Consider the following 212,618-nt stretch of genomic DNA (forward strand, 5'->3'; position numbering starts at 1 on the left):
GACGGGCAGGGGTGGAAGAAAGGCTTGCTTTACAGTCCCGGGTGGTAAACGAGACGCAGCAAACTCCACGGCTGTAGCGGGAACCACGGGACGGCTGGGCAGGCGGGGAACGAAGAGCTACAGTGCAGGGAATGCTCGGAGCAGGGCCGAAGAAGCGGCGTGTGCAGGCTGTGCAGGACCGGGAGAGTCTGGGCTGAGGAAAGCTGCCTGTGGCCTCCTGCCAGGGGGGAATCCCATGGGCTTGGATGAAACTGTGCCTCTGCACGGCCGGGCTTGTGGAGCTCCGTACCGGCTGCTCCAGCTGAGCCCGGGGAGCTCAGGCCGGGAGCCCCGGCTGCTGCCAGCGCGCCCCAAGGGCAGGACTCGCGGGTGACTTTTAACCCCGATTGTCGCTGGCTGCTGCCAGAAGAGTCGCGGGTGGGAGGAACAGAGGCACCGACTCTGCCCAGCTCTCGTGGTGGCCGCTCTCCCACCTCCTGCCCGAGGCAGCTGCGCTGTCCGGCAGGGGCTGCGCTCCGCTGCTGCCGGGCAGGAGCCGCGGGCGGTGCCGAGAGCGGCGGCTCCGGGGGTGCGCGGCAGGGAGGTGATGATTCACAGAGATCCCCGCTTGGCTGGAATCTCCTTGTGCACGGCAGATGAACTGTGGGGCCCAGTAAAGAGAAGGGAAAGAGCTGATCGGGATCCCGCATGTGCTGGCCCAAAGGGCCCGCGGTGCCTCTGCCGGCCAAAGGTACAGGGAAAGCTGTGGGGGCTTTGTTTGAGAGCCAGCGACGGCCAGGGACAGCCGGAGCTAAAGCCTTTTGAGCTGCCTTTCCCCTGCTGGGCTGCACCAGGCTCCAGTCCCCTTCCTGCCCTGGGATTGGGACCAGTAAATTCATTTTGGGTTCCCTGAGTGCTCCCACTGGCTCTGCTCCCAGCACTAAGGGGTGATGTCTCCAAACCCACCAGGGATGGGGAACTCCTGCAAGCAAGTTCCTCTTCCTGAGACCCCACTCGTGACTGGCTCTGTCCTCCTGTGCTGAGCCAGGGCAGCAGAGACCTGCTGGGAGCCAGGACGGATGGTGGACGGAATGTGGCCATGCCCTGCTGCCAGGGCGGCCCCCAGTGTCCCTGGACAGAGGCACTGTGTCCTCTGCTCTCATCCTGAGCTCGTCCTGAACTCCAGCATCCTCATCCTAAGGGCTGCCTCCCACAGCCCGGGATGGAGCTGCTCCTGCTGTTTCTAATTCCTCCCGGGAAGGTTGCTTTGTGCAGGGATCATGCGGCTGGTGCACGGAAAAGCTGGTGAACCCTTTGGCTGGGCTGGGCCGTGGTGGGGAGGTGAAGCTGTGTCCTTAGGTGGCCAAGGTGCCTTCTCAGGTCTGGGAAGAAGCATCTGCAGTGTAACTGAGAGCGGAGCCTGGCAGCTAAAAAGACATTTTGCGAGGATTGACTGGTCTTTTGCAGGGCTGCCACGATGGAAAGCTGTCCTGACTGGGATGGGGAAGCAGACAGTGATGGGGACATCACACCTGAGGAGTGGGACAATGCCCCACCACCTGCCGTGGGTACTAGGAGGATGCACAAGGGAACTTGGAAAGAAGGGGTTAATGAGGTGTAAGAGGGAGCTTGGCTTTGAGGCAAAGGAGAGTTCTGCAGCCCTGCACATAAAGGCCACCAAAAGCTGGCACTAGGCCAATTCCAACCATGTGGCAGGAAAGGTGGGACAAACAGCCAACGCTCTGAGAGGTGCAATCCCAGGGCCAGACTGAGCTGTGACCACAGGCTGCCCAGCTGCAGGTGCACACCTGTGCTGGGGTGGCCTGCTGCCATCACAGCCTCTTCCATTCCATTCACAGCAGGGCTGTGGTGGCAGCAGCAGCAGGGCCCTGGAGGTGCCTGGTGCTGCAGAGTCTCTGCCCATCAACCTCAGTCTCTTTGCAAAGGACACAAAATTATTCCAAGAGGTGGTGTCAGCGTGTAGTGCTGCAATGGTGTTTTCAGCAGGAAAATACCAGGTATGTTTCAGGAAAAATGGTGGAAGAGGCAAAAGATTCAACAGATCCGATGCTGTATTCCAGAGCTGCTGTATTTGAAGGGGAAAATGCTCACTGGGGCTGATAAATGATCACCCAGACATTTCTCATGAGTTTGGAGAAAGCGGGAGGCTTGGGGGAAGCAGAATGTTGCAAATAAGCTCTGCCCTGTGAGGAAGGGATTTTAACTGTTGATACTGGTTTTTAGGGAGAGGATGATGATCAGCAGCCTGAAGCTGAGACGGAGGCCGATTATCAGCAGTGTAGCCCAGGCCTCAGTACTGGCACTGGTCCTCTTCCTTCTTGATAGTGGCCTGATTAATGGGGCCCAGGGCACCCTCTGCAAGGGTGCTGAATTTCCTACAGTGGGAGGTGCTGCTGAGACACCAGAGGACCCAAAAGGACCTCCACAAGCTGGAGAAACGGGCTGATGGAACCTCCTGAAGTTCAACCAAGGGCCGAGCAGTCCTCCCCCTGGGGAGGCGCAGCCCCAGGACACGCCATGGAAAGCAGCAGCCCTGCAGAGCAGCTCCTCTGCAGGTCCTGGTGGGTGTGACTGGCACAGCCCCACCCCAGCAGGGACCACCTGGAAGGGAGCTGGGCAAACACGGAGGTGTGCAGGCCTCTGCCAGGTGGGCTTTGTGCCACAGGACCTGTGTCCATGGATGGGGGAGCTCCTGGGTGTGTCCCTCCGAGCCCTGTGATGTCACCACTCATGATCACTATGACACCACAACTATAACCACCAGCGCTGGGCAGAGGCAGAGCACTCAGGCTGTGACCCACGAGCAGCCGAGGAGCTTCCGAGTGCTGCCAGTGTCTGAGGAGCCTCTGTGCTGCCAGTGCCTGAGGATCTTCTGCGTGCTGTCAGCGACCGAGGAGCCTCACAGTGCTGCCAGCGACCGAGGAGCCTCACAGTGCTGCCAGTGACCGAGAGGCCTCTGAGTCCCACCGGACGTTGAGGAGCCTCTGAGTGCCACAAGTGGCAGCCAAGGCTCCCAGTCCTGCCAGCAGCTGAGAGGAGCCAAGCCCGGGAGCACCAATGGCGGAGGTCAGGCAAGAGCCATCAGCGCCACGAGCCGTCAGGGTGTGCCACATCTGCGTGGATTTCCTGCGGAGCCCCGCTGCTGCCGTGGAGCCCTGCGGACACGTGTTCTGCCACGCCTGCATCCAGCCCCAGGCCGCCCCCGACGCCGCTGCCACCTGCCCCATCTGCCAAGGGCCCATTGGGTCCATCCGCCTGCTGCAGGGGCTGGACGTCCGTGCCAGGATGGCCTCGCGTCGCCCCCGCCGCCTCCATCCCTTCGTGGTGCGGTGGCGGCAGCGGCGGCAGCAGGAGGAGCAGGAGGATGCGGCTCCTGGAGGTGGCCGGCGCCGAAGACTCGCCGATGGGGACAGGGCACCGAGCCCTGTGCCCCGCCAGCGTCCCCGGAGAGAAGTGGAGGATTTGCAGAGGAACGGGCTGGGACAGCGGCCGCCGAGGGGAGATGAAGCAATGGCCGCAGGGGACAACCAGCACCGCCCCCCCGTGATCTGATGTGATGTGGATCCTCCATGGCCCCTCTGAACTGAAATCCGGGATGCTGAGAAGGGCCTCGCCTGGTCTCTTCTGGCCGTCTCCTCGTTACATCAAGACTGGCAGAGTGGGAGCTGTGGGAGGGAAAGCATGTAGTTGTAGAGACTTGGGGAGGGGGTAGGATATTGATCTTAGGATATTAGGACATTAGGTCTATAATAAACTTTTTCATTTGAAGCATTAGAAAGCAGACATTCTTTATCAGCGTCGGACACACAGAAGAGTGTCTCCTTTAGTCTGATGTGCGTGGTGAAAGTTCACAACAGGGTATTTATTCCATCCTGAACATACACATTCATTACAATGTGCTAACTATTACACAAACGGCACTTTCCTAGAACCAATTGGCACGCATTCGCCTTCTATTGGATGTTCTTTTTTGGTCCTGTAGGTCATCTAAAGGGGTGTCTGGTGGTCATATTCACTGCATGCTTCAATATTACAGGTGATCTTTCTTTGAACTTTTTCTTTGGGCGTGTACTCTTGTTTTTTGTTACGTAACTTGCAAAAAACCCCTCGCAACGTCAGGGGAACTGAAAATTTCTAGTCCCTCTGTTATTTATCAACAATAATTTTTTCTTGAGACTGCCTCTTTTAGTTAATACAAGTTCATACAAGCAAGCACCCACAATGATTACGGTGACTGCCACGGACGCATAACGAGGCCAACAAACAGCAATAGCTACGGCAGCAGCAACAAACAGAAGCAGAAAACCAAACCAGCCTCTGTCGGCTGCAGGCGCTTTCCCCTGTGCTGCAGCTCCGGGCACAGCCGGCAGGGGCGCTGCTGGCTCCCGGCGGGCAGGGCAGGTGCGGGGATTCCCCGCGGCCGCAGGGGGCGCTCCGGTGCGAGCTCGGCGCCCACGCGGTAACGGCGGCTGGACCGAGACGGGCAGGGGTGGAAGAAAGGCTTGCTTTACAGTCCCGGGTGGTAAACGAGACGCAGCAAACTCCACGGCTGTAGCGGGAACCACGGGACGGCTGGGCAGGCGGGGAACGAAGAGCTACAGTGCAGGGAATGCTCGGAGCAGGGCCGAAGAAGCGGCGTGTGCAGGCTGTGCAGGACCGGGAGAGTCTGGGCTGAGGAAAGCTGCCTGTGGCCTCCTGCCGGGGGGGAATCCCATGGGCTTGGATGAAACTGTGCCTCTGCACGGCCGGGCTTGTGGAGCTCCGTACCGGCTGCTCCAGCTGAGCCCGGGGAGCTCAGGCCGGGAGCCCCGGCTGCTGCCAGCGCGCCCCAAGGGCAGGACTCGCGGGTGACTTTTAACCCCGATTGTCGCTGGCTGCTGCCAGAAGAGTCGCGGGTGGGAGGAACAGAGGCACCGACTCTGCCCAGCTCTCGTGGTGGCCGCTCTCCCACCTCCTGCCCGAGGCAGCTGCGCTGTCCGGCAGGGGCTGCGCTCCGCTGCTGCCGGGCAGGAGCCGCGGGCGGTGCCGAGAGCGGCGGCTCCGGGGGTGCGCGGCAGGGAGGTGATGATTCACAGAGATCCCCGCTTGGCTGGAATCTCCTTGTGCACGGCAGATGAACTGTGGGGCCCAGTAAAGAGAAGGGAAAGAGCTGATCGGGATCCTGCATGTGCTGGCCCAAAGGGCCCGCGGTGCCTCTGCCAGCCAAAGGTACAGGGAAAGCTGTGGGGGCTTTGTTTGAGAGCCAGCGACGGCCAGGGACAGCCGGAGCTAAAGCCTTTTGAGCTGCCTTTCCCCTGCTGGGCTGCACCAGGCTCCAGTCCCCTTCCTGCCCTGGGATTGGGACCAGTAAATTCATTTTGGGTTCCCTGAGTGCTCCCACTGGCTCTGCTCCCAGCACTAAGGGGTGATGTCTCCAAACCCACCAGGGATGGGGAACTCCTGCAAGCAAGTTCCTCTTCCTGAGACCCCACTCGTGACTGGCTCTGTCCTCCTGTGCTGAGCCAGGGCAGCAGAGACCTGCTGGGAGCCAGGACGGATGGTGGACGGAATGTGGCCATGCCCTGCTGCCAGGGCGGCCCCCAGTGTCCCTGGACAGAGGCACTGTGTCCTCTGCTCTCATCCTGAGCTCGTCCTGAACTCCAGCATCCTCATCCTAAGGGCTGCCTCCCACAGCCTGGGATGGAGCTGCTCCTGCTGTTTCTAATTCCTCCCGGGAAGGTTGCTTTGTGCAGGGATCATGCGGCTGGTGCACGGAAAAGCTGGTGAACCCTTTGGCTGGGCTGGGCCGTGGTGGGGAGGTGAAGCTGTGTCCTTAGGTGGCCAAGGTGCCTTCTCAGGTCTGGGAAGAAGCATCTGCAGTGTAACTGAGAGCGGAGCCTGGCAGCTAAAAAGACATTTTGCGAGGATTGACTGGTCTTTTGCAGGGCTGCCACGATGGAAAGCTGTCCTGACTGGGATGGGGAAGCAGACAGTGATGGGGACATCACACCTGAGGAGTGGGACAATGCCCCACCACCTGCCGTGGGTACTAGGAGGATGCACAAGGGAACTTGGAAAGAAGGGGTTAATGAGGTGTAAGAGGGAGCTTGGCTTTGAGGCAAAGGAGAGTTCTGCAGCCCTGCACATAAAGGCCACCAAAAGCTGGCACTAGGCCAATTCCAACCATGTGGCAGGAAAGGTGGGACAAACAGCCAACGCTCTGAGAGGTGCAATCCCAGGGCCAGACTGAGCTGTGACCACAGGCTGCCCAGCTGCAGGTGCACACCTGTGCTGGGGTGGCCTGCTGCCATCACAGCCTCTTCCATTCCATTCACAGCAGGGCTGTGGTGGCAGCAGCAGCAGGGCCCTGGAGGTGCCTGGTGCTGCAGAGTCTCTGCCCATCAACCTCAGTCTCTTTGCAAAGGACACAAAATTATTCCAAGAGGTGGTGTCAGCGTGTAGTGCTGCAATGGTGTTTTCAGCAGGAAAATACCAGGTATGTTTCAGGAAAAATGGTGGAAGAGGCAAAAGATTCAACAGATCCGATGCTGTATTCCAGAGCTGCTGTATTTGAAGGGGAAAATGCTCACTGGGGCTGATAAATGATCACCCAGACATTTCTCATGAGTTTGGAGAAAGCGGGAGGCTTGGGGGAAGCAGAATGTTGCAAATAAGCTCTGCCCTGTGAGGAAGGGATTTTAACTGTTGATACTGGTTTTTAGGGAGAGGATGATGATCAGCAGCCTGAAGCTGAGACGGAGGCCGATTATCAGCAGTGTAGCCCAGGCCTCAGTACTGGCACTGGTCCTCTTCCTTCTTGATAGTGGCCTGATTAATGGGGCCCAGGGCACCCTCTGCAAGGGTGCTGAATTTCCTACAGTGGGAGGTGCTGCTGAGACACCAGAGGACCCAAAAGGACCTCCACAAGCTGGAGAAACGGGCTGATGGAACCTCCTGAAGTTCAACCAAGGGCCGAGCAGTCCTCCCCCTGGGGAGGCGCAGCCCCAGGACACGCCATGGAAAGCAGCAGCCCTGCAGAGCAGCTCCTCTGCAGGTCCTGGTGGGTGTGACTGGCACAGCCCCACCCCAGCAGGGACCACCTGGAAGGGAGCTGGGCAAACACGGAGGTGTGCAGGCCTCTGCCAGGTGGGCTTTGTGCCACAGGACCTGTGTCCATGGATGGGGGAGCTCCTGGGTGTGTCCCTCCGAGCCCTGTGATGTCACCACTCATGATCACTATGACACCACAACTATAACCACCAGCGCTGGGCAGAGGCAGAGCACTCAGGCTGTGACCCACGAGCAGCCGAGGAGCTTCCGAGTGCTGCCAGTGTCTGAGGAGCCTCTGTGCTGCCAGTGCCTGAGGATCTTCTGCGTGCTGTCAGCGACCGAGGAGCCTCACAGTGCTGCCAGCGACCGAGGAGCCTCACAGTGCTGCCAGTGACCGAGAGGCCTCTGAGTCCCACCGGACGTTGAGGAGCCTCTGAGTGCCACAAGTGGCAGCCAAGGCTCCCAGTCCTGCCAGCAGCTGAGAGGAGCCAAGCCCGGGAGCACCAATGGCGGAGGTCAGGCAAGAGCCATCAGCGCCACGAGCCGTCAGGGTGTGCCACATCTGCGTGGATTTCCTGCGGAGCCCCGCTGCTGCCGTGGAGCCCTGCGGACACGTGTTCTGCCACGCCTGCATCCAGCCCCAGGCCGCCCCCGACGCCGCTGCCACCTGCCCCATCTGCCAAGGGCCCATTGGGTCCATCCGCCTGCTGCAGGGGCTGGACGTCCGTGCCAGGATGGCCTCGCGTCGCCCCCGCCGCCTCCATCCCTTCGTGGTGCGGTGGCGGCAGCGGCGGCAGCAGGAGGAGCAGGAGGATGCGGCTCCTGGAGGTGGCCGGCGCCGAAGACTCGCCGATGGGGACAGGGCACCGAGCCCTGTGCCCCGCCAGCGTCCCCGGAGAGAAGTGGAGGATTTGCAGAGGAACGGGCTGGGACAGCGGCCGCCGAGGGGAGATGAAGCAATGGCCGCAGGGGACAACCAGCACCGCCCCCCCGTGATCTGATGTGATGTGGATCCTCCATGGCCCCTCTGAACTGAAATCCGGGATGCTGAGAAGGGCCTCGCCTGGTCTCTTCTGGCCGTCTCCTCGTTACATCAAGACTGGCAGAGTGGGAGCTGTGGGAGGGAAAGCATGTAGTTGTAGAGACTTGGGGAGGGGGTAGGATATTGATCTTAGGATATTAGGACATTAGGTCTATAATAAACTTTTTCATTTGAAGCATTAGAAAGCAGACATTCTTTATCAGCGTCGGACACACAGAAGAGTGTCTCCTTTAGTCTGATGTGCGTGGTGAAAGTTCACAACAGGGTATTTATTCCATCCTGAACATACACATTCATTACAATGTGCTAACTATTACACAAACGGCACTTTCCTAGAACCAATTGGCACGCATTCGCCTTCTATTGGAAGTTCTTTTTTGGTCCTGTAGGTCATCTAAAGGGGTGTCTGGTGGTCATATTCACTGCATGCTTCAATATTACAGGTGATCTTTCTTTGAACTTTTTCTTTGGGCGTGTACTCTTGTTTTTTGTTACGTAACTTGCAAAAAACCCCTCGCAACGTCAGGGGAACTGAAAATTTCTAGTCCCTCTGTTATTTATCAACAATAATTTTTTCTTGAGACTGCCTCTTTTAGTTAATACAAGTTCATACAAGCAAGCACCCACAATGATTACGGTGACTGCCACGGATGCATAACGAGGCCAACAAACAGCAATAGCTACGGCAGCAGCAACAAACAGAAGCAGAAAACCAAACCAGCCTCTGTCGGCTGCAGGCGCTTTCCCCTGTGCTGCAGCTCCGGGCACAGCCGGCAGGGGCGCTGCTGGCTCCCGGCGGGCAGGGCAGGTGCGGGGATTCCCCGCGGCCGCAGGGGGCGCTCCGGTGCGAGCTCGGCGCCCACGCGGTAACGGCGGCTGGACCGAGACGGGCAGGGGTGGAAGAAAGGCTTGCTTTACAGTCCCGGGTGGTAAACGAGACGCAGCAAACTCCACGGCTGTAGCGGGAACCACGGGACGGCTGGGCAGGCGGGGAACGAAGAGCTACAGTGCAGGGAATGCTCGGAGCAGGGCCGAAGAAGCGGCGTGTGCAGGCTGTGCAGGACCGGGAGAGTCTGGGCTGAGGAAAGCTGCCTGTGGCCTCCTGCCGGGGGGGAATCCCATGGGCTTGGATGAAACTGTGCCTCTGCACGGCCGGGCTTGTGGAGCTCCGTACCGGCTGCTCCAGCTGAGCCCGGGGAGCTCAGGCCGGGAGCCCCGGCTGCTGCCAGCGCGCCCCAAGGGCAGGACTCGCGGGTGACTTTTAACCCCGATTGTCGCTGGCTGCTGCCAGAAGAGTCGCGGGTGGGAGGAACAGAGGCACCGACTCTGCCCAGCTCTCGTGGTGGCCGCTCTCCCACCTCCTGCCCGAGGCAGCTGCGCTGTCCGGCAGGGGCTGCGCTCCGCTGCTGCCGGGCAGGAGCCGCGGGCGGTGCCGAGAGCGGCGGCTCCGGGGGTGTGCGGCAGGGAGGTGATGATTCACAGAGATCCCCGCTTGGCTGGAATCTCCTTGTGCACGGCAGATGAACTGTGGGGCCCAGTAAAGAGAAGGGAAAGAGCTGATCGGGATCCTGCATGTGCTGGCCCAAAGGGCCCGCGGTGCCTCTGCCAGCCAAAGGTACAGGGAAAGCTGTGGGGGCTTTGTTTGAGAGCCAGCGACGGCCAGGGACAGCCGGAGCTAAAGCCTTTTGAGCTGCCTTTCCCCTGCTGGGCTGCACCAGGCTCCAGTCCCCTTCCTGCCCTGGGATTGGGACCAGTAAATTCATTTTGGGTTCCCTGAGTGCTCCCACTGGCTCTGCTCCCAGCACTAAGGGGTGATGTCTCCAAACCCACCAGGGATGGGGAACTCCTGCAAGCAAGTTCCTCTTCCTGAGACCCCACTCGTGACTGGCTCTGTCCTCCTGTGCTGAGCCAGGGCAGCAGAGACCTGCTGGGAGCCAGGACGGATGGTGGACGGAATGTGGCCATGCCCTGCTGCCAGGGCGGCCCCCAGTGTCCCTGGACAGAGGCACTGTGTCCTCTGCTCTCATCCTGAGCTCGTCCTGAACTCCAGCATCCTCATCCTAAGGGCTGCCTCCCACAGCCTGGGATGGAGCTGCTCCTGCTGTTTCTAATTCCTCCCGGGAAGGTTGCTTTGTGCAGGGATCATGCGGCTGGTGCACGGAAAAGCTGGTGAACCCTTTGGCTGGGCTGGGCCGTGGTGGGGAGGTGAAGCTGTGTCCTTAGGTGGCCAAGGTGCCTTCTCAGGTCTGGGAAGAAGCATCTGCAGTGTAACTGAGAGCGGAGCCTGGCAGCTAAAAAGACATTTTGCGAGGATTGACTGGTCTTTTGCAGGGCTGCCACGATGGAAAGCTGTCCTGACTGGGATGGGGAAGCAGACAGTGATGGGGACATCACACCTGAGGAGTGGGACAATGCCCCACCACCTGCCGTGGGTACTAGGAGGATGCACAAGGGAACTTGGAAAGAAGGGGTTAATGAGGTGTAAGAGGGAGCTTGGCTTTGAGGCAAAGGAGAGTTCTGCAGCCCTGCACATAAAGGCCACCAAAAGCTGGCACTAGGCCAATTCCAACCATGTGGCAGGAAAGGTGGGACAAACAGCCAACGCTCTGAGAGGTGCAATCCCAGGGCCAGACTGAGCTGTGACCACAGGCTGCCCAGCTGCAGGTGCACACCTGTGCTGGGGTGGCCTGCTGCCATCACAGCCTCTTCCATTCCATTCACAGCAGGGCTGTGGTGGCAGCAGCAGCAGGGCCCTGGAGGTGCCTGGTGCTGCAGAGTCTCTGCCCATCAACCTCAGTCTCTTTGCAAAGGACACAAAATTATTCCAAGAGGTGGTGTCAGCGTGTAGTGCTGCAATGGTGTTTTCAGCAGGAAAATACCAGGTATGTTTCAGGAAAAATGGTGGAAGAGGCAAAAGATTCAACAGATCCGATGCTGTATTCCAGAGCTGCTGTATTTGAAGGGGAAAATGCTCACTGGGGCTGATAAATGATCACCCAGACATTTCTCATGAGTTTGGAGAAAGCGGGAGGCTTGGGGGAAGCAGAATGTTGCAAATAAGCTCTGCCCTGTGAGGAAGGGATTTTAACTGTTGATACTGGTTTTTAGGGAGAGGATGATGATCAGCAGCCTGAAGCTGAGACGGAGGCCGATTATCAGCAGTGTAGCCCAGGCCTCAGTACTGGCACTGGTCCTCTTCCTTCTTGATAGTGGCCTGATTAATGGGGCCCAGGGCACCCTCTGCAAGGGTGCTGAATTTCCTACAGTGGGAGGTGCTGCTGAGACACCAGAGGACCCAAAAGGACCTCCACAAGCTGGAGAAACGGGCTGATGGAACCTCCTGAAGTTCAACCAAGGGCCGAGCAGTCCTCCCCCTGGGGAGGCGCAGCCCCAGGACACGCCATGGAAAGCAGCAGCCCTGCAGAGCAGCTCCTCTGCAGGTCCTGGTGGGTGTGACTGGCACAGCCCCACCCCAGCAGGGACCACCTGGAAGGGAGCTGGGCAAACACGGAGGTGTGCAGGCCTCTGCCAGGTGGGCTTTGTGCCACAGGACCTGTGTCCATGGATGGGGGAGCTCCTGGGTGTGTCCCTCCGAGCCCTGTGATGTCACCACTCATGATCACTATGACACCACAACTATAACCACCAGCGCTGGGCAGAGGCAGAGCACTCCGGCTGTGACCCACGAGCAGCCGAGGAGCTTCCGAGTGCTGCCAGTGTCTGAGGAGCCTCTGTGCTGCCAGTGCCTGAGGATCTTCTGCGTGCTGTCAGCGACCGAGGAGCCTCACAGTGCTGCCAGCGACCGAGGAGCCTCACAGTGCTGCCAGTGACCGAGAGGCCTCTGAGTCCCACCGGACGTTGAGGAGCCTCTGAGTGCCACAAGTGGCAGCCAAGGCTCCCAGTCCTGCCAGCAGCTGAGAGGAGCCAAGCCCGGGAGCACCAATGGCGGAGGTCAGGCAAGAGCCATCAGCGCCACGAGCCGTCAGGGTGTGCCACATCTGCGTGGATTTCCTGCGGAGCCCCGCTGCTGCCGTGGAGCCCTGCGGACACGTGTTCTGCCACGCCTGCATCCAGCCCCAGGCCGCCCCCGACGCCGCTGCCACCTGCCCCATCTGCCAAGGGCCCATTGGGTCCATCCGCCTGCTGCAGGGGCTGGACGTCCGTGCCAGGATGGCCTCGCGTCGCCCCCGCCGCCTCCATCCCTTCGTGGTGCGGTGGCGGCAGCGGCGGCAGCAGGAGGAGCAGGAGGATGCGGCTCCTGGAGGTGGCCGGCGCCGAAGACTCGCCGATGGGGACAGGGCACCGAGCCCTGTGCCCCGCCAGCGTCCCCGGAGAGAGGTGGAGGACTTGCAGAGGAACGGGCTGGGACAGCGGCCACCGAGGGGAGATGAAGCCATGGCCGCAGGGGACAACCAGCACCGCCCCCCCGTGATCTGATGTGATGTGGATCCTCCATGGCCCCTCTGAACTGAAATCCGGGATGCTGAGAAGGGCCTCGCCTGGTCTCTTCTGGCCGTCTCCTCGTTACATCAAGACTGGCAGAGTGGGAGCTGTGGGAGGGAAAGCATGTAGTTGTAGAGACTTGGGGAGGGGGTAGGATATTGATCTTAGGATATTAGGACATTAGGTCTATAATAAACTTTTTCATTTGAAGCATTAGAAAGCAGACATTCTTTATCAGCGTCGGACACACAGAAGAGTGTCTCCTTTAGTCTGATGTGCGTGGTGAAAGTTCACAACAGGGTATTTATTCCATCCTGAACATACACATTCATTACAATGTGCTAACTATTACACAAACGGCACTTTCCTAGAACCAATTGGCACGCATTCGCCTTCTATTGGAAGTTCTTTTTTGGTCCTGTAGGTCATCTAAAGGGGTGTCTGGTGGTCATATTCACTGCATGCTTCAATATTACAGGTGATCTTTCTTTGAACTTTTTCTTTGGGCGTGTACTCTTGTTTTTTGTTACGTAACTTGCAAAAAACCCCTCGCAACGTCAGGGGAACTGAAAATTTCTAGTCCCTCTGTTATTTATCAACAATAATTTTTTCTTGAGACTGCCTCTTTTAGTTAATACAAGTTCATACAAGCAAGCACCCACAATGATTACGGTGACTGCCACGGACGCATAACGAGGCCAACAAACAGCAATAGCTACGGCAGCAGCAACAAACAGAAGCAGAAAACCAAACCAGCCTCTGTCGGCTGCAGGCGCTTTCCCCTGTGCTGCAGCTCCGGGCACAGCCGGCAGGGGCGCTGCTGGCTCCCGGCGGGCAGGGCAGGTGCGGGGATTCCCCGCGGCCGCAGGGGGCGCTCCGGTGCGAGCTCGGCGCCCACGCGGTAACGGCGGCTGGACCGAGACGGGCAGGGGTGGAAGAAAGGCTTGCTTTACAGTCCCGGGTGGTAAACGAGACGCAGCAAACTCCACGGCTGTAGCGGGAACCACGGGACGGCTGGGCAGGCGGGGAACGAAGAGCTATAGTGCAGGGAATGCTCGGAGCAGGGCCGAAGAAGCGGCGTGTGCAGGCTGTGCAGGACCGGGAGAGTCTGGGCTGAGGAAAGCTGCCTGTGGCCTCCTGCCGGGGGGGAATCCCATGGGCTTGGATGAAACTGTGCCTCTGCACGGCCGGGCTTGTGGAGCTCAGCACCGGCTGCTCCAGCTGAGCCCGGGGAGCTCAGGCCGGGAGCCCCGGCTGCTGCCAGCGCGCCCCAAGGGCAGGACTCGCGGGTGACTTTTAACCCCGATTGTCGCTGGCTGCTGCCAGAAGAGTCGCGGGTGGGAGGAACAGAGGCACCGACTCTGCCCAGCTCTCGTGGTGGCCGCTCTCCCACCTCCTGCCCGAGGCAGCTGCGCTGTCCGGCAGGGGCTGCGCTCCGCTGCTGCCGGGCAGGAGCCGCGGGCGGTGCCGAGAGCGGCGGCTCCGGGGGTGCGCGGCAGGGAGGTGATGATTCACAGAGATCCCCGCTTGGCTGGAATCTCCTTGTGCACGGCAGATGAACTGTGGGGCCCAGTAAAGAGAAGGGAAAGAGCTGATCGGGATCCTGCATGTGCTGGCCCAAAGGGCCCGCGGTGCCTCTGCCAGCCAAAGGTACAGGGAAAGCTGTGGGGGCTTTGTTTGAGAGCCAGCGACGGCCAGGGACAGCCGGAGCTAAAGCCTTTTGAGCTGCCTTTCCCCTGCTGGGCTGCAGCAGGCTCCAGTCCCCTTCCTGCCCTGGGATTGGGACCAGTAAATTCATTTTGGGTTCCCTGAGTGCTCCCACTGGCTCTGCTCCCAGCACTAAGGGGTGATGTCTCCAAACCCACCAGGGATGGGGAACTCCTGCAAGCAAGTTCCTCTTCCTGAGACCCCACTCGTGACTGGCTCTGTCCTCCTGTGCTGAGCCAGGGCAGCAGAGACCTGCTGGGAGCCAGGACGGATGGTGGACGGAATGTGGCCATGCCCTGCTGCCAGGGCGGCCCCCAGTGTCCCTGGACAGAGGCACTGTGTCCTCTGCTCTCATCCTGAGCTCGTCCTGAACTCCAGCATCCTCATCCTAAGGGCTGCCTCCCACAGCCCGGGATGGAGCTGCTCCTGCTGTTTCTAATTCCTCCCGGGAAGGTTGCTTTGTGCAGGGATCATGCGGCTGGTGCACGGAAAAGCTGGTGAACCCTTTGGCTGGGCTGGGCCGTGGTGGGGAGGTGAAGCTGTGTCCTTAGGTGGCCAAGGTGCCTTCTCAGGTCTGGGAAGAAGCATCTGCAGTGTAACTGAGAGCGGAGCCTGGCAGCTAAAAAGACATTTTGCGAGGATTGACTGGTCTTTTGCAGGGCTGCCACGATGGAAAGCTGTCCTGACTGGGATGGGGAAGCAGACAGTGATGGGGACATCACACCTGAGGAGTGGGACAATGCCCCACCACCTGCCGTGGGTACTAGGAGGATGCACAAAGGAACTTGGAAAGAAGGGGTTAATGAGGTGTAAGAGGGAGCTTGGCTTTGAGGCAAAGGAGAGTTCTGCAGCCCTGCACATAAAGGCCACCAAAAGCTGGCACTAGGCCAATTCCAACCATGTGGCAGGAAAGGTGGGACAAACAGCCAACGCTCTGAGAGGTGCAATCCCAGGGCCAGACTGAGCTGTGACCACAGGCTGCCCAGCTGCAGGTGCACACCTGTGCTGGGGTGGCCTGCTGCCATCACAGCCTCTTCCATTCCATTCACAGCAGGGCTGTGGTGGCAGCAGCAGCAGGGCCCTGGAGGTGCCTGGTGCTGCAGAGTCTCTGCCCATCAACCTCAGTCTCTTTGCAAAGGACACAAAATTATTCCAAGAGGTGGTGTCAGCGTGTAGTGCTGCAATGGTGTTTTCAGCAGGAAAATACCAGGTATGTTTCAGGAAAAATGGTGGAAGAGGCAAAAGATTCAACAGATCCGATGCTGTATTCCAGAGCTGCTGTATTTGAAGGGGAAAATGCTCACTGGGGCTGATAAATGATCACCCAGACATTTCTCATGAGTTTGGAGAAAGCGGGAGGCTTGGGGGAAGCAGAATGTTGCAAATAAGCTCTGCCCTGTGAGGAAGGGATTTTAACTGTTGATACTGGTTTTTAGGGAGAGGATGATGATCAGCAGCCTGAAGCTGAGACGGAGGCCGATTATCAGCAGTGTAGCCCAGGCCTCAGTACTGGCACTGGTCCTCTTCCTTCTTGATAGTGGCCTGATTAATGGGGCCCAGGGCACCCTCTGCAAGGGTGCTGAATTTCCTACAGTGGGAGGTGCTGCTGAGACACCAGAGGACCCAAAAGGACCTCCACAAGCTGGAGAAACGGGCTGATGGAACCTCCTGAAGTTCAACCAAGGGCCGAGCAGTCCTCCCCCTGGGGAGGCGCAGCCCCAGGACACGCCATGGAAAGCAGCAGCCCTGCAGAGCAGCTCCTCTGCAGGTCCTGGTGGGTGTGACTGGCACAGCCCCACCCCAGCAGGGACCACCTGGAAGGGAGCTGGGCAAACACGGAGGTGTGCAGGCCTCTGCCAGGTGGGCTTTGTGCCACAGGACCTGTGTCCATGGATGGGGGAGCTCCTGGGTGTGTCCCTCCGAGCCCTGTGATGTCACCACTCATGATCACTATGACACCACAACTATAACCACCAGCGCTGGGCAGAGGCAGAGCACTCAGGCTGTGACCCACGAGCAGCCGAGGAGCTTCCGAGTGCTGCCAGGGTCTGAGGAGCCTCTGTGCTGCCAGTGCCTGAGGATCTTCTGCGTGCTGTCAGCGACCGAGGAGCCTCACAGTGCTGCCAGCGACCGAGGAGCCTCACAGTGCTGCCAGTGACCGAGAGGCCTCTGAGTCCCACCGGACGTTGAGGAGCCTCTGAGTGCCACAAGTGGCAGCCAAGGCTCCCAGTCCTGCCAGCAGCTGAGAGGAGCCAAGCCCGGGAGCACCAATGGCGGAGGTCAGGCAAGAGCCATCAGCGCCACGAGCCGTCAGGGTGTGCCACATCTGCGTGGATTTCCTGCGGAGCCCCGCTGCTGCCGTGGAGCCCTGCGGACACGTGTTCTGCCACGCCTGCATCCAGCCCCAGGCCGCCCCCGACGCCGCTGCCACCTGCCCCATCTGCCAAGGGCCCATTGGGTCCATCCGCCTGCTGCAGGGGCTGGACGTCCGTGCCAGGATGGCCTCGCGTCGCCCCCGCCGCCTCCATCCCTTCGTGGTGCGGTGGCGGCAGCGGCGGCAGCAGGAGGAGCAGGAGGATGCGGCTCCTGGAGGTGGCCGGCGCCGAAGACTCGCCGATGGGGACAGGGCACCGAGCCCTGTGCCCCGCCAGCGTCCCCGGAGAGAGGTGGAGGACTTACAGAGGAACGGGCTGGGACAGCGGCCACCGAGGGGAGATGAAGCCATGGCCGCAGGGGACAACCAGCACCGCCCCCCCGTGATCTGATGTGATGTGGATCCTCCATGGCCCCTCTGAACTGAAATCCGGGATGCTGAGAAGGGCCTCGCCTGGTCTCTTCTGGCCGTCTCCTCGTTACATCAAGACTGGCAGAGTGGGAGCTGTGGGAGGGAAAGCATGTAGTCGTAGAGACTTGGGGAGGGGGTAGGATATTGATCTTAGGATATTAGGACATTAGGTCTATAATAAACTTTTTCATTTGAAGCATTAGAAAGCAGCCATTCTTTATCAGCGTCGGACACACAGAAGAGTGTCTCCTTTAGTCTGATGTGCGTGGTGAAAGTTCACAACAGGGTATTTATTCCATCCTGAACATACACATTCATTACAATGTGCTAACTATTACACAAACGGCACTTTCCTAGAACCAATTGGCACGCATTCGCCTTCTATTGGAAGTTCTTTTTTGGTCCTGTAGGTCATCTAAAGGGGTGTCTGGTGGTCATATTCACTGCATGCTTCAATATTACAGGTGATCTTTCTTTGAACTTTTTCTTTGGGCGTGTACTCTTGTTTTTTGTTACGTAACTTGCAAAAAACCCCTCGCAACGTCAGGGGAACTGAAAATTTCTAGTCCCTCTGTTATTTATCAACAATAATTTTTTCTTGAGACTGCCTCTTTTAGTTAATACAAGTTCATACAAGCAAGCACCCACAATGATTACGGTGACTGCCACGGACGCATAACGAGGCCAACAAACAGCAATAGCTACGGCAGCAGCAACAAACAGAAGCAGAAAACCAAACCAGCCTCTGTCGGCTGCAGGCGCTTTCCCCTGTGCTGCAGCTCCGGGCACAGCCGGCAGGGGCGCTGCTGGCTCCCGGCGGGCAGGGCAGGTGCGGGGATTCCCCGCGGCCGCAGGGGGCGCTCCGGTGCGAGCTCGGCGCCCACGCGGTAACGGCGGCTGGACCGAGACGGGCAGGGGTGGAAGAAAGGCTTGCTTTACAGTCCCGGGTGGTAAACGAGACGCAGCAAACTCCACGGCTGTAGCGGGAACCACGGGACGGCTGGGCAGGCGGGGAACGAAGAGCTATAGTGCAGGGAATGCTCGGAGCAGGGCCGAAGAAGCGGCGTGTGCAGGCTGTGCAGGACCGGGAGAGTCTGGGCTGAGGAAAGCTGCCTGTGGCCTCCTGCCAGGGGGGAATCCCATGGGCTTGGATGAAACTGTGCCTCTGCACGGCCGGGCTTGTGGAGCTCCGTACCGGCTGCTCCAGCTGAGCCCGGGGAGCTCAGGCCGGGAGCCCCGGCTGCTGCCAGCGCGCCCCAAGGGCAGGACTCGCGGGTGACTTTTAACCCCGATTGTCGCTGGCTGCTGCCAGAAGAGTCGCGGGTGGGAGGAACAGAGGCACCGACTCTGCCCAGCTCTCGTGGTGGCCGCTCTCCCACCTCCTGCCCGAGGCAGCTGCGCTGTCCGGCAGGCGCTGCGCTCCGCTGCTGCCGGGCAGGAGCCGCGGGCGGTGCCGAGAGCGGCGGCTCCGGGGGTGCGCGGCAGGGAGGTGATGATTCACAGAGATCCCCGCTTGGCTGGAATCTCCTTGTGCACGGCAGATGAACTGTGGGGCCCAGTAAAGAGAAGGGAAAGAGCTGATCGGGATCCTGCATGTGCTGGCCCAAAGGGCCCGCGGTGCCTCTGCCAGCCAAAGGTACAGGGAAAGCTGTGGGGGCTTTGTTTGAGAGCCAGCGACGGCCAGGGACAGCCGGAGCTAAAGCCTTTTGAGCTGCCTTTCCCCTGCTGGGCTGCAGCAGGCTCCAGTCCCCTTCCTGCCCTGGGATTGGGACCAGTAAATTCATTTTGGGTTCCCTGAGTGCTCCCACTGGCTCTGCTCCCAGCACTAAGGGGTGATGTCTCCAAACCCACCAGGGATGGGGAACTCCTGCAAGCAAGTTCCTCTTCCTGAGACCCCACTCGTGACTGGCTCTGTCCTCCTGTGCTGAGCCAGGGCAGCAGAGACCTGCTGGGAGCCAGGACGGATGGTGGACGGAATGTGGCCATGCCCTGCTGCCAGGGCGGCCCCCAGTGTCCCTGGACAGAGGCACTGTGTCCTCTGCTCTCATCCTGAGCTCGTCCTGAACTCCAGCATCCTCATCCTAAGGGCTGCCTCCCACAGCCTGGGATGGAGCTGCTCCTGCTGTTTCTAATTCCTCCCGGGAAGGTTGCTTTGTGCAGGGATCATGCGGCTGGTGCACGGAAAAGCTGGTGAACCCTTTGGCTGGGCTGGGCCGTGGTGGGGAGGTGAAGCTGTGTCCTTAGGTGGCCAAGGTGCCTTCTCAGGTCTGGGAAGAAGCATCTGCAGTGTAACTGAGAGCGGAGCCTGGCAGCTAAAAAGACATTTTGCGAGGATTGACTGGTCTTTTGCAGGGCTGCCACGATGGAAAGCTGTCCTGACTGGGATGGGGAAGCAGACAGTGATGGGGACATCACACCTGAGGAGTGGGACAATGCCCCACCACCTGCCGTGGGTACTAGGAGGATGCACAAGGGAACTTGGAAAGAAGGGGTTAATGAGGTGTAAGAGGGAGCTTGGCTTTGAGGCAAAGGAGAGTTCTGCAGCCCTGCACATAAAGGCCACCAAAAGCTGGCACTAGGCCAATTCCAACCATGTGGCAGGAAAGGTGGGACAAACAGCCAACGCTCTGAGAGGTGCAATCCCAGGGCCAGACTGAGCTGTGACCACAGGCTGCCCAGCTGCAGGTGCACACCTGTGCTGGGGTGGCCTGCTGCCATCACAGCCTCTTCCATTCCATTCACAGCAGGGCTGTGGTGGCAGCAGCAGCAGGGCCCTGGAGGTGCCTGGTGCTGCAGAGTCTCTGCCCATCAACCTCAGTCTCTTTGCAAAGGACACAAAATTATTCCAAGAGGTGGTGTCAGCGTGTAGTGCTGCAATGGTGTTTTCAGCAGGAAAATACCAGGTATGTTTCAGGAAAAATGGTGGAAGAGGCAAAAGATTCAACAGATCCGATGCTGTATTCCAGAGCTGCTGTATTTGAAGGGGAAAATGCTCACTGGGGCTGATAAATGATCACCCAGACATTTCTCATGAGTTTGGAGAAAGCGGGAGGCTTGGGGGAAGCAGAATGTTGCAAATAAGCTCTGCCCTGTGAGGAAGGGATTTTAACTGTTGATACTGGTTTTTAGGGAGAGGATGATGATCAGCAGCCTGAAGCTGAGACGGAGGCCGATTATCAGCAGTGTAGCCCAGGCCTCAGTACTGGCACTGGTCCTCTTCCTTCTTGATAGTGGCCTGATTAATGGGGCCCAGGGCACCCTCTGCAAGGGTGCTGAATTTCCTACAGTGGGAGGTGCTGCTGAGACACCAGAGGACCCAAAAGGACCTCCACAAGCTGGAGAAACGGGCTGATGGAACCTCCTGAAGTTCAACCAAGGGCCGAGCAGTCCTCCCCCTGGGGAGGCGCAGCCCCAGGACACGCCATGGAAAGCAGCAGCCCTGCAGAGCAGCTCCTCTGCAGGTCCTGGTGGGTGTGACTGGCACAGCCCCACCCCAGCAGGGACCACCTGGAAGGGAGCTGGGCAAACACGGAGGTGTGCAGGCCTCTGCCAGGTGGGCTTTGTGCCACAGGACCTGTGTCCATGGATGGGGGAGCTCCTGGGTGTGTCCCTCCGAGCCCTGTGATGTCACCACTCATGATCACTATGACACCACAACTATAACCACCAGCGCTGGGCAGAGGCAGAGCACTCAGGCTGTGACCCACGAGCAGCCGAGGAGCTTCCGAGTGCTGCCAGTGTCTGAGGAGCCTCTGTGCTGCCAGTGCCTGAGGATCTTCTGCGTGCTGTCAGCGACCGAGGAGCCTCACAGTGCTGCCAGCGACCGAGGAGCCTCACAGTGCTGCCAGTGACCGAGAGGCCTCTGAGTCCCACCGGACGTTGAGGAGCCTCTGAGTGCCACAAGTGGCAGCCAAGCCTCCCAGTCCTGCCAGCAGCTGAGAGGAGCCAAGCCCGGGAGCACCAATGGCGGAGGTCAGGCAAGAGCCATCAGTGCCACGAGCCGTCAGGGTGTGCCACATCTGCGTGGATTTCCTGCGGAGCCCCGCTGCTGCCGTGGAGCCCTGCGGACACGTGTTCTGCCACGCCTGCATCCAGCCCCAGGCCGCCCCCGACGCCGCTGCCACCTGCCCCATCTGCCAAGGGCCCATTGGGTCCATCCGCCTGCTGCAGGGGCTGGACGTCCGTGCCAGGATGGCCTCGCGTCGCCCCCGCCGCCTCCATCCCTTCGTGGTGCGGTGGCGGCAGCGGCGGCAGCAGGAGGAGCAGGAGGATGCGGCTCCTGGAGGTGGCCGGCGCCGAAGACTCGCCGATGGGGACAGGGCACCGAGCCCTGTGCCCCGCCAGCGTCCCCGGAGAGAAGTGGAGGATTTGCAGAGGAACGGGCTGGGACAGCGGCCACCGAGGGGAGATGAAGCAATGGCCGCAGGGGACAACCAGCACCGCCCCCCCGTGATCTGATGTGATGTGGATCCTCCATGGCCCCTCTGAACTGAAATCCGGGATGCTGAGAAGGGCCTCGCCTGGTCTCTTCTGGCCGTCTCCTCGTTACATCAAGACTGGCAGAGTGGGAGCTGTGGGAGGGAAAGCATGTAGTTGTAGAGACTTGGGGAGGGGGTAGGATATTGATCTTAGGATATTAGGACATTAGGTCTATAATAAACTTTTTCATTTGAAGCATTAGAAAGCAGACATTCTTTATCAGCGTCGGACACACAGAAGAGTGTCTCCTTTAGTCTGATGTGCGTGGTGAAAGTTCACAACAGGGTATTTATTCCATCCTGAACATACACATTCATTACAATGTGCTAACTATTACACAAACGGCACTTTCCTAGAACCAATTGGCACGCATTCGCCTTCTATTGGAAGTTCTTTTTTGGTCCTGTAGGTCATCTAAAGGGGTGTCTGGTGGTCATATTCACTGCATGCTTCAATATTACAGGTGATCTTTCTTTGAACTTTTTCTTTGGGCGTGTACTCTTGTTTTTTGTTACGTAACTTGCAAAAAACCCCTCGCAACGTCAGGGGAACTGAAAATTTCTAGTCCCTCTGTTATTTATCAACAATAATTTTTTCTTGAGACTGCCTCTTTTAGTTAATACAAGTTCATACAAGCAAGCACCCACAATGATTACGGTGACTGCCACGGACGCATAACGAGGCCAACAAACAGCAATAGCTACGGCAGCAGCAACAAACAGAAGCAGAAAACCAAACCAGCCTCTGTCGGCTGCAGGCGCTTTCCCCTGTGCTGCAGCTCCGGGCACAGCCGGCAGGGGCGCTGCTGGCTCCCGGCGGGCAGGGCAGGTGCGGGGATTCCCCGCGGCCGCAGGGGGCGCTCCGGTGCGAGCTCGGCGCCCACGCGGTAACGGCGGCTGGACCGAGACGGGCAGGGGTGGAAGAAAGGCTTGCTTTACAGTCCCGGGTGGTAAACGAGACGCAGCAAACTCCACGGCTGTAGCGGGAACCACGGGACGGCTGGGCAGGCGGGGAACGAAGAGCTATAGTGCAGGGAATGCTCGGAGCAGGGCCGAAGAAGCGGCGTGTGCAGGCTGTGCAGGACCGGGAGAGTCTGGGCTGAGGAAAGCTGCCTGTGGCCTCCTGCCGTGGGGGAATCCCATGGGCTTGGATGAAACTGTGCCTCTGCACGGCCGGGCTTGTGGAGCTCCGTACCGGCTGCTCCAGCTGAGCCCGGGGAGCTCAGGCCGGGAGCCCCGGCTGCTGCCAGCGCGCCCCAAGGGCAGGACTCGCGGGTGACTTTTAACCCCGATTGTCGCTGGCTGCTGCCAGAAGAGTCGCGGGTGGGAGGAACAGAGGCACCGACTCTGCCCAGCTCTCGTGGTGGCCGCTCTCCCACCTCCTGCCCGAGGCAGCTGCGCTGTCCGGCAGGGGCTGCGCTCCGCTGCTGCCGGGCAGGAGCCGCGGGCGGTGCCGAGAGCGGCGGCTCCGGGGGTGCGCGGCAGGGAGGTGATGATTCACAGAGATCCCCGCTTGGCTGGAATCTCCTTGTGCACGGCAGATGAACTGTGGGGCCCAGTAAAGAGAAGGGAAAGAGCTGATCGGGATCCCGCATGTGCTGGCCCAAAGGGCCCGCGGTGCCTCTGCCGGCCAAAGGTACAGGGAAAGCTGTGGGGGCTTTGTTTGAGAGCCAGCGACGGCCAGGGACAGCCGGAGCTAAAGCCTTTTGAGCTGCCTTTCCCCTGCTGGGCTGCAGCAGGCTCCAGTCCCCTTCCTGCCCTGGGATTGGGACCAGTAAATTCATTTTGGGTTCCCTGAGTGCTCCCACTGGCTCTGCTCCCAGCACTAAGGGGTGATGTCTCCAAACCCACCAGGGATGGGGAACTCCTGCAAGCAAGTTCCTCTTCCTGAGACCCCACTCGTGACTGGCTCTGTCCTTCTATGCTGAGCCAGGGCAGCAGAGACCTGCTGGGAGCCAGGACGGATGGTGGACGGAATGTGGCCATGCCCTGCTGCCAGGGCGGCCCCCAGTGTCCCTGGACAGAGGCACTGTGTCCTCTGCTCTCATCCTGAGCTCGTCCTGAACTCCAGCATCCTCATCCTAAGGGCTGCCTCCCACAGCCTGGGATGGAGCTGCTCCTGCTGTTTCTAATTCCTCCCAGGAAGGTTGCTTTGTGCAGGGATCATGCGGCTGGTGCACGGAAAAGCTGGTGAACCCTTTGGCTGGGCTGGGCCGTGGTGGGGAGGTGAAGCTGTGTCCTTAGGTGGCCAAGGTGCCTTCTCAGGTCTGGGAAGAAGCATCTGCAGTGTAACTGAGAGCGGAGCCTGGCAGCTAAAAAGACATTTTGCGAGGATTGACTGGTCTTTTGCAGGGCTGCCACGATGGAAAGCTGTCCTGACTGGGATGGGGAAGCAGACAGTGATGGGGACATCACACCTGAGGAGTGGGACAATGCCCCACCACCTGCCGTGGGTACTAGGAGGATGCACAAGGGAACTTGGAAAGAAGGGGTTAATGAGGTGTAAGAGGGAGCTTGGCTTTGAGGCAAAGGAGAGTTCTGCAGCCCTGCACATAAAGGCCACCAAAAGCTGGCACTAGGCCAATTCCAACCATGTGGCAGGAAAGGTGGGACAAACAGCCAACGCTCTGAGAGGTGCAATCCCAGGGCCAGACTGAGCTGTGACCACAGGCTGCCCAGCTGCAGGTGCACACCTGTGCTGGGGTGGCCTGCTGCCATCACAGCCTCTTCCATTCCATTCACAGCAGGGCTGTGGTGGCAGCAGCAGCAGGGCCCTGGAGGTGCCTGGTGCTGCAGAGTCTCTGCCCATCAACCTCAGTCTCTTTGCAAAGGACACAAAATTATTCCAAGAGGTGGTGTCAGCGTGTAGTGCTGCAATGGTGTTTTCAGCAGGAAAATACCAGGTATGTTTCAGGAAAAATGGTGGAAGAGGCAAAAGATTCAACAGATCCGATGCTGTATTCCAGAGCTGCTGTATTTGAAGGGGAAAATGCTCACTGGGGCTGATAAATGATCACCCAGACATTTCTCATGAGTTTGGAGAAAGCGGGAGGCTTGGGGGAAGCAGAATGTTGCAAATAAGCTCTGCCCTGTGAGGAAGGGATTTTAACTGTTGATACTGGTTTTTAGGGAGAGGATGATGATCAGCAGCCTGAAGCTGAGACGGAGGCCGATTATCAGCAGTGTAGCCCAGGCCTCAGTACTGGCACTGGTCCTCTTCCTTCTTGATAGTGGCCTGATTAATGGGGCCCAGGGCACCCTCTGCAAGGGTGCTGAATTTCCTACAGTGGGAGGTGCTGCTGAGACACCAGAGGACCCAAAAGGACCTCCACAAGCTGGAGAAACGGGCTGATGGAACCTCCTGAAGTTCAACCAAGGGCCGAGCAGTCCTCCCCCTGGGGAGGCGCAGCCCCAGGACACGCCATGGAAAGCAGCAGCCCTGCAGAGCAGCTCCTCTGCAGGTCCTGGTGGGTGTGACTGGCACAGCCCCACCCCAGCAGGGACCACCTGGAAGGGAGCTGGGCAAACACGGAGGTGTGCAGGCCTCTGCCAGGTGGGCTTTGTGCCACAGGACCTGTGTCCATGGATGGGGGAGCTCCTGGGTGTGTCCCTCCGAGCCCTGTGATGTCACCACTCATGATCACTATGACACCACAACTATAACCACCAGCGCTGGGCAGAGGCAGAGCACTCAGGCTGTGACCCACGAGCAGCCGAGGAGCTTCCGAGTGCTGCCAGTGTCTGAGGAGCCTCTGTGCTGCCAGTGCCTGAGGATCTTCTGCGTGCTGTCAGCGACCGAGGAGCCTCACAGTGCTGCCAGCGACCGAGGAGCCTCACAGTGCTGCCAGTGACCGAGAGGCCTCTGAGTCCCACCGGACGTTGAGGAGCCTCTGAGTGCCACAAGTGGCAGCCAAGCCTCCCAGTCCTGCCAGCAGCTGAGAGGAGCCAAGCCCGGGAGCACCAATGGCGGAGGTCAGGCAAGAGCCATCAGTGCCACGAGCCGTCAGGGTGTGCCACATCTGCGTGGATTTCCTGCGGAGCCCCGCTGCTGCCGTGGAGCCCTGCGGACACGTGTTCTGCCACGCCTGCATCCAGCCCCAGGCCGCCCCCGACGCCGCTGCCACCTGCCCCATCTGCCAAGGGCCCATTGGGTCCATCCGCCTGCTGCAGGGGCTGGACGTCCGTGCCAGGATGGCCTCGCGTCGCCCCCGCCGCCTCCATCCCTTCGTGGTGCGGTGGCGGCAGCGGCGGCAGCAGGAGGAGCAGGAGGATGCGGCTCCTGGAGGTGGCCGGCGCCGAAGACTCGCCGATGGGGACAGGGCACCGAGCCCTGTGCCCCGCCAGCGTCCCCGGAGAGAAGTGGAGGATTTGCAGAGGAACGGGCTGGGACAGCGGCCACCGAGGGGAGATGAAGCAATGGCCGCAGGGGACAACCAGCACCGCCCCCCCGTGATCTGATGTGATGTGGATCCTCCATGGCCCCTCTGAACTGAAATCCGGGATGCTGAGAAGGGCCTCGCCTGGTCTCTTCTGGCCGTCTCCTCGTTACATCAAGACTGGCAGAGTGGGAGCTGTGGGAGGGAAAGCATGTAGTTGTAGAGACTTGGGGAGGGGGTAGGATATTGATCTTAGGATATTAGGACATTAGGTCTATAATAAACTTTTTCATTTGAAGCATTAGAAAGCAGACATTCTTTATCAGCGTCGGACACACAGAAGAGTGTCTCCTTTAGTCTGATGTGCGTGGTGAAAGTTCACAACAGGGTATTTATTCCATCCTGAACATACACATTCATTACAATGTGCTAACTATTACACAAACGGCACTTTCCTAGAACCAATTGGCACGCATTCGCCTTCTATTGGAAGTTCTTTTTTGGTCCTGTAGGTCATCTAAAGGGGTGTCTGGTGGTCATATTCACTGCATGCTTCAATATTACAGGTGATCTTTCTTTGAACTTTTTCTTTGGGCGTGTACTCTTGTTTTTTGTTACGTAACTTGCAAAAAACCCCTCGCAACGTCAGGGGAACTGAAAATTTCTAGTCCCTCTGTTATTTATCAACAATAATTTTTTCTTGAGACTGCCTCTTTTAGTTAATACAAGTTCATACAAGCAAGCACCCACAATGATTACGGTGACTGCCACGGACGCATAACGAGGCCAACAAACAGCAATAGCTACGGCAGCAGCAACAAACAGAAGCAGAAAACCAAACCAGCCTCTGTCGGCTGCAGGCGCTTTCCCCTGTGCTGCAGCTCCGGGCACAGCCGGCAGGGGCGCTGCTGGCTCCCGGCGGGCAGGGCAGGTGCGGGGATTCCCCGCGGCCGCAGGGGGCGCTCCGGTGCGAGCTCGGCGCCCACGCGGTAACGGCGGCTGGACCGAGACGGGCAGGGGTGGAAGAAAGGCTTGCTTTACAGTCCCGGGTGGTAAACGAGACGCAGCAAACTCCACGGCTGTAGCGGGAACCACGGGACGGCTGGGCAGGCGGGGAACGAAGAGCTATAGTGCAGGGAATGCTCGGAGCAGGGCCGAAGAAGCGGCGTGTGCAGGCTGTGCAGGACCGGGAGAGTCTGGGCTGAGGAAAGCTGCCTGTGGCCTCCTGCCGTGGGGGAATCCCATGGGCTTGGATGAAACTGTGCCTCTGCACGGCCGGGCTTGTGGAGCTCCGTACCGGCTGCTCCAGCTGAGCCCGGGGAGCTCAGGCCGGGAGCCCCGGCTGCTGCCAGCGCGCCCCAAGGGCAGGACTCGCGGGTGACTTTTAACCCCGATTGTCGCTGGCTGCTGCCAGAAGAGTCGCGGGTGGGAGGAACAGAGGCACCGACTCTGCCCAGCTCTCGTGGTGGCCGCTCTCCCACCTCCTGCCCGAGGCAGCTGCGCTGTCCGGCAGGGGCTGCGCTCCGCTGCTGCCGGGCAGGAGCCGCGGGCGGTGCCGAGAGCGGCGGCTCCGGGGGTGCGCGGCAGGGAGGTGATGATTCACAGAGATCCCCGCTTGGCTGGAATCTCCTTGTGCACGGCAGATGAACTGTGGGGCCCAGTAAAGAGAAGGGAAAGAGCTGATCGGGATCCCGCATGTGCTGGCCCAAAGGGCCCGCGGTGCCTCTGCCGGCCAAAGGTACAGGGAAAGCTGTGGGGGCTTTGTTTGAGAGCCAGCGACGGCCAGGGACAGCCGGAGCTAAAGCCTTTTGAGCTGCCTTTCCCCTGCTGGGCTGCACCAGGCTCCAGTCCCCTTCCTGCCCTGGGATTGGGACCAGTAAATTCATTTTGGGTTCCCTGAGTGCTCCCACTGGCTCTGCTCCCAGCACTAAGGGGTGATGTCTCCAAACCCACCAGGGATGGGGAACTCCTGCAAGCAAGTTCCTCTTCCTGAGACCCCACTCGTGACTGGCTCTGTCCTTCTATGCTGAGCCAGGGCAGCAGAGACCTGCTGGGAGCCAGGACGGATGGTGGACGGAATGTGGCCATGCCCTGCTGCCAGGGCGGCCCCCAGTGTCCCTGGACAGAGGCACTGTGTCCTCTGCTCTCATCCTGAGCTCGTCCTGAACTCCAGCATCCTCATCCTAAGGGCTGCCTCCCACAGCCTGGGATGGAGCTGCTCCTGCTGTTTCTAATTCCTCCCAGGAAGGTTGCTTTGTGCAGGGATCATGCGGCTGGTGCACGGAAAAGCTGGTGAACCCTTTGGCTGGGCTGGGCCGTGGTGGGGAGGTGAAGCTGTGTCCTTAGGTGGCCAAGGTGCCTTCTCAGGTCTGGGAAGAAGCATCTGCAGTGTAACTGAGAGCGGAGCCTGGCAGCTAAAAAGACATTTTGCGAGGATTGACTGGTCTTTTGCAGGGCTGCCACGATGGAAAGCTGTCCTGACTGGGATGGGGAAGCAGACAGTGATGGGGACATCACACCTGAGGAGTGGGACAATGCCCCACCACCTGCCGTGGGTACTAGGAGGATGCACAAGGGAACTTGGAAAGAAGGGGTTAATGAGGTGTAAGAGGGAGCTTGGCTTTGAGGCAAAGGAGAGTTCTGCAGCCCTGCACATAAAGGCCACCAAAAGCTGGCACTAGGCCAATTCCAACCATGTGGCAGGAAAGGTGGGACAAACAGCCAACGCTCTGAGAGGTGCAATCCCAGGGCCAGACTGAGCTGTGACCACAGGCTGCCCAGCTGCAGGTGCACACCTGTGCTGGGGTGGCCTGCTGCCATCACAGCCTCTTCCATTCCATTCACAGCAGGGCTGTGGTGGCAGCAGCAGCAGGGCCCTGGAGGTGCCTGGTGCTGCAGAGTCTCTGCCCATCAACCTCAGTCTCTTTGCAAAGGACACAAAATTATTCCAAGAGGTGGTGTCAGCGTGTAGTGCTGCAATGGTGTTTTCAGCAGGAAAATACCAGGTATGTTTCAGGAAAAATGGTGGAAGAGGCAAAAGATTCAACAGATCCGATGCTGTATTCCAGAGCTGCTGTATTTGAAGGGGAAAATGCTCACTGGGGCTGATAAATGATCACCCAGACATTTCTCATGAGTTTGGAGAAAGCGGGAGGCTTGGGGGAAGCAGAATGTTGCAAATAAGCTCTGCCCTGTGAGGAAGGGATTTTAACTGTTGATACTGGTTTTTAGGGAGAGGATGATGATCAGCAGCCTGAAGCTGAGACGGAGGCCGATTATCAGCAGTGTAGCCCAGGCCTCAGTACTGGCACTGGTCCTCTTCCTTCTTGATAGTGGCCTGATTAATGGGGCCCAGGGCACCCTCTGCAAGGGTGCTGAATTTCCTACAGTGGGAGGTGCTGCTGAGACACCAGAGGACCCAAAAGGACCTCCACAAGCTGGAGAAACGGGCTGATGGAACCTCCTGAAGTTCAACCAAGGGCCGAGCAGTCCTCCCCCTGGGGAGGCGCAGCCCCAGGACACCCCATGGAAAGCAGCAGCCCTGCAGAGCAGCTCCTCTGCAGGTCCTGGTGGGTGTGACTGGCACAGCCCCACCCCAGCAGGGACCACCTGGAAGGGAGCTGGGCAAACACGGAGGTGTGCAGGCCTCTGCCAGGTGGGCTTTGTGCCACAGGACCTGTGTCCATGGATGGGGGAGCTCCTGGGTGTGTCCCTGCGAGCCCTGTGATGTCACCACTCATGATCACTATGACACCACAACTATAACCACCAGCGCTGGGCAGAGGCAGAGCACTCCGGCTGTGACCCACGAGCAGCCGAGGAGCTTCCGAGTGCTGCCAGTGTCTGAGGAGCCTCTGTGCTGCCAGTGCCTGAGGATCTTCTGCGTGCTGTCAGCGACCGAGGAGCCTCACAGTGCTGCCAGCGACCGAGGAGCCTCACAGTGCTGCCAGTGACCGAGAGGCCTCTGAGTCCCACCGGACGTTGAGGAGCCTCTGAGTGCCACAAGTGGCAGCCAAGCCTCCCAGTCCTGCCAGCAGCTGAGAGGAGCCAAGCCCGGGAGCACCAATGGCGGAGGTCAGGCAAGAGCCATCAGCGCCACGAGCCGTCAGGGTGTGCCACATCTGCGTGGATTTCCTGCGGAGCCCCGCTGCTGCCGTGGAGCCATGCGGACACGTGTTCTGCCACGCCTGCATCCAGCCCCAGGCCGCCCCCGACGCCGCTGCCACCTGCCCCATCTGCCAAGGGCCCATTGGGTCCATCCGCCTGCTGCAGGGGCTGGACGTCCGTGCCAGGATGGCCTCGCGTCGCCCCCGCCGCCTCCATCCCTTCGTGGTGCGGTGGCGGCAGCGGCGGCAGCAGGAGGAGCAGGAGGATGCGGCTCCTGGAGGTGGCCGGCGCCGAAGACTCGCCGATGGGGACAGGGCACCGAGCCCTGTGCCCCGCCAGCGTCCCCGGAGAGAAGTGGAGGATTTGCAGAGGAACGGGCTGGGACGGCGGCCACCGAGGGGAGATGAAGCCATGGCCGCAGGGGACAACCAGCACCGCCCCCCCGTGATCTGATGTGATGTGGATCCTCCATGGCCCCTCTGAACTGAAATCCGGGATGCTGAGAAGGGCCTCGCCTGGTCTCTTCTGGCCGTCTCCTCGTTACATCAAGACTGGCAGAGTGGGAGCTGTGGGAGGGAAAGCATGTAGTTGTAGAGACTTGGGGAGAGGGTAGGATATTGATCTTAGGATATTAGGACATTAGGTCTATAATAAACTTTTTCATTTGAAGCATTAGAAAGCAGACATTCTTTATCAGCGTCGGACACACAGAAGAGTGTCTCCTTTAGTCTGATGTGCGTGGTGAAAGTTCACAACAGGGTATTTATTCCATCCTGAACATACACATTCATTACAATGTGCTAACTATTACACAAACGGCACTTTCCTAGAACCAATTGGCACGCATTCGCCTTCTATTGGAAGTTCTTTTTTGGTCCTGTAGGTCATCTAAAGGGGTGTCTGGTGGTCATATTCACTGCATGCTTCAATATTACAGGTGATCTTTCTTTGAACTTTTTCTTTGGGCGTGTACTCTTGTTTTTTGTTACGTAACTTGCAAAAAACCCCTCGCAACGTCAGGGGAACTGAAAATTTCTAGTCCCTCTGTTATTTATCAACAATAATTTTTTCTTGAGACTGCCTCTTTTAGTTAATACAAGTTCATACAAGCAAGCACCCACAATGATTACGGTGACTGCCACGGACGCATAACGAGGCCAACAAACAGCAATAGCTAGGGCAGCAGCAACAAACAGAAGCAGAAAACCAAACCAGCCTCTGTCGGCTGCAGGCGCTTTCCCCTGTGCTGCAGCTCCGGGCACAGCCGGCAGGGGCGCTGCTGGCTCCCGGCGGGCAGGGCAGGTGCGGGGATTCCCCGCGGCCGCAGGGGGCGCTCCGGTGCGAGCTCGGCGCCCACGCGGTAACGGCGGCTGGACCGAGACGGGCAGGGGTGGAAGAAAGGCTTGCTTTACAGTCCCGGGTGGTAAACGAGACGCAGCAAACTCCACGGCTGTAGCGGGAACCACGGGACGGCTGGGCAGGTGGGGAACGAAGAGCTATAGTGCAGGGAATGCTCAGAGCAGGGCCGAAGAAGCGGCGTGTGCAGGCTGTGCAGGACCAGGAGAGTCTGGGCTGAGGAAAGCTGCCTGTGGCCTCCTGTCGGGGGGGAATCCCATGGGCTTGGATGAAACTGTGCCTCTGCACGGCCGGGCTTGTGGAGCTCAGCACCGGCTGCTCCAGCTGAGCCCGGGGAGCTCAGGCTGGGAGCCCCGGCTGCTGCCAGCGCGCCCCAAGGGCAGGACTCGCGGGTGACTTTTAACCCCGATTGTCGCTGGCTGCTGCCAGAAGAGTCGCGGGTGGGAGGAACAGAGGCACCGACTCTGCCCAGCTCTCGTGGTGGCCGCTCTCCCACCTCCTGCCCGAGGCAGCTGCGCTGTCCGGCAGGCGCTGCGCTCCGCTGCTGCCGGGCAGGAGCCGCGGGCGGTGCCGAGAGCGGCGGCTCCGGGGGTGCGCGGCAGGGAGGTGATGATTCACAGAGATCCCCGCTTGGCTGGAATCTCCTTGTGCACGGCAGATGAACTGTGGGGCCCAGTAAAGAGAAGGGAAAGAGCTGATCGGGATCCTGCATGTGCTGGCCCAAAGGGCCCGCGGTGCCTCTGCCAGCCAAAGGTACAGGGAAAGCTGTGGGGGCTTTGTTTGAGAGCCAGCGACGGCCAGGGACAGCCGGAGCTAAAGCCTTTTGAGCTGCCTTTCCCCTGCTGGGCTGCACCAGGCTCCAGTCCCCTTCCTGCCCTGGGATTGGGACCAGTAAATTCATTTTGGGTTCCCTGAGTGCTCCCACTGGCTCTGCTCCCAGCACTAAGGGGTGATGTCTCCAAACCCACCAGGGATGGGGAACTCCTGCAAGCAAGTTCCTCTTCCTGAGACCCCACTCGTGACTGGCTCTGTCCTTCTATGCTGAGCCAGGGCAGCAGAGACCTGCTGGGAGCCAGGACGGATGGTGGACGGAATGTGGCCATGCCCTGCTGCCAGGGCGGCCCCCAGTGTCCCTGGACAGAGGCACTGTGTCCTCTGCTCTCATCCTGAGCTCGTCCTGAACTCCAGCATCCTCATCCTAAGGGCTGCCTCCCACAGCCTGGGATGGAGCTGCTCCTGCTGTTTCTAATTCCTCCCGGGAAGGTTGCTTTGTGCAGGGATCATGCGGCTGGTGCACGGAAAAGCTGGTGAACCCTTTGGCTGGGCTGGGCCGTGGTGGGGAGGTGAAGCTGTGTCCTTAGGTGGCCAAGGTGCCTTCTCAGGTCTGGGAAGAAGCATCTGCAGTGTAACTGAGAGCGGAGCCTGGCAGCTAAAAAGACATTTTGTGAGGATTGACTGGTCTTTTGCAGGGCTGCCACGATGGAAAGCTGTCCTGACTGGGATGGGGAAGCAGACAGTGATGGGGACATCACCCCTGAGGAGTGGGACAATGCCCCACCACCTGCCGTGGGTACTAGGAGGATGCACAAGGGAACTTGGAAAGAAGGGGTTAATGAGGTGTAAGAGGGAGCTTGGCTTTGAGGCAAAGGAGAGTTCTGCAGCCCTGCACATAAAGGCCACCAAAAGCTGGCACTAGGCCAATTCCAACCATGTGGCAGGAAAGGTGGGACAAACAGCCAACGCTCTGAGAGGTGCAATCCCAGGGCCAGACTGAGCTGTGACCACAGGCTGCCCAGCTGCAGGTGCACACCTGTGCTGGGGTGGCCTGCTGCCATCACAGCCTCTTCCATTCCATTCACAGCAGGGCTGTGGTGGCAGCAGCAGCAGGGCCCTGGAGGTGCCTGGTGCTGCAGAGTCTCTGCCCATCAACCTCAGTCTCTTTGCAAAGGACACAAAATTATTCCAAGAGGTGGTGTCAGCGTGTAGTGCTGCAATGGTGTTTTCAGCAGGAAAATACCAGGTATGTTTCAGGAAAAATGGTGGAAGAGGCAAAAGATTCAACAGATCCGATGCTGTATTCCAGAGCTGCTGTATTTGAAGGGGAAAATGCTCACTGGGGCTGATAAATGATCACCCAGACATTTCTCATGAGTTTGGAGAAAGCGGGAGGCTTGGGGGAAGCAGAATGTTGCAAATAAGCTCTGCCCTGTGAGGAAGGGATTTTAACTGTTGATACTGGTTTTTAGGGAGAGGATGATGATCAGCAGCCTGAAGCTGAGACGGAGGCCGATTATCAGCAGTGTAGCCCAGGCCTCAGTACTGGCACTGGTCCTCTTCCTTCTTGATAGTGGCCTGATTAATGGGGCCCAGGGCACCCTCTGCAAGGGTGCTGAATTTCCTACAGTGGGAGGTGCTGCTGAGACACCAGAGGACCCAAAAGGACCTCCACAAGCTGGAGAAACGGGCTGATGGAACCTCCTGAAGTTCAACCAAGGGCCGAGCAGTCCTCCCCCTGGGGAGGCGCAGCCCCAGGACACGCCATGGAAAGCAGCAGCCCTGCAGAGCAGCTCCTCTGCAGGTCCTGGTGGGTGTGACTGGCACAGCCCCACCCCAGCAGGGACCACCTGGAAGGGAGCTGGGCAAACACGGAGGTGTGCAGGCCTCTGCCAGGTGGGCTTTGTGCCACAGGACCTGTGTCCATGGATGGGGGAGCTCCTGGGTGTGTCCCTCCGAGCCCTGTGATGTCACCACTCATGATCACTATGACACCACAACTATAACCACCAGCGCTGGGCAGAGGCAGAGCACTCCGGCTGTGACCCACGAGCAGCCGAGGAGCTTCCGAGTGCTGCCAGTGTCTGAGGAGCCTCTGTGCTGCCAGTGCCTGAGGATCTTCTGCGTGCTGTCAGCGACCGAGGAGCCTCCAAGTGCTGCCAGCGACCGAGGAGCCTCACAGTGCTGCCAGTGACCGAGAGGCCTCTGAGTCCCACCGGACGTTGAGGAGCCTCTGAGTGCCACAAGTGGCAGCCAAGCCTCCCAGTCCTGCCAGCAGCTGAGAGGAGCCAAGCCCGGGAGCACCAATGGCGGAGGTCAGGCAAGAGCCATCAGCGCCACGAGCCGTCAGGGTGTGCCACATCTGCGTGGATTTCATGCGGAGCCCCGCTGCTGCCGTGGAGCCCTGCGGACACGTGTTCTGCCACGCCTGCATCCAGCCCCAGGCCGCCCCCGACGCCGCTGCCACCTGCCCCATCTGCCAAGGGCCCATTGGGTCCATCCGCCTGCTGCAGGGGCTGGACGTCCGTGCCAGGATGGCCTCGCGTCGCCCCCGCCGCCTCCATCCCTTCGTGGTGCGGTGGCGGCAGCGGCGGCAGCAGGAGGAGCAGGAGGATGCGGCTCCTGGAGGTGGCCGGCGCCGAAGACTCGCCGATGGGGACAGGGCACCGAGCCCTGTGCCCCGCCAGCGTCCCCGGAGAGAAGTGGAGGATTTGCAGAGGAACGGGCTGGGACAGCGGCCACCGAGGGGAGATGAAGCCATGGCCGCAGGGGACAACCAGCACCGCCCCCCCGTGATCTGATGTGATGTGGATCCTCCATGGCCCCTCTGAACTGAAATCCGGGATGCTGAGAAGGGCCTCGCCTGGTCTCTTCTGGCCGTCTCCTCGTTACATCAAGACTGGCAGAGTGGGAGCTGTGGGAGGGAAAGCATGTAGTTGTAGAGACTTGGGGAGGGGGTAGGATATTGATCTTAGGATATTAGGACATTAGGTCTATAATAAACTTTTTCATTTGAAGCATTAGAAAGCAGACATTCTTTATCAGCGTCGGACACACAGAAGAGTGTCTCCTTTAGTCTGATGTGCGTGGTGAAAGTTCACAACAGGGTATTTATTCCATCCTGAACATACACATTCATTACAATGTGCTAACTATTACACAAACGGCACTTTCCTAGAACCAATTGGCACGCATTCGCCTTCTATTGGAAGTTCTTTTTTGGTCCTGTAGGTCATCTAAAGGGGTGTCTGGTGGTCATATTCACTGCATGCTTCAATATTACAGGTGATCTTTCTTTGAACTTTTTCTTTGGGCGTGTACTCTTGTTTTTTGTTACGTAACTTGCAAAAAACCCCTCGCAACGTCAGGGGAACTGAAAATTTCTAGTCCCTCTGTTATTTATCAACAATAATTTTTTCTTGAGACTGCCTCTTTTAGTTAATACAAGTTCATACAAGCAAGCACCCACAATGATTACGGTGACTGCCACGGACGCATAACGAGGCCAACAAACAGCAATAGCTACGGCAGCAGCAACAAACAGAAGCAGAAAACCAAACCAGCCTCTGTCGGCTGCAGGCGCTTTCCCCTGTGCTGCAGCTCCGGGCACAGCCGGCAGGGGCGCTGCTGGCTCCCGGCGGGCAGGGCAGGTGCGGGGATTCCCCGCGGCCGCAGGGGGCGCTCCGGTGCGAGCTCGGCGCCCACGCGGTAACGGCGGCTGGACCGAGACGGGCAGGGGTGGAAGAAAGGCTTGCTTTACAGTCCCGGGTGGTAAACGAGACGCAGCAAACTCCACGGCTGTAGCGGGAACCACGGGACGGCTGGGCAGGCGGGGAACGAAGAGCTATAGTGCAGGGAATGCTCAGAGCAGGGCCGAAGAAGCGGCGTGTGCAGGCTGTGCAGGACCAGGAGAGTCTGGGCTGAGGAAAGCTGCCTGTGGCCTCCTGCCAGGGGGGAATCCCATGGGCTTGGATGAAACTGTGCCTCTGCACGGCCGGGCTTGTGGAGCTCAGCACCGGCTGCTCCAGCTGAGCCCGGGGAGCTCAGGCTGGGAGCCCCGGCTGCTGCCAGCGCGCCCCAAGGGCAGGACTCGCGGGTGACTTTTAACCCCGATTGTCGCTGGCTGCTGCCAGAAGAGTCGCGGGTGGGAGGAACAGAGGCACCGACTCTGCCCAGCTCTCGTGGTGGCCGCTCTCCCACCTCCTGCCCGAGGCAGCTGCGCTGTCCGGCAGGGGCTGCGCTCCGCTGCTGCCGGGCAGGAGCCGCGGGCGGTGCCGAGAGCGGCGGCTCCGGGGGTGCGCGGCAGGGAGGTGATGATTCACAGAGATCCCCGCTTGGCTGGAATCTCCTTGTGCACGGCAGATGAACTGTGGGGCCCAGTAAAGAGAAGGGAAAGAGCTGATCGGGATCCTGCATGTGCTGGCCCAAAGGGCCCGCGGTGCCTCTGCCAGCCAAAGGTACAGGGAAAGCTGTGGGGGCTTTGTTTGAGAGCCAGCGACGGCCAGGGACAGCCGGAGCTAAAGCCTTTTGAGCTGCCTTTCCCCTGCTGGGCTGCACCAGGCTCCAGTCCCCTTCCTGCCCTGGGATTGGGACCAGTAAATTCATTTTGGGTTCCCTGAGTGCTCCCACTGGCTCTGCTCCCAGCACTAAGGGGTGATGTCTCCAAACCCACCAGGGATGGGGAACTCCTGCAAGCAAGTTCCTCTTCCTGAGACCCCACTCGTGACTGGCTCTGTCCTCCTATGCTGAGCCAGGGCAGCAGAGACCTGCTGGGAGCCAGGACGGATGGTGGACGGAATGTGGCCATGCCCTGCTGCCAGGGCGGCCCCCAGTGTCCCTGGACAGAGGCACTGTGTCCTCTGCTCTCATCCTGAGCTCGTCCTGAACTCCAGCATCCTCATCCTAAGGGCTGCCTCCCACAGCCTGGGATGGAGCTGCTCCTGCTGTTTCTAATTCCTCCCGGGAAGGTTGCTTTGTGCAGGGATCATGCGGCTGGTGCACGGAAAAGCTGGTGAACCCTTTGGCTGGGCTGGGCCGTGGTGGGGAGGTGAAGCTGTGTCCTTAGGTGGCCAAGGTGCCTTCTCAGGTCTGGGAAGAAGCATCTGCAGTGTAACTGAGAGCGGAGCCTGGCAGCTAAAAAGACATTTTGTGAGGATTGACTGGTCTTTTGCAGGGCTGCCACGATGGAAAGCTGTCCTGACTGGGATGGGGAAGCAGACAGTGATGGGGACATCACCCCTGAGGAGTGGGACAATGCCCCACCACCTGCCGTGGGTACTAGGAGGATGCACAAGGGAACTTGGAAAGAAGGGGTTAATGAGGTGTAAGAGGGAGCTTGGCTTTGAGGCAAAGGAGAGTTCTGCAGCCCTGCACATAAAGGCCACCAAAAGCTGGCACTAGGCCAATTCCAACCATGTGGCAGGAAAGGTGGCACAAACAGCCAACGCTCTGAGAGGTGCAATCCCAGGGCCAGACTGAGCTGTGACCACAGGCTGCCCAGCTGCAGGTGCACACCTGTGCTGGGGTGGCCTGCTGCCATCACAGCCTCTTCCATTCCATTCACAGCAGGGCTGTGGTGGCAGCAGCAGCAGGGCCCTGGAGGTGCCTGGTGCTGCAGAGTCTCTGCCCATCAACCTCAGTCTCTTTGCAAAGGACACAAAATTATTCCAAGAGGTGGTGTCAGCGTGTAGTGCTGCAATGGTGTTTTCAGCAGGAAAATACCAGGTATGTTTCAGGAAAAATGGTGGAAGAGGCAAAAGATTCAACAGATCCGATGCTGTATTCCAGAGCTGCTGTATTTGAAGGGGAAAATGCTCACTGGGGCTGATAAATGATCACCCAGACATTTCTCATGAGTTTGGAGAAAGCGGGAGGCTTGGGGGAAGCAGAATGTTGCAAATAAGCTCTGCCCTGTGAGGAAGGGATTTTAACTGTTGATACTGGTTTTTAGGGAAAGGATGATGATCAGCAGCCTGAAGCTGAGACGGAGGCCGATTATCAGCAGTGTAGCCCAGGCCTCAGTACTGGCACTGGTCCTCTTCCTTCTTGATAGTGGCCTGATTAATGGGGCCCAGGGCACCCTCTGCAAGGGTGCTGAAATTCCTACAGTGGGAGGTGCTGCTGAGACACCAGAGGACCCAAAAGGACCTCCACAAGCTGGAGAAACGGGCTGATGGAACCTCCTGAAGTTCAACCAAGGGCCGAGCAGTCCTCCCCCTGGGGAGGCGCAGCCCCAGGACACGCCATGGAAAGCAGCAGCCCTGCAGAGCAGCTCCTCTGCAGGTCCTGGTGGGTGTGACTGGCACAGCCCCACCCCAGCAGGGACCACCTGGAAGGGAGCTGGGCAAACACGGAGGTGTGCAGGCCTCTGCCAGGTGGGCTTTGTGCCACAGGACCTGTGTCCATGGATGGGGGAGCTCCTGGGTGTGTCCCTCCGAGCCCTGTGATGTCACCACTCATGATCACTATGACACCACAACTATAACCACCAGCGCTGGGCAGAGGCAGAGCACTCCGGCTGTGACCCACGAGCAGCCGAGGAGCTTCCGAGTGCTGCCAGGGTCTGAGGAGCCTCTGTGCTGCCAGTGCCTGAGGATCTTCTGCGTGCTGTCAGCGACCGAGGAGCCTCACAGTGCTGCCAGCGACCGAGGAGCCTCACAGTGCTGCCAGTGACCGAGAGGCCTCTGAGTCCCACCGGACGTTGAGGAGCCTCTGAGTGCCACAAGTGGCAGCCAAGCCTCCCAGTCCTGCCAGCAGCTGAGAGGAGCCAAGCCCGGGAGCACCAATGGCGGAGGTCAGGCAAGAGCCATCAGCGCCACGAGCCGTCAGGGTGTGCCACATCTGCGTGGATTTCCTGCGGAGCCCCGCTGCTGCCGTGGAGCCCTGCGGACACGTGTTCTGCCACGCCTGCATCCAGCCCCAGGCCGCCCCCGACGCCGCTGCCACCTGCCCCATCTGCCAAGGGCCCATTGGGTCCATCCGCCTGCTGCAGGGGCTGGACGTCCGTGCCAGGATGGCCTCGCGTCGCCCCCGCCGCCTCCATCCCTTCGTGGTGCGGTGGCGGCAGCGGCGGCAGCAGGAGGAGCAGGAGGATGCGGCTCCTGGAGGTGGCCGGCGCCGAAGACTCGCCGATGGGGACAGGGCACCGAGCCCTGTGCCCCGCCAGCGTCCCCGGAGAGAAGTGGAGGACTTGCAGAGGAACGGGCTGGGACAGCGGCCGCCGAGGGGCGATGAAGCCATGGCCGCAGGGGACAACCAGCACCGCCCCCCCGTGATCTGATGTGATGTGGATCCTCCATGGCCCCTCTGAACTGAAATCCGGGATGCTGAGAAGGGCCTCGCCTGGTCTCTTCTGGCCGTCTCCTCGTTACATCAAGACTGGCAGAGTGGGAGCTGTGGGAGGGAAAGCATGTAGTTGTAGAGACTTGGGGAGGGGGTAGGATATTGATCTTAGGATATTAGGACATTAGGTCTATAATAAACTTTTTCATTTGAAGCATTAGAAAGCAGACATTCTTTATCAGCGTCGGACACACAGAAGAGTGTCTCCTTTAGTCTGATGTGCGTGGTGAAAGTTCACAACAGGGTATTTATTCCATCCTGAACATACACATTCATTACAATGTGCTAACTAATACACAGACGGCACTTTCCTAGAATCAATTGGCACGCATTCGCCTTCTATTGGAAGTCTTTTTTGGTCCTGTAGGTCATCTAAAGGGGTGTCTGGTGGTCATATTCACTGCATGCTTCAATATTACAGGTGATCTTTCTTTGAACTTTTTCTTTGGGCGTGTACTCTTGTTTTTTGTTACGTAACTTGCAAAAAACCCCTCGCAACGTCAGGGGAACTGAAAATTTCTAGTCCCTCTGTTATTTATCAACAATAATTTTTTCTTGAGACTGCCTCTTTTAGTTAATACAAGTTCATACAAGCAAGCACCCACAATGATTACGGTGACTGCCACGGACGCATAACGAGGCCAACAAACAGCAATAGCTAGGGCAGCAGCAACAAACAGAAGCAGAAAACCAAACCAGCCTCTGTCGGCTGCAGGCGCTTTCCCCTGTGCTGCAGCTCCGGGCACAGCCGGCAGGGGCGCTGCTGGCTCCCGGCGGGCAGGGCAGGTGCGGGGATTCCCCGCGGCCGCAGGGGGCGCTCCGGTGCGAGCTCGGCGCCCACGCGGTAACGGCGGCTGGACCGAGACGGGCAGGGGTGGAAGAAAGGCTTGCTTTACAGTCCTGGGTGGTAAACGAGACGCAGCAAACTCCACGGCTGTAGCGGGAACCACGGGACGGCTGGGCAGGCGGGGAACGAAGAGCTACAGTGCAGGGAATGCTCGGAGCAGGGCCGAAGAAGCGGCGTGTGCAGGCTGTGCAGGACCGGGAGAGTCTGGGCTGAGGAAAGCTGCCTGTGGCCTCCTGCCGGGGGGGAATCCCATGGGCTTGGATGAAACTGTGCCTCTGCACGGCCGGGCTTGTGGAGCTCAGCACCGGCTGCTCCAGCTGAGCCCGGGGAGCTCAGGCCGGGAGCCCCGGCTGCTGCCAGCGCGCCCCAAGGGCAGGACTCGCGGGTGACTTTTAACCCCGATTGTCGCTGGCTGCTGCCAGAAGAGTCGCGGGTGGGAGGAACAGAGGCACCAACTCTGCCCAGCTCTCGTGGTGGCCGCTCTCCCACCTCCTGCCCGAGGCAGCTGCGCTGTCCGGCAGGGGCTGCGCTCCGCTGCTGCCGGGCAGGAGCCGCGGGCGGTGCCGAGAGCGGCGGCTCCGGGGGTGCGCGGCAGGGAGGTGATGATTCACAGAGATCCCCGCTTGGCTGGAATCTCCTTGTGCACGGCAGATGAACTGTGGGGCCCAGTAAAGAGAAGGGAAAGAGCTGATCGGGATCCTGTTTGTGCCCTGCACTCCAGACACTTCTGCAGCTGCCTTCCCTTCCCCAGACCCACTCCAGCCCCTCATTGTCTCTTTTGTGGTGACGGGAGCAACTGATATGTACAGACATGGAGATGCTGAACTTTCCTAGAAGCCATAAAATCTCTCCTAGATTTCACTGTTTTGTTTTTTTTTTTTCCGCCAGGTGAGACATCACATTTATCTGTACATCCTGTCACACTTTCCATAAATAGGAGGTGGCATCAGCCTGTGAGGTCCCCACCCTGTTTTTCTACTGATGTGTTTCAAAAGGCATTTGCTCTGTAAACACGTGCTCCACCCAGTTTCCCTCGATCAATACAGCTTTTCTCTCCATGCTTCCTCTGAAAACCATTTCCACTATTTTCCTGTGAGCACCAAGCTCTGGCTGAGGTAAAGCTGTGGCTGGACCCAGCCCTTACCACTTCCCAATCCTTGGGGCCAGACGCAGCACATGGCTCCCGCTGGCCATGGAGAGTCCTAAAGACATTCTTGGCCATCCCTAGGTCAAACACAGCTTCCCTGGCCCCAGCAGCCTCCTTTCCCCCTCTGTTCAGTACTTGTGAGGCCACACCTGCACCGCTGGGGCCAGCTCTGGGCTCCCCGGTACAAGGGAGATGCAGTGACTGGAGCCAGTGCAAGGCCATGAAGGTGGTGGGGGTCTGAAGCATCCTTCTTGTGAGGAGCAGCTGAGAGAGCTGGAGCTGCTCATCCCAGAGCAGAGTAGTCTTGGAGGGACTTTGTGGATGTGTATAAACATCTGATGGGAAGGAAGGAAGGGAAGGGAAGGAAGGAAAGGAAGGGAAAGGAAGGAGAGGAAGGAAGGAAAGAAACCAGGCTGTTCTCAACAGTGTCCTGTGACAGGACAGGAGGCAATGGGATCAAATTAACTGCATGAAATTCACCATGGGAGCTGCCCCACAGAATCCCAGGATGGGCCAGGCTGGGAGGAACCACAGTGGTCACCTGGTACCACCTCCCTGCTCCAGCAGGGCCATCCCAGAGCCCATGGCACACACTGTGCCCAGACAGCTCTGGGATATCTCCAGTGAGGGAGACTACACACGCTCTCTGCGGTCTGTGCAGGGCTCCGTCACTGCCCAGGAAAGTTCTTCCTCATGTCCAGGTGGAACTTCCTGGGCTCAGTCCCTGCCCGTGGCTCTGGTGCCATTGCTGGGCCCCTGGAGCAGAGCCCGGGCCCTGCTCTGCCCCTCCCTGCACCCAGGGCCAGCCAGGGCTGAGGCTCCTCTCAGCTGGGGCTCCTCTCCAGGCTGAGCAGCCCCAGCTCCCTCAGCCTTTCCTGGGCACGGAGATGCTCCAGGCCCTTCAGCATTTTTCTCATCCTCCACTGGACCCATTTGAGGTCTCTCTTGTTTTGAACAGCCCAAAACTGGACAAAATACAATGACAAGGGGAGGCTCATCTCACCTCTGCTGAGGAGAGACCATGGCACCCCGTGATTGGGATGCCCACTTTCATTTCTTCTTCTGCAGACACACCAGCAAGTCCTCCCAGTAACATGTAACCTGATGTCTTTGGTGAAGCCAACATGGATAGTCTCAGGAATGGTTCAGATCCTGGATCCTACAAGGCCCTGAGGGATCTGGTCCAATGTCAGTCACCCTAAAATACAGATGTCTTTCAGCACCCAAGTGCTGCAGCCTCCAGAGGCTTCAAGGCAAAGCCCAGGTTTGTGAGGGATCACTTAATCTCCTGGAAGTCTCTGGCAAGCAAACAAAACCAACCAAAAAGACACAGCAAAGCCCATTCTCTAGCTGAGCAGAGATGTGTTTGGTTGTTCAAAGGCTTCTGATAAGGTGACTGAGATTAAAGAACAAATAAAGTACGATTAGGCCAAAGTCCCAACTCCAGCCAAAACCATACAGCCAGAGCAACAGCGCACTCCTTGCCTAAAGCCATGCTTATCCAGCTGCTCCCCAGCCTTCCCAGCCAAGAGGAGCTCTGCCCAGTGCTGGCACGGGTTCTGCCTTGTCTCTGGGACAAGGTCCCCAGGACAGTGAGGTCCCACCCAGCCCAGCAGCCACAGCACTGGTCCTGCACTCATCTCCCACCACACTTTGCTCCCAAATTCCCAGCTGGATGCATTTTCTCCCCGAGCATCCTTTCAGAGAGCTGGTATCAATGGGCACAGCCACTGCAGGTCAGGCTCACTTCAGTGTCCAGGAGAGCTGCTGGAGTTAATGGGAAATGGGCATGCCTTGCTGTCTGCTGAGTGTGAAATTAACTAAAGATCAATTTAGGTGGGTGCTGCTGGAGTGCGGTGCCCAGCGGCGGAAAGGGAGGCCCAGGGGCTGATAGATTGGAGAATGACTCGGAGAGCAAACTTGCACCTTGCTGATAAAGCAGAGTGCTGGATACCCCAGAGTCATCCAGAAATTATCATGGGGCAGTCCAGGAACAGGTCTGTCTGGAAACTGGTCTGAAAAGCAAACAGAAAAGCTGCACAAATGGTTTACTGGCAGCGAGGGGACCTTTCTCAAGTTTCTCTCCATTGGGAGTTTTGTGGGAATAACTGCAGACCCAGGAAACTGAAGTATCCCAGAACTCTGCTTCCCCAGTCTCTCCCTGCATCTGGCACTGCCAGCTGACTCCTGCTGGGACAGCACACATGGTCCTCATGTCTTTTCATCCCCCTTTAAGATCCAGCAAGCTCCAGGCTGCCAGAGTACAAATGACAAAGTGACCCCAAGTTGGCAGAAAATTATGGAGATAAATCCTTGTTTAAGCAAAATGCATGTGCAAACAAACAAACACAATGTAAATATAAAAAGAAAAATTAAATAATTAAGTAGGGGGAAAAACATAAGCAATGTGAGCAGGTTCCTTGTGGCCATCTGCAGGGAGGAATAGAACCCAGTCCCACATCAGGCATTAATTCCCTGTCTTATCTCAGTGGCAACAACCTCCTTCCTGGTCCTCAGACTCTGGCTACCTGCAGGAGGCAAAGGCACAAGTGTGGAGCCAGGAGACTCTGGGCTCAGGCACCTGGGCTGGCACTGTGGATGCAGCCAGTGCCACCCTGACTGCCCTGTGGGATGGCTCCTCGTCCCCTTGTACCAGCCAGGCTTCTTTGGAGTCTGTCCCACCATCACGGCATTGACAAGAGATCTTGGCCCCTCTAACATGAGCTCATGAGTAGCACTTTGACTCCTAGACCTTCCCAGGATAATCTTAACCCTGGATATCACTTTTCTGTATCATTCCAATGTACCTGCTCCAGCTAATGAGTTCACTTAAGCAGCATGGACTCCTTCTTTCTGAGGTTTTTGTTTAGTTTGCAGATGTTCAAAGCAAGGAGCCATTTCCAGCAGGAGCTCCATCACTCTCCCCTGCTAAGGAAACCTCTGCAGACCATTCCAGACCCAGGAAATTCTCAAGTATTGCCCCATTTGGCAAAGCCCTGCAGCAGTTTCCTCTTCCCCAGGATCCCAGACTCTGCTCTTGACAAAGACACCTCCCTGGCTGCCTGCACCCTCCAGGCTGCAGCTGCCTCCCTTCGCCAACACACACAAGGATGTCGGACTCCTCCTCAGCTGAGGAATTGTCCCAGGGAGCAACAGTGGCTTTTCTCCTGCTCCTCACTTCTGCAGCACTTTCCTGCCACCCAAGCTCTCTCAGGATAACAAAGGAGCTCTCTCAGGAGAACAAAGTTCCCCTGCTCCTGCCTGGAAGGTCCTTGCTGGCTGTCACCTTGCCAACCTTACCAGGCTGTCACCTGCTGTGCCACCCACCTGCAGGCGGCTGTTCACACCTTGGGGCTCAGCAGGGAGTGTTGTTGATGGCAAACAGAATCTGCCCTCTGCAAGCCCAAGCAAAAACCCCCACACAGCTCTCTGCTGGGTCGTTCTCATGCTGGAGTGCTCCACATCCAGCAGAAAAAGGAATAATGTGAGGAGGATGAAGGGAGGCAGATGGCTGGCTGAGGTTACAGCGAGGCTGAAGCCCAGGCCTCTCCCTTGCACCACCCACTGCTCTGGCAATTGGTCCAGCCCAGGGTTGGAAATCCAGGTCACAGGTCTGCTCTCCTGCTCACTGGAGGGGCAATCACATTCCCAGGTTTCCTTTCCTCTTCACCAGAGAGACACTTTCCCAAGTGCTTCTCTTCACCTCCACACCAGGTACAAATGCACCAGGGATGGCTGCTCTCCAGGTGCAGCCTGTCCAGCAACCCCGGGAAAAACCCACCAGCAGCTCCTCTGGGCCATGGGCAGGCCAAGCAGAAAAGACATTGCCTGAGAATGGCAAGGTCCTGAGGGTCTTGAGGCCATGTCTTTGTTCATTGTCTTGCACAGGGACAGGGGACAGGAAGGGACTGGAGCCTTGGGGCCCCTCAACTGCCTTTTGCTGAGGTCAGCAGTGAACGAGCTCACCTCCACCTGAGGAGGTGCCCAAGGCCTCCCACAAGGGCACCTTTGCTTCTCAAGAGACACAACTGCAGAAGGATCCCAAGAGAGCTGCAGAGGTGCCTCGGATGCAGCCTCTGGCACATGAAGCACACAGGCAGCGGAGAGCACGCGCCATGCTCCCCATCACCCCATTCCTGCAGGAAAAGACAACTTTGCCTTTTGAGTTTTTCCTCCACAGGTGCCCAAGAAGAGGCTGGAGACAGGAATAGAGGATAGCTTGAGCAGGATTACATGTGGAAACTAGACCTCCATGAGGTCACCATGGACTAATAGGTTTGTCCTTAAGGAAACAAGTGAGCTGAGCAGTGGCAAATCCCACCAGTGACCATCAAGCAAGAGAAAATAACCAAAAAGGAGCAAGACCAAGCCTGTCTGGACACCCTCATGTTGATGAGCTTCCCAAGCAAAGGTGCCCCCTGCCCTGCAGCAATAGGATGTTCCCTGGAGATGCTGCATGGGGGATGCTCACAGACCCCTCAGCCATCCACCCCAAGCAGGCTTATCCAGCTTGGAGTGCACGGAGCAAGTCTGTGCAGAGGGAAGCAGAGGGGAGAAGCCCTGACCCTCAGTCCCTGCACCAGAGAGGATTTTATCCTTGCAAGCTCTTGCATGGCTCTCAGGCAGCCCCAGACTCCCAGGGAAGCTGGCAGCCCAGGCAGAGAGCTAGAGCCCAGGATGGGTGGAGAACATGAGAGCCCCACAGCAAACTTGTGGTTTTGATGAGGTGGACAGGGAGAGGCACACCTGCCTGTGCCAGGGTGAGTGAGGGGAACAACTGCCTCCCTGCTGCCAACAGGGAAGGAGGGAGCTGGGCACTTCTGTCCCTCCAGAGAGCCAAGATCCAGGCTGGAAGTGACTTATCCACCCTTTATGCACTTCCTGAGCCCCGTGGGCACAGGTCAAGGGAAAGCACACATGGCCAGGTCCTCTCCTCCAGGGCCAGCAGGCACATGGGGCACCTGCTCCTGCAGACTGTGTGTGACACAGCTGGAGCCACCGGCCCTCATGTCCCATGTCCCAGCCACCCTCTCCACCTCCACACCACCCTGGGAGTCTATGCAAACAGGAGAAGCACACGGTCCCTGCCAAACTGCCTGGGCTCCTGGTCACACCACGGCATGGCTGATGCTGTGCAGGCTGCTGGGATGAGCCTTGAAGGGGAAGCATGTGGCCAAAGGACCTCCATCGTGGAGGGCAGCCTCCCTGTCCTCCTTTGAGCTGTCTTACGTTGTCCACCAGCCAGCAAGAAGCAGACCCAGTGACTACTTTCCCACTGGTCCTGGAAGCCAGCTGACTTCTTGGCAGGACTGGTCATCCTGGCACAGCACAGTCTTGGCAGGGGAGATTAATGACTTTGCTTCCCCTCATCCCATTCACTGCTCCAGACACCACTTCACACATCAATGTCTTTCCTGTGCCGAACTCACACTGGCCCCCTGTGCCCCCCAAGCCAGCAAAGGAGAGAGCTGGGGACAGCCACACCCCCAGCCCAGCAGGGATGAAGCCATGGTGCACTGGAAAGGACAAGGTCCCTGCCATGCAGCGGTGACCCAGCCACCACAGAGCTTCAGCAGCACCGACCTGGAGACATCAGGATTGCCAAGATCTCAGCAGTCACAACCAGCTCTGCCCTCGGCTTCACCAAGAGGCAAAATCAGGACATGAGAAAGGAAAAGAGAGTCAAAGTGGAACACCAGCAGCCATGGGTGAAACCAAGGCGTGAGGCAGGGACACTGGCACAGGTTGACAGTGTGCCCAACGCTCTGTGTGACGTGCCATTCACGCTCTCGGAGCCTGGGCACTCCCTTGGGCACAGGGCACTGGTGGGAAGGTCTGACAGGATCTCTGTCCCGGTGCCCCCCCCGGGGAGGGGCCTCTGGCCACAGCACACAGCCCAGGCTCCAGGTGTTTGCTTTCCAGTCTCCCGGGCGGGTGATAACCACCCGCTCCCCAGCCAAGGCTCCAGCTCACCATGCTGAAATTCAAGAGGTATTTGATCACGTAAGTGGAATATTTTTACGTATTTATTTAAGTAAAATACTATTTCCCTAAGTAAAATTCTCTTTCTGTCCTACCCGGAGGTGATGTCCTGATGTCCTTGCAGATCCCTCTATGTTGGGAAACAGTTGAAGTGGGGATGGGAATGGGCAGGCAGATGTTTCTGCTCCTCATCACTGCAGGGCAGTCTGGGGTGATGGGGATTTTCCCTTCTGGTGATGCTCCAAGGGCAGCTGGAAAACAGCATTTTTTGTGAAGCTGTTGCCACAAAGGAAGGAGAATGGCACAGACCTTGGCAGGGCACTGGGATGCTGGTCTCTCCTGCAGCATCCCAGGTGAGGGATCACCAGAGGAGTAGATGTGGAGCAGAAATGTGTCTCTGCAAGATTTTCACATGGCAACCCATGGGGTGAGGTGCCCTTTTCTGCAGCCTGTGGTTTGGACAGGAGGGATGAGGGAAGGGCAAGGCTTGACTCTGCAGCAGAGTCCTCTGGCTGGGGGAGAGCTGAGGGTGAGAGGGCTCAGGGTTATTCCCAACCCAGCTGTCAAATGTAGGGTGGGTACCGACACAGGCAGGCAGTGCCATTGTGCCCTTGCTGTGCTACCTGAGCACCCTACTGAACATTTTGCCCAATTTCTCATTTACTGCCAGAAAAATGCCTCCAGTGATTGGTCATAGAGAGCAGGCTGTGGCTGGTGTATGTATTGTGTACATTAATTCCTTGCGCAACTTCGCTCACTGCCTGGAGAATATCTGGGCACAATAAAATAGTAAAATCTTTTTCTGCCACTTACCTGCCCGGTGAGCTCAGCCTCAGCACCTCCTGCAGCACCCACAGCTAGCTGGGACCCTGAGGGCCCTGAAACAGACCCACAGACCCATCCTGGCTGGGGCTTTTGTCTCTGGGTTGGACAGGGAAGGGGTTGGAGGGAAGATATGCTTGGAGAAGGGGGGGAATAACACAGGGGAAATCTGCAGCCCTGCTGAGAACAAGTGGCACCTTTTCCTCTGCTGGGGCTGGCACTGAGACAGCTGGAGCACTATCCCTTGCAAAGATTTGACCACCGGTTCAGGTTTGGATTCAGTTCCTTGAGCCAGCATAGGGGGATCCAGCTGCTCTGGCTCTTCCACTGAGCCCTTGCAGCCAAAGGCATCTTTGGGGCGCTGCATCCAGCCCTGCACCCTGCTTGTCACTTCTGGAGGTGACAGCACCCAGGCTCTGGTCTGAGGGGGCTCTTCAGCTGTAGCCTGCCTGCAGATGGAGGCATCTCCAAAGACTCTGCAGGAGCTGGGCTCTTGCAGCCCAGTCTGCCTTGCAGGGCTCCAAGTGCAGCCTGGACACCTTCCTGGTGCTCTGCTCTCAGGTGTTTAACTCTGCCCCAAGATACACCTCCCTGATCCCAACCCAGTGTAAATGGAGAGCAGCTGTGCAGGGGTTACCCACAGAGGGCAGCTGAGCCTTTTGAAGGTTTGTTTTTCGGGTACATCTTGCCAACCTGCTCCAGCCTCCAAGACAAGGGCTGCTCATGCACCATGTGCTATTTAATGGATGTTTTGCTGCCTTCAATGCAACTTCTTGGCAATTTGAGCGCTGCCACTTCCTCAGCACACCCTCCTTGATGTCCATGTGTCCCACAGAGCCAGCCCAGAGGAGGAAGGAAAGGCTGTGGCTTTGTGCCAGCCTGGCCAGCCCCAACACATGTCAGCCCAACACAGGTTGTGTGTTCTCAGCTGGGTGTTCCACCAACACAACAGACACCATAAAAGAGCCAAAGGACCTGGATCTTTCACAGATTCTCAAAGGTTGAAAGTTTAGGACCTCTGTGGAAGCAAGGCCAGGGTTATACCTGCAGCAGATACAGATAAGGGAGTGGCAGAGGGTGCTGCCCCCAGCCCTGCCTGGGGGGGGAAGTGTTCCATCCTTCTGCCTTCATTACTGTGTGCTCCTGCAGGTCCCCCCGAGAGTTTGTGTGTATCACTAAATATCACAGTCGTGCAGCCCTTCATTCCCTCATTGCTGCTTGTCTTACCATGGTCAGCCAGACAAAATGATAACCAGCCTTGCCTGGAGTGATGGGAGAGCTGAATCAACCAGCCAGATCCAGAGGAATCACTTCATTCTGGAGCATCTCCTCCTTCATTGCCTTCTCCCTCTGTGGTCTCTCTGATCTTCCACATGGAGTTATTTCAACAAATCTTTCCTCACACCAGCTCTGGGGCAGCCTCAGCTCTCTGCTTCAACCCTCCCTCTTTAACATCTCTTGGCATTTTAAGTACTGTTTAAGCATTTGGCATTTTTCCGCTCTGTTATTTGTCACATCTGTTTATCTCTGACCTCACGAGGGTCTCCTTGTGCTACTGGCATGGCCAGGCAGTGACCCACACGTGCATTTGCCACCTCCTGTCTCATCTGAGCTTGGCAGCCTGCTCCTCAAGTGGCAAAGAGCGTGGATACCTCCAGGTTGCCATGGGGACTGGGGATGCTGTGATGGGCAGTAATTACCTGCAGTGATGACACCTTCTGAATCCTCAGTAGCACTGCCAAGACCTCAGACCTCCCAGCTTTTCCAGTCCTGAGTACTTCAGGCACTAAAATCCTCCTGGGAGGAGCTGGGAGTTTCAGTGAAGGGACATTTTTGGGAGCAGGGCAGAACCGTGTCCGTGAGTGTGCAACCACTGCAAGCAGTGCTATCATTATCAAACTACTACTTAATCATGACAGCTGATGATCTTCCTGGAACAAACCCAGTTTCTCATAGCAAACCTAAATTCCTGACCTGTACCCATGGGATGCACGTGACCCCTTCGGACAGCCCACGTTTGTGTCACTGCTGCCTCACCAGGAGAGCTCTGCTCCCACGTGTCACAGGACTGCCCAGAGCAGGGGGTAAAGCACCATGGAAGTGAAGAAGCTCTGGGACAAGCAGGTCTGTGCAGTCCCAGTCCCACTGTCTTGGTGCAAAGCTGACCACTGCAGGAAGGCAGAAATGCCAACGAACCCAGGCTGGCTGGTGGAATGTGGCCTCCAAGCAGGCTCTGCCCAAATTTCTGCTTTCATTAATTCCTCCCATTTAGATCCTTGCTGCCTGTGATTCTCCCTCCCTGAGAGGGGAGAGCAGCCACCTGGGGCTGATTGGCTGGGCTTCCCCCACAGCAGAGCCCAGTCCCAGAGGGTTTAGCCAGATCCTCAGGACAAGTCATCTCCTGTTACGCAACAATAAGCTCCCTGGGGAAAAACCAGCAGAATAATGGAATCATTCAGGTTGCAAAAGCCCTCTAAGATTGAGTCCAATCTTTCCCCCAACACTGCCAAGGCCATCACTAACCCATAATTCCAAGTGTCACATCTGCTGGGACTGGACAACCTTTCTGTGAAAAAAAAAAAAACACAAACAAATCCTTTTTCCCAGGAAATTCAGCCCCTTGACCGTTCCACTGAAGATTAAAGCTAGAATCAAGATCCGCCAGGGTTTGCAGCAAGCCCTACAAACAGAAGGAGCCCGGTGGCAGTATTTCCACGGCCTTAACGTTGCCATACACAACCCAAACCCTGACAGCACAATTCTGATGGCCTGAAGAAATCACACTGCTGTTGTAGACATGGCTAAAATCAGACTAAAATCCAGGCATTGCTGGGGCTCCCATGCTGGCATCACATCTGCAGCCACAGCTGGAGCCTGTGCAGATGGCAGTCCAACAGCAGAGAGCAGGGAGAGCAGGGAAAAAATAGTTTTATTGTCCATGTTGATAAAGACAAGATCCTGATCCTTCTTGGCCAGGCAGGGCAGGGAACACACAAGCAGTGCCTGTGTTCCTGCAGCCTGGGGGGAGCTCAGGCTGCTCCAGGAAGGTGTCCCTGAGCAGCCAAGGGACTCAGTGGTTATCACTGTTTGCTTTTCAGCACAATACCTGTGGCCCATCTGGAAATTTCCACGAGGCTGCACTGCTGGGGCACAGCCTCAGAGGTTCCCCGGTTATCGCTGCCTCTGCATCATTTCCGCCCCTGAAATCGTGACCTTACCTTCAATAAAGATAAAATTTAAGAAGTCTCAAGGCGCTTTTCCCGCCTTCCTCACACACACCGCTGGTCTTGGCTTTTCCTCCCCACAAATGGGCTCAAATGTGTTTCCTTGCAGGAAGCTGAGTGCAATCTACAGGTGCCAGCCAGGTCGGCTCTGGATCTCCTTCAGCCTCCTCGTCCTCCTCCTGGTCACACTTCAGGTTGTGGAGAAGCTGCAGCCTCCTGGGTAGGTCCTGAGCAGAATTGTATACCTGCACCTCGTTCTCCAGCCTCTCCCTGGCCACTGAGGTGGGCTTAGAACTGCCCTCCTGAAAACCACCCAGCAGGGTCTTCCTTAGACAGGGAGGAAAATTCAGGTGAGAGAGGGTCCTCTGGGGGTCCCACATCTCACCCCTATCCCCTGGCCAGAGCTGAGCCCACTCTGGGTGGGTCACAAAACCCTACAGCCCCTGAGCCCAGTTGTCCCAGTCTGGGGTTATCTGCAATAATTCCTCCACCAACTCTTCTCTCTCCTTGCCTCCTCTTGCTCTGCCCCTTCCACCGTCCTGTCATGCTCCAGCAACACAGAGACACTGCCACATCACTGCTGACCTGTCATCCTCTTCTTCATAGAATCATTAAGGTTGTAAAGGACCTCCAAGATGATCAAGCCCAGGTTCTTGCACCCACTCCCACCCCTCAGGGCAGCAGTGAAGCCCATCAGCAATGCCACCCACCCCACCAAAAGAAGGGAACGTGTTTTGGGGTGACTTTGGAGGGTCAGGGGGTTCATTGGGCTGCAGAGGAGCTGCCTCTGCATTGTCCTCCCACCTCCTGCAGCTGAGCATTGTGTCCTCCCCATCACAGGAGCTGCCAGTGTGAGCTGGAGCGTGGCCTGCAGCTGACCACGGGCAACGAGCTCAGCTCTGCCCTCCACAGCCCTGACCTGCTGTGGGAGGATGACTCCCCTCAGGGGCAGAGGGAAGCTGAGCCAGGCCCTGCTTCGAGCGAGGATGTTTTCAGGATGCATCTGTACCTCAGACAGGAGACCCCTCCGGGAAGCAGCCAAGAGGAGCGCTGGATGCAGCAGCCTGAGGAGAGCAGCGAGAAGGTGAGAGCCCATCTGTCACCCACGGAGCTGAAACCCCAGCTTCCTGGCCTGGAAAAAGCAGCCAGAGAAAGTCCTTCTCCAAGCCTTCCCGGGAGGGTCGCGGCAGATTTGGCAGAAGCTGTCACCAGCAAGTTCATCATCTTTGCAAACAGGCTGAGCACAGAGGAGCAGAGGGGAATGTCCCCACCTGGAATGGTGCAGGTGGAGGTACAGAGCCAGACTCAGCCTCGAGCTCTGGGTTCTTCCCACCCTGAGTGGGGCACCTCATTTACACAGCCCATTCCAAACTCAGCCCAACCTCTGCAGGCAGAGGATTCTTACAAAACAGACCTGGAGACAAGATTTTTCCCAAGCTGGACAGAAGCCTTTAAGGGCAAGGAGATAACAGCTGGAGAAGGTCAGCAGGCCAGAGGAGTCATATCTCAAGGGAAGACGTGCAAGCCCAAGACTGACATTGTTTTCCTGAAAGTCCACAAGAGCGCCAGCAGCACGGTCATGAACATCCTGTTCCGCTTTGGGGAGACACACAACCTCACCTTCGCCTTCCCCCGAGGCGGGGGCTTCCAGCTCTACTACCCCCACCACTTCATGGCCAGGTTTGTGCAGGGCTTCTCCCCTCTGAGCCCCCGGCGCTTCAACATCCTCTGCCACCACATGCGGTTCCTGCAGCCGGAGGTACGGGCAAAGCTGCAACCCTGCGGGGGGACGGGCAGGGAAGGGGGAGAGGGGCTCATGGGGCACAAGGAGGGGCAGCTGTCGAGCACATAAACTCTGCAGGGAAGAACTAAAGAGAGCCAGCATTGCCCACGGGTACCTGGCATGTTGTTGGCATCTCCTGAGAGCTTCTGTGAGCGGGTTTGATGAAGCCCTGTGCCGTGAGCCAGGGCAGAGTGGGAGACAGCATCTGTAGCAGCCAGCAACTCTCATCTCTTTCTTGTCTTGTGGGCCCTGGGACATGTCCTGCTCCCTGGACAGGCCCAGAGGGGACCAGCTGCAAGAGGAGAACAACCGAAGTGCATCAGCTCAGGTCAGCCATGCCCAGCATCCACCCCTGTGGATGCCACCTGAGGACAGGTGGACATGGGGAAAGGGAAGGAGATGGACATTATCTCCGTCCCAGCCCGCCGATGTGGGGAGCTTTGCTCACTGCTCTCCACGTGTGACTCTTCCGGAGCTCCCCACACCTCCTCTGATGAGCTGCACCCTGAAATCCTCCCCAGCACCCCCCACCTCCAGCCCCAGCAGGTGCCTCTGCTCACCAGCATTGTGGGCGAGCGGGTCCCTTCTCCCTACCCCACCTTTAAACCCTCCTTTTTCTCCTCCGCAGGTGCAGAAAGTGGTGCCCAGCTCTGCCGTCTACTTCTCCATCCTGAGGAACCCCGTGCAGCTGATGGAGTCGTCCTTCGTGTACTACAAGGGCGCGTCGGCCTTCTCGCGCGTCCGCAGCCTGGAGGAGTTCCTCAGCCAGCCCTACCGCTACTACAACCCTGCCCGCGGCGACCGCCACTACGCCAGGAACCTCATGACCTTCGATTTCGGCTTCAACCCCGACGGAGACGCGTCCCCTGAGCGCGTGCAGCTCATGCTCAAGGCCATCGAGGCGTCCTTCGACTTCCTGCTCATCTCCGAGTACTTCGACGAGTCCATGGTGCTGCTGAAGGAGATGCTGTGCTGGGACCTGGACAGCGTCGTCTCCTTCCCGCTCAACATCAGGGACAGCAGCACCAAGTCCCCCCTCCCGGACTCCGTCGTGGAGAAGCTGAAGGCCTGGAACAGGCTGGACTGGGAAATCTACACGCACTTTAACAGGACCTTCTGGGAAAGGATCGAGCGGGACATCGGCCGGGAGCGCATGCGGCGGGAGGTGAAGGCGCTGCGGGAGCGGCAGGCGGAGCTGGCCAGGACCTGCCTGCAGGGCACGGGCAGCGTGGCCCCCAAGGACATCAAGGACTCTTCCCTGCGGCCGCTGCAGCACGGCGGGGCCAGGATCCTGGGCTATAACCTCAAGCAGGGCTTGGCTCGGCAGCTGGAGCGGACCTGCCGGCGGCTGGTGACGCCGGAGCTGCAGTACAGCAGCCTCCTCTACAAGAAGCAGTTCCCCCCGCCGCCCCCCGAGAGCCCCGCCGCCTCCCGAGCCCCGCCGCACCGGCCGGAGGCCACCCGAAACTGAGCCCCCCTGGCCCCTCCGGGCACCCTTCTCCATCGGCTGAGGACAGCGAGGCTCGGCCCTCCCGGCCGGAGCTGCTGTGCCCGGGCACAGGCGGGGCAGCCCGGCCAGCCCCGGGCACCTCTGCCCGTGCCCCGCTGGACACAAGCTCCGGGCGCGGCCGGGGGCAGCGCGGGCTGCGGCGGGGCTCCCAGGGGCTGGACAGGACTTTTCCAGAGGGAAATCCCCCCAGTCGGCAGCTGAAGCCTCGGGACAGCACCGGCTCCAGCAGCGAGGAGCAGATCCAGGAGGGCAGCCCAAATCCTCAGCCCCGCAGCAGAGACTGCGACAGAACAGGGCCAAGCTGTAAATCAGAGCTGTGGGGTTTGAGTTACAGCGTGGGAACGAGTCTGTCTGTCTGTCTGTCTGTGCAGCTGCACCTCGCCCCTGCTCCGCTGATGTTACCATGCTGGAAAAGCAGCCTCTTAATTAAAAATAACAACAGTCACTGTCACTCCTTAAATTCCTCTTAATTACATCAGTCTGCCCAGTAGTCGACCTCCCCAAAAGCCCCAGAAGCACACCCCAAACATTTTAATATGTCCTGAAAAAAAAAATTAAAAAAAAAAAAAAAAAAAAAAAAAAACACACCAGAAAAAAGGGAGCCCCCATCATAATTTTGTGCTGACTCTCTGGTTACAGGTTGCCTTTGGATGCTGCTTTTATAGGATCAGCATCCTATTCTGCAGTGTCAGACTCAGGTTCCATCCCTGTGTGATAGGGAGACATCTCATGAGCCTCTCTGCAGCCAGACATCCCAACCCACCACTCTGAGCTGCCACAGGAATATCCTGTGCCCGGGGAAAGATCCTGCAGGAATGACTTGTGGAGGACAACTGAGCCTGACTTTTCTCATCCTGCACTTCTTGAATCAAAAGCAGAGCCAGCAAATCAGCTGGGTTAAACAGAGGTCCCGTCTCTGGCTTTTCAGCATGATTTCCAAACCAAAAGAGGTTCTGAAAAAATTGCCCAGGGGGATCTGAGCATCCCAGGGTGTCCTTGGTGCAGGCACAGAGTCTCAAAGGTTTCAGTTTCCATCCTGAGGTCTCCTGCTCAGTTTAACCAGGAAAGAAGCCAGACTGTGCTCCCAGTGCCCTTCCCAGGGCAGTGCCAAGCATCTGGCCAGGCACAAGGAGAGGGCACAAGGAGAGGGCATCGTTTGGGGATTTTGCTCCATGGCTTTGGGGTGCTGTGTGTTCCATGAAGTTTCATCTCTGGGGCACATCCGTTTATGGCTGTGTTGGTCCCTTCCCTCATTTCTCCTGTTGGGATGTGGGGTGGGCTCATGGTGTCAGAGGTCTGGAGTTCCTGCAGGTCCCTCCAGAGGGCAATCCCAGAGGAAATCACCTGGGGTGGGCAGCCCAGAGGCCACGCAGAACCCTGGGGTTGTCTCCCCATGGACACAGCAGAGTGGAGGGAGGAGCAGGGCAGGACATTGGGTACCAAGCCTGCATGTGACACCTCCACTCCAGGTTTGCATTGGGTGCCACTTGCTTATTCCCTGTTTGCACCTCAGGAAATAGGAGCAGGTCATTCCTGTCAGGAACTCTGATCCAGGGCAGAGTTACTGGAACAGCCAGAGCATCACAATCTCCCTGTGCTGTGCCCTGAGGAGAGCACCCAGAGTGCAGCTCCCATGGGGTGCCCTGGTCCCAGCACAGCCTGAGGGGATCCCCATTTCCAGGAGGTGCTTCCCCCCTTTCCAGAGCAGGCAGCAGGCAGGGCAGAGGTGGTTTGGCCATCACAGTGACTCCCATTTTCAGGGATGTCTCCCAGCAGGGCTCCCAGGAACATCATCACTCACCCAAATGCCAACCACAGCATTTTATTATTTTTTTTTCCCCACAAACTGTAATTTTATAGTTAGGAGTATTTCACGTAGACGTGGAGCAGGGCCCAGGGATGCACAGCAGCTGCCTGGGTCTCTTTTTTTTTCCAACCACAGACCCTTTGCACACCATTTCTTGATGCTTTACAGCACCAAAACCCAGGCTAAGCACATTCCCAGAGGAGCAGGTTCTCCTGTGGCCAGTGAACTCTCTTGCCTTGGAGCATTTTTAATTCCTCTCCAAGACTTGCCAGGTTCAGCCTGTGCAATTCAAGGACTTCAGGTCAAGTTTAACTCAAAACCCACCAATTTTTAACCAGTATCCATTAATAAGTCGAAAGATCAAAGCCTGTCTGCTCCCCATCCAAGGCAGTTACTGGCTTTTACTTTGTTTTTAGGGCTGCAAGAGACCCAGTGGGGTTATTGCAGGCATTGCACGGTGCAATAACCCCGGGTTGCTCAAGCCTGCCCATGGAACGGTCCCAACTCTCTGTAAGATTCCTGGCAGTACAAGAAAACCAGCAATTTATGCGAAAGTGTCCCGTGTTTTTTCTCTGAGGCAGCAGTGTGGGCTTGAAACATTTCGGGCTCTCCAGGGAGGCTTTCAAAGCAATTCCCAAAGGAGCTCAGGGGCTCGGGCATCCTGCGAGGATTCCTTAGTGATGCTATAAGGACTGAACGAGCTGCAAAATCCTCCACACAGGGAAACCCTTTCCCAGGAAAAGGGCTGCCGGGACCCCTGGGCTCAGGCACGGGGCTCCGAGTTGCTCTTCCCCCCTTTCCTCTTCCTCTGTGGTTTGTCACCCTCCACCTGCGCTGTCACCTTTGCCTTGGGCACCTTGTATTTGTTTTTCTGGCTGTAGAGGAGGTTTTTCTGGAAGAGGCGTGGGATGTTGCCCTGGAACAGCAGGAGGGCAGCGAGCATCCCTGGAATGAGAGCACAGACCCCTTGTCGAGCATCTCCACCCTTCCCACAGCTCAGCAGCGGTTTTGGATCCTTGTCACAGCCTACACCATGACCAAAAGGCAGCTCAGCACCGCTGAAGTCCCCACGGGGAGCTGAGGGACCCTCACTGTACTGCTTTAAGGAGAATTTGCCACTCTGTCCTTAACATAACAAACAATGCTTGTTTTCACCCATAAACCACCCCCGTGGTTTTCTGGCAGAGAATCATTAAGGTTAGAAATGTCCTCTGAGCCCACCGAGTCCAACCATTCCCTCAGTGCCGCCGAGGTCACCGCTGGTCCTGACCCGAGTGCCACACCCACATGGCTTTAGATCCCTGCGGGGACAGTGTCTCCACCACTGCCTTCAGCAGTGTGCCAGTGCCTCACCACTCTTCAGGGAAGACATTTTCTCAATACCCAACCTAAACTTCCCCCGGGGCAACTTGAGGCCGTTTCCTCTTGTCCCGTCAGAGTTACCTGGGAGCAGAGCCCGACCCCCACCTGGCTCCCCTCCCAGTACACATCCAGCTCCCCATGACCACGCAGGAGCTGAGGACAACCTCAAAGCATAGCTCAGCCTGCCATTGCCCTAAAACCCTTCACTAAACTTCCCCCAGACTTTGGCTTCAGGGAGATTTCTGCCCTTGTACCATGCAGAAGTTGGATTTTAAAAAATTGGATAGCAAAGAGATGGCCCCAGAGTCAACGAGGCAGGGATGAAAAGTGACACTTGCCATTGGCAACCCCAAGTTCAGCCCTTTGCCAGAAGAGTCCACGGTACACTGAGCATTTGTGCCTTGCCCCCATGCCAGCTCCTGCCCCCTGGGAAGGTCTCACCTGCGAGGGGCCCCAGCCAGTAAACCTGGATGTAGTCCCAGAAGCTGCTCCCCGAGCAGTGGAAGGTGGTGGCTGTGGCCAGGGCAGGGTTGAAGAAGGCCCCCGTGTATGCTCCGGCTGTGTGGGAAGAGAAACGTGGCCAAGAGTCCCACTGCATCCTCTGGAACACTGACAAAGGGCTGTGACCCCTCCTGCCTGCCTTCTCGGACTGGGGAAATCCCACCCTCGTCGCCCTGAACTTTGTGGGAAGCAGGAAAGCTCAGAGCAGGACCGAGGGGTTCTAGAGAAGTGATCCCAGTCTTGAGCTATGGCTGTGAGCCAAAATTCACCTGCAGCCCAGATAGCCCAAACTGCCATCTTCATCCCACAATGAATACTCCCCAAAATAACAGAAAACAAACACCTTAGTAGTCATTACCTCGTTAACCCCTGCCTCCCCAGTCCTGGAAGATGAAAACCAGGGGGCTGTTCCTCCCCCACCAATGAGGTACTTTGCCAAACGACTCAGGAAAGGAATGCCAGTGCTGCTCACCTGTGTAGGTCAGGAAGGTGACAGTCACTGCCAGCGCAGGGACCCGGTACAGGGGGTGACTCTGCCGCACCTTGAGGAGGACAAGGTGGAACAGGAAGGAGCAGGAGCCTTCCACGAAGGCAGCGTGGGGCAGGGAGGCGTGGATGGAGGAGCCGCACTCGGGCGCGATCAGGTTCTGGATGAAGTGCAGCTGTGTCAGCTCCCAGGACCAGTAGAGCCGTGTGACAGCCCAGCCTGTCCCTGCACCCACGCCCTGGGCCAGCAGCTTGGCCACCGTGGCTACCGGGCTGGACTCCAGGAGCAGGAACTCTTGCAGGGACACGGTCGGGTTGGCGGATGCTCCGTCCAAAGAGGCGGCGTGGACAGCGGAGAGTAGGAAGAGCAGGGTCAGGACCACGTCCAGGCCAAAGCCACCACCCCAGGGACCAATGTCCATCAGCATCCTCAGCTCAAGGCAACTCATGCACAGCTGGAACGAGCCAGCAAATTCCCTGGCAAGGCAGCCATGTGTTCCGGGGGACAGAAGCCTCTTGGAAAGCCACCTCAGCACCTGGCACACCCCAAAAACCAGGAAAAAAAAAGCAATGGAGACATTCAAGCCATCCATGGCAAAGGCTGTGCTGGGGGCAGAGTCTGGGAAGGAGCAGAGGAAGCACCTGCACCTCCTCTTTATAAAGCCAAGCTAAAGCAAACGTGGCACAGCCTGACAGGCCTGGGAAAGGCCACATGTGTGGCCCCCACAGGGCAATGCCAGTGCCACAGGGAGCTGCTGGACTCACTGCAGCTGGAGCAGCCACCAAGTGTTTGTCCCAGCAAATCCCAGTGTTACCTCCACGAGGCACTGAGCCCCCAGCCCCGGCACTCACACCTGAGAGCCCACAGCAGCTCCCCAGAGCTGACAGCTCTTCCAGAAGGAACAAAAAACTTCATTTTCTTTCTGCCTGGCTCCAATACCTGTGGCTGGCCCATCCCTGGAAGTGTCCAAGGCCAGGTTGGATGGGGCTTGGAGCAACCTGGGATAGTGGAAGGTGTCCCTGCCCATGGAGGGAGTGGAAAGAAATAGATTTAAGGCCCCTTCCAACCCAAATCATTCTGGGATTCCATGGTAAACAATACATGATGTGTTTTCTGGGTCATTTCCCTGATCTGCAGCAGAAGTGCCACCACTCTGAGCCCAAATTTGCCATCCCTACAGGTTCTCCAGCATCCCCAGGGCAGGCAGTGCTGGCAGGTAACCCAGCTCCTCTCATTGCCCTGTCACACACACAGACCCAACAGCTTTTGATTTCCCCTCTTGTCATTTATAGAAGAAATTACCCGGAAACCCAGGAGTGAAGCACACTTGGGCAGGGATGTGGCCCTTCATACAGTTCAAGGTGGCCCCAGCAGTGGAGCCCGAGCCATGAAAAGCAGCAGCAGATGCCTCAAATGCATTGGAGCCTCTCCCTCAACAGCCTTTGACAGCAGAGAAGAAACACGACATTGTGGGGACACTTGTGAAGGCCAGAGCTCAGCACCTCCCCCTGCACCACCCTTCCTCCTTTCATCTTCCCTCCCCACTCCTTTCTATCCCCAAGTGCCCACCCAGCAAAGGTTTTGGGAAGGGTCCATGGGATCACTGCTCACAGCCCTGGCTTTGGAAACCAGGGGAAGTCTGGGCAAGGAGAGGGACCAGCTGCCAACCACCCATCACCCAAGCCCTCCTCTCCTTTTGGTCAGCCTGCCTCAGAACCTCTCCCAGTTTAACACTTTTTACCACAATTCACCCTCCAGATGGCAAGACAAGCACCCATCTTTCACCTCAAATGAACAAATGGCTTCGCTTGAATTACAGAAAATGAAATATTCTTTAAGAGTCTCAGAAATTAGTAATTTTGTCCTCAAGAAAACTGACCTCTGGCAGCAACGAAGTGCTAGTCAAAGCTACTCATCACTGCAGAACCAACTATCAAATACCTAACGTCACAATCCAATTCTTTCCACCTCCCCTCCCTCCTCCTGTGTTTCTCAGGAGTAGAGAAACCAGTAGAGTTTCCACTTTAGAAACAAAACCTCACAAGGACCCAGCAACACAGCCCGAATCCGGTCCCTGGAAAAGAACCACCAGATCACAGGACACAGACTGGTAAAACTGGGAAAGAAATTCCAACATCTTTTCCTTCCCCCAGAAATTGATTTTCCCCTTCTTTTCAATCATTGTAAGAGTTAGGCCTTAGGAAATAAACATTCCAAGGTTTAAAAACTATTTCCCACCCATTGCTTGCAATTCTGCCCATGCACAGTTGTGGGATGTGTAACCCAGGCTGGAGTGAGGAGCTGGGAGCTGTTGATTCCAAGGATAACTACAGGATTAAACAAGGCCGGGGCTCATTCCCTCATTTGTGTTAGTGCTGACAGCAGACTCCATGCAGCTTTGCAGGGCTGCTCTTCTAGGAACAAAACTACATAAAAATTCCAATATTCCCACCAAAGACCCCTTTTCTGTGGCTGGAACATCAGTGTCCTTCTAAAACAAACATGCTTTCAGGGCTTAAAATGCAGATATTTATGTTTAGCCACTGGACAGGAACAAGTTAACACTTCCAGCTTTCAGCAAAATAAACATTGCCCAAAAACACTGAAGGGTCACAAGAGCTGAGCAGAGCCACCCTGGCTCCTCCACTGTTTTTGCCCTCAAAGAGGCAACAGCTACAGGGAAAAAAAAAAGTCATAGGGTTATTTAAGGGAAGTTTCACTGGGCAGAGGGTGGATTAGAGCTTTCCAGGAGCAGCCACATGTTCCCAGCTGCTGTGACAAGGCAGCAGGAAGGCAGGTTTCCCTTCATGGTCAGGCAGGAAAAGGGCTCCAGGGGATCCAAGAGTTAATTGTACTCTGTGAAAGGACCCGAATCCTTAGAATAAGCATTCACTGAGAGGAAAAAATAACAAAGATGGGTCATCCTTGGCTCTAGAAACCTCAAGGAATTCCAGAAGACATCTATCCAGAGGAAGGTCAGCCCTGCACATGGTGTGGGTGTGTCTCCCCTCCAGACCATTCTGAGGAGCTGCCCTGAGTGTCCCCTCAGTGTCCTCAGCATTGATCCACGTGTACCAAGCTGGATTCACTGTCCACAAGCCCGTGCATTGAGACACATCCATGCCTTGACACAGCCTGTCTGCTCTTCCCTCCTCTGCACTGACTCAACACAGATCCAAAGCAGAAATCTGGGGGCCCTGAATGAGCAACTCCTAACTTCCCACTGGGAAAATCCCATTAAAAAACCCAAATCACTGGTCCCTATGGGCTGTTTTAACACTCAGGTCAACGGGGATTTGACTTGATGATGCTAAAGGCCTTTTCCAACCTTACTAATTCTGTGATTTAAAGTGATGATGTGCTGGAGGACATTCCCACTGCAGACACCAGCTGGGAAAAGCAAGACAAGAGTATGTTGGTGCTGCCCTGCTCCCTCCTAACAAGCTGCAGGTAAAGAAGTCACAGAAAGTCATCGTTCTCACTTGGTGGTATTTCCTTCCCTCAAGGAATAGAAATCCTTCCTTAGGCTGAATTCAAAGCAGGGAAAAGAGCTCTTAGAGAACCTCCACACATCTGGAGAGCAACAGCCAGAGTTTGGCTGAGCTCAGCAAACTTTCATGTTGCTTACTCACATGACTGAGGACAGCTGTTTTTATTAAAAATAATCTTGAGAGCAAAATGCAAGTTATATTTAAAAAGGAGAAAAAATGCAGCTGTACAAATCCCTGGGAGCAGGGACCTATGGACAGCACAGTGTTCCAGCTCAGGAGCCACTGGAACTGCACTGAAACCCAACAATGCTCTTCAGGCACCATGAAAATGCTGCTAATGAGGATCCTCACTTTTCACCCACCCTGGTTTTAACCAGCCTGCTCCAGGTGCAGTCCAGTTGTGCTCAGCTTTGCAGTAATTCACTGCAGCCAAACAGCAGCCCTGAAAGGGAGAAATTGCTGCCCCCACATTTATTGCCTTCAAAATACATGTTTTAAATACCCAATCTTGAATAAGCTGATCTCAAAATATGGGGCTGCTCTTGGGTTTAGTCTCAGGCAGATATGAGCAAGGCATGAGCAAATTCACACAAGGCTTACGAGGACTTACCAAGGACTCGCAACTTTCAGCCGTTCAAGCCAAAATCAGCCAAAGCCCTGCTCTCCTTCAAGTATCAAAATCCCAACAGTCCTGAGTTCCACTAAGCACCTTCTCCTGCCCACTTTTCCCCCAGAAATTAAATGTCATATCACCTAAATGCAGTGTTAAAGAGCACCAGTTTAAATGCACAAAGAGAGGATCATTTAGGAAGACAAAGATACTACAACAAATTGGTAACCCTGAAGAGAGAGGCTTTGAGCAAACCAACATTCTCATGTCTGGGTGAAGCAGCTGCTGGAGATGAGTGGTTTCTTCATTTCCCTTTGTCAGTGTATGGGCAAAGCTTGTACAACATGCAAGAAAGGGGAAGAGCCCATTTCCCAGCAACACACGGGGAACACAGGACATGACAAGTCCTCACCATTCCCAACTGAGGCAGGAACTTCATCTAGAGCCAACTGACCCGGCTCAACCCCAAAGTAAATCCCTCCTTGGCTTTGGCTAGACTGGCAGGCCAATATCCCACAGCCTTTTTGTAGGTCCAGGGGAAAACAAAAGTGGCTCTCTGCAGCCCTGGAGGCCAAGAGGCACCACGGATCTCATCCCAAGTCCTCGCAGAGCTGTCAGCACCCGGTGCCCTCACTCCCATGGTCCAACGCCGATCGGCGCCGACGGAGCAAACCCAGGAGCCAAATCTTCCCAGCAGGCAGCAGGGCATCTCAATTCCCATGGATCCTGTGCCAGAATGTTTATAAGCAGCATAGTGGATGGTACCCATGGTGCAACAAAGCAGAGCTCTTGGGAGCAGCTCCTGAATCATCACCACATCTCCAGAGGTTACTGGGACCATCGGTCCCACGCCAGCACTGGCCAACAGAGGGGGAAGATGCAGCTGGGAGGGGCCAGGCTGGTGTTGGCTTTGCTCCCTTCACATGGAGGGCGAGGGATCTCTTCCACAGTGGGTGAAAAGGGTGTTTTGGAGCTGATCTCCTCCCATCAGCGATCCAGAGTTTTTCTGGGAGGCACACACAGGAAAGCTTGTGAGGATCCCAAGGCTGGTACTGACACCGATGAGTAAAAAAACTTCAAAGAGACAGGCTGGTATAGCATAAAATTATATCCACCATCATTAAAGCATTCATAAGAAGCTCAGTTACAAATACAGTCTGTTAATCTCAGCAGAACACCGACACATGAACCCTTTCAGATAATCTTGTCGTCAAAGGTATAAACTCATGACAGGGAAAAGGGGGGGGAAAAAACCCCAAAGGTTTTTTAAAAGTTTATTTCTAGCCCTGAAAGAACAGTTATTAAACAAAGTCAACAAATACAGTAGTTAATATTGCAGTAACAATTAAATAACATAATGGGATTAAATTACACAAAAGGCAACAATAACATCTGAAGACAGTTAAAAAAATAAAAAGAAAGCTTGCACCTACTTCCATTCCCATCAACAGCATAAGGAACAGAGGGAAAAACAGACCAGAGAGATTTATTGACTCAATTCCAGCTGGAGAGACCCTTAATCACATTATTTTTGCTCCCTCCCCAGCCCCTCTGACAACAGGACCCATCTGCTGTAGCCAAACCATTACACCTCCCTGCACAGAGAGCCAGGGGGCAAGGCTCCAATTAGTCTCATTAACACCTAAGGCAGGGCAAAGTGCTCATTCCCATGGTTATTTTTAGTAAGAACTCTGATTTATTCTATGATAACAACATCCCAGGAATCTCACACTCCCTGCACACTCGCACCTCAGCCACAAGCTGCCCAGCTGACACTTCACAGGGACTGTGTGCACATCTGATCCCCACTCAGGATTTTGGGTGGGCACCCAAGAGGGATGCACAGGAATCCCCACATTTGGATGCAACTCGTCCCTTCCCATCATTTCCTCCAGCTCTGGCTGGTCTCCACCGGCCCAGTGCCACAGCAGAGCTGACAGCCCTGCACCCACTCAAGGACTGCGCTCTGCTCCCACCAGGGAAAACCCTCACCTTGGAGCTTCTCACCTTGCAGACACCCTCAGAAAAGCAATGCCTGACCCTCCAGGCACAAAAACCTTCTCCTGGCTCTCCTCTCCTGCCAGCCCCACCTCTGATCCCCATGGAAACCTCACCATAGAACAGCTGCTGCATGGGGCCAGGGAGATGCTGGCACTTCCCAGCCTTGGAGCTGAACACTGTTCCAGGTCACACACACATAGTTTGGGAACTTGGGATTGGGACAAGTTTTGTGCATTAGGATGGCTGAATCTTCAGAAATCGTCTCCTAAGCAGGCTAAATTGGGCAAATTTTGCAACATGTGTTTTAAACCATTCTCATTCACCAGTAAAAGTGAACTAATAAGTTAAAATTATGTATGATTTCTTGTTTTCTATTTTAAAAAGCTAAATTTATCTAGATCGTGCCATTTAAAAAAAATGAAAGGAAGAAAAGCTCCCATTTTAACTCTGGCACAAGGAGTTTCACCAAGTCCATTGCCAGCAATGGACAAAGAGGGAACCACTGGTACAACAGGTTTTTTCCCCAGCCAAGCCTCCTCACTGCTCCATTTGACCAGGGAGCCAGGACACACTCAAAACAGGGTGATTACAGTGTCCATGGCTCATAATAAACTTTTTTCCAGGCAAATGCACTTGGATTACCTTACCTGGCATGAGACACTTCCTTGACTTTAAATTTTAAAGCCGTAACTGTTGTCACACTTACAGCAAGAGAGATTTATCCCTGTGAGGAACAGTTAAGATAATTAACCCAACACAGATTTTAACTACACAGGAGCAGAACACAAGCTGAACCTGCCCAACAAGGCACCCTGCTGGCCCCACACAACCCCCCAGGAGCTGTGAGACCCCAGTCCTGCTCCCCTCCACCATCCCCCCAAACTGCCTCTGCCATCCTGCCCGGTCGCTCTCACCTGGAAGTTTCATACTGAAATTCTCTGAAAACACTTCTATCCCCTGCCAGCAATGTTTGGAAAAGTGTGCAAAAAATTTTATTCAGGGTCCTCTGTCCACACCCGACCATAGCTCTGTCTGTCCCAGGCCCTGCCCCACTGGGAATGCAATACAATCCCACTAAAGTCATGGTTATTCTTTCACAGACTCATTTGGCACATTGGTACTTCTTGGCTCTTCCTTAAACACTTGGGGAGGTTGAAAAGCACAGACTGTAGCATTAGAAGGGGCACAGGCTCTGCTAAACTCCACCCTGCAACACCCCAAGAACTCAACCGCTCAGGCTGTCGCTGTCCTTCAGGAGGAGGCACTTTTTGTTGCATTGAAGGGTTGGCTGCAGCCATCCTGGCTAGCACAGCATCCTCGGTGACAAGGATCAGAGTGACACCAGCCAGTCCAACGGGCCCCACGATGGTCTGACAGCACGGCTTCCCCTCTGCTTCATCTCACAACTTTGGCATCTCCAGGTGTTCATCATCATCTGTTCAGATCATGTTTCCAAAATCCTGTATCGTCAGTGTCCTCAGATCTGGTTATTTGTTCTTCTGGTTTCATTAGTACAAATGGAGCACATACAAAACTGGAAAAAAATAGCTCTAATACTTTAAACTCTGACAATTCCATAGGTTGATGCATTATTTGCTTGGCAGGGGGAGGAGGGGGGAAATTACAACATATACAAAAATGTATTTGATACAAAGAAGGGAAATGTAAAATAAAAAAAGTCAAAGGCACCAGCATAACTTCCAAAGCCCAAGTCAGAGCACAGATACAAGTTTGTGAACCACCCACTGCACCAAGCACATTATCCCTCAAGCTTCTGGCCAGCAAGTCTAACAGGGAAAAAAAAGAGCAGGCAGGAAGACAGCTGGAATTTTTTCTTGCCCTGACTAGAACTGATCATTTGATCATAAATAAAGTATCTGACCCCAACCTACACATCCATAACCCACATCCAAAGACTTGACTGATCGTTACAGTTCTACAAAGAGGCCACATTTTTGATTTAAAAAAATGTCCACAGAGCACAGGCATGAGAAACAGCTGAATACTTCTCTTCCCCCTCTCTCTCCTTTTTCATCTTAAGAAGTGAAAAGCATCTCCATACATTATGATTCCTTAAGTAACCGAGTTGTTGATTCTACAGTACAGCGACAGCTAATCCAAAAAAGAAATGAGGGGCAAGATGTACCTTCACATTCGCCACACCTGCCGTGAATCTGGTCATTGGGAGCTTCCCACAGGGATTGCAGGTAGAGGGGAGGAAGAGGAGAGTCAAAGAGATCAGCAGGTAAAATTAGTACTGCTCTCTGAAAGCTTGAATCTGTCATTCAAGTATTGAAAGTACCCAGAGGGTACAATGGGAGCTGTTACAGCGAAGTCGTTAAAACCCCTTAAAGCCCCAGGCACAGCAAGTGGTATTTCTGGGCTGTCTGGGAAACAAAAATCAGAATTAAAAAAACCCACAAAGGCCAGTAATTCAGCCCTCAATTCCTTCTGGACCCCAGACAGGGATCTCTAGAGTTGCCACAATGTATTAGGGTGTCTTCTGGATGAGAGTTTCTTCCCTTTTGCAGACGTTTCCCACCCCCACAAAACCCCCTTCCCTCCCCCCCGAAGTGTAACAATTTCATATATTATAAAGATTTGTAAAATACAAACACACAAAAAAGGAAGAAGGCTGTGGCAGGATGTTAGCGGTTACTCTTCATTGCTTCTTTGGCTGCCAGGATCAGTGGCGTCAAGCTGGACAGAGGTTTGGCCAGTTTCAAGAAGGGATGCTGCCAGGAAGACAAACATGAAGAATCAGTGAAAGACACACTTGTAAAGGTTTCATTTCCAGCAGGATTCATGTTTCCATGGAGCTAGGCAGCAATGAATCTGCATTTTGACTGCTGAATTGTGTCATGTGTTTCTCCTGATGGTTACAAGGACCACACGATCCCAAGCTGGCTGGGATCACAGCCTTGCCCAACGGAGCTTCTCCTGGAATATCTCACTGGTTTTGGAAAAGGTGAGTATTGAAGCTGCACTTGCAATGAGCAAAACAAAGATGTAAACAAGAAATAATCAGAGAAAGATAAGAAGCAGCAGCTGGCTTTACTGGGAAAGCCTCTACACCATCTGCCTCAGAGCTACTCCTTGCTCTTCCCTAGGAATGGCATCAGTGATTCTCTCATTTAACAAACCAGCCTTTTTCCAGTGCACAGAAAGTATTTAAAATCAAAACTAAAAGGAGAAATGCTGTCACTGCTTCAGCTGCTCAGCTCGTAGGGTAGAACCCTGCGGGGAGAAAGGAAACCTTTCTTTTCAAGGCTTGAACATTGATGTCAGACCAGCAGATTATTTCATCAGGAGTTCTGAGGGGGACATTTGCAAGTGGAAGTAATGGAAAGCAATGTAAATGTTATCAACGGCCACCCTCTGAAAGGAGCTCCTAAACTGCTGGACACTTTGGCAGTGGCAGAGTGAAATCATAGATTTTGATGGAATAACTTTGGAGCATATTACAAATCTTTCCTACCAACTGCTCTCACTACAGTTCCCAGGAGAAAACACAAAAAAAAGAAGGGTGCCAGTCTATGGAGTGGTTCATTACAGGCTGACCTGACTCTGCCTTCTGGACCTCACTGTGAGGAGAAGTGGAGTCTCACCTGTAGCAATTCTTTGGCTGATCCTCTTTTCTCTACATCCATCTCCAAACATCGGTTCAAGAAATCCCGGAATATTGGGGACAGTTTCTCGGGGTTCTGGAGTTCTGGTGTGCCATTAGTTGCTATCAAATATAAAGCCTGTAAAATGAAGAATAAGGTATAGCCAAAACCAAGCTTTAAAAGATGCCAAACTGACCTGCCTTGTGGCAAGCCCTCAGATGAGAGGGCTCTGCAGCTACTTCTCCTCAACTTCAGGGATTAGAACTGTAAAAATATGGTATGTGTAGGAACTCATGACCTATTCTTGCTAGTAGCAAAATAATGTTCAAGATCTTCTGGCAACAGATACTGACCTTAGCAAAGAAAACATCAGTTTGTGACACAGCAGCACATTCCATAATATCCTGGGCTTACTTTCCTAAACTATCACAGAGGCCTGAGGTCAAAGTCCTGTGTTTTATTTACAGGCAGGCAAATCTTCTAAGTACCATCACAGAACCCCAGACTGGTTTAGGTTGAAATGGACCTTAAATGGACCACCTTGTTCCACCCCCTGCCTTGGGCAGGGACACCTTCCACATTCCCAGGTTATTCCAAGCCCTGTCCAACCTGGCCTTGGACACTTCCAGGGATGGGGAGTCAGGGTAAGGCTGACTGCAAATTCAACACAGCTGTCTTCCTCTGGAGCAATTTTCTTGTAGTGCTGAAGCTTGTTGGCTTTTTCATTTCATTTTCTTTTAAAGCAGATGCAATTAATGAACAATTACTGGCAATGGTGAACACCCAGTTCCAGCAACACCAGGGCTTCTTACCCTCAGGGGGTTCTCGTTGAGGTATGGGGGCTCTCCTTCCACCATCTCAATAGCCATGATGCCCAGGGACCAGATGTCCACTTTGGGGCCGTAGGCTTTCCGTGTGACCACCTCGGGAGCCATCCAGTATGGAGTTCCCACCATGGTGCTGCGCTTGCTCTGCTCAGGGGTGATCTGAGCACAGAACCCAAAGTCAGCTGCAGGACAACAGAAGTTTAAAAGGTTAAACTGGTGCACCCTAAGAAGTGGTTTTCCTAGAAGACTTTTCTATTGCTACACATACATTTCATCAAGAGGGGTTTGGGGGCAGTTTCTTCTTTCCTCCCCCACTACATTCTCCGTATTAAAAAAGCCAACGTGCAATGAAAATACAAAACCTGAAGGTGCTTAAGCAGGGCAGATTTCCATGGAGTGAATACAAGGCTTTTGTCCTCTGGAAACAAGAATTACCCTGCAGAAGAATGGTGTTTTGCCCAGTCCTTCCTTCTAGAGTTCTAGAATGGTAACAGCCAAAATAAGCGATCGGGCAGAACACAGGCAGAGTGTTCTGCATGTGGTGTGTTATGCAGCCTGAATTAGAAGAAATCCATCCACAATCCATGGCTTCTGCCCTGCTAAAGATTGTACTTGTGCAGCTACTGAGGTCAACATTTCACAGCACTTTGGCCATCTATACAGGTACTACAGCCAACAGACACGGAAACAAGGCTCCAGGGAAGTGCAGTGCTACCCCACTCAGCAGCAGGAACCTGGACAAACAAACCTTTCCACAAGGTAACTACCAAAGAGAACAACCACACTCAAGAAAACAAGAAAAGTCACCTATTCCTATAGCCTTCAGGTGCAGCAGCAATGCATGTCCCATCATGTTACTTTATCCAGCTGCAGCACTCCCACTTCCCAGGCATGTAAAGCATCAATAAGAACACAGTTAAGGCAGGAGACAGATATTATTTTATCATTGACACTAAGTTAGAGAAAGAGAGAAAGAGAGGGAGAGAAGAGAGAGAGAAATTTAAATTCCAGGGTGATTTTGGAAGTGTTATGCCAAGCAGTGCTAAGGAAAGAGCCAAGTCATGGAAGTGCCAAGTTGTACCAAGACCATTTAACACAGAACTACCCCACCCTGACAGTCAAAATGCTGCCTTAAAAAAACCCCAAAACCAAATCTATAGGAGTCACCAAGTTCCTCCTGCACTTATTGGCCTTATCAAGGTGTCACAGTCAGCTCCCAGCAGGGCCCAGGGGAGCAGTAGCATTGTGTTCTCCTGACCTTCCAGCCAGGCCTCCAGCACAGAGGAAGAAGACAGGCAGGAATCCAGTTTCACCCACCAGTAGCATGTGTAGCTGCACTGGTGACACCTGTCCTGCCACCAGACTCCCTTAAAGAAGGGGAACGGTTGAAAAAGAAGGTGCAGCTTCTCCCACCCTAAACTTTTGCTAAAGCACTATAATGACACAGCCCCAGAACAGCTTGTTCAGCACTGATTACACCACCTCCCCTTCACACAGGGAATTTTTGCAGCTGACTCCTGTCTTCTCCTGTGCCTCCTTCCTCCTCATCCTCCCCCAGTGTGCTGGCATGATGTTTTTGACTCAGCTACTAACTCTGTCCTTCGGCCACTTTGCTTTGACACCTCTTCTGCAATTTTGATCCTTCTCCAGCTAACTCTTCTCAGCCACATGCTCTGCTGTCAGTGTCCACTTCTCTTCAGCCTCTGAATCCACAGCTGGTGCACAGACACATCACATCTTTATAATTAAATTCCCTATGCAAGCGAGCAGCATATCCAACAATGCTGGTATGCAAATCAGGTTGCTGGTAATCTGTCTTCACACTCCATCTCATAAATCAAATGAGACTGCAAACCATCTAGAATAGGAATATTGCTAAGACACATTTTCATGGCATTGCAAATTCCTACTGAAAACACTTTTTCTTGACACCTTTTTGCCTTAACTCTTAGATTGTTATATGCTCTGCACATTCCTACATACAAGACAGATAATGCACCTCCTTCTCAACAGTCCTGACAGCTACCAGTGCTTTCACATCATTTTTATTTACACACACCAGAAAAGGATTTACTGTCCAAACACATGCATGCATAACCATTATCTGAAAAGCAAGTAGTTTGTTCTGTCATGATTATATTAATAAAAGTGTTACACTTCCAGTCCAAGAAAAAGAACAGGGTTAGACTAGACTGAAATAAATGACCAATAATGCCCAATTTTCTTGTTAGTGGCCTTTTCATGAATGGGGCAAAGCAATAATATCATCCTAACAAATCCACTGCAGTTTGCTGCAATTTTGCTCTTGCAATCACTCCCGTTTTGCTTCACTGTCTGTGCCAGTTACTTCCTATTTACCAACATATTCATGAGGCCACAGGTTTGCTTCAAAATCCTTCTGGGCCAACACACTCACAGCCCCAATCTGAGGGCCCTCAGAGCATCAGCACCTGCTGTCTGGTACATATTTTATAACAGAATTGTTTTCTATTACTCATAGTCAATAAAAACCACCTTAAATTTCCCTGCAAATTCTCCTTCTATTGATTTATACACTCCGAGCCAGAGATTCCTGGAAAAGGGAGAAGAGAACATGAAACAATTGTCTGCTACTCACTTAATTTAACTGATCCATCCATTCCTAACAGCACATTGTCACTCTTAATGTCCCTGTGGATCACCTGGTTGGCATGGAGGAACTCAAGCGCTTGCAAGCACTGGATAGGAGAGAAAAAAAACAACACTCAGCATCCAGAAACGTGAGTACAAATTCAAAGCCATGTTCACAACCTCAGCCAGTTCTGAGTGCAAGAATAGAAAGGTATTATTGAAAATAACCAGCAGAGGAAGCTCTTGGGCTAAAAAAACACACTCTGGATTTCAGGAGCTCAAAAGTCATTTCACTGTGGAGTTTCCCTATCTTAACAAATGAATCCTTTAAACTCCTCATCTCCCAAGATGCTCTCACAAATCCCTGATGTTAATTTTGATACATCCCACAGATTCTGCAGTGGAACCATAAAGGATTAAGTGAGAGCTTTTCAGGTTGAGGTCTCAGCAAGAAGAATTGGTGAAGCTTCATGTCCAACAACCACACAACTTCTACAGTGAAGGCTGTAAAACATCTTCATTCTGAAAGGCACTAATACTGGTTTGCATTGTCTTCAGATGAAAACCTTTCACACTAAGTTGCTGCCCAAAACCATAATGAAATTTACTTTTGTTATTTGAGAATAAAAGGCAAAAGAAAAAAGCCAGATTTTTCTCTTTCCATCTAAGCAGAACATTTGCCATTTGCAGCTTGGCACAGATGTCCCCACTGAGTTTTTTTTTAAATCTTGGTTTGCTTTAGCAAAGTGACACTGATTTGCAAAACTAAATGTATCTAAAACTCTGGGCCTCAGAGTTTTGACAGAGTAGAATAGTTCAGTATTTGATTTTTTCCTCAGAAAAGTCAATCACTGTCACAGTAAATAGTTACTCTTTTGGTCCTCTGCTTCCAGCTCTGGTTTCTCTGGAAGCCATTCCCTGTCCATACACGTTACTGTGCAAGTTTGCTTTCCCTCCCCTCCCCTGGGGTGAGTCACAAAATCTCTCGTCATGCTGATGGAGTCAGATGGGCTTTTTAAAAGCCTCTGTTTCTCCTGCACAGCAGATAACACAATTCTCCTTCTGCCATGATAAAATCAAGCCTGAGCTGGATACTGGCACATGCTCAGGGCAGAAACCACTGATAAGACGTGATGTCAGCTGCTTTTAACACTTTCATTTGAAATCTTACTGCAACCTCAGAGTTATTCCAACTACAACCTTCTGGAGCATTATTTTCCTGCGAAATCCATAAAGAAAGCTTAGCTGGCACAGAACTATAGATGCCACACACTATGGGAATGACTAAGGTGGGAAAGGGATAGTCTGCACTCAGTTCATCTTTATTTTAGTGTATGTTTAGCATACTCCTGTTTCAGCAGATCCACTTTCAAACCGTGAGCAACACCATTCCCTTCTTCCTTCTGGAAAACACTTCAAAGCTTTCAGGAGTTTTTATTTTTCTTTGTGGTTTTTTTTTCCTCCTTTTTACATTACCCATACATGAATATGCAGCTTTTTTTCTTAGTGCCTCTGAATGTTCTTTGTTAGTCCAAGTTAAAAAAGCCATTCCTTCCAGCTGCTAAACTTCTCTACTGCTCCTCCCTGAACTTTACTCATATTATTCTGTTAATAATAGTCCACATTATTCATATCTTTCTGTTAACACTGTCAGCAGGACAAGGCACCCCAAGTACCAAACCCAGAGACTTTATTTGCTCCATCACCAAACATTCTCAGACACCCACCTCAAAAACCACTGTAGCTCTTCTGTCTTACAACTTGCAAAGCCCCAGTTTTCTGAGTTAACCTAATTTTGTTGTTTTCTGCAATTTTGATTTCTGCTCATGGTACCATTCCTTCTTTACTCAACAGCTTCAGCAGCAATTGTGGCAATTAGTGCTAACCTGAGCATGCCATAAAAATGAGGGGAATAGGGAGCACCTTCATTCCTCAACCCAGCCCCTCACACTCACCTCTCTGCAGACAGCAGCAATCTGTGCTTCATCCATACACGTCTCCGTGACCACATCTGTTAGAGAGCCTCCAGCCAGATACTCCATCACCACAAACAATTCATCCCCTACGAGGTAACTACAAAGAGAAAACCAAAAGTCCCTGTGCCATCAGGGTGACAGTCTACAGAGGGCCTCATCTGCTTCCACGACCCTTAGGTAGAGGAAGAGCAGGTCTGTGCAAGGGATAACCTCCTGTAACCCTTGGGATGAGGAATCAGCCAGCTGGCTGCATTTACCTGTCCAGGAAGTTGACTATGTTGGGGTTCTTTAGCTCCTTCATTACCAAGATCTCATTAATGATCAGCTCCTTCTTGGGCTGTTTCTGCAAATTGATCTGTTTAATAGCCACCTGAAAAGGGCAAAATAAAACAGCAATCTCAAAGCTCAGTACCCAAGCCTTTCAGTCACACTTAATAAAGTGAAAAGGCAGAAGGAATCCTGTAACAGGATTAAAGGAGTTTAGAACAGTTTGTGGCTGGCAAGTTGTTTATTTATCAGCATACAACTTAAAAGAATCCAGCTTGATCAACACACAACTTGCACCCACGGCCAACATCATCCTCTTGCACCTGAAAGGATCCACAAACAGTAAGAGGCCAGACCAGACAGCAAAAGGCATTCAGGAGGAGGATATTCACTCAATTCCATATCAACAGGCCTGAAGCAGAAGAGAATCCTGTAGCAACTCAGAGAGAAAATTCGAGCCTTCCAATGCAAGATGAGGCAGTTTCTTGTTCTTTATTCTGACCAAACTGGTGCTTGGGTATAAGGAATGCTGGGAGGCAGAAGGAATTCCTCTCAAAGCCATTAATGAACTATCCAACAGAGAAAAGGGAAGATAAAGGCCCACCTCATCCAGAAAATAAGCTAACAAGGACAAGTACTACAGAGTTTACAATGGAGAAGAATCATCCCAGCTCTGTTAACTCCAACACTCTGAGGAGGCAGTTTGGAGTTCTGCAAGACAACCTGGGCTGACTCCAAAACCAAACACAAGAACCAAGATAATCCAGTAAAAATGATTGTTATTATCTTAAGGACATTAAGGAAGAAATTCTCATCATTCTGCAGCACAGAGTGACAAAATAATTATGATTGGAGGTGGAGCAGGTTGGTGAGGATCTTGTGGGACTTTGGAATGGGGATCTCAATGAGCAGATATTCCACAACCCCTCCTGAGCTCCTGTGCCATGCCCAAGCATCCTGCCCGAGAGGGAAAAAATTTCCAATATCTAACTTGAATTTTCCTTATGGCACTTTTTGTCTGTTCCCTCCTGTCCTGTGACTGTGTAGCTCCAAGAGGAGTGTTCCTCCTACTGATGAAAAAACCTAACTCTATCCTCAGGCATTGAGCAGAGGAAACCCAAGCACTGCACGAAGGCTGCAAGCCATCAACTGCCTGGCAAAGTGCAGAGCAGGTCAAAAAAAGGCCCTGGACCCCAAAATTCACTCTGCAATCAGTAAGAGGACATGAAATACTGCAGTGTGTACAGAGCAAACTAAGAGACACTGAGATGATGGCAAGGCTCATGTTTCATCAAGATGTAGTGCTCCACTGCAGGACTGCTGAAAGGGCATTTACTTACCAGTGACCTAAAGAATGCCTACTTGTGGATATTTAAAGGAAAATTTAGGGAAGAACTTAAATAAAAACACTGAAAGAAAATTAAGGAAATCTGAAGTTAAACAGAGACAAATAATTCCTAAATTCTGAGTCCCAAAAGCCCTCTGAGTTGTCTCCCAAGATATGGCCACAGGATACAATCATGCAGAGTACTGCTGATGCCACCAATTTCACTGGAGAAGCCAAGGGATAAAAGCAAAGAGTAGGATGTGGAGAAGACATTCTGACTGCAACAGGGTATGAGACAAGCTGCTTCCCTAGAGACAGATACAGCCAAGTGTGTGAAGACTAAACAAAGTTTTATTTCTGAAAACATAACACAACAATGCCTGCAATTCTTGAAGGATAAGCCATTTTACAAACTCACTTCTGGAACACCTCACTCTCTCTGCTTTTCATTGGAAAGACAAATCTCTGGTTTTAGCTTTCACCATCTGATTACTATAGAACAAGGCACACTGTACAACTGACTATGACAAACAGATCTAAGAGGTGATAGAGCAATGGGAGCCACTGAAGGAAATCACTCAAATAATTTTGGCCACCTACAGAAGAACATTTAAACAAAAAATGAACCCAGGAATCTTACCTCCTGCCCTGTTGCCACATCAATAGCTGTGAAAACTGTACCTGAAGCCCTGTGAAGAGAAAGGAAAGTGTTACAGCAAGTTGTCTCTCCCTGCATAACAAACACACACACAAACAGCCAAATCAAAACCACAGAACTGGATATTTATTATCAAAACCACAGAACTGTTTCAGTTTTCAATTCAAAATTTCCATCACTATGTGACGCCTTCACTGTTTATTTACTTTACTGTTTGCTGCCCAGAGAGGTCACAGCTGCCTCATCCCTGGAAGTGCTCAAGGCCAGGTTGGACAGGGTTTGGAGCAACCTGGGATAGTGGAAGGTGCCCCTGCCCATGACAGGGGGTGGAAATTTAAGGGATTGGCTCTAAGGTCCCTTCTCACCCTAACTAGGGTGGGATTCTGTGATTTATCTGCTGAATGCAGCCAACATCTCTGCCTGCACAGGAAGGGGTGTGAGGCAGAGAACAGCACCCTGCTGCTAACAGTGGCCCACTGGGGATAAAAGTTGGGGTCAACACTTACCCCTGCCCGATTTTTTCATATCTGGTGTATTTTTTCTTGGGATCTCCTATGCTTACAATAGTGCCTGAAAGAAAAACAACAACCAAAAATTCAGTCCAATCCCACTTTCCCCCAACAGCAAGGCTGGCCTAGCCAAGATAGGCCCAAGAGTGGGTCAGCTCAAGTAGCAAAGCTGGTGCACCAACAGCCAAAGCTGCAGGGGAGCATTAACACAGTGAAAAATCACCATCAAGATGGTTATGGAACAAGCAACAGCAGAAACTATTTTGTGTTGCTACAGTTTGACTGAAGTCCATTGTGACACTGTGATGTGCATGTATGATACAACCCCAAAGCTGCTCTATCCTGGTTTTCCACCCCATAGGGCTCCAAGCATTACAAACCCCCCGAGCCAGCGCAGCGCTCTCAGCTGCGGCTGGACACAAAGCAAGGGGGAGGCCAAAACACTAACATTCCTCCCCCGGCCTTAAAGCTTTTGTTTATCTGAAATGAAGGCACCTACGTAGTTTTTCCATGATGTCTTCATCTGACATCTTGGTTTTCTTTTTCTGCTTATCCCCTGCTTTGGAGGCGCTGTCGGCGCAGGTGTCACCGGCCGGGGCAGGGATGGGGTCAATGACAGAGCGGGTGTAAATCTGTAAGGGAGACCAGAGACCTGAGCACCTGCTCTGCCACCACTGACCTGCAGCTGGAACCCACCACAGCTCTGCAAAGATCCCCAAGCAACATTTTATAAGAGGTATGAGGCAGAAATTAGACCTGAGACACAATAAAGCTCCATAAAACAAGATGCTGGCAACGTTACTGACCTCTCAAAGAGATCTAGGAACCTCCTGAACAGAGAGGATGCTAGGAGATTCCTCTGTGGGTTTCTCAGTTTTTTATCTGCTTATTCTTTATAACCCATACCAATTAACAGAGCAGAAACCACTATTTAATAGTGAGATCAATTTCTACTAAGATCCAAAGGAAAAATATGCTTCATTGCCTTGAAAAGAATGACGAGATTCTCAAATATTTGCCAGTTTTCCCCAATTTAAGGTTTTTTTAACAAATTTAATTTCTTGGAGCTTTATTTCATTTCCTCCTGAGCTGCTCACAGATATACACAGCTACTCCAGAAATATCCAGCTCTGGACCTCTCACCTCTTATATGTCTAAATCCCAAGAGTGTAAAATTATAAAGCAATATCCCTAGACAAATAAACATAATTCACATTTGAACGCCTGAAAAAAAGTGGGCAGCAGAGAGGCAAAATGTACAGCTCCCACAACCAAAAGAAGGAGCTGGAGTAAGTGGGACCCCTGGGACACCATTACCAAGCTGTGTAGATAAGGGCTGCCCTAAAACTTAATTAACATCTTCTCAAGCATTTCACTGTTCCTGTAGTGCTGGTGACTTTGTGACTGAAATAAGCTTTCAGATCTAAAATTTGCATTGGTTGTGGTTCAGGTGGTGTACTTGGAGGGGCTACCCCACTGCAACCCAATCAAATAAAGGAAAGCAAATACATTACACCTGTTATCACTGTGCTGCACAAAGTTACACAAATGGCCTACAGGTTTTATTTAGGAATAAGAATCCTCCTCCTCATCCTATGTTGGGTTGAAGGATAAGCATAACTGGATGTCTTCAACACAAGCTGACAAACAAATAGACAAATTTCAATTATCTGAGAGGTTTTTTCCAACCTAAATGATCCTCTGATTCTAATAACTACAGGACTTCTAATCCAACTGATATTCAGAAATTAGGTATTTTCTTAACAAATTCAAAAAACAGAACTTTTCCCTAAAAATTAACAGCAGCTTATTGCCCAAATGAAACACTTTCCTAAAAAGCAGAAGTTCTGCAATGCTGACAAATGCAGGTCTGTCAGTTTTACAGCTGCTCACCGATTTTGTGTGATCTGGCCGTGGAGCAATCACAGGAGGAGGAGCCTCTTCATCATCCTCATCATCATCTGCCACAGCTGTTGATGGTTCTGAACCTTTGGCATTGGTCTGTATTTTTACCAAAGTTTTAAAAAGACAGATAAACAAATTGTCTCTCCCACAGTATTAAAGACTTCACATTTTTTTCTTCACATTAAGAGAAAATAATTCTTACCTATGTCAAAAGAAAATAACTTAAACCACTCAGTCTATCCTTCAGTTATTACATTTTATTATGAGACTCAAAAACTGTTGCTGCAGTGAAATATGTGATGGACCACTCGAATTCATATTTCAATTCCACAAAAATAAATCTTAATTTTTATACTTTTAATCTTTATACAGTTTAATACTTCAAGATTCAGGATATAACAAGTACAGAAAACCTGAACTTGTATGCACCACAGAATATATAAAAATAATAGTAAACACACTCACCATTGGTGTTCCTGAAGGGAAGCCATCTTTTTCTAAACAGGACAAAGAGCAGAATACATAAAATCATCAGGAAAGAAGTAATAACAAGTGAACTTTGTCAAGTACAAGGTAAGAATACTACAAAGCCTTATTACTAAGCTATTTTCAGAGAGAATTGGGAAGAAAAGTTGTAAAACTGCACCTGTTTGTGAGACAGTCCTTCTCTCAGCCCTCTATCTAGAAGTCACAAATTATTCTGCATTGCTGATGTTCCCAGCTGGTGACATCAAGGTCAGAGACAGCTGTGAGGAGCAAGGCCTCCAGCACAAAACCAGTTCATCCCAGCCCCAGAGCTTGATAAACACAGCCATTCAAGCTCATTTTGGCTGCTATTCTAAAAGATCCAGTTCCCTTTCTTCCCCTCTCCAGTTAAAACAGGAAACTAACTGGACAACGCCAGTTTCCAGTCAGTTTTAAATCCATCTTTGTATATTTGTGCCTCATTGAAATGCACCTTGATTTTAGCACTTGAACCTGATTTATCACTTTGACATAAAGGAACACTGTGCTCCAAATTCCCAACTCCAGTGTCTTGCAGCTTGGCTCTCACCTGGAGCAGAAAAACTCAGATATTTCTGTTTTGCTGTGTCTTTGGAGTCGTAGAATTTCAGCACATCTAGTACCGCCTGGGGGTTTTTCTTCTGTTCTAGCTTGGTGATATTTGAGGTCTGAAGCAACCGAGCCCATTGTTCTGGCATTCCCTGAAAAAACAAGGGATTTAAAGCATCCTTTTTGTATTTTAAAGTTTTTTTTTTTGAAAGCAAAACAAATTTATTCCCTCTATAAAAGCATAACATGCACACCCTTAAGCACACGAGCGAGTAGGATGGGGAGCCAAAGGTGGAAACACAGATCAGAGGACACAACTCCTCCAGGAACGCTGGGCCAGATGTGAGGAGAGGCAACACAAAACCACTCAACAGATCCAGTGTTACCCACTAAAGAAAGCAAACTGAAGAGGGTTTGTCAGGAAGGGCTCTCCCAGGTGACACAAAGCAACAGATGTGACACTGGCACTGCAGAAGCACTAACAGGTCACAGTGTGCTGTACAAACACAAAGGAAAAACAGTTCCTCGGTAGAAACAATGAATAAATTGCACTTTATTCTAAAGCTCTGCCTTGGCTTCTCTGCAGCACGACCCAGGGCGCTTCCTGAGCTGCTCCAAGGCAGGAATACTCACAGTGAACTCTCCAGTAACAGCATCAAAGCCAACATGGATGGTATGTTCAAAATCTGACGGTGGGGAGATTTCTGGCCTTTCCTTTTCCTTCTTCTTGCTTCCTGAAAAAGACATTCAAAGATCTCAATGTTAGAAAGAAATTCTTCCCTGTGAGGTTGGTGAGGCCCTGGCACAGGATGCCCAGAGCAGCTGTGGCTGCCCCTGGATCCCTGGAAGTGTCCAAGGCCAGGTTGGACACGGCTTGGAGCAACCTGGAATAGTGGAAAGTGTCCCTGCCCATGGCAGGGGTGGGACTGCATGGGCTTTAATGTCCCTTCCAACCCAAACTGTGCTGAGATCCTGTAATTCCTTGTTCCATTCAAATAATTCATACTGTGGCAGCAAGAAAATAAGAGATTAAGAGCACCAGAGTGCCCTGTTGAGCATATGAAATCTAAACATATTAAATGTTTACAATGCAAAAAAGGACATTTTAATATAGATTGAGAACAGCAGAAAAGACAACTTCAGTTCAACCTCAAGTTCACCCTAAAGACACTTATAACTCAGATGCCTCACTGCTTCAATTCAAGGTAATTAATGCAAACTAGGACTTCCTGTGATGAAGATAAGAGTTTATAGCCTCAGAGCAATTACCTAATTTAAATTAAAGGTGGGGGGAAGCATAATAACTACCAGAAGCAGGAACAAATAATTAGAAGGACCACGTGCACAATCCAACCTAGAGTCAATTGAATTTATAAGATACTTTCTAACACCTAGGGCTTTGGATTTTCGTTTGTTTGTTTTGGGAGTTTTCAGGGCGTGGCTCAGGGGTGTTGTTTTATTTTAATTTAATTTTTCTGCTTTGTTTCTAAATTCACCTTCCAAGTCCTGTTTGAGTACAGAAAAAGCAGCTAAACCAGTACTCTCCTGGTTACTACACAGCAAGCAAAGATGGTGCTGCTCAGAGCCAGGAATCCATCTGAAATCCCCTCGTGCTGGGAAGGGAAGCACGGGGAGCGAGGACAATACTCCCGAACGAAAAGCCATGTGGGCTGGCTCCAGCTGAACAATGCCGTGGAAAGACACGGCTGTTATAAACAGGATATCTTTAATATGGCTGCACAGGGCAGAGCCAAAAAGCAAACGGGCTGTCAGACGTCTCATTAACAGCACAGGAGAAACTCGCTGCTGTGAAAACCGAGGAAAGCACCATTTCTGCCTTATTCCTTGCAGATTTTTATGTGGAAGCAAGGGAGAACATTATATATAAAGTTGTATTTCTCAGGAAGGCTCCTGTTTGGGAGCACTTGACACACAGTGGACAGGAGCTGGTGCTCAAGCCCTTCAGAATGTGCTGGGTAAATTATCCCACTCCTTCCAAAAATACACAAATCCCCTGAGTAGGCAAGGCAAGGAGGCTAAAACCCATTGCTCTGCCCACAGGAACAGCAGAGCAGCACTTCAAACAAACAGTCCCAGCCAGAGGCAAGCCCGGTGAGTCATGTGCTGGCAGGACATCCTCGAGCTCCGAGAACAAGGCCACGGTGAGGCCACGCTGCCTGCCGGCCCCGGGACCGAAAGAATCCCTCAGTGCAGGGCAATGCTCCTTCCCAACTGCACATGGTGGTCATTCTACTGACATGGGTGAGCCCCAAAGAGCAAAGCCTGTAAGGAGAACATGAGAAGCTACCACAGGTTGGTGGCTGCACCCCAAGAGAGACTCCAGCCCTCTCAGGGTGCTGAATTTGGGTGCTGAAGGTGGCAGGTCTGGGTGCTGTCAGCTCAGTGCAGTGCTCCGTGTCTGGAGGAGGTTCTGCCTTACCCCTTCAGTCCTGCAGAAATGGATGTTTGACCATTTTATTATTGGTCATGGGACCATGAATTTGGCCCTGGGCCCTGCAGAGACACACAGGTCCTTTGGAAGGATTTGGTGAGCTGGAGAAAGGCTCTGTCTGATTAAGAAGGTGCCTCAAATACAACCAGACTCTTCCTCAAGTGAAGCCACAGGCACTCAGCAAGGTGTCAGCCTCGGTACTTCCCAGGGCAAAGCCATCCTCAGGCTGCCCTTGCTTCCCACCAACCAAATTCCATACACAAGGCAAGAAACACAGCTGTTTCCCAACAGCTGGAGGCAGCAGGCAGCTGACTCCAGATGTGCACCTGGAGTTGCTGAGCTCCAGCTGAAACCACACCGAAATGTGCCCCTGAGCACGTGACCTGCAGGATCTGGGTGATGCCCTCAGCACCTCCTTCAATACTTTCTGCTCAAACATTTCTGGTTTTAGGGGACTACTTTAAAGCTTTCCAAAACCACACAGAGGTTCCTTTCACTTCAGAAGTCAGGCCAAGAAAATTCATGGCAATAAAGTACTCTGGTAAGAAGATGACTATCACTTCATTTATTCTAAACAATGGAACCAGGGGGAGAAAAACTTCCATGACTGGTGATTAAATAATCCTTTCAAACCCTTAGGATTATTTCAGCACAGAACTAGCTCAGACTTGGGACAGAAACTGTGTAATTGCTAAATCTCTTCATCTGCAAGTCCCCCAAAGCACAAGAACCTCCCAAGAGAGGATCCAGGAGCAGATGAGGCTGGCCAGGAGAGACCTTGCAAAATCATATGGACAGAGATGGGCAGACAAAGCCAAATATTCCTGTTTTTTTTCATTTTCTAAAAAGGAAAACTGAACGTTTCTGTAAAGATTTGTTAAACTTATGCATTGCCTAGAGACATTTTTCCCATGACAAAATTTCTACCCCAGGTTGACAGATTATTTTGCATCTAGTCCCTAAGTATTTTTTAAATCTGAGCAGGAAGTTAATATTTCTGTAAAGCTTCCCAGCAGCTGAATTTAAAGAAAAGAAGGATTTAAATGGGCATTTCTGGGGAGGGTGCGTCCCAGCCATGCTAATGAACAAAACAACTAACATCTGACTATTGTGTGAGTGCCAGAAAGACACTATGCCCACTTCTGTTCTGCTTATATTCAACAGCCAGCTTTGCAGACTTGAGGGCCAAAATCCCTTCTTTGGATATTTATATTAGCCTTGCTGCAGGTCATGCAATTGACAAGTTTCTTCCAAATTAAAAAAATACAACTTCCAGATAGTTTCTCTAATTTGGGTAATTCAATTTCCATTTTTCCTAATATCTTGCCATGCAGGAAAGCCTGCTTTTCTTTCAGGAGGACATTACTTCAATTACTTTTCAACATCTAGAAAACACAAACTGACATTCATTTCCTCTAAAATGTAGTTTTCTCAGCAGAATTTCTTTCTCCTACTTTCAGTTCACAACACAAAGAATCAGTAGGTAGATGCTAAATAAATATGCAGATTAATTTGCCTAAATTTGGTACTTGTCAATATCTACAGTGGTCTGAATAACTGTCAAAGAACTCCAAAGCAACTTGAGATGAGCCAATACAACTTTAGATAATTCTTCAACCACCTCCCCATTGCAGCAACGAACAAACCCACCATCAAAATCAAAAGAGAAAATGTCCATGGAGAAAAAAGGTGTCATAGAATGTCACAAAGCTCTCCAGCTGTACATGCATCCACTTGCATCCATAATTCATTTGTTACTAATTCAGAGCAAGAAAAACCTTCCTTAATTTGGAGTTTATGTTCTACTTCATCCCTGTCTGTAAAAGGGCTCAAATGCTCTGATGAGCCACCAGTGCAACAGCACAAAGACAAGTGCCATCCCAGCTCCTAAACTGTTCTCCTTGCCTGAAGATGGGCAGATTTGATCCTTCCACGAGATTTCCTTGCAGAACTCACCGTGACAAATTCTGGGTATTTCCTTGTGGGACCAACAACAACATGGTCAAACACCCATTTCTGCAGGACTGAAGGGGTAAGGCAGAACCTCCTCCAGACACAGAGCACTGCACTGAGCTGACAGCACCCAGACCTGCCACCTTCAGCACCCAAATTCAGCACCCTGAGAGGGCTGGAGTCTCTCTTGGGGTGCAGCCACCAACCTGTGGTAGCTTCTCATGTTCTCCTTACAGACTTTGCTCTTTGGGGCTCACCCGTGTCAGCAGAAAGACCACCACTGCTACTGCTGTAGCCCAGCCACAGACAGGCTGTTTCACAATAAATGACCTTGTGAAATAACTATTCTGCCTCCAGAAGCTACACTGGGCAAATCCTTCCATCCTCTAAAAAAGGAAACACACCTACTGTTGAGAGCAGAAAGCCAGATCTTGGGAACAGAAGGAAACCTGTCTCTCTGGGTTTGATCTCCAGGGAGAGGCAGGCTGCAGAGCTGCTCACACAGCTGAGAGAGAGTGAAAACCAGCCCTGGGGAAAACAGCTCAGCCAAGAGAATAATCAACCAGAGGAGCAGAATCTCTTCAAACAGCCAAACCTGTGTGAGCATGACTGAACCAGTCCTGCCCAGCACACCAGCAGCAAGGCACGGGGAGCCAAGAGCACAGAAGGCATCAAGAGCAGCAGGGTCCTCTCCAAGGTGCATATTAAAAGTAATGTTAACCAGCAGATTAATAAAATGTTTAGCAGATTAAGGTCAGGCTTAAGTCCCTGTGCAGTTTGACCATCTCAGATGTTAGGAGGTGTTTCTATCTATGCACTGTTTTGTTGTACATGGACACACGTTCTGGAGAGCCAGGATAAAGAGCTCCACTGCTTTACATGCACTCCCATACAGAAAAGAGAACAAACAAGACACAAATACGTCTAGTATTCATTATAGCAATTTTTTTTTCTCAGAAATAATCTTTTTTACAGCAACCCAGGTTTATCTGCACTAGTAATCAATCCTAACAGTGCAGTTCTACAGACAAAAATATGTAACTTCCGAGTTTTCCTTCATGCAACTGCACCTGCACTACGATTTCTTTACTGACTTTTTTTTCTCCTCAAGGTGCCACATAAATGAAATACCAACATGAAATAACTTCCAAACCAGTTGGGTGCTCAGCTTGAACCAGAAATCTGCATCTAAGTAACATGATCCCCAGGAATGCCAAACATTGATTAGGGTTGTTTGGAAATGCATTACTTCAAGCTGGGCAGTAAACAGGGGGTGGTTTTCCAGTCCCCAACACTTGGACAGGCTGGTCTCTACCATCTAAAGCACTACCGAAACTCACAAGGAGACTAAAGGAACACAAGTAGGAGTGGAAAAAGGAGGCATTTTACCTTTTTCATTGCTATAGAATATGGAGATGATTTTATGCCTGGGTTTCCTCTCTTCTGGGACAGAGGGCAGGGGTTTAAAGCTGTTGTTGGTCACCAACTGGTCCTTGCCCCCTGCACTGAAGATAGCGCTGCTCATCCGGACGGGAGGGGCGGGGGGCTTGTCTTCCAGTTCTCCGTTGTCAGACATGGTTCTCAATAGCTAGGCGAAGCCCTGGAAGAGAAAAAAGTGTGATCTGAACACAGGAAAAGAGCATGGATTACATGAAGGTACCATTCCTTCTGCTGGCAGAGGGCAAGGAGGCGTGAATTCAGCTCTGAGGAACGCAGACACTGCCGCCTCCACCAAAGGAAGCAAATCCCTTCCTCATTCCCACTTCTGGGCCACCCATTCATTTGTGCCAGCAGCAGCATTTGTGGGATGGAGCGACAAACATTTCCAGTGATAAAAGCAATCCAGACCAGATGAACAATTCCCAGATCTGGTTCTCTGTTCACACAAAGGGCCTAAGTACAACATCCTTTGTGGGTAGCTCTAGTCTAAAAAGCTTCACGCTCTAGTACCAAACAGTTTTAAAAGCCTTAGATGCTTTCCTTCTTGTCATTATCAGACAAGACCTTGGGGACAAAGGAACAGCTTATGTTTGTAAGCCATAATTCAGCACACTATCCACATTAAGTCGCACTCAAAACATCTCTACCCAAAGCACACCGCCTACATTAAAGAGCTCAGCACTGAGATCCACAGGATCCACTTCTGAATGAGGCTTGCATTGCTTCCCCATTTGCTGCCAAACTTTCTCCACTTGCAGAAAATAACACATAGTATCATCACAATCCTCTTTGAATCCTCAACAAAAACATGAACTAAAACAGGGACAAACAGCTGCTAGAGCTGCAACCACAGCACAATAAAACATCTACGTGACACATTCCCCATTCAGAAAGATCTCTGCTAGCATTTCCTCCCTCCTTGTAGTATTTCAGGGAACTTTTTCTGATCACCAGGAAACAGGCAGCCTCTCTGGTACAGAGTAAAGAGCACAAAGAAAGATGTACAGAAAACACTTCTCAATGATAGGTAACAAACAGTAACAAACACATCCTCAATTGCTCTGTTCACTCAAATGACAAGCTACCTCTTTGGGACAGGAGCCAACACATCTTTGTGTTGACTTCCTTCTCCTCTCGCAACAGTTGGAGAGGGAAACAGGAATTTCATTGGGAAATGAATGGCCTCCTGGTGCCCACCAGCTTCCCATCTCAAGGCATGACTCACATGATCAGTGGCATTCACAAGAGCCACAGCAAGGCAGTGCCATCCCCTCTCAATTACTGTGCTCCCAGCAACACAACACCTGCATCCTGCCCAGCAGCAGAACTAAAACAACATGGGCTGTCATCCCCTGGCATTTCACAGCGTGGCTGAATGCTGCCAAATCCCAGCAGAGAGACACAAGTCAGGCCAGCAGCCTGGACTGGAGCAGCACTCTGGTTTATGTTGTGAAGCTCAAAGAGATTAACATTAATTATCCCCATAAATGACCATGAAAGAACTTAATTTCTGTAATATATCATCAGAGGCACAAGCAGCACAATGTTCTGGCAGAGCAGTAGAATCTGGACATGTGCTGGTTGCTCCATGACTTGGAGGCCAGGAGGAAGAGCACTCCAAGCTGTGCAGCATCCACCTACAGAGCCCTGCCTCGGAGCCCTTCTCTGCTGATGGAATTATAAACAGACCTGCCACCTCAACGTGGCTGCAGGGATGCAGCTGGGAATCAGGCACTGATTCCCAACACTCCTCCAAATCCACTTACTGGCTGCTCTTTCAGGTGTTGCAAGTAAACTGCAAGATTGTCCCCTTTTCCACTGTAACATGTGGGACAAAAATTAAGTATCCTGCAACCCAACAGCAGGCCTGAGCAGCCAACCCACAGGGATTTTAATTCCAAATGCTTCCCTTACAAGACATTGCAGCAAGGACGTGCCACCCATTTGAGATGTATAAATCAAATAAAAGTATTTGTTTTATAAACATATATGTACAATAGATCCACCAAATCACAATGATATATACACGTATCTATTCCTATACATATATATTTATATATACAGATATATACTGAAGTCAAGTTTGGAGTGATGGTAATACAGGGAACCATAATCTATGTCACTTCTGTTAATCAAACCTCAGAAAAGAGGTGGATATAGGGTCCTTAGGTATCCAAATGGGGACAGGTAAAACAAAAATTTATTCTTTGCAACAAATGCAATCAGACAGCCAAATAAACCATAGCAGGTAAATAAGTGCATCACATAACTTGAATGCCAAGATGGTACACTGGGCAAAGAAAACAACAGTATGAATGCCTTTTGTATTTTTCTAAAGCAAATCCTATTATTTCCTCCATCTGTGCAGTTTTTCTGAACTGTCTGATAAGAGCAAGAGAAGGATGTAAGGATAAACAACTCACCTGCATCTGAAACTGGACAATAACACACTTGGGATTCCAAACTCGCAGAAATTCCCCACACACTCCCTTAGAGAGGCCAGTCACTAAATTAACAACACTGTCATATGGTATTCAGGCTACAGATGTTTCAAAAATTAAGAAAAAAAAAAACCAACACACCAAAAATACCTGCCGAGGCAATTTTAAAATAAAAATCTCACTCTAGTAAAAATCCTTCATTTTCAGTGACAAGCAGCTCATCACATACTCAGTCTTGATCCAAAACAAATTATTCCTTACTATCTTGTGTGCTCAAGAGAAGAGACTGTGAAGTAACAAGCTGGAAGCAAGGATATGGAAATATAAATCTATTTCAGGAGAAAATCCGTGCTTCAAGGAACTGGTGTAGTGCATCTGAGCAGAACCCTGAGAGCTGCAGCTCTGATCAGCTGCTGACTGTTCCAAGTGCTCACAGAGATCCTTGACCTCGCTCAAAGTACAGCCCAGGAGCTCCACCGCAGGAAAACAACCTGTGGGGCTGGTGGAGCAAACTGGAGTGACAGAAAGAGCTCAGGCATCAGCTTCCCACCTCGAGGACTGGCTCCAGCACCAAAACCCTTCCAGCTCACTAAATCTGTGGTCTAGGAAAAGCTCAGCTTCAAGGAAAAATGTAAACTGTGATTTATTTAACAAGACATGGTAGAATTTCTGAGTGGCTATTTCAAAGATCATTAATAAAATAAAGTGCTGAATTCAAACCTAGTTTGCACAAAGGCCCATTTCAAAGCTTTGAATTCATAATTTAAATAAATGACAACACATCCACTCATGCCAAGCACATCATGAAGCACAGTTCTGATTCTTCAGTCATCATGGGAAGCGAAAAATCAGTAATTTTGTCCAGGTCCAAATCCAAATAGTCCTCTTTCTTCTGCACTCAGCTGAAGAAGAGAGCAGGTCCCCTCTCCTTTATCCTTATCCTGCCTTCATCACTCAAGGAAAATTTCCACGGTGTCAGGAAGTATTTGGAAATGGCTACAGAGGTTTGGCATTATGGGCAATGATTGGAGCAGGGATTGAAAAATAATAAAAAAAAAATTTAAAGAGTGCAAATACCCCCACAAAGTTCTGTTTGTGTTCTCTCAGCCTCCAAAGAGGAGAAGGAGCCTGCTCAGATCACAGCAGCCAGACGGAATCACTCCTGCCCTGCATCCTCCCATCACCCACGTGCCTGCCCTGGTGATTTGCAGGGAATTGCAAAGACATGGGGAATTTTTTCCAGTGCCTGCCAGGAATCTGTAATTCAGCAAAGGGGATGTCAGGCTTGTATTTCTCTGACACAATCATACAACACAAGTAATGGTGGGTTTTTTAGCTTGGCTGAAAGACATTTACTAAAATAGTTAACCTGAATTTAAGCAGCCTCACAAAAGTATGCTAAAGGTAACACATGGAAGAGGGATTCACTTTCATCTTTGCCAGTGAAGGAAATACCAGTAATAATAATTATGTATTCCAGCACATCAGCAGCTCTCCCACAACCACTACTCACACTACATTTAGTACAATAACTAGAAAGCAATGGATTGAACCACAGAGACGAGCTGAGAAGATGCAAATAACACTTAACTACAGCCTTCAGACAGGTTCAGTCCCACCACAGGACACAACTGCAGCCCATTACACACCCAAAAAGGCAGACAAAAAAAAAGCTAAAAGCTTTTCTCCCTACAGTTCTGCTGCTTAACCCACAAAACACATTCACAGGTGCCAGTGCTGGTGACCACAGGGCTCTGATTCTCAGCCCCAGTACATGACACTCCTTCCTCCTTTTGACAAAGGTTGCTTGCCCTGCACTGGGGCAGTGAAAATTAAGTGATCTCTCCATCCTACACAGCCAAAGAACAAATGTGCTCTTCTGCAGAGGCAGCAGCGAGCGACCAGCAGGGTTTGGAGACCACCAGCGCCTGGAGACCTGGTACAAGGTTCCTCACAACTGCAACTCCCCTCTCCCATCAAATCATTTAGCTTGGAAATGATCTGTCAGATCCTCGAGTCCAACAGTTAACTCAGCAGCACTAACCTTTCCACCTTTGCCCAGAGAGGCTGAGGCAAGACAAGCACCTTGTGTGGTTTAACCCACCTCCCGTCCCTCCCAGCCCCTGAAGGGACCTGCCCACCACGTTCACATGCACCAAGTTTCATTTTTACAATCTACATCCTGCTGCTCACTGTCTTTCCTCTTCTGGGAATGGAAAAGGCCCAAAAGCCCATGGTCATGGCCAGGTCACAGGAGAGAGACAGGTTCCTGTCACTGCCCCTTGTGGGAAAACACCCAGAGAAACGTAACCCTGCCAGTGAGTAAAAGCTGAAGTGAGGCTCGGGCAGCGCTCTCAGAAAGCTGACAAACACACACTGCTGCAGCATGTCAGAATGCTTTGGCTTGGACTTGCCCTTTTTTGTTGTTTGTCCCCCCCAGTTCCCCTTGTGTGAGCATAAAGCTGGGCTGCTTCCTGAAGGACTTCCTAAGCACGGCCCCTGTGCCAGCCCCAGCTCCCTCGTGATAGGGATGGAGCCTGACACGCACTCCCATCCCAGCTGAAGCTCTGAGCTGCTGTTCAGCCCCCACTGATTCTGCAAAAGGACAAACATTTTTCTTCTCCAGCTTGCTTGCAAACAAGGAAAGGAAATAAAAGGAAAACTGAATAAAAAGATTAAAGGAAATAAACAAAATAGAAGTCAATCATTCTGCTATAGTGCACACTCACATTTTCCCTGGAGCACTTGTATTTGAGCAGATTCAGTTTTAAATCCGGATTACAGTGCACACACGTGAGCCTTAGAAAGCCCTGAGCAGGGGTAGGAAAATGGCACCGTGTGCCAAACCAAACAGCTGCTGTAGAAAGTTCTCACATCACAATGACCTGAATTTGTCTTCTTAAAATGTTCAAATTCATGTATTTGAGCAGTCTAGGCTGCACCTGTATTTCACTGCCTGGGATGCGATACAAAACTACATCAGGCTACTGCTAGGAAAAAGAAACCAAAACAAAACACATCCAGATTAGAGCTGCTTGATAACATGTCCCTAAATTCCTGCTCCTGGCACACAATACTGTGTTTTACATTGCCACTGATCTCTGAGGAGCCAGAGCTGAATCAGTGAAATACATCAAATAAATCTGTCTCAGGAGCCTCAGAGAGCTGCAAACTGAACTCAGCTCTACAGTGCAGGTAAATATTACTCAGCTCGTTTACTATCAGCAGCACAACACAGAAGGAGCAGCACAAACATCACATTTAAGTCCATTTGGCATGACTGACCAAAAAGAAGGAGTAACAAATTTGAGGCTAGTAAGGCATTAAGAAGCAACTACTTTGCTTTTGATATGGCATTACAGCTGCAGGATACTTTTGGGACAACACCTGCAGCACCTGGGCCATGCACACAGCTTGAAGGCAATGCAGAAAAACTGTCTGTGGCCTGACAGAAAGAACTGAAGAAAAGAGAACAGGCCAAAAATGAAGGAAGGGCTGCTGGTGGGTGCAGTCCCTGCAGAGGACACCAGGGTTGCACTGCAGCATCTCCAGGCAGCAGCTTCACCACTTCCCCGGGGGCCTCATGGGGCCACTGGCAACACTTGTCACTGCATCCCAGACAGCCACCAGAGCAGAGGAAAAGAGCAAAGGAGATGTCCGGGAAGCAAACCTCCAAGGCAGAAGGTGTCACGTGAAAAAGAGCACAGAGCCAGTAAGAACAATACAAGAGCTAGTGTGTGATGCTCCAAGGAAACATGGCGTGACAAGGCAGATTTAAGATAGTCATGTCCCACTCTTGCTTTATATTATAAAAATCCTTGCTGAAAATGCCTGGAGACTCATTCCCAACCCCCAGGCCTCCAGTGGTTTTGGTAGTTTGCTTAAACACAGCCTCCCCACACCACCGCCTCCTAATACCTGAAAATCACCATACTGGAAGAGATTTGATGCTTCAGTATTCTGGAAAAGAGGTGCAGTTTTAAAGTGGAGATTGGAGAGCTGCTTACTTCATCAGATATTCCATTTTCTTAGATCAAACAGATTTTGGAGTCCAAAAGCAGAATGAAGTCTCCATGGGTATTCTTCTTTTCTCCCTGCCCCCCTCCTTTTTTTTTTTCAAAGGCTCCTGTTGAGCAATAGATTTCCTGTGATTAGCTCACTTAGTGCTGATTATAGCTCACTTCCTCCCAGGGATTAGCAGAAAGCAGCTTTCTGACAAGTTTTTATTCAGATGGTGCTACCTAGCCACAGCTTCCTGCCCCATCACTAACAGCCTCCTGGTTCAGCAGCTCAACAGCTTGAAATTATTTCACTGCTGCAGAAACATTCACAAAACCAGCACATCTCAGACTGTCTTCTCCATGAAAAACAAAACAAGTCTTTTGGGATGTCTAGCTTTCCAACTTGAAGCACTTGGATCCACGAGATTTATTTAATCAGATCCAAAAAGGAGTTTTTTGGAACAGAATGAGACTACCTTCAGAGACTGAAAATACTTATCTCATCATTTCAACTGAGAAAACTGTGCAAAAAAAAAACCCAGCAGAGGCAGACAAAGAATTGCTTTCTTGCAGACTTGGCAAACATAGTCCTAGATCTTCTGCCTGCCAAGAGAGGACTCGTGCAAAAGCACGGACAAGAGTAACTGTGATAGTGGCCAGGAAGAGCCAGCGGGATAATCTGTTCCACCTACAGTTACTGGAAACACCCGCGGATGCTCCAAGGCAGCGCTCGGAGTCATCCCTCCTCTGGAAAAGCAGGTACCAACTTCCAGGGGATGTGCTGGAACCTCTCCTTCCAGCTTTAGGGGGTCGCAGAAAGAGGATTTGGTCAATGCCAAACCACACACCCGTGAAAACCAAGTTATTTTTATTTAGCTTTTCTTTACATGGAGTGTAGAGGAACCTACGCTAACCTAAAATACTCCGAACAAGCTCAGATTCCCCAATTTACAACCACAAACAGGCAAGACACTCGCCCTTCAAATGATACAGTTGAGAGAACAGCTGAAAAAAAACCAGAAATAAAGTGATCTGAGCCAAACCAATTTGTCATTAACATTTACAAAGGGGACACAGTAACCAAACCAACTACCATGAAGTTTGTAAACAGGTCAGGTCCCTCCTTGCCTCTTCCCTTTACTGCTACAGGTGGCAGAGGAAACACATAATATTCCCACTCTTAACGAGGGTGTAGGAGAACCTCAGCCTGATTTGGCAAAATCTGACTGGATGACATACAGAACATACCCAGCTAAATTCTTTCCAATTTGTCTTTTTCCAACCTATTAATTTCCTTAGGATTTTTGCTGAGTCACACAAACAGAAGGAAAACATAGCACAAATAACTGCTGTTAATTGCCAAATGATAAAGAGATTTAGGGAAAAAAAGAAAATAATAATCACAGTTGAGTGGACGGAATAAAAAAAGCAGAGAGGAAATTATCTTTAGCACAGAAGAAGGAATAGCCAAAACTGTAATAAATGTGCTTACCATGAACTGCATTACACAAGACAAATATCCTATTGAAGAGTATTTGAAAGGGTTCCTAAGGTTTGCTAAAGGAAAATATTCTTCAAACCCATTGCCAAAGTCCATTACAACCTGGAGCAATTATTGACTCTGTAAGGCACTGAGCAGATGTGCAAAGTCTTGCACCAAAAATGAGTGACCGGGCTGCAAAAATGTCATTTTTGAAATCAAAAAGGGATCTCAGTCTTTTGAGGAGGCTCGTGACTGAAGAAAACAAACAGGGAAAATCTGAGTTGGCCCAGATGTGCAAGAGTCCTGGTAAAAACCCATTAGTAATAGCAAATTTAAGAAAATTAACGATATTTGGCTCACTAAATATTGGGGCCACCTGTAAGCTGTGATTCATCTTCACTTTGTCCCTTGAACCCTGCAGAGCACTCAACGCCCACCCGAGTCATCACTTCTGCTTCATGGAATAAATGTGGCTCCGCTGAACCGTGGTGGCATTTCACCACCAGCAAACCAGGAGCCTCTTCTCTGCTTTATTGCCTCTGAAAGACCATAAACATCACAGGTGACAGCACCAGATGAGCCTCAGAAGTGACTTCCCAACTGCCTTGATTTCCCATTTCCCCTAGGTTTGGCAGGAAAACTCACTTTGGAAGGCAGCTGATGAGAGCAGCGCACAGAAACAAGCCAGAGGGATGTGCTGATGGACACAAGGGCCCTTCCCATCCGTCTCTGAGGCAGCCCTTGCAGGAGCACAGAGGTCTAAGGAGCGTGGTGGAGGAGGAATGAAATCAAGAGGGATCCAAGGGATCCATTCCCACCCTCTGCCGCAGGGCTGGGGAGTTGCTGCCTACCCACCAAATTCAGGCCACGCTCCCTTTTATCCAGCCTGCAGCCAGAGTTTTCCTTCAAGGAACCACTGTGCAAAGATGCAGGATGATAACACGTGCTCCAAGGTGTTTGAACCAGCCTGTTCAGTGCTGAACAAGGAAATTATCCTTCTTCTGCCTACTGAAAATCCTGAGTCAACTAAAGGCAGACAAGGCAGCCGGCGGGCGCAGCACATGCAAATCTGTGAGTCAGGGTGTTTGTGCTTACTCATATTTCACCACCTAGCAGACACTTTTCAGCCTTTATTTTTATAGCCGAGGTTTTCTAAAGATCAAAGGAGAATAGGGAAAAGGGCAAGTATGGAAAGTTTACAAGAAAATTTAAAAAAAACCCAAAACGGTCTGCATCTCATTGTTGAGATTCTCTGTTAATTAAAGCTGACATTTACAGGCAGGGAGGGACACACATTCCAGAGCAAAAGTTATTTGACTAAAGGCTGCCCTGCACCAGACACCTGTACAACTTGGTGCATTTCTGTGTTTATAAGAGCATTTCCAGCTCTTTAAGATGGAGATTCACCATGCAGCAGAGCTCTAAAAACCTCAGGCTGCTGGCAAAGTGCAGAAGGGTCACCAGTAACGCCAACACAGAATGAAAGCGCTTTGTTAACTTTTTTTTTTAACCTCCAGAAATATTATTGGGCAATGGTAAGACAAGGCCATGGCTTCCCCATCCAGATTAGAGGTAACTGGAAAAAGAAGAGGTAACATGAAGAGTTTATGAGGGCGGCAGAACCAGAAACAATCCAAGGTTAAGGGATCCAGCACTCCCCCATCACACTGGTAGAGCTCTCAAATGTCAGCTAAGGGAAAAAGGAATAATAAGGGAAAAGACAAAGGGGAAAGATGAAACATCTCCCTCCAGAAGAGCTCTCTTTTTCACAGGCACTCAGAATAGAGCTCTTTGTTTCTCTCTAGTGGCTGCCCAAGGCCTGCTCCAACCACAGTAACCAGTGGATAGTGGGAACTTCAGCTCAGCAGAGCAGTCCTGGGGCCAAACCTTGATTCTTCTTACAGGAGTGCCAAGCTGCCACAAAATGCCACAGGGGGAAATCCCAAGGGACACCAGTACAGCTGCTGATCACATAGCCACAGCCCCTGGGAAAGGTTCACCAGTTTGCTGAAACCCCTGCAAGACACAAGCTCGAGATGCTTCCTTTCTCATACCCACGCTGGACACAAACCCTGAAGCAAAGGCTTCAATAAATCAAAGGCAGGAGCTGAAAATACCACAAGCACCTGAGCATGGGCAAAAACAAACCCCAATCCAGAGATGGCTCTGGTGGACACAGCTGATTTCCCAAGTGTATTCCAGCAGCACCACACAGAAACTAGAGTCCATTTCTCCTGGGAGACTATTTGTGCCACAACAGACTACACTGACTTCTTCACACATGGAAACTTCTACAGGACTAGGGTTCCCTGCAGCATCCCACTCCTGCACCAGGAACTTCACTGCTGTTTGTGGAAGGGACCATAAAGTTCAACTCATTCCATCCCCACCATGGGCAGGGACACCTTCCACTAGCCCAGGCTGCTCCAAGCCCTGTTCAGCCTGGCCTTGGACACTTCCAGGGATCCAGGGGCAGCCACAGCTTCTCTGGGCACCCTGTGCCAGGCCTCACCACCCTCCCAAGGGAAGAACTTCTTCTAAATCTCTCCTCTTTTATTCTAAAACCATTCCCCGCTGGACTGTGTAAAAAGCCTCTCCCTCTTTTTTATAATCCCCCTTTAGACACTGGAAGGTTTTCCCTGGAGCCTTCTCTTCTCCAGGCTGGAGACTCCCAGCCTGAGTCCAGAGCAGAGAAGCTCCAGCTCTCAGAGCATCTCCACAGTCTCCTCTGGACTTACTTTAACAGGTCCATGCTTCTTCTGCTGAGGACTCCAGAGCAGGATGCAATATTCCCAGTGGGATCTTTTCATTAAATGAGAATGCAACACACTCAGGAAGGATCACCCCAATATTTCCCTGCCAACAGCAGCTCAGGAAGAAATCAGATCTTAGTAAAACACTCTCAGAGCTTGGAACCACACTCACACTTGTGCCACAGCGTCTGCACAAGTGTGTCAGGACTGTCACATCTTCCTTACACTGGTGAGGTTTGAAGTTCTACAGATTTTATAAAAGGACACAATCCCTTATTTTGTTTTTTCCTGGCATGTTTGGGTCTATTAGGAGAGGTGAAGTACCTAGATGAGGTATCCAACCAATTCTGCAGCCAGTGCAGAGCACCCCAGGCAACTCCTTCCCCATTATTTCAAGACAAAATAAACAGCACAAAAAGTACAAAGCACAGCTGCCATAAATTCAAATTATCCTGAATACTCAGATACAAATCTCAGCACTAGACCTGGATTCCTCAACAGAAAAACTAAAGGCTGTAATAATGTTTTTCTTAAAAAAGGGGGGAATGAGCAAGGCAGATGTGCTCTGGAAATCACTCGCTGCAGTTCACACCCCAGTACTCCTGTTGTGGCACTGCCAGAGTTTTCCTGGTGTGCTCTGACAGATTTTCTACTTTAAAATTACTTGCACACATATAAACAACACATTCACTTACAGCTTAATGCAGCAAATTCCCTGAAATTTGGGATAATGTTCTTGTATGCCTTTCAGGGAGCCAGAGCACTCATTTGGACACTGGAAATAACAATTTCCACTTAAAATGATGGCTGCCAGAATGAGTTTTTAAGCTAACTTTTTGATTTTTCTTTTTCAAGTAATTCCTTGTAAAGCTACCTCTGTCACTCTTCTTGCCCATAAACAGGCTTTTATCTGAATTGCCAAAAAAACCAAATCCAAACCAACTAGAACGGTACACGGGCTACACATCAAAATATATTAAACAGCCATAAAAAAAAACTGAAACTATATCATAAATAATTCTTATGCTGATGTGGAAATTTATTTTTGCCAAGCCTACAGGACAAGTACAGGAGCCAGTAAGTAGGGAAAAAATACGAAAAGCCCTAAGATTTGTGTTAATATGACTACCCCATACACTGCTTATAATTTGCAAATCACATGTATTATAAAAATGCCCCAAACATAGATATTTTAAAAAAATGTACAATGCTTTAAACACCAATTGTGAGTGGTTAAACAAATTGAATTTTCAAAGTGATTTAATACATCCCACCATTATTAGCACACTTTGAGGGAGTTACAATCCATGGCTGTTTATATAGGATGCAGTAGCACCACAGCCACAAAAATTTATTTTACAGCTCAAGAATGAAATACTTTAACAAAATAAAAATATAAAATGAAGAACACAGTTACCAATTGAATAGACAGAAGGCCTGTGAAAACTACAACCAGACAGGATAACCAGCACCCTGGGATTCTGAAGAGCTTCCAAAGGAAGCTGCCAAGTTAAAATAATATTGAAACAGTTGACAAAACATAATATTGCACTCAGAAAGCTGTAAAAGACTGGAAAAATCTACTTATATTGTTGTACAAATTCTGAGTTTAACACACAAGCATAGGTAACTGTGCCTGTTCATTAAACAATGAATGGCATTCCTATAGGCAGAATTAGAAGATTTCAGTGAAATTTGCCAGAGCAGGAGTAAAACTCCAGAAAATGCATTTTCACGAGGCTCAGGCATTTACACACCAAAAGAATGCAGCTCTATTATCTTGCCCCAATAACAGCTGTGCAATTCTAGAGCAGATGAAGATGCTTGTGAGGGTGAGACTGAGCTCATATAAAACACACCACCAAGACCAATGTCTGACAGCCACAGAACACAAACTCAGTGACAACACAGAGGTGTCTGTCCACGATGTCCTCACACACAGACACCACCCTAATTCCAAATCAGAGCTGTTTATTTTAATAGAAATAAGAGAGACAGCACTTATCTGAGGGGTCTAATTCCACTGTAAGGGAAGCATGATGATAATTATGGAAAAACATCAGACATCACAGCACTGCCTTCACCTCCAGCCTCACTGAGCCCTCATCACAAGAAGGTGAGGGGAGGCAGCACTAATAATCCATTCCTTCAGCCAGAGACTACAAACCCTGAACCACATCCCAGCTCCAAAAACCCATTTAACAGAGTCCTCCCACTAAGCTGGTACCCATCACAATGACACTGCGGTCACCACATGGGGCAGCTCACATCACCCAGCACAACAATCTGATGCCTTCCAAATCTTCCTCTTTTTAATTCACAGTACCAGTACCTGCTACCAGCAAGGGTGAACATAGAAACAAAGGCATAAAACATTTTTGCTGCAACAAATGAGCATGGAAGGCTTACACTTTGTGTGTTTATGAAAATCCAAATGCATGTATTTTTTAATTAAAAAAAATTATTCTCTTCATAAATTTTATTGTAACTATGGAAGAAGGCCATACCTTTAGAAATGGTCAGCTTTCCAAGAGTTTGTCATCTAAAGGAAAATTTTCTCAGGTCCTTTCAATTGTTGAAAAAAGAGGAAGGAAATTTCAGTAAGCCATTTCAATAGAGTAAAACAAGAGATGAAGATCTCTATTAAACTTGGCAGCAAAGATAGAGCCCACAGAGTATCAGTCTGAGCAGTCCCTTGCCACCAGCCTGTCCCTCTCTGCTCACTGGGAAATGGCCCATCATCCACTGGCAACCAGCTGGGGCTGCCCCTGGATCCCTGGAAGTGCCCAAGGCCAGGCTGGACAGGGCTGGGAGCAACCTGGGACATTGGGAGGTGTCCCTGCCCATGGCAGGGGTGGGACTGGATGGGATTTATGGTCCCTTCCAACCCAAACCATCCTGGGATTCTACAAGCAGGTATGTGTGAGAGCAGAGGCAGCGAGTGAGAAACCAAAAGCAAGCACTGATGGCATCCCCATCTCATTTAGGAATAAATCACATGACCAAAAGAAAGGGACAATAAAGACCCCAAGTGCTGGGGATTATTGACAAGTTATTTGACAAAACCTTTCAGGGTTGGGCAGCAAAAGCTGCTTCAGTAGTGCAGGATACATGGTCACTCTTGTTAAGAAGAGCAGCGTGGAATGAAGTCACATTTACTTCAAATCTTGACCAAGATCCTCAAAACAAAGATTTCTCCAGTTCTGATGTGTTTAAATTTAGAAAGCTGCATCTCACTCTGGTCCATGGGCTTCAGAAGTGCTGAGGAAGTAAAGTGCATCCACCATCAGTCTCTCAGCCAAGCACAAGCAGACATAAAGGTGCTGCCAAAGACTTACAGCCAAAGATCTTCAATCCCAGAGCAAGAAAGATCTCCAAGGAGCCCTGCCCAAAGTGTTACAAGATAAAGCTCAGTGCCAATCATATGTCTGACAAGTATCCCTCAGCAGCAACTAGGGAATGAAAAAAAAAAGTAATTTAAATCCTGATGGTGTTCATAAAAATTTTGTTTTGCAGGAGTAACAGTCATCACTACCACAAATTAAACTGAATTAAAAATAATTTCATCTTAGTATTTTCACTTACGCTTAATTCTTTCAGTTTATTCCCTAACCCCTCATTCTAATTCTTTTAAGACACTAAAACTTTATTGTATGAGATGTTCCAAGTTCTAGTCAGATTGATGTGGATGTATAGGTTCACCAGAAGTCTTAACTTCTTCCACAGCAAAACTCCATCCAGGTTTTCCAAGACTGAGCACATTTCCTTGTGCTGCAAAAAGACTTTCCATCATGCACACAACAAGCCAAGGAGAATGAGAATTATGCCTCTCAGAAGTAAAATATTTTACAATGGAATAATTATTAATGAACAAGGAAATAAAAGACATCACAACCACACATTAAAATACACAGCCCTCCTTGTGAAGAAATCACCCAAACCAGCTCTACTGAACTATCCTGAATTTTTATTTGTCCTTTCCAGCAGCTACCTGGGAAAATAATCTACATCTAAAAATCTCAACACCAATTCCCTCTAAAAATATATGTATAAATATATAAAATCCCTGTAAATAGGCCCAAAAGGGCTGAAAAGCAGTCTTTACAAAATCAATGAGTCCTCAGCCAACACATACTTTGGTTACTGCAAAATAGCCTCATCCCAAAATTCAGGAGGAGGAACTTGCCTGAACTTCCTGGCTGCAGCAGTCAAGGCTCTCTTTACCACAAAGAATTACTTCCTAAGCTTGGGCACTGGTATCAAAGAGCCTTAGCACGTTGGCATCAGATTAAAATTAACTGTTCTTGCTGCTAAATAGCTTTGAAAATCCCAGACTCCACTCTTCTCTTTCCTTTTTCCACTTAAGGGGTAGAAGCACAAAATATTTCACACTTGGTGATAATGCCCCAGCTCTGACAAATCAAAGATTTCACATAATTTATTTTTATAGTAGTGACAGCTAGCACTTCACACATTGAAAATAAAAGGCTGTTTCAAAGCCAAAAATCATTTAACAACATTAGGGACCTATTTGCTACGCCACAGAAAACGATGGCGGTATTTTGTGAGATCCTGTTCATTTTTGTGCGTTTGACCTGAAGCAGCATTCCCAAAAGCTCAGCAAACACGTGAAAAAGGCAGGAGGAGCAGAAAGCCAGAAACACTCCCAGGTTGTTACAGAGCATTAGTGTCAGATCACTCAGCACCATTCCCAAGCCAAGTTTAACATCAGGGATTCCTTTTCCAGCAGTCAATTCCCTCTGTGGATCCTCACATGCAGGGACTTTGGGATGACTGGAATAACTGGTTTGGGGCCAGGGGATAGCAAAACCTAAACTGTGGCTGGTGCCACTTGCCCAGGTGGCCCCAAGTAACAAATTCATGGTCACGTATTTTTGTCGAAATGAATGCCCCCAGGTGGATTTAATGTCCTGGTAAAATCTCAAGCACTCAGCTTATTTAACACAAGTATAAAATACCAAGTTTACCTTTTAAGTAATGGTTTTGAATTTTAGAAGTTGCTCACTTTGAAACATTAACGTTACTAAGCATTACTTACTAAACAACTGGTGGTTTTTCACCGTAAAACAGAAAATTCACAAGCTGAAGCCCCTGCCAATGAGCTGTTTCCACAAGAGTCTGCCCAGCCAGGTCCTGCCTGGAGCCCAAATCCCCAGATCCCTTTGAACAGCCTTTTGCTGCAGACAGGCTTAGGGGACAGATACTGTCATTCTTCCAGGTCCTCACTTTAGTGGAGACCTTTTCAAGAAGAAATGGGTTAAATATTCAAAGGTGACTTTAAAAAGCACCTTCCAGAAGCAGCTTTTCCTTGCTCTTGTCCAGGAGATACCTCTGGTAGCTAAAGCAGCTCTAAAATGACTGTAAATGAAAAACCAATGCAACGTACAGTAGAAAACATCCAATTTCTAAAATAAACTCCACACTATCAGATAACTGTAATTTTACTCGTTAAAGAAGCTGTGGGAAAGCGGACAGTGGGTACACACTGAGTCAAACATCCAGCACCTAAACAGGAAGCAGAAAACTTTAGGGGAAAAAAAAAATAGAAGTTGAACTGGAAAAACTTTTCAGTGTATTTCCATTCCTTACTACACCTGCCAGCTGCCCTCACTCTGATTCACATGATGTTAAATCCCTCTCTTAACACTGAGCACCACTTAAATCACACTCACCACTGCCCCAATATGCTGGCTCCTTCCCACAGCTGCTCCTGTGTCAAATCAAACTACAGAATTAAAAATAATTAAATCTGTCTTATCAAAGAAGCTCCTTTCAAGATACAAACCAACTTTTGCTAATTAGCTGAGAGAACAGCCCCAACTTAAGATGCAAATGTCATGCAGCTTTGGGCTATGCCAACACCAGCGCTGGGCTCAGATTTTTTGGGAAACAATGATCTATCAATGACACAAAGCCCCCACTATTTCCATGAGTATTAAAAATATTGTATTTCCCTAGTAAACTGTATTCATTCAAACAATTTTAAGCACCAATACATCATTAGAGACTGAAGTGAAGATTTTTAAAACCAGTGTATCTAATCAAAATTTATCCCAACAGAAAAACTGAAACTCGTCTTCTTAACACTTACATCCCTGCCTGCCAGGTGAGACATTTTCAAAGCCTGGTTAATCCCCATTTCCAGCTGAGAAAATAGAAAGAAGCTGAGAAAACATTCAGAATGATCCACTTAAAAAAAACAGCAAGTCAGACAGAGAACAAGAACCAAAACCAGCATTTCCAGCTCTCAGTTGCAGACACTGCCCACTACATCAGTCAAAATAAAACCACTGAAGTGTGTATTTTCCCTTTAAAGGAAACAACTTTAACAGCTTTAGGTAAAATTATGCTCTGAGTTCTCACAAACCCTGAACAGTGAAATAAACCTGGAACTAAGCGGTTGAGCTCCATTTGCACTTCATACCTTGTGGGTCACTAGGACATTTCTTCTCACCTGAAAGCATCTACTACCTCTTACCACCTGCATTTAAATGCAAATAAGAGCTTTCAAAAGTCTTATCAAGCTCAAGACACAGGAAAGCACAGCAGGATAAGAATCCTGAGGCCTCCAGGGAACACTGCAGAGCTTCCTTGCTAAAAAGAACCAGTGCCCTGCCCCAGGGCTTCTTGTCCTTTGCCCCCAGGTGAGCACTCTGGACTCCTCTCTTCCCCACCTCCTCCTGCGAGCTGGCAGGAGATGCTGCCTCCTCCATGGTGCCTTCCTGGTCACACTGCCCTTGCCAAGAGGCAGAACCAATCTAGCTCGGCATTAATTGGACTTTTATCTTTCCTGGGAGCCAGCCTGGCAGCTCAGCCTGGCACCCAGCTGACTGGTTATCTCTGGGAGGGCAAGTAGCAACTCGGCAGTGGCAACCAGGTTCAAGGCACCTGCAAAGGTTCAGTCCCTGGCACTGCCAGGGCTGGCACAAAAACCTCTCCGAGAGGACACTGTGCCCTCCAAGCCCAGGGCCAGACAGTCACATTTCATTCAGATTTATGGAAACTGCATGGACACTGAAAATGGAGCATGGTACAGCCTTGCTGAATCGATCCCAGCCCCAGGGAGCGCCTTTGCTTTGATCATGCTTCCAGGAAAAGAAGGGAAAGCTCCACAACCACCTTACTTCTGCCTCTTCCCAGCTGCCAGCAGTGACCAGGATGAACGTAACCCACGGAGCCTGGCTGCTTGTGTCCCTCCTTTGCCAGCAGTGACCAGGAAGAACGTAACCCACGGAGCCTGGCTGTTCACGTCCCTCCTTTGCCAGCAGTGACCAGGAAGAACGTAACCCACGGAGCCTGGCTGTTCACGTCCCCTCCTTTGCCAGCAGTGACCAGGATGAACGTAACCCACGGAGCCTGGCTGCTTGTGTCCCTCCTTTGCCAGCAGTGACCAGGATGAACGTAACCCACGGAGCCTGGCTGCTTGTGTCCCTCCTTTGCCAGCAGTGACCAGGATGAACGTAACCCATGGAGCCTGGCTGCTCACGTCCCCTCCTTTGCCAGCAGTGACCAGGATGAACGTAACCCACGGAGCCTGGCTGCTCATGTCCCTCCTTTGCCAGCAGTGACCAGGATGAACGTAACCCACGGAGCCTGGCTGTTCATGTCCCTCCTTTGCCAGCAGTGACCAGGATGAACGTAACCCACGGAGCCTGGCTGCTCACGTCCCCTCCTTTGCCAGCAGTGACCAGGATGAACGTAACCCACGGAGCCTGGCTGCTCACGTCCCCTCCTTTGCCAGCAGTGACCAGGATGAACGTAACCCACGGAGCCTGGCTGCTCACGTCCCCTCCTTTGCGAGCAGTGACCAGGATGAACGTAACCCTGCTCATGTCCCCTCCATCCCCGCACTCTCCCCATCACCAAGCCTCTGCTTCCATCTCCCCACGGGTGCCTGGGAGCCCCAGCTCCCTCCCAAAGCTGTGTCCCGGTGTGGGAAGCAGGACTTGGAGCTCTGCTGGTGCTGTCCCTGGGCCGGGCCATCCGGAGCAGCCTCTGTGACTCTCGGGCTTGTTTGCAGAACAAAGAGCTGCTTCACAGACACGTCAGGAACTGTGTGTGTTGTGAGCAACGAGAAAACACAGGCACAAACCTCAGAGCACAGAAACCTCCGCACGCACAAAACAGATAAAAGGAGGAAAAACCCAAACAAAACCAACCCAAGACAGATGTGAGGGCTCTGAAGCAGAAGTATCTTACTTATAACACACAGACCTACACTGGGGTCCCTACAGCTTTTCCTGTCACAAGAACAAAATCTGCAACATCAACCAGTACCCATAATTATGAAGTTATTTTGAAACCAAAGGTGCTTGAATAATTTCCCCCTTTAAACACAACCAGAATGTTGACCATCAACAACCCAAGCTTTAAAACTTGGGATTTTAAAAGGGTATTAATTTAAAATGTGCCCAAGATTGGAGTTGTCTTGCATGGCTGAAGCATCCACCCACCTACCCCAGCATCCAGCCCAGAGAGGGAGCACGAGCAGGTGCCTGCAGGAATAAACTCCCACTGTTGGTCACAGGTCCAAGCTGTATCCCAGCACAAATTTCATCCCACTAAATCTGCCTCTGACAAGCAGCTGCCCAGCAGGGCACAAGCCTCAGATGCACTGAATAAGCTGTGTGGTGATAAAAAGGGCAAAACAGACAGACAGAGCCAATATTCCACAGTTAACGGCCTGGCATTTTTGTTTTAACAACCACCTCTGTACAAAGACCAGCCAAATTCCCTATGCAACTTAGCACAGAAAATCCAAGTTACTCTCCCTCAAGCATTTCTGTTCTGCCCTCCAGAAGTGCAATATCCAACCAGTAAACTTTAGAGTGAGGTTTTTCCTGCCTCTAAAATACATTAGCCAGAGCATTTTGTTTAAAGTGCTTTTACTATCTCAAAGATTCTACTCAAAAGTTCATAGAACAACGACTTTGCATTTTTGTATTTCTACTTTCCTCTATTTTATTTCAGTCTGTATTGACCAACCAGTTCCCTGGTAACACATGCTTTAACCAGTCTCCACAATATCCCTGTAAATTTAATTACTATTGTCTCTAAAATGAATAAACTGAAGCACAAAGTAGCTAATCCCAGTTTTTTTAAGGAGATACCACCCCAGGACTCACATTACGAGGACACTCCAACTGCAAAGCAAATCCCAGACTCTCTAGAGCAGGCATTGCTTCAAAAACTACCAAAAAAAAAAGGCAAAACCTGAGAAAGACAGAAACGATAAAAACTTCACCATGCAACATGTTTGAATTGCACCTAACACGGCTATTACTGCAGGACCTCCAAAGCAATGCTTATATTCCATATCCAGACACCGCTGGCCGTAGGGCAGCTCGTGAACTGGTTTATTTTGGCTACAGCGAAGCACAGCCTTGCTCCTCGAAAGCAGCTGATGAACTCTCTGCTCCAAAATCAGCCTTTGGGCACTTGCCACATGGACCGGGCTACGTCCAGCTTCACTCTCCTCGCTCCCCACTGCCATTAGCCTACTAAGAGTACATTTTGATCAGATATTAGCAGGAAATTGTTCTCTGTGAGGGTGGGGAGGCCCTGGCACAGTTGTCCAGAGCAGCTGTGGCTGCTCCATCCCTGGAAGTGCCCAAGGCCAGGCTGGACCGGGCTTGGAGCAGCCTGGGACAGTGCAAGGTGTCCCTGCCCGTGGCAGGGATGGGACTGGATGGGCTTTAAGGTCCCTTCCAACACCAAGCATGCTGCATTTCTGTCATTCTAACCCATCCTGCTTGGCTTTCAGGGGACAAACACAAGAATCAGCGGCGGAAACAAGGCAGCAAGGCAGGCAGCGGAACAACGCGGCGGGTGCGGAGCCCTCGGAGCAGCAGCCGCAGCTTTTCCCAGGGATGCACGGACGCGGGCCCGCCACCGCCCGGGGCCAGCGGGCTCTGACAGCCCGCGGGGCGCGGAGCGCGGCTTTCCCGCACTAACTCCCAGCGGGGCCAGCCACGCCGCGCTGCCCGCGCCGTTCCCGGGGCTTGCCCGCTGCCCGCGGCGCCCGGCGCGCCGCTCCCGGCAGCGGAGGCCGAGGCGGGGCCGCCGGGGCCCGCAGGAAGCGGGGCCGAGCGGCGGGGCCGCGGCCGCGGCGGCGGGGCCGGGCCGGAGGGAGCGGCGGGACAGCGAGGGAAGGAGCGAGGGGCGACCCACGGCCCGGGCGCGCCCGCCGCAGGCCCGGCCCGGCCGGGGCCGCACAAAGGGCGGCCGGCGCGGCCGGCAGGTGTGAGCGGACTCACCGGCTGGGGCGGCGCCGCCGCCTCGGCGGACGGACGGACGGAGGGACGGACGGACGGAGCGGGGCTGAGCGGGGCGGCGGCGGGACCGGGAGCCGGCGGGGCGGCGGCGGCGGGGCCGGAGGGGAAGCGGAACCGCCGCGCGTGGCCACAGCCCGCGGGGGCGGGGGCGGGCGGAGCATTGCCGCGGGGGCACCGCCCGCCGTGCGCCGGAAGTGTGTCACCGCAGGGCATGACGGGAGTTGTAGTCCGCTCCTCGCCGTGGGGAATGTCTTTTACACCGATAAACTATATCTAGTATTGATGGTTCTTTATGCATAAATATATATATATATAGGTTCTTTATATCTATATATATGTTTGATCTATAAAAAATCTTACATTTCTCTGGAACAGCGTCAGAGAAAAGTAAGAGAGCCTGTCAACATTTCAAAATTAATTATATATATATATAGTACACATTAATAATATTTATACGACGTGTTTTATAATAAATGCTATATATAGCCTATATATAATGTGTGGTATAATAATTTATATTGTATCTATAAAATACATATATTTAATGTGTATGTGATATACAATACTTCTTATATATCATTAAAGTTATGCATAATATATTACATATAATAAATGTTGTTACATTTATTATATAATACGTCTAAAAATATATTATAAATAGCATTTATTATATCATATGTAATATATATTGATTTATTATATATGTTAGATATAAAAACATAAATTATATGTATAACATTTCTCTTTTTCTAGGCTGTTTGGATCTCTTATTTTTCTCTGGCTGTGGACAACAACCACCTGCAGGGGGAAAAGTCCACCACCCTAAAAAATCCAGCATCCATCTAAACTCTCCAGTAGGAGCCAGCTGGGAAAGCAGTGTATGTGCCCTCAAGGCTTCTCCCCCAAAATTCCCGTGGTCCTTGCACATATTAAGGATGGGGATGTTTGTGTCCAACCCTTGTGGCGGTGTTTTCTTGCCAAGAACTCCTGAACACCTCAATCCTGTCTCCAAAACTGCCAGAATTCTTGCACGGGACTTACAGCTCCTCCTGTGATTTCTGAGATCCCTCTGGGGCTGGCACTCGAATCCTCCTGCATGGCACACCTGCTGAATTCTGTGCTGCCTTAGTGACAGCAGTTTCTGCTCTGAGAGAGAGATTCACTGGCAAATTCCTTTGTAATCAGCACTGCTACGGTTATCGGACTTATTTACAGTTTGTAAGGAAAAACGTGTCTGCTATATTTATAATACAGGTGCCGTGGATTTAAAACCAGCAAATATTTGCCACAACAAAGACCACTCCTTGTGGTGCGGAAGCTCTGCCATTCCTCTCATATTTCACATTAATCTGAATCAATTACTTAGGTTCAGTTGGAAAGGTGATTGACAGCAATCTCGATATATCATTTACTTCCATTTTTTTTCCACCTGCAATATTTTTCGTTTGCCCAGAGGACATTCCTATTCCCCTTCCCTAGGTTTTGTCAGGGATGTTGATTTAGCGGAGGGCTTCAACCTGTGATTTTCAAGTGGTGTTAAAAACCAGGCGGTGAAGTCCTGTCCCTCAGCTCTGGCAATCTGGGATGTTGCCATTCCAAGGGTCAGGCAACCCACAGAGCACAGGAACAAACTCCGCTCTGGGAATTAAAGGCCCCACTTGGAGACAAGTGACACAGTGCTGGCTCCAGTGCTGACAGGGCTGACCAGCCCAAATCTCTCCTTCCAACCTGCCATGGAAGCACTCGCAAGGAATTCGCTCCCTTGAATTCCAGCAGGAGGAAGATGCCCAAGGGACATGGATGAAAGGCTGCACACCGAGCCCTTGAAAGGAATTTTCACTCACCCCTCGCACACACACTCACCCAGATTACCTGCTTTACTCGAGGTTTATCGGGGATAAAATGCATTTTCTCCACGTGGGGGTTACCGTGGGCTCCCAGTGCCACCTACTGACAACTGCAGACAGCAGCCGAGCTCTGCTGCTCCAGAGCCTCTCGGCTTTTCCATTCGGTAATTTCCTCTCCATTTCCTTCTATTTATCAGCTGTCCTGGAGACTGGATGTACATCTTCTAAATATTTGCTTCTAGTCACTATCCTGTCCCTCACTTTCATCTCCCAAGGGTTTCTTTCCACTCATGAAATAAGGTGAAATTTCTTGAAATTTTCTGAACTCTTTCAATTCTGACCAGTTGTTCAGCCTGGAAAAAAGGAGATTCAGGGAAACCTTCACTCTCTCCTCAACTCCTGACAGGACGTGGAGCCAGGTGAGGGTTGGGCTCTTCTCCCAGGGAACAAGGGACAGGACAAGAGGAAACAGCCTCAAGCTGTGCCAGGGGAGGTTCAGGTTGGATATTGGGAAAGGTTCCTCTTGGGAAGGGTTGTCCAGCCCTGGCACAGCTGCCCAGGGCAGTGGTGGAGTCCCCATCCCTGGAGGGGTTTCACAGACCTGTGGATGTGGCACTTGGGGACATGGGTTAGGAGTGGCTTTGGCAGCACTGGGGGAATGGTTGGACTCAATGATCTTAGAGGGCTTGTCCAACCTTAATGACTCTGTGATTCTACCTAGACCAAGAGCAGCCAATCCCTCAGAGTCATTCGGATGGGAGAGATTATTAACGTGTCCCAGGTAGGCACAGAATGTCTCTTCACAAATTCATACATAACCCATCTGCACAACAAGCTTGAAATTCAGAAATTTTAATGATTCAATAATGTATTTCATACCCTTAATAACCAATCCCTGAGTCAAGAAATACAAACACCTCTGCAAGAGGCAGCACTGCATTGAAAGCAGGCTCTGGGCCAGGAGGAGGGAATAGGAGCCTCAAACCCACTCCTATTGTTGCCTCATTGCCCACAGCAGTGTTTTCAGCTTTTTGAGGCTTTTTCCTACTCTCCATCTGCTCTGGATATTGACAACACACCCAAAATGTCTTCTGGGCTGTGGAAGGCATTTGTAAGCATTATGAGCCAAAGGAACTATAATCCATTATGGGACCCTTGCACCCCCTAAGATACAAATAACAGCAGAGCAGGATCCATTCAGGAGCCCAGGGTAATCTGCAGTTGGTCGTGCTGGATGGAGGTCAGACATTCCACACTTCCTCAGGTCACTGCGAGAAGTGTCCGTACTTGCAGGCAGCAGCGAGGATGAGGCCAGAGCAGAGCCCTGTGGTGAGCAGGGTCAGCGCACACACCAGGGAACTGTGCTCCCTGAGCCCCACAGGAACCCTCAGCATCGATTCCTTGTATGCCTACAAAGAAAAATAAATATATAACACTCATTTGAGCTGTTTCTTTTTGACTGCAACCGAGAGGATGAGGAACCAGACCCTGATTTAATTAGCCCTTGGCTAAAGCTTCTTCTGAGATTCAATATCAGAACCAGGATGGGACATCTCCTTTTAATTCACAGCCACTGCTGCATGCACAGCTCAGGAAATGGATCTGCTGCCATCTGTATCCCTGGATCTCTGCTCCTACTCCAGTCCCTGAGGGTGTGTCTGGAATGCTGCAGGGAGAGCAGCTCCCAAGGTGAGCTCAGATCACTAAGGAGACAGATTTCTCCAAAGTGGGCAACCATTTGGTTTTTTCATTGATACAGGAAGCTGCAAAATGTTTATGGACAACAGCTACAGATGTACCAGTGGTCTGCAGGTATCTTAAACATAGGAAGGACATGTGTTACAACAACAACAGACTATTTTATTATATAAATTACTCTAATTTCTGAATCTCTACACTACTGTGGCACTTTGGAACATCAACGACAGTTGTTGGCCACACTAAAGATCCAATTTTCCTTGATTTTGAACACAATAAGAAACTTCACCTTTTCCTAAACACTTACCCAACCAGGTGACAACCAAGCAAATAGAATTTTCCTTTTTTTAGGATGCTACTCCTTAAAACTTTCAGTTTTACCATTACTTTAGCTAGATTATCATCTTCCACCTTGCTACTCCTCTGAAGCACCAACGTTGTAAAGACTTTTCTTAATTTGGCCAGTGCCAATTATATCCTAGGATTCCAAGTAAACTAGTAAGGAAAAAAAAAAAAAAAGTCAGAAGAGCAGCCATGCTAAAGGGCCAGAAGAGCACAATCCCTGTAAACACAGCAGAAGGGCAGGATGACCCCCACTAAAAGCCAGTCAGAAAGGAAAAAAGGAGCCTGACAAAGGGGGAACCACCCAGCTAGTCTCTTAATGATTAATTCCTGTTAGGAAATAATCCTAAAAATTAATCTTGGAAGGTGTTAATCACAGAAAAAAGGCAGCAGTTGTTAGAAAGAACCAGAGGGAGGACTCACGGGTCTGTGTTTTGTGGTGTGCCACTGACAGGGACTGCTGGTATCAGATGAGCAGGGTGTGTCCACTTCAGCTGGCTCCCAGCACTCTGCAGACAGGTGACCTAGGGAAGGCATTCCTGCATCACCAGGAGCCAGGCAGGATAACCAATCAGCCTGCAAGTTTTTTTCCCAAATAAGGGATCTTTTCCCCCACAACAGCTCAACAGAATCTATTCCCTGGGAGCCAAGTGGTGAAACACCTCTGCATGGCCAAAGTGACACTGGGCAGACTTTGCTGTGGACTTTACAACCCTTCCCTTCCTGATACAGCAGGTCCCCAAGAAAGAATCTCACCTGTGTGGTATCTTGGCCCTTCTGTCCTTATCAGGGCAAAGGATTCCTGGTTAGCCTGCAGACCCCTCAACTTTAGCCATGTAGTTAGAATTTTTCCCCAAAATAACTAAGTCCCCAAAATAAGTAAGGCCATTTCTCTTCTTGGCCTCCTGTCAGCACACAGAATATCTCCATTCCAATACTTTAAAACCTTCCCCATTAATCATGAATAATTAATGTTTTCCTGCTCATAACTAGTAAATGTGCCAGGAAGATTTAACACCCCTAAGTGACCAGGTAGTCCTGCCTGTCCCTATGCTTATCCCAGGAAATCATTGCTCAAATTATGCACAAGTAAAGAAAAAGGAGTTGAAAACCATTAGTGTGCTTGACTTGGCAGGAATGATTTTGTGAAGGGACACAAAATTTGTAACAAAAATATAGGATTTCATTGTTCACATAACTTGAAATATTAATTGTAGTGGATATCAGGTTCTTGTTTCACCAGAGTTTGAGACTCCAGCCATTCCAAGCTTCAGGCACAGCTTCCTACACTCCCCCTTTAGATAAAAGGGAATGCAGCAATGGTGTTAGAAGCCATCTGAATACTTTAATTACTCTAAATAGGTGACAGTGGCTACTGAACACACCCTGCACAGCTCCAGCTGCCAAGGGAAAAATGGTCAGAGCAGGGGGCCTTTGGCAAACCGGGCCCAGCTGGGATCGTGACAAACACAGATCATGACAACTGCCGCGTCTTCCAGCTGGAAGAGCCCAAGCAGCACAGGGGTACAACACAGAGCAGTCTCTGACACAGAGCAGTGCCTGACACAGAGCACTCTCTGACAACCCCCTGCCTTTCATTCTGCCCCTGTACTCGGCGCTGGTGAGACCGCATCTTGAGTGCTGTGTCCAGCTCTGGTCCCTCAGTTCAGGAAGGACGCTGAGATGTTTGAGCACATCCAGAGGAGGCAACGAGGCTGGTGAGGGGCTTGGAACATAAGCCCTGTGAGGAACATTTGAAGGAGCTGGGGTTGTTTAGCCTGAAGAAGAGGAGGCTTAGAGGTGACCTTACTTCTCTCTACAACTTCCTGAAGGGAGGTTGTAGACAGGTGGGGTTGGTCTCTTCCACCGGGCAGCAGCTGACAGAACAAGAGGACACAGCCTCCAGCTACGCCAGGGAAGGTATAGGTTGGATATTCAGAAAAAAATTTCACCAAAAGAATAATAAAGTACTGGAATTGTCTTCCCAGGGAGGTGGTGGAATCACCATCTCTGGATCTGGTGATCTTTGTAAAAAAAGACTGGACATGGCACTTGGTGCTATAGTCTAGTTGACATGTTAGGGCATAGGTTGGACTTGATGATCTTAGAGGTCTCTTCCAACCTCATTATTCTGTGATTCTGTGTGATTCTTTGGCCAGCACTCAGCCAGGAAGACAACGAGGTCTTTACCAGGGCCACGCCTTCTGCTTAGGTTCGTGCAACTACCAAGAGCTCCATCTCAGACACAACCAGATTCGGGATTGCCCAAGAGCATCAATGAGAATCTCACTGTGGCAGCAGCAGAGCAGCACCTCCGGGCTCTCCAGAGGCACCAAGGCCTCGTGTGTGCCCCGGGCCGGCCGGTGGTACCGCGCGTGCACGGGCACGGCGGCGCGGAAGCAGCGGGAGCAGCGCGCGTCCGGCTCCAGGAACAGCAGCAGGACAAGAGCCTTGGCCAAGTACTCGGGAGCCTCCACGTCAATGACATCAGGAAATAACACTGCCTGCAAGCAGGGAGAGATACAGGAGTGCTTGTGATGGAAATCAAAAACCATTTCCCTCCCTCATTCTAACACTGAGATGGATTTTGTGGTCAGGATGATCAAGTTGGGAATTCCAGCCTTAAGCTGTTCCAAAATACCTTTTCAAGACTGTCTTCAGGGAGTGACTCCTATGTGTGAAAAGCTCATAGTGTCACTGTGCCTACAGCCAAACCTGTGAGGTGTCAGCTCAACGATGGTGTCAGCAAGGCCAGACCTGCACCTCAGGCATGTCAAGGGCAGGAGCTGCCCACAGCGTTTGCACCCATGTTTTAGACCAATTAAGCACCTAAGCAGATAAAAGCCACAGCCTTTGCACATCTCTCTAATGTGAAGCAAAGACTGGACAGCAGACAGAAAGCTGGGATGAAAACAAAGCTGCTCAGTCCAAACACACAGCACGTGACTTAGAGCTCACCAGCACCTCTTTGGGAGTTTCCCTTCCACCTTCTGAACCTGAGGCCCTTTTACCACAGCTGATCACCTGAGGCTAAGAGAGGAGCAGCAGCTCCCTGGTACATCACCTGTGTGTGAGAATATCAGCAGCACCAGGGAATGCCAAGCGAGCTGAGCCACGAGGAGACACCAGGAAGGTTATATGGCTTGGCACCCCCTCCCAGGAATTAATCACCTTGCTTCAACGAGCCAGATAATGACCAGACATTACAAGTCCCTGAGTCCTTTCCTGACTCACTGCCAGACCTCCTGGTGTTGGGGCATTACCTTTGTCAGATTGTGCTCCTGCAGCGCTGCCAGCTCGTAGGGATCCACGTAGATTCCCGGCGGCAGGCGCATTTGAGCTGCCACTGCACATCCTCCTGCATCCTCCCCCAGCTCCACCTTCACCAGCAGGTCCCTTCAAACAGCAACAGGAGCAAAAAATTTACACCCACACTTCAAAAGTGTGGCACAAGACCCCCGAGAGACATTTCTCAGATGAGATGAGCTCTCACACCGAGTGCAGCTAATTCTGATCACACTTCCCTGTCCAGCCTTCTTAACCTCAACCCCACATCCATGGCCAAAATGAAGTTTCACTTCTTTGTTAATGTCTCAGAACCACCATTGGCCTCCACAAAAGTTTCAGAAAGGGGCCTCCTATTTTCCCTCCACTACAGCTTGTTAATCCCTTGATCCTGTTAATACATTCCTGACATGTGCCCAGGGATCACGGCCCAGGGAGTTGATACAACTGCACATGAAAAGAAAAGAAGCTTCTTCCAACAGAAAATCCCGTGGCACGTCATGCTGATGGAGGGCAGGGGGAGGACTCACCTGTGAAAGCCCTCTTTCAGGAGCTCCTGTGTGACAGTGGTGTCCCGACAGGCTGCCTGCACATCTAAGGTGACACAGAGCCGACAGTGTAACAGCACAGCGACCACAGGGGCTGGAAAAGTTTTATAACTCACCAACGCCTCATCTGCAAACCCTCTCCCAGAAGAAGGGAAGAAGTAACTGACTGTGATCAAAGCAGAACAGATTTCTTGGTTTGGGTTGGAAGAGACCTCAAAACCCAGCTCGTTCCAACCCTCAGCTTTGAGCAGGGACACCTTGCCCAAGACCAGGGTACTCCAGGTCTGTCCTTGAACACTTCCAGCCACAGCTTCTCTGGGCAGCCTGTGCCAGAGCCTCCAGACCCTCAAGGGAAGAATTCCGTCCCAATGTCCCATCCATCCCTGCCCTCTGGCAGTGGGAAGCCATTGCCCCCTGTCCTGTCACTCCATGTCCCCAGTCCCTCTCAGCTCTCCTGGAGCCCCTTCAGGCACTGGGAGGGGCTCTGAGCTCTCCCTGGAGCCTTCTCCTCTCCAGGTGAGCACCCCCAGCTCTCCCAGCCTGGCTCCAGAGCAGAGGGGCCCGCCCCGTCCTTTCCCGGCGCGGTTCCCGCGGGCACTCACGGAGGGCGCAGAGCAGCGCGCCCAGCGCGGCCCCGACCCGCACCGGCCCCCGCCGCCCGCCCGCCATGGCGGCCCGCTCCGCACGGCCCGCGCGGGCTGCCCCGGCAACGCCTGACCGCGCGGGGCCCTCCCACCCATTGCTCCGCGGCGCCGTGTCCCGCAGGCGTTAGTGAGGGCAGCCCGAAAGGGGCCTTCGGCGGAGGGGGCCTTCACCGCTGGGGCTCGGCGGCGGCGGCGGAGCCATGGCAACCGCCCGGAGAGGCGGGACCGGCCCGGGGGAGGAGCGGGAGGAGGAGGAGGAGGAAGAGGAGGAGGAAGAAGAGGCTTTCTGCGCCGCCCGAGGTGAGGGGACATGGCGGGAGTATAAGGGAGACAGGGAGTCCCTGGAGCGGGGCCAGCGGAGATGCTGAAGGGCCGGGAGCATCTCCGTGCCCAGGAAAGGCTGAGGGAGCTGGGGCTGCTCAGCCTGGAGAGGAGCCCCAGCTGAGAGGAGCCTCAGCCCTGGCTGGCCCTGGGTGCAGGGAGGGGCAGAGCAGGGCCCGGGCTCTGCTCCGGGGGCCCAGCAATGGCACCAGAGCCACGGGCAGGGACTGAGCCCAGGAAGTTCCACCTGGACATGAGGAAGAACTTTCCTGGGCAGTGACGGAGCCCTGCACAGACCGCAGAGAGCGTGTGGAGTCTCCCTCACTGGAGATATCCCAGAGCTGTCTGGGCACAGTGTGTGCCATGGGCTCTGGGATGGCCCTGCTGGAGCAGGGAGGTGGCCCCAGGTGACCGCTGTGGTCCCTCCTGCCTCTCCCAGGATGGGCCAGGCTGGGAGGGACCAGCCCGGCCGTGCCCCGCTGCCCTTGGAGCTCAGAGTTCGGGTGTCGGCCGCGGCCCCGAGCCGCCCCCGGCCGTGCCGCCGCAGCGCTCGGGAAGCCGCCGGTGACACCGGCAGGGAAGGGCTCAGCCCGGATCCAAAGATCCAAACGCTCTTTGCTGCACACCCGAAGAGCTGCTCTCGTTTGTGTTTCTCATCTCCGTAGAATCCCGGAATGGTTTGGGTTGGAGGGACCTTAAAGCTTCTCTCCTCCTCTGCCACGGGCAGGGACACCTTCCACTACCATGTTCCTCCAAATCCCGACCAACCTGGCACTGGAAATTTTCCATTTGTAAGGACATTACTGCATGTTTGAACTCTTTCCTGTGTGATTTTTTACAAAGGAGGAAGTGTTTCCAATTCTGCCTCAAAGTAGCTTTTCAACATTAATGTGATTTTTCTTGATGTGGAGAAACACGTTGTTTTTTTGGGGTAAAATATGTTACTTTGCCTTACTGCAGTCTGGAAATCACCTTCAAGTTTGACGTATTTTCACTCATTTAAAACCAATTTTTATTGGTTTTAAACCAGCACAAATATTCGTTTCTAACCAATTTATTGTATTCAAAATAAAAGTAACCCCTGTACTCAGTACTGTCCACTGAGCTGGGAAACAGGATCTGCAACAGATTTGAATTTTTAAGTCCCCTCTAATTTAGTTCCATAATTCATTTCCCTGGGCTTTAAGGCCCCTTCTGACCCAAACCACTCGGGGTTCTGTGATTTTGCTGAACTCCTCACACCTGCTTTCCTTTCCCGTTTCCCAGGGAGCGCTGCTGCGCGCGCGGATGGAGCCGCGATGACTTTCAGCGCACAGAAATGCGGGATCTGCTTCCAGCCCCCATCCATCATCCTCATCTACAGAGACAGCAGCCAGGACAAGACTCGCCAGCGCATCATGCCCGTCAGGAATTTCTCCAAGTTCTCAGGTGAGGGGCATTCATTCCTGCCCGCGTTCATTCAGTGTTTTCCTCCAGCTGCACGCAGAGGAACCCATTGGTAGCAGCATCTGAGTGCCCTCCTAGCAGCGTGCAGGGAGGGGCTGTGCTGGGGTAATGTTGTCTCTCTGAGGAGCCCCAGGCTACATCTCAACCTGAGTAATGGCTCTCTGAGCCTGGAGGGTTTGGAGAGACCCCTGGAGAGGGTTTGGGAGAGGATGTGTCAGTGGGAAGAGGTTTGTTGGAGCTGCAGGTGCCTGTGCTGGCTCTCCCCAGACTGCAGCAGGGCTGCCGAGCAGCTGAAGAACAACCCTCGGCACAAGGCCTACCTGGAAGGGGTCTCTCTGCGCCAGCTCCAGAAGCTCTACAGCTTGCTGAGAGGCCATTTGGAAGGACAGAGCCTGGCTGAGAGCTTGGAAAAGTTTCAGCAGGAAGAGACCATTGACCCAGAGGAGGATATGAACAAACTGGATGACAAGGAACTGGCCAAAAGGAAGAGCATCATGGACAAGCTCTTCGAAAAGAACAGGAAGAAGAAGGATGACCCTGACTTCGTTTACAACGTTGAGGTGGAGTTCCCACAGGATGAGCAGCTGGAGTCCTGTGCCTGGGACATGGAGTCGGATGAAGAAATCTGATTCCAGACAAAGATGGGCAGTTCAGAGACAAATCTCAGTGTCCCGGCAGAGAGAACAATGTCATCATATGTTGGCTCAGGAGAACTTGAGGTGCCACAGCAATCCCAGGCTTAAGTGAGCTTTGTTTAAGAAGCCAGACCTGATTAAATGGAAACTGCGTAGCTGAAATTGTTGGCTGGTTTTAGTCTTTTCCTACATAAAATAATTTTAAATTATTTAATCTTTCAATTTTTTACATTTCAGTCAGTTTTGGCTGAAAATGAATCATTAAATATTCATGTCCTGTTAAAGCTGTACTGTACCAATAGGGTGATTATTATTGCCTGCTGGGAAGTTAAAGATGTATCAGTCATTCTGGATAAATCAACTCTGCATTGAGACTATTACTCTGACATTTCCCTAGCAATGCTTAAATCTTCAGTTTTAGCCTACACAAAATTAAGTCCTTACGTGTAAGAGAAGGAATATCTTGAAAATTAATTAGTCTTGAAAGTACTTTTGAAAACACAGTGATTTCAAACTGCTTCAATGGGGTGATTGGATCCTTACACTCCTGGGTGATGCTTCCTCATAAGTGCTCAGTTCTGGGAGAATGTGCTTAAAGTATCTGAAAAACCAGAGTGGTAGAAGGTCAAAGGCTGGGGGTGGTTCTAAAGTAAGACAAACTCGTCCCACTGAAGGTTTTAATCCAGCTGACTACCTTGGCTGGTCTCTACTAGATCAGTCTTGCTCTCATGTAAGACCTGGAGGACTAAGATTAGGATTCTTTGGCAAATTTTACTACTCCAAAAGCTTCCTGGGTTTTGGCTTTCTGAACCCAGGCAGCTGTGAGGGCTGTGGGTGAGATGGGCCTTCATCCCAAATGGAGGGACCTCAACAAACTGCTGCCTGATTAACTAAGAGGGGTGGCTGGAGGAGCAGCTGGAAGAGCTCTCCTCCTACACCCTAAAACGAGTTGCTGCTGTGAAAGACATGGAGCAAGTGTCAGTTAAACCACGGTGCTTTGCTGTCACTGGAGGGGATGAGGGAGCTCACACTTGGCCAAGGGGGTCTTCAGTCAGGAGAGAAATGAAAGCTGAAGCCTCACTTGCCATAATTAAAAAAAATGTAAAGGCTGACTCATCTCTCCCAGGAGCGGAATGGGCATGCGGGGGTCTGGCACAGGCCTTGCCTCAACAATTACAACATAATAACACAGAAAGATCTTCCACTTAGGAGGCAGAGGGTCCCTGGGAGCCTCTCCTCCACTTCCAGCCTGCCCCCAGCTTCATCCTGACCAGGACATGGCCTGTGCCCAGCCCCAGGCATGGCCTCCTCTCCAGTGAGAGCTACATGTGAGGTTCCTGCTGGCCCGTTCCTCCAGCCCACCCCAGACCTTCAGCAGGGAGCCATACTGGTCTGCCCAGTTTGGGATCCTCTGGGAACTTGGCAGGAAGGCACTTCACAGCCAGCTTTAGATCACGCATATAGACATGAAATGGGACAGATCCCAAAACAGTCCCCTCAGCAGCCTCCTGGTGGAGCACATCCTACCAGCCACAGCCCTCTGCACTTCACTCCCACTGATCCTGACCTGCCTGGCTGCCCACCAATCCAGACTGTGACAACTGCATTTGTATGGAGAACGTTGTGGGACTCTGTCCAAAGCCTTGCTGAGGCACACGGAATCCACCACTCTCCCCTTGCCTACAGATCCATCCATTTCATCCTGAGAGGAAAGCAGGTTGGGCAGGCATAACCTAGCCTCAGCAGTCCATGCTGACTTCTTCCAGCCACCCTCTTTTTCTAGAACTGTGCTCCAAAGAAAGAACATTCATTCCATGGTTTTCCCAACAAGAAGGTGTGTGGTATTCACATTCTCTGAACAGAGACAGACATGATACTCTCTCCCAGGATTTTTCCTGGGAAGCTGTGAGATGCAGTGAGAAAGCTCAGAGAAAGAAGAAAATAATTCTTATCTCTATTCACTGTGCCTGTTGTTTAGCACCTGTGGAATGTGTTATGGAGATTGTTTACCAAAGAGGGGTTTGTTAATTGGACACCGGTGATGGTTGTTTGGATTGATTGGCCAGTTGGGTCAAAGCTGTGTAGTGACTGTCTGGAGACAGTCACAGGTTTTCTTTAGTATCTTTTTAGTATGATATAGTTCTAGTATAGTACAGTATTAATGTAATATAATTTAGCTTAATAAAAGCAATTTGTTCAGCCCTCTGCAGCATGGAGTCAGAGCGCATTATTCCCTGTGCAGGGGGTTGCACTGCTCCGATAAAGGTGACTGCCCTGTTGCTCTCTGGGATGGCCTTTTGGCTGTTACTGAAGCTGGGTGAGACCCTTGGGTTCTCCAGTCACCAAGGACCTTCCCTGATCACCATGGCCTGCAAAGACGGTGAGAGCAGCTTTGTAAGGACACCTCAGAAAGTGGAATCTCCTCTTGCTGCCCAGACATCCCATTCACATCACAGCTCCAGGTGAGCCATGGCTTTCCAGGCACGGTGATCAGAATGTTGAGTATCCCCATCAGCTCCATACAATTAAGAATCCCTCCTTTTTATCCATGCCCTGGGCAGTGCCAGGTGCCTGGGTTCCTCCCTGGGTGTTCTCCCCACAGCTGCACCCCGCACCCCACACCAGATGGAGCAGCAGCATTGGCTGTGGAGGTGGGGAAGGACACACATCCCCCTCCAAGCTCAGCCCCAGCCCCAGGGAGAGGGGAGCTCACAGGGGCACCCACTCACCCTGCTGGTGGGGACATGCTGGAATGCAGCTGGGGAACGGTGCTGGGATGTATTTATAGGTCACTGCTGTCCCCCAGGGTGCAGCTTACAGGCAGAAGAAGGGTTGAAATAGGCTGAGGGATTCCCCAGTTGGGGCCTGCTTTGGTTTTGGCTATTTCAGTCTAAAATTGGGGCAGAAAGCAGTCATTTCCGAGCCAGATCTGACAGATGGGTTTCCAGAGTCTGTACTGCACTCAGCCTCAGTGGAGCTGCTGGCTGGTCTAGCAAGGTCCATCCATTTTCCAGCCTTGCACAGCCACCAGCCACACTAGGCTCCCCCATCACCCCAGTCCCACACCCATGCCTGGGACAGGTTTGCCCTGCTGCCAGCCTCGGCTCGCCCTGCCTGCACCATCCCCGGCATCCTCCCAGCTTCAGGCCAGTCCTGGGCATCTTCCTCCACAACTCCACTGGGCTTGAGCCCTGGCACACCCCACATCACTGACTGAGCCCGCCTACACCCAGGCAAGGACAAGCCCCCTTAATTACCACTCCAACACTTCTGCACACTTCCCCGTGCCCTGTTCCTATTAAACACATTTCACTAGAAAAATCCCAACAGTGCCACAGGAATAAAGCCACTCCAGTTCTCAGAAGGGCTTTTGTGTTAGCACAAACCACCATCACTTCTCCTTTCCCCTCAGTGACCCCTGAGGAACAGAGCAGCACTTCCCCAGGTAGTGCTTGCTGCTTTGGGAGAGGCAGAGCTGCTGGGAGCAGAGCTGGGTGGAGGAAACCCCCGGGCACTGCTGGAGCAGCTGCCCGCAGGAGCAGGGCTTGCACAACAAGGAGGAAGGATTTCTCTTGTGTCCTTTGTATGTTTAAAACAGCAGTCACTGGAGAAACATAAATCCATGATAAAATATCGCCGAGGCATACAATTTACTCTCCTGCTTTTCAATTGATATTGTTGTGACTTGGGCTGTTTCTAATGGAATTTTTAACCCAAACTGACTTAGTGAAGAAACAACACCCCAAAATGTGTCTTTCAGCCCTGCTGACAACGCCTGTCTTTATCAGCACACACAGATGGTTCATGATCAGGGTTGCCTGCGAGTTTGGCAGTGCTGGCAAGAGCAGTGTGGAAAGCTGTGGCTACAGAGCTTTCCACAGTGCCCAGGTGATGTTTGCTCCAGCCTGGGGCACTTTGTGGAGGCTGGTTGCAGATCTGGAAGAGATTTTGAATTGGCTACAGGTGGGAATAAATAAAAGGAACTGCCGGAAGGTGTGGGGGGAAAAGCTGGAGAAAACAGTTACAGAATCCCAGAATGGTCTGGCTTGGAAGGGACCTTAAAATCCCATATGGTTACAACACCTTCCTCTAGATCAGATTGCTCCAAGCCCACTCCAACCTGGCCTTGAACAATTCCACGGATGGGGCATCCACAGATTTTCTGGGCAACCTGTCCTTTCAGCCAAGGAATGTTTGATGTTGTATCCACTCAGCTCTCACCAACCCCAGCTGAAGGTTTCTTCTGAAGACACGTTCCTTGAGGAGTCCTAGCGCTCCATCACCAGACACAGCCCTCACCCTTTGGGTACCGTTAGGGCACGAATGGCAGCTCTCCCAGCACCTCCTGTCCTGCATCCATCCATCCATCAGGTTTCCATCTTGACCACCTCAGAGGGGTTATCACCTGTACTCCTGACCACCCCCTATTATTGACTGTTCCCGAGCCCTTCCTCTTCCTCAGCCATTAGTAAGGGCTGGACACGCCACAGCGGGTTTTCACCATTTTCAGCAGCTTCTCCTTGAGCATGAGGAAGATGACAACGAAGGCCACCAGGAGCGTCAGGCAGGTGGGCAGAGCCAGCACCAGGTAGAGCAGCGCCAGGTCGGCCGTCTGCCATCGGCAGCTCTGCAGGACGGGCTCGGGCAGCGCGCCGGGGCTCAGCGCACGGGAGCCGTGGCTGCAGGTCACCTCCCGCCCGTCGGGGACGCGCAGCCCCTCGGCCTGCTGCAGGGCGTCCCACCAGCCTAGCGTGCAGCAGTTGTAGGGGTTTCGGCTGAGGTAGATCTCCTGCAGGCTCCTCCCCAGTGGCACCTGCACCACATCCAGCGGCAGCGCCGGGAGGCAGTTGTCCCGCAGGTCCAGGCTGCGCAGCCTCAGGGTGCCCAGTGAGGTGGGGAATGCAGCCAAGGAATTCCCAGAAAGGTCCAAGCGCACGAGGCTGTTCAGGGCAGAGAGGTCCACAGCGGTGGAAGAGAGGCTGGTGTTCCTCAGAGACAGCACCTGCAGTGTCAGGACAAGGTCCTGCAGCCACCCCAGGTCCCCAGACAGCGCCTGGCGGTTGTCAGAGAGGTCCAGATGAATCAGCGATGTCCCCTGGAAGGGGCGGCCACTCATGCCCTGCAGACCACAGCCGGCCAAGGAGAGATGGGTCAAGGTCTCCACACCCCTGATGTCCACGCAGGCGAGACTCTCGGCCTCACCTGGCTGGGGACAGAGGTCAACCTGGTTGCGGCTGAGGTCCAGGGTAGTGATCTTCCTGGTGTGGGTGAAAATCCCGGGAGGAAGAGCCTGCAGCCTATTGGTGCTGAGGTTGAAGAGCTGCAGGCTGGGCAGGATGTCCCCAACGCCCACCTTCACCCCCAGCTCCACCAACTGGTTTTGGCTGAGGTCCAGCTCTGTCAGCATGGCCAAGGGGTCCTCCTCCGACAGGTGAAATGCCTCCAGGCAGTTCTGGTTGAGCTTCAGGTGGGTCAGGGAGGGCATCTGGGCCAGGAAATCATCTGGCAGGCCCCAGACCTCGTTCTGGCTCATGTCTAGGAGGCGCAGGGAGGAGAGGTTGCTGTGGCAGAGCTCGTCCCAGAGCCTGACTGTTGTGATGTTGGTGAAGTTGCCATCAATGATCAGGAACTGCATGGTGACGTTGGCCAGGGAGGTGCCATTGGGGAGACGCTGGTAGAAGCTCATCCTGTTGTCCTGCAGCAGCAAGGAGTGCAGCTTGCTCTTCTGGGGCAGCACAGGGAAGAACAGGAGGCGATTGTGGGACAGGTCCAGCACCTCCAGCTCAAAGAGGTCATCAATTTCCAGGGTCAGAAACCACTCAATGACATTGTTGCTGACATTGAGCACCCTGAGCTGGGTCAGGTCAAACCCCACCAGACACGGGAGGTAGTTGTAAGCTATGTTGAGCCTCTGCAGCCTCTGCAGCCCTTCAAAAGCATTGTCAATCTCAAAGATGTAGTTCTTCTCCAGGTTCAGCTCCAGCAGCTCTGTCAGGTTTGTGAAGATGGATGAATCCAACCTCATGATGATGTTCCTGGCCACAGACAGGGACTCCAAGGAAGAGAGGTTTGAGACTAAAACTGATACCATGTCCTCCCTGAGCTGGTTTCCAGCCAGATCCAGCATCCTCAAGGCTGGCAGAGCGGAAAGGGCAGCGGCTGTCAATGAGTAGTTGGTGAAGAGCAGGTTGTCTGTCAAGGAGAGCACCTCAAGGCCTTGGCTGCTGAGGAAAGCACCGGGCTCAATGAGCTCCAGCCGGTTCCTGGTCAAGCTGAGATGCCAGAGCTGGGAATACAGGAGCAGAGAGGCATTGCCCAGGACCTGGATAGTGTTGTCATCAAGAAACAGCTCCTCAGTATCACCTCGAAGGTTTGCTGGGATGGAACTCAGCCATCTGCCAGTGCAGTCCATGACGCTCTGCACCTGAAGGAAGAGGAGAATATATCACACCACCATGGGAGGCAGGAGATGGAAGAGGGAGAAGTCTGGGGAGCACAGTAAGGGGGGAGGAGGTGGCTCTTTGGTTGTAGCCTTGGCACACTAGTCCACTCCAAGCCAATAGCTGGGATGGAGAAGGTCTGGAGATACTGAGCTGCCTGGGCTTTGCCAGGCAGGACCAAGCACTCAGAGGGGTGAGGGTTCACAAGAGAGGACTTACAAGCTCACAGCCCCCAGGAGATGGTGCCCAGGCTGCATCCATCCCGCTTCCCCATCCCACTGCCAGGAGGAGAAGAAGCAGGGAGAGACCAGGGAGCGGGGCCTCCATCTTGGTGGCGGCACTCCTGTGGAGAGGGAGGCAGAGGTGAGGAGGTCAGAAGCGGCAAACTGTTCACCCCAAAAGGCCCTGGTGATCTGGGCTACTATGAGCTGCCCATGGAAGAAGGGGCACAGGGCTTTGGCACTGAGCCCACCCACCCCAGCAGAAGCCCTCGTGGGGCTTCCCCAGTTTGAGCCTGGAAGGCTGGGGAAGAGCAGGGACGGGGGTGGCAGCTCAGTCCCACCGGAGCAGCGCACAGGGCAAGGCACCATCACTGCTGCACAGCTGCTTGTGAAGGCCATTGAGCTGCATCCTTCGAGCAGGGTGTCACCCCAGCTGGGCTTGTGTACCCCTTCTTGGCACCAAACAGTCCTCAGGGAACATCAACCAACTCCCACCAAGTCCCCCCAGTGTCCATCCCTGCTGGGGGCCCTTCCAGGGAAGCGGAGGCTCTCCAGCAGGAGCTGCCCCATTACTGACCTGGTGGGACCGGAGCTGACGGCATTTGCATCTGGGGAAAAGCTGAAACTCAGGCAAATGAGCAGTGAGGGCTCAGTGAGTGTTTGACACACAGCACTTTCACAGCTGCCACTGCATGAAGGAGAAACAGGGTTATTTTGGGCAGTCCAGGTAGCCAGAGCCTCGCAGCACAGAGGGAGCAGGCATGTCCTGGGTTGTCTCCTTCCTTCGGACAGCCAAAGTGTTGAGCTGGTGCCTTATCAAAGCAGGATTTATTACTCTGGGGGAGATGGAGAGGTAGTCCCCTTTCCCCAGGCTGCAACTGACATACAGCACCTTTTGCCCTCTCAAGTCCTTGGAGTCCAGCAGCAACTCATACCCAGGCACGGTGGCAAGAGAGGGACCCTGCTCTCCTGGACCTTGGTCCTTGCTGCACCAAAGAACACCAGTTTTGATTCTGGCTCCCAAACCCCTCTGCAGAAACTCCCACTTTCCTTCACCCAGCTCAACCTTTCTTGGCTTCTTCCAACACCAGAAACACCTCCATCCTCCCAGTGCTCCCTGGCGCTGGTGGGATGGCACCTGTCCAGCCAGGAGAGGAGCCAGCAGCCCCAGCAGGAAACCCTTGCCCGCAGCCCTACACCAGAGCCCACATCCAAGAGCTCCCCACACCTCACACCAACCCCAGCATGGGTCCACGCAGCCACAGCTCTTCGAGCATGGGTGTTAGTGACACACAGCCAGCACAGGTCCCCAGACTGGCACAGGGAGCCCCCGTGGTGTTTCCCCCAGCACAGGTATCGGGGGACAGTTACTCACCGCGTGGAGCAGCGCGCGGGCTTTGGCACAGTCCATCCTGTGGCCCCTCAGCTGCGCTCAGCGGGGTCCTGGGGACAGGAGTGGGTGTGACCCATGGGTCCGTGTACCACCCAGGGGGTCCGTGTGCCACCCTCCAGGGCCGTGTGCCACCCGCCCTCTCGCTGAGCACCAATATAGCCTTTGCGGAAGGAGCCAACGGAAACGGCAGTCACATGGAGGCAGCGAGCGTGGCCCGGCTCTCGCTTACTGATCACAGCACTCCCAGCCCGGGTCATGCACTCACACACGGCAAGGAGGAACCACGGGGCACAGCAGGCAGCGAGGGGTACAGGCTGTCACACAGCTCCTGGGGACGAGCCAGCACTGGGGACAAGCCTTGCATGGCGACTCCTCTACACAGCTCCAGCAGCAGAACCCCCGCTCGGGGTTTCAGCTCACAGAGATGGTGACCAGGGGTGGTTCTGCCCTGCACAGCCTGCAGGATGGAGAAATGCCACCCCTGCGTGGCACCTATTCCCTCTGTGTCCCTCCAGACCCCTCTTGCCTCCAGCGCCCAGCTCAGGGGTTTGACAGGAGCCAAGGGATGTGCATCCCGTGGGGGAAGAAGGTGCTGTTATTTCCTGTTGCATCCCAAGCCAAGGCTGGACATGTCCCAGGTGTTGAGTCTCCAGTAACTTTGGGATGTCAGTGCCTGTCCCTCACATTGTCTAAGTGAGATTCAGGACACTCCTATCCCCCTGCTCCCAGACCTTTGGGTGTCCTGGGGCTGCTTGGGATTTCAGCAAAGCCAGCACCCAGGGCCCAAGTCAGAACCACCCAGATACAGGGACCTCCTGAGTGCTAGGCCCTGTGTGAAAGTCAGCAGAAATGGCTTTTTCTGCAGCTGCCAGGAAACAAAGATCCACATTTCCAAGGCAATATGCACAGGGAGGTCCCCTTGTTCCTCAGCCCCATCTACCCCTGCTCTTCATCTCCCCACTCCATGTCTCACCCTTCCCAGGGTCCTCACACATCCCCAGGTCCCCACCAAACCCAGCCTCCGAGGAGGAAAACTTTGCCCAGATCTACCTAGCTGGGAAAGGGTTCAAAACTATGGAGGAAGGATCCAGCCCTGCAGCAGGACCCTGCAGGGATCAGCAGGACCATGCTCCACATGCCATGTGTTCCATGGTGCCCATGGGATATTTGCAGAGTCGGGAGATGAACTGCCAGACCACGTGGCCCCCAGACTCCTGAAACCAGCAAAAATGACCAGGGAGATAATTTTCTTGTCTTCCCCCTAAATTTCATTTCTTCTCTGAGAGGAGGATGACCTCTCCCTTGTCACTCACAAAAAAGCCCTGTGGTTTCATTTCCTCCATTTTCAAGGAAGTTTGATGTATAAAAATCAAGAAGGAGAAGAGAGAAGCAAACAGGAGCGGCAGAAGCTCACAGAAGGGCAAAACTCCCATGGCATTGCTCAAGGGCACACAAAAGGCTGAGACCAGCTGATGACCACAAACTCCTCATCCCAAACCCTGCCACGAGCCCACACTCAAACCCCTCACCTGGTGCTTGGAGACACGGGAGCTGGCAGAGCTGTAACACTTGGGCATCCTCAGCCGTGACCACACTCCACCCTCTGGATCGAGAGCTCTGGAGATCTTCTGATGAGATTCCTTTTTGTGGTGCCACCGTCAAGGTGATGCCCTGGGGGTCAAACCAGCTTCCTCCTGCAGCCCAGCAGGAACCGGGAGAGAAAACAACCTGCTTCATTCCCTGCTCTGCCCCCAGCCCAGCCCCAAAGCCAGGCCAGTGTAACCCCCGTCCCCAGCAGTACCCGGGGCTGGCAGAGCCCCTGCAGGGCCCATCCAGGTTTCCCCCACCCCGCTGTTCCTGGGAAGTAGCCCCACTTCAGGGCTGACCCCACGGCTCCGTGCTGGGGCAGCAGTGCTGCTGCTCTTCACACTTTCCCCACATCCTGCAGCCGAATGGTTCTCAAAAGGTCTTGAAGCTGCTGTTTGGTCCCCTCCTTTTCCTCCCCTCACACCCCCACCCAGTCCTCTCAGTAAGGATTTGATGTGTGCTTTGAGAGGGCGTAATTTATATTTTAATACCAGCACAATGAAGGGACAGGGATTGAGCTGCTCCTCTGATCAGCCCTTCAGGAAGCTCCAGTGCAGCTCAATGGCACGGGTGGGTTAAACTGAAGGAGATTCAGCTGCTTGGAACCATGTCCAAACATGCAGCTGCAATTCCTGCAGCTGTAGGAGAGGACTGGGAATCCCCTTATGGTTTTACACCCAGTGAGCTTCTTCTGTTCCTCCCACCTCCTCCTCCTCCAAACAATCTTTTTCCCTTAACAACCTTCAAATAGTCAAACACAACCCAAGAGCAAAACTGTGATAAGAGCGCAGGCTCCCAGTCTCTCCTGGAATGCACCCAGCATTGCAGTTTCCCCTTGGGAAAGGGGAGACAGCAGTGTTGCAAGCAGCAACCCCATCACTGAACATGTGTTTTCCTGCAGGAAATGGGATTTATTCCCAAGTGGAAGCACCAGAAGGGTCACTCATGGTTCACACAGCAGCAGGACCCGTTGAGTGGGGGAAAAGAGAAATAGAAATATTTCTCCATGGGCTTCCTTGACTCCCACTGGGATGGAGAACTGGCAAGAATTTTAAAAAATTATTCTGCAAGGGATGATGGTGCAAAGCATCATTAATTTAATTTATTTTATTTAATCACCTGCTCAGGATAAAACAAAGGAAGCCTGATGTCTCCTGTATCTCAGGAGCTGCCAGCTGCAGTAGTTGCCTTTAATCTAAGAAGAACTATGAACACAAAAAAGAAAACAGAATTTGTTCCATGGGCAAAAGGGAAAAGCTGAAACAGACAGCTCAATGCCTGAAGTTTAAACTTGAACTCTGGAGTTCCATCTGGCTGAATTTCCCAAAGGGAATTTAAGCCCAGGGGTAGCCAGAGATGTGTCCCATCCCAGGATGGTGCATTGCTGTACAGGAGCGTGGGCTCAGAAGAGCCCCAGGGCTGCAGCAGGGCTGGAGCTCTGCAGGAAGCACAGCTCCCCTCGGGGCAGTTCTGCAGGGGAAACCAAGGGACAAAAACCAAGGCTTTATAATCAGCCTCAAAACCATCTTTTCCCCCAAGCTGTGCCTGAACCACCTCTCTGCTGCTTTACCTGGGTCCAAGGACAGGCACGTGCCAGCTCTTGCATCTGTCAGTAAAGCTCCAGGCTCTGGTTTTGCAGTGACTCGTGTGTCTGGGAGCCTCTGGAGCCCCATCACCCTCCTCTGGGAGGACACTGTTCCACCCCCTGCCATGGGCAGGGACACCTTCCACTGTCCCAGGCTGCTCCAAGCCCCGTCCAACCTGGCCTTGGACACTTCCAGGGATCCAGGGGCAGCCCCAGCTTCTCTGGACAACCTGTGCCTCACCTCCCTTACAGCCAGGAATTCCTTCAATATATTTCCAGCTGTCAGCAATCTCCTAGCTCTTGCCAGGCTTTCTGATTGAAAGCAGGGTTCAAAGAAGACTTCTTTGAAGCCAGGATTAGTTCTGGGTTGTTCTGAGAAGAGCCCTGGGCTTGCTCACCCACCCTTGCAGCATCGTGCTGGCTGGAGTTGAGGCTGTGGGAGATCAGGGAGGAGGGAGAGGCAAAAATTCCCCCAGACTGACAACATGCAACAAGCCTACAGGGATCCAGGTGAACTGCAGCAAAAACAATTGGAAAAAATATGTCTTTGGGCTTGGAGGACATTTGATCAAGGATCTAAACACCAGTCAGGAGCTCCACAGCAAGAACTTCGTAGAAGATCCCACCTTTGACCCCTCAGTCCCCAAAAGGTGCCCATTTCCTCTGTGGGACTCAGAAGAAAGGCAGGAACAGGATTTAGTGGGAAGCACACCCATGTTCCTGAGAGCACAGAGTGGGAAGGGAAGAGGGATTTTGGGCTGAACAGTGGTATGGATGCCTCTGAGAGCTGCCTCCAAAGGGAGTGGACTTCCATCTGCTGAAGCCTCAGAGGGGTGTGGAAAGCACCAGAACTCACCCAGCCTTTGCAGTTAGCACCAGCATCTTCATGTTGTTTTCTTTATTATCTGTTTATTAACAGTTTGGTTTCTCAAATAAGGGTGATGCTTTTTATTTCCTCAACAACCACTCTCCTTGCTAGGAGCATTTGTTGCACATGTAAAGCCATGGCAAGGACATCTAGATATTCACACACAACATCAGGTCTTAAAGTCCCCTCTTAACAGCTCTGGCCTGGCATTACAGTGCTTACATGTCCCTCTTCCAGTGAGCAAGGTGCTCTGTCCTCTGCTTCACCCTGATTCCCACAAGCAGCCCTGAATTCAGCAAGAGAGGGCTCTGTCCTGAGGTGGCTCGGTCAGTGGCTCGGCCACAGCCCCTTCCCAGACCCCATGCTGGGGGTGAAGCTCTACCCAGTTCCCTTCCCTCAGGCAGGTCCAGCCCAGGCAGCTCCATCCGTGGTCACCACTCTTCCTGCTCGGCCCGTACATGAGGAGGAAGCGGCTGGAGAGGGAAAGCTGCCAAAGGGATCTCATTTCCCCCTGCGCTGCCCTGCCCTGTGGCCGGGCTCACACTCCCGCCGTTCCCAGGCCGGGGTCTGGGGGCTCCTCGGGACCCATCACCACGAGGCCAAGGTGAACTTCTCCTGGGAGAGCAGGAGAACATCTGGATCACTTGGTCTCCAGAACACAGCCTGCAGCAGGACGTGTTGGATGCTGAAGCAGCAGAACCTCGTATTTCTGAGCAGCTGGAAGCCAAGTGCATCCACTCCCTTGCGATCCAAGACAGTCCAGATGCTCTGGAGATTGGTATCTGCAGGAGCTCAGTGCCCAAAGCCAGAAAAGACCTCTGATCTTTTCCCGAGAGTGGTTGTTGCTGCCTCATCCCTGTAAGTGTTCCAGGCCAGGTTGGACAGGGCTTGGAGAAGCCTGGGACAGTGGAAGGTGTCCTTGCCCATGCATGGCAGGGGGTGGGACTGGCTGGGCTTTAATGTCTCTTCCAACCCAAACCATCCTGTGATTCCTCCTTGATCTCCTCAGGGGCTGGATAGCCCCACTACCAGGTTGCTTTTGTCTAGTTTGGACTTTGATTGTAGTTAGAGCTGAAGGAGCTGCCCGAGCTTTTCCCATAGGATTGCCAAAGTGTGGATAAATTGACCTTTTTTGTGCTGTACAATAAATGAAACCATTGAAAGCAATAAACCCCCTTGACCCAGCTACTCCAGCACATTAACCAAAGTTTTTTATCATAGAATCATGGAATGGTTTGGGTGGAAAGGGACATTAAAGTCCATCGTGTTCCACCCCTGCCATGGGCAGGGACACCTTCCACTATCCCAGGCTGCTCCAAGCCCCATCCAACCTTGCCTGGAACATTTCCAGGGATGGGGCAGCCCAGCTTCTCTGGGAAACCTGTGCCAGGGGGGAAGAATTTCTTCCTAATATCAAATCTAAACCTCCTCTCTGTTGGTTTTTAGCCTAAAACTCTCAAGGCTGGAGGCTGTAAGTCACCAGAAGGAGAAAGTTTGGACAAGTCAGTGCTGTGACATCATTCAGGAATGCAAATTGTGACAAACAAAAAAAATACTCCCACCTGCAGCCCCACGACTGACCGACCTCCCTCCCTCCCTGCTGCTGTTCTGCTTAAGAGAAGTGAGTAATTCAGTCATGAACGCAAAGGGAAGTGAAACTCTCTCAGCTCCTTGCAGAGCTCAGCATGTCCCACCCATCTTCCTCTCTGGCCAGAAGGGCCAACATCCCTGTGCCACAGCCTGCTCTGGCAGGCAGATCTTCTGGAAGCAAATGCACCTTTCAAAGTCCTTTTTCCCCAGGTTTTCAGCCATGGGGCACAGCATCCCTGCATTTCTAGCATGCTCCCTGAGGGACAAGGGACAAAGCCTGTCTGTGGGGTTTGGGTTTGGAGTTGGAGCATGCTCTAGCACTTAGGACATATCCCTTGGTCTTGGGTAAGAAAACAGGAAAGCTGCCAGGATATTTCTCTGGGGTTTTAAAACAAACTCTAACATGTGACACCACTGTAGCACAGGTCACATCAGCACTGTATCCGAAATGCCATCCCTGGGAGGGACTGAAAGCAGTTCCACCTCTCAGTCTGGGGCCTGAACCAGCACAGGAGTGCAGGAGGGGGGAGGTTCAGCCAGACACTCGGATCAATATCTGATCTCCCTCCTGCTCTCCACATTTCTGCTGGGAAGAGCAGCTCACACTGCCAGTAGAGTCACATCCCAGAGCTGCATAGCACTGTGGGGTGAGGTGGGCACGAAAAACCACCTGCTTTCCATCCTGCACACTCTCCTGAGCCCCACTAATGTTCCAGCTCTGATCCACTTCTGCTCATGTCAGTTATTTACCCAGGAATAGATCAAAACTTATGCTAAAGCTGAGATAAAATATTTTGGCTGCTTCCAAAGCAAGATCCCGCCCTCCAGCTCTGCTCTTGCACAAGACCCTGCAGAAGGGGTCAGGTGTCCAGTGTCAGATGGGACCTGGCGTGAGGAAAGTGGCCTCTGTCACCTGAGCACAGAAAAACAAACAAAAAGCCATCAAAGAAACCCAAAAGGTGATCTGGAACTAGCAAAGGCTGTACAGCCTGGTCTAGTGGAAGGTATCCTGCCCATGACACGGGCTGGAACTGGATGAGTCCTTTCCAAACCAATCTGGATTCCACAAAAAATATTAACCCCTGCAGTATTTGAATACAATAAAAAAGCATTTTGGCCAACGTCCATTTCCTTTCTAGAAGGTTTGTCCAGCACTTTAAAAAGCCACATATTGGAGCTGGCAGAGTTTACTCTCTTAGATTGCTATTTAGAAGTGATGGGATATGGCTGAGCTCTCCTAAGCAAGGGAAGCTCCAGATTAAAAAAGGCAAAATAAATCAAGCAGACATGAAACCACTGCAGGTAGCTCACACCACACCTGCCAGTGCAGGCATGAAGGGAAAATCCTTTCAATTCCTGACTTGGTAAAATTGCAGAAGAATGAACAACACTTGTAACATACTACGAGTTTCATTTCAAAATCCCCTTTCAATTACTCTATTTTTTCTTCAATTGCAATGGATTTTTAAAAAAAGAATCTTTTGCTGATATCACTATTTCCTCATCATAAATGCCTGAGGGGAAGAAAAGCAAGTCTTGGAAAAAGTGGACCTTGAACAGCAACTCTGACATTTTGTTTGAGCCTCTCAAATCCCTTTCAATCCTTTAAGGTGATCTTGGAGCTTTGGCTCAGTTTGGTGTCACTAAAAATCATTTTCTGAAATGCAAATATTTGCTCAGCCTATTTGAGGATGCAGGGTTCAAATGAAGGAGTGAACTTTAAAAAATTCTATGTCCATCATCCACTTCTGTTGAGGGTTTTTAGTTTGGTTTGGTTTTTGAAAAGAACAGGAAGTAATTGTTAAGGGAGAAGGTTCCACATTAAAAACATTTATTGTACTCAGCACTTGTTTGTGCACAAGTCAAGGCTCCAACAGCTTTGCCCTCTCGTGGGCAGATGGGAGAGTTCCTTTGGTAGTCACACAGCCTCATCCAGCAGTAGAAAAAAAAAACTGCTTAAGGGATGAATTAGCAGGTCCAGCAGCACTGCAGAAAAAGCTTTCTGTGTTCATTCACTGCTTCATTATTTTTTTTTTTCTTTCAATCATACTTTAGCACAAGGTGGGCTACTGTCACTTACAGAGTCAAGGATGGCCACTGCCAACCCCCTAAAAACCTTCTCTTTAATTGTACAAAGGATCTTAGTGCAATTTCAATAATGCTGTTTTCTGTCTGCAGATTTCACTGCAAGTAAGTGAAAAAAATTTCACTTACACATCTAAGAGCTATTTATAACACGTAAAAACTGAAATATTCACATGGAAATACACAGCTTAAGGAATGACTGAGGGCTGCTCACCTCTTAAATACTTTGAAAAAACCAGTTTTGCATGATCAGACTATGATCAGGCCTGGTGTTATTTTAACTCATCGCTGCTGTCATCAACCCAGCGAAAATGGAAGAGGAAAAAAAAATAGAGGCAGCCATCTGGAAACACACCCAGTGTGCTCAGGGAATTTAGAAATGTAGATCAGAGATAAGCAGGGAGAAAAGTTGGATTTCTCTCTGTCACATTCGGAGGCAGGCAGGGAAGAGCACAGCCACAGCACCGGGGCCATCTGCTCCTGCCTGGGTTTGTCACCTGAAACGTGGCCAGGAGGGACAGGACCGAGGGGCCTTTGCCAGGGGAAGGTGCACACAGGGCTCCCAAAAATGTGCACTCGCTGCAGCCTTTCAGCTGGGATGAAAGCGTTTTCCAGGAGGGAGTTTCCTAGCCCATCCTGATTTATCAGTTTGTCAGCAGCACCTGAGCTGTCACACAACCGGCGTAGGGCCAGCACGAGGTGCCACGAAGGCCAAGAACAGCCTCTGCCCCCAAACCAGTGACCACATCGAGCTCCTCACCTCCTCAGAGATATGACAGGGACAGAGGACTGACTGTTCAGCTCCCAACAGATTTCACAGCACACTCAAACCACAAGGAATTCTGAATTTTATTAAAATGACAGATAAAATACTCACTTATCCCAAAATCCTGTAAGATTCTAAAGCCAAGACCTGTTAATCTGACTGATTTCTGTTATTGGGGCTGTGAACACTTGATGTTCCCCCTGACCAAAGCCCTTAAATCCCTTGTCAGGGCAGGAAAAATACCCCAAACAACTGCTCAGCTGACCCTGAGGTACCTCAGGCTAAAAAAGCCAACTCTGCCTTCTTGGTGAACCAGCACCAAACCTCTCTGCTCCTGAAGGTGTCAGCCAGGATTTACTGTTTAAAAGCAAACTCTTGGTGCAGGGAGTTTGGAAAGTGCCTCAGAGCTCAAACCCACAAAACTTCTTCCTAAAAGCACTGTGAAATATTGAACTTCCACAGGGAGAGCTAAGGAAGCAGCAGGAAGCTGAGGGGGAAGGAGACCCTTCAGTGCAGCAGTGGGGGCAGAGACCACACCACCCCAACTCCAACCCAGAGGCCTCCAGCAGGCAGGAATGCCTTTCCCAGAGTCATGAGTGAGCATCCCTGTTTCAGATGAGGCAATTTCCCAAGCACAGCTATCAGATCCCTGAGTTTCCAAGCCCTCCTTAACCACTCAAGTCTCTCTCTTTTCCAGCAGTCACACAGCAGATCCCAGAGCCCCAACGCCTCTGTCCTCCTGGGGCACCAAACTGCAGCTCCCTTCTTCCCATCTGTGGGACTCTGCAGATGCCATTCCAACAATCCACACCGACAGATCCTTCTGAATGATAGCAGAGTTTATTTTAATATTTTGTACAGCCAGCATTGGTCTCCAGGAATAAGTTATAATCTTACATAAGTGAGTCCACCCAAACCCACCCTTAAGGAATGTTCAACTTTCAGCATTTCTGATTTAGAGGGAAATTATTTAGAGGGCAAGATGCAGTCTGAAGAATGGGAATCAATCTGAATTTGTGATTAAAACTCCTTGGAATTCTCAGGGTTTCCTTGCCTCTAACTGGATCATGGACAACCACAGAGGTTGCATCTTTCAGGACTGCACTGAGAATACATTCATCCTGGGGACTATTTTCCTAAACTGGGCAGGGTTTTGTTTCCTTTATCCCCAACTCTATGCCCCACGGTTCTGCTCTGCAGACACTTTACATTCCAGTACAATCAATGCCTGTAACAGATTTGTCCGGGTACCTGGATGCCCGTTCCACATCCTTTATTTGGCTGTTCTCAGCACCACCTAAAACACCTCCATTACTCACAGCACATTCTGTCTGGTGCAGCAAGAGGAACAGACCTTGATTTGCCTTTCAGCAATGAACACACAAAACAAATAAATACTTTTAAATCCTTTAAATGGTAACGACTTACACAGTTCCAGGGCAGAACCTGGCCATCTACCAGGCCAAAAGCACCCCAAGGCAAAGCCTCGCTCACTTCCTTGAGGAACAGGGAAGGGGATGAGCAACAGCTCAAGAGGAATTCCTCTTTCTTCCAAGCTCAGAGAATTGCCAGTGTCTTGATACCAAGCAACTCACATTCTCTAGCAGAAAACAGGAAAAAAAACCCAAGCAAAGAGAGGTTGTATAAACATTTCCTTCTCCCTCTCCAAAACGCAGCTCTGAAACAGCCCAGGCAGCCCTGGGAGATGCCAACCAGCACAAAACCAGAGTCACGAGCCAGCCATGGGTCTGACAGCCTTCCTGTCCTGTTTAAGGACCCTCCTAGGGGTCCCTACAGACCTTCCAGCCTCACAGTAAAGAGGTTTCACCAGGAATTCCCTCCTCACTACACCTGGCAGCTTCCCAGCCTGCACAAGCCAGCACACAGACATGCCTGGGGGGGTCTGGACAGGGCTTTGAGAGAATCAGTGAAGAGCACAAACATTGAATGTGATCCAGAATCCCCATCAAAGGGCTGGTGAGAGTTTTACTAGTCCTGGGCAGGTGAATGTTGGGGTACTGGGGGATTTGATCCAGTTAAGAAAGGTTCAGGCAAGCCTTAAAGCTTTATAAAGCCACTGAAGCTGAAAGTAAGGTCTGGTTGCAGAAGCCCAACGCTCCTTCCACATTATGTTGAGACATCTCACAGGAGTGATTAGCAAGTGAGAGAGTGCTTTGAAAAGGTGGCATTTTTGACGTGGAGAGGAAGGCAGGCTCAGTGCTGTGCTCAGCCTTCCTTCCCCGAGGGGAGCGTGAGCTCTGGTGGAAGGAAACTCGTGGGGAAAACGTTTTTGTTTCCTACAGAGAACAAGCCTGTCACTGAAGCCATGGAAACTTTCACAGGAAACAACCCAAAGTAGCACCGCACTCCACAAGAGCATCCCAAAACACATTACAACAGAACTGCACTGACATGAAGGCTGTACACCTGTCCCAGGTGTGTGCTCTGGTGCCAGGGAGGGGGGTGATTTTTTCCCTTTAAGAAATTCTGTCCCAGTTAGAATAAAGCAAACCCTTTCTTTTAACTGTTCTTTTCAATGTTTTCTTTATATACAATCCTTAAAATACACTTAAAAATAGCTGCACACGTGTTGTATGGTTATACCAGAGAAGGGCAGTTGCACAGACCATGCCTCTCAGGACACTAAAAACTGTAAATACCCCCAGCAGCCCCGCTCTGCTCCAGCCCCCACGCTGGCCCCAAGGAGGGAAGGAGGGAAGGAAGGAAGGAACAAGCAGTTTGGAAATGGGAGTCTCTCACAAAACACGCCACTTACAAATCCCAGGGTAATTTCCTCAAGCATTTTTGTATCAAGTCCTTTCTTAAATGTTTGAGGTCACACTGCCATTTTAGCAATAAAATCTGTTGCGACATGCATGTGTCAGCTTCCCACTCAACCAACTGCAGCCCTGAGGATTTTTCTGGCCTGGTAGAAAGAGGAAATGTAACACAATTTCTGAAGTACGGCTGGTCCTCCGTTTCCAAACTCCATGTGGTTCCCTCGATGGCTCTCGGACACACACCCACACTTTTTTTGTTCTTTTTTTCCTCTAATACACGTTTCCCTCTAACCAACATGCAGATTTCTCCTCCCAAACATCCACATCTCGACGTCCCAACGGAACAATCCATGTCATCCATCCAGAGGCTTTCCCAGGTAGACCAAAGTCACTTCTGTGTTACCATACACAGCAGACACTGCTGGATACAGGCAAACTTTTGGCAGTCCTCTGAAGGCAACTCCCAAGAACTCATAGCCCCTCTCAAACGCTAATGTTTTGTCTTCCATGTCCAGGATAACTCGAATCCTTTCACCTATCTGGAAACAGAGGAGGGAGAGTAAAAATAACACAGAGAGAGAGTCAGCATGTTCAGATGGAAAGAAAAATAATGCAAAGTGTAACACAGCAGAGAATTTTAAAGCAAGGCTGTCCTGTGTCTCATGACTGATTGCTCTTATGACAAAAATTTCTCAATTTCACCATGATCTGAAGCAAGACAGCCTGCATCCACCACCTGTTTATGATAATAAACATGACCCTTCCCATATGTACCTGTGAGAGCACTGACAGCAAGCACTATGTGCTGTGTGCTTTGGAAATACTGCAGAGCTTTGGAATCTTTGCAATGGGCTCCCAAGTTACCTGAACTCTGTGTTCAGCTGCTGCTATCGCTGAGCAGCAACTGCTCTGTGAGGAGCATTTTTAAAGACAATGGGTTTAAGAAAGGCAAGTGCCACCTACAAAAAAATCCCAGAATAGGTTAATATGCAGGTGCTGTCGCTGACAGAGGTGTTCCCTCACCAAGGTAAAAGAAAATTTCAGTACAAAGTGTAAAACGAAAACCCTGGAAGTATATACATACACGCACACAAGTGAAACCAGCATTGACCACAGCAGGAGCCTTGGATCCAGGCAGGCCCAGGGCTCCCTGCATTTATGCAGCACACGTTATTTCAGACATCAATGAAAGTCCCAGACAACAGCCACAAGCAGAGCAGGCACCACACAAACTCCTGACTCTTCTCCAGCCAGCCCCAGCACTGGGAATTTCTTCTAGCCAACACTAACACACACATGTGTTTCCTGTAAGCATGTTTTCTATGAGCACATCACTGCACATGTCTTAATAAACACAAAATACACCAAAGGATCACTGATTTGAACTTTCACACAAAATTTAGGAATATCAGATGCAAGGTACTACACAGATCTTCACCCACAAGTGAAATGTAAGCCAGTACAACGCCCCAGCACTGGGGGTCAGACTGGATTATTTTTAAAGTCACTTCTAACCCATTCTCTGAATATGAGATGGAAATTACAATGATCCAGTTGAAGTTGTAACATGAGCAAATCCTGCAGTGAAAAGGCAGCTGTGTGAGCAGGCAGAATGACAAGACAAGCACTTCTTTAAGGACAAAAAGGTAGGGTGGCCTCTGCTCTTTAATACCCTAAAGTTATCTGAACATCAAATTCCAGATAAGAAATGTCAGCCACGGGCAGGTGGCCAGTGAGCAAAGCAGCAGCAACCAGCACTGCCGCAGGTTTTTGCAGGAAGACTCTCACCTAAGCACTAACTTCAGCTCACCCTGCCAGACAACAAAGGGGTTCAAGCCCTCAGACACTCACCTTGCTGTGGGGCAAGTCGCTACTTCAGAAAGCTACAACAGTCTTTTCAGGTTTTATTCCAAAAAGCACCACGATGTCTAAGCAGACACCCACAGTACAGGTTTCACACTCAGTGTTTGAAATTAAAGTGTGGGAACAACCCAGGGTCAGGTGCACTGAACACCAGGCAGGTGCAGCCTCTGGAAGCAGTAAATGAAGGGGGAGAAAGGCTCACGAGATAGAATCATTTGCCTTCTGCAGAGAAGGCAAAGAGACCTTTGAGAGTCACTTAGGAGCAATTCAGCAGCCAGCCGGGGCAGCGAGGGATGGCCAGCACCACCCCCAGCCCACGCCAAGCCCCCTCACCTGGTATTTGGGCGCGTTATTGCACTGGGGGAAGCTGCCGTTCACCTCCCCGTTATGCAGCAAGTTATTGTCCACCAGGTTCCAGCCCCAACTCTGGTCGTCGCTGCCCAGCAGGGCCACGTAGCCCTGGCACTGCATGGCCGCGCGCTTGGTGGCGATGCCGATGACGGCCACGGTGCCCAGCGGGCCCTCCCACCACACCTCCCAGGCGTGCCGGCCCTCGCTGAAGCCGATCTTGGTGCGCGCCCCGTCCGTGCTCTGCGCGATGGGGTTGCGGTGCAGCGTGAAGCCGTTCTTCTTGATGTAGACGTTCCTCGAGCAGTCGTTGGTGCTGAAGGCGTGGTGGAAGGCACGGACCTGGGCGAGAGAAGGTGGGTGGGGGAGATGGACGGGGCTCGGAGCAGCCTGGTCTAGTGGGAGGTGTCCCTTCCGACCCAGACCATTGTGGTTCTAGGAGATAAACCCCTGTCGTGTTTCCCAGCCTCCCGCCCCCTTCGTTTCCAATGGCGGGTGGGCCGGAGGGCTGTGGGGGTGTCCCCAGGCGCCGGGGGAGGCGGTGAAGGGGTGTCCCGGCGAGGGGTGGGGGCGGCCCCACGGCTCGGGGGTCCCGGCCTCACCTTGCCCTTGTAGGTGGGCACGTTGCAGAGGATGTCGGTGCGCAGGGCCTCCTCGGCCAGGCAGCGGGCGGCCAGGCTGCGCCACACCTCGCTGTTCTCGTCGCCGTGCAGGACGCGGTGCCACAGCTTGCAGACCAGCGCGCAGCTCCGCAGCTCCCGCAGCTCCAGGTACGAGAACACCAGCTCCAGCACCCGCCCCGGCAGCCGCCAGCCCGGCCCTCCCCACGACGCCGCGGCCGCCCCGGGGCCGGGCCCGGGGCCGGGCCCCGCCGCCATCGCCCCCCGCGCTCCCCTCGCCCGCCCGGTGTCGCCGGGGCCGCCCGAGGCCTCACGGCGCGGGGGCGCGCGGCGCCGCCATCTCGGCCGCGGGCACCGCCCCGCGCGTGCGCGGCGGGCGCGGGGGGCCGGCGAGGGGCGGGCGCGGCGGCGGAGCCGAGCGGAGCCCGGGGGCGGCGAGGGGAGCGCGGCGGCGGCGGAGCTGAGGTGAGAGCTGAGGCCCCCGCGCCTCCCGAACACCCCGGGGCGGCCCCGGCAGAGCCGCGCCGGCGGGCGGCTACAGGGCCGGGCCTGCCGGGCCGGGGGGCGGTCGGACCGAGCTGCCGCAGGGCCCGGGGACGGCGGGGTACGACTCACCTGGGGCCCCCGGGGACCGGCGGCCGCTAGTCTGCACCGATGCGAGCTGCGGGGAAGGTATCGGCCCTCTCTGTAGTGTTATTTGATCGCCGAGACCGAAGTTCCTCATGTGGAATGAATGGGCTCTGGCTGCTCTTTAGATCTTGGTCAACAAAAATCACATGGAAAACATAACGTGGTAATTAAAAAAAAAAAAAAATATATATATATATATAAAGTGGGTAAAACCACCAGAAACAAGCCGTTTGTTGCCCAGTGGTTAAATAAATGCACGGACCTTCGGGCAGCGAAGCGGCTGCCGGGCTGTCACACGAGCCCCGTGTGCCTCTCTCCTTTTCTCCGCAGCGTCCCAGTCCCTCCAACCCTCTTGTGCTGCCCTTTTCCCTTTTCCGCCCTTCGCTTAATTTTCTGCTGATGTGTTTCCCTAAGCAGTGCTGTGACACGGGCTGCTGCGGGCAGTCACACCAGGGAGGGTTAAGGTTGGTGAGCACATGGGTGTGCTCTGAGAGCCAATTAAATGTGTTGCAACCTGTTTTAAATTAGTAACACTTCTTTTTAAAAGTCTCATTGTGTTATTTAGGTTGGAAAAGACCGATCAGCACTCCGGCTGTGCCTGGTGTCGTTGTTGTTTGAGCGAAAGCTCCACTTGGGAACTGGGCTGTCCTGAGCTGCCGAGGTTCCCGTTTTAACTGCACACTGAAGTTCAGGATGTTCTTCTTGCTTGATAGGTTCTGCTGTCATGAGATCAACAACCACCTCAGTTCAGGGCTTGCTTTTGTTTGTTTCAGGGGTGTCCCTGTAGCATGGCAGTTAAGTGGAACGGTGGGCATTCCTCCTCCGTCCTGTGCCTGAACGTGAGCGCGGAAGGGCTGGTGGCCTCCGGCGCGGAGCGGGGCGAGCTGGCGCTCTGGGATGGGGGAGGCTCGCCCGTGGCTCAGCTGCGGCTCCCGCAGGCGGAGGACGTGACCTCGGTGGTGTTCTCCGCCCGCCGGGCCAGCACGCTGTACACCTCCCACGGAGAAAGCATCAGCGTGCTGGATGTCCGCTCCCTCCAGGAGCCCCTGCAGCGCTTCCACGTGAACGAGGAGGAGATCAACTGCCTCTCGGTGAACGACACCGACAGCTTCCTGGCTGCGGCGGATGACTCGGGGGCCATAAAGGTTGTGGACTTGGAAAGCAAGAAAGTCAGCCGGTCCTTGAGACACTCCAACATCTGCTCGTCTGTTGCCTTCCGACCTCAGCGGCCTCAAAGCCTGGTTTCCTGTGGACTGGACATGCAGGTGATTTGCATACATGTGCACGGTTATTAATGAAGTGAAACAGTAATTACCCACCTGTGTAGTGAAGCAGCTGCAGACTTTCACCGAGCACGAAGGTGTTCAGCCTGCAGTTACTGAAAAGTTCCCTCATTATTCTGAGGTAGTTTTGGCCCAAAACCTAAGTGTTGGGGCTGTTTGTGCTATGTTCCACTCAGCAGCTTCTGCCTCTGTTTTTATCTTCCTTAACATTTACAATTCAAAAGTGAGTGGGGTGAGGGGAAATCGGAATACACTGCAAAGCTCACTTGTGCTGTATTTGCTCTTTGTTGGACTGAGCAAAACCAGCAGCTGCCCCTAGGGATCAGCTGGGGCTGCAGATAAGATGCAAAGGATGGTGAGGAAAAGTCACAGTGCTTGAGGCAGGCAGGTAAAGCAGCATCTTTCCAAGTGGAACGCGTCTCTGTGAGGACAAGTGATTTGTATAATTTATCCTTTGTTCTGTTAGCATCTTGGAAGCATGAAATGTTCTTTGCCTTTTAAACTTTTCTATCCTCATCAAGAGGAAACTTTGTCCTTTGCATTCTGAGAACAACCATGCTGGGAGTTAAGCCCAGAACAGAAAATTTTCAGTAATTTCTTTCCAGTGGTTGAGGTCTGACCACATTCCTGGTTTAGCCCGATATGAAAACTGTCGCTTCTCGAAGGTTTCTGTGGTTCCAGCGGTGTCAGGGTGAAGTTTGTGTGACAGGTTTGAGCAGTTTCACCCTGTGTTCTTGAAACCAAAGTACATCTCACAACCCATTAGAGCAAATACATGCTGATATTTAGTATAAACTGTATTTTTCTGTGTTAAAGTCATGATGATAGATCCCGTTTGGGAGGAGAAAACAGTCCCTCGGCTGGCTTAATTCTGGTCCCTAAAATGCAGATACACAAGCTAGTGGCTGGAAACTTACCAGAATTGTAAACATTTATGTACAACTAGGTAGAGGGAGCTGATAATTTTTTGTGACTTTTTTGTATTAGTTTCATTTATTGTAGCTCAGCAAGTTGTTTTTTAGGTGAAAGTCAGTATCCCAAAAAAGGATTTAGTTAGTGTGCTTTTGTACAGTGAAAAGAGCATAATTCTGCATTGAGGCTGCATTTTAGATACATTATAGATCATTTCCCAAAGGGGAGCTTAGCTGCAGAACTCTGAAGCCCTGTGCTGCACCATGCCTTTGGACAAGTTATGAGCTCTACAGAACACGTTCTGGGCTTGTCAAACCCTTGGAGAAGCCGTGGCTGATGAGAATTAAAATTCAGGTTGCTGGAGTTCTTTCGGGAGTTCCAATAAAGCAGGGAAAATGCCATGAAGACAGAAAATACTTAATTTGCAGAAGACTCTTCAGCAGTTGATGGATTCATCAGGTTGTTGCAGTGCTGTTTGTGATAAAAACAGGAGTATTTTCTGTAAGCATCACCCAGCCCCTCTGATTTACAGTAAATCACAGTTGTGGAAGTAGTTTTAGTGCAGCAGCAACAGCAGTAACTGAAACAGGAAAGAGACAGGAAATATATTTCAGATGTTTTAGTGTGATTTGGATTCAGAAATGGAGAGCCAGGCTCTTTTATGAACTAAATTTAAAGACTCCTGTACTTCTTATTGGTGATTACTTCTGAAGAAATATTTTTATTAATAACAAATTGAAGCTTAGCTTTATGAAGCAAACAGTCCACCAGTGCTGCATTAGACTGACTTGGGTTTTTTGATCTGTTGGCCTTGAGAATGCTCATAGTCAATTCAGATCCTACAAAAAGGATCTGAATTGATCACAGTCCTCTTGAGAGCATTATTTTTAATTGGCTCAGTATAAATCTGTAGAGCTTGAACTGCTATACAAGAGACACAGGATTCTTCACCGGGGGCTTGGAGATGGGGTGGCATTGGAAAAGGAAGTCTAAAAGCGTGACCTGTCCCATCTCAGTAGGTAAAGCGTGCCCTACTCCATAGCACAAACCAGATCTACTCACTGCATATAATAATAAATACAAATATGCCTGTTTAAAAACCACAGCCTCAACTGCTGTTTGCCTTTTGCTGTCCCATTTTTCAGACACATTCATGGAAGTGACTATTATAGTTTGAGTAGCAGACAGAAATCCAGAATGATAATGATCTCTATTCACTGCTAGGGTTTCCATGTCCCTCCTTCTCAATAATTGATGTGCAGTACATCATGATTACTACTGCTGAGATGAATGCAAAAGCTTTTAGAGCAGTGTTTGCCTCTCTTCCATGGTCTAAAGGTCTGAGTCATTGTCAGAACCCAGAATGTCCCTTGGACACTCTTGAATGTTCCGGGCCCAGGTCAGAAGCATTTGAGACCCTGGAATGCAGCCACAGACCCCTGTGGCTTTGAACCTGATCCATGGAACAATTTACCAACCTTGCAGGAAGAACAAGAAATCACAAAAGTTTAGATATTGTAGTAGAAGTAGTCACAAAGTGAAAGGAAGAATTTTTGGGTGCTGTACAGGGGGGTTTTAGGCCTTGTACAGAGGGGTCTGAGTTTTGTACATGGGGGTCAGAAGTTCTAAGATGGAGGGATTTGGGTGTGCCCTGTCCTCCTTCTTTCTCCTTCCTCACCTCCATGTTCTTGGTGATCTTGGCACTCACAGATTGGTTTAGAGTAGAAAGTCACCATTCAATATAGGTAATAGGCATTGGGGAAAAACCATAAACATTTAACACGTAATGTATGATATAAAAGATGGCACCAGCCCCCTGGGTGTCAGAGTGTGCCTTTGCCTGATTGCTGAACGGACCGCAGCAGCTCAGGGAGAAATCTTTTAGATAACACACAATAAACTACCTTGAGACTGAATGACTGAAGACTACTGAGTCTTTCTTTGGAGGCACGGGTTGGAGGAGAGACTTTTCCATCTTTCCAGCTCACCCCAACCAGGGAGGGAGCCCGGACAAGTCATTGACTGTAGAGTGTGGTGATGGGTTTTGGAAAGCAGGCCAGAAAGATTTGCTACATTTATTAGGGCAAGTTTAACCACACGCCTTACACCTCTTGGAGTTTCGCACAGCCTTTGCTCTGCTATGAGAAGAAGTGTGGTTGCTTATTTTACTATTAAAGATCCAATTTGAAGTAAAACACAAAAATAACTGATTCATCCTATTGGTTTTTTTTCCAGGTGATGTTGTGGAACCTGCAGAAAGTTCGTCCCTTGTGGACCATGAACCTGCAGGAGTGTGACATGGAGGAAGAGAGCCCACAGTCAGCCGGGCAGTTCTTCAACCCGCCGCTCGCACATTCCCTGTCTGTCGCCTCTTGCGGCAACGTCTTTGGCTGCGGAGCTCAGGACGGTAAAGTCCGAATATTCCGAGTCACCGGTGCCAGGTTTGAACGTGAGCTGGAGTTCCAGGCTCACAGCTTGGGAGTCTCGCAGGTGCTCTTTATGCCTGAGGCATACCAGTTGTTGTCTGGAGGAAACGATGGGAAAGTCTTGCTCTGGGATGTCAGCAGCAACGTTGGGAAGCAGCAAAAAAGTCCAGCAAAATCTCTGCACAGGAAAAAGGCCCAAGCAGCTGCTTCCAGCAGGAAAGATGGGAAGCTCAACAATGATCACCCTGGAGTTGTGCCAAAGCTCAGCATTGAGCACGGAGAGAAGGTGAACTGGCTTTCGTGCGCAGAGATCAAGGGCTCCAGGAGAGTGTTGGTTGCTGACCAGACCAGCTCGGTATCAGCCTATCCACTGCCAGAACCTTAAGGCACCCAGGTGCTTACAGAAGTCTGGGGGATAAAACCACTTCTCAGAGCCAGTTACATCCACTGGCAGTGAACTGGACAGTGAGCCCCTCTGGGTCCCTGGGAAGGGAAGGGGATTTGCTCTGCACTCGTGATGTCCCTGGCCTCATGCTGGTTCCTTGTGGCTGTTATGTTCACAGCCACTCTCTCTTGCAGGGTTGGCAGTTTGCTGCTTGGATTTAAGTAAAATGGGTCTCTATATTTAGGGGTAACATTAGTTCATGGCTAAGCTGACGTAATTAAGGCTGGAGGAGAAAATTAGTGCTCAGGAGACACCCACAATGCTAAGTGAGGCTGCTGAACAGTAGCAGGGCTGTCATTGGCTCAGTCCTGTGTGGTTTGGGCTGCTGCAGTGCTCTGTGTGACTTCTCCCATGAAGCTATGTCCCAGTTGGCTTGAACTGGTCATGGTGGAATCTGGTTTTCATCACTCTGTCAGCAGCTGCATAGATTAGATACATCAATTAACGAGTAATCAAATGAGTTTCCCTGTGGTTGCCAACTGATTTTTTTCACTGCAGCAAAAGAAGGAGCAGGGGAACTGTTACACCTGTTTGCTGGGTAAGCTGTCAGTTAGTTGTGTATCCCAGGGAAAAAGAACGATTACACTTGGCTTAATAAATGCTTTTTCTCTCACTGTTCCCTTGTCCTTAGAATCACTTGAATAGTGCCAGGCTCACGCAAAATTGTGTCAAAAAGTTTATTTACCCCCATCACAGGGTGGATACGAAGGGCCAAAGACACAGCTTCTCCTTATCCAAATACTTCCTGTCTTCCTAAAGCTTTGAAACAGACTGAGCAGAACTTGGCTTGCTAGAAGCTTCCCTTCATTTGCAAATGAAAATGCAAAAAAAAAGGGGGGTTTTCTCCTGGGCTGTCCTTATCCTGTCACAGAATTGAATTCCTAGTACTGGCTGAGGACCTGCTGCACTGGTGGTAGGTTTGGGTTTGTGCTGCTGTGTTTCACCAACTGGGCTGTTACCAGATTCATATTATATTGGAAAATTTTCCAGCTCTATTTTTTTACATGCCAAGCTCTGGAAAATCATTATCTGGTTGTGCTGCCTCTCTCCACCCTTTATGGAAGAGATTCCAACTGTCTTGGTTTTGCTCAAAGCAGCTACCTGCAACCAAACACAACTCATTCTCATCCAAATCAGATTTTACCTTCATACCTTTTTAAAAAAAAAAAAAAAAAAAAAAAAAGGCAATCTGCTTGCACAGCCTTTCCCAGCAGGAGACTTTGGCCCAAGACATGATCTGGTGGGCGCAACAGCAAATCGAAGCCAAAACACAGCAATAAAAAAAAAAAAAGCAGAAGATTGTAGTTGCTCCCTTTTGTGTTGCCTGTGTATTAGTTCATCTGTGAAGACATGGGATCAGTGGGGCAGAGGAAGGGGTCGGGTCGGGCTGTGTGGTTCAGTGTGTGATATGTCCATGAACGTGTCTTGGTGCATCCATGACCTATATTTGGATACACAGGCTATAAAAAGCCTCGGAACAAACAACCTCCTGCAGGACTCGGATCCCCTGTCCCTGCTGTTGCTGCCGGCTACAGGAGAGAGGAGCGAGCCCGCTCCAGCTTTTATTTCTTCTCCTGGTGTTCTCCAGGAAGATGGCGAAAGCCAGCATCTCCCTGCGCTCCCTGAACGAGACGCTGAACAGGTCCTGCAGGGCTGGGGAGGGACAGGGAGGGCACGGAGGGCTGGGGCATGGGACAGCTAACACGGGACACCAGGCTAACCTGTGCTTCTCTGGAAACTTCTGTGGGCAACTGGGTGTGAACGGACATCGGGAGGAAAGGGGGACAGAGCCATCAGCTCCATGGTGGTGTTTATTGCCTGGCTGCCATCCTGGCAGTTTGCTGCAGGATTTGGGCAGTTGCTCCATCACCCGTGGCTTGCAGCTGCATGAAGTGTCACCAGGCAATGAGGGCACTTGGTCTGTTCAGCCTGGAGGAGACCTCGTTGAGGTTTACAACTTCTTCATGAGGAGGGAGGAGGGACAGACACTGATCTCTGTGGTGCCCAGTGACAGGACCTGAGGGAATGGCCTTAAGTTGTATAAGGCGAGGTTTCGGTTGGGTATTAGAAAAATGTTCTCCTCCCAGAGGGTGGTCAAGCACTGAAGAGGCTTCCCAGGGAATGTCACAGCACCAAAGCTGCCAGAGCTCAAGAAGCATTCGGACAATGCTCTCAGGCACAGGGTGGGATTGCTGGGGGGTGGGGGCAGGAGTTGGATCCTTGCGAATCCTTCCCAACTCAGAATATCCTGTGTTTCTGTGAAATTCAGGCTTGCTGTTCTAATTTGAGATTTCAGGTGAACTTCTGCTTTTCAGACCATGGCTCAGAGTCTTGAGGGTTCAAAGACAGGGAGTAAGTGGTTATCATGACCAAAAAAACCTCCAAGAATGGCCCTTTCTTAAAAGTTTTAGGAAAGCAAATCACCATCACTGGGGAATCAGGTCATAGGTGATGCTGATTCACCCTCCATTTCCAAAGCCTGCAGAGGAACGTGACCAACAGGTTCATGGACTTCCTGAAAAATAATCCAGCCTCAGCTGTCCCCACTGGCACCGGTTCATGCTTGGCTGTGCAGCAGCAGGCACCAGTGGTGGTGGCTCAGGGCAGATATAAAGATATAAGCATGGATCTTGAGGAAAAACAGTCAAAAAAGGGTCTGAAATTCTCAGCAGTTAGATGCAGGCAGGATACTGTCCCCACTCTGGATTTCCACGTTCCTGGGAGGGAGGTGAGGCCCTGGCACAGGGTGCCCAGAGAAGCTGTAGCTTCCCCTGGATCTCTGGAAGTGTCCAAGGCCAGGCTGGATGGGGCTTGGAGCAACGTGGGACAGTGGAAGGTGTCCCTGCCCATGGCAGGGGGTGGAATGAGATGGGCTTTAAGGTCCTTCCAACCCAAACCATTGTGGGATTCTATAATATGTTACATTTAAATGCAAACTATGCAGTGTTGAGACATTTAAAAGTCAAATCAGGTGTCATACATACAACTGTGGTTTACCTGCAGTGAAAAGGATCCTGTCAAGAGTATCACAGCTGATGGGATGCAGTGCTTCTGCTTAGGAAATGAATGATTATGTGTTGACAGACAGACAGCTGACAGACTTGGAAAGAAACTGCTCCTCTTGTCGAGGTACTGCTCATACTGTTGGTTCACCCACAGCCTTTATGACTCTGATTCACACAATGGTGAACACAAAAGTAGCTACTGGAGACCTGACCAGAGGGAGAAACAAAACAACAACTGAAAGAAAAAAGTGATAATTAATTATGTGGGAAACTGCTTGAAGAAGTGTGTTTCTAATGTACCATGGAGTGAGTGAATGGGGAGAGCTTGGAGAAGTGTGGGATGCTGCACTGGCCTGGAAAATCAAATCTACATGACAGCTCTAAAATGTAATTTTCTGTAAATGCCTGAATAGCAGAAATAAGGTTTCACATAGAACCACACTTCCAGAGAAGTGGGAATGCTGGAGCTTCTATTGCATGGCTTCCAAATATGTTCTCTGTGCTAACAAGAGAGGAATTTTAAAAGCTTTCTGGTAAAGAATGGGGATGTGGTTTGTCTGTACACTAGTCAGAGTTAGAGGTCACTGACTTAGTGGTAACTTCACTTACACTAAAGGAAAAAGTGTTCAGAGGTCATGATGGAAATGAAAACGGGAGGTTTAATCCATTCTTCCTCTTTTCATTCCAAACTTAGATCAAGAGGCAGCAGGACTCAGTCTATCAAAATTCAGTTACAGCTGTGGGAGACCAGTTATGGATCCACTGTGGTATAACTAAACAGACATTTTTAGATCCAAAATTGGCAAATGCTGAAATGTTTGTTGCAGGTGCTTAAAAATACAGAAGATTGATTTACAGACAGGCAATAAAAAAAAATGTTTGAGAGACAAAACTGGTCAAATAATAAAGCGTTGGACTAAAGGCTGATGAGAAACTACTGCTGCACTGAGAGTAGCATTAGTGATGAGATCTTAGATAACTTTACTCTTACTTGTAGAGGAGGAAGTTGGAGAATGAGCTGTGAGGAAGCTTATTTACCGTGATAAAAAGCTGCAAACCAACAGCTCACCAGCATGAACACTCATTCTCTGACAACCCAGCTCTGAAAGTCATTCACAGCAAACCCCAACTCACCTCACCTCACTTTCTGCACTTGCTCTCTCAGTGCTGACAGATTCGATCCAATTACGACACATCAATCCTTCCAGTTCTTCTGAACTCCCTACATTTCTGTATGACACCAGCTTAGTTTCCAATTAAAGTTCTATTTTCATCCCAAAATTCTTGCTGAAGCAAGAGGAGTCCTACCACAGTAAGATGAGCTTCACCAGGCTGCAGAGGAAGCCTCTAGCCTCAGGAAACAACAGAAAATCGTTAAACAAGGATCTGCACAGGCGGCCAGACAATGAATTAAGGTCGGGGATACTTAGTGAAATATGCCACTGTTGAGGTCGGGGATACTTAGTGAAATATGCCACTGTTGAGGTCTTTTTATTTTCTCCTCATTCAGGTCAGCTGCAGACCGCATCCCAAGTAGGGTTTGGTTTGGAGAAGGGGGAGGCAGCAATAGAGGCGGGCAGGGAGAGGGAGGAGCTGCTGATAGGAAAAAATGGCATTTTTAGTCTCTTATAACAACAGGCATTAAAATACCGTGGGATACATGTCAAAGAATGGAAAAATATTTGAAGGGTTTTGTTTTGGCTTTTTATTTTTTAATGTCATCACCAGCTGCTGTGTATTTTGTCCTTACAAAAAGTTCATTCAAATATATGTAATAGAGTGTTTAACACAGGTAGGTCACAGAAGCAGTGGAGCAAACTAGGAATGAAAAAAGATAAGGTAAAGAAAAATATGTAGGTAATAATATTTGCTGATAGTGTAGTTATTGTTAGCTGATACAGCCTGAAGTTTTACCAGTAAAATAAAAAGAAAAATCACAAAGAATTCTGTAAGGAGTAGGTGATGCTCTAGTAGTAAATCGCTATTGTCTACATGGTACTGAGATAGTTGTTCAGTATTTAAGAAGGAACTTTGAATTATTTACATGAGCTTTCAGATCCTCAGGATTCTCAAGAACACATCTCGATGTCAATCAGGTAACTGAGGAAAATGTGGACAAAACTCTGTATAAAAATCACCCACAGTGACAGAAGCCCAGCACACCCTGTATCTCCAGGAAAGAGAGAAACGGGTACAAAAATAAATACTGGCATTCCCTTGTCTCAACACAAGTTCTTCTAAACCAGGCAGTTTTCTTCAGCAAAAGTGGAGTGGCTTAAAACTCAAAACCTCCTCTTTATAATTTACTTTTAAATAGGGAGAAAAACAACAGATACCAAATAATGAGAAAGCAGTTAATAAAACAAGCAATGATGTAGTTTTTAATCGCACTTGTTCCATGGAAGGACAGTCTTATTAAAAAATCACTGCGGGTGGCTTGTTACTTATTTGCATAATTTTTAACCAGAGGAGTAATGAGAAGTTCTCCTCAATTTTGAATGAAAATGGTTCAAAAGACCATGACATTACAAATAAAAGCATAAATCACCTTAAAATATGTTAGAGGAAAACCTATGCCACTGATAATGCATATGGCTGAGAGCCACAGATATATCTACATACTAATTTTGCAGCTGTATTTGGAGATGTTAAGATCTCTGCACCAGGAAACGGCCAAAAAGATGTGACAACACACCTTGACTTTCAGTGGTGTTCGTTCTCAGAAATCTTGGGAGGGCCCCCGGAACGGGGTCTGAAGCTGTTCACAATGCAGTGTCGCGACAGAAAGCCCCAGATCCTTCCGAAATGCCCTTACTCTTGTCTTCCACCGCCCAGAGTAGAAAGCAGGCTGCTGTCCCTGGAGGCTCGGTTCGCACAGCTGGACTCCAGCCTGCAGACCCTGGCGCACGAGTTTGACCTGCAGGCGGAGATGCTGGAGGAGGACCTGAGGCGGGATGTGCCGTGGGCACCTGCGGCCAGGTGAGCTCAGCCAGGGACCAGACCAGGGAGCAAAGCCAGGGAGCAGAGCCAGGGAGCAGAGCCAGGGAGCAGAGCCAGGGAGCAGAGCCAGGGAGCAGAGCCCAGCGACCAAGCCCGCCCGGCCGGCCTCGGGCACTGCCGCGCCCGGGGCGGCCACGGCGTCCCGGGGCGGCCTGTGCCGGCTCCTCACCACCCTCACAGAGAAGGATTTATTCCTACCATCCCACCTAACGCAGCTCCCTGGCTGTGGGAAGCCATTCCCGCCCGGCCTATCACGACAGCCTAGCCCGCCTTCCCCCTGAGGGCGCACGGCCTCTGTCTCCCAGCAGGCTCGGCGGAGCAGGTGGAAGAGGAGAAGGAGGAGACAGAAGAAGAGGAGGAGAAGAGGGAAGTAGAAGAGGAGGAGGAGGAGAAAAAGGAGGAGGAGGCGGAGCCCTCAGCCGGGCGGCGGGAACAGCCCCTGAGTGAGGGGCGGAGCGGAGGCGCCATTGCGGGAGCCGCGGCCTGTCCCGGCCTCCGGAGCGGTGGGTGCCGAGTCCCCGCTGGGACCCTCAGGGGCTGGGGGTGGCGGGGGCCGGAGGGGGACGAGGGGCCCCCTTTTCGCTGGGCGCCGACGTCCTGGGGGTTATTTTTTTGTCAATAAAAATAGCGGAAATAATAAAACTCGCCTTAACGTGTATTTGTCTCCATGGAGAGTTCTCTGTGAGGAATGGCAGCCTTTCTTTCAAGGGCCTCCTGTCTCTGAAGCTGCCTGTTAAAAGAAGCTTGTAGCTTAAATATCAGTGGGTTTCTTCTTTTGCTATATGTGTCTTCTGTTTTTTCTCCCACAGTATTGCTGGGCCAAGCGGAAAAATCGTGTGAGGAGGCAGATGACCCCCACAGTTTCAAGTCATACAAGAAGGTGCTGAAGTTTAAATTCTTCATTTATTTTAAGAAAAAGAGGAATTTTAGCTTTATATTCCTAGCTTAAGCAAGCAAATGAATGAGGAAGAAGCTGCTCTGCTCTGGTGCATTTCAGCTTCAGAACATGTTGGAAGCAAGCTTGTGCCAAAAGCAGCTCTCAAAGGATGTGCATATACTGAAAAAATGAGTGAATGGAAGGTTAAGGTAACTGGAATAACATATCCAGCGTATCTTATCATAGATCGGGAGTGGTGGGAGAAGAGGGGAGTAACAGAGGTGGCTGGAAGAACTCTCACCTTTTCCCCCCTCTCCTTACCACCTCCTTGCTATCCCCAAAGCATCTGCTACAGCTCACAGGAGACTGCAGTAGGAAAACCTGGTACAGTTTTTCCATGACTTCTGTAAAGCTCTGCTTCTTCCTCAGGAATCTCTTAGGCCCTGAGAAAAGCAACCACTTAAGCAGCAACCACTTCTAAATCAACTAAAGTTTTCTTAAAGTAGCTGTAAAACATTTTGTATTTTCCTTTATTTTACTTCCCATAAGGAACCTAAATGTTTCTTTTTGCTTTCAGGCCCTGATGTTGTCCTAGTGCTGTTCCTCTACCTCAAGTCAGTATGTCGAAGAACTCCAAGGCCCCGCTTTCCTTGTCCGACTGCCTCTGCCAGATTTGCATGGAGATCTTTGTGGAGCCTGTCACGCTGCCGTGCAGCCATACCCTCTGTAATTCCTGCTTCCAGATGACAGTGGAAAAGGCCAGCCTTTCGTGCCCCTTTTGTAGGCGTCGAGTCTCTTCCTGGGCACGGTACAATACCCGCAGAAATACTCTTATCAACTGGGAGCTCTGGGAGAAGATCCAGAAGAATTATCCGGAGGAGTGCGAGCGCAGGATGAATGGGCAGGATTTGGATGAGGAAAGTAAGTGAAATGTCACTTGTCCTGGGATGTCTCTGCTTTGCCACAGGAATTACTGTGGGTGGACTTCACGTGTTGGGAAATACAGAGCTGTGGGTGGGCAGGTGTGTTACTGCTGGCAGAGACAGAGCTCTCCTGCAAAAGGGGCAGGGGAGAGGTGGGCAAAGCCTTCTTCATTTGCAGCACAGAGGATAAAAATTACACTGTCTGGTGATTCCAGTGGATATTTGTTCGTGCCTTTGGTGGGGGGTGTCGGTGTGTGGCTGCCTGGCCTTGTTCATTTCTCAGTTGCAGCTGTAGCATCTACAGGCAGAGTGTTTGAGTCTGTGAGTGTGTTTCTTTATCACTGTCAAGTAACTGAAGTGGTTAGAAGATTTTTAGGTGTTAATTAATTTGCTTGAAATTCCAGGGGTTCGGTCAATGCAAGAATCTGTGAGCTGAAATTTGTGGTGTCAGAGAGAAGGAAATGAAATCTGATTAACTTTTTGGAGAAGGTTTTTGGGGTTTATGATGTTGCAAGCTCCCTTGGGGGACGTTTTGATAGGTTGGCCATAGGGCAACTTGTTCCACTTGCAGTGTTCTGAGGTCTTTTTAATGAAAAAGGGCGAAAGACACAAATTATGGTCAGTGTACCAACAGAGAATGAATGAGGGAATGGTTTGGGTTGGGTGAGACCTTAAAGATCATCCCATTCCACCCTCCCTGCCATGGGAAGGGACACCTTCCACTAGACCAGGATCCTCCAAGCTCCATCCATCCTGGCCTTGGACACTTCCAGGGATGGGGCAGCCATGGTTTCTCTGGGAAACTTGTTCCATTGTATTTGCTTTATATACAGTGCTTGGGAAATAGTGCCTGTTCCTGCCACTCTGTAACACCACACTTTTCTACTGTGTAAACTTTATTCCTTGGTATTTTTTTGCTTTACTCCTTCCTTTTTTCAATCACAGCACTTGATTTAAGTCAAATCACTCCCATGACAGGGTATGGAGTTAAAATCCTTTGTTGTTGTTAAAATCCTTTGTTGCTGACTGTCATGACTTTGTTGACTTTGGTTTTTCCTCTCCTTCCTCTTGCTTAGTCTGTGTCCCCAAGCCGCAGCATCAGCTGAGCAAGCCTGGGGAGCTGAGGCAGGAATATGAAGCAGAGATTAGTAAGGTATGTCTAAAAATATGTTTTAAAAGCAAAAATGCTTCATATCCAGTCATTTGAATTGTTTCCACAATCAGCTGTAATTTTATTTAATAGTAAAGATATTTAAAAGGGCACTGCAGCTGCAAGAACATACTGGTCACTCCTGAATCATGAATTAAATTGGTGGAAGAGATTTCTTTGTATTTGACATGAGGTGACATTCTTGATCTATACCTCCTACCTCATCTCTCAGTCAATGTACATAAAAGTAGGAAATGTAGAAATTTGGAACTGTTTGGGCTTTGGTTTTATATTTGTCCTCTTGATTTCCCTCCAAGTTAGAGACCTCAATTAGATAACCTTCAGTAATGAACATACAGCATAGTCTTTCTTCTTTGTTCATTCTGTTACCTGTGCTCTTTTGAAAATCAGTAAAAATTCTAAACAGTTCTCAGTTTTGGCTTACTTAAGGCTCCTTCTTCCAATTCAGACACAGTAGTATTAAGATTTGGAGTTGGAATGTATGGTAATGCACCTTTCTCTGAAAGCCCCTTGCTGTTGATTACAGGAGCACATGAAGCAGAGGACTGGGGGGAATTTCCAAAGAAAGCTTTATTCTTGAAGTACTTTGCTCTCCTCGTGGAGTTGCTGGTAACTGATCTTTCAGCGTGTCTCCTGTAAGAAAGGCAGATGTAAAATTCCTGGCCTGCTGCTTTGGGGCTTGCGTGTTTCAGGAGAGCAGCACTCTTCTGGAGGAGAGATGTGCTGTCTTTGGGATATATAATGATAAAAGCAGGTTGAGCAAATGCTGTGGGATAGCTGGCATTAAGCCTTAGACAGAATTCTAATCCCACTTTCTCTGTCGATCCATATATTTAGAGATCTTAGTTTTGTTACTAACACTTTGAGAAGGTGAAGAATGGAGTTTAACCATGCAAGTTAATGGTATAATCTTAGAGAAACCAAAAGGTTTGTCACTGTGGTCAAACCCAAGGCTCTACACACAGTATCCATGTGATTCTTACATCTTTGAGACTCGTGCAATAAAATGCTGCTGTGTTTTGTGAACAGTGAATAGTTCATGTTTAAGCATTGTCAACTGAGAGGTTCTGGGTTAAAGTGTGGCCCTGCAGTAGTAACCAGGTGGTTTTTCTCCAACATCTGGTTTAGGTGGAGGCAGAAAGGCGAGCGCACGAGCAGGAGGAGAACAAAGCAAGTGAGGAATACATCCAGCGGCTGCTGGCAGAGGAGGAGGAGGAGCACAGGCTGGCAGAAGAGAGACGGAAGGAGATGGAGAAGCAGCTGAAGCAAGATGAAGAGCTGGCCTGGCAGCTCAGTAACAGTCTGGTGAGTTAGGATCGAGTGGGACAGCAGCAAATATCAATGTAGTGCAAGCAACTTGGACTTCTCAGAGCAAATGCTAAAATTTGGAGTAGTTTAAATTTTCTTTAGTTGCAGTTGAAAGCTGTTGTCACTCCCCAGTACTTTAAAGCCTTGATTGACCATTAATTTTTGAAAAGCCAGGGGAGGGTGAAGCCTGTGTAATACACACTTGAAATCCAGCACCCAGCATGTGTGCTGCGTGTTTTCATTATGAAACATTTTAAAACATTGATTTTCTGCTGTATGCTTCCTTTTCCTCATGTTTTTAAAAATCCTTCTTTGGAAGAAATGAATATGTGTAACCTGTACTGGAAGAAAGGAACATACAGTGAAAATGTACCTTACCTTTTGGAGGTTTTGTTTTTTTTTTTTGTCTTACTAATTTGTTTTGCTTAGTTGAATTTTTGCTACCCAATGATGAAACCTGTGTACTTATTTGAGCAAAGCCTCCTGTCCCTCAGTGCTAGATCTAGGAAGGTGGACAGAACAGGTAACGTTTCTTTCTCTGTAACCATGCGTTACTCACAGTTCTAGAATTCTTTGGACAACAGTAACTAATTCTGCAGCAAAACCCAAGTAGTTCCCTGAGGTTTCTGCAGTTTGTGTTGTGTTTTGTTTTACCTAATGCTATTTTTACTTGTCTGGAAGAATGAGGATCCCGAGGGACATGTGCCTGGCAGCCCGTCACCAGCACACAGCTTCTCCCTTCAGACATCCCCACTGAACCTGAGCAAGGCAAAGAACAAACCAAGCAACTCTGGAGACATTCAGAAGTAAGGGATTCAGCTAAGTGTTTCTTTAATTATTGGCCTGTTTCAGTGTCCCTCTGCCCCATTTGCTTCCTTGGAATGCTGTAGGCCAGCTTCCCAAGATAAATGGGGACAAACGTGAAGTGTTGGAAGTTTAAAACATTTCCTCATAGGAGGAGAAAGCAAACACTTGCCTTCTTGTTGTTTTTTGTTTGTCAGAATGAACCTGAAGGTCTTGAATAATGCAAAGGACTGACAATTTAAGGACAGAATATTTAAAGGGGTATCCTTTTTTTCTTTTAAAGGTATCTGTCTCAAAAAAATTATGGTATGTTGGGATCAGCATCATTCTCCAGTACCACAGGAAGAGGCAGGAGCAACTCTATCTCTGGGGTAACAGGAATCATTTTGTTATAAATCTCGCAGTTAGTAATTATGGGATATTTTCCCCTTGCCTGTAGGGTTCCAGTCTTCTATTCCCCTTGCACATTGGCACTGGGCAGGTTATACTGCCCTTTTTAAGCTACCTTTGGTATTCATGGTTCACAGTTTTGAAGCCTACTGGAAGAGGGTGCACCCTGATTTACATAATTCCATGGCTGCCTGTCTGATCATTCCTGTAAGGCCTCCAAAGAAGATGAGCAGACTTGCACATTTAGTCTGAATTACTGATAAGAGGAAAATGCTGCAGTTGTGGTTTCAGTCCTTTAGCTGGGCTTCTGCAGTGAATTTAAATTTTTTCATTATTATTAAACAGGTATTTTTTAAAAAGATAAGTATCTGAGTTGCTATCCCAGAGCACTCAGGGGCAATGCAGCCATGAGAAGTGAGTTTGGTATTTATTCACAACCATGGGCTTTTGATAAATTTACTTCATTAGTGGTGTCTCCCTTTTCTTCAGGAGACCAACAGCAATGAGGGCAGCAGTTCTGCAGTGCAGGATGAGCAAGAGGAAATGCCAACCCTGTCTCCACAGCTGACCAGTGTAAATAAAGATTCTGGAGCTAAAGATTCATTTTTGGAATCATGCATGAACTATTTCAGTGCCTCAGCTTCAGGTGAAACTGCCACTGTCAAGCAGGAAAAAACACCAGGACTAAATGGTTTAGAAGATGGAGTTCCAGATGCACTTCGTGGAACCACAGAAGGGGATGGGTCTAGGACAGTTCTTAGATCCAAAGGAGATGATGATGGAATTGAGTCAGACCGTGGCGATTTGACACATGTCCAAAGGGTAAACCTTGAAAAGTCTGATGAAACTTGTACCTCTGGTGAGTTAGGAATAAATTGTGTGATGTCTGACAGCCAGACCACGTTGCATGGTCTGGGGAAGGAGGCTGGACACTCAAATGAAGAGACACCGCAGAGGCCACGGAACTCTAAGGAGACTCCCAAAAGGAAGCTAGTGGAGGCCCCAGCTGATGCCATGATTGACTTGGACATGCTTGATAAGAGGAGGAGAACCTTTTCAGAAAGTGTAGAAGAGCAAGGAGAGCAGATGAATGGTTTTAACTTGCAGACACAAAGAGCCTTTGAGCAGGAGTTCTATGAAAGGCGCAGGCAGGAGGAGCAGGACAGGCTCTTGGCTCTGCAGCTGCAAAAGGAGCTGGACAAGGAGGAAAGGACACTGAACCGACAGAAGGGCTCTCCGGACGAGTATCTGCTGCGCACCAAATCGCCTCGGTCTGCGAAAGACTCCTCTGCCAGGAAGGGAAGCTCCAAGGTGGCAAAAGACTCAAAGGGGTCAAAAACACAGGCTGAAACCAATCACCACAAGACTCGGAAAGGTTCCTGCAATGAAAACTGGCAGTCCCCTGCCAGGGTCCGGGTGAAATCCCCCAGCATCAAGGAAGGAAAGGTTTTGAATTGTGTGGTTAATACCAGTGACACAAATGATATCTGTTCTCTGCCTAAGAACAAACAAAAGACAATCCTGCAGATGTTTAAAAGCCCTGTTGCAGAGTAGATCAGAGCCATGGACATGTGGTGGAATAGGAATGGGAACTGTGGTGATGTTCTCCTCTGCTAGGCAAAGCTTCCCTAAGCAGTTTTGAGTGGTTGCTTTGGAGGGGAACCACTCTGGGCAGCAGTGCTGTGAGTTCTGAGAAGTTCTAGTAATATATACCCCCAGAATGTAACATTTTTTAATTGTTCTTTTCTTGATTATTTTCTAGCACTTGCAGCACTTCTTGCAGGAATTGGAGCATTTCTTATTTTCTGACTTGCATTTACATGGTTTGGAGTGTGAATACTGGTAGTGTTGGAGAACAAGGATAACTGATGGTCTGATCTGAAAATGAGAATGCAAAGCCTTTAATGGAAAAGATGCACATTCCATGGAGGAAACAACTGAAAAACGAGTCTGTATTCCCAGCTGGCTGTCAGCTGCAAGGTTGAAGCTTCCCTCAGCACTACCACTGTTCTGTAAATTGAAGCATGTTGTTGAATTTAGGCCGTTGCTGGAATTGCATTGTTGGCACACCCATTAACACGAGTGTAAGCAGAGAGCCACTCTTTCCCTCTCATATGCTAACCCCTCCCTCTGACAAAGAGCAAAGAAACAGGTCGTTCTCCACTGCCAAAGCCAGGGATCTTTCATGGATGCCAAGGCTGTGGGCTCCCATTCACCTCTGTTCACAGAGATCCCTCCTGCAGATCCCGTTTTCCCTGTTGTTAAGAACAAGATACTTTTGTTTTCTTGTTGTTAATGTCCTGTTAATTGTACATGTTAATGTACGATGGTGTTACTATACATAATGCTGTTTAATTTTCATATTCAAACTGGTTTGAATGTGGTTACAATGGTCCAGAAGCCAGTTAGGATGGAGAAAGTTAAAAGGGAAAGAAGCAACTGAAGACTGGAGTTGTCTGTAATGACTTAACTCTAATTAGAGATTCACATAACTGCCTTGCCTGGCTGTAACTGTTCCCCTCCAGTTTTAGAGGCACTACTAAATACTGTTCCTGTTGGGTTTAAAACTAAAATAACTCAAAAGAAATTGTAATTTAGATGTGGAGGTGCTGAGGCCTGTAGGAAGTTGAGGCTGGGGAAGAGGCATCCTGATCCTACTATGCAGAGGAAGTTTTCTTGCTAATTGTTTAATCTGTTGTTTTATGAAGCCATATTTTGGCTTTTCTTTTCTTCTTTGGAGCTACTTCTGCATTGTCTGTGTTTGAAATGGAGCCAAGTGCCAGCTGCAATGCTGAAGGGTGTGTCCTAGTCATCAAAGTCATCAAATGTTTGAGTTTTGTCCTTTTTTTGAGCCCCATTGATGACTTTAATTCTGTTATAGGACATTCCTAACGGACTTGTTTCTTCAGCAGCATCTTCTGATGCTTTTAAGTTTTCAAAACCCAAATTTTATAGAAAGCATGACCAGCACACTGAGCCAAAAATATGAATTGTTGGGTTTTTTTTTTTCCCCAAAGCCTGCACATCTTTATCATTGGTGGGTTTCTCACAAATAAATAAATAACTGTTCTGTTCAGAGATGTTTTTTGAGGAAGTTACAACAGGTGACCAGTGGCAAATCTTTTGCTTTTTCTCCTGCTGCCTCAGCCATTGTTCTGGAAGCTTTCCTTCAATATCAGTCTATTTTTCCATAATCCTTAACACAGCTGGGATTATTTTCTGTTTTACCCATGATGTCAAAAAAAAAAAAAAAAAAAAAAAAAAAAAAAAAAATTAAAGTGTGTCTTTAAGGCAGAGCTACTGACTGTTTCAATGCTGGTCACCCTCAGCCTTTCCAGTCAGGGTAAGCCTGTAAAAAACAAACCCCATTTTCAAAAAACAGGGCTAAAAATTGATGGATAGATAACACCAAGCTTAACTGCAAAATGTACAGAGCCTGTCACCTATAGCAGCAGCCTTATCCGAGGTGGGATGCTGCAAGCCCCCAAATGATCCCATTCCTCACCATATCCATGGCACAATAATCTTCACTAGGCATAATTTGGCTTATTCTTTTAGATCTTCGTTGTTAGAGGGTGGAATTTGGCCACTGCTGAATGGATTTTGGTTGTACCAACAGCTTGTTTCTGACCCTGTAGTCTGGGAGCTTTGAAGCAGGTGAAATCAGCTTTGTTTTACTGGTGTTGGTGAAGCAGGAATCTGTATTTGAGATGTCTGGGCTGCTGTAACAAACAGTTCACTGCTGCTCACCTGCCTTCAGCCCTTGTGATTAATTTATCTTTTTTGTGAACAAGTTCAGCTCATGCAACTGCCAGGAAAAACACAAGTGCCAAAACCCCACATACTTTACAGATTTGCTTGCTTCTCTGAGCACCAGAGCAGGTGTGGGGATGAGAGTCAGTAAGAGAGGGAACAGATGTACCTGTTTCCATGGCAGTGAGGTAATAAATTATTAGAATTCTAGGGAAATCTCAGCTTTTTGTGGTTCTTACAGAGTTGACAAGTATTAATGGCAAGGTGCTCCACAGCAAGGCAGCCACATTCCTGCTGTGTCAGGAAACTGGGGAGGAGTAAAACATTCCTTTCCTGACATTTCTTCGGGTGGCCTGGGGATCAGAAACACCTGGTGTGGCAGGTGGGGACAAATCCAAGGGTTTCCTCTTCTGGCTTTGTGACAGTGATGGCAGGGGTGCCCTGTCAGAGCTCCCTGGACAGGGGCAGGTGAGCTATTCCTTGACCACCTCAGGTCCTGCCCCACAGAATCCCGGAATGGGTCAGGCTGGAAGGGACCTCAGTGGGTCCATCTGTTCCAGCAGGGCCATCCCAGAGCCCATGGCACACACTGTGCCCAGACAGCTCTGGGATATCTCCAGTGAGGGAGACTCCACACGCTCTCTGCAGTCTGTGCAGGGCTCCGTCACTGCCCAGGAAAGTTCTTCCTCATGTCCAGGTGGAACTTCCTGGGCTCAGTCCCTGCCCGTGGCTCTGGTGCCATTGCTGGGCCCCCGGAGCAGAGCCCGGGCCCTGCTCTGCCCCTCCCTGCACCCAGGGCCAGCCAGGGCTGAGGCCCCTCTCAGCTGGGGCTCCTCTCCAGGCTGAGCAGCCCCAGCTCCCTCAGCCTTTCCTGGGCACGGAGATGCTCCAGGCCCTTCAGCATCTCCGCAGCTTCCCCTAGACCTGCTCCAGCAGCTCCATGTATCTCCTCTCCTGAGGGGCCCAGAGCTGGACACAGCACTCGGGGCTGGCAGAGGGACAGGCTCACTGCCTGACCTGCTGCCAGTGCTCTTCGCAGTGTCCCCCAGGGTCCCACTGGCCCTTCTGGCCCCCAGGACACTCTGCCGGCTCGGGGACAGCTGGTTGCCTGTCAGAACCCCCGGGTCCTTCACAGCAGCGCTGCTCTCCAGCAGGTCACCCCCGGCCTGTGCCGGTGACCCGGGCAGTTCCTGAGCGTCTCCGGGCTCACAGCACCTGGATCTGCTCCGCACTCGGCCCGCGGCATGGCGGGCCCCTCGCTGCGCCGCGGGCTTCTGTAATGGGGTAAATCCGCGTGGGAACCCCGGGAGCGTGACCTGAGAGTGCCGGTCCGCCTCACGGGCCGTGTCCCTCGGAAGCGGCGGGCCGGGAATTCCGGGGACATTCTCAGGGAAAGCCGCTGAGGCGGCGGTGGGGGGGTGGTGAAGGAGGGCGTTGCCACGGCAACTCCCGCCTCCCGCGCGGCCGGAGGGGGCGGGGCTCGTCACCTCGGCAACCGAGTCCCCGCCCCTCGCGGCCGCGGGGGAAGGGGCGCGCGTGCGGGCGGGCCCCGCGCATGCGCAGTGCGCGCCGGCCGGCGGCGCGTGTGTTGTGGTGCGGCGGCGGCGGCAAGATGGCGGCGCCCGGGGGCTCGGCGGGCGCCGCGGCGCTGAGGGCGCTGGTCCAGCAGTTCACCGCCATCACCGGTGGGTGCGGGGCGCGGGGCGCGCCGACGCCGCGGGGCTTACGCGGGAGGGTCCCGCCCGGCCTTCCCCGCCGGCGGGCCGGGGGCGGGAGGCGCGGGCCGAGGCGGAGCGGTTCCGGGCGCGCTGCCCCTGCCCCCGGAGCGCCTCCCGCGGGGCGCCGGCGGTGTCAGGGCCCGTCCGCGGGCGCGCCCCGGGGCCGCCCAACGCGGCGGGGCTGCCTCGGCGCGGCGGAGAGCTCGCTTCCCTTTGCGCGGCGGCTCGGAGGCTCCTCGCGGTTGTCCCGGTGGCGCGGGTGCGTGTCCTGCTCCCTCCCTGCCTCTTCCCTCCCTCCCGCCTGCGCTCCGCCCCGGGAGCCGCTTCCCGCTCCCGCGGGTGGCTCCGACGGCCGGGAGGGGTCCGGGAGCTGAGCCCCGAGTCCGCCTTTGAAAAAGCAGAAATATCCTGCAGCGCGGGCGACTTGAGTTCGCAAACGGGGAGCGCTGGTCGCTTTTCCGTGGAAGTTCGCGGCAGGTGACAGCTCCTGCTTCGGGCTGTGTACTTGGAGCTCTTGACCCACTTTGTGTTTAAGCTGCTTCGCCGTAGTTACCCCTGGCTGATGGCTTTGCATGTCAGATGCTGCGGGAGTGGTTAATAAGATGTGTCAACTAAACAGCCGAAGGGAAGAGAAACTGCTGGAATTCGCTCATCCAGGCCAGCTCCGTTTCAGATTGTGTCCCTGTTCTTGGACACGCTCAAATCCTCAACAGGATGTAAGCAGGGAAATTACTGATCTCTCAGCTCTCCCTAAAGAATCTTTACAGAGTAAACCTTTGGAGCAAAAAGAACCTACAGCAATTGTATTTTCAGTAGTATGTGCCTGCGTGTGAGATATTTGCTGAAACCTGAATCAGAACAGGCAGAGCTGTGCTAGAGATTTCCTCCTCCTGACACCTTTTATGTTTAGACACGTTTTATGCTCAACATAAGAGAACCCCTCTATGCTTTCAAAACCGATAAAGAAATAACCTGCTGGGCTTCAGCCATCCACTGTTAAGTGGAGTTTTGAAGTTCTGTTTTTGCCTTGAACAGAGTTTAAGGTTGCATCTAGGAGTGTGTGGTGCTGGTCTGGCCGATGCTGCTGTGGTGTGACAGGTGCTCACACCTCAGTGCTTTGTATTAGTAGCTATTTCAACTCAGAGTTGTAAGTGTATGCAGTCACTCCTGTTTGTGGGGAAAAGGCTGAGGGAATGCTCTGCAGCATCAGGGATGAGGAGAAATAGTCCTGGATGCTTTCCTTTGATCCTGGTGGCAGAATTGTGTTTCTTTGGTGCTCTCCTCCAGGAAAGTACTGCTAAGAGAATGTAACTCCTGTGTGTCTTGCTGCCTTAAGTTTTAGCTTTCATGTTTTCCCGACTCTCTACTGCATTAGTGTGTAACTCTGAACTTCATATAAAGTGTTAGCAAGTTCTCCTCACAGCTCAGCCACACAAAACAAGCCTTTTCCAGCCCCAGAACCATGGTCACCCTTGCAGCTTCAGGCCCAAAAATATGAACCAGCAGTGAATTGAGAGCAGACTGAGAGGATGGCACTTCATAACCTGCAGCTGTAGTTGGACAATTGACCCCAATATGAAAATGGACCAAAACTTATAAAAGTGGGAAAACTTGTGGCCCACAAAATTGTTAAAATCGTGACCCAGGGTCCATCTTGGGTGTAGCCTCGGCCAGACTCTTGCACTGCCCAAGGTGAATCCTTTGAAGGCCTTTTAAATAAATACCTGCTTTATTCCTTTAACTCTGTCTAGCCTCTGTTCTGGTAGCCTCTCAAGGCATCAGTTTACCCCAAGGAAATGATGGGATATCTGTGAAATTTGCTTTGAAACTTAACAAATATTTAGAATTTTCTGTTTTCCAGCACGAGGACTGAAAGCTTTGTTATGCTGGCACTTTCCTCTAGAATGGTGAGGAATCAGTGAAGGCACTTGCTGTGTCAGTGTCTCTTTAAATAGTATCAGAGAGTTGAATTATTATTTTTCTTCCAGTTCTTGCAGATGACTGGCTTTGCATGACTCTGCAGTGAGGTGTAGAGTGGGGTGTCTGTGTTCCAGGCTCTCAGGTGTGGTTTCATTGCTACAGTTAACATTGAAAAGTGCTGAAAATGCAAAAAAAAAAATAGTTTGAGGGAAGAACCTGAACTTCTCATTGTTTTTTTGGGATGTCACTAGTTTTTATTTTGCACTTTCTTTAGCTCAGTTAAGGTCTTAAAAATACAGCTGCCTGTCATCCCAGTGTGCTTGTTGTGGCAGGTTGGGTGTTTTGGGAAACCAGTTCCCTCAGTCAGTTTGGCTTTCTCCGTGGTTTGATGTGCAGGTTATGTAGAACTGATTGATCTCCACAGTTTCAAAGTGTATTCTGTGCTCAAACCAGAGCTTCTTGAGTCTTACCCAGAAAATCTGAGAAACATCTGAATATGTTTTGCCCAGACTGATGTTGTCTGTGAGCCTGGTTTTGGGCAAAGAGTTGTTGTCATTTTGGTGACTTGCTGTGAAGTTAATAAGAATTACTGCAGATCCCAAAGCTGCTCCCAGACTGGTTCAGCTGCATTTTACCACTCTTCCTCTCTACCAGCTTTTCTAAAGGAAAATAAGCTCTTTGGCACTCCACCACTTAGGGAGAAGGTGCTGTAAAGAATTGGGTTGCAGGAGAGCTTTTTCTCCTGAGGGAGCTTCTGCTGATGGGATGGTTTTTGAGGAGAAGTTGGGACATAGAGGTTCATCCTCCGAGGAAAGACTTACAGCTGATGTTAGGAGCTTTTGCTTCATCATGAGCAGCAACATCAAAACTGGGATTAGTTGCACTTTAGGTATTCAAAGCCAGTCTGGATAGGGCCTGAAGCAACCTGGGGTAGTGGAAGGTGTCCTTGCCCATGGCAGGGTGTAGAACTGGATGAGCTTTAAGCTCACTTCCAACCCAAACTGTTCCATGATTCTGTGATTTGAATAAATGTTAGTCATTATACAAAGAACTCTGTAAAAAAGTACTACTTTCTCCCTCTTGGCTGTTTTTTTTTTCCTTCTTATAGAAACTGAGCTTCTGCTGGTTTGATTTTGCCTTTCAGCAGAATCAGTAAATCAGAGTGTCTTTTCTTCCCTCTCTAAATGTCTGTTACAAGTGGATAAAAAAATTTAGCAGCTGATTTAATATTCTTCCTGTTAAAATGTTAAGTCAGGTTTTAATTTTTCTTTGTGTATGCCTGCTGGTGTTGGAAAATCCATAGAATCATGGAATGGTTTGGCTTGGAAGGGACCTTAAAAGTCATCTTGTTCTACCTGCTGTGATGGTCAGGGACATCTTCCGCTGTCCCAGGGTGCTCCAGGTCTGTCCTTGGACACTTCCAGGGACGGGGCAGCCACAGCTTCTCTGGGCACCCTGTTCCAGGGCCTCCCCACCCTCACAAGGAAGGATTTCTCCCCAGTATCCCATCTAACCCTGCCCTCTGTCAGTGTGCAGTCATTCCCCCTTGCCTGTCCCTCCATCCCTTGTCCCAAATCCCTCTCCAGCTCTCCTGGAGCCCCTTTAGGCACTGGAAGGGGCTCTGAGGTCTCCCTGGAGCCTTCTCTTCTCCAGGTGAACACCCCCAGCTCTCCCTGCCTGGCTCCAGCCCTCACAGCTCCTTCGTGGTCTCCTCTGGACTCATTCCTACAGGTCCATGTACCAGGAAAATGTGTGACCTCTAGAAGAAAATCCAGATCATGCTAAAACCTCTCAGATGGTTTCCTCTAGGTTTTCAGTTGCTGGAGGAAGAAGCCTGGCAGTCCTGACTGCAAGCATTCCCTTCCCCCTGAGCTCTGTACGTTTGTCTCCTCTCACAGTTGTGCTTCAGGGATAAATGGCAGCTGATGAACTGTTCCTCCTAATTATTAATGCTTTGAGAGAGAAAGCTGTTCTGGGCGCTTCCAGTCAAAACGCTGTGATTTCCCTTTGGCATTCCAGGTGCCAGTGAAAGCGTGGGGAAGCACATGCTTGAAGCATGCAACAACAACCTGGAGATGGCTGTCACCATGTTCCTGGACGGAGGAGGGATAGCAGAGGAGCCCAGCACCAGCTCGGCGGCGGTGTCTGCCGCCCGCCCGCACCCCGAGTACGTACCCTGAGCACGGCCGTGCCGCCAGCCTGTCCCGCTGATGGCACTGTGCAAAGCACAGCGAGCCAGGCAGCTGTCACTTCTCACCACAGCATTACACACGCCTTTGACCTTGGTCAGTTGATTGCTGCAGCGTTGTTGTGGCTGTTCTGGTTTGTGAGTCTCTTGCACTTGAGAAGTTTTCTGTAGCTTTCACCTAGTGGTTTTTGCAATCAAAGACCAAGTCATTAAAGTAGGGATCCACTAATAAGAGAGTCTTATTTTTAAATGCTTCAGCAGTCTTGCTTTACACTAATTTGGCAGTTAGAGAATTCTCTTGGTTTGGTTCTTAGAAATGAAGCCACCTTACTCCCATTTCATAAATTCATAGAATTTAAGGTTGGAAAAGAACTCTAAGATCATCAAGTCCAGCCATCAACCCAACACCACCACCACATTCACCAGTAACCCATGTCCCCAAGTGCCACATGCATATGTTTACTGAACACCTCCAGGAGTTGTGACTCCACCACTGCCCTGGGCAGTCTGTGCCAGTGCTTTACAACCCTTTCTGGGAAGAAATTTGCCATAATATCTGACATAAACCTCCCCTAGCACAACTTGAGGCCATTTTGTCTTATCCTGTCTCTCCTTACCTGGGAGAAGAGTCTGAATTGTGAGGGTTTTATTGTGGTGGTTTAACCAGTTTGGCACTGGAAAGGCCAGGCCTGTACACCAGTATGCAGAGGAATCAGCAACTTCAGCACCTTCATCAATCTCTTACACATCAGATGCCTGCAAAGGGAAGAGACTTTGCACTTAAGCATGGCAGAGAGTCTCAGTGCTACCTATTAATGTGACTGCTTGAGATAAAGGGAATATCTACAGTGGTATAAATCACATTCATTAAATATGGTAAATTAAACGTAAGCCAGGCTTTTGTCTTTATGAAAATCTTCCACTCAAGGAAAAAGACAGCTGACTTATAGAGGAAAATCCTTGCCCCTCATACTTCTGAAGCACATGGATAAATTTAAATTTAAATAATTCTTTTAATGCTAACCTTTATAGCTGATGTGAGGTGCCTTCCTACTTGAACCTTTAACAAAGTTAAAATAGGTTAGTATAATATAGGTTAGTATTCTTATTTCTAGACAACTTCTGGCACATCAGTGACTTCAGATTTTTCTTGGAATACTTTCTTTTTTATACTCAACACCCTCCAGGTGCTGATCAGCTCAGTGTTCCTCCTAGGATGAGAGAACAGTAAATGTGCAAATGGAGAGTAAATAGCTGCACAGAGCAAAGATTGGAGGGTAAGAGCAAGGTCAGTGCATCCTGCTGACATCCTGAGTTACCTTTTGAATCCTGCATGGTCAACAGCTGCAAAGTGCACACTTCACACCTTGGAAGTCTGGGGGAAGAGGGAGCTCACAGACAGGATTTAGCAATGGCTGAATCTTTGTGCACGTAGATCCGCGGGCCAGGTGACCACACTGTTGTCACAGAGATGCTTGTGATTCCCTCTCTTCTCCGAATTGTAGTTTTGGATTATCTGTAAGTGTCTGCAAGTATAACTGACTGAGCTGTTGACATGTGAGGGAGCCCAGTTATGTAAGCCAAGAACTGCTTCAGAAAGGGGGGGAAATGGCCATATTGACCTTGTTTTCCTTCTTCTGGAAAAGAGGGCGGTGTGGCTTTCAGGTAGAAGCAAAACGTTTTCTGACAGACAAAAGCTGGTAATAAGGAAGTAAATATGTTTTTCTTTGTAGTAGCAAGGAAAGTAGGATGGCAAATGGATTCTTTAACATCTTTTGGTAAAGTTTTAAGAACTCCCAAGTTCTAACAAAGTTACTCAAGAACAAAAAGTGTTTAAATATAGATTGACAAAGCCTGGGATCAAGTTACTCAGGGATGTGTGTGATGTTTTATCAAAGGTCATCCATGCCAGCTCTCAATGCACAGGGTACCAGGTCCAGCAGCAGTGCCATGAGTGTGAACAGATGCTCCCTCGAGATCCCACTTAATCCCAAACCTCTTCATTCTGTGCAATGGTGCAGCAGCATCTTTAATTGGTTCAAGTTGCAGGAGCCTTGGAGCATAATGAGATGTGGTTTGTACAGTACTTGGAATATTATCATCTCTCTGATATTTTCGTTTTTGTTTCTTCTCCTTTGATAGGGATGAAGTACGAGCTCCAATTCCTCAAAAGCAGGAAATCTTAGTAGAGCCTGAGCCCTTGTTTGGAGGTAGGCTTGTGTTTTGTGTTGTTATTTTGAGTCTGATTTCTTTACCTTGAGGTGAGCTAAGTGACAAAAGAAAATCAAAACTTGTTGAATATGAAGAAATAACATCATTGGTATTGAAAACCTCACTCAAGGGATGCTTTATTCCCAGAGGTGCTAATTTGCTAAATCTTGTTTCATGAGACATTGTGAGGTGGCAGCCAATTAACTTAATTAAGTATGCATCTGGGGGCCGAGAACTGTGGGATACTGCTGTGGAAATGTTTGATGTGCTGGGATGGAAGATGGAGCCTTGGCTGACAAGTAAAAATGAAAAGGACAAATGCCTATGTCTCAAGATGACAGATCAGAAAGAAGGGCTGAACTCAGTGATTGCTCATACCCTTCTCCATTTCTTGTGCAGGAATTTAATTTGCTCTTTAAGCTCTGCTGTGCAGCTACCTTTCTTGTCCCTGTCCTTCTCATGTGGACCAGGTCATTTCTGGGCTGGCCTTTGCCATGTCAGATGGATTGAGAGCTTTGCCCTTTTCACCAAGGAAGGCCATGCAAGTGCTTGTCACTGCAGTGGCTGCATTTCCCACCCATGGGAAATGCTCTTTCCTATCATGTAGTTCCTGTGTTAGAAAGGGGAAGGAGGCCAAGCCTCAGGTTTACACTGGAACTGATTTTTTTCTTGACTCTGTTTTTCAGCATCAGAGAGGTGTTTAGGTGGGATGCACAAGCTGAGGGTGGTTCAGAGGGAGCACACAGTGCCAGGCAATACAGGAGCACACCACTTCCCTTTTTGCTGTACTTGCACTGATAGCAATATTAGCTTTTCTAGTTTTAGTCCTTCTAGCAGTTTTTTTTTCCTGTCTGTTTTGGGAGCTGGAAAATTTTGACTCCTTTGATATGCTTCAGTCCCCAGTCCCATCAAAAAACTTAGACTATGAATCACTGAAATTGACTAACTTAACTTGTACATACTGATGTGAGATGCATAAAGTACCAGCAATTTGAAATACACACTTAATTTGCATTTGGGCAAAAAGGGAATGACATACAAAGTATTTGCTTTCACTGAAGTGTTTTTGCACTTCTGTGAGCTTCATTGATATAATTTCATGACATTCCGCCTTGCTGCTAAAAGGCATCCTTCAGCAACAGTGAAGCTGGACTTCGAAGGTGTCAACCATAGGATGCAGTGACATGAAAGCAAGGACACACTGTGTTCATCTAATCCTTGCACTTCCCATCCTACCTGGATTTTGGAAGTGAGGAGTTTAGTAGCAGAGAAGGCCAGGTCTGCAGCAGGAAATACGCATCCAGAGGAAGATGCCCTGCTGATGCCTCTCTGAAGATAGAGAAGCTCTCTGCACTTTTTCCTGTGGCCCAACAGCGTTTTTGACAAGGATCTATTGACTCCTGTGGGTTTTTAGGATTCAGATCTGCTGATCCTAATGCTTGCTGTTCTTATACCTACCTGTTACACACTGACCTCAGGCACACTGTCACTGACCATCCACTGACCTGGGTCAGTGATTCCCTCCTGGCACTGTCTGATCCACCAGTGCCACTTGTGTTTCTGGCACAGAGCAGCCTGACAAAGTAGCTGAACCTGAAGAGATAATTGGTCTCAGCTCTAGACTTATAGCAGGGGAGGTGGTAATTTCTGTTTTTGAGGGTCATGCTGAGGTGGTTGTTTTTTCCAGCTGAAGAGGTGACCCTGTGTATTTGTGCCCTGCTGGATACATGGATCCCATCATTCAGTAGAAAGGATCCTCCTGGATTGCTGAGAGCCTCTTCACCTGTGCTGCCTGGCTCGAGCTGAGCCTGGCAGGGACATGCTGCTTTTGCTGAAGTGGTCCTTCAGTTGCTGTTCCAACTGAGTTTATGTTGTTCTGAGGTTGGCTTGTGCCTAAGCACTCAGGGTGAAGGAGATCTTACTCCCTGGAGTTGAGAGGTGTTATTCCCCAGCACATCCCTTGTTCAGGCTTGCTTTCTTTTTCCATGATAGGCTGTATCATAATATTTCCACTGGGTGTAGGTTTTATTTATCTTACTTTAATTTGTTTATTATTTATTACGTCTTGTAGCAATTGGGCTTTGAAAGTTCTGTCTTTCAGTTGATAGGAAAGGAGATAAGTAGCTGGAATAATCTTGGCAGGCAGTTCTGTTTTCCTTCCAAGTGCAGTGCTTGTGCTGTACCTTAGGACTTCAGTGGGACTTGAGGGTGCTATTTCTGATACCTTCCTGGGCTCTCTGTCCAGCTGCAGATAATCAGTTCTGAAGGTTTCCTTGCAAACAGTAATGCTGGATCTACTGGAAGAATGCGGCTGTTCAGTTCAGCCAAGAAGTTGAGACAGGATCAGGATAAGAGTTTAGAAAAGAGTAGAAATGCATTGTCGAAAAAACAAATGTGCTTCTTCATTAAAAAAAAAAAATGCTCATGGAGTTTAATCTTTTGAAGTTTTTCATCCTCTTGAAGGCCTTGGGTAAAACCTTGACAGGAATTGTGACAAAGTGGTGCTGTGACAGCACTGCCACTTCATGCTGAAGGGTCTTGGCGAGCCCATCAGAAGGGGCTTTAAGCCTCTCTGTATTGTTGATACATGTTTTGTTTCTGGGCTAAGGTTTGCTGGAGGGAGGACATGTTAGGAGATGGAATTTACAAATTGCCTTCTGCCTATTTCCATCCATCTCCAGCCCTTCCCAATGACCTCTACTCCCACATAGTCCCTGCTTGGGGTTCCTATTCTGTTTTCCTACACATGTGATGGAAAGTACTAATATGCATTTATTTTGATAATATACTTTTCAAGTAATTCTTTGATTTTTTTTTTAGCTCCTAAAAGACGCAGACCTGCTCGCTCAATATTTGATGGCTTTCGGGATTTTCAGACAGAAACCAGTAAGTGTCTACAGATCAGTAAGCCTGATATTTTATTTTATTACTTATAATGCAGATAAGATGGAGAAATCTTTCCTGTTGTAGGCTAGGACAGCTTTCAGTTGTTGAAACATTTTTAAATTTCCAATTGTGTAGCAGGGTACATTATTAGAAGTACAGAATCACAGAATTATGATTATCACAATATATTCTGTCTGCTTTGGTTTTGCTAACTCTCAAAAAAAACCCCTTTTTCTGCTCTAGAGGGAACTGAAAAGGAGGAAGAATCCTAACACCCAAGTAGAAATTAAATTCATCCACTAGATATTTTTCTTGTCTAGGCAGTGGGCAGTCTGGCACTTGAATTACATTGGAGTAGCCCTGAGGCTTCTTCCTTGGGCACGAGGTTCTCGTGGCTTTAATTGCTGTTTGCCCTTGGCTGTTCATGCACAGAATCTCCAGATGCCAAAGCACTGGCTGTTATTGCATCCAGGCAGTGTCACAGAATGTGATTCTGTGACAGCACACCACCAGGTGTTTCACATCTCAGTTCTGGCTGTCATGCTGTTGTTGCTGGAGTGCTCCTGAGGTGTAACCACAGAATCAGTAAAGTTGGAAAACTCTCTGAGACTGAGTCCAACTGTTTTCCCAGCACTGCCAAGGCCACCACTGCCCCATGTCCCCAGGTGCCGCATCCACATGTCTGTTAAATCCCTGCAGGGATGGTGACTCCACTTCTGCCTTGGGAAGCTGTGCCAGGGCTGGACGACGCTTTCCATGAAGAAATTGTCACTAATATCCAATATCAGCCTCCCCTGAGGCTGTTTCCTCATCCTGTCACTGGTTACTGGGGTCCTTGGACCATGTTCCCACACAGTTAGGGGTTGGCTGCCAAACTGCAAATAGGTGTTGATAGTTACTTTCTTTCCCCTTTTCCAGTAATGATGAACACAACAAGTATTGAAATCGCTGGCAGCTATAGAAGTGAAAATGCTCCATGTATAGAATCAATACCCTTAAATTTTTTCTCACCATCTTCCAGCCTGGACTAGCAGAGGGTATTCCAGCCCATAGCAGGAGGGGGTGCAACTGGCTGATCTTTAGGGTCTCTTCCAAACCAAACCACCCTGTGATTCCACTCTTAAGACATTTAGGGATGCCAGACATGTGAGAGATACACTGTGAGGGTTTATGGTGAAACTTTGTCATGCTTTTTGGCAGAACTTGACAGGTGGACATCACTGTCTGGCTGTTTCTGGAAAAGCTGCCCTGGCCATGAAATTCCAGATTATCTCCTGGCTCCTAGGGCTGCTCCACAGGGATGCTTTATTCCCTGTGTGTCTGCTCAAGCATGGTTTTTATGCTTTGGCCCACTGACACCTCCTTCCACACTGGAAAATTTTTGACTGTGGGATAGTTATTGCCCATTTCAGCTGACCTGGTTCCATAAAATACATCATGTATCGGCTGTGATTTACCTTTATTGTCCAGGGTCCTGTCTGAGTAGGAAATGTGTTCTGTATTATTTCAGATGGAATTGATACTCTTTAAAAGAAACATTCAAAGAGATTTCTCCACGTAAACTAAATCTGTTTCTTTCTTTTCTGTGGGATTGCCCCACAGCCAGCCAATGGAAACACTACAATAGAAATAGTCCTTTAAAAGTTAATATTGCTACAATCTAGCTCAGTTTCCCATTTAAAAGCATCACTGGGGACAAGTAATGACTTTTTTGGCTCCTTTGTTTTCAAATATTGGTATGTGACCCCTCAGGTTTATTAAGGTGTTGTTTAAAAGTGAAAGCACACGAGAAAGCTGAGGCGGGGAGGTTCTGCCCTTAGACACCAGCTAATCTTGTTCAGTCTAACCCTGGGACTCTCTGTAAGAGGTATCATGGGATTTGCACTCACTAGCTGCCCTAGCCCTGTTCTCCCCAAACCTCCTGGGAGCTCAAGAGAATTTCACCCCAGAAGCTCTGTGATTGAGCATTTAGGCAGAAATAAGTACCCCTTGTGAGTATGTGTAGTCTAATTCCACTCCCTTTCCTCTTGGGGCTGTGCAGTCCGGCAGGAGCAGGAGCTCCGGAACGGAGGGGCGGTGGACAAGAAGCTGACGACGCTGGCAGATCTCTTCAGACCTCCCATTGACCTGATGCACAAAGGCAGCTTTGAAACGGTGAGGGCTCACGTTTGGGTGCAGATCCGTGCACAGGGGAGGGTGTCAGGATGGATCCATGGCTGGACAATCAGGAGGTTGCAAAAGACTGGGCAGTGATAAATATTTGTTGGACTGCGTATGGGAATGTTGGTGACGTGTTGAAGGGCGTCACTGATGATGGTGTCACCTGGAATGGGCCCATAAGGATCATCGAGTCCAGATCCTCACCATGCAGACCACGTTGTTTTATGTTTCAATATCAGTGTGGCAAATCACATGTGGTGAAAGATTTCAGTGAGCAGGGGAGGCTGGTCAGAATGGGAAAATTGCATCCCTTGAACTGTCTCCATAGAAGATACAGAAAAGGCTGGAGTAAGATTGCTTTGCCTCACCTATGAGGGAGGACTTTGCAAGGGGCAGTGTGGTTTGCAGCACAGCCCTGCTGAGAAGCTCAGGTGGAGTTAACATGGCTGAGTGGCTTCTGATACCTGAGTGAGTAGAAGTATTTGAATGCAACTTTGCCATCAAGCTACAACTTCATCCTCAATGTAGCTGTTCTATAAAATCACAGTGGTTGTCTTTTACTTCTGGTGGTGCTAGGGAAAGTATCCCAGAGATATAGAACATGTCAGCTTTAAACAATCTCAGGTGTCACCTTTCCTGACTGTGTAGGCATAACAATTCCTAATTGTTATGATGTGGATCAATGACTTAACTAATGATTAGAGAACATGCAGATTGGCATATATTTTTAATTTTTGAGTCCGTAATTTCCAGATATTCTTCAGAAATTCCAGTTACTACTGAACTTTCCCCTGGTCATCTTTGAATAGATGAGACTGATGATGGAGATGATCATTATTTTTACTGCATGAGATGGCGAAGTAATGATTAAATGGTGCAATACAGATGTTGGAGAACCCACTGCACAAGTCTGCACAACTGACTGACTGAACAAAAATATTACTTTGTTTTCACATGTGCTTTGACTGCTGTGCACAAGTACAAGAGCAATGCTGGAGAACTTTTGGTGAAACACTGTGTGCCTTTATGGAGTCTCCAGATCTCATCCCATTACCCTCATCTCTCTTTTTATGCTTCCCAATTCACTGGGGATCAGTTGCCTTGTCACTAATTCCTCTGTTGTGAGGGTGCCCTCCACAATTTCCTTAACAGAATTCCAGCTGTGAGAGAATGCTGGCAGAGAGCAGCAGTGTCCACCTTGGGAAGGAATTTGGTGCAGTGGGAGCAGAGGAGCAGCCTGGAGCAGGGTTTACTTTAAAAGACGCGTGTCAGGTCTTCCAGCTGATGGTGCTTGCTGGGCCTGGGGTCCAGAACTGGGCCTGGGGTCCAGAGCTGTTGGTGAAACCAGCAAATGTGTGGCTAAATGCACCAGCAAGGGGAATTCACATGGCAACAACCAGTGCTGCTAGAGGAGCAGTCAGCAAGTGCCCTCTGAGCTCTGCTGTGGAGTTTGAGATGGGGGCTTGTCTCACCTTGGGTCTTGCTGGAAACAGATGAAGGCTTCAGCAGTGCTGATTGTGGCACCTGTCACAGTCAGAAGTGTCAGAGAGTGAAATAACTGATTGATGGATTTGTTTGTCCTAAAGTTTCTGCATTCTTATTCAGTCCTGAAAGGTAATTTTAAAAAGAGGGTGGGCTGGGGCTGGGGAAGGGGTTTGTTTATACTCACATTGCCCTGTTCTGTGCAGTACCTGCACTCTAAAGACCTGTACACTTTCTGGTGTTGGCACTCACCTTGCCGTGTTCTTGTACAGTTCTTCGTGCCATGGGATACCCTTCATTTCACACTGATCCTCCTCAACTTCATTGCAATGTAACTCTTCACACCTTCTCATTGTGCTGACCATTTCCCTTTGCATTTTACCTTTTCTGACTGCAAACTGCTCTACTGCTTCAGCCTGGGACAGTGTAGGGCCTCAGTGACCACAGTCTCCCAAAATTCATCTCTAGCAAGCTGCTGTTGGCTTCTCCCTTCTCTGTATGCTGAGATAAATGGATATAAACCATATAATAAACCAGAGATGCTCATCATATTCCAGAGTATCAAAGACTAAATCCTATCATTGTGATGCTCTTGTAGTTAAGCTTTGATCTAAGTGGGGTTTTCTTTCCAGGGTTGGTGTGTGGTGTGTTCCAGCCTCTGGAGGGGTGTGCAGGAACACTCTGCCAGGGCTGAGCCATGCACATTTATCAGAGAACCATTTAGGATTTAGGGCTTTGTTGGCAGGAGTGGTGACATCTGGCATTATGTATCTTTGTTGCTCATCAGCTGTTGCTGCTCTTTGGGTACTTTGAGGTTGGTTTTGATAGTAAGTACTTGTAATTATCTTTAGTTTTCCTCAAGAAACCTCACTTTTCTTGAGTAACAAGGAAGCTTTGTTACCAGTAAGGCCCAAAAAGTTGCTGTTTCATTTTAACCTAGTAATACTAGCTTTAGGAATAGGTGTGGTTATCTCCATGGCAGAAAAATTTTCGAGTGTTGAATGACATTTTTTGGGGTTCTTTTACCTGCTATATGTGAAAAAGCATTGTGCTCCACATGAAGAATAGCTTATGATCACTGTACTTGTAAAGTTCAGTGTGTAACTGACTAAACTAGAGTTCTCCCATTAATGTGGAATCTGTTAGGAATAAATCACTCAAGTAAAATAAATAAATCACACACCAAACATGACTGTTAGAGAGGAGTGGGGTTTTGTTCTCATTTCAGGCTGCTTTCAAGAATTGTAGGTCTTCTCTCTATATGCCTGTGATGTGAGAGATGATTGAATTTGAGGGGGACACACCAAATTGACTTAGCTTGCACTTCTCGTTGTGGGCAGAGATGGTTCTGGTGTGTGCAGTTCTGTGCTTAACACTCAGCAGGGTTTCAGTGAAGTGACTGAATGTCACATTGCAGAGTTTCAAGTCTGTCTATATGATTTCTTTTTCCCATTTAACAATAACCTTTTTTAGCTGCTCCCTGCTTTACAGCTGAGACTGAGGGGTTTTTTGTTTCTACTTAAAAAGCAGCAATCATTTGGAAGCTGATCTGGTCACTGTATTCAAATGGAGCAATTACCTGTGCAGAAGGTGCTTCTGGCCTGGTTTGGGTCAGCACAGCTGCAGGTACAGCTGTGGCTCAGGAGTGGCTGGGTGCTGAAAGGATCTATGCCCTGCCCCAGGTAGGAAGGAGAAGTGTGGCCCAAATAGGAAATTTCTTGTTTGATAATGTCCTGCTCTGACTCTCTGTCAGCTGTTATCTTCCCCACTGAGTCACAAAAATGTCCAGAGAATCACAAGGTGCTGGCTCCACTTCCTTCTTCTCTCTGCTGCCTTGAAAGGATTGCTTTTCAACAAAACTGAGCCAGCAGGAACCACCCCAACATTTCTAAACCATACATGTTCAGAGAAGTCAAATGAGAGGAAAACTTATTTTTAGTAGTGCAAGGTCCAGAGTTACACGGGGAGATCCAGCACTGGGCATAAACCAAGACTTACCTCTGAGGAGGAGGGGAATGGGGGGGGCACTTGGTGTTGGAAACAGAGGACCTAAATCCATCAGATCCCAGCTTTTGGGATACACAAGCCAGCTCTTGAGCCTTCCCTTGTTGCCTTGTCACTTACCAAAATTACCCTAATATAATATAATCTCCAAATCCACAGTGTTTCTTCTCCTCACACTGTTGTCCTTCCACCCCCTCAGAAGAACCCCTTGAGCTGTGTAAGAGAGCAGCAGTTTTAACTATGTCCTTTTAAATCTTAAATCCAAAGCTTGTTTTTAGAAGGAAGTTAAAAGTAATTTCAAAAGCTCTGCCTGTTCTGCAGGTGAAAACTCAGTTTGTCAGATTTTCTTTGTGGAATTTCCTGCTTGCATCCTTACAAGGTTCTCAGCTGGACAGAGGAGAGGTAGAGCCAGAAGTTTTCATTAATATTAAAAGATATACAGAGTAAGGGTAGAAGAATGAGATTCACTTTCCAGCTTTCTAATTACATATTTTTGGGAGTGTTCTTTTAACAGATTACCTGAGAACACAGGACTAAGGCAATCAATTGACTTAAATAACAAATATTTTTGTTTCCTTTAAACTTGGGCAGTGCCTCTAGGCCTCATCTCATACTGGTTTCTCAGAATTACTTTTTAAAATGCAGTTAGCTCAAAGCAAGTCCTTTAAATAAAAGCATGACAATTATATTTAAGACCATTGCCAATTACTTAGGTGTCACCTTCCCCACTTTTCTCACCTGGTGACCTGGATGCTGGCAGTGTAAATTTAGTGGTAAGTAGTTAGTTTGAGGCCCCTTGTGGGAATAGGACTATTCCATGCTTCTACCTTCATTTTTTTCCTTTGAGTAATACAAAAGCTGCCTCTGCAGGGCACATGGCCACACAGACTGACTTTGTAGGCTGAGATTCTTGCCTTGGTGAAGCTGAGTGTGTGGGGTTCACATGTCTGTCTGTCACACAGTGATAGGGCAGGCAGAATGTTCCAAACTGCACTGGCTAAAATTCATTTCAAAAGTAGAAACTTTGCTTTGGGAAACAAAGTAGTGCCCAAACAGCAAAATCTTGCATAACATCCTGATTCCCCAGAATTTTTTTATTCTTTGAATTCCTTAACAGTAGATTACCAGCAGGATGGTGAGCATAACTTTAATTTTTTTTTTTTAAAGCAAAGAGAGTTCCTATGCCAGTTCCAGTCTTTCCAGGTGGTAAGAGCATTCCTGCTGTTGATCTAGCCCTCTTTTTTTCAACAGGTATGACAGTTCAGCGATCAGAATTACATTCTTGATCAAACTCCTACCATTAACTTGCAACCAAGCAATCAGACAGTGCCAGCTTTGTGACTCAAACCAGTAAGATTTCTTCCTGCGCCTTACTGTCTCCCTCCCCACTTGCAGTCTGGATAAGCAGCATCAAAAAAGGATGCCTAATTGGGCAGTTGGACAGTCACAGAGTAACTCAAAACTTGGAGAGAAAAAGAAAACATGCAGAGAAGGGGTCCTGTTGAATCAATGCAAGTCCTCTGTCAATTATGCAGCCTACTTAACTAGATGGTCCACGGGTTTATCTTTAGACTGAGCAGGTCTTTGTTGTCAGATCAGTGGGACTGACTACACTTTTCCCTGAATAAATACTTTATTCAGCATTGCCATGTGTGTCCCCCCTCTGAGTTGCTTTTCCCACCCTGTGCTTGGCTTGTTGAAATCCAGCAGCTCTGTTCATCGATGTGATTCTGTAATTCAACCAGGCTCATTTAAAGCAGATCCTTCAGCCCTGCCTTCTGTTTTGTGGGTGCCTTTTCACTAGCTCTGTCCATCCTCCTCACTGTGAAGGGGTTTGGTGGAAGGTCTGGCCGTGGTAGAAGCCATCTCTGATCATTGCTGGCATTGGTGCTGTCTGGCCCTTCAGCCTGATCTAACCAAGCTTTTCCTTCTGCTTCCAGGCCAAGGAGTGTGGTCAGATGCAGAACAAGTGGCTCATGATAAACATTCAGAACGTGCAAGATTTTGCCTGCCAGTGCCTCAACCGTGACGTGTGGAGCAATGAGGCTGTGAAGAACATCATCCGGGACCACTTCATTTTTTGGCAGGTGAGAAATTGCCTGGGGAGGGATGTGTGGGTAACTTGGTGTCTTGGTAAATGGGACAGCGGAGAAAAAAATGATTTGGAAAAGATGGAATTCTCCTGGTGAACCTGCAGAAAAGGTGTGTTTCATGGAGTGTATGTAGCTTATGGATGGAGATGGAATTCATGGATATGCATTTGAAGGCATAAACTGCCTTTCACTTGTGCAATCAAGATGTCACCACGTAGTTTCTAATACATGGAGAGCTAGAGGCTTAAGTCCAGCTTTTCAGATTTACTGACAGCTGTGTGTACCATTTGCAGTTTATACTGCAGAAGAGAGAAAAACTCAGTGCATTTTCAAGGTACAGTTTGTTTGTGTTCCCTCTCCAGCCACTAATCTGCCCAATTTTGTAGGTGTACCATGACAGCGAGGAAGGACAGCGGTACATACAGTTTTATAAATTAGCAGACTTCCCTTATGTCTCCATCCTGGATCCCAGGACAGGTAAGACAAGTGGCAGCTGGTTTGCCTGGAGTTATCCAACATGGGAAGCACTGACAGTTGTAGTCTGGAATACCTTCCACTGCAGTTTGTGTTACATTTGGCTGAAGAATCTCTTCAAGACCTGAAGGACTGACTCAGCATGTTCCCAGAGGAACTAAGGGAATTAAACACCCAAAACTTGCAGAAATTTTGTGTATTTGAAGCTTAGCGAGTATTTTGCTTAGAAAGTGAAAATAGTTCCATCTGGTGGAAAAACTCTGAATTCTTTTTTTTAAGTCTTTCAAAAGCTTCTTGAAATCATGTGATGAGTAACTACAATATTTGTAATTGCTACATGAATCTGCTTTCTGCTCCTCCCACAGAGCTTTGGGAGGCTCAGCAGTGACTTTAAATTGCTTGTTAATTTTGAAATGCCATTTTGGCTTGGAGTTTTTGATTTGTTTTGCTTGTTTCTTTACCTGAACAATCAAACTTCTCCCTCTCCCTCCATCTCTTGCAAAGTTGTTGCTTTTTCTTTTGTATCCAGCAGCTTCTTTTATCATCATATAATGCAGCTGCCTGATTATATCATGTTGGTCTGGTCTCCTGTTTCTAAGGACTGAAGTGATAGTGCCTGTGATCAGAGCTGAGACCTCTGTGTAGCTGACTTAAACCACCCAAAAATACATACATTTTTTAATATTGCAGCTGAAGCTAGAATACTCTTCTTAACACTTTCCTTCTGGGAACAAATGGTGTTTGCCAAGGGTTAGAATCAATTTGGCAAGAATGGAGAAATGCTTCTTCATAAACTCAGTGGTTTGGTTTTGAGGCCAAATTCACCATTTTGTGCTCACGTTCCCATAGGTTAAAAGAAAATAATGGAAATAAAGTGTGTCTGTATCCGTGTCTGTCCCTTTTCAAGGGGGTGGGAGGAGGAAGCTCCATAATTATCAGGTGGTAGCCTGTGGGAAGCTGCAATATTAATAATATTAATAATACTACTAATATGTAGTCCTCAAACAGGGGCCCCTGCAGCAGTGAGTTGGTGTGTTTGACCACTAAACTGCAGCATTTGGCTGAAATTTTATTTTGATGCCACCTTTTGTTCCCTAGGCCAGAAGCTCGTGGAGTGGCACCAGTTAGATGTGACTTCTTTCTTGGACCAAGTGACCGGGTTCCTGAGCGAGCACGGCCAGCTGGACGGCCACTCCAGCAGCCCTCCCCAGAAATGCTCCCGCTCAGTAAGTGTGAGGCTCCCTGGGAGACAGCCTGAAGGAGCTGACGTGAAGCACTCTGACCTGTGCTTGTCCAGCTCTCCTGATTTCCCAGACAGACTCAAGGAGTCAGTGCAGGGGCATGCAGAAACACAGCGTGCCAGGGAATGCCGTCTCCCAGGGTCACTGTTTGTGCTTTTGGCACTTGGTTTGGATTTAGCAGTCAGAGTGTGAAAGGAATATTGATTACTCCATGCAGAACTCCAAGGAGAAGCCATTAATTAATTACAGCATGCCGAGCTTTCCCTGCTGTGCATTCCTGACAGGCTTAGTGGCTTCCTCTGGACGACTGATGTCCTTTTGGTTTTCAGTAGATGTTTGAAGGCAGTTGTGATGTATGTGTTGTCTGCATCCCACAGGAGAGTCTCATCGATGCCAGTGAGGACAGCCAGCTGGAAGCTGCCATCAGAGCCTCGCTCCAGGAGACACATTTTGATTCCTCACAGGCCAAGCAGGAGAGCCGGTCAGACGAGGAGTCAGAGTCGGAGCTTTTTTCTGGAAGCGAAGAGTTTATTTCTGTTTGTGGATCTGAGGAGGAGGAGGAGTCGGAGATTCCTGCCAAGCTGAGGAAGTCTCCACACAAGGACTTGGGATATAAAAAAGAGGAGAGCCGGAGGCCTCAGCCTGAGCCCTCTGCAAGGACTGAGCCTGGGACAACATCAAACCACAGAGTGCTGCCCTGCATCGATGCAGGGGCACTGCAGGAGTCACCTGACAAGCCTGAAAGTACCTTCCGGGGCCTGGACGTGAATGGTAAGTGCCCGTTTTTTATTGCTTTTGTTGTGGCTTTTTTGCCTGAAGCTGTTCATAGGCTGCCAAGCCTGGTTTCATCCCTTCTTTTAAAAATTCCTTCTGATTTCCTCCCTCCTTGCCAGCAGGCGTGTGAGTGATTCACCAGCAGCACCACTTGGGCACAGCAGTGCCCCAGCCTGCAGAGCCCTCTGGGGTCCCTGACTCGGGTCTTGCCCAGGAGTAAAGTCCACTCTGGTGGAACACAGGTGCAGTGTGCTCTGGGCACACTGCCTGGGGTCAGTCACTGCTGCTTTGCAAGAGTCCACTTTGAGCATTGTGGTAGAAATTTATCTCCACTGGTTGGAACCTTGTGTTTTGTCTCCAGTCCCTCACCCTGCTGTGCTGTCCCACCTAAAATCTACACAGGAGCTCAACTCAGCTGCCCTGCTGTTAACTTGTGATAATTTCATTTGTGTAGGACCAAAGGCACAGCTGATGCTGAGGTATCCAGATGGAAAGAGGGAACAAGTTTCACTGCCTGAGCAAGCTAAACTTCTGGTGAGTGAACTTAATGGGAATCCTTGTCTGAGTAGAGGAAAGATGAAACTGGAGAATTTCTGTGCCTGGGGGACACCGTTGAAATCTGATCTAGTGGGAGAGGTGTATCCAGGGGGTGCTTGCACTGTGTTCCATGTCATTCCTCTGGTAACTACTGGCTCTGTGTGGCTCCACTGCAGCTTGGGTTTTGTGTACACTCCAGTGTCTTCCTCAATCCCCACACTGCTCATTTCCATTATAAAATGGCTCTAAATGGCTTCTGCATTAATCGTTAATTACCATAAAATGCTCTCAGCTTTCTCATTTCTGGGGCTTTGTTTCTAAAAGTAGTAGATTCCCATGGTAAAATCAAAGGCAAAACTCCTCATTCTCCTCCATCATACTTCCACCCTCCCTTCTGGACATGGATGCTGGAGCAGACTTTGGAGGAAGTTCTCGCAAAACAAATGTATTACAGAATGTGGTGGTTTTGCATGGAAGGTAGAATTTTGGTCATTACTGTGCCTCAGGTGTGTGTCTCAGCTGTGCTTTGGGCTCCTTACCTTGGAGAAATCCATGTGAATGGCATTTCCATCAAAATTCTCCAGGTGCTTACCTGGGAGCAGAGTGTAAAGAAGTTACTGTGCTCCTGTTTGCTTAGAGTTTTCAGGAGACAGTGGCCAGTTAAGCTCATTTAAATGTAATCAGTCTAACAGCTGGAGTCATAGGGAAGGCAGAAGCACACCTCATCAGAAGGATTTTGTGTAGATTTGGGAGAAGAGTGTCCTATCTCTTACAAAAACAGGGGCTGTTGCCTAGCCAGCAGCTCTAGGAATATAGAGTATCCTCAGCTCAAGTTCTCATCCTTGACTCTCCTGCTTGAAAATAAAAGGAAGAAAAGCTTGACTGCCTTTTGAATGCAGCTTGTTAAGTAAATTTGCATGTATTATTAAATATGTAGCACTTTTGAATACTTAAGCAATTCATTTAAGCAGTACAAAAGTGTAATATTGAAATAAATCCTGACTTTTGGTTTAGCTCCTTTTATGGTCTGTGGGAGTTAAAGGAAATTTATCTCAGCATATGATTTCCCTTCTGCTCTACAGTCAGCAGAGAAATTTAGCTGAGTCAAGGTTTGTGGGTAAAGACATCTTTTGGTTGCAGAGCTGAACAAGCAGCCTTTGTGCTCATCTCATGTGATCTTCTGGAGCCTTTCAGTCAGATCCAGATTGAGTCTCAGGTGTTTCTTTGTGAGCATCTTTTCCATACTGATTTTTCTCAGCCTTTAGTTGCTTCCATTTTAAAGCTGGCCAGAGCTAGCAAAAGAAATTGCTTAAGGAGACAGTTGCACTTCAGGAGTTTTAACTGATGATACTCCCCAACACTGGTTTAAAAAATGTTTTATTTTTAATCATTGTGTCATTATTGACAAAGCACTGGCTTCCTTACACACTTCCTTCCTCTTTAATTCCAAGAGGTGCTTATGCTTCCAATATTACCACGATGCCCTTTCTTCCCCTCAAGCAAAAAAAAAAAAAAAAAAGAAAAAAATTTTAAAAGGCAGCACTTTTTAAAGGAAAACAGGATTTTTTCCCATTCTGAATTCTGTGACACTGGTTTACCTTCCTTTCTCCCCAGGCTCTTGTGAAACACGTCCAGTCCAAAGGATACCCCAACGAGCGCTTTGAACTGCTCACCAACTTCCCCCGGAGGAAGCTCTCCCACCTGGACTATGAGATCACGTTACAGGAGGCAGGCCTGTGTCCTCAAGAGACTGTCTTTGTGCAGGAAAGGAATTAGCACTGTGGCCTGAGTTCTCCCAGCCTTCCTCCCTCTCCTCTTTGCCCAGGACAAGAGTCGTTAAATATGCAGTTAAGGGTCGTGGGTTTGCAGTGCTGGAATCAGGCAGCTGACTGGCCCTTCCTTCTCCCTCCTCCTCTCTCCCTCCCTTCTCCCTCTCTAGTGACCAAATGAGAGTGCCCAGAGTTTTATTTTCTTCCTCAGCTGCAGAGAGCATTGGGAAGAACATCTTTCCTCTGCTTTCCAGGAATAAAGTAAAACAGTGATCTGTGTATCCAGCGTGCTGGAGCGTGGAGTGGCCATAATACACAAACCCTTCTCGCTGCTATTCTTAAATCTGTTTTGTTTAATTTATTTTTGAAAAGAGTGTGTGATGAGGCACGGAGGCATCTCTCTGTAAGGAGAGGGCATAACCTTCAGGACAGTCTTTCTTTTGTTTGGATTCCCTACACAAAAGGTCTCCATTAACCTTCCAGCCTTCTCTTATCCAACACTCTGCTTTTGGAAAGGAGTTGGGTTGAGCCGCGGTAAAATGCTCTGCTCCACCTACTTCAAAGGCTTCTAGATTGCCTGCCTGTTTTCCTCCTGCTTTAAATTGCCAGTGGACATAGTAAAAAAGCCAGCCAACCCCCCAGCAATCCAACTGTGCTCCATATGGGACTGACTGCTTGGCCCAGAGGGAAAGCTGTGAGTCCAGTGCTGGAGCAGAACCAGCTCCTTGGTGGGGGTGGGTGGGTTCTCCATGTTCCCTCCCCAGCATCCTCAAAGTGTTTCCTTACTTGCTCTCAGGATTTTGCAAATAACAAAGGTACTGTAAAGGTTTTGGATTCTCTGAAAACACCTGCCACAGAGACCTGATAGTCAGTTGGCTCTTTTCCTTGACACAGTGGTTGGTTTTTCTAGGAGTGAGTGGCTTTTCAGGGGTTTTACAGCACTGACAGCATTGAGCATCAATTAATGCTTCATAAAACACTTCCCAGCCTGGTGCCTTGAATTCCCTGGGATGATTTTTGTTCTATTTCTGTGTTCATCTACTGTCACTTACCTCTAAATTTGGAGGGCTGCATGGAAAACTGCTCCTTGGTGCAGGTTTTCCTTTCAGCTCTGGAAGCTGGCACCACAAGTCAGTGCACTGGTTTTCCTCCAGTGTCTTCTCTAGCTCTTGGTCAGTTGGTGTTTCAGCAGATGTTCCAGTGGGACAGGAGTTAACTGGCACAGCCCTCAGCATGGTGTGGTGGATTTGTGTATTTACAACTAAAAACTCAGTTTAACATGGTCTTCAATCACTGAGGACAAAGGCACATGGGACCTGGCATAACTGCTGACTTTTTCTGCCTCTCTCAGATGATTTTCTTTGTTAAAGACTTTAGTAGTCAGAAATTTACATATTCCAATTTTTCAATATATTTTGCCTTTGATTTCATACTAGCATCTGTACTTTGGAACCTTTAAATGCAAGAAATCACAGAAAATGTCTGGCATTCCCCATGAAAACTTCAGCTCACAGCTGTCTCTTGCTCCTAATTGAGGTTTGACATGTAATCATGCAATTGTAGACGTTGATTTCCCTTTCTGCTGCAGGATGTAGTGTCAGGAAAGCAGTCTCAGCTCAGTTCCCTGATCAGTGGTTGATGGGACACCAGATGTCATCTTTGGTTTGTAAAGACCCCCAGGTGTGGAGGCTGCTCCCAGCTTGGAGAAGAGAGGGGGAGTCTTGTGTTGGGCCTGTGAAGGAGCAGTGGCACCTCTAGACTGAAGGATCCTTTAGTTCCTGGATATCCAGATCCCTAACTCACATTTCCGTGTAGACCTAAAGGTTCCTGAAGCAGCTCCAGCTGCCTGCTTGGAATGTGGTTTATTGGCACCTTCTGTCCCCTGGCCCTCCCAGGCCTGCTCCTGTGTGTGGGGCTGGGCTGAACTCCGTGGTGAGACCAGGAATTGCTCAAACAGGGGAAAGAAGATAGGGAAGTTGAACATTTGTACTGAAAATGGCATTTTCTTGTGGTTTCTAGGAGTTTGTTCTGTTCCAGGAAACTGTGATCCTGGGTTGGATTTTTTTGTATCTGTCCCACAGTGTGTTTTTTTTTCTATCACTTTTCTTCTGCTTTGCTTTGAGAGCAAGAAACAGAGAAAAAAAAATTAAGGAATACATATCCCTGCATGTGGCTCTTCTCTTTGTTCATTCCTCCTTCTCCCCTTCCCAACCCAAACAAACCCCAGTGCCACACATGAGCTGTGGGGGCTGAAAGCTGATGAGAAACTGCACCAGCCAGATACAGCCTCTTCAGCTCTTCATCCCTTTGGAGGAATGTGTTTTGCTGGCCTGAGGAATGCGGTTGAAAACACAAATCAAGTCCTGCCTGGGACAGGACAGCTCCTGGCAGTGAAGGTGATGGGTTGGGCAGTGTTTAAAGATCCTTTAAACAGTCTCTTCTAGAGGTGAAATCTGAAGCTCAAATTGCGTTTGCTGGAAAAAATGTGTTAAATTTGGTTGGGAAATACGATGTTGAGCCGTGAAGGACAAAGGAAACCAATCCTTCAAAAGCTGTGGTTTGTGGCTTCCTGTGGGTGTCACTGGGTCAGGATTTGCCTGTGGTGCTGCAGGAGCTGGTGGGGTTGAAGGAGCAGCAGTGCATGTAGGCAGTGCAGGTTTTTCTGAGTGGAGAGCTGTCAGGGCTGTCGTGTTTGAAGCTGGAGCTCCTTGCTGCTGGTGGAGATGTTCCCTTTGCCTGTGCTCTTCATCTTAACACAGCTTTGTTTTGGGATATAATGTCCAATAGTCCCAGTCACATCCAGGATCCTGGAACAGAAGGGGGAACAAGCTCTGGCTTTCCCTGCCAGATGCAGCTGACACATTTACCTCCCACTTCAGAGGAGTACAGAAGGATTTTGTATCTTTCTGATGCTGCATGCTCTTAAGGCAAGCTGACAGCATTCCCCATTGACCTAAAAAGGGTAGGTAGAGGCTGGGCCAAATATTTCTGGCCATCCTTGTGTTATTTTCTTTAGGCTTTGAACCAAGGTCTGTGATTTTTATGATTTCTGACATTCGTGGACTGCAGTGCATTGCTTTTCCTGGTAAATCAGTTAACACCATTGATCTTAGAGGAATGTCCAGGATTTGCAGGTAGCCTTGTAAAATACAATTGTCTGTAAAAAGCATCCAGATGTACCATTAGTCCTAAGTAGATCTAAACAGGAATTTTCCATCAGCTCTTCCCAGAGCTCCCTGACCTTCTCCTCACTGTTAGGGGGAAGTGACACCTCTCCTTTGTCCAGCTTGTGTTTCACGGGGTCCGTGTCCTTCAGAGCTGATTTGTACACTCAGCTTGCCCTGGCACTGGTGCTGTGGTTTGTACCTTTGCAGAATCTGGGTTTGGTGCAGGTTTTACTAACTCAGCCTCTCTGCTGAAGGGTCTCAAATTCCTGTTCCTGTCAGAGCACTGAGCTTCTTCACTGGGACTCGAACAACAAGGGCTAAATTAAAACCAGTTTTCTTTTGGGGGAAGGGCAGCATTTTGGGCTGTTTGTCAGGTGGCAAACACTGCAGAGATGCTTGAAACATGGTGTTTTTTTGGTAAACCACATAAAAATGAAATATGAACATAGGGATCTGTATAGGGATGTCCTTGTGAGTGGGAAGATCTGTATCATTTCAGGGCCTCATCACTTCATTTTTATTCCTTTTAGTTTGTACTAAATGTCACTATTTTCTTCTGGTTTAATCCCTGTTTAGTGAAGTTGATAAGACAGGCAGTCTGGTGTTCCAAGAGGAGAAGGGGTGGCAGAGATGTGCTTTAGGTGGGTGAGGGGCAAAGTCACTGTCCTTAAGGACCGGCTGTGCCTCGTCTGGCTGTTCCCATAGGCTCAAATCCAGCCTCTGCTCTCCCTCACCCTTTCTATTTATTTCTTTTCACAAGTGATTTTCTGTGAGTGGAACAGCTCCTGTTTCAAAGACAAAACAAACTGATGCTGAGCTCTGTGCTGGCTGTGTTGGTGGAAATACCCACAGGCCTGTGTGGATTTGGAGCTGGTGAGGTTAATGGATGCCCTTTCTGTGCTGACTTTTTTCCTGTCTCCTCTTGTCCTTGGGATGCTTGGTGTCTGTGCAGTCCCAACAAACAGAGCCATATGTATTTACACACACAGGGCTTCAGTCAGAGACTGCTGCACCTGGCAGCAGTGCCTCGACCTGCCTCGGGTTATCCACTGTGTTCCATGGGCACCTTGGGAGTGAGCACAGAAACTGGGGATTTGGTCACTGACAGATCACTGGGTGTGTCTGCAGTGCAGAGAAAAGTCACTTTGCAACTGCTTGTGAAATGGTGCCCAGATTGAAGGTGTAGAGCTGAAACTGTGGAGCAGGGGATGAGGTGCTATTTTTATAGACCAGATTTATATGAAGAACATCTGGGTAAAACTCAACTCAGAGACACCAGACTCTAGGACAGATGATTTTTTAAAAATGAGGCTGTTTCCTGGAACTGGGGAACATCCAGTTTCTAAGGAACACCTTTTCACAATGGTCAGTTTATTCAATAATGGCAACTTCACATGGGAGGAGGGAGAGGATTAATTTGGAAGTTTTCAGCTCACTGTGCTGGGAGGGACCAAACTCAAGGAAACCTCTGATCTATATACACAACTGCTGCATTTTTTATAAATATATGTAAATGTCCTATTGTAATATTTGATCCTGGAAATAAAACAAACTGTTTTCAGTAGCTTTCTTCAGCTCTTGGTTTTTTTGGGGTTGGGGTTTATTTGTTGCTTTAGTTCTAATGGAAGTCTGTCCCTGTGTTTTTTGTGGAGTTCTTGAGTTTTTCCTTAAGGATACTGGGCTAGAAGGATAAGGAGCTGTAGATGACAGCACTTCCCAAGAAACCTTCAGGCTGTTGTAGAGGATAGAAAATCTGGAAGTGAGACAAACTTACAGGAGCTTTACAGGAAAAATATCCGTATGAAAACTAATAAAAAGAGGCAGGGCTAGGATTTTCCATCCTTCTCAGTGAAAGAGCAGAGGAAATGGGGCTTTCTAGTCTGACCTGTCAGTGTCCTCCTGGTAAGGTGGTGGCAAGGCAGAGCCTCTGACTTGTGCAGTTGAGTTTGGGTTCCTTGGGACATTCCTGTCGTGGCCTGGCATGAAATGCCAAGGAGCAGGGGCCCTTCTGGACCAGGACTTGGCAGGTACAGTGTAGGAATGGGCCCCCTGTGGACCGAGTAAACAAGTTACCCTTTGTCCCCTTAAAAAGGAAGAAAGCCCAGAAGTTTGTCTCCCCAGTTTGGTTAAAAGACACCTCATGGGACCTTGGGGACTTCACCTCAAACTTAGGGATAGCTAATTAGACAGGAGCCAAAAAGTCCAGCCTGAGCAATTCCCTAGAAAAAGAAAAGAACAAAAGAGTTCATCGTTTTTGTGAAGTGTTTTAGCAGGAGCAAGAACATCTTGCCCTGGCTCGGTTTTCCTCTGCAAAGAGCTTTTTTATTTTGCCTTTTATTAAAACTTTTTGTTTCCAACACTGTCACAGGAGCCATCCTGCTTCTTTTATGCCCCCTGAGGTAGCTGAGCTATCAAGGGTATAATGCTTATCTCTGAGAGATTATAAAACCTGGCTTAAAGAGAAAAAGCATTAGTACAGTGGAGAAAGAGAAATTAAGAAATCAGTTTTGGGTCATCCTCATGTTGCTGACTGTAGGTAGGTCTCCACTGTGGAGCTCAGCCCCTGCCACAGTCTTGAAGCTGGAAAACCCTGAACTCTTCACGCAGCCTAGGAAAATATTTCCAATTCCACCTGAGTCGGGAATCTTTTTGCATCAGTCTGCAGGTCGAGGAACTACAGGGATACCTCAAACTCAAAATACCTCTTGGGTTTAATTTACTTATTTTTCCTTTCTGTAAAATTGCAGCTTTTCATGGGGTTGGTTGATCTGAACTGTTAATTCGGGTGACACTTGTAAGCCCTAAAGGGAATGTTGTCCAGCATCGTGTTGGTGTTTCCTCAGTCAGTTCTAGCCACAAACGCCCTGCAGGGTTTGTCTAAGGGGATTTTGGAGAGTAGTGGCTTTTGGCTGAGTAGTGGCACAAACAGGTTTGCAGATGCTAAGGAGGGGAGTGGGAGAGACCAGAGGGGTGCTGAACATCTTCCATCCAGGACCAAGGTGGACCAAGGTGGAGGCTGCTTTGGCACAGGACGTTTCCTTCTCACCAGTTCAGACTCACCTCAGTGTCTTTGGTTCTCCTTGAAGCCAAACCACTCTTGAAACCCAGCCTGCTGTGCAGTTTCCCCAGCCCCAAAGGAGTCTGGGGGAGCAGGGAGGTGAAGGCACCTCTTCAGCTGTGAGGAACACGCAGGGGGACTTTGCCAAGCTGGAATTGCGTTAGGTGGGACCATGTTTGGCTGCACCAGGACTGGGTGACTCGGCAGCAAATTCCTTGCCCATAATTTCTGTGCTGACACTTTCACAGTTGAACTCTGGTGTGAGAAAGGCAAGCACACAGCTCCTCACGTGCAGGGCCAAAATTAGCCTTCTATTAGGATTATTCTTATAAGGAAAAGATCAGCAGTCCAGGGAAGAGTGTCACCCAGATGCTTCACACTTCCTGGCGTGGGGTTTTCTGTGGGAGATGATGGAGCAGATCATGTGTGTGGTGGAAACCTCAGATTGCTGTGACGTAAGAAAGGCACAAGATGAGGTTGCAAAACATTTTCTTGCAGCAGAGTGAAAAACGGGTTCCCCTCTTTCTAAGTGAAAAAAGAGAGGAAGGAGAACTTGGACTCTGCTTACCCTGCATGTGTTGTCTGTCTTCGTTTTGGAGACTGATTTGTCTCATTTAAGGATGAAATACCCTGAGGTTAACTCAGGTGCTTGAGCCCAGTGCTAAGGATGCCAGGGTCTCAGGTTCAGTCCCCGCATGGGCCACTCACTTCAGAGTTGGACTCCGTGGTCCTGCTGGGTCCCTTCCCCCTCAGACTATTCTGAGATTCTGTGACTAAAATGGGAATTCCTCTCCTGATGCCAGCTCTGATTTTCCTTTCAGAGGGACTGTCTGATAGTCTGCTCCTCAGCTCATTTTTTCAAGAGGAATGGAATTGCCTGCTGTAACTCAACCTCACCCATTCATCTTTTCCCATGTGGTTCTTGGAGGGCTCCCAAAACTCTTCTTTGAGAAGGTTCTTCATTGTGCCTGCACAGCCCACGAGCTTTTCTCTTTCTTCTCTTTGCTTGTGCCACCTGCAACTCCTCTGCCAACAAAACTGTCTCATTTTTTGCCTTTTTTTTTTTTTTTGTGCTACCATTTCCCTGACCCTTGCTCTCGGACACAGAAATCATTGATGTTCTCCTGATCCTGTTCCTGACCTTCTCTGTGGGAATTGGAGTTTCCCTGTTGCATGTTAACTGCCAGCTATAGCAAATAGGAAATGCTGATATCTGATAATGAAGCTATCCAGAAATAACCTTCCTCTCTCAATCTTATTACCAAGGCATGAGACACACTCAGCACCTGAGGAAAAGCTGAGACACCTGTGAGGAAGCAAAGGGTGGGAGGTAGGAGCCAGTTGGCACATGGGAATGTTTATTCTGAAGCTTTTATTGAAGTGTTACAGAGGAAAGCATTATCCCAACAGGTTGTTCCAGGAGCAACAGTGTTCACTACTCGGGCACTGGTTGAGGCATTTAGTGCAGATGTGGTGGAAGCCTTAACATCTGAGGTTGTGCCTGATTTGGCGAACTCTGCCAGTGTAAATTCTGAAATGGGGAAGAGCAAGGCAGAGGCTGGCTCATCCAGCCACTCATCCTTCCCTGGGATGGGGACATGGGCAGAGGGTCATGGTCTGGTGGGCGGCCTGTGGGGGACAGGGTGGGAGGGGAGCACACGCTGAAGTGTCATAAATAGTCACCCATGGGTGATGCCTCTGGGACAGGGCTCTTCCAGGGGTGGACGCTGCTGCTCTGCGTGGCATCACTCGAGGTAAGCTGGGAAATGGGGAGAAGTTCCCTGGGCTTTGCTGGAATCTCTGTGCTTTTGGTCATGGACGTGTGCTGGCAGAAGGGGGTCTGGCTTTGGACACAGGATGGGCACAGGACCACCTGCACTGTGGCTTTGCCTCCCCTGCACAGGGGTTTGTCTGTGTTGGCCGAGGAGCTGCTTGCTCAGGGGATGATGTATGGAAGGGACAGCACACCCTGGGAGCTTCCCAGGGGAAAGACCTCCTGCCATCCCCAGGGAGCGGGCAGCGGTGGAGGGGAAGGAGAGTGCTTGGAGAGGTGGAGGGGAGATGAGGAGAAAGGTGAGAGCCCAGGCTGTGAGCTCAGAGGAGCTGGAGCTGTTCCAGAAGGTGGTGGGGAGGTGGGACTCGGCAGAGGGCACTCATGGCTGTGGGAGGAAACGACCACACACAATCCCTGGGCTGCAGGCAGGACCTCACTGGGGCCAAGAGGCCCTTAATTCCCTATAACCAAGGCAGGGAGGATGGAAATCAAGAGAGGTGGGATTCTAGGATGTGTGGAGCTGATGGGCCCCCCCAGGTGTCTCAGAGCCCTGTTCCTCCATGCTCAGCCCTCCCCAGTGCCCTGCTGGGACTGGCGTGGCCAGACCCGAGCAGACCCTGCTGGCCCGGTGTCCCCCGGCCCCTCGGAGGTGCCAGGGCTGGATGTGCTGCCCTGGCCGCTCCTCCCTGGCACTGAGGCCCTGCAGGAGGGGCTGAGCAGCTCTTCCCACAGAACCAACCACGCGGTGCCGCAGCCGCTTCTGCTTTGCAAAGCCAGAGCAGGAAACAGCTTGACCTGGGGAACTTGTGCAAAACGGGCTGCAGTCCAGCAGGAAAGGGGAAAATGCATAAGCCCAACTTCGAGCCAAAAGAACTCAGGGTAGAGAATAGCAGGGAGCCAGGACAACAGCAAATCTGGTATTTTCATCAATCCCAGAGCCACCAAAGGACATCCTGTACAAAAAGGGTCTTGTAGGTGCAGAAGAGAGGCAATTTGGACAAGGTATCACCTGGAGATGGGCAGGTGCTTTCTTGAAAAACTCATGATTTAGTAAGATGCCAGTGGGACTGGAGAATAATGTAATAATATTTTCTTAATTAAATTGAATTGCTTCATCATACTCAGACCTATGGTGGGGACAGGGATGGAATTGCTGTTGGATACAATTGGAGACTGATTTGCTTTCACAAGCCTTTGTACAAGGATTTTGACTCTTTATTGGCTTCCTCCTGCTCGTTGTAAACACTGAAAGCCAAACTGAGCTGTGGTGGGCGGTTGGCTCCGTGCAGTAACATTTTCATAGAACCTCAGACTGGTTTTGGTTGGAAGGGACCTTAAAGACCATCTTCCCCTGCCAGGAGCTGGGACACATTTTGGAAGAGCCACACTCTTCCAAAAACTTCTTCTTGGGGTTTGGTGTGGGAACACCAGTGCCTATTTCAAAGAAGTATTACAATTTCCAATTTGGAAATTGTCCTCGAGTAGGGGCAGTGCCAGCAGGGTGGGCTGACACCCAAAAGCACAACCCAGCAACTCCCACCCACCCACAGCTGTGAGATGGGCTCGGGGTGGGCAAGCCTCGGGACGCTGCGGGGCCAAATGCAGCCCTTTCTTCTTCTCCTCCTCCTCCTCCTCCTCCCCGTGCCCATGCAGGACAGCCATGTGTGTGGGGAAGTGCAGCCGGATCGTGGGTCCCTGCCTGCTGGTGCTGGGCACGCTCTCCATGGCAGCCAGCATCCTCCTGCTCTTCCCTGGCGGAGCATGCAAGTACCTGCTGGAGGGGCACATCAGCAGCCACGCCAGGGCTGTGCCGGGTGTCTGGGGAGGCGGCATCGCCGTGAGTACCGCGGGACGCACCGCCCTTCCTGCCGGGTCTGCAGCGGGGCCGGAGGGATGGAGCGGGGCAGCTGGCTCCCCTTTGTCCCCAGCTGTGCTTTTGTCCCGGCAGGTGCTGCTGGCAGCGACCCACGTCACGGCGCTGGGGTGGCAGCGCTCCGGCTGCTCGGGCTGCGGCGCCCGGCACAGCGTAAGCCGGGGCGGGAGCCGCGCCGGGCCAGGGTGGGCGGGATGTGGCCGTGTGCCAGCTCCTCCGTGGCCCTGCGGTGGGACAGGGCAGGCATCCTCCTCTGCCATGGCCCGCGGTGGGTGCCCCCTCTCCTGTGCGGGGCACAGAGCCCTTCGCACGTCCCACGGCGGGGTGCGGTGAACGCCCCCTGTCCCACAGCGGGTGCTGGGCGCTGCTCTGCAGTGGCCCTGGGGCAGGGTGCCACCTCCGCAGGGGACGGGGCTCCAGTGCGTGCCGGGATGGGCTCTGCGGGTCGCTACCCACTTCTGCCATCCCAGTGGTGCCTCCATCCTCAGCCACAGCCGGGGAGGGCAGTTTTCCCCCCTCCCAGACTCTGCTGCCGAGCTGCAGCTGCGTGTTGACCCCCCGACACTCCGCGTCCCCACGGGCGCTCCCTGCAGGCGTTCCTCTCCGTGGTGCTCTCCAAGCTGGCGCTCCTGGGCGCCGCCGCCTGCTTCGTCCTGTGCGGGGTGGGGCTGACCAACGGCCCCCTCTGCTTCTACAACACCTCCGGGCCCGGCCTCGGGCACACAGCCCTCTGGGGCTACCCCTTCCTGGATGCCACTGACCTGGGTGATGCCAGGTGAGGGCTCAATCACCGGTGCTGCCTCATCAATTTATTGCTAATTAAGTGGATTAATGAAGGGGGTGGGGTGGGGTGGGGTGGGTGCGTGCTTGCTGCTGGTGGTGGTGGTTGATGCAGAACCCTGGTAGCTCAAGGAATCCTCACCTTCCATGGATTTCTACATGGTGCTCTCCAACTTCATCACCCTCCCACCTCCCAGCTGAAGTAATTGTAATATCAACTAACAGAATAGAACTCAAATAAGAAGTTGCAGCGCTGTTTGCTCATTTATTATGAAGTGTAATCATCCCTTTGTATTCACTGCTCAATCCCCACTGCTCCCATTTCTCTACTTCAGATTCTTACCAACATTTCATTGTATCTGAACCCATCATATCTGAACCCATCATATCTGGTTGATGTTTTATTCCAATGTTTTTGCATTGGAATATCTTGACTTTTTGCTTCCAATTCTCAGAGAGATGGCAGAATTAGTTATTGTATAGGTTTCTTTCCCTCCTGTCACTATATGTGCTACAAAATAATTCTGTTCTCTTTTTAGATTCACACACATGTGTAAATGTGATTCTTCTAACCATTCTTTTTCTTGCCTGCTCCTTTCTTTTTTGCTTCTAAGCTTTTATTCTGCTCATCCTCTGAATGCAAGATGGGGTGTCGGGGGATAGGGGGATACTGCATGGCAGAAAGCGATGGGATTCTGGACCTGCTGCAGGCAGCATCCTGCACCTTCTCCCCTTCCTGTCACACAGGGCTGAGAACTACCTGTACAATCGCAGAGCCTGGAGCATCTGCCTGGAGCCCGAGGGCATCGTGACCTGGCACGTCGTCCTGTTCTCCCTGCTGCTGCTCATCAGCGTGGCTGAGATGGTGCTGGCCTTGCTCCAGATCCTCAACGGCTGCCTCGGCTGCCTCTGCGGCTTCTGTGACGGCAAGTAGGGCCCGGTGGCGGTGCCAGGAGGAGGTGTCACCTCGGGTGTCACTTGGCACACGCCGCGGAGAAGGCACAGCAGGAGCTGTGACACCAGCCCGGTGCAAGAGCCCTGTGTGAGACTGACAGAGCCCCCGTGGGGGACGGACACCCCAGGTGTTGAGGCAGCTCGTGGGGCTGATGTGCCAAGGGCTGCTCCTGTGCAGATGCCCTGGCCTGGGCTATGTCCCTTCCCTCGGGGCTGGTGGCTGTTTGGGGTTGGGAACTGGCCCGGTGAGCGATGGAGGTGAGGACCTGGCTTCCAGCATCCCGGCATGAGCCCAGCAGCTGCCTCAGCCACTCCTGTGCTACTGAAAGGAGGCAGAGAACCAATTTTCTGACACAATTTGGAGCATTAGGAAGCAGGCATTCCTTATCACGAGCTGGACACACACAGGATATCTCCACTAACCCAATGAGTGTTGTGAAGCTTCATAACAGGAGGTTTGTTCCATCATGATCAGACAGATTCGTTACAAGGGGGGCTTCCTAGAGAACACATAAACATCACTTTTCCTAGAACCAGTTTACCTCCATGCCTCCATCCCTTCCTGGAAGTCCTCTTTGGATCACAGAGGGTTGTCTACGGGGGTGTCTGGTGGTTGTACTCACTGAGTGCCCCAATACTGTCACCTTGCCTTGAACGTCTCTCAGGGCACGAGCTGCTGTTCCTTGTTACATAACTTTGCCACAAAAGTCACTAGGTTCTTCATTACCTGTTTCTCCACTGGTGCCAGCTGTGTTTAGCATCCCGTGTGCCTACTTTCACACCCTTTTATCTCACTTCCTAGTTGGTGTTTAAGTTCTATTTTGCAACTTCAAGGGAACCGAAAATTTCTGTTTTACATGTTGTCTGTCACTTGTCAGCCTCCACCCACCCCAGTGGAAAATGAGACATGGTGGTGTCACAGACTGAAGAGCTGGACACTCTTGTTAATTGGTTTTGTTAATCAGTTCCTATTTAGGGCAGTAGAGTTGGTGTTTGTCACCTGCACAGGCCAGGACAGGTGAAGAAGCCCCGAGGAGCTGAGCTGGGGCACTTGGATGGAGTCATCCTGGGGGAGGCAGAGCTGGAATTGAGGTGTAACCCCAAAGTTCACCCACACACAAGTGTCAGGAGCAGCTGCTGCCCATTCCCAAGAGCAGGACCCCACTCCTGTGCCCAACCCCCTCCCCATAACCTTTACAGGACCCAGCATGGGCCTGGGCCTGCCCGTGCTGGGAGCGGGTTTGTCCCCAGCCTGACAAGAGGAGAGCAGTGATGGCCATGGCACATTAAAATACCAAATCCCAGGCCAGACAAAACAGTAACTGGGCCATTGGGGTGGCTGAACCCCAGCTGGCATCCGAGCACCACCCAGCCACTCACCCCCATGCCATGGAAGGGGGAGAGAATCAGGGGTAAAAGTGAGACATCTCCTGGGTTGACATAAAAACACTTCAGTAATTGAAATAATAATAATAAATTGTAATGAAAAGGAAAACAATGAAGAGAGAGCTAAAAGCCCCGACAGACAAGTAATGCAATACAAACATTTCTTTATCATCAGCCCAAATGTAAAACCCAGCCCCATCCCAGCTACAATGAAGGAACGGAACTCTACCCCAGCCCAAACCCTCAGAGTGACTTCAGAGAGACCATTGAGAAAAAGAATTTAACATTATATGTTAAATTTCATGAAAAAGAAAGAATCTGACATTATATACCATGTTTATATAGTATAACTATTTATAAGAAGGGGAGGAAAGCCCTCGGAACAGGGTGGTGATACCAGGTATGGCACAGCTGGAGCACCACATCCCCCTGAGCCAGCACCTGGCACGCAGGGATGGCACAGGGTACCCCTGGCTGCCTCCCCCTGCTCTGCTGCTGTTGCCCCCCAGTATCTGTTTCCAGAGGTGGCTCTTGCTTGGAGAGGACCCTGGGGCTGGGCTCGGGGCAAAAGCCTCCCCACCCAAAATAGAATTCAAAAAATAGCAATAAAAATGAGATAGACCCCAGTGTGGGCACAGTACCACACCTGTGTGCGATGTGGCCGTGCTGGATGGTGGCAGGACCCAGCCTATGGGTTGGTGCTCCAGGATCCAGCACCGGGGTGGAGCGGGGAGCTGACCTGGGCAGGCTTTAGGAGATGAGGCAGCTCCTCCGCCTCCTCTTCTCCCCGCGGCCCCGGCGGGGAGCAGCGGCTGTCAGGGGGATGTTCTGGAGCACGTCGTGCAGCGTGAACATGCTGAAGGAGATCTGCTCGTAGGGAGACCTCATCCCGTTCTCATAGAGGCAGGCGAAGGCGATGGCCGTGCCGCCGGCCACCGGCGCGTCCCTGTAGGGCAGCTCCATGTACGCCAGGTCCGAGTAAGCGCTCGGGCCCTCGTAGATGACCCAGGGCTCTGTCCAGCTCTCTGCGTCCCTGGGGAAGGTGCTCAGGTGAACCCCCATGTTCACCCGCGACATGGAGCTGGTGGGGTGGGAGTAGAGGATCCATGTTGGTGCTTGGAAGAAGGGAGTGGGGCTGGGGGTTGCTGCAGAGTCCCCCTGGACCAAGGAGACACTGTGGGCATCATCGTGATGCCCTGGGGTAGGACAGTCCTCATCGGGCTCATCTGGCTCACGGTGGTTGCCAGTGGGCAGCTCAGCACCTCCTGCCTGGCGGGTGGGCAGGCGCCCAAACCCCCGGAGTGCCCCAGGAAGCAGCCGACAAACTGAGCCCCGGAGGGGCATCACGGTGTCCCGGGAGGCGGGAGGGACATACACGAGCGGCGCGGGGAAGCCAATGACACTGCCGTGACAGCCGTGGGGGGGCTCCACCAGCCGCTGGACCAGCTGCCCCCCGTGGAAGACGGCCCCGTCATCCGTGCTGAGCGCCTGGACCCTGAAGCCCAAGGGGCTGCGGGCGTTGCAGTAGAGGACGTTGGATCCGTCCTCCTCATCCACAGAGACCAGCTGGCACTCGCCCGTCTGCAGGTTGGGGATGAACTCCCCAAAGCGCCAGCCGCGGCCGTGGTCGTCGCTGTAGAAGGCGAAGGAGTGCGGGGTGGTCTTGCAGAGCCGCCCAAAGCACTCCTTGCAGTCGATGTGGTAACTGTAGGCAGGCACCAGCAGCCGGCCAGAACGCAGCTGGATCCCATGCCCGGGGCCCAGCGCGAAGGTCGCCCAGTCTGGGGAGCGGAGATGGGATGGAGTGAAGGTGGGATGGGGTAAAGAGTGACCCCCACGGCACCCTGCCATGCCCCACGCGGAAAGGTCCCCAGGGCTTCCTCTCAAGTCAAGCCAAGCCAGGTGGTGGGGTGGGAGGGCAACAGAGCCCAGCGCTGCCTAGTTGTCCTCACACATGCTCCTCCATGGCTATGGGGCCTTTCCATCTTCTCCCCACTCTCAGTAACTGATATGCATACTCCCTCCATCCCTTTTCCCCTCTGCTTGAGGTCCTCTTCCACTGTTTTGGAAGCTTGTGGGATTCCTATGTTGAAGTCACCCCCAGCAATGTCACTGGAGGCTCCAGGAGACCAAAACCCAGGGCTCCCCCACTGCTGGCTGCTCTCCCCTCTCCTCACCCCGGCAGCTGGGTACCTTTGATGGTCGCCCCAATGACCTGCTGCGTCAGGTCTGTGGCTGTGCTCCAGCTCAGGCCCTGGTCAACGCTGGTGACACAGCAGAGGCGGGTGACATTTTGGCCAGTGACAATCTGGTAGGCTTCAGGTGTCCTGCCCAGCACCGTGATGAAGAAGAGGAAGAGGGTGCCCGTGAACTCATCGTAGAGTGGGCAGGGGTTCATTGACCGATGGTGCTGCAGCGATGCCGTCTCCAGCACACGCATGTCTTCCCACTGCCCAGGGAGGAGGAGGAGGAGGAGAGGACAGGGAGGGGTAAGGACCATCCCAACTTTTTTCCCAGAGCTGAAGTGCTCCTGGCTGGGTTGGATGGGGCTTGGAGCAACCAGGGGTAGCGGAAGGTGTCCCTGCTCATGGCAGGGCATGGAATGAGATGGCCTTTGAGGTCCCCTTCCAACCAAAACCAACCCGTGGCCCTGTGATTCACTCCACCCATGCCAGCCCCCTCTCCCCATGTGGCTGTCTCCAGGAGCCTGGCTGTTCCTCACCCGAGCAATGAGGACAGCCCCCAGCGTGTCTCCACGCTGGCACACCCCGTCCCACCTCCACGTAGCTGCCGTAGATGGTGCCGCGGCGCAGCACCAGCAGGTTGGCGTGGGCATCGTCGGCGCTGAGCCGCTCCTCGGCGAACGCCAGCAGCTTGGCCACGCAGGGCAGGTAGAGCAGGGCGGGCACACGGTACGTGACACCGCTGGACTCCTTCTCAAAGAGCACGGTCCGGGCCGGGAAGTGCCGGGAGCCCATGGCAGCTGCAGCAGAAGGTTGTGGTGGGCTGACGAAGGTGGGGAGACTGGCTGCTGGGCATGGCCAGGGGCACGGGGCTGTCCTTGGAAGGGTTTGGGGTTTAACTTGGTGGGCTTGGGTCTGGGTAACCCCCTGGGAGCAGGGGCTGAGGGACAGGGCTGCAGTGAGGAGGGGCTGAGTGGGCACTGGCAAGTCAGCACAGCTCAGAGGTGAGTCAGGGCATAGGCTGCCAGCGAGGAGGCTGACCTGGGGATCCCAAAATAAAATGAAATAAAATGAATTTAATCTTTGTAATATATAATTTAGGATAAATTTGTGCTCAGGACTAAAAAATACAATAGCCTTTTTAATAGAACCAAGTGACGGGAAAGAGCAATATACACAGGATGAATTCCTGTCTCAAGAGATGGTTATTCTGAAGAATTATTCTGTCTAGAAAATATGCCTTGAATGATAAGATAAATATTCATCGCCAGAACAAAATATTCGAAGAGATTACCGTAACAGGATTTCAGAGATCCGTAACAGGATTTCAGCAATCAGAGTATTCCGGGAAAACCTCCATTTAGAAGCACCACAAGAAAAGAACATGCATGAATATGTGAAAAAGGACAAAAAGAAACAGGAAGACACCCCCCAGAATCCCACTAAGTCTAGAAACAGTATAAAAAACCCCTGTAAAATCAGTACCCTGTGAACTGCCAGGGTACGGAGCTGCATTAGTCCGGACCCAGTTCACCCAGCACCGATTGCCTGGCTCGGTGCTGATTTGCTTGTAGCTTTTCCAATTTTATTTGACTCGATTTAATAAATTCCTTTCATTATTAAATTGACTGATTCATTTATAACCATCTTTAAGATGCTTGTCTGGGAAATCAAGGCCAGCGAGCAAAGACAGAGAGACCTGCAGAGACCTGCAGCTCCGTGCTCTCCTCCAGCAGGCACCGGGAGGGCAGAGACCTCCAGAGCAGCCCAGGCTCATCGTGACAGGGTCAGGGAGTGCTCCCGTTCCTCTGCTGCCTCCAGTGCAACGGAGCCAGCTGACCCCTTGTTTCCCCTGCTCTGCGGGGGGACCCTGAGCTGCACAGCACGGACAGTGGGTGCCCAGCTGAGCTGGCTCTGTGGCAGGGGCCGAGAGCTGTTCCCAGAGCCTTTCCTTCAGGGACAGCTGTCCCCAGCTTACATGTCCCTACATTTTCCTGGAGATTGTCACCGCAGAAGGAGATGGCATCCACGCCAGGCTCAGCTGGAGCAGTCGCGAGCCACTCTCACCTGTGGTTTCACCAGGAGCTTTTGCCGATTCGGCACTCACCGGCTCCGGCTCCCCTCTGTCCCTCGGCCGCGCCACGGAGTAACGCCGGCTTTCCGCAGGGCTGTCGCCTCACTGCTCCGCCGCCACCCCGTGTCCTCGCAGGGTCCCCCCGCGATGGGTCACGGGGCTCCCACGGCGGTGCCCGGCGGAAATCCCTGAGTCAGCAGCGGCGCTGCCGCGGCGCCCGCGGCACAAAGGCGCCGCCACGGGCCCGGGCAGAGCCGGGGGCCCCGCGGCTGCCCAGCCGCCTCGCTCGGACCCCCGGGAGGGGAAGCGAGGGGACCCATGGGGCGCTAATTGCATCTCCTGCCTCAGTTTCCCTCCTCCTGCAGGCTTCCCTGTCCAGGGGCTCCAGCCCATGTCCAGCACAGGTCCGCTCTGCCGTGAGCTCCCCAGCCTGGGAGCTGTGGTCCAGAGGGTCCCAGCCCTCCCGGGACCCCCAACCTTCCGTGGACCTCCAGCCCTCCCAGCCTTTCCAGGATCCCCAGCCCTATCGGGACCCCCAGCACCACAGAGTCCACAAACTTCCCAGGAACCCCAGCCCTCCCAGGATCCCCAGACTTCCCAGGACCCCCACCTGCACATAGATCAGCTACTAAGAAAGCATTTTTATACCTATATTCCAATATTCCATCTCTGTGACCAGTTTAGCTAAAAGGGCTGGACAAAATTCATAGGGCAAATCACGGATCAGAAGCTCCAAGGGGAAAACTGAGGTGGAGGCTGCAGAACTGCCAGGGAAGAGCCCCTGGGATGGCCCAGGGTGACCACGTGTGGCTCCAGCAGCTCCGCCTGGCTGCTACAAAAGCCTCGGGTTAATTTTAGTGAGGGAAAGTGCTGTTAATGTGGGTTGTTCCTGCTGGACACCTGGGCTGGTTAACCCCTGCCTCAGCTGCCAAGCACAACTGAGGAAAACCCTGGCTCTGCTTCTCACCCTTCTTCCCCTGACAGCATCACTCCTGCTTCCTAGCTGGAGCTGCTGCCCCACAGCTTCACCCCCAAGGCAACATCTGGACCCCAGATCCATCCTCCCCAACCTGCCATCCAGGGCCCTGCTGCCGTGGCAGTGCCAGGAAGGTTTGTGAGGGCGCCAGCACCAAGCCCAATGGATTTGGTGTCACTGCTTGTCACCTGCTCCCAACACATCTGTCAGTGCCAACTCACAATGACAAAACCCCAGCATTTTAAAGCTGGGCCAGCATCTCCTCCTGCTCGTGCTGGTCAGGGCAGCGGTGGGGACCTGGATGCAGCAGTGTGCCCAAAGCTGTGCCTCACTCCATCCCCTCCTAATCCATGCTGGAGAGTTTGGCCAACACAGCAAGGGGAGACCCAAAAAAGCATCTGCTGATAAAGGGCTTTGGGGATGCTGCACCCAAAGGAACATCGATGCCCAGGCACCCTTGCCTGAGAGCGAGGGGCAAAACCACAAAACCTCCTCCCAGGGGAGCTGCGAGCTCTCCCACATGGGACAGAGTCCCGTTCACCTGGTGACACGTGTGAGAGGCACAGCTTACATGCACTGGGCAAGGCAGCCAGCCTGCCTGGCTGTGGGCAGGATGCCTGGGACCCCCACACCAAAGGCAGCTCCAGCAGCGTGTGGTGGTTAGTCCTCACTGAGTGTGGACTAGCCTCACCCACCATCTCTCCTGCTTCTTCGAGCACTGCGTCCCCTTGTCACACTCCCCTCACTTCCCTCCCCGTCCCCTAAACCCTCCAAAGTCAGGACTTGCTCCAGTGAGCTGTGACCAGACTGATGCAACGATGGATATCAAATAAAATCAAATGAAGGCAAATGATCATGCTCCTGATTAATGATTAAGAGGCTGGAATGTCTTGGCCAGCTGCAGCCAGCCTGGCTCCCTCCAGCCAGAAGCAGGCAGGTGGGATCACCCAGGATCTGGACAATGCAAAGCCTTTGGCTCAAGGTCCCCAAAAAGAGACCAACCACCAACTTGGTGTCCATAAACAAAGCCCCCACTGCCTCCCTCTCATGCACAAGAGTCCTGTGGGTCAGTTACATGTCAGACAAGGTGTGATGCAAAGCAGTGGAAAGCCACAGGGGGTTGCCACATGTCCTAGTTGGACCCTGGGAGCTGCATCTTCTCCTGGAGACTGGTCCACAGCAATGGCAACCCCACATCTTTCCTCTTCTTGTGCGGGTGCTGGACAGCATAAAGGTAGGACGTGTACTGGAGCTCTGGTATGACCATTTTCTGGCAGGTTCTCAGAGTCGTGTTGTCCAAGTCTTGTTTGAGGTTGTAACCCAGGATATTTGCAGCCCCTGACTGGAAAGGCAGGAGAGCTTTATTCCTGATGTGATCCTTCCTCACTGCCTCCTGCTCTGAGAGACAAGTCTCCATGAGCTCCTTCTGTCTGATCCGCAGGTGATCCACCTCCTTTTCCAGCACCTTGAGCCCTATGGTCTGCTCAATTCTCCTCCAGAAGCTCTGGTTGAAGTGCAGGTAGAGCTTCCAGTCCAGCGAGCACCACGCTTTTATCTGCTCCTCACTTTTCGGCATTAACGTCTGGACAGTGTCCTGGCTTCTGGAATTGAGCTTGAAGTAAATCACGTCATCCAGATCCCAGCACAAAGTGTGCTTCAAGAGGATCATGGACTCATCAAAGTAGTCTGCTATCAAGATGAGGTGGAAGTTCTGCTCGATCTCCTCCAGGACAGCCTGGGTGTAGCTCGTGTCATCCTCCGCGTTGTTATTGTAGCCAAAGTCAAACCACATGATGTTCCTGGCGTAGATGTTTTCCCTGTAATCTGCTGGGTGGTAATACTTTGTGGGTGATTCCAGAAACTCGTTCACGTTCTTGGAGCTCCTGAAGGCAGGCACAGAGTCCTTGTAGTAGATGTAGGAAGACTCCAGCAGAGGAATGGGGTTCCTCAGGATGGAGAAGTAGAAGGTATTGGCTGCCATCACCTTCTTTACCTATTTGTGGGAGGAAGAAGAGGTTAGTCTTGTCCCAAACAAGTTTATCCTCAGGTGTCGTGGCTCTTTCTTACCTCCAAGGGGTTAAACCGCAGGTGATTGCACATTATGTTGTAATTTTGGCCTATGGTTTCAAAGCCCTCCACAAAGTGGGCCACGAAAGTCCTTGGGTATCCCAGGTGGAAGAGCTGGTCAACAGGGAGGGCGACAGTGAGGTTGTACCTCTCTGCGAACCGGAACATGATGTTGAGCACAGTGCTGCTGGCAGTCTTGTGGGTTTTGAGGAACATGATGTTTGTCTTGGCATGGCACGGCGTGGGAGGGATCAGCAGCTCCTCGTGGCTCTTTGAGATTCTGCAGGAAGGTGACACATGGGGCAAAGAGACTCTCTGGTGCTGCACCCCATCTCTGAGACCTGGCAAAGCCAAACCCAGGTGCTCCTCTGACACCACACCTGCAGATGGTCCAAGGCTGCATCCAAATCAGCCCCGACCCTCCAGTGTAGATGTTTTCCCCCTCCAGTTTTCCCCCTCTCCACATTCTCACTTACCAAAGACTTCAGCTCAATCCCCTTTTCCCACACAGCTGGTTTGGTCCCTCAGAGGCTGCACTTCGGCTAATTCGATTCCTTCCCCAAACATGGATCTAGGACCTAGTTTTGAGCCACCACCCTTTGAACATTAGCCCAAGGCCTCATGAGGAATAAATCAGGCGTCAGAGATCAGGTCCCAGCTGCTCCAGGTACAAGAAATTGTGCAACCTTGCTTCTGCCTCACCTGTAATTCTTATTCTTCATATGGAAGAATCCTGAGAGGCAGGAAAGTCCCAGGCAGAAGCTGAAAATGATGAGACACCTGGCATGCCTGGAAAAAAATAAGAGTTCCAGTGGATTTTTATCCAATAGTCCTTCCCCAAACCACCACATTTCACATCTTGCCCTTGAGAACTTTAATTAATATATGCACAGTTTTAAATCTCAGTTTTGGCAGCCACCTTTGGACCCCGAGCTGTGTTAGAGGCAAGACAGTGAGAAATTGCACTTTCACTATTACTCCCCTAGTTCAGCCTTTGGCAAGACACAGTGTGCTTCAGGCAGAGCCTAAGCTCTTCCCACAGCCTCCTGCTCTGCTTGGCTGCCTTTTGTTTTGCTTTTCTTTTGGCTTTCTGGGGCTTTAGAGCTTATTCACTATTCAAACTCCTAGATTATTCACCAGAAAACGAGCCCTTTGTAGGGGTATAAAGACTTCCCTGGTGAGAAACCTGAGTGGCTCCTGTAATCACATCACTCCAGAAGAAGGGGATTGGAAAAAAAAACACTAAAATGAGGAAAAATCTACTAAACTGAGGTTCTTTTGCAATATAAATACGATTTTTTCAAGACAGAAAATCAAATAACCCAACAGCACCTGTAATGGATTTATTACACCCCACCTGGAAATGGGGTGGGGGGTGGATAATGATGAGAGAGGAGTTTTTTCCAGCACTAATTAAGCAACCACAATGCATCAAACGTTCCCTGCACATTGCAGGGGGTTGGAATGGGATGGTCTTTAATGTCTCTTCCAATTCAAACAATCCTATGATACCATGATCACCAGTGTACTCCAGCTGGGACACAGAGGGGATCTTCTGAAGGTTTGATGCCCACCTGAAAGGAGCTTTTCACCACCAAGTTTGATCTGACTTCTCTCACCCTAGAAGCTTTTTGAGCTCTGTGTGAATCTCATATTTGCAGACACGGCCAAAATGCAGCAGATCTGGCTCAGCCTTTACACTGTTCCGAGAAGATATAATCCATATTTACAGCATGGTATGGTCACACTTGTGGCTTCCACTCTCCAAAGGGAGCAAGCAAGCCTTCAAACCTTCCTCCAAGAGCCCTTCCCAAAGCCAGGGAAGACCCCCATCCATACCTGGCACCAACCTCTGGCAGGAATTTGCAGCACAGCTTCTGCATGAAGAGTTTCAAGACACACCTGCAGGCAAGATTTCATCAGGATTTCCTAAATTTTTGGCCTCAGGCCTGTTAGGAGGATGGGAGTGGGACAATCCCCTGGCCTTGGAGATGAGATGGGAGAAGAAAGCAGAGGAGCCCATGGGCAGTGGGCAGGCTACACGCCGCCCCCGCAACAATCTTCTTGGTCTTTCATTTAAACTGAGGCTGCCTTATATCTGATGCTTTTCAAAGCACATCACCCTGCCTTGCCTGGAGGTCCTTCCCGAGCTGACATCCTCCTGCTGCCCCTTTTCTGTCGAGTTTAATGGGTGCAGTAACAGTCCATTTATTAATTTAGGTAGTGTCCCCAAAATGCCAACTCTGAATGATGTTTTATGGAGCAAACAAATCACATACACCCAAAATCATCCTGATCTGGATCACAATATGCTCTAGAAGAACTATCAATTCCTTCTGCTGCAAGAATACAGGCTCTGTATTCTGCACCTCTGCACCTTATCACCTCAAGGCATCCCACAATATTTTAATAGTTGTTTACTTACATAAATGATTACACAGTGCCATTCTGCCTCCAAATATTCAGACACATTCAGCACACCGAGCCCATCTCCAGCCTGACTGAATGCTCCCAGAGACCCATTTTGTCTGGATGTGCCCCAAACCAAACAACAGCCAGATTTTGTCCCTGGAGACACGGGGAGGAATGAAGGTTTGAATTATCTAGGCCAAAACGATTTCTTCCTGGAATGGTCAGTTTTAAGGAGCAAGAGTGATTGATGTCTGCAGGACATGGTCCATGCAGGTGCCAGTCACCACGCAGAAATGGCAGGGGTGACAAACAACGCATTATCATGGCATGGTGCTTGTTCCTGTGCCTGGGATGGATGGAAAGATGATGGATGGATGGATGGATGGATGGATGGATGGATGGAAAGGTATCTGCCTTTCAGCCCATAAACAAGCAGGGAGTGGTGACATGGAGTGAACTCTGCTGCACCGCAGCCCAGTAAAGGCAAGGGAGGAAGGTGTCCAGAGGAAGAGCAAAGGGCAGGGATCAAGGAGATCCCCAGGGAAGAGTGTGGGAAAACAGAGACCCTGGGGATGAGAGGAGAGTTGCAGGTACACAGGGTGCAGGCCAGTGCACTCATGGAGTCCTGTCCCTGTCAGCCCCTGGGCTTGGCCACCCACAGTGGCACTCGCGGGGCTGTCACTGGCTCCAGCGTGACATCCCCACACACACTGTGGGAATAAGGTGGCTGAATAAACAAATCTCCCACAGAGGAAACTGATGGCACCTTTCCCTCCTCTTACAACAAGCCTCCATCATTTCTGCACATCTTGTGCTTGGAAACAAAGGAGCTCTTGAAATGTTTCAGGGTTTTTACTGACAGAAAGCATGTAGGATCTTCACCTGGAGCGTACATAGTATTTCGAACACAGTGTGACTGCTCTCCCAGAAAACAGCACAGGGCCAGTGTGGGATTTGCTACAGACCTTGCTTCCAGCATTCATTCCAGAATGAGTAAGACATGACAACTGTTTGAAATTCTGCAGAGAATGATTACATTTCAGGTACTCTGTGATTCAAATACATGTAATGGAAATTATGAGCATATCAAGAAGCATTTGGAAAATGCTCTCATGCACTTGGCATGGCATTTGAGGTTGTCCTTTGCAGGAAGAGGAGTTGCACTTGATGATCCCTGTGGATCCCTTCCAGCTCAGAATATTCTGATTCTATGTCTGCAAACCTGCACTGGGGTTTCACCCCTGCTTGGCCCCCACCACCGTGGCACATCTCTGTGAGAGCCTTAAGCTGTGCTCCCTCAGTGTCACACACCCTCCTTTGTCACAACACTGCAAGTCTCTGACCTGCACAGCATCATGGAGTTGTTTAGGTTGCAAAATACCTCTAAGATCTGGTGTAGCAAAGTTCAAGAGAGAAAGCCCAAATTTGAATGCTGTACTGAAGTTACCTGAACGAGCCTGGAAGACCTTTGAGCAGCACATGGGAGCTGACTGCTAAGACACAAAATTCTAAGAAGCCAAAAAACCCACGGAGCGCTTGGCAGGGCTGGTGCCAGAGCTTCCACTTGCCTTTCCAGACTGCCCTGTGCTACCTCCCCTCTGGGAAGAAAACATGGAAATCAACCTCTTTTAGAGATGCAGCCAATAGATGCTTTAAGGCTTGGGACCCCCCTCTTGTTCCTTTGGCTTAAGCCGAAAATAACAGACATATGCATCAAACGAACAAGGTTATTTTAAATTAAAAGACCTGGAACACAGGCAAGAAATACTAATGGCAAAATGAATCCCTTCCCTGCAGCAAATTGCAACTAACTCTATAGGTTATTAACAACTTCCAGGGATGACTTGAACCAGACCTTCCTGCAAAACAAGTTTTTGTTCAGCACCCCAAGCACTCAGCTCCCTCTGCCCTTACCTTGGAGTGCACCCAGGGCTTTTCATGCTGCTGCAAGCTGGGAAATATCTCCTTTTGCAAATCGACTCCAGTGCGCTCAGTTTGTCTCCTCTGGCGCTCAGTGGCCAAGTCTCTATTTCTAGCATCCGTTCACTGCTATAAATGTCTGGGATAGGTGAGGACGAAGGGAGTGGCTAGGTGTTCTCAGAAGTGGGTGGGAGTTAATTAATAATCTATGAAAAGCACTGGTATGGCAGGACATCAACACGGGTATAAAGAGCTGCCTCGGGACACTGCGTTTGCAGCAGTTTTGCTGGGAAGGAAAGGTGGAACCGGGTTTCCTTAGAGGGGATCCCTTTCTCTCCTGGCTGCAGGAGAGAGGCTCATAGCAGGAGCCAGGGCTAGTGGAGGACCTTTGTCACCCTGCACAACATCACATCGCCAGGGGCCATGGTCAGTGCCTGCCGTCCCTTTCATGTGCTTCTTGCTCGGTGGGTAAGGGTAGGAATTCACTGCTGGGTACATTTGGCAAGAGCAAATTAGGGACAACAGCAAAACAGGAATGGTGTTCACCTATGGAAAATTCTTCTTAAAACATTTAGACTTCAAACTTTTTGGTAAAAATGCAATTATTGCGGAGGTTGAGGTTAAAGTTAAATGTAATTATTTTAGCTAGAGGTTAAGAGCTTAACAGACTTGGCTGTATCCAGGCCTTGTGAGGGAGAAATCTTGCCCCAAAAGGGGCATTATTTTATGCTTTATCTCTGGTGTCATTAACAACTGTTACAATTCATATTATGCAAGATTTTTAGATTCCACTGATGCTGCCATACACTAGGACTTAACATGATGGTTGCAGTTTGCCCTGGAAGAGCAGAATCTGTCCCACAAGTCTGGAGGTGGGGTCATCTCCCTGCTCCCCATACCGGGATGAAGCCAATGCTCTCCTCATTTAGGCAACTAAAAGTGTACCCACATCTCCCAGCCTGGACTAGGGGGGAGTTGTTACTTTGGTCTCTTACAGCCATGCCATGATCCATGCACCTCCTGGTGGTCCCCTTTCCCTCCCCACACACAGTGCTACCTTTCTAACCCTTGTATGCTGTTGGCCCCCCCACCAACAGCCAAATCCTCGGCACTCCAGGATCCTTCAGCTACCTTGCTACATTTCCAGAGCCCCCAAATACACAGCATTTCTTTTTAAATCACAGCTTCCCCAGACCAGCCCCAACTCCAGCGCTTACCAAGATGCAGAGATTAGCAAGGTGTAGGGTTGCTTTCCTTGAGTATCTCAGTAGAACCTGAGTCAATGTGCTCTTTTATGGAGAATTTCTAGGGTTACTCTTGGCATAGCACCAGCTGCTGCTGGCAGGGGGAGCACGTTTCAGTGACCTCTTTCTCCTGTTACATTACACACGTCAGCTGTGCCATTTCTCGCTCAGGAGCTGGTAGAGCCCACGGATGACAAAAGCCCATTTTTTACACTTTTACAATGGATTCATTGCTCTCTCCTGGGGTGTTGTACACGAATCATCAGCTTTAGTTATGCCAAAAAAAAAAAAAAAAAAGGTGCCAGGCACAAATATTTGTCCTCATGTGGAGGTGGGCTGCTCAGAGACTGGGGCAGGGAAGGGGCAGCCAGGTGACACAGAATTAGTGAGTTGGGGTGAGATTCATCACTCCATCCTGCCTCTGCTTCCTGACGGAGGTCAGGCACTGAGGGAGTTGGCACCTTGAAGCAGGATGGGGGGAATCAGAAAGTGGAAGTGCAAAAACTCGTGGGTTGTGATAAGGACAGTTTATCAGGTAGAGCAAAACCTGCGCAAGCAAGCAAATCAAAAGGAATTCACTCCCTGCCTCGCTCCGCAGGCGGCTGTTCGGCCATCCCAGGGAAGCTGGGCTCCATCACATGTAACGGTGACTTGGGAACACCCCCCTTCCTCCCTCCTCCCCAGCTTTTATTGCTGAGCACGGCCGCCTGGGGTGTGGGAGACCTCGGTGCTCAGTCAGGGTCAGCTGTCTCTCTCCCAGCTCCGTGCACACTCCAGCCCCACGCTGGTGGGGCAGGGCGAGGAGCAGAACAGACCTTGATGTTGTGTAAGCACCACTCAGCAACAGCTACAACATTCCTGTGCTTCACTGATCCAAACACAGATCCATACCAGCCACTGTCAAGAAAATTAACTCTATCCCAACCATAATCCTGCACAGAGAGAAGCAAAACCAGTAGAGAGAGCCAAGTCCTTACTGTGCCAGAAGACCACTGGTCCTAAGTGTGGAGCATTCACAACATTCTAGTATTTAAGTCTGTCTCAGAAAAATTAGAATTTTGGACAAGAAATTCCTGTCACTATGATTCTTTCTAAAAATACACATACATGTACCCACCCTGTCTCTCCCTCCTATAAACAACAGTGCACCACTACATGAAAGCATCACTGAGAACACAGAAATAAGGTCTAGGAAAGAGAAAATAACCCTACACTAACTCCTCCCTTGTATTCCCCCCAGGGAACTGCTTTATTGTTTAGTGAAACAGTAAAACTTACATGGAGCTTTATGATCTTCAAGCGTAAGGAAGATGGTTAAATGGAGCTATGCCAGAACTTCCCTGGCCACAGCACAGGTTTGTGTGTCTCCCTCCCGAGCACCCTCTCCGTACACAGCTGAAAAAGGGAACTATGGAAAGTTCCACTTCCTAAAAAAAAGCCTTTCATGTGGAAAGTCTGTATTTTACACAGTGATGGTCAGTAGTTTAGGGGAAAAAAAGAAAGAATGGTGTAGGAAAAAGGCAGAAAATATAAACAGCCTGATCCGGAAAGAACTAGCTGCATCAGCCTATCCTGGCAGAAGGCAAATCCTGCATATTTCTTTTCCAATGACATCATGGACTTCCCATGGTTTTTCATCACCCCACACCCAAGCAGCACAGGCTGACTGTGTTGCACAGGCTATCCTCTCTTTTCACAGAGCCACAGAATTCCAGAACCATTTGGGCTGGGAGAGACCTCCAAGACCATCGAGTTCATCCTGTGACCAATCCCCACCTCGTAACCAGCCCAGAGCACTGAGTGCCACATCCAGGTGTTCCTTGAACATCTCCAGGGATGGGGACTCCAGCACCTCCCTGGGCAGCCGCTGCAAGGCCTGACCACCCTTTCCATGACAAAATTCTTCCTTTGCAAATGATGGCACTGTTCACTTTGCTTCACCCCAGAAGAGGACAGTCAGCTCCTCTCTGACTCGTCCTGAAGGATGAAGGGAGAGGTGGGGAGCGTGCCATAGTGGAGAGAAAGGACTGAACGGACAAGAGTGGAGAGCAGGACTAGATACTGACAGGTCATGGAACATATGGAGGTATTTCTGACAAAAGCATCCATGTGGCCAAGCTGAGAGAGGTGTGAACTTAGAACTGTATTGAGAAGGGCATTGCAACACATTGCTGAGCACAAGCCAGCATCCTTAGTGCAATCTGACAGCGTGCAGCCTCGTAGTGATTGTGTTCTGCCTTAAAACAGAAGAAAACACTCTTTAGGATGGTTTTTCTTCCAAGAACAAGGCTCTGGATAGAACATTTATTTCACTGCTCTGTGGAAGAGCCAACAACACTGAAAAGCAGGCTGTGGAGAAGATGGTTACTGCATAAGACACCACCTTCCCTACTCTGATGGCATCCAGTAAGGCTTTCCAAAAAAGCACAAGTGAGTAAAATCCATCAGTTGGCTCCCTCTGAGCACAGCCAGAGCCAGCTTATTACCTGTCCCACAGCCCACCCAGGCAGCCCAGGAGAATCACAGAATCACAGGATGGTTTAGGTTGGAAGCTCACTTTGTTCCAACCTCCTTGCCATGGGCAGGGGACAACCTTCCATTAGGCCAGGCCACTGAAATCCCTGTCCAGCCTGAAGAAAATTGTGGGAAAGAGCATAACAGGCTTTGCTGACATCCACTGCTCAGCCCATGCTGACAGAAAGCATCCTTTTGCTGTAAAAGGTCATCAGCTTAGTGACACTATTTATCTTTAGAAAATCCTCTTTTGTATCACCACCTGCTTCATTTGGATACAAGAGAGCCTAGGTTATGAGAGACACATATCAGTAAATACGGGTATGACTAAAAAAACACCAAGTAAGCCAGAAGATGAATGACTCACTTC

General features: G+C 50.8%; 13 protein-coding genes across 19 annotated transcripts; 6 read left to right on the forward strand and 7 right to left on the reverse strand.

Moving 5' to 3' along the window:
• Positions 1 to 51,953: 51,953 nt before the first annotated feature.
• Positions 51,954 to 54,714, forward strand: LOC137479620 (galactose-3-O-sulfotransferase 2-like). The gene is made up of 2 exons (XM_068200084.1): positions 51,954 to 53,219; positions 53,872 to 54,714. The coding sequence occupies exons 1-2, from the start codon at positions 52,458 to 52,460 to the stop codon at positions 54,712 to 54,714; spliced, it is 1,605 nt and encodes a 534-aa protein (XP_068056185.1). The 5' UTR covers positions 51,954 to 52,457.
• Positions 54,715 to 56,698: 1,984 nt separating this feature from the next.
• Positions 56,699 to 60,079, reverse strand: LOC137480171 (aquaporin-12-like). Its single transcript, XM_068201167.1, has 3 exons — positions 58,896 to 60,079; positions 58,364 to 58,480; positions 56,699 to 57,505 (listed from the first exon to the last, which is right to left on the reverse strand). Exons 1-3 carry the CDS (start codon positions 59,500 to 59,502, stop codon positions 57,324 to 57,326), a joined length of 906 nt encoding a protein of 301 aa, XP_068057268.1. The 5' UTR covers positions 59,503 to 60,079; the 3' UTR covers positions 56,699 to 57,323.
• A 4,192-nt stretch (positions 60,080 to 64,271) lies between these two features.
• On the reverse strand, positions 64,272 to 106,708 carry PAK2 (p21 (RAC1) activated kinase 2). The gene is made up of 15 exons (XM_068201147.1): positions 106,553 to 106,708; positions 85,547 to 85,757; positions 80,386 to 80,486; positions 79,754 to 79,904; positions 79,165 to 79,196; positions 78,688 to 78,795; positions 77,294 to 77,426; positions 76,792 to 76,855; positions 76,268 to 76,316; positions 74,291 to 74,403; positions 74,013 to 74,130; positions 72,065 to 72,164; positions 69,433 to 69,629; positions 68,621 to 68,758; positions 64,272 to 67,747 (listed from the first exon to the last, which is right to left on the reverse strand). The coding sequence occupies exons 2-15, from the start codon at positions 85,731 to 85,733 to the stop codon at positions 67,661 to 67,663; spliced, it is 1,578 nt and encodes a 525-aa protein (XP_068057248.1). The 5' UTR covers positions 85,734 to 85,757; positions 106,553 to 106,708; the 3' UTR covers positions 64,272 to 67,660.
• A 2,545-nt stretch (positions 106,709 to 109,253) lies between these two features.
• On the reverse strand, positions 109,254 to 114,988 carry PIGX (phosphatidylinositol glycan anchor biosynthesis class X). Of its 2 annotated transcripts, XM_068201166.1 has the most exons (6): positions 114,893 to 114,988; positions 114,273 to 114,336; positions 113,721 to 113,853; positions 112,748 to 112,961; positions 110,881 to 110,981; positions 109,254 to 109,826 (listed from the first exon to the last, which is right to left on the reverse strand). In XM_068201166.1, exons 1-6 carry the CDS (start codon positions 114,957 to 114,959, stop codon positions 109,683 to 109,685), a joined length of 723 nt encoding a protein of 240 aa, XP_068057267.1. In that variant the 5' UTR covers positions 114,960 to 114,988; the 3' UTR covers positions 109,254 to 109,682. The 2 variants fall into 2 exon arrangements, with proteins under 2 accessions (XP_068057267.1, XP_068057266.1); XM_068201165.1 differs by lacking the exon at positions 114,893 to 114,988 and having other exon boundaries at positions 114,273 to 114,682.
• A 131-nt stretch (positions 114,989 to 115,119) lies between these two features.
• CEP19 (centrosomal protein 19) lies at positions 115,120 to 117,498 on the forward strand. Its single transcript, XM_068201173.1, has 3 exons — positions 115,120 to 115,234; positions 116,522 to 116,683; positions 116,969 to 117,498. Exons 1-3 carry the CDS (start codon positions 115,135 to 115,137, stop codon positions 117,328 to 117,330), a joined length of 624 nt encoding a protein of 207 aa, XP_068057274.1. The 5' UTR covers positions 115,120 to 115,134; the 3' UTR covers positions 117,331 to 117,498.
• Positions 117,499 to 119,601: 2,103 nt separating this feature from the next.
• On the reverse strand, positions 119,602 to 127,008 carry NRROS (negative regulator of reactive oxygen species). 2 transcript variants are annotated; one of them, XM_068201158.1, is made up of 5 exons: positions 126,920 to 127,008; positions 124,575 to 124,685; positions 123,996 to 124,119; positions 120,594 to 123,760; positions 119,602 to 120,559 (listed from the first exon to the last, which is right to left on the reverse strand). In XM_068201158.1, the coding sequence occupies exons 3-4, from the start codon at positions 124,101 to 124,103 to the stop codon at positions 121,802 to 121,804; spliced, it is 2,067 nt and encodes a 688-aa protein (XP_068057259.1). In that variant the 5' UTR covers positions 124,104 to 124,119; positions 124,575 to 124,685; positions 126,920 to 127,008; the 3' UTR covers positions 119,602 to 120,559; positions 120,594 to 121,801. The 2 variants fall into 2 exon arrangements, with proteins under 2 accessions (XP_068057259.1, XP_068057258.1); XM_068201157.1 differs by lacking the exon at positions 126,920 to 127,008 and adding an exon at positions 125,373 to 125,524.
• Positions 127,009 to 134,689: 7,681 nt separating this feature from the next.
• On the reverse strand, positions 134,690 to 139,840 carry FBXO45 (F-box protein 45). The gene is made up of 3 exons (XM_068201170.1): positions 139,465 to 139,840; positions 138,848 to 139,204; positions 134,690 to 137,190 (listed from the first exon to the last, which is right to left on the reverse strand). Exons 1-3 carry the CDS (start codon positions 139,738 to 139,740, stop codon positions 137,005 to 137,007), a joined length of 819 nt encoding a protein of 272 aa, XP_068057271.1. The 5' UTR covers positions 139,741 to 139,840; the 3' UTR covers positions 134,690 to 137,004.
• Positions 139,841 to 140,871: 1,031 nt separating this feature from the next.
• On the forward strand, positions 140,872 to 145,794 carry WDR53 (WD repeat domain 53). The gene is made up of 2 exons (XM_068201182.1): positions 140,872 to 141,377; positions 144,543 to 145,794. The coding sequence occupies exons 1-2, from the start codon at positions 140,901 to 140,903 to the stop codon at positions 145,116 to 145,118; spliced, it is 1,053 nt and encodes a 350-aa protein (XP_068057283.1). The 5' UTR covers positions 140,872 to 140,900; the 3' UTR covers positions 145,119 to 145,794.
• Positions 145,795 to 146,661: 867 nt separating this feature from the next.
• Positions 146,662 to 159,734, forward strand: RNF168 (ring finger protein 168). Of its 5 annotated transcripts, none has more exons than XM_068201177.1 (10): positions 146,662 to 146,820; positions 151,019 to 151,162; positions 151,489 to 151,686; positions 151,993 to 152,063; positions 152,638 to 152,981; positions 154,060 to 154,136; positions 155,283 to 155,459; positions 156,144 to 156,268; positions 156,550 to 156,637; positions 157,146 to 159,734. In XM_068201177.1, the coding sequence occupies exons 5-10, from the start codon at positions 152,681 to 152,683 to the stop codon at positions 158,208 to 158,210; spliced, it is 1,833 nt and encodes a 610-aa protein (XP_068057278.1). In that variant the 5' UTR covers positions 146,662 to 146,820; positions 151,019 to 151,162; positions 151,489 to 151,686; positions 151,993 to 152,063; positions 152,638 to 152,680; the 3' UTR covers positions 158,211 to 159,734. The 5 variants fall into 5 exon arrangements, with proteins under 5 accessions (XP_068057278.1, XP_068057277.1, XP_068057280.1 ...); XM_068201176.1 differs by having other exon boundaries at positions 151,492 to 151,686; XM_068201179.1 differs by having other exon boundaries at positions 146,670 to 146,820; positions 151,024 to 151,162; positions 151,492 to 151,686.
• Positions 159,735 to 161,940: 2,206 nt separating this feature from the next.
• Positions 161,941 to 184,209, forward strand: UBXN7 (UBX domain protein 7). Its single transcript, XM_068201210.1, has 11 exons — positions 161,941 to 162,094; positions 166,067 to 166,214; positions 168,378 to 168,445; positions 171,267 to 171,332; positions 173,374 to 173,486; positions 178,919 to 179,065; positions 179,458 to 179,548; positions 180,644 to 180,771; positions 181,164 to 181,557; positions 182,015 to 182,094; positions 183,712 to 184,209. The coding sequence occupies exons 1-11, from the start codon at positions 161,965 to 161,967 to the stop codon at positions 183,871 to 183,873; spliced, it is 1,527 nt and encodes a 508-aa protein (XP_068057311.1). The 5' UTR covers positions 161,941 to 161,964; the 3' UTR covers positions 183,874 to 184,209.
• Positions 184,210 to 193,354: 9,145 nt separating this feature from the next.
• On the forward strand, positions 193,355 to 196,904 carry TM4SF19 (transmembrane 4 L six family member 19). The gene is made up of 5 exons (XM_068201184.1): positions 193,355 to 193,370; positions 193,524 to 193,702; positions 193,814 to 193,891; positions 194,332 to 194,513; positions 195,266 to 196,904. Exons 2-5 carry the CDS (start codon positions 193,526 to 193,528, stop codon positions 195,450 to 195,452), a joined length of 624 nt encoding a protein of 207 aa, XP_068057285.1. The 5' UTR covers positions 193,355 to 193,370; positions 193,524 to 193,525; the 3' UTR covers positions 195,453 to 196,904.
• Positions 196,905 to 197,156: 252 nt separating this feature from the next.
• On the reverse strand, positions 197,157 to 199,881 carry NEU4 (neuraminidase 4). The gene is made up of 3 exons (XM_068201183.1): positions 199,636 to 199,881; positions 199,052 to 199,307; positions 197,157 to 198,639 (listed from the first exon to the last, which is right to left on the reverse strand). Exons 1-3 carry the CDS (start codon positions 199,834 to 199,836, stop codon positions 197,609 to 197,611), a joined length of 1,488 nt encoding a protein of 495 aa, XP_068057284.1. The 5' UTR covers positions 199,837 to 199,881; the 3' UTR covers positions 197,157 to 197,608.
• A 3,075-nt stretch (positions 199,882 to 202,956) lies between these two features.
• On the reverse strand, positions 202,957 to 208,845 carry GAL3ST2 (galactose-3-O-sulfotransferase 2). The gene is made up of 4 exons (XM_068201185.1): positions 208,485 to 208,845; positions 204,861 to 204,947; positions 204,159 to 204,438; positions 202,957 to 204,084 (listed from the first exon to the last, which is right to left on the reverse strand). Exons 1-4 carry the CDS (start codon positions 208,607 to 208,609, stop codon positions 203,224 to 203,226), a joined length of 1,353 nt encoding a protein of 450 aa, XP_068057286.1. The 5' UTR covers positions 208,610 to 208,845; the 3' UTR covers positions 202,957 to 203,223.
• Positions 208,846 to 212,618: the final 3,773 nt, after the last annotated feature.

Source organism: Anomalospiza imberbis, chromosome 10 (genome assembly GCF_031753505.1).
Source record: "Anomalospiza imberbis isolate Cuckoo-Finch-1a 21T00152 chromosome 10, ASM3175350v1, whole genome shotgun sequence".
Classification (NCBI taxonomy): Eukaryota; Metazoa; Chordata; class Aves; order Passeriformes; family Viduidae; genus Anomalospiza; species Anomalospiza imberbis.

Bases quoted from the DNA above. Each gene is read 5' to 3' on its own strand.
- LOC137479620 (XM_068200084.1), top strand. From the start codon at position 52,458: ATGCATCTGTACCTCAGACAGGAGACCCCTCCGGGAAGCAGCCAAGAG. The intron at 53,220-53,871 runs GTACGGGCAAAG...TCTCCTCCGCAG, and splicing joins TGCGGTTCCTGCAGCCGGAG to GTGCAGAAAGTGGTGCCCAG.
- LOC137480171 (XM_068201167.1), bottom strand. From the start codon at position 59,502: ATGGATGGCTTGAATGTCTCCATTGCTTTTTTTTTCCTGGTTTTTGGG. The intron at 58,481-58,895 runs GTGAGCAGCACT...CTTCCCACACAG, and splicing joins CACCTTCCTGACCTACACAG to CCGGAGCATACACGGGGGCC. The intron at 57,506-58,363 runs GTGAGACCTTCC...CTCTCATTCCAG, and splicing joins CTGGCTGGGGCCCCTCGCAG to GGATGCTCGCTGCCCTCCTG.
- PAK2 (XM_068201147.1), bottom strand. From the start codon at position 85,733: ATGTCTGACAACGGAGAACTGGAAGACAAGCCCCCCGCCCCTCCCGTC. The intron at 79,197-79,753 runs GTGAGAGCCAAG...TGTCCTGTTTAG, and splicing joins TCTGAGTTTTTCTGCTCCAG to AAAAAGATGGCTTCCCTTCA. The intron at 68,759-69,432 runs GTAAGAAGCCCT...TTCATTTTACAG, and splicing joins TCAACGAGAACCCCCTGAGG to GCTTTATATTTGATAGCAAC.
- PIGX (XM_068201165.1), bottom strand. From the start codon at position 114,667: ATGGGACATTGGGACGGAATTCTTCCCTTGAGGGTCTGGAGGCTCTGG. The intron at 112,962-113,720 runs GTAATGCCCCAA...CCCTGCTTGCAG, and splicing joins AGGAGCACAATCTGACAAAG to GCAGTGTTATTTCCTGATGT. The intron at 110,982-112,747 runs GTGAGATTCTCA...TGCCTTCCCTAG, and splicing joins GCTGCTCTGCTGCTGCCACA to GTCACCTGTCTGCAGAGTGC.
- CEP19 (XM_068201173.1), top strand. From the start codon at position 115,135: ATGGCAACCGCCCGGAGAGGCGGGACCGGCCCGGGGGAGGAGCGGGAG. The intron at 115,235-116,521 runs GTGAGGGGACAT...CCCGTTTCCCAG, and splicing joins GGCTTTCTGCGCCGCCCGAG to GGAGCGCTGCTGCGCGCGCG. The intron at 116,684-116,968 runs GTGAGGGGCATT...GGCTCTCCCCAG, and splicing joins GAATTTCTCCAAGTTCTCAG to ACTGCAGCAGGGCTGCCGAG.
- NRROS (XM_068201158.1), bottom strand. From the start codon at position 124,103: ATGGAGGCCCCGCTCCCTGGTCTCTCCCTGCTTCTTCTCCTCCTGGCA. The intron at 123,761-123,995 runs GTAAGTCCTCTC...CTCTTCCTTCAG, and splicing joins CTCCTGGGGGCTGTGAGCTT to GTGCAGAGCGTCATGGACTG.
- FBXO45 (XM_068201170.1), bottom strand. From the start codon at position 139,740: ATGGCGGCGGGGCCCGGCCCCGGGCCCGGCCCCGGGGCGGCCGCGGCG. The intron at 139,205-139,464 runs GTGAGGCCGGGA...TCTCTCGCCCAG, and splicing joins TGCCCACCTACAAGGGCAAG to GTCCGTGCCTTCCACCACGC. The intron at 137,191-138,847 runs GTGAGGGGGCTT...CTCTGTTTCCAG, and splicing joins ATAACGCGCCCAAATACCAG to ATAGGTGAAAGGATTCGAGT.
- WDR53 (XM_068201182.1), top strand. From the start codon at position 140,901: ATGGCAGTTAAGTGGAACGGTGGGCATTCCTCCTCCGTCCTGTGCCTG. The intron at 141,378-144,542 runs GTGATTTGCATA...TTTTTTTTCCAG, and splicing joins CCTGTGGACTGGACATGCAG to GTGATGTTGTGGAACCTGCA.
- RNF168 (XM_068201177.1), top strand. From the start codon at position 152,681: ATGTCGAAGAACTCCAAGGCCCCGCTTTCCTTGTCCGACTGCCTCTGC. The intron at 155,460-156,143 runs GTGAGTTAGGAT...CTTGTCTGGAAG, and splicing joins GGCAGCTCAGTAACAGTCTG to AATGAGGATCCCGAGGGACA. The intron at 156,638-157,145 runs GTAACAGGAATC...CCTTTTCTTCAG, and splicing joins GGAGCAACTCTATCTCTGGG to GAGACCAACAGCAATGAGGG.
- UBXN7 (XM_068201210.1), top strand. From the start codon at position 161,965: ATGCGCAGTGCGCGCCGGCCGGCGGCGCGTGTGTTGTGGTGCGGCGGC. The intron at 173,487-178,918 runs GTGAGGGCTCAC...TTCTGCTTCCAG, and splicing joins ACAAAGGCAGCTTTGAAACG to GCCAAGGAGTGTGGTCAGAT. The intron at 182,095-183,711 runs GTGAGTGAACTT...CTTTCTCCCCAG, and splicing joins CTGAGCAAGCTAAACTTCTG to GCTCTTGTGAAACACGTCCA.
- TM4SF19 (XM_068201184.1), top strand. From the start codon at position 193,526: ATGTGTGTGGGGAAGTGCAGCCGGATCGTGGGTCCCTGCCTGCTGGTG. The intron at 193,703-193,813 runs GTGAGTACCGCG...TTGTCCCGGCAG, and splicing joins TCTGGGGAGGCGGCATCGCC to GTGCTGCTGGCAGCGACCCA. The intron at 194,514-195,265 runs GTGAGGGCTCAA...CCTGTCACACAG, and splicing joins ACTGACCTGGGTGATGCCAG to GGCTGAGAACTACCTGTACA.
- NEU4 (XM_068201183.1), bottom strand. From the start codon at position 199,836: ATGGGCTCCCGGCACTTCCCGGCCCGGACCGTGCTCTTTGAGAAGGAG. The intron at 199,308-199,635 runs GTGGGACGGGGT...CTCCCTGGGCAG, and splicing joins TCTACGGCAGCTACGTGGAG to TGGGAAGACATGCGTGTGCT. The intron at 198,640-199,051 runs GTACCCAGCTGC...TCCGCTCCCCAG, and splicing joins CATTGGGGCGACCATCAAAG to ACTGGGCGACCTTCGCGCTG.
- GAL3ST2 (XM_068201185.1), bottom strand. From the start codon at position 208,609: ATGCTAGAAATAGAGACTTGGCCACTGAGCGCCAGAGGAGACAAACTG. The intron at 204,439-204,860 runs GTGAGGCAGAAG...ACCTTCCTGCAG, and splicing joins ATGAAGAATAAGAATTACAG to AATCTCAAAGAGCCACGAGG. The intron at 204,085-204,158 runs GTAAGAAAGAGC...TCCCACAAATAG, and splicing joins TGCGGTTTAACCCCTTGGAG to GTAAAGAAGGTGATGGCAGC.